This window comes from Rhopalosiphum maidis, chromosome 2 (genome assembly GCF_003676215.2).
Source record: "Rhopalosiphum maidis isolate BTI-1 chromosome 2, ASM367621v3, whole genome shotgun sequence".
Classification (NCBI taxonomy): Eukaryota; Metazoa; Arthropoda; class Insecta; order Hemiptera; family Aphididae; genus Rhopalosiphum; species Rhopalosiphum maidis.
Window position 1 is genome coordinate 73,273,528 of NC_040878.1, and position 288,358 is coordinate 73,561,885.

General features: G+C 26.7%; 28 protein-coding genes and 1 pseudogene across 36 annotated transcripts in view; 12 read left to right on the top strand and 17 right to left on the bottom strand.

Annotated features, from left to right (window-relative positions):
* The first annotated feature begins 18,315 nt into the window (after positions 1-18,315).
* Positions 18,316-24,944, top strand: LOC113552978 (stabilin-2). Its single transcript, XM_026956059.1, has 6 exons — positions 18,316-18,422; positions 19,288-19,339; positions 20,246-20,419; positions 21,164-21,337; positions 22,508-22,767; positions 23,851-24,944. Exons 1-6 carry the CDS (start codon positions 18,414-18,416, stop codon positions 24,454-24,456), a joined length of 1,275 nt encoding a protein of 424 aa, XP_026811860.1. The 5' UTR covers positions 18,316-18,413; the 3' UTR covers positions 24,457-24,944.
* A 154-nt stretch (positions 24,945-25,098) lies between these two features.
* Positions 25,099-27,625, bottom strand: LOC113552979. The gene is made up of 6 exons (XM_026956061.1): positions 27,505-27,625; positions 27,016-27,109; positions 26,723-26,808; positions 25,981-26,098; positions 25,819-25,883; positions 25,099-25,724 (listed from the first exon to the last, which is right to left on the bottom strand). The coding sequence occupies exons 1-6, from the start codon at positions 27,562-27,564 to the stop codon at positions 25,629-25,631; spliced, it is 519 nt and encodes a 172-aa protein (XP_026811862.1). The 5' UTR covers positions 27,565-27,625; the 3' UTR covers positions 25,099-25,628.
* Positions 27,626-29,186: 1,561 nt separating this feature from the next.
* On the top strand, positions 29,187-32,840 carry LOC113551469 (tropomyosin-like). The gene is made up of 10 exons (XM_026953725.1): positions 29,187-29,263; positions 29,326-29,404; positions 29,484-29,603; positions 29,685-29,813; positions 29,866-30,082; positions 31,089-31,172; positions 31,490-31,654; positions 31,716-31,858; positions 32,022-32,245; positions 32,666-32,840. Exons 1-10 carry the CDS (start codon positions 29,187-29,189, stop codon positions 32,838-32,840), a joined length of 1,413 nt encoding a protein of 470 aa, XP_026809526.1.
* A 912-nt stretch (positions 32,841-33,752) lies between these two features.
* Positions 33,753-36,765, bottom strand: LOC113554534 (aminomethyltransferase, mitochondrial). 2 transcript variants are annotated; one of them, XM_026958419.1, is made up of 6 exons: positions 36,541-36,765; positions 36,156-36,401; positions 35,336-35,496; positions 34,674-35,002; positions 34,452-34,534; positions 33,753-34,255 (listed from the first exon to the last, which is right to left on the bottom strand). In XM_026958419.1, the coding sequence occupies exons 2-6, from the start codon at positions 36,331-36,333 to the stop codon at positions 33,906-33,908; spliced, it is 1,101 nt and encodes a 366-aa protein (XP_026814220.1). In that variant the 5' UTR covers positions 36,334-36,401; positions 36,541-36,765; the 3' UTR covers positions 33,753-33,905. The 2 variants fall into 2 exon arrangements, with proteins under 2 accessions (XP_026814220.1, XP_026814219.1); XM_026958418.1 differs by having other exon boundaries at positions 36,564-36,764.
* A 1,529-nt stretch (positions 36,766-38,294) lies between these two features.
* On the bottom strand, positions 38,295-40,519 carry LOC113552586 (annotated as a pseudogene).
* Positions 40,520-44,348: 3,829 nt separating this feature from the next.
* On the bottom strand, positions 44,349-46,956 carry LOC113552858 (phosphatidylethanolamine-binding protein homolog F40A3.3-like). 2 transcript variants are annotated; one of them, XM_026955846.1, is made up of 6 exons: positions 46,796-46,956; positions 46,542-46,730; positions 45,211-45,334; positions 44,862-44,999; positions 44,710-44,785; positions 44,349-44,632 (listed from the first exon to the last, which is right to left on the bottom strand). In XM_026955846.1, exons 2-6 carry the CDS (start codon positions 46,728-46,730, stop codon positions 44,494-44,496), a joined length of 666 nt encoding a protein of 221 aa, XP_026811647.1. In that variant the 5' UTR covers positions 46,796-46,956; the 3' UTR covers positions 44,349-44,493. The 2 variants fall into 2 exon arrangements, with proteins under 2 accessions (XP_026811647.1, XP_026811648.1); XM_026955847.1 differs by having other exon boundaries at positions 46,542-46,655; positions 46,796-46,954.
* A 4,214-nt stretch (positions 46,957-51,170) lies between these two features.
* On the bottom strand, positions 51,171-53,277 carry LOC113552859 (protein D3-like). The gene is made up of 6 exons (XM_026955848.1): positions 53,137-53,277; positions 52,940-53,050; positions 52,735-52,858; positions 52,524-52,661; positions 52,251-52,326; positions 51,171-51,416 (listed from the first exon to the last, which is right to left on the bottom strand). The coding sequence occupies exons 1-6, from the start codon at positions 53,158-53,160 to the stop codon at positions 51,275-51,277; spliced, it is 615 nt and encodes a 204-aa protein (XP_026811649.1). The 5' UTR covers positions 53,161-53,277; the 3' UTR covers positions 51,171-51,274.
* Positions 53,278-59,356: 6,079 nt separating this feature from the next.
* Positions 59,357-61,105, top strand: LOC113552861 (12 kDa FK506-binding protein). Its single transcript, XM_026955850.1, has 4 exons — positions 59,357-59,528; positions 59,780-59,827; positions 60,408-60,520; positions 60,663-61,105. Exons 1-4 carry the CDS (start codon positions 59,492-59,494, stop codon positions 60,789-60,791), a joined length of 327 nt encoding a protein of 108 aa, XP_026811651.1. The 5' UTR covers positions 59,357-59,491; the 3' UTR covers positions 60,792-61,105.
* A 3,589-nt stretch (positions 61,106-64,694) lies between these two features.
* Positions 64,695-75,246, bottom strand: LOC113551526 (centrosomal protein of 104 kDa). Its single transcript, XM_026953809.1, is given in 18 exon segments — positions 64,695-65,138; positions 65,781-65,882; positions 65,971-66,113; positions 67,162-67,358; positions 67,860-68,073; positions 68,150-68,281; positions 69,160-69,297; positions 69,472-69,704; positions 69,878-70,007; positions 70,120-70,248; positions 70,330-70,571; positions 71,095-71,306; positions 71,369-71,537; positions 71,602-71,828; positions 72,114-72,227; positions 72,230-72,277; positions 73,564-73,634; positions 74,784-75,246. Coding segments are annotated over 17 exon segments (2,610 nt in total). The 5' UTR covers positions 73,607-73,634; positions 74,784-75,246; the 3' UTR covers positions 64,695-65,001.
* Positions 75,247-75,605: 359 nt separating this feature from the next.
* Positions 75,606-82,032, top strand: LOC113551556 (intraflagellar transport protein 88 homolog). Of its 2 annotated transcripts, none has more exons than XM_026953855.1 (13): positions 75,606-75,696; positions 78,119-78,169; positions 78,275-78,456; positions 78,586-78,781; positions 78,929-79,146; positions 79,208-79,439; positions 79,522-79,866; positions 79,930-80,264; positions 80,381-80,492; positions 80,550-80,784; positions 80,858-81,115; positions 81,345-81,503; positions 81,897-82,032. In XM_026953855.1, the coding sequence occupies exons 1-13, from the start codon at positions 75,643-75,645 to the stop codon at positions 82,013-82,015; spliced, it is 2,496 nt and encodes an 831-aa protein (XP_026809656.1). In that variant the 5' UTR covers positions 75,606-75,642; the 3' UTR covers positions 82,016-82,032. The 2 variants fall into 2 exon arrangements, with proteins under 2 accessions (XP_026809656.1, XP_026809655.1); XM_026953854.1 differs by lacking the exon at positions 75,606-75,696 and adding an exon at positions 77,835-78,045.
* LOC113551557 (stAR-related lipid transfer protein 7, mitochondrial) lies at positions 81,683-85,873 on the bottom strand. The gene is made up of 8 exons (XM_026953856.1): positions 85,461-85,873; positions 84,540-84,913; positions 84,264-84,472; positions 84,063-84,158; positions 83,841-84,001; positions 82,955-83,137; positions 82,362-82,446; positions 81,683-82,299 (listed from the first exon to the last, which is right to left on the bottom strand). Exons 2-8 carry the CDS (start codon positions 84,890-84,892, stop codon positions 82,127-82,129), a joined length of 1,260 nt encoding a protein of 419 aa, XP_026809657.1. The 5' UTR covers positions 84,893-84,913; positions 85,461-85,873; the 3' UTR covers positions 81,683-82,126.
* A 448-nt stretch (positions 85,874-86,321) lies between these two features.
* Positions 86,322-89,210, top strand: LOC113554403 (lanC-like protein 3 homolog). Its single transcript, XM_026958231.1, has 4 exons — positions 86,322-87,140; positions 87,223-87,441; positions 88,711-88,827; positions 88,891-89,210. The coding sequence occupies exons 1-4, from the start codon at positions 86,507-86,509 to the stop codon at positions 89,136-89,138; spliced, it is 1,218 nt and encodes a 405-aa protein (XP_026814032.1). The 5' UTR covers positions 86,322-86,506; the 3' UTR covers positions 89,139-89,210.
* Positions 89,211-89,711: 501 nt separating this feature from the next.
* LOC113554404 lies at positions 89,712-91,084 on the bottom strand. Its single transcript, XM_026958232.1, has one exon. It carries the CDS (start codon positions 90,997-90,999, stop codon positions 89,842-89,844), a length of 1,158 nt encoding a protein of 385 aa, XP_026814033.1. The 5' UTR covers positions 91,000-91,084; the 3' UTR covers positions 89,712-89,841.
* A 1,232-nt stretch (positions 91,085-92,316) lies between these two features.
* Positions 92,317-94,242, bottom strand: LOC113552871 (lanC-like protein 3 homolog). The gene is made up of 4 exons (XM_026955864.1): positions 93,245-94,242; positions 92,960-93,178; positions 92,700-92,816; positions 92,317-92,636 (listed from the first exon to the last, which is right to left on the bottom strand). Exons 1-4 carry the CDS (start codon positions 93,876-93,878, stop codon positions 92,389-92,391), a joined length of 1,218 nt encoding a protein of 405 aa, XP_026811665.1. The 5' UTR covers positions 93,879-94,242; the 3' UTR covers positions 92,317-92,388.
* A 10,729-nt stretch (positions 94,243-104,971) lies between these two features.
* Positions 104,972-117,589, top strand: LOC113552964 (peroxidase-like). Its single transcript, XM_026956031.1, has 12 exons — positions 104,972-105,608; positions 109,181-109,481; positions 112,521-112,729; positions 114,551-114,918; positions 115,038-115,224; positions 115,298-115,495; positions 115,570-115,717; positions 115,785-115,941; positions 116,027-116,197; positions 116,655-116,853; positions 116,968-117,073; positions 117,155-117,589. Exons 1-12 carry the CDS (start codon positions 105,035-105,037, stop codon positions 117,237-117,239), a joined length of 2,703 nt encoding a protein of 900 aa, XP_026811832.1. The 5' UTR covers positions 104,972-105,034; the 3' UTR covers positions 117,240-117,589.
* Positions 117,590-117,864: 275 nt separating this feature from the next.
* On the bottom strand, positions 117,865-121,166 carry LOC113552965 (28S ribosomal protein S5, mitochondrial). The gene is made up of 7 exons (XM_026956032.1): positions 120,949-121,166; positions 120,558-120,680; positions 120,285-120,410; positions 119,524-119,751; positions 119,016-119,446; positions 118,134-118,391; positions 117,865-118,061 (listed from the first exon to the last, which is right to left on the bottom strand). The coding sequence occupies exons 1-7, from the start codon at positions 121,019-121,021 to the stop codon at positions 117,936-117,938; spliced, it is 1,365 nt and encodes a 454-aa protein (XP_026811833.1). The 5' UTR covers positions 121,022-121,166; the 3' UTR covers positions 117,865-117,935.
* A 4,389-nt stretch (positions 121,167-125,555) lies between these two features.
* On the top strand, positions 125,556-131,751 carry LOC113551752 (polycomb protein suz12-B). Its single transcript, XM_026954203.1, has 11 exons — positions 125,556-125,837; positions 126,842-126,888; positions 127,759-127,939; positions 128,016-128,104; positions 128,168-128,345; positions 128,967-129,169; positions 129,248-129,383; positions 129,446-129,675; positions 129,733-130,016; positions 130,488-130,673; positions 130,768-131,751. Exons 1-11 carry the CDS (start codon positions 125,747-125,749, stop codon positions 131,486-131,488), a joined length of 2,346 nt encoding a protein of 781 aa, XP_026810004.1. The 5' UTR covers positions 125,556-125,746; the 3' UTR covers positions 131,489-131,751.
* A 3,446-nt stretch (positions 131,752-135,197) lies between these two features.
* LOC113554542 (nuclear pore complex protein Nup93-like) lies at positions 135,198-138,014 on the bottom strand. Its single transcript, XM_026958427.1, has one exon. It carries the CDS (start codon positions 137,759-137,761, stop codon positions 135,344-135,346), a length of 2,418 nt encoding a protein of 805 aa, XP_026814228.1. The 5' UTR covers positions 137,762-138,014; the 3' UTR covers positions 135,198-135,343.
* A 4,167-nt stretch (positions 138,015-142,181) lies between these two features.
* On the bottom strand, positions 142,182-152,677 carry LOC113551819 (methyltransferase-like protein 22). 4 transcript variants are annotated; one of them, XM_026954325.1, is made up of 7 exons: positions 152,550-152,677; positions 149,683-149,857; positions 145,099-145,221; positions 144,825-145,013; positions 144,497-144,664; positions 142,621-142,720; positions 142,182-142,488 (listed from the first exon to the last, which is right to left on the bottom strand). In XM_026954325.1, exons 2-7 carry the CDS (start codon positions 149,783-149,785, stop codon positions 142,302-142,304), a joined length of 870 nt encoding a protein of 289 aa, XP_026810126.1. In that variant the 5' UTR covers positions 149,786-149,857; positions 152,550-152,677; the 3' UTR covers positions 142,182-142,301. The 4 variants fall into 4 exon arrangements, with proteins under 4 accessions (XP_026810126.1, XP_026810127.1, XP_026810125.1 ...); XM_026954326.1 differs by lacking the exon at positions 152,550-152,677 and adding an exon at positions 151,934-152,043; XM_026954324.1 differs by lacking the exon at positions 152,550-152,677 and adding an exon at positions 151,813-152,014.
* Positions 152,213-158,206, top strand: LOC113551818 (protein disulfide-isomerase). Its single transcript, XM_026954323.1, has 10 exons — positions 152,213-152,404; positions 152,602-152,782; positions 155,685-155,882; positions 155,969-156,237; positions 156,309-156,542; positions 156,608-156,808; positions 156,883-157,053; positions 157,124-157,255; positions 157,382-157,471; positions 157,802-158,206. Exons 2-10 carry the CDS (start codon positions 152,614-152,616, stop codon positions 157,856-157,858), a joined length of 1,521 nt encoding a protein of 506 aa, XP_026810124.1. The 5' UTR covers positions 152,213-152,404; positions 152,602-152,613; the 3' UTR covers positions 157,859-158,206.
* Positions 158,207-164,114: 5,908 nt separating this feature from the next.
* Positions 164,115-178,400, top strand: LOC113553865 (fringe glycosyltransferase). Its single transcript, XM_026957418.1, has 11 exons — positions 164,115-164,728; positions 164,811-164,996; positions 167,341-167,389; positions 169,897-169,939; positions 170,076-170,135; positions 170,610-170,751; positions 171,825-171,907; positions 176,197-176,267; positions 176,360-176,454; positions 176,531-176,610; positions 176,720-178,400. Exons 1-11 carry the CDS (start codon positions 164,597-164,599, stop codon positions 176,775-176,777), a joined length of 999 nt encoding a protein of 332 aa, XP_026813219.1. The 5' UTR covers positions 164,115-164,596; the 3' UTR covers positions 176,778-178,400.
* A 4,099-nt stretch (positions 178,401-182,499) lies between these two features.
* On the bottom strand, positions 182,500-183,987 carry LOC113554427. The gene is made up of 3 exons (XM_026958266.1): positions 183,120-183,987; positions 182,786-183,051; positions 182,500-182,725 (listed from the first exon to the last, which is right to left on the bottom strand). Exons 1-2 carry the CDS (start codon positions 183,426-183,428, stop codon positions 182,806-182,808), a joined length of 555 nt encoding a protein of 184 aa, XP_026814067.1. The 5' UTR covers positions 183,429-183,987; the 3' UTR covers positions 182,500-182,725; positions 182,786-182,805.
* Positions 183,988-198,574: 14,587 nt separating this feature from the next.
* Positions 198,575-249,997, top strand: LOC113551437. The gene is made up of 12 exons (XM_026953682.1): positions 198,575-198,908; positions 215,086-215,222; positions 220,774-221,071; positions 232,843-233,120; positions 234,613-234,828; positions 240,565-240,881; positions 241,229-241,432; positions 241,663-241,848; positions 242,697-243,126; positions 243,306-243,521; positions 244,183-244,304; positions 246,888-249,997. Exons 1-12 carry the CDS (start codon positions 198,575-198,577, stop codon positions 247,213-247,215), a joined length of 3,066 nt encoding a protein of 1,021 aa, XP_026809483.1. The 3' UTR covers positions 247,216-249,997.
* Positions 249,998-256,049: 6,052 nt separating this feature from the next.
* Positions 256,050-260,415, bottom strand: LOC113554328 (mpv17-like protein). Its single transcript, XM_026958124.1, has 4 exons — positions 259,769-260,415; positions 259,403-259,678; positions 257,289-257,420; positions 256,050-256,961 (listed from the first exon to the last, which is right to left on the bottom strand). The coding sequence occupies exons 2-4, from the start codon at positions 259,652-259,654 to the stop codon at positions 256,791-256,793; spliced, it is 555 nt and encodes a 184-aa protein (XP_026813925.1). The 5' UTR covers positions 259,655-259,678; positions 259,769-260,415; the 3' UTR covers positions 256,050-256,790.
* LOC113554327 (snRNA-activating protein complex subunit 3) lies at positions 259,637-265,792 on the top strand. Of its 3 annotated transcripts, none has more exons than XM_026958123.1 (3): positions 259,637-259,715; positions 263,349-263,991; positions 264,577-265,792. In XM_026958123.1, the coding sequence occupies exons 2-3, from the start codon at positions 263,382-263,384 to the stop codon at positions 265,083-265,085; spliced, it is 1,119 nt and encodes a 372-aa protein (XP_026813924.1). In that variant the 5' UTR covers positions 259,637-259,715; positions 263,349-263,381; the 3' UTR covers positions 265,086-265,792. The 3 variants fall into 3 exon arrangements, with proteins under 3 accessions (XP_026813924.1, XP_026813921.1, XP_026813923.1); XM_026958120.1 differs by lacking the exon at positions 259,637-259,715 and adding an exon at positions 262,848-262,995; XM_026958122.1 differs by lacking the exon at positions 259,637-259,715 and adding an exon at positions 262,875-262,984.
* Positions 265,793-266,088: 296 nt separating this feature from the next.
* Positions 266,089-267,350, top strand: LOC113554345 (small integral membrane protein 20). Its single transcript, XM_026958151.1, has 3 exons — positions 266,089-266,332; positions 267,058-267,123; positions 267,188-267,350. The coding sequence occupies exons 1-3, from the start codon at positions 266,218-266,220 to the stop codon at positions 267,232-267,234; spliced, it is 228 nt and encodes a 75-aa protein (XP_026813952.1). The 5' UTR covers positions 266,089-266,217; the 3' UTR covers positions 267,235-267,350.
* An 804-nt stretch (positions 267,351-268,154) lies between these two features.
* LOC113552587 lies at positions 268,155-271,273 on the bottom strand. Its single transcript, XM_026955441.1, has 4 exons — positions 271,027-271,273; positions 270,786-270,913; positions 269,354-269,471; positions 268,155-268,291 (listed from the first exon to the last, which is right to left on the bottom strand). Exons 1-4 carry the CDS (start codon positions 271,271-271,273, stop codon positions 268,218-268,220), a joined length of 567 nt encoding a protein of 188 aa, XP_026811242.1. The 3' UTR covers positions 268,155-268,217.
* Positions 271,274-272,036: 763 nt separating this feature from the next.
* Positions 272,037-277,013, bottom strand: LOC113552588 (nose resistant to fluoxetine protein 6-like). Its single transcript, XM_026955443.1, has 7 exons — positions 276,812-277,013; positions 274,891-275,120; positions 274,263-274,480; positions 274,027-274,112; positions 273,760-273,944; positions 273,530-273,690; positions 272,037-272,277 (listed from the first exon to the last, which is right to left on the bottom strand). Exons 1-7 carry the CDS (start codon positions 277,011-277,013, stop codon positions 272,097-272,099), a joined length of 1,263 nt encoding a protein of 420 aa, XP_026811244.1. The 3' UTR covers positions 272,037-272,096.
* Positions 277,014-280,980: 3,967 nt separating this feature from the next.
* The window catches only part of LOC113553835 (nose resistant to fluoxetine protein 6-like), an 8,279-nt gene continuing 901 nt past the window's right edge, over positions 280,981-288,358 (bottom strand). Inside the window, 12 exon segments of the mRNA XM_026957378.1 lie at positions 280,981-281,102; positions 282,619-282,736; positions 282,888-283,015; positions 283,209-283,283; positions 283,286-283,539; positions 284,837-285,030; positions 285,085-285,253; positions 285,784-285,944; positions 286,068-286,252; positions 286,369-286,454; positions 286,844-287,064; positions 287,733-287,959. Coding sequence (XP_026813179.1) covers positions 281,023-281,102; positions 282,619-282,736; positions 282,888-283,015; positions 283,209-283,283; positions 283,286-283,539; positions 284,837-285,030; positions 285,085-285,253; positions 285,784-285,944; positions 286,068-286,252; positions 286,369-286,454; positions 286,844-287,064; positions 287,733-287,959 — 1,898 coding nt within the window. The 3' untranslated portion in view covers positions 280,981-281,022.

Below are 288,358 nucleotides of genomic sequence, written 5' to 3' on the forward strand. Positions count from 1 at the left end.
TATACGTTAGCGGACAAAACACCTTTTTTTACTAAATTCAAAGTAAACAAAATACATTTGTTTTATCTATTTATTATAATTATTATAATATAACCGTATTTAATACTAAGTATAACAAAAATGTACATATTGATATTTTTTACAATAGTTATTAACTTTATTTAAAAATTTAACAATGTTGAAGAAATAAAATATGATATTTATTGCGAGCCACACTGAAACCCGTTCACCAGCCGTACGAGCACGCGGGCTACATGTTTGATACAATGATACCATTATGGCATTATCGTATTAAATAATTCGCAGTTTTTCGAAACTAGGAAAAATATTAAAAATCAGAAATTGATGAAATTAAAATGTTAAAACGTCAATATTTTCAGAAAAAAGACTCTACAAAATGGCTATTTTCAATTTTTTTTTTAAATAATTAAATAAAAATATACATTTTTAATTTTTTTACCAAAACATAAAAATAAATTAAAACGTGAAATATTTGTAGTTCTTGTCCTTGTGAATCTTATTAAAAAACCAGAATTAAAATATCTCCATTTTTTCAGGAGATATTCCAATGGGTAAATCCTCGCGGGACATCCTGTATATATTAAATAGTATATTATGTAGGATTGTTACCCTTATGCACAGTCATTTAAGTGTTACTTAAAATCAATTTAAGTGTCACCTAAGCACAGTCCCTTAAAATTGTGTTGCGCAGTTATATTTATGGGATAGCTATCATTTAAGGTTTCTCTTAAAGTTATGTAGTGGATAGACCACCCTTAACGAGCCCGTAAACTATGATTTTTTTAACTCAGCTGATAACATAAAAATAATAATGGAATAAATTTGTTAAAATTGTTCACAAAATTATCGTTTTATCTTCCACAGTGTATCGATTTATGTTATTTTTTTATTAAATTATCATACCTATAGTATACTTAATATGGATGATATATATATTCGAACTAATTTAATTTGTGCAGTTTACCAATGAAGATATTGTACCTAAAAGGTATACATCAGAGATTAAGAAAACCCTGTAAAATTATTTTCTGATCTCCAATTTTCCAAAAGTTACAGGATCTGTTATAGGAACTATATATTTTACATTCTAATAATTATACGGTTGTAATAAGTCATTTTTATAAATTCAATTGTGCAAATGTAGGTACATCAAACACAGATAGAATGTATTTTTAATTATATTTTTTAATTTAGGTTCTCTAAAGAAGTAGTTATGGATAATATTATACTATTATTTACAATTCATCACAATAATAATCGTGGTTTTCCCATCTCATCTATTCTTCAACTCAGGCACGTACATTAAAAAAAATTTCAGAGGGGGTTTACAAAATTTAGCAATACAAATTGTGCCGCACCATAATAAAACAATTTTTTTCTTGTTAATCAAAAATATTTTCGGGGGGGTTGAACCCCAAACCCCCCCAACTGTAGACGTGCCAGCTTCAACTCCTAACAACACTGCGTTTTTACGCATCTTTAAACTTTCAAGTAGGCACCAATTTTAAGTCTCATTCAATTGTTTGTAAAATAAGTTTTCTTAATTACAATTTTAGATCGTAAACATTATTGATAAGCATGGAATAATAAATTAATATTTATGAAAAATAATTATTAAGTAATATTTTAATATTTAAGTATTACCTAGCTACGGGTTACTTAAATGTCAACTGTGCAATCAAAAATTACGTGTCAGCTACGTACCACTTAGGTGTCAGGTAGTTAAATATTACCTAAGCGATTTACGGTACCCTTAAAGTTTCGGACTATGCATACAGGTGTGTATTTTTTAAAATACATTTACAAATTACAAGGGAGGGGTAAAAGTAGCCGGCGGAATCGATATGCGCTCAAAATTATATTTTTATTTTTTATTTAGGCCGACTTTACACGTCAATAAATTTACCTGGAAAAAACCCGGGCCAAATTTAAAACTATATTATTTTTACCAAAAAAAAAATTTGTGTGGAGTTTACAAGTGCAATACTCATTTTCACCAAAAGTGGACCTTTTCCTTTTCCACCAACATCCGTTTCCACCAAATAAGATAATATACCAAGTTTTCACCAAAACAATTGTATTAAAAACTATAATACTTTTTATTTTAATACACACACAGTTGTAATGTACAACTTTTTCACTTGTTTATAAAATATTGTCCCATTATATATTATCTTGGTTAATCAACATAAAAGATAATAAGCACGGCAATGGTTTAGCATAAATACAATCAAATACAAAAAACGTACAAAATATATAATATAGGTACATTGATTATATGTCTTTATATATATTTTACATCAATCCGAGAAACACACGAAAAGTATATTCTACAGTTAAAAAATATATATCATCCAATTATATATGTACATATGACTATATGGGTAATATATAGGTAATACCTTAAGTATCTATATTCTATACCATAATATATAATTTTTGTAACCCAGTATTAGTATATTAAATAAACTTATTGCTGTATTAAAGGTTTTAATATAAGCATAGTATATAAAATGTTTTGGTAAAAACGTTGTTAAGTTAGGTAGATCTCATTTGGTGGAAACGGATATTAGTGGATAAGGGAAAGATACACTTTTAGTGGAAACGTGTTACGCCTGTTTACAATAGACCTTTGGAACATTTTATTTCTTCGAGCCAAGTTTACGGCGATACTCGTTTATGCACAGAACACAATTTTTACCTGGAAACTGACTTATAAAGCAGTTTATCCTATATTTTTTTAAGTAAGCATAATTTAATTTTCAATTAAAATCCATATATTACCTTGATTAACGGGTTTTTTTTCTAAAACTGTTGAAAAAATGTAATACATGTATTTTATCGAAATTTTTATTTTATTGTTTAACTTAAATATTTAAACTAACAAATTAAAAATAAAAATAATGTACTAATTTATTATTATCTATAACTACCTAACTTTACTACAATACACAGGATTTGATTAATAATTATTATTGTACAAAATGCTGTAATATATGAAAATAATGATTTTTAAGTACTAAGTAATTGTTTAATAATAAATACCTTTATCCAACATTAATATGTCATTCTTATCTAGTTCTGAAAAGAAAAATTAAAATATAACAATGATTTTTAATTGTTAGTAATAACTCATTAAACGAAAAAATACATATTCTAACATAAAGTAATAAAATAACAAGCTAATGTCTATTAAAATAATAAATAAAGTTATGGCAAAATAAATTCTATAAATCAAAAATTGATTTTGTCAATAACAATGACATTTTCTTTCTTGTCAATTATTTTATAATTTATTCCAATGTATTTTCACGTTTTTTTAATGCCTACACGAATATTCCGATGTTTTTATACTAGGTATATCTCTCCTATTATTCAGTCATAGATACATTTTATGTATATTATGCATACAATCGAAAAGAATATTCGTAAATATAAAAATTCCTTATAATATATAAATATTTAATTTAACCGAAAAAACCGTCACATTAAATATAATACATTTATACCTGTTAGGAATATTAGATTTATAATTTACGAGTAAAAATAATTAATCGTATAACATTATGTTAACATATTAATACATTATTATTTGCATAAACAACATATCGTATTAAATAAAAATAAATATTGGGAATTTATACTCCATGAACATAAGACAAATGCTGTCACTCAAACAATTTTTAATGCATACATATGAGTTAAGAACTTAAGAATAAATTTAGTATTAAGTATCTTTAAATGTAAAAGTACTTTTAAAATACTATAGTTAACATATAATTTATTTATTTTTAACTCTACTTAGAATATTGTAGTCTATAATATAAAGTTATAAATTAGTATTGCTAATTAGTAAAGAAATATTAAATTTAATTACTTGGTTTTTGGATAATTTGCTTTGCTGAAAATGTAAATTAATTTAGTATTTTCTATAGTAGTGCATTTGACACATTTATTAATAATCACAATTTTTTTTACCACTTTCATCTATTTGACGTACCACCTCATTTCCTAAGATATATAAATATATATATTAGTAAATACAATTTTGTATAATTAAAAAACCTAAATTAGGTATAAATGGTATAATATACATTTTATCATAATATAATATTTAAATTTTGATATTTTTGATGATGTTTTAACTTAGATCTCGTATTATTCCAATATAGTTTAAATTTGTAGATCCACATACTGTTGCATGGTAGTAGCTGTAAGACATATTGTCTATATCTGGTATAACGTATCAGTGACAGATTTATAACAAACAAATGAAGGCGATAGGATTTTGATGTTAATAATTACACAAGACAATATTAGTTATACTGAACAAAATATTTAACGTCTATTGAAATAGAATTATCAATGATCTAGTATACACGAAGCAAGACATGAAACGAGACTTCGTCGAAACTCACAATTATTTGTAGCAGATCGAAAGATTATTATTAAAAATGTTGTGAAGATATCAAAACTAATTGGAACTCCGTGATGATATAGAATGAATGTAAGGTGTCACACGCGCCTGAGATATTATATACTTGATATACTGAGATACTTGATCTTAAAAAGGTTTGTCATTCCTGCTCTATAGGTCAATACTATAGGTCTGTATTTAAGAGGAATTTTTAATATAATAAACATTGATAATTATCAATAATTATTATTAAGTAATAATTTTATGTTTTATATATAAAACTACAATAATGAAAAAAAATATAAATTATTCATTAAAAACCATAAAAAACATAGATTCAATTATGATAAATTGATACATACCACAGAATTGAACGTTATAATTTTTATATATATCTGCAAGGTCAATAACATAACGTTTAATTTATTTTAGACATTTAATAGTATTGTATTTTAAATTACACACTATACACTATATACAGATTATATATCAATATTTTAAACATTTATATAATATACTTTATATGCATAACATAATGGTATAATCTAAAAGCATTTAAAAGCGTTAGATACTATTATCGTATCCGTTTGAAGTTCTTTGAATTTTGAGAAAATATTTTAAAAAATACTATTTTTCTAAAATAAATGCGATAAAAGTGCATATATCATAATTAATGTTATATAATACGAATAATTTTAAATTATTTTGCTTTCAGGTGTTGCTGATGAAAATTTAAAACATAAGTTATTTAAATTATAACAAAGAATAATGTTGTAAACTATTGCTCTAAAATTACATAATTTAACTAACTATTAAATAGCTTACACGATAATTTGTATGTAGTATATAACTTTGCTATTTTTTTATTCAGTTCTGAAAATCACAATTTTTGTAATATATTGAACTATATTGACATAAATATAATATGTATTAAATATATATATATATTAATTACAATGTTATTTTATATATTGATGTAATAAACTATGGTATATTTACCAAAGAATTCTGGTCTTTTATGCCAATATTTAGGAAAAACGCCAGTATAGTTTTGATCTGAAAATGTTGACTTAGATAATTTATATTTATTTTATTTTAAATTATACATTTTACTAAATATAATCAATAAAACTGTCAACTATTGTACAAATACACTTACCTTCATCCTCAGCAATTAATGAGAATGCTTTATTCTTAATAGAATCATAACTTTTACCTGGATAAAAATAAATAAATTAAAATTACTAAATAATAATACCAGTTACCACAACAAAAATTTTTAGGTGCTTTAAACATTAAATTAGTATTATTATATACAAATACTAAAATAAATTATAAAATGGCTTATTAACTTTAATTTATAAGCTTACGAGTACACTAGGTTTAAAACTTATCTCCCTTATCATATATATGTAATAGAAAATGACTAAAATTAGTATGTTTAATACCGCTTTATATAAACCAATATTAGCTATAAAATAATTATTAAAATCAATTCAATTTCTCCAAATAGGAATACGATAACATGATGAGTATGAAGAATCTTAAATTACATCATGTGCAATGTGCATTAAAACTGGTATCAGCACTGTTAGGTAGGTACTTAATAATTGCCATTAATTCTCCAAAACTCTTTGTATTTGAAAACATTTTAGCATGTTACTCAATATTTTCCTATACAAGGAAAATAAGGAATTGTAGATATATTTTTCTGTATTATTATATCCGGGAAACAATTTGGTTGTAGTCATTATAAAAATTGATAAATAATTTCACGAAATCGATTACGCAAAATAATATAATATAAAAAATCGATTTTGTGTTAAAATTCCTATTATTTCAAATTTCCTTTTTTTCATTATTATTTTAAAAAGTACAATGATTTTAACTTCCCAAAAGTACCAACTATAAACTAAATGCACTTTCTAGCCAAAAAAAAATTTTAATTTAAAATCAAAACATTTTTTCTGCTATAGATAATTTATTATAAAATCAATACGTTTTGCTCAGAATCTAAAAATATTTTATGTTATATTAATAAAATAGTTTAGAAATCTTACATATATCTAGATTTTGATTGGTGATGTATAAATCAAATTTCGAATATTCGACGGATGGTAAAACTAAAAAAAGATTTAAGTGTTAAGAAAATTGTATATACTAAGTCAAAATATAATTTAATATTAGATTAATTAAATAGCTCTCAGTTGCATACGATTATTTTTATATTTAGTTATTTATTAGCAAATATACTATTTAATCTACTACATATTAAATACGTTTATACTATTTACTAATAATTGTATAGTAGATCTTCAATGTAATTGTAATTCAATAATTGAAGAAGTATTAGCATGAACGTAAAAGTTTATTGGAGTAAATAAACCAAAAACTACATTGAAAGCTTTTATAACCTGTAACCCCCTAATTTTTTCATCTACTTATAAACTTATCTAAATACTAGTTACACTTCTTGTAACTACAGCAATAAGCGAAAGGTCATTTTCTAAATGAAAAAGACTCAAGACATACCTTAGAAACACTAATGGAGAAAATAAATAAATAAATTTTATATTACTAAATATTCATCACGAAATAATTTTAACAACAGATAAAGTTTTTAATGACTTTGTTAAAGACTCTAGGAAAATAAGATTTCTATAACTTATTATAATTTAGATTGTAAATGCAAATATATAAATATTATTAAATAATAGTTAATACTAATATTACAATTTAATAATAAAAAAAAAAATGTATTTTATATTTTTGTCTGTGTATAATAAATTAATAAATGTATACTATGCACAATAATAACTAATAATTAACGTTCACAAATATCATTATTCGGCTAATCAAAAATATATTATTCAATAAACGTACAACTCAGTGGCCCATTTACAATTTTACTACTCCGGAGTGCGGGACAATATACTCAGTGACGTGCAAAAAAAAGGGTCATTAAACCTCTCTTTTGGGTAATTCCCGACACCACTACACATAATAATTTAAAATTCCTTTAAATAGGTATTTATGTCTCATAGATATGACTTCGTAGTATATTTTCACACTAGCCTCATGTACTCAATCCATACCAATTTTTGAGAAAGTAGAGAACAAACACTCTTATAATCACGTAAACAGCTATTTTGTTTAAAATAATATGGCTGATCGTCCTACTACTCCTTCTTATAACTTATTGATACACAAACTTTAATATAGATAATTAATATTAAAGACCAACACTTACAATGAAAATAAGGATCTGTTAAAATAAAACATTACAAAGGTTAAAATAATATACTTGATTTTATTATTGATAATATAGATATAGATATTTATTAAAAATTGTTACGATATAATGATTGATTTGTTTACATTTCATTACAGTTTTATTGAGATATGTTAGTGAATTACTAATTAGTATTATTTATTGAGCAAGTTATTACATGAAAAAGGGAATTTTTTAACAATTTTATTTCTTTGCCATATCATTTTAATATTTTATTAATTGTATTTTCGGGTACTGTGTAACATTTTTTGTTTTTTTTCCTTTCACAAACAAACAAAAAACCTTTATATTTAACTTCTAATTTAAGATATTTTTACAAAGCAAAAAAAAATAGTCGAGGTTCATTCGTTTGTTCAATCTACTGTTCCAACCTTCAACTATATTATTTGTTCTGTATCTTATCAATCCTGTCCCATATATCAAAAAACGTAACTTACGGAGTTACGGGTAATCAAAATGTATAATGAAATTATTATTATCTCAATGACAACAATAATGTCGTTTCAAATTATGTATAAAAAAAAACATGATAGAAAGTTTTGTTTTACTGTAGTTAAATCAAACAATTGTTGTAAAAACAAGTTAAATACAATACAAATAATAATTATTATTAATGTGGATGACAAGTATTAAAAAACCATTCACGGGTATAAAAATGACGAGTAAACGCGAGTGCTACCAGAAAGGTTTTTGCATTGATTTTTTACTTCACTATTTCTAAATCTAAATTAAAGTGTTCTTTCTCTAGTTACAGCTGTCCCTCTTAGACTCCTAAATCCATTAACACACAATAAGAAGATATTAAATGTTTTATTTTAGTTTATATGTTGTAATTGGACACAATGTTCGTAAATAATTTAAATAAAATTAGTATTTAGAAATATAAAAGTTAAAATAACTTACTAAATAATGATAAATAGAAGTCTTCTGGGTTCAATATCTGTTGATTGACTAAAATTGTCATATGTTATTATAAAATGCACAACGATCAGTTAGTTTAAAAAAAACTTATAAAAAGATTTTATTATTATTAAATCATTTGAAAATACAATTATTGTCGAAGAAAACGAGAAATAATTGCTCAAAAATATAAAAAAAGGCAACTTATAACTTTAATTAAGTAAAATAATATGTTTAAGCATCAATTTAATTTATTAAAAAATAAATATCATTTAGTTTATTAATAATAATAAATAATTTAACAATTTACTGTAGAACGATAATATAGTTAGATAAACGTTTTATAAAAAGATCAAAAAATTGTTATTTGTTTTTATTTTTTTAAAGTTTGCATTGTAGTTTTATGAAATATTGCCTAATACTATTAAATATAATATATTATTGTCAATTTTAATATTTGTTTATAATTCAATTATTATTTTTAATGATGCTTTATATCATTTAAACACAATTAAAAAAAAAAAAAAAAAAAACAATGATTTCTATAAAATCTCTAATAAACAACTTTATGTAAACACGATAGGTAACTATAAGGTTTTGCTTAAGCTCATTAATTCAAATTCAAAATCATACATAAATGGTATAATATGAATATTTGAAATTAAAATGAATTTGTATTTTTTTATATATCAGAACATGTCCCCTCAAAAAAAAAAAGGTCAGTTTAAAGAAACTATGTTATCATATTATTTTAAGATAACCATATTTAAAATTGTATTAATATATTCTTTAAACATAAGCTATAAAATATTGTATAAAATATAGTTACGTAGAAATACTAACAATGATAATGTCTATAATCAGATACCCTATACAAGTAATATCCAAAGGTTGGTTGAAGTTGATGATCTGTGAGTTCATTTGTAACTAAAATTAAAAAATTAAAATATCATTAACATATTATAATTAGCAGTTAAAATAATAATAATAATAATATTTGTATTTTATCGTAACTTAAAAGTTAAAGTTACTTAAAGTTACAACAATTTCTTTACCACGTAATAATTTTAATAATATCAAAGATTACAAAAAAAAAAAACTGTAAAAAGAGTGCAAAAACCTTTGAAAACTATACTATGTTTATTGTACGCTTATTAACTAAAACCAAATAAAAAAAAAAAAAAAAATAATAACAATAATAAAAAAAATATGAAACATAAATATACAACAATCTAATTTACAAACTTTAAAATATTAAGGATAAAATCAGGATTAAAAGAAAATTGAAAATTATATTAATCTATATTAATCTGACAATTATACTTTAATAAAAGGTTATCATGAGTTTTTTTTTTATTGGATATTAAAAAAACATAAAATAAGAAGTGAACTAATGAAAATAAAGTCAAATTATTTGAAAATAAATTGAGAACATAATAATTTTATTTCTATAGAAACAAAAGTAAAAAAAGTGAACAAGTGGGTATCGCTCTGCTGTATAGTAGAGATGGAGAGTAGGTCACTGCAGGTCTCTATAATGGATGTGTTAAATTTGAATGCAATGACGGGTATCATTGTATACAAAAAACTATTCTGAACGGAGATGATTTTCAGTCAATAATAATTAGTTAGATATATCATATTATTACCTATATTTAAATTGTAATATATTGTTATTTTAATCGATTTCGTAAAAAATTAAATTTCATACTCTCGTACAATGTTTTCCATAAAGACGCTGGAATTTTTTTTACAATTACTTAAAGAAAAACTTAAGGATAACCTTATATTGGATTTTTGAACCTTAAATATAAATCACAAACATTTTTAGAATTTTCAACTTCAAAATTCGTTGCAAATTTTCGTGATTTTGATATATTTCGTAAACATTTAAACTTTAAATGCTTATAAACAAAAATTGTGACTGACGATTTTTGATTTTTTTTACTATGATAAGTAAAAACTTATAGTAAACCTTGTATTAAATCTTAAAGATTTTTTGGAAAGCCAAATTTTTTTTATCGGTATTTTAAGAAAAAAAACTTAGAAAAGTTGAAAATTTCAATTGTCTATAAGTAGCTTTAAAAGGTCAAAATATTTTGAAAATTTAATCGTAAATAGATAACCATAACATAAACATTTGGTGAAAATTTAAAGTATTTACAATGATTCGTTTTTGAGTTACAGTAAAATCAAAAAATCGATTTTGTCGAAAAGTGGTTATGCGTAAAAATTCCCGTTTTTCCGTTATTTTTTCAGGGTTTTTCCCGACGCTTTGAAAACTACTGGAAATTTTTACTTTTGATCCCTTAAAATACCAACTAGATGAATTATCCTATTCAAAGAGCGGCTAAAGTCAAAAATCGAAGCATTATTACTACTCCAAAACGTGATGACAGACGTAAAAATAAAAAAAATAAATTTAAAAAAAACACACATCATTGTAAAATCAATACATTCATCACTCCGTTCAGAATCTAAAAATTATTAAAAACATAGGTATTAAAAAATTTTAAACTAGCAAATACAAGAGATAAATAAGATATAAATATATAATTGGAAATACAATGCAACTTAAAAAGGGAGAAAGTAAGAGTACACTCAGTGCATCATAATTCATAATTGAGTAAGTCACTATCATTTTGTTTGTATTAAATTTGAATTTAATGATAAATCATAGTACACAAAAAATGATTCTAAGTGTAAATGGTCTAACAGCATACTTGTATAATATTACTAGTATATATTTTCATGTCGTATTTTTTAATATTGCCTTTGAAATAATTTTACTATTAATATTTAATATTATATTGGTTGATGCATTTTTTACTAAAATCATTGAATTTATTTGATTTATTAATATTTAATTATCAATAATAATAATAAATAATTAAACCATCATATTATATATTTAATAACTTTCTAGTCAATACCACATTACCACGAATCAGTGTGAATAGTTTCATGATATAAATACATAGGTAATATCTTAAAATTAAACTACATATTTTGAAAATATAATTGAGTCTAGTAAAAATCATAAATAATATACGTAAAATTTGAACTTCAATCTTATAAACACGTTTAGTGAAAATTTCAAGTATTTAACGGCTGTTCGTTTTTGAGTTCCACAAAAAAAAAAATGGTGAAAATTGGTTTTACATGAAAATTGCAATTTTTTCTTAGTTGTTTATTTGTTTTTTCTCAATTTTGAAAAAGTTAAATAGTTTTAATTTTGATCTATATAGATTACAAACTAAATTTACTTTTCTATTAGAAACCAGCTTCAAAGTTGAATATAAAAATATTGTTTCAAGTATTTTTCGTATGTACACAACACATAGACGAAAAAACATATAACATAGTAAAATAAATACTAAAAAAGGTAGGTAGTGGGCATCTCTCAGATGTATATTAGATGTCGAGTGGGTCATTGTTATGGTTGCGTTAAATGAGACAAAAAAAGCTTGTTTTTGACCGAAAAAAATGTTTCAAATTTTAAATACTTATTAATAGCATAAAAAAATAACGATGTTAACAACTTTAACCGCAAGATTATAAAATTAAATAACACAAATCATCGAAAATTAATACAATTATCACTCTGTCAGAATCTAAAACATCTAAGTGCATTGTGATTAAATGTTTAATAAGTTAAAAGAATATAATATTTAAAAAAAAAAAATTAGTTACCTATAATCCCACGATAATCTTCAAATGAATTTGAATAAACATCATAAACGGTTATCATGAGCATGATGGAAAAACAAATCATACTGGTGTAACAATAAAATAAAACCATTGTTATACTACGAATATTGGTGATAATTAGTGTAAGAGCAATAGTAAAATAATCAATTATTTAAATTTTTTATAAGCCACAGGAAAACAGGATACGATATATTTTCATATATTTGAAATATGTGTTAATATACAAGCACAGTTGAGTAAATTAAACAAGTCTACTGCATTTGTTTTGGCCATATTAAATGGGAGGAGGTGAGGTAGGAAACGAATGAACAATATTTTTAGTTATGCTACATTAAAACATACATATATGCTTTTAAACTTCAAACACCCCAATAAATGTGTTAATTTTACAATAAAATGTGTTTTTTTTAAATCGAATCTTAGAAACTTTTAGAGTACTAACAATATTTCGATTTTTTACTTTAATATTTTTCGTGATAAAAAAGTGAATCTAGTTGGTACTTTGGAGACTTAAAAGTAAAAAAGGTGAAAGCAGGTTACTGCTCTACTATACTACAGTAGTTAGTAAGTATCGAGTGTAGCTCGTTGTCAAGTAAACCATTGTAATGTATAGTGTTAATTTAAAATTTTATGATAAATCACTGAGTACAAAAAATAATTTTTAGCGTTGGTAGTCTATTAATCTATATTATTAAGAATCTTTTATTATATATATATATAAGTATATATATCTAAATATATATTGCTCAGAATATAAAATTTATAAAATATAATCGTAGATAATTTTACAAAAAAATGATTTTTGTTTAGTTTTTATCATAGATCGATAGATCATTAATTACTTTTATACCGAGTTTTCTATTACACATTTATTCTACAATCGAAGATAGCTATTTAAATTATTCTTATCCAATTTGTGAATGTATTATCATCACGAACGTCTTATCAGAAATGACCAAAATCTCATATTGATTTTACGATCATTTATTGTGAAATTTTGGCATTGTCTATTTGTAAATTGTAACTTATTTTAACCATGTACATTAAAGTAAGAATTATATGAATACCTGTTATAGATTACAATTATGTTTATACATGTGTTAGAAACAACGGATAAATATTATTTTATTATCACAAATTCACAACATTTAAAATAATAATAATACAAGAAAACAGGTAAATTGAATAATCTTCCATCTAAAAATTATTATTCAATAACATATAAAAATATGTTAATGCTTAAAATTATGATAAAAATGTAATTATGTTTAGTATACATAACAAAATTGTAAAACTGTATTACATATTATTTTCGAATTAGTATATAAATAAAATCAAAAAATTTGTAAATAAATAGTTTACTCATATTTTTTTCATCTTTATGTAAAATTTATAACTTTTGTAATTTAATAAATATTATGTTGCGAACATTAATACATATTAAAAATCGATGGATCATTATTTTTAAAATTCATTATTAGAGCATTTTTATTTTTACTCTATGGTTTTTAACTTTTATAAAAAAAAGTTTAAAAGCTTTCTTTTAATTATTAATGTAAATTAGTTGATATTTTAAAAACGTAGTTTTTTAATAACTGTCTTATTTTTATTTTTTGTTAATAAAAGTTACAGATGTGTGAAAAGAAAAATTAAAAAAAAAACAAATTAAATTTAAAAAAAGTTTTCCAAAATATATTCATGTTTGATTCGATTTCATATTAAACTATTAATAACTTAAATCGTTATCTATTTTATATGTAAATACCCAATTTTATTAAAAATAGTAACTATACAATTTTAGTATCTTGTTTAAACTGCTATAATAATAACCGTGAAGAATTTTCTATTATATGAATATAATATTCTATAAGAAATAAAAGTTTACTGTAAAACCTATAAGATCTCGGATCTGCATTTCTTAAAATATAAAAATACCTATCAATAGTCATCAAAGAAGTCAGTTTTAAAAATTATCATAAGGTTGTATTTTAAACTAACAAAAATTAATAACAATATTAATTAAAAAACTACCTACTTACCTACTTTATATCTCACGCATTGTGTAGGCAGCATAATTACCTACTTGAACTTAAATTAATATAAATTTTAAAAACTAAGAAACTTACTCATTTAATGATAACTATACTCTGGAATTTCCAATTTTACGGTTATAAATTATTACTAACTGCTTACTAATTTTCTAGTTAGGTTTGAAGTCTAAATTTTGAATTCGGCATATTATAGGTCAACGCCAGCCCAGAATCCGTAAAAAAAACACTAATGAGGGTTGGTTAAGAGTTTAAGACTTTGACTAAAAATTATTAAGAATTGTTTAAACATTTTTAGTATGACTTGACTTTGACATTTTTATTTCGAAATGCCGGACTGATGTTATATAATAGCTGAGGGACACCTCGCGCTTATCGTCACGGTGGAGTTTTATTACAATAGAAAACTGTCATAATATAATTTTATAGTCTCAGTACATTTTCGCTAAAATGTAATGTTTACTATACTATCTATGTTTTATTGTTTTATAAAATAATTTTAAATTACCATCTTTAGTATAGATTCGAATTAAAATAAATTTTCTATAATATTATATACTATATAACATATAATAGCTTATAATATATTTTATTTTATAAACAAAATATTATGTAATATAGCATTTGGAAATTTTTCGTAAAAGCAAATACGTTTTCCTAATATTTTCCCAAATATTTATTGTAATCTAAATATTGTTAATCACTTATATTATTTTAATATAATTTATGTACGTTTTAGGATTTTGTATTTGCCCTTGACTCAAAATAATAATGTACACAAATTCATTGTTAAAAACTAAACCTTACATATTCGATGCGCATAGATGTAATACTATAATGTATGTATTATGAATGTTGCATATGATTGTGTACGTCTTGTTCTCATAATAATATATTATCAAATGACCTTTCCCATTATAAATTATATTGGTGTTACGCCTACGTTCAGACATCGTACAATTGAATTAAAATATTTACCAAAGATTTATTTTTTTAGAAAGACTCAGAATCGATCAGAAAAAATCTTTAAATACATAAAAAAAAATTTATCATTCGTTATATATTTTATGTGGGTCATTGATGATACAAGTTTATAAATCAATTTAATTAACAATTTGTACATAAACATGGTAAATAATAACTAAAATATGATATATAGCCGTACATAAATACACACATTTATAGTAGAAAATATTAAAAAAGTTTATACGTTCAATAGTTATTTTTTTCTAATTACTAGTACTTGTATAGTTCAGAAATATGCATAGCTATAACCTATAAATACACCTATACTCGTATGTTTTATAATTATTACACACATGCGACATGTGGTATCGGTATCGCCGTCCTATTACACATTCACGCTAAAGTACCTACCAGCTTATCAAAAATAAATAATAATTACAATTTTTTTAAACAAAGCGGGATTTCTTTCGCATGCTACTTATAAGCTTTCCACGTACCATAGATTGAGAAACGTTTTGTAAGTGAATATTTAAATAAGTTAATAATACTCAAATACATTCATCTTCCGCATTTTAGTCGTTTAACGTTTTTTGTTACTCTGAATAACCAGATTTGGTGATGTCCCAATTAAAAATGTACTATCCAGAACACTTTCAATTTCACAATATGATAATGGAAAATGTGTATATTATTAAATAAAAACAACCGGCCATCAAGTTCCAATCCCTGATACATAGGTTGACAATAAAACCTATTGTTTTAACACAAAAATACGTATTTAATATCCAAATGATGTTTAACAGAGTAGTTAGACCTACATTGCATAATAATGTATTTAAACACCAATTGCAATTCGATATAATTTGCATTTACATCATACATATTGTTATTTGTAATTACTAGTTTAATTACATGTGTGGGCAGTAAAAAGATTAGTGATTGATCAACAGTATTGATTATACATTTATTAATCTCGTTTGTTTGGTTTTAACTTTCAAGCAATATCAATGATTAATAATCAGTGCCTGTATTATAATTATATAAATATTGAATATATTAAAAGTATAGATACTCGGGTTTTCTATTGCGTAGACTGAAATATTAAAAGATATAATTAGTAATCTATAATATTATTAATTTATATAATTATTATTATTACTTGGCCACTAAACCACATTTATTCCATGTAAAACATTAGCTGGGTGTGTTCGTTAAAATTGCTTTTAAAATTAGTAAATCCAAAATATATTTTTGTTGATTGTGCATTTTACACGTCCACAAATACATTTTAAATTTTCATGAAAAATGCACAAAGAATTTTTTTTAAATCTGTTGTAATATTACAATTGTATGATGGATAATAATATCATATAACTAAGATATATTGTATAATATATCTTACTGTATATTATGTTTACTACTAGTCGTTATAGAACCTTTAGTTTCAACTAGTACTTAGTAGATAAGATTTAGAATTATAACTGATTATTGAAATTACTTAAACTATATATCTATACAATTTTGCTTATTGTTTTGTGTATACAAATTATTACTAAAATTATAACAAAAGATAAGAAATTTAAACATAGATTGATAAAAAAAATATTATTATACTCATACGAAATACTTTAAATGACTTAACTAGTCATATTTCCCATTGATTTGTTACTTTAAATATATTATATGTGCACAAAATAGTAGTAATAACTAATAAGTATTAATAGACACTTTATTTATAGTCAATAGATATAGTCTAGATGCAAGTAATAACTAAGGATTTTTTACAATGAAATAGAAATATAATATGCAAAGTAAAAATTATTTTTAAAATTAGGAGTAATTATGCAATTTATTTTCTAATCTTAAATGATTAATTAATTAAACTATCTTCATAAGAAAACAGGTACCTATTTAAAACCATATCACAGATGAATAAAATATACGTTCTTAACTAAGTATGTTTGTATGTATTTAGCCAATTTCTGAAATCGATTATATAAAAGTAAAATTAGTAGAACTTTAGAAATAGTTGAAAATACTTAAATAATAATTAAATAGTAACTAAAAACTTGATGAATTAATTTTATAAAGATAACTTAACCTAAGATAAAGTAAGCTGAAAAATTATTTTTTATAAAAAACTACTCCTTCCTACCACTCCTTCCAGCACTGTTTATTTAAACATGAGATAAAAATACGTTAAATTTAAATTAAGTAATAAATAACATCATGAAAATAAAAAATAATTAACAATATATTTGTGATTGGTTAGTATACCACATTAATCAAACTAAAATCAATATCATCATCGATAATATATAATATGTATAATTATAATTTATTGAAATAAACCTATGATTATTATTTTTTTTATAAACACATTCAATTCTCTACCTACTCTAATATTATACTAAAAGAACTTTATGCTTTATTTTGTCAAGTAATAGGTATTATCAAAATTGTATCTCGTACTCGTATATACTATACTATACTTCCTATAGTAAAAAAACTAATAATCATATAAAATCCATTCTAAAACGATTCCGTGGATCAAAAACGATTAATAAGTAGTCGTTGTTGTGATTTTATTGATTGACGAAAAATATTTTCGCAATACACTTATTCATTAGGTGTTGCATGACGTCAAAAATCGAGTCGAATGCGTAATATTTTGCATACTATTAATTTTTGTTCGCAATTCCTATATATAGCCTACGCCATTTTGTACACATTATATAGGTGTAGAGCTGAATAATGAGAACAAAAAAAATATATATTTTTATTGTAGGCGTTTGTTTTGGTGGCCACGTTGAATTGGTCAATTAGGCGATTGTCTTGTCGCGGTATATCTCCCTATATCATATATGAAGTTGTTGTTTTTTGTTCCGTGTGGGCGGTCGATAACCCAAAGGTGGGCATATTGTGTAGCACGCGAGACTGGTCAAGCCCATATTTCGTATTTTGACCATGAATCGCAAGGATCGTTTTACGTTATAAATACTTCGGTCAACAGTAAAATATAGTTAGTTGTGCATCGTGGATATATTCCGGATACAATATGACTGCGGTAAGCCGATACATATAAATATTATTATTATTAAACATGTAATGTTATAATAACTATTATTTAGATAATAATTATAACTATATAAGATACCTATTAATATATATGATATATATATCATATTAATTTTAGATTTATAATAAACATGATATTAAGCCAAATTGTTTATTAACTTTTGTTAAATATAATCTCAAAACTAATGTCTTAAAATACTGGTGGATTCTTTCACATCATAAATTTCATTTTATTTTAAAAAAGTAATTATATTATTATTATAATTATAATTAAATGATATAATTTATATAGTCGCAACTCGTAATAGTCGTAACTATAATAAATTATGGATATAAAAACTACTTTTCCATTCAATCTTAATCAAATGTATTTTAATTATTTAATGATGACTGAATATTGGATTATATTACTTTATAAATGCAATACCATAATAGTGTAATTAAATAAATAAAACTACACATGCATCAAAAATATTTATATACTGATTTTAGTCAAGTTAAATTAAACTATATTTTTGAGATGAATTTAATATGGTTAACTATGAATATAAACATTATGTCATGTTTGCAAACTAAATTTAAAACATAATCAGCAAGACAGCAATGTCGATACTGTACTCAGTTCAAAGAATACCTATATACATATTTTAATGCCCATAACTAGTCCATATCCTTGTTATCATTAAAGATGTTTAGTTTTAGGTCAATGTCGGGATGATTATATTTAGTTGTATTAGATATAGATATGTTACGACAAAAATACACACACATATATTATGTACACATCAATAACAAAATAAATGTTGATTTTTCAAGAAATATAATTGTTTACATTTTTTGTTTTTTCCATTTAGTGTTTACGAATGCTGGGCCTTATGGCCGTTGCAATCGGTCATATATCACAAGGTAATTATGTCAACGATAATTAAATTCTGCTAAAACACAATCATTTAAACTTTATATTGTTGAAAAGAGTATTACGATTTCAAATTGACTAATAGCACGTTTGAAAAAAAATAGGTATATAGATAATATATTAAACAACATATAACGTTTCGTGTGTCTAAAAAGCTGCCATCTTATAGTATAGTCGCAATAGCTTACACAATTTTATGCAGCATGAATTAACTTAATATTCACAAAATCTCATTTATGATTTATCGTACAATAGTCAACATTATATTTTGTTAATCATCATAAGAACCATAACCTTGGAGGAAAAAATATTACAAATGCTTTCAAGACATTACTATTTACGTACCTATTTATAATATATTGTATAGGTATATTAAATTACCTTTAAAGAAATCATTTGAATAAGTATATAACTTGAAACCAAATTTTCTTAAAAATTATATTATTAATTAATTTAAAAAAAGAAAACGATTTTAATAACATTTTACTTTTCAATTTGTTTAATACTATCTATAATCATCATACGTGTATTATATGTATTATATTTTTCATAAATTTTAAAATTATGTTAAATTATATGTATATTACCTATATCAGTAAAATATCAAAAAATGATCGGTTCGAACGTAAATAAATAAAAATACAAATTCGAATAATTTTTTTTTATTTTCCGTCTTTCCAATGACATACAGATATTAACTATGAATAAATTATAATAAAATAACATCGTTCAGCGATCGTCAGCACATAATATAATTTCTTTTATGCCCAATAATAATAATAATAACATGACGATGACATTAAGGAAAATAGGAATTTCGTGAGTGGTTCTAATCTACCACCCTCGCCACTACAAACTCTTCTATTCGAAGTTTTAAAATTTATGCATACTTACAGGTATGATCATTTACAATCCAACGTCGTATACGAACCGGTACACAGACCCGTGTTCGCCAAACCCGTGCGGTTCCAACACTCAGTGCCGTGTGGCAGAGGGAAGACCCGTTTGTAGCTGCCTGGCCGGACACTGGGGAAATCCGTTGACCTATTGTCAACGCGGCGAGTGCGAAGGTAAACACGTCGTTTGCGCATAAATTTTGTCGTGAAAATATAATATTAATACACGATTGCAACATCAATTTGTATATAATATATTATTTAACTTGCATGTATATTATGTACGAGTATGTTTAAATTTTATCATTTTGGCAACTCTTCAAGTGGCGTTGTCGTTTAGTCATTCGTATAATTGCAATATTATGGTGTAATAGCTGGAACAGCAAAATTATTTCGTTCATAAATTGTAATTTAACATTAAAAACAAATCTTAAAAATATTATATTTAATTCATTTTAAATAACTCTCGGAATTTTTTTGTTTTTTAATGATTATTTTAATATTTTAAGTTACCCATATATATCATTAGTTGTGCTAACATTCTCATTTAATAAATGCCAAAGATATAAAAATAAAAACAATAATGGTCAATTGGTATACACTGTAATACTGTACCAAATACAAATCGGCATTTACAGTATACCAACATAACGATTTTATCAATTTATAATATATAATTATACATTTAAACATAATGTATAATTCTACCAACTATATTAATATTTTTTATAATATTTAAATATTGTCAAGAAAAATATTTGTTTTACCAAATTAAATCAACTTAACTTTTATTTTAATAAAGGAACTGTATGAAGTGAATAATTTTGACTTTTTTAAGATTCAGTAGAAAGAAAAAATATTCAAAAATGGTATAAAATTAGATTAATATTAATTTTTTTTAACATTCTTTTATTTTAGTCAATCAAGACTGCCCAAACTCGAAAGCTTGTCGTAATTACAAATGTGAAGATGTGTGCTCAGGACAATGCGGACTTAACGCTGACTGCACGCCCAGGAATCATATTGCTGTGTGTTCCTGTCCAGCCCGTCATGCCGGTGATCCGTCCGTGTCTTGTCGCCGAATGGATCCACGTAAATAATTTGACGTTGATAGTAGGATGACTAGGATCTTTTAATATTATCGAAATTGTAATTAATACTTTTGGCTATTAATACTAGCTTTCAAGTATTTATAATTTTACCGATTAGACAATTTATTTTTTGTTAAGTTAGTTTTTCGATAGAAGTATCTTTATCAAGTCATTACCATATAGTTATACTTATAAGGGGCACCGCATGTTTTTTTTTTTTGACGACTCCAAATTTGCACCTGGAGAGGACGATGCATACTGTTTGAGTAAATAAAATATTTTAGATGTTAATTTGAAGTATTTTTTTTTTACTTAGATATTATACACTCTGTGCTTCAGGGCATAATAAGCATATAATAACAGAGAAAAGTAAATAAACATGTACAGTCTTTAAAAATATGTCATTCGCTGATCTCATTTTAAACTATATAATAATGTATTATATTTAACAAGTTGTGGACATTAATTTTTAAAATTTATATAATATATGTCAAGATTGTCAAATGTTTAGTAGATTACAACATCAGTTCCGTTAGTGGTCTTGAAAGGTTTCCTGGAATTATTACTTTTTAGAGGTTTTTGATTAAATGATTAAAGCATGAAACTAGTCAGTTGTGAAATCTTTAATAAAATATTATTTTTTTTTCGAGCAGGGATTTCAGTTTAAGTTCAGTTTATACTGTACAGAATATCATTAGACACGTGTGGAAGGCATTAAGTTCTGCGTAAAGCTATGTTTTCGAAAGTTTACTTTTTATTTAATTGTTTGGTATTACTCCAAATTTGATCCAAATAAACTTTTAGTAATCATTTGTAAACGAATAATTTTTGTTCTAAGGTTTGAAAATTTTATTTTTCATTCGTAATTGAATAAATAAATAAATAAATAGTGTTTTTAACAAACGTAATCTATTTTTCCAAGTGATCTCAGAATAGCACTATAAATAAAAACAAATAGCATAATGGATTTTAAGAAGACATCTTGAATTCTTGAAACCTCGATGGTTATCACTTATTAAAACCAATCGACTTTTTCGATAAATAATTTTGAATAGCTTGTTATTATAATTTAATTTAGAATGAAGTATTTTGAAGGCAATGCAAATTATAACGGTGATTGATGAATATTGTAAATTGAATTGAATTTAAACCAAAATTAATAACTTTGCAGAAGAACAATGCTACCCTAGTCCATGTGGCCAGAACACCAAATGCGAAGTGATCAACGATGTACCAGTGTGCACTTGTCTGCCGGGTTACTTCGGTTCACCATCCACCGGTTGCCGTCACGAATGCGACTCCGACTATGATTGCAGTCCGTCTCAGATGTGCCAACAGTACAAGTGCACCCCAGCATGCGCTTCGGGCACTTGTGCACCGACTGCTATATGTGACGTCAATAACCACCGGCCCACCTGCTCGTGTCCGAAGGTAAGACCATAACGTGCCACATTAATGTAAGTATTATTAATATGACATTGCATGTGGATCGTTTACGAATGGATATTGCGACATATCTGTGAAAATAGGGAGCCTCGCTATATTCAGAGCCGCGGATGGATATGACCGAGTTTTCATAAAAAAATTGTAACCACTCATTTGATGTCAAAATTCTATAGGTAAAAATGTATATGAAACACGATATTCAAGTACCTCTAATGATGCCTCAATGTTGAAAATACACGAGTGTTTATAACCCTAAAGTTGCATTTTTCAAGCAATTTCTTAGGAACAATGCATAGGTTTTGTCATTTTGTGATAAAGTCAATAATATGTACCTACTAATAAAATAATGCTTCAAATACTTGTACTCAGATTTAAAGTAAATGACGGATATCATATATTTTTCATATTCTTATTGTTTTGACAATGATTTGATTATCTAACTTGAAAAATGTCTTATAGAAAATAAGAATAATTTATTCATAAATGAAAATAAAATCAATATTAAATACATTGTGAGTAAAATAAATAATATTAACCTGCAAAAAACAAGAATTTTAGATTATAGTTAACCAGCTGTAATAAAGGATATATATTTATCCCCCCTTCAGGATAAAGCTCGTTATCATTTATTTATTATTTTTATTGATATGAATAGGTTTATTTCGAGTTCAGTTCGGTCACCCGATACTTTTATATTAAAATCCAAAACAAATCGATAATATTATTTAATAATATTACTCAAATAGCAAAAGAACATTACCATAAGATTGGATACATTTTATGAAACAATCGAGGGATTATATTTATATCGAATGTAGAATTTCTAATATCCATACAATACCGCATCAATTTGTTATGTGGCCGGCAAAAATATATTGATTTAATATCGTGTTTAAAATCTTAAAGCAATATTTACAACCAATACTAAACAATATTGCATTTAAGTTCCCTAATATTATAATCGGATGTACTACAATTGATATTTTATCCAATACTATACCTACGTGACAATAACGACGTCTATCGCAAAAATGTAAACCTTAATGTGTGTGTATGTACCCTGTGCAGGGCTACTTCGGTGACCCGTACACGTCATGTCGGGCCGAGTGTCTGTCGCACGCCGACTGCCCGTCGGACCGTCCGGCGTGCATGGGCGATCGTTGCGTGGACCCGTGCAACGGCGGTAGCGTGTGCGGCATCAACGCCAACTGCGAAGCGCGGGGCGCGACGCCCATATGCAGCTGCCCGCGGACCATGACCGGCGACCCGTTCGTCCGGTGCCGCCCGTTCGAGCCGGCCGACCTATGTGAACCGAACCCGTGCGGCGAGAACGCCCGGTGCCAGCCCGGCCACGACGTCACCGGCAAGGAACGGCCGGTGTGCACGTGCTTGCCCGGTTACACCGGCGACGCGCTCACCCGGTGCAGGCGCGGCGAGTGCACCGCCGACGTCGAATGCCGTCACGACCAGGCGTGCGTCGACTACCAGTGCAAGAACGTGTGCTCTGGCCAGTGCGGCGTGGACGCCGAATGCAACGCCCGGAACCGCGTGGCCACGTGCTCCTGCCCTCCCGGTTACACGGGCGACGCGCTGTCCAGGTGCTATCCGAAGTCGACGTCGACCGGCGCACGTTATTCAAGCGGCGGACGCATCTACTACAACCGCAAGAAATGATCATAGTATTATAGTATAATATAATAGTAAAATAATCATCGTTGTTATAATATTATTATCGAGTGTACAGCCATCGTGTTAATATTAATATTACCGGCATATTATTGTTCCACGTGTTTGCGGTCGCGGGATTTACACATCCGCGAAAACGAACAACTGTAGTGAGAATGTTCGATTCCCAGGCCGCTTGTTCAATAATAATTAGTTATGCGTGCAAAATGTAATCTTATAGTTATAAGTATTATTAATCTTATTATTTATATTTTATGGCCATATTGTAAAAATTAAACATTTTAAGCCCGTCTATATAGGCTTAGAGTTCGCCGAAATCAATACGTATAGTGTAAAATTATATTCGATAGATAAAAACGCTGTACACCGACATGAATTTTATATCATTACGTCATTTCTAGACAATTTTTAATTTCTTAAACATTATATCGTTACCACTTTTTTTTTAAATATATAATTTATTTTTATTTTCTAAATCGTATTGTCTTTTCTTTGTACATTCGATTTTCACTGTACTAAATAAAAATCTGTGTTACATAATAGGACAAATAATTAGAATGCATTGGCAAACAAATAATGTGGTAAATTGTTTTACAAAATCACGAACATTTCAACGGACTTACAACTTAAACAATTATATAAGACAACCAGGTTAAACATAATCTAATTTGTTTTTTAGTTTGTAAAAATTATGTATTTCTTTTATCAATAGTTAAAAATAATAATGAAAGAGGTACTTTAGTTGTATAGAGTATCCTTAAAAATGACTACCTACCTATAATAATAATTGTACATGACCGATGACCCTCTTCTAATGTGCCATGATAATTTTTCAAAATCATGTTTCATAAATATTATTTGATATGACAGGGAGGGTCAAACTTGATGGATAATGAGACACTTGATAAACATTAAAATATTATATACCTATAGTAAATACTAAATATACAATACTTAGTTAACTATTAAAGTACAAGTCATACCCCACATTGCACTGCTAATGAAATATGTATTATTATTTTTTAATATTCTATATAATATAATATTATTTTTTATACTAGAACCATACACCGTGATTTAAATCATATAATCAAAATACATTTTTAGATAAAATAATTACTAATTAGTATGAATAATATCATACTTAGTGACTCATGTGGTTAAGTGGTTGAGAGGCGTACAGACGGTTTTCTCTGAGCTAAAGGTCGTCGACGATCAGCTGAAGTAGAACCACTTTCTTTATTTTTAACTACAAACTGAAATAACAATTTTAAAAAAAAAAAGGTTATCATATTTGCATTAATCTTCCACAAAAAAATACAATGTTTTATAATTATTTTTTCATCATACTTCGTTCTTGTGAGCATAAATACATTTTGTGAATTTAACCGCTTTTTCGCAGAGGTCTTTATCAACTAATAACATACAAATACACTTCGTTATAAGTTATAACATTAATTAATATTTATGTTATTTAAAATCTGAATGTGTAACATAATATTATGTACTTGCCTTGTTTTTCGCATATTGCTATGGCTGCTTTCATATTAATTGGAATTTCATTATTTGAATTAGGTTTCACCATCAATTGTTCCAAAGCCTTATCATTGTAACTTCCATTTCTTGTGGTCTGAATAAAAAATGAAATTTTTCAACAGAATTAATAATATCAATTAAATTTCAAATAGTATTGGTGATATTTAAAATTAAGGTAAAAATATTTATTTATTATGAATTATAAATTTATTTACTTTCTAATTATTTTAATACGTTTTTAATGACAATTTCAACAAAATTATCCTACTGAATTTTATAATTATGATTAAAAATTAGTATAGGCATTCAATTATCAAATTCGAAATTGGTAAGCAAAGTAGAAACTTTGTTTAAACTCCAAATTTACTATCGTAAATTGTAAAAAATAAGAACAGTTTATATGATTAAAAGCTAATAATATTTGTACCTATTTGTAGCCATGTATGAATCTAGGTATACAACATTTTATAACAATATGTTTTTAACATATCATACTCATACATATTATATATTATTATATTTAAATAACGAAATAAAATAACATACATTTTACTTATAATTTAACGATAAACTTAGAATAGATAAACATTAAACATCTAATCCAAAAATTTGTGAATTCCTCTTAATCCTAAAATAAATTATTGTTATAGTTTTATATGTATCAGTAATCAGATCTAATCTATCTTTTAGAAACTTGAAGAATAATGATTTAACATACCACATTAAACCGCAACAACATACAAGCAACATAACATTTTGCTTCTCGGTCATTAATATTTAAAGTATAAACAGCCAATACTCTTTCTAAACACAATACAAATTGATCATAATAGTTTAGTTATAAGTTTATATTCTTAATGGTGTGTTTATTTCTATACACACGTGTAAGTAGTCGTATATTAAATACTTGCAATTTATAGAAAGGGTAAAAATCAAAATGTACAATACATATCACACCATTTAGAAACAAGCATGTATTACTCCAAACTAAATATACCTAATTATATTTACCTGGAGTGACACGATATTCATGCAAACATTCTCGTGAAATATTTCCAAATAATCTATTAAATTTTGGTTGCACTTTTCTTGTCGTTTGTTGACCCTGAAAAATAATTAACAGTTGATATACAAATAATAAAAATATAATAATTTACGAGTATATTGTACAAGTATGATCTTTATTATTTTAAAATAAAACTCAAAATACTTTTATATTCACATATTACATTTTAATTTTATATAATTGTAAGTTATAAGAAGATTTTAGCCTTATTTTACTTTTTAATTTTAGTGCTTTAACTGCCAATAATACAATTAAACATATAATTATAGAATCTAAACACGCTACAGTGTTTAATTATTAGTTTTAAATGTACATAAATAATGAATAATAAAGTAAAAATAATATATATTTATATACTATGTATTGGTATTTGAAATTACTTTCATAACAATTTTAAAACTAATTATAAAAATGTAATAGAGTTTTATGTTAACCTTTAAATTACATATTAATGTAGTGAAAACAGTTAATACGACTAAGCAACAAATCTTCATTTTTTATTTTTGTTATAAAATACTAAAAAGCACGTATAAATGATCAAAATATACAAAGTATAATGACTCGATTTTTCAATTTGTTTTATCAATATTCATATTTATATGAACTGTCAGATACTTATCTATTTAATAATTTCCGTTCTATAAATTAAATACGTATATGTAAAAAATGCGATAAAAACATTTTTAACTTTTTTACCAATTTAAAATGAATAGTCCCGGATGTCAGGAAGTTGCATAATTGCTTTTGTGACATTTATGAAAAAATAACCCAAATCCACACTACCTTGATGAACTCATTACCTACTATAATTTATTTCAAATAATAATAATATTTTTTGATATTTACAGTATATTTTGAATTATAAAATAAAATAATAAATATATATAAGTTATTTCTATTTATAACTACAAATTTAATACCTACTTATAAAAAAATTAAACATTAATACTTTTAAATGAGCTGTTATTTCATCATTCTTATTCCGTATCATAATAGTTATTAAAGTTATATTTATATTCGTTTTATAATTATAGGTATTATAGGTATTGTTTTTAGTATATTATACTTTATAATTGTCATTGAAATAAAAACAAATATAATACGATTTAATAAAGACAACGAAAATATGATGACGGGTATATTATATTATTATATAATATAAATAACTTTATTTGTAAATTATAATTTATAACTGTATCATTATAATTTAATGTGTACAATAATATGAACTTACAAATTAAAAAAAAGTCAATCTATAAATTATAGTATATAATAAAAAAATAAAAACATAAATCAATTTACCTATGAGCTATATTTATAGCCTATTTATACCACAGTCAAAATACTAATAAAATTTTAAAAAAACAATTCGTTGAATGGAATATATATTTCGATTTAATCTTATAATATTATGAATTTATGAACGTACAAGTTTAAAAAACTTAGTGTCTATTTTTTGATCTGTATACTTTAAAATGGTTTGCATTATGAATTTTACTTTATTTTAGATATGAGGGTTTTCACTTATTTTATTGGAGTTTGTATAATTCCTTAAAACCCTTAAACAACGATCGGTAATTTTAGTTTTGGTATTTTCTTCACTTTATTATATACTAAGTGTTTTTAAATCGTATAATATAATATATTAGTATAAATTCTTATAACTTGAAATCTATACAGTTTAAGATACAAGTAGAATTCAGTATTCACAATAACATAGATGACATTTTTCGGTCTAACGGTTTTCAAAAAACAGCTGTAATACGGTGGACATATCTTTCTACTTTAAAGGGTTCAAAAATCGTGTGACATGTTGCCATGGATACAGCGCGTCTACTATATACAAACAAATACTGTAACCAGACATAAATTTAATGACACTATAGTGTGTTATGATCCTACTATCCTAGCTATACTATCACTACTTTGAATTTTTATCATAATCATATTATTCCTATACCGACTTATATGACTATGGCTATACTATAAATATTTATAGTTTATAACATAAAATAAAATATAATCTATTTGAATTCGTTCATTTAATGGTTTTTCTTTTTCATCAATTTATTAATTATTGTTGTTTTGTTTAATAAGCTGCTGCGCTACGTACATAATGTCTACACTAGAAGACAACAAAAACTCGTTGGAGGAAGCTTTAAATTCAGGAGAAAAATCTGACACGATCGAAAAGTTTGACAGAATCTAAGAATTTATATCTAGTTATTTTTAATTTTTATTTAATTTCTATACAGTGACTTGCCATTGGAAAAACTTTTAAAATTATCAAAATCATTCAAGACTGGCATCGATGCAAATTTGAATAAATTTAAAGTAATTTTATTGCAATTACTAATTATTAAATTATACGTATCATTCATTCAATCTTGTAAATTTTCTTTTGATTTATTAGGATGAAAAAATGTCCATGATAAACGAAATGTCTAGTATGAGTTCTACAGTAATACCAAATGAAAAACTTATCGAAACAAATGATTTTTCTAAAAAGCAATCACTGAATAAACACAATAAGGTTTGTGAATACTTATTATATTATTATAATGGTACAAAATAAAAATACAAATGTCTTAATTTTATTAAACTTTACATTTAGGAGGATTCCGAAAATTTGTTATTAGGAGAAAACTGTAAAACACTTAGAGTTTTAGAACAAGAATTGAAAAATGTATTAGATTCCTTTGATGTGCAACGCAATAAAAACGAAATCAAACAAGATCTGCAGGTTAGTAGAAATCATAATAAATTATCATAAATTTTTTTTAAAAACATTTTAGGAAAAAGAAAACGATCATATTATATGCACACCGTCTCAACAAAACATACATCAAATGATAAACTTTGATCAAACTAGCAATGAAAAAACGAATTATATTAAGAAAATCCTCGAAGTAGAAAATAAATGCCAATATTGGATGGACAAATATGATGAATTACACGACAAATATTTGCTACTGGAATCCAAACGTGTTCGCATTGAAAAAGAAAATTGTAGTAAGAAACTCTGTGGTCGTTTATTACAAATCATACCGTACATTTTTATGCACATTAATTTTTTTAATAAATAGTTATTAACATAAATTAATCAATAATTATAGATGTGGTTCAGTAATACACTAATACAGTATACTAGATCAAAATCAAACATTTAGTACATATATGAATTTAAATAATATTTATTTGATATCTAAATAAAATTAAATATATTAATTATGGATTACTATTAAATTCCTATGAATTAATTTGTAATTTAATATTCGTAAATTAAATTGTAAATAAAAATGTATAGTATTGTTAAAAAAATTTATAAATGTAGAATTGTATTTTTTGAAAATATATGTTTTTACATAAGTTATATAATTTTATAATGTGTAATTATAAAATAAAATAATAACTCATAAATTGTAAATAATTTATTACTTTAATAATAAATGTATAATGTATTATATGGTGCTTAGAACGATAAAATATGTACAACTTAAAAAAAAAATCAAATTTAATACATTTTTTTTTAAAATTATTATCTAGCTCTTATTTTACCAATTTTGGGTTTAGAATACAAGTTGATTGATCAAAATTGCTTAAAAAAAATTGATTATTTCGAAAATTTTATTTAAAAAAAATTCTTATTTTTATTTGAAGAAGAATGTTATAAAAATGAAGAAGTTGAGATAATTATACTATTCAGGGAGGTACATCAAATAATTTCAAAATCAGTCATTTTCAAAAGTATTCTAAATCTCGTTGATACATAAATAGGCCATTTTACTTGGACTTTGTTTTTATTTATTATCATGGTAATCATTAATTTGCTTATTTTAATATTTTATAAATGCTTATAATTTAAATTTTTATAATTACTCTCCTCATCACCAAAAAAAAAGAAAAGAAATCATAAATATGCAGCCTGGTATTTATATAGGTATTTTTTTATTTTTTGTAATTTCTTTAAGCCTAAGGATGGATATATATTATTTAATACTTATATATAACATTTTAGGTTATCAGATGGAAATTTCAAGAATTAAAATGATTGAAAACGAAAATTTGCGTCTAAACCAAGCAATAGACAAATCGAATCGGGGTAAAGTTTATCATAACTTTATAGTTTTTAAATAAAACCATTTTAATATATTTTTTTTTAATATTAATTTTTACTTTTATATCATCATATAATATATTATATGTCATTTATATTATAAAAAAATAATATTAATTTAATTTTACTAATAAATAAATATGATTTAATTAAGATGTATATAAACGTTATTTTAATAATAGCTAGTAAAATATAGAAAAACACACCTATCATTATTTTAATAAAAACATGTTTACGAGTGCCTGGTGCCTATTATAATTTTTATTAATATGTCATGATAAAATAATACTTACTATTATTAGTTCGTAAGGAATTAGAAGTCGCACTAGAATCATGCCATGAAGTTGTTTATAAATATCAAACAGACATGGATGTTGCTAGGTATAGAGTTAAAGAAGCAATTGAAATGGTAGAAAAAATACATTCAGAAAAAGATAAACTTTTAACGGATTTAAAAAAGTCAAATGGTTATTATTATAAATAACATTTAAAACACATGTATCTTATTAAATTAATTACAAATTTCAGAAAAAATTGTCAAATTGGAAAATGAGCTAACAAATTTAATACAAGAAGCCGGTACAAAAGTCAACTTAGAAGTGGAAAAGGTGAAAACCTGTTACAAAGACAAATTACGTGAGGCTAATGTTGAAACTGAGTTTCTACGTACGGTGTGTATTTTAAATACCTATTAAATACTTAACTAATAAAAATTGTTTAATTATTAAGAAAATTAAGAAAATCTATACATTAAATAATCTCAATGTTGGAATACATTTTGGATGTACATACTTTAAATTTATAGTCTGACTTAAAGAACTCTATAAATTCCAGGAAAAACAAATTATGTTTAATAAAATCCAACAAATATCTAAAGAGTATGAAATTATAGATAAGAAATATAAATCTATCAGTCAGAAGTGCGAGAATGAACCAGATTTATACTCTAAGAAATTAGCAATGTTTTCCCAACAAATTAAAGAGTATGAAAACACATTCAGTAATTTAATAGCAGATGTGGAAATTCTTAAAGAAACAAATAGGAAACTACAAGAGAGGTATGTTTAAAAACAAATGCCTAATTAAATAATAACCATACAATTTCAAAATTAATCGATAACAACCGTAATTTTTATTTGAATTTTGCGTGCGATATATTGTTATAGTAAAAAATTATTAAACTAATATTGATTAAACATTAATTATTTTAATGAAAAATTTGAATTCGATCGTAAAAACTTAAATATAAACATTTGAATAATAGCAAAAAAAACTTACCAGTAAATTATAAATATGATAAATTGTAGCCAAATGTTTAATTGCATCAATTTACATTTTTCCAAAAATACAATTTATATATAATTATTGACAAAGATAAATGATGACTAATTAGTAATTACAAATTAAGAATCACTATTGGTTTAATAAGTATTAGTAAACCGCTTTTTATAAAATGACAAACTTAATAATGTTTACAGTTACGCGAGAAAAAAAAATAAATATGTAATGGAAATAGCGTTTTTAAAGGATACAACAAAATCACTAGAAAATCATTTAAACAAAGCAATAAATGAAATATCTGAAAATAATGGAATCATTTTGGGAGCATCAGACAAAATAAAAACACTGGAATTGGAAATTAGTAAATTGTAAGGATAATACGTTGAACTGTTAACAAGTACTACAATTAAAAAGTGATAAAAACAGATTTTGTTAAGTCTGTATGACAAAAAATAACATCAATAAAACAAATTTTAAAAATATACATATATTTAATAATTTTATATGAGCTATATTTAAAAAGTGTTATACTACAATTTTATGATATAAAAAAAAGTTTGAAATCAAAATTAAAATGTATTATCAATTATTCTGATTCATGCCAAATAGAATGATGTAGTTGTGTAAATTCGTAGAAAATTTTAATGATTTCCAAGTTTTACGTTCAAAAATATTAAATAATATATACCTTTGATAAAATATTCATATTCTAAAATTAAATTAAATATCATATTTTATTAGGAAACGACCAGAAGATAATTTTGAACAAAAAGAAACTCAAATTAACGAACTTATTAAACACGTAGAAGCACAAAAGCAAGTGATGGAGATGTAAGATAAATTATATATTTATATTATTTTTTTAATAAACTATTATTGAGTAGTTTAAATACTACTTTTAATAATGATTATTAATTTTTAGAAATAGTGATAACCATACATAGTAGTTATTCATTATTAATAAAATAATAAACATAGTTAAAATAATTTAGTAGTTATCTAGTACATAATTATCATTTATCAATAAATATCAATAATAATAATAATATAAATACTTCAAACTAAATTTATTTAAATTATAAACAAAATTATAGGTGGAGAAAAGAAATGCACAATATGATTGAAGGATTTAAACACAAAATCAATGAACTAAAACATCATTGCTGTAAACTTTATAAAAAAAATAGAAAACTAAGACGAATAATAAATAATTCAAAACCTAAATATTCGATTATCAAAAAAAAACAAATTCGCAATAGAAGGAGGAATAAAAAGTATGAGAAATATTTAGTAATTAGGTACGTTTATTGTCCACTAAAATTGTATATTCTATTCTTTTTTTTTAGATCAAATATGTCATCAATGTCAACGTCAACGTAGTTCTCTGTGATGGATAATAATCGAATATTATGTTATCATAAATTAAATATTAAATTGTTATTTTTTGGGTTTTGAATAATAATTTGCTTTCACAAATGGCATTTTTGTGACAACCATAGGTATCTTCTGTCCTCGGACCTCTGCTTGTATCTCCGTTCCATTTTTGGCAAATTTACTGTCTACATAACCCATGGCTATATTCTGGGATAATGTCGGAGACGGGCATCCGCTAGTCACCGAACCGATTTTTTCACCGTCTACTGCATTAAATAAAATAGCTCCGCCCCTGACTGGAGCACCGTGAGCTTTTTGAACGAGACCGACCCTCTTACGTTGTGCGCCGTCACTCAGTTGTTTCAGAATCACAGAAGCGCCGGGAAACCGTTGCTCATCTCTTCTCTTACGGCCTGAAAGGAAATAAATGACGGAAATCTTACGTTGTGAAAACAAAACACACACATATATATATGTTATATATTACACCGTGCAGTGCAACATCCCGGACGATGGACGGGGGACAGTAAAATTGGGAGGAAAATCAATAAACGAGGCGTACAGATGTATTATATGAATTATATAGGTATATATATATATATTATATACTTATGGTCCACATCAACGCAGCTTCGACCGGCGTCGTTTCAATGCTTATATCTGATCCGTGCAAACACATACCGGCTTCCAACCTGCAAACGAAAATTGAATAATTACGTACATGACATTATTACATAATTATACGATCGTGGCACGCCTGACGCAGCGTTGACGAGAACAAAAATAATTATATAATATAACAAAATAAAACAGATCGGTCGATTACAGTGCCTCAGAGTGTCCCTAGCGCCCAGTCCGGCCAATTTCACGTCGTCGTGAGTGACGAACGCCTCGGCAATCGCCTCGACCCGATCAGAGGGCACGGACACTTCGAAACCATCTTCGCCGGTGTAACCGCATCGGGTAACCCGACAGTCCGGCACGCCGCAAACCGTGGCTGTAGTCGAGTCCATGAAGTAAAGCTTCGACAGATCGATGGATTCACCTACTGTCGACTGCAAAACGACAGCAGCACGGGGTCCTTGTAAGGCCAGTAGTGACTGTACATCGCTGTCCAAAAACTCCAAGCTCACGTCTTGACCGCTCGATTTGACAATGGCCTGAAAACCCAATGAGAAGACATGAGATGGCGATTTCCGGCAGTGTTCATAATAGAAAAGCTGGGAATGTGTTGGTAGAGACAAAATTACGAAATAAGTGAAAACTAGTGAAAAATAATATTTAAGATTCTGAACTGAACGATGAATGTATTGATTTCCCTACGATGTATTCTTATTCGTCAATTGCCTTTTATAGGAGTCGTAAAAATGCATCAATACTCAACATTGAATATGATTTTTGGTAGAAAATTGAATCTAATTGGTCAATTTTATTAAAAGTCAAAACATTCAAGTGCTTAATAAAATTATCAGGAATAACAAAAAAATACTCACCAATTGTTCGGTTAACATTCGCATGTCCTGTTCCTTGCAACCAGCGTTAGTCACCATGTACAAATAATCCCCATTCGTTTTCGTTATGATCAAATCGTCCAGTATACCACCCGTCTGGTCGTCTATGAACAAGCTCAGCGCACTTTTTCCCGCGCCCAGATCTAAACAACAAATAGCATCGATATAAATATAATATTATTATTATTCGGGGCAAATAATGGAGGGTACAGGTGCGTGGTGCGTGGTATAAAACAGGTGTGTTTTGGTATTATTATGAACCTTGACAAAAATTAGTAGTAGCCTATTGAATATTTTGAAGCTGTAAAAGGGGAGGAGAAATTCCACTCAAAAGTTGTTATTGTTTTATACAATATTTTTTTTTTTTTTTTTGTAATTGTTGATTAATAATTAAATAATCTATGCTATACGGTATACCTATAAAGAAACTATCTTAAAATTAGTCTCAACATTTTGAACATTAAATTTTTTATAAAACATTATAATTTAAGTGGTAGTCAAATATTTCAAGTTTCTACGATTAATATTTGTTGAATAACAAATTTTTTTTCAGAACACTTAATTATTTTAATTTGAATCACCTTTAATGTTGTCAAAATTTAACTTATATATTACTCGAAAAAATTTAAGCAGCTTTGTTCTAAACTCTTTTTAATTTCCAATGAAAAAAACTAAGTAAGAAGTCTTGAGTTAAATTTTCAAGCTTTAGTTATTAAGCAAAACTTCAGCTCCCGCTGCCATCAAATTATAGCCATAGCGTAGCAAGTTGGTAGAAAGGGGAATTTTGTTTTTCCGTACTTACTTTGTATGTCTGTAACGCAAATCTGTTCCATGAACTGCTCTCTATGTTTGCCATAAATTTTCGTCTGCAACATATGTGACACGTCGAATAAAGAACACTGCTGGCGTGTATGCAAGTGCGAGGACGCTATGCTATCGGAATATTTGACCGGCATCATATAACCAGCAAACGGCACCATTTTACCTCCATGACGTACATGAAACTCGTGCAATCTCGTTTTTTTTACATCGTTTGCGTATGATCGTGCTAAAAAAAAATTGGTTACAGAATGTCATGTATCTACAATCTCGGCTTGTCGCCGAAGTACATATAAGTAATGTATCATTATATTTTATGGTATAATAAGACATATTATATATTTAATATATTTATATGAAATACCTACCAAGGTGTTTGTATAACACTCACCCGGTGATCGTAGTTTTAAAAATGTTAGTCTGGAATTCAGTTTAAGCAGTGACATAGCTATATGTTTGGTCTTTATAATATTGGACAATACAAACATAAAACATCGACCGATTAAGTTTTCAATCGAACAACGTCGATTGCTTTATACACATAATTATATGAATATTGTTCAGTTATAATCTATAATAATATAATATGCATACATTTTATCTTTCACACCAGAACTATTTTAATGTTCAGAACTTTAAATGTATATCAATTTTTATCAATAAATATAATAGTAAAATTGATAGACCCTATTATTAAATAAATGTTTATGATATGTCAAAGTTCAACAATATTGATAACTACATAAAAAAGGATAGTATACACACCTATTTAAATATTTTAATACGGGAATAATAGGTCTTGAGAGTAAACGTGAATATTAATAAGAAATACAATTATGTATCATTATACAATATGATAGGTTATTACTAATTAATATATAATTAATTTGAATCTATATTATTAAACTACTAAAAATCGAAGAATTTAACTATTTAATTTTGTGTTCTAAGGATAATAGATTCACGTTGTGGGTTTAGAAGATAGAAGTGGTATGGTAACATAAAAATGGGTATAATACGTTTGGGTAAATTTTTAAAAACTGTAATGTGTTTGAGCGACCTTTTTATTTTTTTAATATAATTAGATACTGTATTTTATCAATAAATTTTCCCTCTCGTTTTGACAGACTTGAGACTGTATGCGTGTGCGTATGTGTGTAATTAAAAATTGAAATTATTTAAATGATTATAAATTAAGTTAAAATATTTGTTTTTAAAATTTTTTTCTGGAAATTTTACGCTCATACATTGTAAATACTCTAAAATCTTAATTTCACCTAACATTTACTTATCCCAGCTTGTTTTTAAAATTCTTGTTTTTTTAATATAAGCGTCGAATATTTTAAATATTTTTATTTATAATATTTCATTTTGTGTTAGTTTTTATTTGAATTTTTTGTAACAAATGCCTATATCCCTATAGATTTTATGTAATAATTTTTATCTTAAATATTGTCTTGCTCAAACACATTATAAGAAACTCGCCCAAACACATTACTTTTATTATGCGGGTAAAAATGTAATTCGTCCAAACGCAGACCGCCCCATAAAAATGTTAATAAATAGTAGGTAATTTATATTAATCTATCAACATTTATAATTTATAAAAATGATCTAAATATAAAAACCCTAAAACCAATGTAACATATATTTTATCAACTATTTGTAAGGATTTTTATTCTTAATATAAAAATTGTAATAACTGTAAAACTACTTGCACGAATTTTTAATTAGATGTATCAAAATGTTTAAATAAATTATTCTCTAAATCATTTTTAGTAAAAAGGGAGATTTTCATTTGGAAAATAGAAGTTTATATCACTACAGGACACTCCATAAGTAATAAAAAAATCTTAATAATTAATATAGGCATTTAATATATTTAAAAGTTTAAAAAAAATCATTATTATAGTATAAACTCGTCATTAAATAAATACAATATTACTTATAATTAATACGAAATATTCATCAATATAATAGTAAAGTAAAAAAAATATGTATTTTTTTATTTAACTAATTTACTAACAAATTATATAAAATACTGCTAACTCAAAAAGCTAAAAAGCCGCTTAATTATTATTTTCAATAATTTTTAAATATATGAATACAATTTAAGATAAAATTAGTAGTTGATTCCTATAAGTTGGTATAGAGTTGGAACATAATCATCGTACTGGGTCAAATAAAAATTACCAGCCACAGGTGCTCCTAAATTGTACTTTAATGCAAATTTATTGATTGAAAATTTCTCACGGTGTTCGACAGATCTATATAATAAGTATAAGGAATAAATTATACGAAATTATTATTCTTAATGATTAGCCATACTACTACCCATTAAATTTGTGAATTAGCCGGATAGAAAATAATATATAGACATATTGTAGATATCTAATCATTTATAATCTGTATTAATGTTTAACATTATATTACCTATTGCTTAAACGTGGCTCATCGAATAACAGTTTTGACGGTTGTTAGTATACTAAAAACACGTAACGATTTAGTCCTTCAAAATCGTTAATTGTTATTTTTATCTTTAAATTAAAACAGTTATTACTGTTATTAGTTAGTGATCACTGATCAGTCTATAAATACTTTAATTATTATTATACCTGTATTTGGCTAAAGTCCTGAACCTATGTATCCGGAAAGCGTTTCTCTCTGGCTCACATTTCCACCAGGAATATTTCCCACCAACCAATGATACCATTCCTTCATTGTAGGTTCAGCACCAGTCGGAGCATCAGGTTCTTAGTAAAAAATTGAAAAAATTATGCTAATATACTTTTTAATTATTAAAATTAACCATGTACTTACCAATCAAACAAAGCGTATAAAATGAATTAGGATCAGCATTCCAAATAACTAATGGCATATCTTTCACATCAGTGGGCGTAAGTTCATTTCCAAGTTATGCTTTCTTGCCACTTGCATAATTTACCTACAATAATTATTTTTATTTTTATTTCAATTTAAGATAACTAGATAAGTATGATTTATTTTCATTTACTTGTAAAATGTCTTTTGGAGCAACAGGAATGACATCAGGTACCACTTGTTGGTTTTCCATAGTATGACGAACATTGGATTTGTGCGTAGATACGTCGACCGTGATACATATCTTTACAGTGTAAAATTGTTTTATTATTATTATTATTATTATTGTTTTTTTTTTTTTTTTTTTGATAAACCGATAGAATTTTACAAATAAATAATATTTATATCAATATAAATTCTTACTAAATATAAACTGAAACACTACAATATATTTATCACTAAAAAGTTAAGAAACCAACAGGTAAAGCTATAAATGAAAATCAATTTTGAAATAGGTAGATTTTTAAAATATTTTTTATTTCGATTTTCAATTAACAATTAAAGACTTCAAATATTTTCAAAAGAAAATGTATGCCGGTTTGCTGTAAACATGTTTTTAAACCGAAAAAAACTTTTTTCTAGTTCCATCGAAAATACTTAGATATTAGAACATACTAAGTAATAAGAAGTGAATAGCTTGAAAGATTGGTCTATAATAACTTTTGATATATTTCATAATCGCAGAAATCCATTTTTTTCAATGACTTGTGTAAATTTATTATACATTTAACACCTTTTTACATTAGATACCTCATTGAATTTACTTTTGATATTCTCAATAATTTTAATTGATTCAGCTAACAGAAGTTCTTAAATTTAAATTAATTCTCGTATTATATCTGTAAACAATTATTAATTAACTCAATCCAATTGAGTATTGGCAATTAGTTGATAGGTTAATGAGTCGATGTATGGTTAAAAATAAACTATTTTTATTTGAATATATCTTGGTTTAGGTAATAATATTTACTTATAATACTACTTTTCTTAAATATTTATCATATCTATTTGGGTATAAAGCTTGAAAATATAATTCAAGGGTCTTCGTGGGTTTTCATAATTGGAATTAAAAAATAAAATTGGGCACAATTCAACTCATATTATTCATTATCGCGTGAAATTTGAATTTTGACTAAATTTGATAATAGATAGGTGTAAATGTTTTTTTTATTTACTTGTACAAGTTCTTTTGAAGCAGCGATAATAACATCAGTAACCACTTGTTGGTTTTCCATTGTTTAATTGGTATTACATGTGTGTGCAGATACGCCGATCATGATACATATCTGTAGTAGAATGCAGAATAAGTTTATTTAATAAAACATAGAATCGTAAAAATAAGAATGTTTGTATCAAAATAATGTCTTACTATACATAAACTAAATCACCACATATTCGTCTCCAAAATGCAATAAACCGATAGATATAAAGCTGAAGAATCTGTACTAGTTGATGGTCCAACAACTATTAATGTACTCAAAACACTCACTTAGATTTTTACATGGATAATAATAAAATGATATTATATACTAAAACTACTAAGTTCTGGATACTCAGAACCTAATTTTTTGGTTTTTGAAGGTCATATTAATTTTATAATAATATACAGCAAAAGATTATTTACATGAAACATGGAACATATTTTACATATAGTTATCAATTTCACAATACAAACTAAATTTCAACATAATTATCAGGGGTAAAAAAAATAAGTAATAGCGAAATATATTTGAAAAAATATTGGTGCACATCATAATACATATTATATACAAAAACAACCAAATATTACATTTACAATATTGTATTATTTGTATTATAATAATTACAAATTGCGTGACTGATAAAATAAAATATCACATTACCCATGTAACTATGTAAGTTTTACGTTTTATATAATAACTATTAAATTAACGCTTCATACATTCAGACATAATATTATATTTTAATAAAATAAATTGAACTCTTCATTTTTTTATATTCTTCACCACATTTGAATAAAAAACCACATAACAATATATACAGCTTTACTACATATTTTTATTCTACTACAGGTGTAACAAAATATTTACACTTTTAATCTTAATAGTTAATTTTATAATTCACTGACAATAAAAATAAATTATTATGACCATAAACGGTTTACTATAATAAAATAGGTACCTATGCGCGATATGCTATCTATTATAAGTGCTTTTTATTAAATTATTATATGGAAACTTTTTCGGAAATTCTAAGATTTTTTTTCATTTAGGTAGTCCAAATAAAAGAATGGATGTTCAACTTATAGTTGACGATTTTAGTATAAGTATTGTATATCCACTGCTGTAAATAAATATAATAATAAAGACATTATAAAAATACTTGTCCCCGCCATTTTATTCAAATTTAATTTTTTTTAAACACAGTGCCGTATATCCAAATAACCATCACTATTCAATATAGTTTTATAAAATGAGTAGTAATTGTAATTTAGTTTCCATACCAAGTTTAGAATGTTTACCTAGTAGATACACAATAAAGCGATTTCCTTATAGAATTAAGAAGTTATTATTAAATAGTATGGGTGATAAATAATTAATAAACCATACGCTAAAATATCCGCTTTTTGGAATTGTATGCATAATATACATAATGCACATACCTAAAAATGACAATAGGTACCTATAATTTTTATAATTACCATAGGCTCCATTTTCATTTATATTAATAATTAATAGGTTCATGATATATGTACTATATATTTGTTGGTACAAGGTAACTATAGTCTACAATAATATTTTTTAGTCAACCATGAAGTTTTTATAATTAATACATGATATTCGCACTATAATCCACTAATATTATTATTACAATTTTAAATAATTTGTAAAAAAAAAATGTGTTGTTATGAACTCAGATTTTTAATTTTTTGGCAATTTAGCATAGGTAGTTAGTTCAGTATTAATTTTTTTAATAGTGCGATTTATTTATTATTACTAACCAAGGCCGTAACTGCAAATTAATTTCGGGAGGGGTTTTAAGCTAAAAAATTGTGTTCTAATTTTTATTATAATATTGTATAGGTTATTTTATTACCACATAATATAACACAAAAAAATTTCGGGGGAGGTTGAACCCCCAAACCCCTCTAGAAACGGTCTTGTTACTAACCATGTAAAAAAACCTTTCCTCTCTCTCTCTCGAAGACTAAATTTATGAAACTAGGTAGGTATGTACTAGATAGGTAACGCCGAAGCGATAATGGGCCCGGTTATTCATACATATAAGTGAGGACCAACACGGGTATTATGATCGTCAGGAATGGATTCAACTTTTAGCACCCTAATCAATTACTGGCAGTTGGTGATAGACGGGGGTCTCAGGAAAAATATCCACCTACAAGTACCTACCTCATTGAAAAGAATAGTATACTCAGATCAGTTACCTGTGGGCTGTGAAGTATGGTAGTACATCACACTCCGTCCTCACCTGAAACGTAGCCCATGATCGATTTTCCAACAAGTGTTTACCTTGTGAGTTTCGTTAATGACCTCGCGATTGTTGAACAAACTTGCATGATGCAGATACAAGAATCAATTCAACTCAATTTTCTCGGTTATAGGCAGCTAGTTAGATGATTACTATATTTGAGGCCTTAAATTTACGCACCAGAAAAGCGACAAAGGGGTGCCTACACCACTATTCGCTAATAAATACATAGCAGATCATCCAATCACCCCTAGCAAATCACTAAAATATCTGGGTGTTATCTTAGACTCCGAGTATCTAATATCTATATAGATATAATATGCTAATAATAGACTAGGTATGTACAACAATACAAAATATTAAAAAATTTAGCAATACAAATTGTGCCGCAATATATTATAGAAAAATTTTCCTCGTTACTCGAAATTATTTCGGGGGAGGGGAGTTGAACCCCAAACCCCCTGTATACGTGCCTGGTACTTAGCACTACCTTATTATTGGTAACCAGTCAATTTGGAGAACTCATTTCGGCAAACACATAGGCTATCGGCAAAATTAAAATGTAAGTTTCATTAATATCTAGTGGTAGGTAGTCAATAAGTAAAAAGATATATTTAAAAATTAAAAAAAAATAAAATGCAAGTTACCAATTTGGCTCCAATTTTACATACAATTTCTGAAAAGAGAAAAGATTAAAAACAAAATAAAACTATAATTATAAAACCAATTATAGGTATTCATCGCAATACACAAATATTAAATTCTAATTATTAGGATTAATTTTTCTTACAAATTTATATCACAGAAACATAAATTTAGAACACTTAGTAAGCAAGACAGAATTCTCTAATTTAAGACAATGAGCTGAATCAGTTAATTAATATTTTGAATCAAATATACATGCAAGTTAAGCTTTTCATATCATGTTAATTTAGGTAAACCAAAAGTAAACACATATCACATTTTAACTGATATACCTACCTATTGTCTATTGATATGCATACAAAAGATAGTTTGAAACTACCTATCAGTTATACCTCGGATTTTATAAAATTAAAAAATCAAATGTGAGTAAAAATATCTCATTAAATAATTAAATTAGCTAAAATTGCGAATAGTATATTAACATTTAAGTTAAAATATTCAATCTAAAAAAATAATAATAATTTTATTAATTAAAATGTTTGAATTGTCCCATATTAAAAGTAATTATGTGTAATTGAATATAATAAAATATTTGTTGAGTAAAACTGTAAAATGATGTGTTATTGTTATAATAAAATTAGTGAAACATCTTATATCGACATATCAAAACCTTTGTTTTTTTTTTTTATTAGGTCAAATGGTGATTGTTGTACCTATTGGAAGCATCAGTGCATTTTTTAAACAAGTAAATTAGATGACACAAATGTAGTCCAGTAAAAATATTTTGCCCCCAACTTTATTTTTAAAGACTAGGCAGCATGAAATAGTTCTACAATACTACAATTGACTATTAATTTTGAGAAATTTTTTTTGTTGTCCAGTAAAAATTTCTTTAAAAATGCACTGTGGTGCATGAATACATGATAACCCGTTTTAATATTTAAACACCTTTAATTGTGCATGTAAACATACTACTAAGGCAAATATAATAATATTCAGACAATACTACAAATGGATGTTTTACTAAAATAAGTTGGATGAGGTAAACTGTCTTTATCAACATTTATTTTAGGAAATAAAATTTACTAAACACAATTATATAATTACAAAAAAAAAATCATCTATTTTAAATAAAAATGTTTAACTACACCCAAGATTAATTCCAATCAAAAAAATAAATGTTATCACTTGTAATTATTAAAAAAACAAATTTTGTTTGAGTATTAAAAATATAATTAATATTATTATTGTTTTAAATTTTAATATTTAATAATATTTGATTATGCACATGAGCAGTGATCACTAAAAATATATTTGTAAATATTAACTTAGGCGCCAAGCTGCTTGTATAATAATGGCACATAATCATCATATTGAGCTTGATAGAAATTTCCGGCAACTGGATTTCCCAAATTGTATTTAAGCGCAAATTTAGCAATAGAAAATTTTTCACGCTTTTCCGCTGATCTAAATTATTTAATATTTAAGAGTTAACAAAATAAATTATTTGTATTACTTTATTGATATTGATTATTATACACTACCTGTTAGTTAAACGGGGTTCATCAAAATTCAACTTTGATGGTTGTTTATAAGCTAAAAATACATAACGGTGAAGTCCTATAACCAAAAGAATATACATAAAGATATATCATATAACAATTGAAATATATATTTTTTAACTGTTTTATTTTACCAGTCTCGGGTGGTGGTCCAGAGCCTACATATTCAGAAAGTGTTTCACCCTTAGTAATATCATTACCAGGAATATTTCCAACTAGCCAATGATGCCATTCTCTAAACGTGTGTTCCTTACGACTTGGGGCATCAGGATCTAAGAAAAAAATTATCAACTAAAATAGTTTTAATTTTTAATACTATATATCATACATATATAATATAATCCATTTATTTTTAAACCTTAAAAGAGGTGTACATTTATGTACAAAAAAATTTGTATTACTGCCTAAAATATTATGATCATGATGTTTACATAGTATTATTAGTAAACAATGAGATGATTGAAGATATAATTTATACATTACCTGTCATACAAAGAGTATACAAAGCATTTGGATCAGCAGGCCAGCTTACAGACGGCTCATCTTTTACTTGAGTAGGTGTAAGTTCATTACCCATATTAACAATCACTCCACTTGGATATGACACCTATAATAAAAAATATTTAGACATTAATATAATGTTAAATAAGATCTGTATTTAAAAACAATTATTTGATAAGTGATACAGACATTATTTTTTAAGACACAATTCACAACTCACTTATTTAACTTACTTTATTATAAATACCTATACTCTATAGGTACCATATTATTGTCATAACAAGCCCCAAATACTGACAACTGTGGATGGAAAAAAGAAGCATAAAGTTGAAAAAATTGAAAAAAAAAATATTTCTTAAATGTTTTATTCATATTTAATACATTTAATTTGATTCAATAACAGGGTAACGTGAAGGTACACGATGTAGTTCTAAGAAATAACGTATAAATATGGGATGATTCAGAGTCCACTATATTATAACATCTGCGATTTCCTACTTTTAAAAATCCCCTGATGTTTTTTTGAAATTAAATGAGATGAGTCATGTTTTTACAATATCTGTGATTAATGTCATTCCTATAATAATTATTTATATTTGCATATTATACTATTACTAAACTATAACCAAATCTATCATAAATGCATAACTTATAACTACACATTGGTAGACAGTTGCTTAAGATATTTTATTTTTATTTTTATAAATTAAAATAAATTAACCAAAAAAATGATGAAAAAGTTGTTGGTGTAAAATAGATTCTATATACTATTAACTAATCTGTTAATATTATAAATCAATTGTTAAATTATTAAGTTTAGAGAATATTCAAAAAACCATAGAAGGAAGTCAGTGCATTATGAGTTTTACTCTCTAACCCGTGCACCATACAACATGTAATTTGAATTCAACAAAACCAATCATGTGTTGTTAGATTTTATATTAGTGATTTGAACTATCAAACTTAATGCAAGAACATAATTTATACTTGTACATTGACTCTTATACATAATTCAATATTTTTCTGCGATATTTAAATATTTTTAAATCGTAATATTTTATATTATACTAATTAAGCCTTGCAAAAAAATTGAAAGAATCGTAAAAAACCAATGTACAAACACACATTATAACACATTTGATACCTACTAGAATATATGACATTAATTTGAAATCTAACAACGCAAACTTGGTTCTGCTGAACTGAAATTGATCATGTAGTGCGAGCCAGAAAGAAAAGACTAATATCTAGTGTGGTGACATCGTCTTAAGCCTCTTAAAGTTTCGACGATAAAAATGAACATAATATTTTACTTCAATTTTGTCGCTGGGCGCAACGGCAATCACGTCAGGAACGACTTCGTGTTCGAGCATGGCGGCGGATTTGGTGGAGTAAGACGAACGAGCACTGAACGCGGCGGCGTTTAACTGTGAAACGATCAAATGTTTAGGTCGAGCGGTCAGGCGACAGCAATTAATGGCGGATTTTATCAACAATGCCATCTATAGGTTACAATACGTGTACCGGTAAATTAAAATAGATTAAAAATTTGAAAACGGATACTTACAAGTGTAAAAAATTGTGTTCTGTGGACTGTGACAATACTAATAGTATCACGACTATCGCGCTTAACAATATATTAATAATATACCTAAATGATGATTTCAGTATTATGAATATTGTACGGAGAAACAGAGACACGGCAAATGATAGTTGATTATTTGATAATATCAAATTATCAAAATAGTATTTGATAATAATGTATGAACGTTTAAGTTCCGATAACCGAGAGTACCACTTGGAGCACTGCAATGCAAGTTTACTATTTTTTTTTTTTCTATAGCTAGTATAGTTTATGTTAAAAATAAAATAGTAAATACCTATTCCCTAGTGTAAACTAGTAAACTGTAGGTGACAGGTCGCAAGTCGCAGGGGGGTTAATTAAGAAAAAATTGTTATCTGTATGTCATGGCGTCATGTAGGATGTAGCTCACAAACATACACTTTGATATTTAACATTTTACCGATGCAGATCTATTCCTTACATTGTTTACCAATTCGTTTCATTTTTCAGAAATAATATCTATTAGTAATAATTAGTCCGATAACTTCCTTCCATCAACAAGTTCAAAATACACAGCTTCTATCCAAGGGGCAAGGACACTTTATCACTTTAGTTATTCATATGAATTAATTATTGGTAATACAATCCCATTCTGTTTATATTTTATTTGTATTCTGTTCGAATTTCATTAATAATTAAGATATGCATAATTATTATTTATTATAATAATATAATTGTAACCATTAATAATGTAATCGTCAAGACGTTATTAATTAGATATCGAAATGAATAGTAGATATAATAAATTAACGATGTTCTGATATTCAACACGTAATCTACCGGCAACCGTAGTTGTTTACTACTATAAGAAAAAAAAAATTATCATCTCATACCTATATTCTTATACTTTATATTTTATTTTTTCATAGGTACCTAAGTTTTTATTTTATAGTTAATAGGCATATGCGTATCGTATATACGTTATTATTTATTCAATTAATAAGCATCATTTATATAATACATATTTGATTATAATTTATAACTCAAATGTATTGTGTTATGTCTAGTATATAGGAACCTACATAATTTATACCTATTGTTTATGTTATGTATATGCTTAGTATACCTACCTAGCTATTATAATATACCTAATCATAATAATAACTTAATTTACTAATTTATTGCGATGACAAATGATTTACATTTAAATAGATGCTATTTTAAAATTACTTACCTTCATATAAATTTGATATTTATATATTATAGCTACGATGTACTTATATTGTTTTAATACAAATTATATCTTTGTAATGCCTCAATTATTTAATTATATTATTATATATTTATACTTATTAAAATATATTATGTCTTAATGTGCATGATGGATATTTGACAATAATGACCTTGAATTCTTTTGAAAACTACGGAGTCATTTTGTTTGAAAAAACTTTGATGACTTAATTTTTATGTTATATTATTTATGCTTATGTAATATTTGATATTTTAAAACATTATATAATTAAAAATATAATATACATATTATATACCTACTTGCATGTACTACCTATTGCCTATTGGCTAGGTATATGCCTATATGCCTATATATACCTATTCTGTAAATAATTATATTACACATTTTTAAATTTAAATTAGGTACACTTTCAACTATGCCAACTTCCAGCCGTTACACTTCCGATCAAAAATTCTCACATAGATATATCATAACATAAAATGTATCATAATCCAGAAGAAATTAACTTAAAGTGGTAAGACATCTGACACATGTTTAATAGTTTAAATTGTACTTATATTTTGACTTACTGTATGTACTATTGTACTATTGTAATTTTATTAACTCCGTGCTAAACGGCTTTCACTAATTTTATTATCTGACTAGGTAGTAGACAGGACCGGATTAATACGATTGTAGGCCCTAGGCAAAGCCGTAGCTGGAGGAGGGTCCAGGGGTCCAGACCCCTCAATATTTTTTTTAAAATAGAAATATTTTATAGTGATGAATAAAGTTAGTTGACTATAAACTTTTAGTATTTAGTATTTATAATTAAAGCTTTTATATGATAATAATTTAAATAAATCTTTAAAAACAATTAATTTTACTCAGTCTACAAATAAATAGAAAATTAAATTGTTAAAACCATAAAAAAAAATTTATTTACGCCAATTTGAATATTTCTTTATCCCTCGTATTTATAAGTATTAAACATGATAATTGTAACAAAAAAATAGTAGCTACACATTTTATTTTTGTAGGCCCCAAAAATGTTCGTAGGCCCTAGGCACAGTGCCTATAGTGCCTATGCGCTAATACGGCCCTGACAGTAGGTATTAACTATAGTAACTACTAGGAATAGGATTTCTGTGTAGTAAACAATTGTAAAAAATGCATTTTATTTACCAAAATATGCAAAAACAATTTTTTTTTTAAATATTAGATAATATTATTACATGCTATTATTAAATTATGTTTTTTTTAATTTTCAAATGTGAACGACCGGCAATTAAATCGAAGATTTATATTGACTGAAACTCCTTCTCACATCACACGATGTTGTTGGAGCATATTTAAATGACGAGATTTGTCCCGGATTTAAAGTAATATTACATATTTTTCTTCCGTTTTATACTCACCGTTTATATAATGTCATACATTTTTAGAAATGTTTTGAATCCCTTATTCTTCTTTAGTATTAAGTGTTAAGTCCATTTTAGTTTAAATAGATAGTATATTTACGATAATTCGACAAACAAACCAATAGTTATAGACGTTCATTAAATAAATACCATTTAGAATTAACAAGATTCTCAAATATATATATATGCGAATATGCGATTATATGCATTATATTCAAAATATGCAAAAATATACAAAAAAAAAAAACTGTACTATTTAATCAGGAATAAGCCAAAGCATGAACAAACAATTAATTTGGACCTAAGGAAAAAAAACATGCAAATGCATAGAAATCCTAGCCCTAGTAACACTAAATCATACTAAAAATGTATATCTGGTATTATCCAACTTATCCAAGTTTTGGATATTGTTATTTGTTAGTGATTTATTATAACAGATTCACTCAATTATTATAGTTCGTCTTATAAAGTAAAATTCTTATCCACTTAAAAACAATTTCTCAGATTCTACAGATAATATTAGTCATTATCATGAGATGACTACAGACTAGTCAATACTTATTAAAATTTGCGATTTGTTTTACACTAATAAGTAATAAAATTAAATAGAAGAAATAACAATAAAAACTATAATAATTTAATAAATTATATTTATACACGAATAATATAAATTTAATATTAGGTACCTAGGTAGATTTAATGTGAAGTATAAAATTTAAGTTTACCTATATCTACGATTTTTATAAAATGATCAATAATGGAACTAGATTAATAATATGAGAATAACAAGTCAATATAGAAATAAAAACATTAGAAATTCATATAATTACAGTATTTCTACATTTAAACCTAAAATTAGTTTTAATTGATAAGTACCTTGTTTATTGTTATTAATAGATAACTTATTAATTATAATAATTATCTAATGGATAATAAAGATAACCTAACTTTAAGCACCTATTATATAATATTATAAATATACATATATGTGTATAGCCCATAATAGGTTTCTATTAACCTATAATACCTACCTATATTGCATAAATATATTATTTATATTTATAAAAAGTAATATTTGTGATGTATATGCGTATCAGCGATACACAACCAACTTGGTCAACTCATGGTTCTGAAATTTTGTACATATAGGTACCAAAAATGTGCATCTCGAAATCAATTTTTGATTTGTGCATTATAAAGATGGACTCACGCAGAAATTTGGTCCAGTAAATGGTAATCGAATATTTTTTGTCTGTATACGGTTGCCATTTATTACATGAAATAAAATAGGTATTATAATTGAATATCATTTTAAAGTTTTAGACCTGTCAAAATTACCCAAATGTGTTAATGTGTTAAAAATATGTAAAGTTTTCATTAAAAGTAGTTCAAGAAAGAATAAGTGCACACTTTCATAGGCATTTAATTTGTCACGGGTAACGTCGTGCAGGATCAGTTAGTATTATATAAGCCATAAGATATAGCCAAAGCATGTTCAATTGAAATTAATTTAAAAAAAAACTAAGTAGAGGTATGGGAGTATGAGACAGCAAACCATGATTTAAGATACTATTTCAAATCATGCACATGCTGCAAACTCAAATTATTAATATGACCACCAGATAGGTTAGGTTAAGTTTTAACGAGGAATACAATTTCCAAAATAAATAGATAACAAAAAATATTATTTTTTATTTTTTTACTAATTTATACATATTATATAAAATACTGCAAGATTAAAAAGTTAATTAGTCAATTTTCTACATAAACAATATTTTTTTTTTTTTTTAAATATAGGCTTACTAATTTTTATTATATTTGGAGATAAAATTAATTGATTCCGAATTGTTTGTATAGAATTGGAACATAATCATCGTACTCGGCCTGATAAAAATTACCTGCAACAGGTGTTCCTAAATTGTACTTCAATGCAAATTTTTTGATCGAAAATTGATCCCGATGTTCAGCAGATCTAAATAAATAAAATAAGTTGTACAATATAAATTAAATTTTTATTTTTAATAGTTAAGTATAAAAACACACGTAAGGTTAATTACTTGATTCGAGCATAATATATGTACAGTATATCCCAAAAGTCCCATATCACCCTTAGTACTCCGTGGAAAATAAATATATTTAAATGTGTTTTTTTTACAGTAATAAGTATGAAAATTACAGTGTTAAAGTTTTGATTTGAATAGAAATAACAATAGCTGTGTTATATCGTTTACTGAATAATAAAACTGATTACCTATTTTTAAATATTTTAATTATAGTGAAGTGGGCCTAAAATTACGAATGAAAATCTTAGTTGAAAGCTTCATTAATAATTTAATACTTACAGATAGTCATAAAAAAAATCAGAGTTTCAATCTAAATTGAGTAAATCATACTATCATATTTGACTAGGTAACAACAATTATTCTAAGAAATTTAAAAACATTATTAGCTCTAACTTAATTGATTTGTATTCAGTTTTAAATTTTTTTTACTTTTCTGTACTGTTTAAAAAAATATGATCAAAATTAAATGGCAACCTTAAAATTTAAAAAACTTAATTGTATAAAAAAATAATTAATAATTTTTAAAAAATTTTGAAAATGTAAAAAAAAATTGAATCTTATGCCATTCAATCAAAATGTCCATACTTATTATTATGAAAAAAACTGCATTTTAATATATTGTTTTTCCACGGGGATACTAAAGGTAAAACAAAATTTTTGGGAAATGCTGTATAATATTTAATATATTAACTAATATCTAATATTCTAATCGATTATAATATTAATGTTAAATATTATATTACCTATTACTTATACGTGGCTCATCGAATGTAAGTTTTGACGGTTGTTTGTATACTAAAAACACATATCGATGTAGTCCTAGAAAATCATTAATTGTTATTTTAATCTTTTAGTTGTATCCATGAACATATTATATGAGATCATTTAATAAATGTTAAAACATCTTTTTAATATTCATTAATGTACCTATTACAACTATTTGGTAGTTACTAGTTAGTGATAAACCTATATATATATATCTATATATAGATACATTAATTATTTTATTACAGTACCAGTTTTTGGTGGAGGTCCTGAACCTACGTATCCAGAAAGCGTTTCTCCCAGGCTCACATTTTCACCGGGTATATTTCCGACCAACCAATGATGCCATTCCCTTTTAGTAGGTTCAGCCCGGCTCGGTGCATCAGGATCTGAGAATAAAAATAAAAATAATATTAATTTTAAATGCCTACCTACATTTTTTTTTAATTGTTCTGTAATTACCAATCAAACATAGCGTATAAAATGAATTAGGATCAGCATTCCAACTAACTGATGGCTGGTCTTTCACCTTAGTAGGTGTAAGTTCATTGCCAAGTAACGCTTTCGCGCCATTTGGATAATTTACCTATAATACATTTTTATTTTGGTTTCCGCTTTATGATAACGTAGTGTCTTAGTAGAAAGGTATTTTTTTTTTTTCATTTACTTGTAAAATTTCTTTTGGAGCAACTGGAATTACATCAGGTACCACTTTTTGGTTCTCCATAGCTTGGTCGACTTTGAATTTGTTTGCAGATACGCCGATCGTGATACATATCTATAAAATATAGATGTAAAACTTTCCTTTAATAAACCAATACAAGTATAAAAATAAAAAATATTTATATCAAAGTAATTTCTTACTAAACACAAGCTAAAGCGCCACATACTTGTCTCTTCAAAATTAAGAAACCAATAAGCAAAGTGACTTTACTTTAGTCTATCGAAGACGTCTGAACTAGTTGGTTAGCAAACAGTTAATGAACTCAAAACGTTCACTCAGTGGTAAATATAGAGAATAATCATAATAATATTTTATATACTACTACTACTATTATAGGTACTTTTACTTTGGTCTCTGAAGGTCATATATAATAATAATAATGTTTAATATAGGTACTCCAAAGTATCATGGAGCTAATTTTTACATAATTACTGAGAACAAAAAGATTGAGAACCTAGTTTGTTGTTATCCAATTATAATAATTTACTATAAATGTAAAAAAAAAACAAATATTATATACACGCTATATATTTATAATTTTATAATAATTATTTTAAAGATTGTACAGCAGATATAATAAAATGTAATACATTATGCAGGTATTATTTGATTTTTTTAAATATAGTTTATAACTTGTTACTATAAATAATTAACAGAAAACATTTAACATTTTCTTAATTATTTATTTAAATCTAAAGAATGTATGATTTAAGCGATTTAACTATCTATCAATCTATAGGTATTAAAAATAATATATATTACAAAAATCAAAAATTAAAATACTTATTATCACTATTTTATATTTGTATGATTTTGAAATTACTTCTTTAGAAAAAAGTGAGATACCTACAACATAGTTGCAGAGTATTCGGTATAGTGTTTTGAGTAATTTTTGACCAAGCTCATACTATATATAGTATACTACAATTTTTTTTTGTAAAGTGAGATTTTTTTTCAATTTAATACCACATGTCACATGATACAAATGTACTTTTAACACACCAATACTTACCACTTACAGAATAATATTTTAAAACGTCTTATCAAATGATTAAAGTTTAAATCATAATAAGTACCAAATTTGTTATTAAAAAAAAAGTATGGTTATTTATATGAAATTAACCACACACTAACACACTAGAATATTTGCTTCTTTAATATGCATAAATTATAGTATCAAATAACTATAATTATAATTTACAAACTACTACTTTTTATTATTATTTATTACCATCACTAGATTTAACTAAAATCAATTTTTAAAATATATTCATTGTAAATACTAGGACTTTGTTATATAATATACATATACAAAATCTATAACCTATTCATATGTAGATTGTTTCCTGTAGATATGTAAGTATGTACATATTTCGACATAATTAAATATAATAAATTATGAAAACTAACAATAATACAATATTTAACATAGGTATTACTATATTTGTATATTTATCATTTTTTAGAAAACTCAAGTAGGTAGCATGTTATGTTCATATGCGAACTACCTAATTACCTAAACGCAATGAAGATTATTTTTAGTCAAAACTTATACATATTTAATTTTTAACTTTTTGTTATACTATGAAAGTAAGCTTTTATGCTCTATAGTTCTATATTAGGTATAATACTAATTATAATAGGTAGTGACAAACTATTATAAAAAGATTTCTAACATAAATAACCAGACAATTAAGTAGGTATATAATATATTTAAAATAAACTTGGCTTACTTCACAAATCATACTAAATCTGTGACAATTTTTGTTAAATATTAATTTCCAAGGCATGACTAATGCATTATGCATGTTACCTATCATACAATAATCAACATCAAGTTTTCATTACTTTTGACTAATTAGTATTAACATAATTTTTGTTCAAATAATATGTATTATTTATGACACCATAAATTATGTTGACATCGCCTAATATTATAATACAATAAATCATATTAGTAACCCTGACTTCTATGTCCTGAAATCACAAATACTAATTATTTCATATTTTTATATAACAAAGAATAGGTAAGTACTATACTATTATACCTACAGGCTACAATCTACATGGCTACATAATAGCTTAAAATTATTGTTTAAAAATTTAATAATAAATAATTAAGTACTAATACCTAATGTAAACAATATAGTATTTTCGGAAATTTTTTTTATAATCTACTGTAGTACTATAATGGTAAAATAAAGGATTTTAAAAGCTATAGCGCTATAGGTATCAAAAAACATCATTTAGTGATATAAACTGATCGACCGTTTCCGCTCAGAATTGTTTTTCGTACTTATAGATACAATAAGGACATAAGGTACAATGATATATTGATAATTAATTTAATTCAAATTTAACACACCTTTAATAGTGACCTACTCGACACTCGATATACAGCAGTAAGTACCTACTTTACCTATCTTTTTTTTAATTGTATTTATATTTAAGTAACTAGTAAGTCATTATCAACTAGTAATTACATAATAAATATACCATTTTATGATAAAATAATTAATAAATGTATGTATATAACATCTCTTATCATTTTAATTTATTGAAATATAACTTTTATTACTACTTTTTATTTTTTAATAATATCTATGGATAACATATTTTTAAATATAATTTTACAAAGTGCTTTATAAATATTTATAATAATATGTAAAAAAAAGGTTAAAATGTGGTGTACCTTGGATTGTTTAGAACCGTTTAAATTTCATAGAGAGTATAGGCGGAGCTTGATCAATTATTTGGGGGGATTCGAGTCTCAGATTACTTAGACCTTGAGGGGTATATATTTAGAGGAGGGGCTAATCAGAAACTTAGGAAGGCTTAGCCCACAAATCCTTTGCAAGCTTGCTTATGATACTTATGAGTTATGGCCCATTTTTGTATTTGAATTTTTGGACCACCATGTCCAAGTGTCTATAGTAGTGTCACTATAAACATGCCCATCAACAATCAAAAAATAAAAAATGTCGACTCCTCCAAAAAATAATCCAACTCAATAGTAATACATTTCTTATAATTTTGGTGAGCCCTTATCAAAACGAAGTAACAAAATAAGCAATTTATTAAGTATATATACCTATCTGAGACATAAAAAATGGTTACATAATCTTTAGGTATGTATATATTTTATAAATTATTATAACTACTGCTGCAGCTAATAAAAATAATCAATATTAAAAACTAATTGACTTAATTAAAAGTAAAACACTAATCAACAACACAATATATTCAACTAATTATATGTCTAATAAAATAAAAATATGATTCAACTATAGTTATCTAGGTATAAATTGATAGGTATGCATATATATATATATATATATATTGGTTATCTAACTGTTGGCTGTTTCATATTTGAACTATATAGATACATATAATCACTAAACCACACTAAGCAGACATAATTTATAATAATAATAATATTGTAAAATAGGTGGATATACCACTATATTTTGACAAAAAAATTATACATTTTTCACCATCGTTTTTTTTTTTCATTTAAATCATTTGTAACGATTTGTTAAAAATATTCTTAGATACACTTTTAATGTTATTTTTTCAATATATCTTTAAAATTTTGGCTACTTGCAATGATGACTAAATCAGAATACGTCTGTACTCTGTATTCATTTTTTATTATTCGCTCTCATTCATGCACCTCCGTTCTATTCAACACTAAAAATGTCAGACACACAAATAAAATCTCAACAAATCTCAGTTGAACCAACTATAAATATATTACTATTGTAATAAAATATTAGCTATTATAGATTATTAGCCAATAGCCACTAGCCAACAATAGGTGCTTAAAGTGTTTAATTAAAGATGGGCTTATTATAATTTATTTATATATTTTCAAATCATGATTTAGCTGTGACTGGAGAATGATTGAAGATTTGAAATTTATTCCACGGGCCAATAGATTACCGATGGTTACCTACCGATGCTAGTTATTCAAAAAGAGTACTTTTAGGTTCTTAGCGAAGCGATAAATGCATTGATTTTACAATGATAAGTTATATATTTTTTTTGTCTATCGTCAGTAATTCATCACTTTTACTAGCAGTATAATCCTTTGATTTTCTATTACAATATCTTTTCTGATATAAAAATGAATCTAGTTGGTACATTGGGAAGTCATGAGTAAAATTTGTAAATTTTTTTTTAGTTTTTTCTACTACCTAATGTAGATAAGAAAAATTCACTCGATTAAAAAACTTAAAAGTTTATTAAAAGGCTCCTCTCTCTTAAGTTATTTTTATTCAAACTCAAAAATCTTAAAAAAGCAGCACAATTTTTTTTTAAAGACATTTAAAGTTCAAATTTTGACGAAATTATAAATTATAACTATTTAAATGAAGAATAATAATTTTAGTTACTTTGTTTTAATTCAAAAACATTATCCGTGTGTACTTGAAAAGTTAACATAATACATTATTATTTTTTACTATACATATAAGCATTCATTTTAAAAATATGTTCATTATATTTGTATAATGCGTTTCGTTAATGCATTTGTATTCTGAATTACAGAGTAAGTTATTCGAATAATGGAACCATATAAATATTGAAATACAAAAAAAAAAGATCTAACTAAAATTGTATAGACCTTATAAGAAGAAAATTATCAATACGATCAAAAGCTTTCTAAGCTCTCAAAATCTATATAAAATATATCGATATTGAAATTATATTTAAACTTTAAAGCATTGCAGATATAGTTTTGAAACGATGAGTTACATACTTACATCTTGTATGTTAATGTAGGTAGGTACCGAGCTTATAACTGTGTTTCCAGTGGTAGACAGAAATCATTACTCATGGAAAGCATATAGTAGGTACTTATAGTATTTAAAATTATTTTTTTTTCATACTATGTGAAAAATAATCAAAACATATAATTTTATAATAGTAAATAAGTGCATATTCCGACTATGATAGTCACAATGTAACAATACAGCTTTATGTCTAAGTTACGTTTAATTTTTCGCTATTCCGAATTTGGGACTTGTATAATTAACTGCAATATTTTTTTTTTCAATAACAATTCTACCACATCATCTTGGTATTAAAATATTTAAGTAAGTAAAAAAAGACTATAAAATATTAAATTAAAGAGTATATCCTTTTTTCCTTTGTAAAAAATATACAAAAGCTTAAAATGTCTAATTCCCTATCCCAGATACACAAGTCCGGATTAAAGATGGCTAAGGGGGGCACGACGGGAACGTCCTCGAGGCCCACATGTGTAAAGGGCTTATAGTCTTCTTGGCTTAAAATTACATTAGTACTTTTGTACTTTTTATAGGACCTACAAAAATATTTTTATTGACGACGTTGTGGCCGGTCACCTGTCTATACCATCATTGGCTTGGTAAGTAGGGGCAGGGGCACATGGCCAGGTTTGTGTGTATAGGGAATAGGGATATATTTTTTATCGCTGTATTTAAAATAGAATTATTGGGAAAATTTATTTAAATTACAATCATGGTCGTAGATATTCAAAATTCAGATATCTACCAACTACAACTATCTATACTGTCTACATTGTATTACATTATTTTTATCGTATTCTACGGCTTGTTGTGTACTAACTAAATTACATTAATATTGTTTTAAGAATATATCTTATTATCTAACAATTCCTTAACTGTGCTATTTGTATTGCAGGTCTACAGAGAGAGCATTTTCAAAGTTGGCCAGAATTAAAAATAAAAATAGATCTATAGAAAATACAAGATAATTTGTCATTATAAATGATTTTATTTATAAAAATTGTTGTTCTACAAAATGTAACCTTAATAAGACTTGAGAAGCATTTGTTACACAAAAAGCAAGTAAAAAAGCTAATATTAACTTCATGTTATTTGTAGATACCTATTTGTATTATAATAAAAATAATATGTTTTTATCCTTGTTATCATACTTCAACCATGTATTAGTCCGTGGGTCCCTGATGGTCTGGGCTTGCAGATACATAGAATCTTATATCTAGTGTAATTAGGTATGATTGCATGAACGTCATACGGACTAAGGTATAAGATATAAAGATATATCATAACATTTAAAAACACCTACCCTAGAAACTATTATTTATTTTTAATTTATTACTACGTATAGTTGTATAATAAAATTATTATACATTATTATTTATAGAATATGCCGTATGCTTGATGGCGGGTTGTTGATAAATTTCAGATAGCAGTGTGTACAATTCCGTTCAGACATGATGGCGACACTGTAATTTACATTGAATCTGCAATCTTTTTACTACTGTCGGAAACTCGGTAACTGGTTAATGGTTATGGGTATTATACTTGGGCACTACGTCTACATGGCTAATTTAATGGCTTTTGTACCTCTCTACTCCTCTCACCAATAACCCAATCACTTCTTTGTTGTCGCGGTTAACGCGTGTACACTAAAAATTTACTGCATTATTCGAAAACCGAAAATCGCAAACACTAATCTAAACAAACAATGGGCGTCGACGTTACATTCCTTGCCGAAGGAGACGGTAAGTTAAATACTATACTACTGCGCTGTGATCGCGTCGATTGTTCGGCTGACGGCTGATGCCGAGAGTAACCGGCCGGCGTCCGCGTCTCACGCGTACTTCAAAATTTTTTATTTTTTAGTGTAAGACAGCAAGAAATTCTATTGATTAACTCATATTACATTAGGCAGATGAGTGCGACTTCGTGTCAACCTTATCCAACAATCGAACAGCTTTTTTACTGATATGCTTATTTTGTGTTTGTTTCACAGGTGCCACATTCCCAAAACGAGGCCAGACCGTCACCGTGCACTACACAGGTAACGTAAAATCGAATTCGTTTAAAGGATATGCCGCTCAAATTAACCTGAAAAAATCTATGCAATTTCCCCCTTTTTGCTGTCAGTCTCGCTTAAACATTGGTTGTTAACCTAAATTTATTAAACTGTTTTAGTGTCACTAACAGGGGCGTATTTAATGGAGAGGCACATGGGGCCCGTGCCTCCCCCATTCACCGTATTTTATACTTATTTTTATTATATGAGAAATTGTACAACTCTACGTCCCATGTACGCAAATTTGAATTTTTTTTTATACCCCCCCCCCTTAAGACATTTCTAAGTACGCCTCTGGTCACTAATTTCCTTTATGTTTTTTTATCCCCTGAAGTTAATAAAATGTATTATGCATACTGAAAGAAAAATTAGATATTGCTTTATGATAAACTAGATAACCTATTCTAGACATTTGTAAAATTGTTCTCCGAATGACTAGAAGGGGGGAAGGAATACTACACTTGAAAGTAGGATTTATTTAATCTTTCATAGGTTTAAAATTATTTATTAAAACATAATTACCTTTTATTTTCTTCTTAATCTGATGTCAAAATTATTTACCTAGGTACATTGACTGATGGCAAGAAATTTGATTCGTCACGAGACCGTAATAAGCCTTTCAAGTTCAAGATTGGAAAGGGAGAAGTGATCAAAGGTTGGGATGAAGGTGTTGCCCAAGTAAGATATTATTAAATTAATAATTTTGTATTATAATAAATATTTATAAAAATAAAGTCAAATAATCTAGTTATTGAACTATAAAATAATATAATTTAATTACATTTTTTTACTCACTCCGTTAATTGTTTAATTTTTCTAGATGAGTATTGGTTCCCGTGCTAAACTGACATGTTCACCAGATTATGCCTATGGAGCTCTTGGACATCCTGGTGTCATTCCACCAAATGCTACTTTGATTTTTGATGTGGAACTCATCAAATGCGAATAAAAATGTACACAACACATGCTATTATTACTTCTTATATACTTAAATAAACAATGCACCTTCAAGACTGACCAATATGTTTTTCCCGTCAAACAACTTAATTGCTAAATACTATCATGAATTAGTTTTAGAAAAATATTATCTTTACAGATTTACTATAGTTACTGAATTGCCAAAATTATCTATAAGTGATTTCTAATTATTAATATAAATAATCTACTACTTAATAGAATTATATTACAATGCGATAAATATGTATCTTTTTTTTCTTTTAAATAAATTGAATAAAATTATAATAGGAAACAACGAACAATAAACAAAATGTCTAATTATTATGTAATGTTTTGTAATGTGTATTATCCATAACTCATGAAATCAAACCACTATTTAATGAGAGAGACTACTTGGATATTATCAAACAACTATTTTAGTTGTAGGTTATTCTTTCTATTAATCCCAGTGTACATAATTGGTGAGGATTTTTCAAAAAATTGTTAGATGAAATATAGCGTCTTGGTTTATTTTCATAATAATATTATAAAAAATGTTTATTTGTGATTTTGTGTATTAAAGTTGATAGTAAACATTATTCAACTTGATGCCAGTTATAATAATGTATACTAAATAGAAAATTTACAAACTGAAACACTCATGAAATGTGTATACCTAATATTTACTATATTTATTTTATATATTTTGAACTAGATATATAACTTAGAAACAAAGAATAATAATGATAGTAATTGAAGTACATGTATAATTGTTGCATAGGTATTTACATTTACAGAGATTTGATTTTATTAAGCATTATTTATAATATAATACCTTGATAGCTCGGTTGTATTATTTTATAAATATTTAATACTTTTCTGATTAGGAAATGTTAAATTCTATTTTCACCATTTCGGCACTGATTCAGTATTAAATAAAGATTTTGTAATTTATATTAAGTAAATTATACATAGTAACCGAAACATTTACCGTAACCTTAGTTTAACAAATTACATTTAAACATCATAATACAACAAATTGAAGAATGTATTTATTTTATGCTATTGGTCTGTACATTTCAGAAAAATTGGCAATATTTTTTATACAGAAAGAAATATTACTGTGATATGTGATAGTAACATTTAAACTATTAACGGAGCTAGGATTTTGGATGTAATAAAATGACTAATGAGTAAATTCATAAGCGTGGACGAAATTTTTTTCTCGGGAGGTAGAAATAATCTGATCATTATGATCATTTTTTAATTGATAACATTTATTACTAAGAATTTAATTCTTATTATATCAAGTTGATAAAATTAAAATTGAATATTCGTCGACTATAATAAACAAGATGAGATGTGGTGTTACAGAAGGATGCCTAAAATAAGTTGGATGGATATGGTGACTAACGAGGAAGTATTGGAAAGAATGGCTGAGAAAAGAACTTTATGAAATGTTATCAAGAAAAGAAGAAATGAATGGATTGGACATGTAATGAGGCATGGTGGGTTGCTGGGATTAATTGTAGAAGGGTGCTGTTTTGAGTGAACCTTTATTTTGGCATAAAGAGAAATTGATACTTTAATGAGCGTATTAAATTTAATTTCGATTTGACTTAATTCATAGCACATACTCAATAATAATGATAATGTTATCAGAAAGAAAATAATACAGAAAAATACATATTTTATTGATTGGGCACCTTCATTATTTTTCCATATGACCGTGCGTGCGGTCGATGTGCCTGGAAAGCTTCCTAATTACAACAAAAATATATCATTAATATTGATTGCAATTTAAATTCATCGCTATACACCATACATGTAGTATGTTAACTATAATAGAAACTAGAAAGTATTATAATATACATTACACTTATAAACTATAATATTCAATATTCATGTTTATATTTAAGTCAAACTGTTATGAATTTAATATTGAAATTTATTACGCTTATAGTGGACTTTGCACCGTGTATTCATTTGTTATTTCTTTTGTTTTTTGTTGTTTGCAAGAAAAATAAATTGTTGTTATTATTAAAAAAAACCTTAAAATATAGAAATATTTGAAATCTCGAAAAATGCACTGAAACCCATTTTAAATACATTAAAATTGTACTTAATTTAACTTACCTAATTTATTTTCAATTTTTTTAGTTTTCTTACTAAATTTAAATATGACGTGCTCACAGAACATGTAAAATACTTAAAAGACGAAAATTAAATAAAAATTAATAAAATGCGAGTTGTTTACAGAACATGTATTTCTTGAACTTGCAGAATTTGGCATTTAATTATACGGTAATGAATTATAACATTTTGAAATTCTCTTCGACTTATATTTTAAATCCATTTTTGATTGGCACTTTGTCGACGCGTTTGCCGCGGTCGAAATATCAACAGACGACTTTTTAGAAATGCATCTTTTACAAATGCAACATTGTTTATATAGATCGTTCAGGCCGTTGGGTACCCAGTAAGTTTTAATTCGTGCTAATAAGTAGCAAATCTATATCGTTAGGTATTGTTAATTGTTATGGTTCTTCGGTAAGTTGAGTGTCCGTGTGTGTTACGGCTGTGATTAATATTGTGTATTTTTATTTTATGTTTACACAATGACTCCAAAACCAAAATCGGAGGTAATGCGAGAATCGCGGAAACGTAAGCGTGATAATAACGAATTCATTAACTTTCTTCGTGATACACCTTTCAGTTCAAATACAACAGACTCTGAACAGTTTGAAGCGTTTATACGATCCCGTGCTACAAATGCATCGTCGCTAGCAAGTAATGCCGAAAGGTGTAAAAAATATCGCGAAGTCGACAAAGTACGAAAGTGCGAATCAAACAAACCACGAATGCGCGATGCTTGCAGTTTTACAAACAAACTCGAAATCATTCCTATAGCCGAACTGCCGCTACAAGCATAGGCGGACATTTAGTTGAATATTTAGGGGGGCTATAATAATCCAATGTAAAGTGACTCTGCCACCCCTTTCTGTACACAAGTATAACATATTACATTCGATTTTTGGGAGGTCTATCGAAATACTTGGAGGCTAAGCCCCCTAAGTCCCCCCCCCGATGTCCGCCTATGGCAACAAGTAATTATTGACGAACCTCTTGCCGCCAACAACGGATTCGATTGTCGTTCAAACCAAAACAAATTCAGTGTTTCCTGTACTATTTGTGTTCGTCTTTGGTTAGAGCGTGACATGATGAAGCACGTTCCCCGGAACACCGTGGATTTGGTGCGCTAGACATTTTAGGATACGAACCCCGATGTGCGTATGAAATACGTGTTATAATAAGTCACTACTTGTTAACAAAGTTTCCCGTTTGGCTACGATTAACGGGTTTCGCTATCCTCAATTTCCGTTCGATTTACCGTATCTTGTTAATTTTTACACGTGACAAAAAAAAAATACCTAGTTCCTAATAAAAATTAATATTCATGAATTAGTCAGTAGCCACGAGACATATACATGTCCGATGATCTGCATGCAATGGAGGTACTTGTTTTTTAAAGTTAACTGTGAGTATTATAATGGACCTTGTCGAGTTCCTAACTCATACCGATTTTTTTTGCCCACGCTACGACCGTTATGTCCCCAATTCAATACCAAAATTAATACTGAAAAATAATTAATATGTATGAAACTTTCATATAGTTATAAAATTAATTTTCAATTTTAAAAAATATTCTAATACCTATACGTTTAAAAAGAAATAAGATGTGATAGACGTTTAGGATTTTTATTTTTATTTTGCTTATGAAAAATGTGTGGAGTAAAAATACGAATAAATCATTGAATTTGATTTTTAATATAAGTAATATACAATATAAAGACAAAACATTGTATGACGCATAACACATTAAGCACATGTAACAAATATTACACTGTATATATGTATCAACATTAATAATTTAATAAATTTGTAAAATACAAAAATAAATCCGCTATAACATTTAGTTATGCAATTTACTCAATAATAAAAACTAAATGCTTGAATAATAATCAGTCATTTTCTAAAATTAACTTATTGATATTATTAATATTATTATTGGCAAAGATTGTGAAGACGGTTAAATTATAATTTTTGGCAATTAAATAATTGAACATTTATTTAATAAAATTGATGTGATATTATGTCTGCTCTATATAAAGCGACTCATAAATACGCATATAGGTATTCATTTAAATAAGTTCGTTTCTAATTTAGTGACGTTTAAGGTAATTTTTTCGTGGATGAATTTCACACGCTGATGGACCGACTAAATGTTTATTCCAATCTTGATTATCGCTTCCAATTTCTTCCAAACACAATGGGCAGATATTACTGACAGAATTTCTTTCTAAAAGCAAATATTTAACATTTATTAACAATTAATCATTATCTATTGTAAATTTTTACCATACGAATGAATGAATGAAATGTTGGTAATACAAAAAGTTCATTAGAAGTTAACATGCAAAACTTGTTATGCATAATAACTAAATTAATCTGGACAGTAATACTGTAGTGTATAGTCACCGAAATGTTTTAAATTATTAAAAGTTTTAAATAAAAATCGTTAAAAATATTTTACCTAGGTACTAAGGTTAGTAAGTATAAATGTATAAATTATAATGGATATATATAGTTAATTAAAATTACAGTTCCACATACAATAATTTAAATATGAATAACTATTTCAATATTTGGTTAAAATAGGTAGGTTAGGGACCTACCTATCATTTATTTTACTGAGAAAATAATAGGGATTATATGTTTAACATTAGAAAGTCGATGTAAAGTAAAATCAAAATAAGTATTTATAACATGAAGAACTATGAACTACTATCATGTATAACAATAGTGAACAATGATATAGGTACTTTTCGCAGTTTGTTTAAGTAAATAAATCGCTATACTTATAAGATAAACTTTCAACTTAAATTCATAAATGGCATAGGTTTGTACCTTATTCATAATTACTCTTATATTTTATACTAACTTTTACACGTTGATCCTGAAGTGTGGTGCTCTAGAAATTCGATTTCGACCACTTCTAAACACCGATCGCATGCTGTATACTTGTCTTTGAAATCACAGTCTTCTAAAAAAGGACGATTATTGAGACGCTTTAGGTTTACTTTTCTAATAAATAAATTTATTGTAAGAAAAGATAGTCAAGTAATAAGTACTCAAGAGGTGATGTCGAAGTGCTATAATCTCAATAACTTCAGAACAGTTTTCACAGCGCATCAACAATGGACAATATTTCCAATAATGTATGTTCAATTCTTCTTCGGAAAATGTAGATTCTTCTTTGCAAAATGTACAACGGCTGTAACGGTGAATAAAATATGATAATAAATTTTAATCGTTGTATAGTAATTTAGTAAGGGGTTTTTACCTGTACGTAGCGGTTCCCAGGGTTAGATTGTTATCAAAGAAGACGCGTCCGTAGAAGAAAATAAAAATAAAATAAAAGTTATATTGCTATACAAAGGCAAATCTTGAATTTTTTAAGGGGGAGGGGGACTCAACATTTATCATATTATATAATTTTGTAAACACAATATTTGATATTTGATGTTAGGCCTTACAATTAATATAATATAAAAGCCAAGAAGGTGAGCCTCGCCTACTTAAATCTGCCATTGTTGCTATAATTTATTTTTAATTTGTCTATACATCAAATGTATGTGATAATGACAAACCAATTCTTTTATAATGGTATAACTTAGTGTTTATTTCGCTATCAAAAAGAAAGTTAAATTAAATAATTTAAATTTGTTTGTTTTATTGTTATCATTATTTGTATGGGAATCGTTTAAATTGTTCACAAAATCAGATGAACCATGTACCCAAAAAAGTTTGAAATCGCTAGTAGGTACTATAAATAGTATATATTGTATTTTTTTTTTTTACAGTAAATAAATAAAAAGGAATTGTAGGTACTTATGGCTGTTATATTGTGTTTATACTTAATTCATTTATTATACATTATTATTATTATCATTTTTAAAAAAATATTCTAAGAATAGTGTCATTCATGCACGGCTATATAGTTATATTATATATTATATATGTATAATGTATAGAATAGTGTGTGTATTTCAAGTGACAAGTGAACCGTAAATCATAATGGTGCTAATAAGCTATTTTTTTTTTTATGTCATCAGAATAATCCTAAAAATTTTCCAAGTAAATCATTTGCAGCGATTACGAAAAATGAATAAATACAATTTTCGAACAGAAACAAAAAAAAGAAAATTTTCAATCATCATTAATATTTTGAGGTAAATTACCTATACACTATTCACTAATATTTTATTTTTATTTTTCATTTTTTTTAGATTTTTATATAAAATAACTAATTTAATACATACTTTAATTTCAACGCATTGGTATTGTTTTGGCCATTCTCGTAAACATCAGCCACGCTAGCTGATGTACTGGAACTTAATTTGTTCTGAATTTTGGTGTTATGGGTACTTTCATTATTATGATAAGTCGACGTATTTTCACTAGTTGACCGCACTAGCTTGCATTGTGTTTGACCAACTGTGTCTATTTCTCCTAGTCTCTAAAAATGTATATACATTTAATATTTATATACATAGGTACGAATTTAATTATGGTGTTTTAAAGTGTATTTTTTAATTATTTCCTATTTATGGAACATTAACCTAACCGGACCTCGGGACAGTAACAGTTAACAATAAAGCTCTATAAGTTTCAAGCGCCCTTCACTTTTAAAGGGTATAAATTGTATTATTTGTACTTTAAGCGTACAAAGCGATAGGTATTTAATATAACCGTAGGGCTAATTTTTTTTACTCTTACAAAAACCTTGTTAATGTTCGGCAAACCATCAACCGAGTTCCCTTTATCATCATTTATAAAATGACGATAATGACGCTAGCGTTCAAATGGAATATGGTTTATTTTAAAAAATAAATATAGGTACATGTTATATTATTAAAATATTTTAAATCTATCTACAATAAGTAGCAGTAACTGCCATAACAGTTTATCAAACCTTTGAAAATGGTGAATGGTTATAATGTACAGTACACATACTCACTTCTTGATCGATACGTTCAAATTCTTGCATTAGTTGTCTATACATGATGTTCCGCCTGGTGATCTCGTCGTCTGGTGGCAATTGTTTTCTAACAAACCTAGGGTTGACCTTGTAAACGTGCACTAAAATTCGTTCGGCAGCTTTACGTACGGCTTCAGTTGGATGGTGAATGGCCGACATACCAAATTCGCATAAAATACGACAGGTCATTCCGCTAAAAGAAATGTAGGCATACAAATTAGCGAGATCAAATGCAATTATTCATTTATTATCAAAAGCTTGATGCAAACCTATTTTTGTCGGACGATACGCCTTGGCTGACGATTAGTTGTTCGACCATTTCCAAACGGCTGAGTATCAGTCTAGGATGTATGTTTCCGGTTAGTAAACGTGTCAAATGAGTTGGTATGATATTTAGTTTTCTAGAATTAAAAAATAATTACATAAAGCGTATATAATATCGTATACATGCAGTGCTGTGAAATATTTAAGTAAAAGTATTAAAATACTTTTTTAAATATTGAATAACTTTTTAAATACTTTTAGCATGAAGTATTTTCAATACTATTTTTTTAGATTCTGAACGGAGTGATGAATGTATTGATTTTACAGTGATGTTTGATTTTTTTGATTTTTATTTTTTATCCATAAAAATTTGTAATTTATACCTAAAGTTAAAAAACCTAATACAAGGTCATCCATAAGTTTTTCTTCAAATAAGTGTAAAAAAAATTCCAGCGTCAATACAGAAAAAATTTTATAAGGATATGAAATTTAATTTTTTACAAAATCGCGTAGAATAGCAATTTATTACAATTTAAATATAGATAATAATTAATAATATAATAATATAATAATATATCCTACTAATTATCATTCACTGAAAAATCATCTCCGTTCAGAATCGTTTTTCGCATACAATGATACTTTTCATTGCATTCAAATTTAACACATACATTCTAGTGACCAGTCACCTACTCTCCATCTCTACTATACAGCAGTGCGATACCCACTTGCCCACTTTTTTGTATTAAATACTTTTGGTTATTTTTTCATCCATTTTATTTTTATTCGAAATATTTGGTTGGGAAAATATAATTGCCTGTTAGTTGCTACAATAATTGAATAATAGTTTTATTTAGTATTCTGTGTAATGTTTTAGCCAAAGATAACTATGACATTGCTTTAAACAAACAAATAGATCAATACTTGGGAACATCGCCGACCAAAGATATAAACACTTTATTTCATTATATATGTATAAATATATATATATATAATGAAAAACAATATATCTTACCTTATATCGGGAACTTCAGCTACACTTAATATTGTATGCGTCGCTATATTATGAATACGCGGTGTTGTGTCTCCGGCTTTTGCCAAAAGTTCCGGAAGTAGTGTTTCAAGACTTCGCGAAGCTTCGCCTGTCGAAACTCTGCACATACAAAGTAATCATACAATATGCTATAATATTACGGTTTATCTTCAATAAATTATAATATATTATCATTATGTATATGGCTAAAAACGATATTAGTGTTATAACAAATCTTAAAATAAAGTATATAAATAATGTTAACCAAATTTGGACGTGATAACGAAAACTTACCTCCCTGGGATGAATTCTGAGAACAGGAATCTTATGATTTCTGCAGACAAATTGTAGACGGCAAAAACTTTGTCCCTGAGCGTTCGGTGTAACAACTGTACGGCCGCTCGGGTCATTTTGTTCGGCGAATGTCGAACATCTACTTCGTCGAACATAAAACTCTTCATTGAACTTTCCATTAATTTCAACCCTTCCACTTTGTCTGAATATTGTTTCGAAAAAAAATGTTTCACCTGAAATTGTCCAATTGATCTTATATTACACGCATATCATCGCAGGTCAGAACATCAGATCATATCGTATAGTATATATTATATATAATAATATGATCAAATAATAGTTATATAAAATATTGTGTAGACTAGTAGTATATTATTATAATTTATTATTATTTGCATTCACATACCATCGTAAGTCCAAACACTGCGATTGGAATAGAAGCCTGTTTCTTATCCCTGTCGCTTAACTTTGACGTTCCAACACCGCTGGCTAACGTCGATGACGATGAAGAGTCCGGATTATTTTGCGTTTGGCAACTGGAAAATAAAAACCCCGTACATATAGGTACGAATAATAATTAATAAACTTAACATTTATAATTAAATGTGTGTTATACATGTAATTCGTGTATAAACAGAAAACACGTACAATCTTTGAGCTGGAATAGCTTGTTCATCGTACGCTTCATAGCTGCTTTTGCTGGATTTTGAACGGATTGGCTTAGGTCTTTTTAACGAAATTGCTTTCGTAACGACCGTATGCTGTAGCTTTGGCGATCTAAAAATAAAAAAATAAAACTATCAACTATTGTACAAATTTTTTCTATTGAGGTTTATTGAATGGACTGTTTTTTCGCACCTTTCCCTAGAGTTATTTTCAGGATAATGAAGTGGCGATACTGGACTATGGTAAACGTCTGGTTCGTCAGCCACTTCGGTTTCAATTTTTTCTGTTAAGATTTCTTGTTGACACGGCTTGACCGGAACTTGTTTTGGTGAAACGATTGGAGACAGTGAAGCCACGTACTTAATGGGTTCATCAACGGATCCTGGAGTCTTGTCGACGAGATCTTCAGGTTCCTCGTCATTAATTTCTAGTGGCTATCAAAAACATACATTTAGAGTGAGGATATAATAATAATATTATTTTTAATTTAAACGATAGTCGATAATTACAATTTGTTTTAACTCAATATTATTAAAATGTGTTAAGTAATACTCGTCGTATGTGTTATAAACTATATAGGTAGTATCTATATTATTTATTAGTATATTTATTTATATTGGTACGATAGTTCGCCCTCGAAAGACGATAAAAACCATGAAAAAAAGTATGATACTACACCGATTATCGCTTAAATTGAAAGTATATAGCTATCGATTATAGTATATAATACATATTATAGTAATATAGTATTATGATGAGATTAAAATATATATTTATGTTTGATTTTAAACTCGATTAATTTATTATAATTAAATATTTTGATTCCTATAGTATTACAATATTAAATTAAGGGTTAAATTTATATATTAAAGGTTATATTAGTCTGTTGTCTATTGATGTATACGTTTTACTTCATATTAGTTGCAATAATATTTTATTGCTCCCTACTTGACTCACCCCATTTTTTTCCAAAAGGTCATCTACCCGATTTTCAATCATCACCTGTGCACGATACTCTTCCATTTGTGTTTTTTTCTTCTTTGCTTTACCGTAGTCTTCATTTTGTATGGCCTGGGTTTTTGACAATTCTAATTTTCCTAGTTTTTCTCCGGCAGACCTTAATTCTGTCATTGCTCCTTTTAATTTTCTCGCATACTCAAATCTTTCATCTGTACAAATGGCCATATTTTATTTTATTTTTAATTCGTGTCATTTATTTTAAAAACATTACCTTGGACAGCTATAATCTTTCTATTTTCTAGCATTCGAATAATTTGTGCAATGTGTTTATCAACATACATCTCAAAAGCCAAGTCATCACATATTGAACTGTGATGGGTGAAACTTCCTTGATCTGTATGTTGCTTTTCACCGGTCACTTGTATACCTATCAAGCTCACCTAAATAAAAAAAAAACATATATAATAAAATATATTTAAAAATTAGTATTTGTAAAAGACAAACCTGATTGTAACGATTAAAAGAATTTTTATGGTTTTCGTACAAAATCAACTTGACATAACTGGTCGCACTAGCCAACGGTAGTGTAATAGTTTTAAGTTCTCTGCTTTTCACTGAACCGCCATCATTATCATTAAGTGTAATATAACCTAAATATTCGTAATTTTGAGTTGATAAATTATCTGTTTCCACGCATTCTTCTGGACCGATCCATATTTCAATTTTATTGGCTTTAAACAATATGAAAAATAGATAATAAATGTATAGACTTAGCATGCCTTTATAAAAAATAATAATATATGTACAATTTAAATATTTAAGTCTTATGTATTAGTCGTATTACATTCAAATATTTTTTACAATAATAGTTTAAATAAATTATTAGTAAATTGTATACTAACTAAATTGTATCTCAATATTAAACAGCTTATACAACATTTTCAAAACAATTTAATTTATTTTAATTTATTATCTTATTAATTTCGAATGAATTACCTCATACATATTATACTTACGAATTAAATATTGATGAGCAAGTATCTGAATTTGTTGGATCACAGTAGTTTCGTGGAGTTTAAGTATTAATTTCTGTGGATATTCACAGTTTTTGGAAGACCTCCACCCTTTACGGTCGGACCATGATTGTTAAGTTCAGAGCTTTGATAAATTACATCTTCGCCTAATTATATATTTTAAAAATATAATTTATAAATACGAATTAATAACTTATAAGCAAGCCAGATAGGCACTATTAAACATTAGTTTAGTATTAACTACTTTGTTTATAGTTGTTATATTGTTGTCAATTGTATGAAATCTTATGGTAACAATTAATAAAAATTGAATACAATATTTCAACTATTAACTATCTATTTATATTAACCATTAAACAATGTATACAGCATGTCTTAATATTATATACTATACATAACATCGATAGCCACATGGCAGTCGGCGATGGAGAGGCTGGTGACCTTAACCGAATTATTTTTCAGGGGTCGCTGGCTACTAAGTACGACATATCTTAAATAGACTTTATTTTAATACGGCTTGGGATAGAAAAATATAGTTTTTACAGTGGCATAAAAAACAAATTGTATCAAAATCGAACAATTAGAGCTATTTTTATAAGCGTAAATATTTACGACAAATCAATTATATAAAAATAGTGTGACCCATCACGCTCTGAAATGACTTGGGTCACCGGCAGCCACATGGCAGCTAATAACGTGTTAAAATATAATATATTTTAATGTTTTTAATGTTATTGCTTGTCAACACAATACCTTAAACGTGGTTCGCTTCTGATAAAGGCATCTTTTGTACCATTTTAAAACAATATAGATTTTTAAGTAGAAAATTCTAAACATGGATACATTTTAAGAGATTTTAGTTTGCAGAAATAAAATATAATGTAAGACATAATTGGTCATTAGTATGAGCAATTTATTTTATTAATAGGTAAAACATGTACTTAAATATTATTATTATATTAATAGGTATCACACTACCATCTACTATTTATACTATGTATTACATACTGCAGAAGTAAATATTGAATTGTTCATAAAATATAACACTTATGTATCTTGTAATTTATATACATCTCTATCTATTCCATATAGATTATACACCATATATTATTATATCAAATTAAATATAACTGGTACTTATACTAGTATTTTTTCATACTGTGTAGTAAACCACTATAGGTTAATCTAAAATATACAATAGTTTCTTAAGTGTATTGCGTGTTAACCCTACGGTTAAAAAACACGTGCCAAAGTTGTAATAGTAAGTGGAAACACAGCATTAGAACATTAAACTCTTTAAATCGCTTACAAGAATAACCAATAAATTATATATTAATATTATAAAAGTACAGTATAATCACCGACTATCGTGTCAAAATGTAAAAAATATTTAAATCACTTGTTATAATATTAGCTAGGCAACATAACTTACTCGTCTTGTAAACAACGATGAACTCCACTTTTCCAGCTGACATTGTTAACGTCGGATTGAAAGTAGTTAAACTGAAAAATATATTCCCCCGTTTAAAACATTAAATTAATATATTAAATTTCCCTTAACTTAAAATCAATTTAATTATAATTTGATTTATAACATTGTTTAAATTGTTGCTGTTATTTTGTAAAAATTACTCAACAAAGTATTTAATAATATTGTATTTAACAATTTATCTTTAAAGTTTTAAAATCAATATAATTTTCCCTACTGGTAATTAGTAGTCACTTATTAATAGCTACTAGTCCTAGGTTAGGTTAGGTACAAATCACAGTCTATTTGTACTCGTTTAAATTAAATAAATGAAATTATTTTGTTATGAATACTTATTTTGACTGAAATTGTTTGTATAGGTATAGGTATTACTTTAGAAAAAATATTACATCTACTATTCTAGTTTGCAAATTTAGTTTATTGTTATTATTATTATTTGCGTATCTGTGTATATTATTTATACAATCATATCTATTAAAAGTACGTTATATCTGCATAATATGTTGTCTCTATCTTACAAAAGTACATCATAACAAATTTGCGTTCAGCAGAACATATTTTGTGACGTTAGCTTTAATATTAAAGTAAATTTACCTTTTATCAAATTTAAACTTAAGAGTATTTATTGTTATCTAGAAAATGGCATAGGCATTTGCTTTTATTGATAATGTCGTTTTAAAGTGAGTTATAGCTATGTAAAATATTACAACTTTAAAATGATAATATCAATAAAAGCAGTCCTTCCAGTCCTTAGATAATATTCCTAGCTTTAAATTTGATAATAGGTAAGTTTACTCTAATATTAAAGCTAACATCACAAAATGGGTTCTGCTGAACGTAAACTTGCTATGATGTATGTTAGTAAAACAGAGAGAACACATGCGGGTATAACGTCCTGTAATGATTATGTTAAAAGTTGAACCACTTATTTTCTGAATCAATGTTTTTTTTTTTTTTTTTAATTATTGAAGCCTGAAAGTGAATATATAGTTTGTAGTCATTAAATTTATCCAATTAGACACACGAAAAGTAACATTTCCCTTGAGATTATAAAATTATTAAATAATATCTATAATATTAGAGTGTTCAAAAATAGTAAAACTGATAAAGTGATGAATATAAAGTGTACAAAACGTGTCCAATAATAGTATTTCATTACTAACCGGCGTTTCGTTTTACCTGCACGAACGAGCGATTTTCACTGTTGTTGCAGGCGGTGCCGAATTTTCTTCTGACGTATTTGAACCGTTCCGACCATTCGGAACTATTAAACATTACGTTGACGGAGTGTTTTTTTTCGTTTCCTTTTAACTTATCGTTTTTTTTTCTCTCTTTCACTCTGTCTCCGTATCACTCCCACTACCGCCTACTACGCGGCATACGCACACACATTTTTTTTTTATATATATATTACACCGATTCCCGACGATACGGGATAGAAATCAATCGATCGAGAGCCGCTGCAGCCGCGGTCGTCGTTGGCGGACGTCTGCACGCGACCTTATAACAATAAAGTTTTCGAACTTTAACGGCGGGTGGGCGGAGATCGGACGCCGCCGTATCGTAATTTGTATGGCGCGCGTCTCCGTCACCCCATTAAGCAGTACGATATATTATTACAATGAATATAATACGTTACCCCGACTTTTGTCTTTCCGCGTTTCGATCGCGCGCGCTCCGGACGGAACGCTGGTGCGCACGCGCACGCCGCAGCGGCCGACCGCGCGTATGGCGTCCGCACACAATTCGAAAGCCGCGCGCAATCAATATAATGTTCTGCGACCCGCGCGCTCCGCCAACGCTTGATCTGCGCGGCCGGGTACCACCGCCGAACGTGGCGTGTACAGCGTGTCTCAAAAGTCACTGTATCGCCAGTAATGGATTTAGGAGAAGTGCAGGGGGTGCAAATGCACCTGGGCCCCAAAGCTGAGGAGGTTTCAGAAGTCTGAGGATCAATAATACCTTATAGATTTTTCGAATGTGTGTGTGTATAAGGAAATCGGTTCTTAACAGCGGTGAATAATGGTCAAGAAAAAAATAATTTCGTACATTCTGAGCAACGAGCACGTCTTGTCGGTGAGACCGCGATGGCACTCGTCAATAAACGTTTAAATACACGACTTTTTCACCAGCAATATGATTTTGGATATCGATAAGAAAATTCCGATTTAATGGCATGCGAATATTTTTCATTGGTTTGATGACGGGAAGGTATACTGCGGCAGTTGAAAAAACTGCATTTAAATATTGTATTGATTTGTTTTCCACTCTTTGGGACGTTGAGGTGATGCGGGACTTTTGGTAGATACTGTATAATGTATATCGTATTATAATAATATTATTTGCGAGTGCGATTGTATGCAGGCGGCCAGGATCGACAGATAGCGGCGACGCGCCAGAGATTAAAGACGTAGTCGCGATCTTTCTGAAAATCTGGTTACCGCATATTATTATTATTATTATTATTATACATCCTTGGAATGGGTAAATTATAATAATAATAATTTATTCGTTCGAATGAAACGACCGCGGAAAACCCATCATTGTGTATATTATAGATTTTAATTAATAATTATAATTTATAATATTGTTCATCACATTACACGAAATTAATTTGATTTCACTAATATTAAATTATTACATTATATGTGAGTAATATAAATCGTTCTTGACACTCTACATTTAGACCACAAACCATCAAGATTAAAAATATAGAAAGGTAGAATGTCTGCAAACAACCTATAGTGTTGCGTCAAAAATAATGACTAGTATATTTATAAAATATTTGCTTTTCTATTGCTTTTTTTTTTATTAAAAATCGAATACGATCATAACAATAATATAGCGATAATATTACCTAACATATAAAAAGCTAAACGAATAAACGATGATGCTATAACAGTTTAAGTGAATAAAAGCTTTTATGGAGATTATACATAATATAAAATATTATATCAGGGGTTGGCAAGTAATTTCTATTGGAGTCCTGAAGATTAAAATAATAAATCAATGAGGTCCAGTGAAAAAAATCTTTTTCAAATTTTTATACATAATGAAGTAAGAACAATGTATTGACAGAGTCCAGAGTTTTGCCTTCCGCGGTTCGCTAGTTGCCGACCCCTGTATTATAGATAATATTTAATAACCATTTTATATAGGTAGTTAGGTAATTTAAACTATGTATAATATTAATATATTATATTGATAATATTGTCATATTGATATGTTTTATTTTTTAGCAAACGGTAATATTTATTTTGGTTTTACTTTTCAAAATTTCAAAAATACAGACAACATAGCGTTTGTTACATAGTAGGTACTCGCGTATTCTAATTAAGACAGATTCACAATAGTTTCAGTTATATACTTACTAATTAACTATATAAGATGTTTTAATTATTGTTTACGAATGTATCTATTGCATTAATTATATTTTTAAATAGTTTTATTGAAATTTGTCAAAATCACTATTATTTACTTTAGCTTTATTTGTTTTGTTATTTTGTGGTAGATATAGTAGGTACGGCTGACAAAATAATATGTACTGAAAATAATAGTACGTATATTTAGTAGGCTATCTACAACGCCGTATGATAATAACAACAAGTGGGTTAATATTGAACTATAATTTGTCTATACTTACGAATAAGGTTCACCAATAAATTGTCGTTGGTACATTAATGTAGAAAAACATTTTATAAGCAATTTAATTTGGGAATTACAAATATGTATAGAACAAACATTAGAATAAACATTTGAATATTTTTAAATGGCTTCTAACTTATAAAGTTATAACCAACATAATATTATAATTATAATTTATAATAAAAATATGTGATAGTCTAATAATTATTAATTCGTTATTGTGAATTTTGATTAAGAATAAAATCGAAACATTAAAACCCATTTAAATATGGACTAAATAGCCGCTCAAAAATATTTTTTCTGAAAAACTGAATAGTTATTTCAGTAATTAATAATTATCATAGCCTGAATATTTTGTACAAATTAGAATCTTTAAAATTATTTTTGTTTAAAAAAATTATGACTAAAATCTAAAACGTACGATTATTAGTTATGTCATTAGACATTCAAATAATCTATTTAAAAATAGGTATTTACAATAACAATTGAGTAAAGTAGGTAGTTACTGTTTAAAGTAAGGCGTTTCTATGGGGATACCATTGGTATACACAAATGGGAAATTATAACCAGATACATTTTTATTTAACTTATAATCTTTATAATATCTATTGATAAATTCCGAGTAACTTAAAAATGGATTCGGCACATCTTAAAAATAAGTTTAATGCTTATGACAGTGACATGTACTCCCAATATGATTACCATTTAGATGGAGCAAAAGAGGATCCTGAAGAAATTCTTAGACAAGCGCTACGGTCATCCTACAGTAGAAGGGCATCAGTTAATATAATAATTTACATTTAACTGTTTTAATAAACTTAAAAAAAAATTGAAATAAACATTTTTTTAATAGATGTCCACCAAAGCTCCAACGGGTCTTCCACTGCCATTCGCCACAACACCAGTAAGTAAAATTACCTATATTTAAGGTTCTATGAAATAAATTATAATAAATTATAGGTAATATGTTATTACATTATTTTTGTCAATAATATTTTTATTTTTAAAGCAAATTAAAGACCCACATGCATTAGTTTTAAGACCAGAAAGCTCTAGAAGTGGTTCAGAATCATCAAACAGGCCAGCAACAGCTGTCAGAGGAGCTGGTTACACATCACATTCATCTACTTATGATGTTTTGAGTCAGCCTTCGAGAAATATGATTATGTCAGAACCAAACAAAGAAGAAAGGTACCTACCTAATACATATAGAACTATAAAACTGTGTAGTACCTATGAATTTTGCTCCTTATCCTTTATGTTTATTTTACATTAATATTTAATAATGATAGCAAACATTGAATATTTTTTAAATTTTAGAGTAGAAGATAAAATCAAAAAACTTGAAAAACGCATTCATGATTTAGTCAATGATGCCTGTATGGCTGAAGCTAGAGGAGACTTTCAACTAGGATTGGAGAAGTCAAAAGATGCTTCAAATAAGGAAAGAAGTTTAATTAGAATGCAAGAACAAGCAGGACTGAATGATTCTCACAATATTGATCTGACCTTTTTGGTATATACCTACATTCAGTTACATTACATTTTTTTAATATTATTTAATTTGTTTTTTAATTTAATTTAAATTTCTAAACTAACAATATTGTATTAATAATTTTAAATAATTATAATCACAAAAAATATTTATTTATCTACTGTTTAGGTCTTATTTACATTAGGTAACCAGTATGCAGCAAATGAAATGTATACAGAAGCTTTAAATACATATCAAGTGATTTCTAAGAACCGATTGTTTCAAAATGGTGCAAGAATGAGAGTAAATGTTGCAAATATTTATGAAAAGATTGGACAGCCCGAAAAAGCAATCAAAATGTATCGAATGGCTCTTGATCAAGTTCCAAATACCAATAAAAGTTTCAAGTAAATTTAATATATTTTATGTTATTAAGCTCTGACTTACTAATTAAGTATTTTGATTTAGGCGAGCTATCACGCATAATATTGGTGTAATATTTTTGAAACTAGGCAAATATGAAGATGCTTGTTCAAACTTTGAATATATTATGAATGAGAAACCTACATTTAAAGCAGGAATGCACGCATTGTTATGCTATTATATGTCAGGCAATAAAGATAAATCAAAACAAATATTCAAGCAAATGTTAGAAATATCATTAGATATAGATTTTGAAGACAAGTATGCTGCAAATTCTGTATGAAATAAATGATTTTTTTAATTATTAATTAATTAATTCTTAAAATATTACTTGAAAGAAATGTTTAATAAATATTTAGGACGACGTTGAAGCAACACTACTGGCAGAAGCTATAAAATCTGATCCACTTACAAAATATGAAAAACAAATTAAATCAAATTTTGAAAAAACAATTCTAAATGCAGCACATCTAATATCATCAATTATTGAAGATACATTCACTGAAGGGTACAGTTGGTGCTTAGACACTATTAAAATGTCACGGTATTCGTACTTAGCTGGTCACTTAGAAATAAATAAAGCTGTTGGATTTCTTTATCAAAATAACATATCATCAGCAATTGATACACTCAAAGCGTTCGACAACAAAGATAGCAAAGTAGCGAGTGCAGCTGCAACAAACTTATCGTTCATACATTTTTTAGTATGTCCTTTTTTAATATGACATAAAACCATTAACTGACATTTATATGTATGAAATTTATAGAAAGGTGATTTAGAACAAGCAGAAAGAACTTCAATAGCTGCCTGTGAAACAGACTCTTATAATAGTCTGGCGTGTGTCAATCAAGGAAACTGCTTCTTTGTCAAGCAAGACTACTACAAAGCAAAAGAACTTTACACACTTGCATTAGAGAAAGATATAATGTGTTCAGAAGCAATGTATAATTTGGGCTTAACTAATAAACAACTTGGGCATTTGGATGATGCGATGGATTGTTTCCAAAAGCTTCATGTCATTATCAGTAATCATCCGGAAGTTATTTATCAAATTGCATTATTAAATGAAATGATTGGAGATCTTGAACAGGCCATAGAATGGTAAATATACATAAATATCAACTTACATTATTTACAGTAGGTTTATATACATTTTATAATTTTAGTTTGGATAATGACGATTATTAAAATTATTATAATTTATAATTTACATTAAGGTATTTACAACTGTTGAGTATAGTTCCTGACGATGTTGGTGTTCTACAAAAATTAGGCGATATTTATGAAAACATCAACGACAAGCAACAAGCATACCATTATTATTATGAGGTTTCAAATATTTATTTTTGAATTTTTTGTACATTTTATCATTAAATCTAATTTTAGTCATACCGTCATTATCCTTCAAACTTAGAAGTGTTGGATTGGTTAGGAGCATACTTTGTTGAAATGAAAGTACCAGAAAAAGCAGTAGATTACTTTGAACAAGCATCTCTCATGCAGCCAGCTGAACCAAAATGGTATATGTTAATTGGGTCATGTTATAGAAGAGCAGGACATTTTCAATTGGCTTTACAGACGTACAAAGATGTGTTAAATAGATTTCCAGACAATACAGAGTGTATGCCAACACTAATTTAAACAACTAAGAATATCATTAGATTAAATATTTAACAGTAAATTTTATAACTTAGGTCTCAAATTATTAATCAGAATTTGTACGGATTTGGGTCTGAAAGAGGCATCAGAATACAGCGAATTGTTGAGAAAAGCCGAAAAAGCTAAAGATATTAGAGAGCGTATAAGTACAGCACGAACTGGGTACCGTAAGACAATGGAAACAAGGGGTGGAACAGGTATGGTTATGACTTCTAATACAAACAACTATGTCCAAAAGCAGACAGCTTCAGGAGAAACAAATATTTACGTACACAACAGCCCTAAAGATTCAGGTATAAAATTAAGTTTATCACACACCTAAATACATAAATTACTAATTAGGTATAGAAGAAGTAAAATGTAAATAATATGTAAGAAAATTACATAAGAAGTAAAAAGAAAATATTTATGTTCAACCTTTTAGTTTCTGATCATTGAATTAAAATTAATTGAACATTTAAATGTTCATTGGCTACACTCAATAACACATTGATTAAAAAACTTTTAAATTATATTATTAAGGTTTAGTGAATGATTCTTCGCAAAGACCACGGACATCTAGAGGAGGAACAGCTTTGATTACAACATCAATGCCTTTAACAAGTGCATATTCACGACAAAATATTTCTGATGAAATGAACATTTATGTTCATCCAGAACCAGAAGCAAAATTACCAAATGGTAATTAATTCTTAAATTAAACTTAAAAATTGTTTAATGGATTGAGCATCACTACTGTAATCAGTACTGTAGCGAAAGGTTAATAACATAAGCAATCGCCAATCATATAACCCAATTATAATACTTATCATTTTGTAATCATTTACATAAAAAAAATTGTACTACAATATTTCAATCAATTTAAAAAATAATGTTATGTATTTGTGAACCATAAGTATTTTATATACAGATTATTTATATATTAATTACAATTAAAAACACTATGATAAGACATACAATATTCTCATAACATGCCTAGGGGTAATACAAAGGCGCAATGAAAGCTAGTTACAGCACTAACTACTGTAATAACAATAATGTATATAATTATAAATAATTAATATTTTCATATAGAAATGTATAGTGATCCATTGGGACCCTTACAAAGACCACGCACATCAACATCAAGACCAATCACATCATTAGAAAAAGAATTTGAAGATGAACAAGTTCAAGATCTATTACCGGAATAATTATGTATATATTATATAATAACGATAGAAATTATTTTATATACACTTTTGCATAAATGTATTTTTTTTTTATTGACTATTTAATAACTAATTTATATTTTTAAAAGTCATTTAAAATAAAAAGTATCCAAAAAGCCAAGAAATCCAAGACGTTTGAGTCTGTGGTTGATCTAGTTTGGTTTCTATGTTAGTTTTATCAGATTTTAAAATTTTATTTTCTTCAAAACGACGTTTTGTTAATTCTAATGCAGCTAATCGTTGATCATTTAAAAATGAAGGCATTCCTAATAAAATAAAATATATTTTATTTATTATTCATGAATTTAATTTAAAAAAAATAATATACCTTTACATTGATACCACGACATCAAGTAATTTGAAACAGAAACTCCAGGGTCATCAAAGTAAGTGATTGAAAACTCAACTCCTGGCTATAACATTACAAAATATTATTCAAAATGATGACATTTAATAGTGCAATAAATTATTTATGAAATGTATAAACCCTATAAACTAAAATATAACTTTTTTTTGTAAATCATAAGTATATCTCATAATTTTTTTTTATATCTATTAATCTAGTAGTTAATTAAATTTTTGATTATGACCAACTGATCAATACTGTGTTAATTAATTTATTATTTGCATTATTTAATGTTAAGTTTATTTTACAATGAAATATACTGTTTCAATTTGCCTAAGATGGATAATGACATAGAAAAATGTAACGTACCCTCAATATCTTAAATTGTTAAAAGGTTTGTAATGACTACAATGATAATTTATATTCAATTTAAATATTATGTACATACAATTTATGATATATAAAATCTTAGGTACAAAATATATTGTGAATAATTAATTCTAAATAAAAATAACATAATTATATTTATTTTTCAATAAAATTAAATCAAATGTTTTTTTACATTTGAACTTTACCTTATCAAAATCCTCATGTGGTTTAATGACAATATATGACCAGTAATTTTTTACTCTCCATTTATTACTCTGTTCAGGAAAATCGGGATGTTCAACACTTTCACAAACAATTAACATTAATTTTTCATCTTCATCAATTTTGTAACGCCGTTTAAACACATAATCACGATTTTGAAACCATTTCTATAAATCATTCAAACAACGTATAATAAATAAAAAAATTAAAAAAATAAAAGTAATGGAAAATAAAAAACTATATTAAAGCCGCATATTATTGGCATATTAAATTTATAAAAAAAGCAATATAAAGAACATTAGAACATGAAAATTAAAAATAAATGTAATTATCTACATATTTTAATGGCAAAAATATTGTTTGAATATGTTAAGTACATAAATATATAAAAAACTAGTATTTATTGCAAAAAAAGGTTTGTATATGGTATGTAACATTTAACAACACTATGTATACAACAAGAATATAATTGTAATTTACACAAAAATTTAAACATACAATTTTAATAAATTTATAAATATATTAAATAGGAAATATCAACATTATTACAAATTTAATAAAAAATAATAATAATATGAATAAAGATAATGTTTATATTTTATTGTTTACTATTAAAAACTATTCAAATCTAAACTTCCAAATAGTTGACAAATTGGCTTATTTTTTTTTTAATTTTAGGGAAAAAATATAAAAATAATAATAATAAAACAAACCTTAAAACCTATTTAAATTTGTATTTTTGTCATTATAATAACTTCAAAAACTTCAAGGAAATTTTGATTTTTCCTTTTGATATAAGAATTTGTCTAGTCTAATAAATGTACACATATAAAAATTGCAATAGTATAATTTTTAGATACTAATAATTACCGGCCAACGAAGCTCCCAATAAATGAGATCACTGTGTGTAAGAGGCTCAGAATCAAAAATATTCAAATCTACAGACATGCTATCCCATTCTTTTCGATAATTAAGGTCTAACTGCACTTGCATGAAGTCCAATGCTGTTATATCATTAAATGATCCATGTACTATAAAAACGTACAAACTATAATCTTTAATTATTACTTTTTTTTAAATGTTATTAGATACCTTTATAAATATATAAATCTTGATCTGGGTAATCAACATTAGGTTTTTTCCATGCATTGTAATAAGAACCACTCGTAAAAGGTTCCCACCCTTCTTCTGTAAAAATAAATGAAACCAAACTACAAAAAATGTTTTAGAATATTAACTAAAATGAAAATTAATATTTAGTGTTGGTATAATAAATAATAATTATTTAATTACCACTCATGTTTCTACATCTGGGACAATTACAACTAGTGTATGAACAATCAAATTTATTTTGATTATTTTTTGTCTTAGACATAGATAACTTTAGTTCATTATTATTAGAATCAGTTTTTTGAGAAATACTATTTTGTTCATCTTGAATAATATCATTTGAAGTAGATTTATTATTTAATTTTTTGACAATTCCAAATTCTTGACGTAACCTATGAATAAATAAAAATATATATTTATTAAATACAAATTAAATCTAAAATTACAAAACCAAAATACCTGATTAATTCATCAACACATATTCTTTCTTTATACCAATCAAATGTAAAAGCCATAGCTACACACATGATCAAGTTTTTTCTGTGTTTAGCCAACTGTTGCTTGAACTTATTAACAGCAGTAATCATTTTTTTACAAGCAATCATTACCTTTTTAGTTCTTGAAATATGAGCACCAAAGTCTTGTTTTTTAAAAAAATTTTTAGTGCGTTTTTTTAAAATAGATAATAGTAATGAATCATTTGATAACGATTTCTTGCACCGCTTTGAAAATGTACGACATACTGATTGTGCCCGACAACTTGATGATGCCATTAGTAAATTTGGTTTCCAGACAAAGCTTTTAATTGACATACTGACCAGCTTACTCAGTTCCTAAAAAAACAACAAATTATTAAACCTTAAAATGGAATCAAAGTTAAAAATAATATTATTTTTTTCCTATAAATGTGTCCTATTTGGAAAATGCTAAATATTTCGACTGTTTAAAGAAAACAAATGATTAATATAAACAATTCTTATACATAATAGGATAAATAATATAATAGAAATGCAAGAATAAATCTGTTATGAAAATAAATATTCTACACAAATAGATAGAAAGATAATTCTAAATTACTCAAGCAATTATGAAATATATTGATTAAAAATTATTAAAATCACTTTTAAAATTATAAACTAATATCAAAATATATTTTGAAGATATGAGAACTTGTTAATTTTAAATTGTAATTTTAACTCTTAGTATGCCATTATGGTACTATTATCGTACACAAGTACAAAAGTAACATTCTTTAGTAAAATAATAAACATTAAAAAATAACCAACTATTTGTTTATTTATTTAATTTATTCAAAGTAACTGTTAGAAATAACATTTTTAAATATTTTTTATTAGAATACATCATGATCAAATAACTTACAAAAGCAGATTAATTAAATACAATCTCAGTGCGTTAAGGTAAAACAACGTTGAGCAACATTTTATTCAATAGTTTGATAGAAATTGTCAAGTTGTTCTCAATTCTTCCCTGCGTCACATGTATTATTATTATTATTATTTATAATCCCGTCGATCCAAATATTATTATCGACTAAACGTTGCGAAATACTTAAATGAAAGCACGGAGTACGTCGATAATAACATAATTAATTCTCACAATTGACTGACATTCACAGATGAATAATTAACATATCATCTTGTAAGCAATATGAATATTATTAGTTATTATATACTATACACATAACTCGAAAGTCGTAAGTACATTACACATTCAGGCACATTTATTATTATTATATATCATTAAAAATATATATAAAAAAATTTTTGACTCCGGTCCAAAATACAAGGTTATCTTCGTCTAAATAGTTCAAACATGTGAAAATTCAGTGTTAATAAAAAAGGGAAAATAATATCAATTCATTCAATAACACTAAACACATTGTATAATATTATATAGTATTTAATCTATTCTGTGGTATTATCACAGGTATTATTAATTATTCTTATCGTTTATCTAATAGATATGAATCATGAATCATGAATACATGATAGAATAATATAATAAAAATTTGATGTGATTTTTAGAATTTAGAATGTAATAAATAATAATTTATTAGTTGGTCATTTTAAAAGTGATTAACCTATTAAACTAATTATTTGTTACATTTGTAGAAAATGTATTTATATTTTTTTTTTTGTTAGGAGATGCGGCTTAAAAAAAAACTAATCAGTAATAACTACAGTTAAAAATCAAAATAGTCTAATAGACAATAAACAAAAATTACAAAGAAAAAAAAAATACATAATACGCTCAGACAATTATTATGAAAATATTAAATTATAACAAGTTAATAATACTTATTTAAAGTACTTAGTGGTAAGTAACTAGTTATTTATAAAGGCTATAGCTACACACTTGTTTTACATATACAAAGTGACTTGCTGAACTAAGTAATATTAAAAATAATGGCAAAACGTTTCTTCAAGAATATATATTCCGAAAGTTATGAGAGTGATTTAAGTGTATATGACAAAGTTTGGAAAGATAAAGTAAATAATTTAATGCAACTTGTTGATCAAAATGCTTCATCATCGTCAAAAAACACTTTGTATACTGGAACGGCTGGTATTGCATACATGTTTTATCACTTGGCAATATCAAACGAATTTAAAAACAATTCCTCAACCTATTTAAATAAAGCAATCAAAGTTCTAAAACTTAAAGAAAGTAGTTTTAATCAGAAAAAATTAAATCACTTTATTTGTGGAGATGCAGGAGTAAACGCTGTAAATGCTGCAATATATAACCAGATAGGTGACACAAAAAAGGCTGAAATATATTTGAAAAATTTTGAGAATGGAGTAACTAATTGCAAGCCAATAGATTCTTTGAAACCTGGAGAAGATGAACTATTTGTTGGTCGTGCCGGGTATCTCTATGGAGTTCTATGGTTAGAAAAAGTTTTTGGAAGGAAAATAATACCTGACCAAGATGTTATTGACATATGCTTAACAATAATAGAATCTGGTCGCCAATATTCAAAAATAAAGAAAAGCATGTTTCCCCTTATGTACTCATATCACAGTAAAGAATATTTAGGCAAGTTTTCTTAAAACATGAATTGGAAAAAAAAAAGTTGCACTATTTCAATGTTATTCTTGCTCATCATTTTTTGTTATAGGAGCAGCTCATGGCCTATGTACAATTCTTCAAGTATTAATTTCATTTCCGTGTTTTATTAAAAACAACCAAAAAACCATGCAAGATATCAAAAAATGTATAGATTTATTGATATCTTTACAGACAACCAATGGTAATTTTCCTACTAAAATACTGGAATTAGGATCAAAACAAAGACCTGAAGAAGATGAATTGGTTCATTGGTGCCACGGAGCCCCAGGTGATTTATTCAATTTTTTTTGGCTATAGACCATGAACATATAATAGTATACCTTATAATTGTTTAAGGCCTATCGTTTATGTCTCTGTGGCCTGTAAATAGTGTCAGACTGGTTCATCCGGCTATCCTACAAATGCCGGTGAACCATTGGATAATTTTTCATGTTAGGGGCTATAACTAAATGGGAGAATATATATTTAAATAATTTGGATATTTCAAATTCTTTTTGAACCGATAAAAAAACCTGGTTTATTTAACACATTGTAAAGCGCATTTAAATATGTACTTATACTTCCGTACACACAAATTAATTTTTCACAAGTATTTTAAAAATGTAAAAGCCAATAATATCTAAATGCTTAACCTTGACGAATTGTTGAAGAAAACATCATTCAATTTTTTTTTTTCTTTATTATTAAAATACACAATCTGTACCTCGTTGATACAACAAGAGTATTAGCTAAAAAGTATAAAATAACATGAATAGCTTGATAAAAGCAGCCACCCAGTGATGACACTTATAAATTGAGGTTATACAATATAAGTTTTCTCATAGATACATTTATATTTATTTATTGATTTTTTTTTTTTTTTAGTATTATGATATTAAGTCAGCATATCTCTGCACCAGTTGCGTTTTAATCTCCTAGGAGGATTTCCCGGAATAACAATTGATGAGAGTGTTTTAACTAAAGGATTTGAATGAGTTGCAAGCTTGTTATGAAATCTTTTATAATAAGTAGCTGCTTCTTCATTAATAGTTTTAATTTTTAGGTCTGTGTGGAGAGTATGATTTGAAACATAAGGGGGGGAGTTTGTTAATTTTCTTAATGTTATATTTTGAAAAGTCTGAATACGATTTGTATTTGATTTTTTTGCATTTCCCCACAGATCATTCAATTTATAAACAATTATATTAATATATTATATTGGAATAGAATGTTAGGAATAGGATCTCCCAACTATGAATTAAAAAACTACTATTTTTATAATTAATTATAATTTATATTATAAATATAAATATTAAGATTATGTTTATTGCAATTTTTTTATTTTTATTATTAGGCTTATTATTTTCTGATTATGTGTACAATTGTAAAGAGAAAATAGAAATACTTATGTAAAACACTGTTTATACTCCATTTACATAGACCAACAATGTGAGATATTCTGTATTTTTAAATATTATTAATTACTTTTATTTTGTTGACATTTTGATTGTTATATTAAAAACAAATTATTATTTTCTTACACACATACATTTTTTAGGTGTTATATACTTATTAGCTAAAGCATATTTGGTTTTTAAAGAACCTTCTTATTTGGAATGTTGTTTAAAATGTGGAGATTTGGTATGGACAAAGGGACTTTTAAAAAAAGGACCTGGTAAGCTACCTATATAATATTTTATATTTTAATTTCTTTATTAATATTGATTTTTAATTTTAGGTTTATGTCATGGAATAGCTGGGAATGGATATGTGTTTTTATTATTATATAGGTTGACCGGGGATACAAAACATTTAAACCGTGCTTTACAATTTGGTAAATTTATTTTTACTGATGAATGTATTCAAGGATCTAGAAGACCAGACAATTTGTACAGTTTATACGAAGGATTAGCTGGCACTGTTTGCTATTTAAGTGATTTGACTCAACCAGACAAAGCTAGTTTCCCATTCCTAGATGTGTTTTAATTAAATATTTTGTTGTATCAATTATCAAATATACATACTTTGTAAATATATTATGTTTAAAATATTTTTAAATGGATGTACATTTATGCATGTTATTGTTGAGGTATGACATAACTTATAATTGTATTTAATATAATGTAGATAAACTATGCACAGACTTTATAATTATCAATATCTCGAGGTATATCCACGATTAAAGATATCTTTAATCGTGGGTATATCTGAACATTATGAACTTGTGATTTTAGTTTATGATGAATGAAATCACGATATATATATATATAATTCTATATAATTTTATCTATATTGTGAATGAAGTTATCTCTTAAGTTTCATGTGTGTTAATCTATTATATAAATCATTATTTTGACATGATTTTTAGTTTAAGATTGAGTTTAGCCTCATAGACATGTTTAACAGTTGTTTGTTCTTCTGATTCTTCAGTATAAATCTGTATTAAATTTGTTATGGTAATACTTTCATTTTAAAATATAATTTTTTAATTCAATCAAATATATATAATTTAAAAATTCTTAAATAACAAGTACTTATTAAATAATTATTAATTAACATTATTCAGAATCACAGTAACAATACTGAAGTATAGAGTAAATAAAAATAATTATAAAAATTAGAACATATTTATATTTAAATTACTGTGCAAGCGGCATAGCATAACAATATAATTAAAATTGACTTGACATTAGTCATTTTTGGAATGAGACTGACTGGAGGATATTAATGTATTATGAAAAATGTTTTGTATTATTGTTTGAATTTGACTTCCAGAAAATGTTTGATCAACAGGAAACTCACGTATTATACTCTTATACAATGTTTTCATTGACTTTTTTAACTCGCTTGAATTTTCTATTTTATTTGGCTTTTCTATAACTAATGCTTCTAATTTTTTTAATCTCTCATTGGTTTTTATACTATCTAATTTAAATTTTTCAAATTCTTCATATAGAGATTCAATACAAACTGTTTTTAATGATGCAGCAATTTGATCAGTTTGGTTATTCTCAACAATTTCTTTTACTTGTATCAAAGAGTCATTTTTAGGAGCTGTATTTAATGGTTCTTGACTTACAATTTCCAGAAAATCATTTATATCATTTTCTTTGATTTCATAAACATTCTTGACAGTTACAGTTAAACATAAACATTGTTTGCCATTAGTCAAAATTTTCCAAGCACCCATTTCAGCATATGGTATGTATATAATTCTTTGAGTGCTGTCATTAACCCCTAATAAAGACCTTTCCCAGCCTTCTTGATTAACATTAACTTTTAAGTATTGACTATCTTCGATGTTATTAGAAACTTCTGGTCCAATTGTATTACCCTGAACTGTACTCGCAACATAAATTATTTCCACAACACTACCAAACATTGCTACATTGTCATTTCGAGATGGATAATACAGATCAAACCAAAACAGTTCCTTAAACCCATTAAGTTTCCACAGAACAAATGCCAAGTGTGAATTGAAGTCCACAGCGTCATTTGTATTTGAAAATTGTAAATGCCAGTTCTCTTTGGATAGGAATTCAACTGTATTGTTTTCATTTACATTGTACTTGAAATCTTTAGTTAACACAAGATTGACGAGAATTGAACTTTTACTACCATAAAGTAAGAGTTGATAGTAATTTAACTTCACATCTCCAGCCAATGCAAATCCATATTTACCAACTGCAGTTAATTCATTATTTTCAAGCTTACTAACAGTGACTGCTTTCGCGACAATAGTAGCAACTATTGGAGGATGAGTTTCCAGAGATTTTGGTCGCCGAATTGATTGATTGGCATCATTATGATGATGTTTAAATGTTTCGCTTTTATTGGTTGAGTCCATAAATAAAAAAAAGTATTACTTGAACAATAATTATTATATGAAATGTATTTAACAATTCAAAACATCAACAACATAATTGTTTTAATGTTTTGCACATGATATAACTGATATATCATAGTTTAGCATTTAAAATTATTTATCATTCATCAATTTATCATAGAAAAAAAAATGATTACCAAAAGTATCAACACCAAATGATAACATGGAACAACCATGGTAGTAATTACTAACTATATGATCTATATGATTCTATATTCTATAGAATACAAGATAATATTATTTTAAGCTATTTTAGTTGTTTTACCAATGAGTTTTATGAATTGAATAGGTAAATAGGTAATACAATATACAAATGTGTTTATTTAATAAATAAACATCTGCACTCTGCATTTTGAAACTAGAAATCAAGCACTTATAATTATAGTAAATTGATGTAGTGCAAGCTGATCAATGTTCAAGAATGACATGAACATTTCTTTAGTGAACAGAAATTAAAAAAATTCATTTTTGATAGTTGTAATGTAGTACAGAAAATGTATAAAATAAATGACATATGTCATGAATATAAATAAACATTTAATCGTTTATTCATCAACTAAAATCACAAGTTCAGAATGTTCAGATATACCTTGAGATACTGATAATTATAAAGTCTCAGTCAAGTCAGTCTCATTCCAAAAATGACTAATGTCAAGTCAATTTTAATTATATTGTTATGCTATGCCGCTTGCACAGTAATTTAAATATAAATATGTTCTAATTTTTATAATTATTTTTATTTACTCTATACTTCAGTATTGTTACTGTGATTCTGAATAATGTTAATTAATAATTATTTAATAAGTACTTGTTATTTAAGAATTTTTAAATTATATATATTTGATTGAATTAAAAAATTATATTTTAAAATGAAAGTATTACCATAACAAATTTAATACAGATTTATACTGAAGAATTAGAAGAACAAACAACCGTTAAACATGTCTATGAGGCTAAACTCAATCTTAAACTAAAAATCATGTCAAAATAATGATTTATATAATAGATTAACACACATAAAACTTAAGAGATAACTTCATTCACAATATAGATAAAATTATATAGAATTATATATATATATCGTGATTTCATTCATCATAAACTAAAATCACAAGTTCATAATGTTCAGATATACCCACGATTAAAGATATCTTTAATCGTGGATATACCTCGAGATATTGATAATTATAAAGTCTGTGCATAGTTTATCTACATTATATTAAATACAATTATAAGTTATGTCATACCTCAACAATAACATGCATAAATGTACATCCATTTAAAAATATTTTAAACATAATATATTTACAAAGTATGTATATTTGATAATTGATACAACAAAATATTTAATTAAAACACATCTAGGAATGGGAAACTAGCTTTGTCTGGTTGAGTCAAATCACTTAAATAGCAAACAGTGCCAGCTAATCCTTCGTATAAACTGTACAAATTGTCTGGTCTTCTAGATCCTTGAATACATTCATCAGTAAAAATAAATTTACCAAATTGTAAAGCACGGTTTAAATGTTTTGTATCCCCGGTCAACCTATATAATAATAAAAACACATATCCATTCCCAGCTATTCCATGACATAAACCTAAAATTAAAAATCAATATTAATAAAGAAATTAAAATATAAAATATTATATAGGTAGCTTACCAGGTCCTTTTTTTAAAAGTCCCTTTGTCCATACCAAATCTCCACATTTTAAACAACATTCCAAATAAGAAGGTTCTTTAAAAACCAAATATGCTTTAGCTAATAAGTATACAACACCTAAAAAAAATGTTTATTTAATAATTTTAATATTTTATTATTATTATTTTGTATTTACAGAACAAATTTCAATTAATTGTGTTTTTTTTTTTTTAATAATTGACATTATATCAAAATAATTATAAAAAAATTAATTTGATTACCTGGAGCTCCGTGACACCAATGAACCAGTTCATCTTGTTCAGGTCTTTTTCTCAAACCTAATTCATCCATTGCGCAAGGGAAATTACCACTAATTGATTGTAATGATATCAGCACATCTATACATTTTTTTATATCTTGCATAGCTTTTTGTTCTTTTTTAATAAAACAAGGAAATGAAATTAGTACTTGTAGTATTGTACACAAACCATGAGCTGCTCCTATAAATAAAAATAATTTTGAAATATTCAGAAAAATAAATTTGTATAATAAACACAAATAATTACCTAAATATTCTGTATTGTAATATGAATACATGAGAGGAAATATACTTTTATGTTTTTTAGAATAATTGCGCCCAGACTCCACAATTGTTAAACAAAGTTGAATAATGTCTAAGTCAGCTATTATTTTTCTATTAAAAACTTTTTCTAACCATAAAAGACCAAAAAGATAACCAGCACGACCAACAAATAATTCATCTCCTCCTGGCTTAAAAAAATTGATTGGCTTACAAACAGCTAATCCATTTTTAAAATGTTCTAAATACATTTCTGCTGTTTTCTCATCACCAATTTTGTGAAATATTGCAGCATTTACGGCATTAACTCCAGCATCACCACAAATGAATTGACTTGAGTATTTTTCAGATGAATTGTGCCGCCTTAGTCTTGAAACCTCAACTGCCTTACTCAATAAGGCAGTGGAATCATTTTTAAACCCTTCTGATGTAGCTAAATGATAATACATATATGCTATACCTGTTGTTCCAATGTACAAGTCATTATCAGACGAAAATGAAGTATTTTGACTTATATCTTCCATTAGATTGTACACATTATGTTTCAAAAAATCATAAGACATATTTAAACTAACTTCCTGACTATCGGAAAATACATTGTTGAAATAGCGTTTTGACATTTTCCTAATAGATTTTAACCGCTTAAAAATATTAACAACCTAATTGTATTCTATTAATGTGTTATTGGTATTCAACATGACATATATATATACATATTGTACATTGAGCATTTATATTTAGTTTAAACATTACTAAAAGTAAGAAGGTAAGTAACGTATTCAAAATACAAGTACAAACTTTATGTTACTATCATTCCTCTGTGGAAACTCTGAAATATTTGTTAGGTTTAGGTATATAAAAATATAATTGATTGTTAATGGTTACTTCTTAGGTACATAATTATAAATTACAATTACCCACAAAATACTAGTGATAATAATAATAAATATTTTAGTAGTCGGTCACATATAAAGATAATTTATCTATCTGAATAATAAATATAAAATATCTGAGTTCAAAATATAAAGTCGGTCACGATCACGGTTTAAGCGACGATTTATGAATTTATGATAGCAATGATAGCATAGCAAATATCAATGATAGTATGATAATACCCTTAGGGCCACGCTACAGATATATACTATTTACTTTACTATACTTTACTATTATACTATTTTAAATAGTATATATCTGTGGGCCTACGCTTAGAGTATAGATATATCGTGGCTATATATAGCCCCTATATTGTGCTTAGGGCTTAGATCATAAACCATAGAGGGTCCATCCTCGGCTGATATTCATATACCTAGATAAGGTAATACAATTGATTTTGATTATAAATTATAATACTTACTAATAAGTAATAATATAATAATATATCACGCATGGTATTAGGTATCTACTTTATTATAATAAACTAAATAATCAGAACTAGACAAATATTTTATTTATTTTTTAAACGCATCATTCTAAAATAAATACATTTACCATTCATTATTCTTCTAAAACAAATGATTATTTACACGATTGGTTGTAAAAGTATAAAAATGTATAAAAAAATATATCTATAATTATTTATAGTATATACTATATACTTATAAAATAAGAAAAACAAATTATTTGTTGTGACAGAACCGGGCAAGAGTGTATTTACGGCCTTACGGCCTACGGGGGTATGACTGTATGAGGGATATCTCCCCCACATCAGCTATATTTATATATTGACTTTTACCTATGAATAGTTAAGGCCGTTTAAGGCAAATATAATATGTAAACTAGGTCCATGGTTACCTTTTTTTTTGAAAACTCAGGACCGGAAATTTTAGTTATTAAAGAAGGTAGGCTGTATTTTGACACTTACGACTCACAAAACATAAAAATAAGGAAATATCGATGAGTAAATACGTCGAACACATTGATTTTTATTTAAAAAAATAGATTTATATTATAACCTTACATTATAACACTACAATTTTAATTATATTTTTACACTTTTTTACGCTTACAATTTTATATTAAACACATTTTAATTATATTTTTTATACTGAATACTCAAATTAAATCTAACATTGAAACATTCTATCTACATTTTTACAAAAATTATATATTTGTATAACGAATTTTATACCATGAATAATAATATGAAAATGAAAATAATTTTCGGAGGATAATGATAATCGCTTCCTCGTGGTGTCCTCTGGGTAATTCTAAATGATTCTCAAATATATTATAAAAAAATTAAATATTTATTTTTATTCGGGCTGACTTTACACGTCAATCACTTTTACCTGATAAAACCCTGGTCCGATTTTACAATAAACTTTTTGAACATTTTTTTTCCTCGGACCGAATTTACAACCGCCCAAATAGTTTAAATACAAATTTATAAATTATATCATAACGAAATCAAATAAAATGTATAGTTTTATTAATATATAACTCGGAAGGTAAGTAATAAGCATGATTTTTAAAATAAATAGTTAATAGGTACTTATTTTATTTTCATCGTTATCATCTCGTTATTGATTTATATAACCCGAGATGCCTTACTACACACACACACACACACTGTACCTACATGCTACTAGTCAATATTTTTTGTTAATTTTGCTATTATACTCTTAACCATTTTTTTTTTAGCATTTCTAGACAAATATCTTTTAGGGGTTTTAACTAGTAGAGTAGTAAACATTAACTTTCTTTTGTCTATTTGTCATATGCTACTGCACACAAAAATAGGGACCGCATGCTCCATATACACAGATATATGAGATAGTAAATACTCCAATAATGTCATAATGGGTAAAATTGCAATTCTAAAAATATAATCTAATAACAAAAATGTAAATTCAAGATTTACTATAATTGGTATGAACGAATAGTGAATATTAAGAAGTACGAACGCGCGCTGTCACACAGTACCTGCATTGACTTTCGCGACGTCGTTTACACACTAAACGACTAAACAGTAAACACTACACACTGGTAACACTGTGTCAGTGTGACTCTTTAGCAACTTCAATCTTTTTTATGCACACATAGTACTTTATTGTTAGAGTTTTTACATTTGTCTAACCCAAAAATCAAAACGGAGCAAAAAATAGAAATCAACTACTAATAATTCCATATTGATTTTTCTTAAAGAAGCTTAGACCTGACATAGCTAAGTATTAAAATTTTAAATTATTCAAAATTCTATAAATTATTATTAGTCTCGAAACTAAATGTTTTTATATTAATAATAAGTTTATTGCATTGCACATAGCACATTCTTTACAGACTGCACTAATGCAGTTTATTTAGTAACTAGGTATTGTGTCATAATCATATTAATTATTACTGTAAAAATAGTATGCATATACTAATAGAAAAGGGAGATTGTAATCTACTTCGTATTGCCTAGTATTTAGTATAATGATTTTTAATTCAAAAAAATGTATAATAATTAATAAGTTTGAAAAATAAATTATTATCAATTCAAATATCTGACTTGGGGTTTGCAGTAAGAAGTATAAAAAAAATAATTGATTTAATTATCAAATAGAAAAGAAATTGAAAGACACGAACTGCTGGTGATATATATTATGTATAATTGCAAACAAATGCATTTTAAGATATAACACAATTTGATTATTTATATTAAAGTGAAATACCTATCACTCAATCAATGATTGATCATTGCTTCACAAAAAACGACAAAATTTCAAACTTAAAATTTGAAATAGTAATTTCATTACTTTCACTAATGTTTTTGGTGTGCAATAAAAAATAATTTTAAGATAATTATCATTTCCACTCAGGGGTGTTTATCTCAGTAAACGGGAATCAAATATTTGTTGTATGTACAGTGTGTATATATAGGATTGCTATATTAGTTAAATAAAATTAAATAGCTATTATAATTGGATACAATTTTAGACTTGTACCTATATTTGTATTTAAATTTAGTCAGAACCACCTAAATCGATGCGTTAAATATATGGATAATTAGTAGGAGGCTACAGTGGGTACACGAATTGCGTCCAGCTTTATCTAAACAACTACATGAATTGGGTTTGGTTTTTAAAATTTTTAAATAAATTTGATATAATATTTATGAATGGAGCTTTTAAAAGTTGCCCAAAATTGCTTTCACAATATTTTACAATCCATACCTTGAAAAATGTTTTTCATGCCAGCAATTAGTTACCACTGGTATTATTTTTTACTTTCTAGTAAAAATATAGATACTTAAACTAAAACATTTACACATCTCAAATTTGAATTTCTAAAAAATAATATAAATTTTTCACTTAAAATAATATTTGCGTTTAAAATATAACGCGTTTATAAATTTGGAAATCACAATAATAATTTTATATAATAAATAATAATATAATATATAATATATAATATGCCCGAATGCCCGATGCTCCCATACTTGTATAATAATACGCCTGATAAGAAATAAATTATATTTATTTTATGAACATTTTCCGTTCAATAGACATGGTTAGGTACATCTTACATAATATATTAATATATCCCTATTCCCTATAGGTATCTAAATCGAGTTGGTATAATGAATATTGAATAGGTTTTGTGATGATTTACATAAATGCATCTACATTCTTCTTTCGAAAAAACGTCAACAAAAAGTGGTCATAACTAAATTTAGTTTCTAAGATATAGAGCCGTTATTCTAACACGTTTAACACTATTTATCAACTATACATATTATGCAATCATGTATTCATGTCTTGTTTGTCTATCTAAATTTACATTTTATTTCAACTAATTCGATATCAAATATCACAATTCCACCAGCTGTAAATTAGAATGCATGTTAATGCGTATTACGAAGCTATAATATATTAATATGTTTATATATGCGTAATAGTATAATAATTAAAACATTTATAACAAATTAATCTTTATAAACTTATACGTTAATCGTTATTTTTTGAGCAATTTTTATAAATCAAATTAACACGTATGTATAAGATGTATTTACTCGTAAAATGGTACAAATAATAATCACTGCAGAATGTAAATGCTTCAGTGCTTTCAGGAAAAAAATATTAAAATTTAAAATTGGTTTTATGATACATTATGAAGTCTAAATTTTACAAAAATTAAATTGATTCAACACATGGAAGCTATGTATATAAAGTACTCTCATAGTCTCATTGTTGTCTTATATTGACTGTACTTATAAGTTTATAACTAATATTTTTTAATTAATATTTTTAAAATCTGATTTGATAAAAAAAATTCAAAAAGCATTTTATCTTGCACTAAACAAAATCTGCACAGTAAGAGCAGTCGTCTATTATTCATAAAGAATTAATATTAGATATTCCCGCATAATTAATATTTAAATACAAAGTTTGATCATCATGTATTTATGTATTAATTTTTTATAGCTATAAAAATTAATTCACATAATAAATTAATAACATCAAGATGAAATTGGCAATTGGTTTGATAATAATAGGTACCTACATTATTACCGTTTCTACACTTAAAAATTATTATTTATTTTATAGTTAGGGTTTGAGACTTCTTGCACTAAAATTGTTGGAAATGAACCTAAGATAAATTATAACATAAATTATTATTAAACTTTTAATCATAGTATTTGTATGTACAAGTAGTCACTAGGTTAGGTAATTTAGGTAGGTAGGTACACCAGTTTCTTCCCACATTTACACACCTTCGACATTTTTTAACTGTCGATTTATATACAAGTACGAATATAAAAAATATATTATTTTATTTAAATAAATTATATATAGTAAAAGGTATATATTGTATACTCAAAATAATGTTAAATGTAAAACTGTTTGAACATTTTTGATAACTAACTCGTATTATATATAATAAGTTTACTAATTATATAGAACAATTTCAATCATGAATTTGTGTTTTTCAAATTTAATTTTTATATGCATCATGACATAATTTGATTATATACATAGTATAAATTAAATAACACTATCTAATTATCTATATTTTATGTATAATATTGTATATATACAGGTATTATTGATTATTGATTATATTAGTGTATTACATAGTATTTACCTATAATACCTTTATTACAGCAACTATTGACTAGTAGAAATGCCATGATAATGCATAATGGCATTACAAATGTTATCGGTAAGCAAGTGAATATAAACAATTGTTTTATGATTTATGAATCTCATCTTTTTAATTTTTATATCCTATTTACATAGGTTGTACCACTGATTTCACGTAAAGGTACTTTAAAACTAAAATTAACTCAAATAATATACTATTGAGTTTCCGACCGCCAGTTTAACAAACATCATTCGATATTTCTTTTTCATTTTTCTTTTTATATTAGATTTTACTTGAACAACTATATACGGTCATTATTATTTCTCGCCTTTAAGCGTCTCATTTAATAGTTATGGCTATAATTTGTTTTCGTAGTTTGTATTCTATCTTTATGCATACAATATGTATTGTTACTTATTTATTTATGGCGCATTAACTGTTGCGATATCATTGTATTGTTTTTTTAAGCTTATAATATTATGTCAGATTTTTGTGTAAAAAAAAAATAAAAATCTCGAATTAAAAAACAATAAAATGTTGATACATTGCAGCCGATAATAATACTTTAAGTGTATACATGGATATATTTCTAACACGAATTTATGGGTATTTGCATTTAATTTAGCTATATATGTGATTCTGTTTCGGGTTCCGTCAAAATACCTATAACTATTAACTACTATAGTATAAATATTGATTTTAGAATATAATATAATATTCTAAAATCAATGTTACTAGGTACCTATATGGCTATATATACCAACCCATAACAAATTATTAGGTATACACAAATTGTATAATAATTAGGCATTAACTATACGTAGCTTAAAAGTAAAAGTTAGAGTATCTAATGTAACAACTATTGTCTATTAGTATTTATCAATTATAAGACGTTAAGTCAAAATAATGTTCATAATATACCTAGAGCTGTTAAGTTAAAAGACTGATAAATAAATAATTTTTTATTTAAATTTTCAATATATATAAATAAATATTTCTTTATGTTCAGTTGACACAAACGCGTTAGATATTTAACTAAAGTATACAATAAGAAGAAATAGTGTAAGATTATTATTTTTAACATAGGAGGTAATTAAAATAAAATATCTTACTACTTTTTAATTACGTGTTAAGTTAATAATTTTCTCCATATTAGCCTTAAACTTTCGGTTAATTATATTGTTTGTTAACTATTATAACTTATATAACTATTATAATCGTAACGTTGATCTAATTTAACTAATTTAAGTTATATTATTTTTATTATTAACTTGCATACATTTGATTATATATATATATACATGGCGTTAACACTTACAATCTAAGAACCCATGTTCTAAATAATCTTAATGCAATAATGCTACAGCCACATCATACATCGATACATAAATAATAGTTATTCTACTACAGTACTACACACACTATTGCAAGCTATTGTACATTTATAACAAGGTTTCGAGATCATCGTCATCTTCGCCGCCCAATATTACCTATTACGAATATCATTGTATGGCCGAGGCATGTATATAGTTGTACGCAATAATAATTAACGTTCACGGTTAGACGATATGTTATTTTGTTTATTTATTATCACTATAGGTCGACGTATAGCATTGAGACTAATGAACAACATCTAATAAAACAAAAAAACAAAGGCCGTGTATATGTTTCATAGAGACCAATACATACACATGTAGGTACTTAAAAAAATCGCAGATCGAAATCCCTGAACGCACATTGAACAATAATAGAAGTATGAAGGTATCTATATGTACAACCTCTCAACAGGATAGAAAACATTTCTAATACACACATATTGTATCAGATACAATGAGTTGATGCGTTATAATATTATTGTGTATGGGTATATCTATATACATTTATGTATTCTATATATGTGTATGTGTGTGTACACACATATACTCTCTTTTTCACACACATATATTATGTATATGAAATTGTTTATGTAAACTATTGAAATGATGTCAAAATAAAACTGATACCATATTATAATATAGGTACCTATGTACGTAGGTATATATTATTATAATGTATGTGTTGACAATGTTGATATGTGCGAATAAAGATAAAGTTAGGTATCTTGATATATGCTATATATTAATTGCCACGTGATACTATAATATTAACAATAATAATTAATAATTATTATACTATAACATGGTAAGCACGACCTTAGTCCAGTGAATCACCATATAGTACAATATACATTATGTCACAGCCGGGTGTAAATAGGTATTTACTGTGTACGGCGCATAGTTGTATTATATAACTATATTATAAAATTTGCATCGTCCATTGTCATTTTGACTTTTAATATAACTCAATCTATTATTATTATGCACTTGAATCATGCAAAGATATCTTGTGGTATTTTATTTAATAGGGTATATCTAGCTTTGATCAATGTTAATACGTGCCAACACGTAGGCGAGTCTATATACCTGTATTATATTATACGAGCATAACCATATAGAATTATAGAATATATAGATGTTATCGAGTATTCGAGTACAATAATAAGTATCAATAATAGGCTACGCCTATGAGGCTATGTGCATTTATACATAAATTATAATATGTTATCATACTATAATAATAATATAATGGTCATATATAGAGGTATCCGTGATATATTTTATTGTATCCACCACTATATTATTGCACAATCTGGAGGATTTGTCATTTAAAAATAATTACCTATACAAATTCAAGAAATCTAAATGAATCATTACATTATTAAATGAAACCTTGACGAATGATGTGTAAAAAATACGTACCTCTGCGATACTACATCATTGATATTAAATACGTAAATATTTAAATATAATATAATATAACCGTACAGATAACACATTTTTTTATTAATAAAAATATATATACAAAGTAATATTAATATTATATTATTCTAGTATACTGAAGCTCGATCTTCTATGTATTGAAGAATCAGCTAATATTATACAGGCTGTTAGATTACAATAACAATTACAATAAAGAAACAATTATAAGGATAGGTAACGAATAAAATAAAATATTTTTATTATTTATGGAATTCAAAAAATAATAACTTTACCTATAGTTCTTAATTTTTTACTGATCATCTATTTTTCTTCAACGCAGCTTTAAAGTGAAATAAATTTTACAAAAATTATAATATAATTATTATTCTTTATCAATTTATTCAGAATTAAAAAAAATAATAATTATAAAAATATGTTTTAACATTTATTAAATGTGAAATTATGAATTCATATTTTAATACAACAAAAATAAAAATTAAGTAGCTTCAGTATATAGAAGCATATCTACTTAAATATAACTATTAGACACACATAGTAGACACACTGTCAACACCCCAGTGCTGGTTTTATCGGGGGTGCAGGGGGTGCAATGCACCGGGGCCTCAAAACTAAGGTTGTATTAGGGGCCTCAGGTCGAAGTCCTATATTTTCTAACTTTAAAAAAAAATGAACCATTAATATTTTTTAACAAGGCCTCCACATACAATATCGGGCCCCTGTACTAAATGTTTGTCTGGGCCCTTTATACAACTTTTTACAAATTACAAATAAATTTCAACGAGCCCACGGGCCCTTAAAATAGCCAGGCCCCTGTACTCAAGGTCCATAAGCCACTCCCCCCCTTGTGGGGGCCCTGTTTATTAGTATAACCGTTCGCTAGTTACAGTGATTTTAGTGATTTTATTTTTAATATTGCGTGTGACGTCACGGATTCGTTCGCCACAGTGACGGCTAATGGCTATGTATAGTATAATACACGGAAATATTTTTCTGTTTTTGGTTTAACGTAAAATAACTGCTAAGGGCTAGGTAATGAACTTATTTTTTTCAGACCTAATTAAATGTATTTAAGAGTATCTACCCATAATCTTTCTATTCGTTTAACTATATCAAATTTTGATTTAAATCAAATAATAACAATTACATGTTAAAATTAATATTAGTTTAAAAAAATATAATTATGATATCCTTATTATTTAAAGAGATATTGCAATGGGTAAATTCTCATGTGACACCCTATATTAGGGATGGTGAACCTATGGTACGATGGCCAAATTTCAATGGCACGCAAAAAATTGAAATTATCAAAAATTAAGCTATTAGTTAAATTGTGGTTATAAGGAACAAATTAAATACATTTAAAAAAAAAAATTAGAAAAAAATGTATACCCAATTAATAAGATTATATAATAAATCTGTAACTTTATTTTTATCCTTAGAAAATATAATTTCCTTTGGGCACGTGAACAATTTTCAAAATCTTGATTAGAAAAATTTGGGACTTGACCCAAAAAAAATTCACCATCCTTGCCCTATATATAATAATTATGTCAGAGAAAAAAATTCCTCTAAATTTTCAGTTATATCGAATAATGCGCAGCCTAATGTGATGTACTCATGTATAATATTATATTATATTGGTTATAATACAGGGTGATTCTCTAAGCAAGCTAACTCTCATTTTTCCTTTAATATTGAATTTGAATAATTTTGATTTTTTGAACATTAAGATTAAGGATCATATTTCAAATAGACACTTATTATACATTTTTTATACTGCTTAATAGGAGAGTCCTGGGCTACTGGGCTAATATCCGCTAACTATTTGGTAAAATTAGTATCACCTCTTTTTTCAGTAAGTAGTTTATTTTTATTTTTTAATCAGGTTTTTTGAAAACGTTGATATACCTATCTAATATTTATATTAAAATTTGAACGGATAATTTTTTAATTATTTACTTAATATGATCATAGGTCCATACTCCATGATAATGGATTTAAAGTACAAGGGGTAATGAGATTTTGAAAATGTTGGTGCTTAATTAATATTTTATAATTTATTTGCAAACATTTTTTACATAACATAACAAGTACTAGGTATGATCCAATATTTCAATTATTTTATGCTATTGTAAAACCATTTTTTAGACTATTATCCTCAGTATTACGGTATATTATAATCCATTTGAATAATTCAGAAACCACTCGTTCAAATTGTTATATGACTATTACTATTATATTTGCTTAAAAATTCCCTGAAAAAGGTTTCTAAATTGAAAATATGGTCCTTAAATATTTACTTAAAATTTCCAAAAATCAGAGTTCAAATAAATTCAATAAGCAGCTATAAAAGGAAAAAAATAGGGGTGAGCGTGCTCAATAGGTAAATCACCGTAATATATGGTTTATACTGTATTATACGGTAATATATTACGGATACACTATCGTGGGGAAAAATTATTATCTCAAGGTCAGCTGGACCACGTCACAAACGGTGTAGTTCGTAGGTTTTTCCATGTGATGTAGGTATAATACAGTATTGACGTAAAAAAGGATCGGCAAGTACTTATATAAATCATATTATATTATGCCAGCTATTTACATATTGTGCCGGTTACCGGTTTGATTTTTGGCAACATTAAATAAATTCGCAACTAATATACAGTACGTGTGCGAAAAGGGCATATATACCTCTATATAGGTATGCATATTTAATATCGTTCGACTCGACTCGCACTGCATGAGCGCCATGACCTTGGACGACCGTCGATCGACCCACGTGAACCGCGGTGGGCTCATCACCGCATCATCATCGCTGTCGCCGTCATCCGTCCGTACGCGACTGTGCGCGGTTCATTCTTCAGTAGACGTCCGCACATTCGAACCGCAACATGACGCGAATGATTGCGTTACCGTTGCTCTTGCTGCTGGCCGCTGTGGCGGTCCGCACCCAACAGCAACAGCAGCCTTTCCTCACGGAAATATTCCCCGAACAGCTTGAACAACAGCAGCTACAGTTCCAACAGAACCAGGTACAGGTGCAGTTGCAGCAGGTGCAGCAGGCACTTGAGGCCAGGCCGCAGGACCCCGGACTCCGGGATTCGCTGTTCCAGCAACAGCAACAGTTCGTGCAGATGTTTCAGGACATCCAGCGGCAACAACTGGTCCTCCAGCAGAGGATACAGGACAGGCTCAGAGGTGCGCAAACCGTACCGCAACCTGTGCAGCCCGTACAGCCCGTACTGCAGCAGCAAGTGCAACCGGCACCGCCAGTCGAGCAACCATTCAGGAAATCACCTAGTACCCAGGGATTGTGCAAGACAGCGAACGGTGAATTGGGATCGTGCCGGCCACTGGTCAGTTGTTTGTTGTTTTACGCCGAACTTCCCGAAATCAAAAGACAACCGTGCAAGTTGGCGGTCAACGAATTTGGCGTGTGTTGTCCTTTTAAAAGCCTTAATCCAGGTAATATATATACTATATAGCAATAGGAATATTATTATATTTTATAAGGATACATAATATATTAAACATGATATAAACATTATGACTGTCATTTGATGTATTCACGTTTTGGACTGGTGTGGTTAAAATTACAAATTTCGTACATCACAACATTTACATTTTAAGTTTATATCATCTCAAGTTTTAAGTAAAACATTCTCGTTTTGTTTTTGTATAGATACAAATACTATAAATACCTACTATATTTTCATTAAAATAATATATAGTAGAAATTCTTCGATTTTTTTTCTTTTCATATATAATTTAATGAAACTATTGAGTATAATTGTATTTATAATGATAGTCTGGGAAACAAGAATGTATTTTTTTGTATTAAAAATATCATTAGGTACCAATAGTTATTAGTTAAGAACTGTTCTTACAAGGTTATTTTTCCGTGAAATCTAGCAAAAATTATTATTAAGTATACATAATAATTAATAATAATTATTAAAAATGAATTTTTTGCTTTTTTTCTTAAAAAAAAACAATCAATTACGTATACATTTATTCATAGTATTATGTATAAATGTATAATATTATATTCGTATAATATATAATAATTTAATAATCTTTATGCATTAGTTGACAATGCATATTATGGCAATATAATATATTTGATATTATTTCTTTTTGCTATTTAATAACAATTTGTTGAATGGTTTATATAAATTTTATCTTAAGTATGAAAACAAAGATTTTCTGTTTTTTTCCAATACTCACAACTTATAGGAATTTATTTTTTTCTATTTCCAACGTACCCGACTTATCTAGATACAAATTTTAAAAACTAATTTGTATTTTCATTAAGTCTTCTTAAAATGCGTTTAATGTAATAATTTTGTTCTTTTTCTTCAAAAATTTAAATAAGAAATTTCTTTAATTTCAACTTTTTATTAAAAATATTTTAATATTAAGACAGATTAAATCATAAAAATGCGAGAAATGTAAGACTGAACTTAACGAATGTACTTGACGACAAATTCAAATTTGTTTTTTTTCATTCATCATTTGACTACATCAATTGGCATTTTGAAAACATAATGTAAATATGTAACTGTTATATTGCAAAAAAAAACTGATTGTCATATTCTTAACAAATATAGTACATTGGTTCCTTAAAAAAATTTGAAAATTCTTATTTTAACAGTAAATTTGAAAGACGTAATTCATTGATATTGAAAACAATAACTTAAATTATTTGACTTATCATTAAATATTATATAAACTGTATTACTATAAAGTAAAATTACTTTGAAGCCAATAAATTATTTATTAATATCTATTAATAATTCAAATAAACCCACCTACCTATACAACCTACGCCATAATCGATTTTTTTTAATACAAAACAAAAAAAAAATTATAATTTTACAAGTATTAATTAATAAATATTAATACATTATAGTGTACTATATGATATATAATATAATGTATTTTAAGTATATATTCACCAAACTTAATTTATAGAGATTTGCTAAAATTCCTTTAAATAAGACATTTCTATCTAGCAAAATATAGTAATAAGAATTTTATTTATCACAATATTATTAAACAAGTATGTACGTAAATAATAGACAAATAAATTGTTTGCGTCATAATTAAAGAGATTATGAGTAGAATTTATTTTAGGTACATTTTGTTGTACATTATACATTGTTGTAAATTTTTTTGAATTTAAATAACAATATTTGTATTTTATATTTAAGGGTAACGTTTAAAGTTTTACCATATTTAATATTTTTACATATTGTTAATTTATTTTAGGTAAAATAGATAGAACGCAGTTAATAATATTAATTTGTTTGTCCGATAACAAAAATTTCATTTGAATACTATTATTTACAACATTTATTTTCGTTTCATCTAAATTTAAATTAAAACCGATGAAATAATTCTAACAAAATATAGTAAAAACCTGTAAAAATGCATAATCATCATAATATTGCTCGTGATTATTACGTTCTCTAAAATTTCATTAACAATGGCAAGGTCTGCGTCGGTAGTGACGAATATGCAAATATTCACCAAGTATCAAGGACCCACGTTATAATGCTTTGTTGCAGTAGACCAACGAGTACGCAAGATAATCGTCTGGAACGCGTTTTTCTATAAAGTTTAAAATGACGCAGTCATTGAAGTTTAGACATAAATAGCAATATAGTAGTACCTATACCTAAAGGGGTACCTGCTATAGTTGTAATACATGTAGGTCTCCATATTATACCGCCTGCGATACTCATGCACACGCATCCGGATCATCTATTAATAGATATATATTGCAGACATCTATTTTTTTAACTTCTTTTATTTTTATTCATTCATAAAGAACATAATGGGTTCCACTGATCTGCATGTTTACCTATATAATATGTAAAACGGGCATATTTTTATAAGTATTGCAATAAAAGCCGAAGGTATAAATGACATGTGAAACCCGAACAGAGGAAATAAATAACTCGTATGGTGGGTATATATATATATATACCCACACATTCGTTCAGGAGTCATTGATCTACGGAATCACCGATTGCTGCTCAGTAATAATTCATAATAATATAACTGGTCCCAAACGGGTTTCGCATGCTAATGAGCTCTAGGGCGCGTATATATCGCATACACGCAAACATAAAAGATATAATATAAAATATAATGCATTTATTATTTCATAGCTCCTTTATAATGATATATAATAATGTGTGATTGCGGTCAATCCTATTTAAATGTGGATAGCGAGTTGGATATGATTCCGGGACCCGTAGATTTAAGCAGTCGTATAATCCCTTTCCTCAAATATTTTTGTTATACATACATTCAAATTAAATTTTAAAAAATTAAATAAAAATTATTAACTATTAATTTGTAATAAATTGATATATAAATGTTAAAAATATCATAGTAAAATATACAAGTTAATGAAAATGGAAGTTGGGAACGGTTTTTTTTAATAAGTTAATTTTTTTTTATAACGAGTTGTTTATTGTTATTAATTTTTTGTTTTTAAATATATGTAAAAATGTATAATAGTTATATAATTATTAGAAACTAATCCTAGCCAATTTAGTATACCCGTAAAAGCTATTTAATTGTCTATTTACACAACATTTATAAAATTCGGGTAGTCAAAATTGTTGTGATGGATATCTGAAAAAGTAGAACTTTATTTTTATGGTTTAATCAATTATATTTTATTTTTAAATGAGAGGAAAAGGAATAAAATCATATGTAACCGTAAAACTGTATCAATTAAGATTTTTCTTAGAAGTAAGGAGATCGATTAAAGTTTAAAAGTTAAAAAAGGCTGTTAAAGTGCTAAGTGTTTATTGTATTTCAGGGCAAACCTTAAGCTTTTGGACACTTAATCGCAGTTTTATTGTGTCGTACCTACTATATATATATGTATATATATTATTTATTATATAAATGATATATCTTATATTATATTAGTCTAAAAATGGTATTGTAGATCATGGTATATAATGATAAATATTATTTTGAAATTTTTTCTCGGAACCATGATGTCGTACATATAGCCAACAACCAACAGACGTCGGCTGCGACCACAGTTACCGGCGTGATCAGAGCACCGCCGCCGCCGCCCGTCGAAATACCACCATTCACGCCGGAACAGTTAAACATCGCCGCGACAAACGCGCTGCAACGCTTAAACGAGCGACGGGTACTTGTTACGTCTCTATTTACGAAACGAATACTGGTGCCCACAGGCAGTGCCGCAGCATGGCACCAAGAGCTCTTCCCGACCACCAACGAGACCCTCACAGAAGGTGAACAGGCCCAGAAATCCGTGGATGCCAGCGTGGGGCTTGTAAACGAGTGAGTTTTTAATGGTACATAGATTCTAATTTACACATAACACGTTACAATAGAATAAATAATAGACGTATTATATCCAGTGGCGTAGACATTATTTCTGAAAGGGGGGATCGAAAAAAAAAGCTAAATGGGGGGGGGGGCAAATTGAAAAATTCCCGCCCTCCCAAAACTTTTTACTTTGGTAGTAAAATATAAGAACAAATGATGAACAATGAAATTTGAATGAATATAATTTGAATTGATTCAAAATTCACATTAAACACAATATGGTAGATTATTCACTCCAACACTCCATAAAGTCAACATTTCTGTATTATAAAATGCTACATCATTAAATGTATAAATAAAATAAATAATAATTGAATTAACAAATAGTTTTCTATTTTTTTTTTGCTAATTAGTCTAAAACTTCTGCTGTAATTAAATATTTCTATTAACTGGCATAAGTGTAGGCCATTTAGCCGTTCCTATAACAAATACATTTTCACACATTTTCAACAATCCTGTGAGTGTCTTTTTTTAGTTTTCAGATAAATAAATGGTAGGTACGTAGTACGTACTATGTACTAGTGTACAACGTATACGCGGTGAACTAAACCCATAGCGATAATGATCTCATTAGTTATTTCTCATAATGTAATAACAACAATAATATCTGATAACATTTTAAACACAGGCTCACAGTGGAAGCATAGCCCTTTTATTCGAGCATACATACATATTATTATATATAAAGTATTGTCTTTATAAATAATAAGATATGCTATAATAAAGTATAAACATAGTCGTTATTGAATATTTCGACTAAATAAACATTACTTTGCTACAGATAAAATAAAATAAAATTATAATGGTATTTAGTATTGAGAAAATTTTCATAATTCAATAGCTCGATAGATTATAATATCACAAAATAATGCATTTTAGTGCATACTGCATATAATGTAATCAAAAACAAAAAAATAATAAAAATCCAATGGGGGGGATCTGACCCCCACGCCCCCTTTGTATACGCCCCTGATTATATCTATAGTGGCGCAAAAAGGTGCGCTCTCCATCGAGATATGCGATATGTAAAATGTAAGCTGTATGTATATATATATATTAACTCTTAAAGTCTTGAATGGATCGGATTCTGAAAATCATGAGTAGTAATAATATTTTACCAAAACGCCCACGAAGAAGGGTAGAAAAAACAATTGTTATCCTATAGCTTTTTAAATGCGTATTAAAAAAAAATAGAGAACTCGCTCTGGTCTGACTTTGAAGTCTGAATGTACCTCGTTATTGATTAGGTTATTGATACTGTGGATGTGTTAAGTTTGAATTCAATGGAAAATTATTCAATCATTGTATCTATATGAATATTATATTTTTATGCTTTAGAATAGATTAGAAACGAACATTATATCAATAAAAATTGAAAAAAAAATCGAAATTTATAAATATGTTTAGAATTCTTTAGAAGTACCTGGAATTTTTTATTTGAATTTCTCTAAAGTATCAATTATACCATTAGAAGATTAATGCATTTTTTTGCTCCAACGCTTGTTTAAGAAGTGCGGTTCATATATTTTTGAAACGAGAAAAATATTTGAAGCCATAATAATTATTATTATAGTCGAAGAATAATCTAAGACATTGATCTGGAAACTAGATGGACTCATATGATTATAAATTTATATTTTATCTCTGGCCATAAAGGTCTAGAGTTTTAGACGACTAGACACGGCTATAGTGGCGTAACCAGGGTTTTAGATTATATATAAATTTAGCAATACAAATTGTGTCGCAACAAAATAAAACAATTTTTTTCTCGTTACTAGAAATTATTTCGGAAATATTTTGTTGAACCCCCCCCCCCCATGTATACGTGCTTGTATAGGGATCAGGGATTTAACCTTTTTTCTGTCAAAATCCTTGTATATCTAATAGGTATAAATTAGAAAGTTGTTCTTATAGCAATTATTAAAATTATCTATAATAATGTATGCATAAGCACAATTTTTTTAAATTTAAATGTATTATACAGATAATGTAGGTATTCCTCTCCCCACTAGGGCCTATATTGTACAATATTAACAATAATAAATTATGTGCTATAAAATATAATATATTAATGCTATAATAAGGAACGTAATGCATATTGTGATAACAATGTACTCAGTCCTGTGCATTTTTTTTATTTATTTAACTCTTATTGTTCATATTAGCCCTTAGGTTATCCGAGTACATGAGTACTACGTAGGTAATTAATTATTAATCATCGGATGGAGGTAAAAGTTTTAACATATGATTGTGATGCATCCTATATTTCTGTATGACTGATCGGGTGTATATTATGTGTGTGTATAAGAATAATTGTAGGGACGAATTTAAAAACTAATGAATTATGTACATATACATTTTACACAATGATCGTTAAACGAAGACGTATTGTGACGCCTTCTTAACCCTGACTGCTTGACTATTATATTAACAATGTAATAATTACATTATATGTTCCGTTCGCAATAATAGACTATATAATTATACTAACACCTGAAGGATTTTCGACATTTAATATTAGTCTAAAAAACTAAAAGTTATTTACTGAATTAGTTAGTCGACAGTCAAGTACCTATCTAATATACCTATCTAAATTTTATTATATTGGTGATATTGCATTATTTAATAAATTATTAAGAAAATATTTCGAATTAAAAACAACAACATATAGGAAACATACGTATTATATTTTATAATATCCGTTTATGGTATAGACAGAGTTAAATATGTATACTGAGTACAGAGTAAAGACTATTAGAATTAGACTAGGTATAATAAATACGTATATTTACCTATAGATAATATAGGCTAATGTTAGCTATAATTATAATCAATAATCCATCTCATAATTTATGCATGTTAAATATGTGTGAAATACAGTGATATTTCATATACGGCTATACGAGTATGTATTTCAGTATTTTATTTATTATTAAGTACCAATAATTTATTCAATTTTTAAGTTTATACGTGTTTTTTATCATTGTATAGTTTCAACTTGACACGTGAGCAAGGTACATTTGCCTTACCGAGTTTCAGTATTCTCGACACAGTACTTGGCGATACTTGTCCTAGGACATCATTTTGCCAACCTCATAAATACAGATCAACTGATGGGTCTTGTAATAATATCCAACACGAGCTTTGGGGGCGAGCTAGCACGGCTTTACAGAGAATTCTTCCTCCAAAATATGGAGACGGTGAGTACCTATTACGGTGACTATTCCACTTGAAATAAAACATTATAATAACATGTCTATTGTCTTGTAATCAGTAGAAAAATAACTGCTTTTCAAGCATTTATGATTGTCTAAGTATGGCGTTATTCAAATAAAAAATTGTTCAAATGATTTTTTTGCAATTATTCGATTAAAAGTGTATTCGAAAGATAATTAGTTATTTTTTTTTTGATTAAAGATTAAACATACTATGATTTGTAATTTTAAACACGAAAATATTAAAAACTAAAGTTAAATTTTTATTTTAAATCACACGGTTATAAATTTTATTTTATTCCGAATAAATGCATAAATATTAATTATTATAAACAAAACAATATATAAAAATATAGAAGAAAGTATTGTTTAGTAATTTCGTAATAGGTAATTACGACAATAATAAATAATAGTAAATATTTTTACAAAAATTAAAATAGAAATTAACTTTAACAAATAATAAATATCGATACTCTATATCTACATATTACAAAATTTTTAAATCAAATTTCAAAATAACCTTTTTCTGAAACACGTCATCTCATAGTTTGTTGCTTTTATTGGTAAATTGGTCATAGTTGCTTTTATTTTAAATAAAATATAAATATTTGAATATACAAATCAAAAAAATATTCAATTAATAAATTATTAAAAAAATTAATTAAATTTAATATAAAAGAACTAAAATTTAATATAAATTTGAAAAAAGAATAACTAAGTTATTATAAATAAGACAATAATAGGTAGGTATACTAAGAATAGTAAGAACAGGCACGTATATATAAAAAAAACCGAGGGGGGAGGTACAAAATATAGCAATACAAATTGTGCCACAACATAATAAAACAATTTTTCCTCGTTACTCGAAATTATTTTGGAGGGGGGTGGGTTGAACCCCTTGTATACGTGCCTGAATAAGAATAAAATATTTACTACATTATAACAATATAATAACATAGGTTTTAAATACTCACCTAGTGAAGTACATTGGTACATTATACAATTTATACATATATACCTACTACAGTACTACAACAAATAATTTAATAATATTTTTTACTTATATTATAATTAATATAAATTATACAATGATACATTAGTATTAGAATTATGTTTGAAAATTAATTTTTTTTTTTGAAAAATTATAATTTAAAATTATTTATATGTTTTCTATTCAAATAATTCTAAAAAAATCATTCAAGCAATTTTTTATTGTTTTTTATTACTTAATACTTTTGATAATAAAAATAAATTATTTAATCATATTATTATTACAAAATATTTGATACCTAATAATAAGCATAAAAATGTAATGCCAGGATGTATAAAAATTAATTAATTAAAATAATATACAAATAAATATAGAAATTATATTAAATAATTTATTAAAATTGAATGAACTATTATTTCACTATTGATACATTAAGTAATTGTTTAGTGATTTATTATGAAACCTTCAAACCCTACATAAGTATAATATCCAACTAATAAGTAGTTAATAAGTGTGACAATATTATACGTCTAAGCTGATTAGTTATAATACAACATGTAGTATCTACCTATTCGACCTATTATACATTGTTGTTCACCTATTATAGTTATTATAAAATAAATTATACAACCCTCATTGTCTATACGAATAAAGAAGTACGAAAATATATAGACGAATAAAAATAGTATAGTTAATACTACATAGATTAAGTATAAGAGATTTAAAAATAATAAATATAAATAATATAATGTTATCATTTTTTATTAAAATATAATATGCTTTATAAATATTTGACCGTTGTGTACGAAACTCAGGTGTAAATTCTCCGAGGTCGAGAGCAGCCAACGGGTCGCCGTTGCCAAGTGCGAGACAAGTGAGTGTCACATTTACGCAAGATGTGGATTCGCCGTCTGAAAATTACACAATGCTGTTAATGCAATGGGGACAATTCTTAGACCACGATACAACGCATACACCCATAAGCAGAGGTCAAATGGGTAGTGGGATATCGTGTTGTAGAAATGGACGAGAAATCGAAAGTTCTCTACGCCACCCGGACTGTTTCCAGATAGAAATCCCCCGTAACGATCATATGTTCGCGCCTTTTGGCGAGAGGTGCATGGAGTTCGTCAGATCACTACCAGCGCCACGTCCCGAATGTAATTTTGGACCCAGGGAACAGGTGAAAAAAAAACTATTTACATCGATAAATAAATACCTATTATTAATAAGCTTTGTACAAACTCGCCACTAAAAACGTATTCAAACCTCGAACGCATTGTGTTATGATTTTATCATTAGATGAATCAAATCACCGCTTACCTCGATGGATCTAATATATACGGGTCTTCGCTGGCCACTCAGCAAAGCCTCCGAACGTTCCGAGGTGGTATGCTCCAATCACAAAATATCAGAGGAAAGCAGCTTTTACCGGGAAATCCTTCCGAGTGTTCCGACGATACCGGCAGATCTGCTTGTTTTAAGGCGGGTAAGTAAACTACATCTCGAGTTTCAAATATGTAGTTTTATTTTATAAAACTTTATGTGTACTTTTTGCACAGGCGACGGACGCGTAAACGAACAAATAGATTTAGCTCTTTTGCACACCATTTGGCTGCGTGAGCATAATCGTATCGCTTTCGAGTTGTCCCGACTAAACCCTCGTTGGAGCGACGAAGCAATATTCCAAGAAACGCGAAGAATAATCATTGCTCAGATACAACACATAACCTATAATGAATTTTTGCCGATCGTTTTAGGTAAGACTACCTTCCTGCCTATATACAGAATCCCATTGAAATGTAATACCGTTCTAACGATTTCTCTGGTACAGGTAGAAGTTATATGGCCAAATTTGGGCTATCTCCAGCAGAAAATGGGTGGACAAGAAATTATGATCCAGAGTTAAATGCTGGAATAACCAATGCTTTTGCGGCAGCTGCTTACCGATTCGGTCACACACTTATTCAGGGAAACATCCAGTTAGTCAATTTCTAGGAGTGCAATTTTATTTTGATCGTAGTTTAAACATTTTTTTAATTATTTCAGTGGTTATGGAAAATTTGGTAACATCAGAGAAAATCTTGTACTCAGCAAACAGCATTTTGCACCATTTAGTTTATACAAAGAAGGAGCTTTAGATGACTTTATCAGAGGAATATCTTTCCAAAGCTCTCAAAATTTTGATAGATTCTTTACTAGAGAAGTAATTTGGCAACATTTCTAAGCATATTATTTACTCCTGTTTGTTATATTTTAATACTTAATTACTTTTAATACTTCATCCATAGATCACTGATCATTTATTCCAAGGTAATCTAAATTTTGGACTTGATCTAGTAGCATTAAATGTACAAAGAGGGCGTGATCATGGTTTACCACCGTACAATGAATGGCGACAAGTATGTGGGTATGAAAAAGCAAGAAACTGGAACGATTTAGAAGAATATATGGAACCACAAGTACATACTACTATACTAATTATTATAATATATTCAGGGATATGAATTTAATAAACTAAATATTCCATAATAATACATGAAATTTAATCAAACAAGATAAATCTACAAAATTATAGTTATGGTATGAAAGGTACCTACCTCCATTCCAGTAGATAGTATTTATTAAAATTTTAAGTGAACTTATAGTAAGAATCTAAAAATAAATAGTCATAAAAAACACCAAAATACCAAATCCATAATATTTTGCTGAATTATGAAATAAAAATAATTCTGTTTATATGCAGCAGTATCTAAAATATAGGAAATACAATTTTATGTTAAGTAATGTTATAATTTTAATTATGTATTGTTCTCTAATAATTTAGAATAAAATTTAAAAATCATTAAATTCATTACCCTGTTAATATAATAAAATAGAATATTACCATCTATGTTAACAATATTATTTTTGTTCTAGACTATTATTAGACTCGCACGATTGTACAGTTCAGTAGACGAAATAGACTTATATATTGGAGGAGTTTCAGAAAAACCGTTGAAAGATGCTCTAGTAGGCCCTACTTTTGTATGCATCATTGGAGATCAATTCTCTAGACTTAGACGTGGTGATAGATTTTTCTATGAAGAAGGCGGTCATCCATCTTCCTTTGATCAAGGTAACTAAATTTAACAACTGTAAATTACAGTTTTAATTACAATTACAGTTCAGTGAACTGTTTAGAAGTTTAGAATGTATTTATATTTTGAAGCTAATAAAATTATTTTTTTAGTTCAACTACAAGAACTCAGAAAGAGTAGTTTAGCAAGATTATTGTGTGATAATTCTGATGATATGGCTCTCATTCAACCATTAGCTTTTTTAAAACCATCATTTTTGTAAGACTTTTCATATTTTTAAATAATACTTATTAATTGTCAACTCATATCTGTATAACTAATAACTGTTATGATTTTCAGGAATCAAAGGGTAGCTTGTGCAAGTTCTTCTATACCAAAAGTGGATTTAAGAGCATGGGCTGGAGAAAGAACAGCAGTACCATAAACTTGAGATCATATTAATATCCACCATACCAATCAAATTATAAAAATGCTATGAAAAAAGGAAATTAAAGAACAGGCATTCATGCAACATGTGATCTATCACACAACTTAGAATTTAATAATATCTAATCTATCATATACTATAAAATATATTAAATTAGTTGTTATGGTCAATTTAAAAATCAAAATTTAGTAGAAAATGTGTATGACGAATCGTCTAAATGTACATATATATATGATTGATACTAGGTACCAATCAATATATAAATTTGATGATATTTTTATCAATTTAATACAGAATATTCATAAAGTGTAGGGTTAAATTTAAAAAAATAAAATTGCAGTGTTATATTTAAAAATTTTTAAATTGATAATATTATACTATACCTATTTTATTTTACAAAATTACATTAAATTTTATACTACTTTATTTTGTTATAACATTTTAAGGATAAAAAATTAAAAAATAATTTGTATTTATATTTTATATTATTTGTGAAATATAATATTATATGGTAGATCACATTTTGCATAAATGCCAAATAACAAATGAAAAAAATGTATGATATTCATTTGTTATAAATTAAATATTAATCAGTGTAGATTAAAAAAATTGTAAATAAACGTATGCAAAACATTTGAATAATTTTAATTTACAAATTATTATAAGTATTTTATTAATCAAACTATAAATTCCTCATTGATTTTCATCTTCGTTAACTTCTTTTACAAATGATTTCTTCTGAACTGGTCTACACTCTGGATATTTATCAGTCAAAAAACTTCTTATTTCTCCATACTCGGCTAGTAAGTTATACTTTGCCTAATAATAAAATTGATAAAATAAAAACAGAATTATTATAAATAAAAAAAAAAATTATATTTTCAACTATACCTTATCCATATTTCTAACAGTTTCAATCTTTTTCTCTTTAATATACCAATGAGTCTTTTTGGTATAAAATGGTAAAGATTTCTTCTTTCGCAGCCTTACTTTATTATCCATAACATACTGCAAAAAATCAGGAGCTTCTTTAGGATCTGTTTTAACAGGTCCTTTTGGAGATGCTACAATTACTGGTAAATAATCATTTTCCTTTCTAAATTCTACAAGATGATAATTTGTTTCATCAGCCAATTGTTGATGAGTTTTCTGTAAATAATGAATAATATTTTAGGATTAAATTTAATTAATTTTGCTAAACAAATTTTAAGTCAAGAGTTCGATTTATATGTATTCAAGAATCCAAAACATTAAAATATGTTAAGCAATTTTAACACTATATAAATTTCAATGTAAATAATGTATACTAAATAGTAAATACTAATTATAAAAATACGAAATTTTTCAAAGTGATTTGAGAGTAATTTTTGAACTGACTATTGATTGAGCCATTTTTATTTTTAAAAATATAGAAATAATTATAAAATTGATGGAATTATAAAAATTGTGTGCTATTTAGATGTAGGTTAAAATTGTCACAAATAGTATGATATAAAATTAAACAATATTATACTGATGTGTTACATAAAAATCAATTATTTTATTTTATGCTCTTATTGCATGTATAAAAATATGGAAAAATAGCGAATAACACAAAACATACTTAAAATAAAATATATAGAAATATATTTATAAAATTATAATAATTGTTATTATTATATTTAATTTGTTATATCGGGAATTTTTTTTCAAATGTTTAACATTAAGTTGGTAAATTTTATTTAATATAAAATATGTATTTGCATACAAATCTGAAACATAAATATAACTAACCTGTTTTAATAAGCCCAAAAAAAATGCTTTAACTATATTTTGTAAATTGGTAGAACCTTCCACTTTAGCATACAGGTCTTTAATACCAATAATTTCACAAATTGTTTTTATAGCACGATGGCAAATTAGTCCATGACCTTCAGGTCTTTTTTCCACAAATATTCTAGTGTTACAGAATTGTGTAAAAAAATCATGATAAACGGTATGATTATTATACCGTTCAATATACATTAACTTTTGTCCTGCCCTATTTTTAGCACGTCTTAGTGCAGCTTTTGAATCGGCTGCTTTGCCTAAAGCAAAACCAGCTAAACCATTTTTATTACCGGTTACAGTAACAACACTTATTCTTCTATAACGACCAGCATTAGCTTTCATACAAAATACAGTTTTGAATTCTAACACTTTAGTATCAAAACCATCAAAGTTATCTGTTAACAAATAATAATAAAATTATTAGATGCTAGAGAAAAATTATTTTAAGCTTAACAATTATAATACTACAAACATTCATTTATAGAATCTGGTGGTCCTATACTGCGTCCAGGCATTTTGGAACCAGACCAACCTCGTTCAGTTGGTGACAACCTTAACATTTTAAATGTACCCATTGAATCTCTAAGCTTAATAAGACGAGCTTGTCTTTCAGGATCTGGAGGTAATTTAGTTCTTTTTATTAAATCTCGCCCTTTAATTATAGGAGCATTGAGTCCGGGCCATATAATATTGTCAACACCTATTATTAAAAAACAATAAAATATTTTTATTTAACACAAGTGACATTCTAGATTTTAAATTTTATAATCATTAAATAAGATATTCTATCTCATATAAGAATTAAATTCAGGTGGCTGACTACTGCACACAATGGCTATGGATAGAATCTATCTAATCTGTCAATCCATTAATGGGTATGGTTAATGGGTGACAAGTGCTCCACTCTCAGGAGACTTACTTGATTATGCCAATAACCAGTTTGCATACTTTGCTAAAATTGATAATAAAATGATTATTTTGATACAAACAATTGTCAGAAACAAAAGCCGAAAATTGGTTACTATATTAGGTTACTTTAATGAGACAGAGTAGATTGAGTAATATAGTTACTGACCATTGGTGAACTCTAAACATAGTTTATTAGATAAACCCAAAAAAATTAAAACTTTATTAATCAGTTATTTTCAGTTATTATTATTTTGCCAAGTTTAAGAACATATTAATATTATTAACATAATTTAATAATTCAGATGAAAAACAATAGAGACATACCAACACCAATGACTTGTCCTCTATTAAGATTTTTTGCTCTTCTTTTACCAGCACCTTTACCACGACCTCGTTTTTTACCAGCATTACTAACACTTGTGACACTTTTCCAAATGTGTTCAGCCGTATCTAAAAATAAAATGTATTGACAAATTATAAACTGATCAGAGAACTCGATTTTTTTAAATTTAGTGTTAAGACATACACATATTAGAGTATTAAATATAATATAATAAATAATTACCTGTTAAGAAAAAAATAATTAATGACACTTACGTTTTTTAAAAAAACTTTCATAACGCACTTGCTGAACACATACAGACTGAAATTGTAATACTCTAGTCTGAGGCACAATTAAAGTTCTATAGCATCTAGTATAATCTTTCAAAATGTCAGGGCCTAAAATGTAATATAATATGTATAGTTTAACTTTTATAATATATATAATATATTGCATACAAGTAGGTATATTAATAAGTAAATCTTTCATATTTTTTATTTTTTTTTTTTGTGGTATTGAGGACCGAGGGAAGGGGACTGCTGTTGGAATAACTTTCCCTACGGCCCAAATATTTCATATTTAACAGACATAAATACAAGATAAAATTATAATAAATATTGCACACGATATCTAATAGTTAATAAATTATATTTAAAATGTACTTACATTTGGTAGAAACCACATTTTGGGCAATATTAATACTCTTCGGTGAGAGCAGTCGCTTCAGCATAGACATCATTATTTTTGTGTATTGTATGATATTATCATATCATAGTTTTTTAATTTAAAAATTATTAAAACTTAATCTTTAAAAATAAAAAATGGAAAATGTATGTTATAAATGATATTGTATTACCAAACCAGCCACCCAAGTTCAAATTAGTTGGAATAATATGAATGTTACGGAATAGATAAAATGATAACAAAAAAGACCGCTTATCAATAGTGTTATGATCTATCGTTGTGATAGATTTTATAACCATGGTTGTAATTTGTAAATTGATTAAATATTATTAAAGATAATTTTTTGAGGGATAAACATATATATTTTAGATGGCGGAGGGGTGTCAGGGTTTTAATAATAATAAATATATTATATTGCCCCCCCTAGATTTTTCCCAGTTACGCCACTAGGCTAGGGTATATATATCTATAATCCATAAATTCATCTTGAACGGCTATGGGCCTATATGAATATATCTATTCATGATGGTTAGTTTCATCACAAAATCAATTTATAACATACATAGGTACGTACAATTTTTATGTCCCCACAAATAATATTAAATTTGAATTCAATTATAAATTATTCTATACCTACGAAAAAACGATTCAGAGCTGCAGTGCCACGCAAGGATTATAGATTATACTCTAATTAATCTACACCTTGGGCGCCACGGTATGCATAGGCGCAAATAACGTTAGAGATTTGGGGGGCTGAAGCCCTAGCTATTGAATGAAGCATTGAAGCAGTTATACAGGTAATTAACACCTAAAAAATTGTTTAGTACATCATATAGATATATATATACTGCTTACTTAATTACAATATTGATAGAAAATAAAACTTACTAAACATTTTTTTTAAATGTGCTATTTCATCTAGTTATAATAGTTGTCAAAATTATATTTATAATATATAATATACATTATACATGTATACACCACATAACTTTTAGGAAAACGTATAATAGCCAAATGGTATATCAATATGAGCTGCAACAATAGACTCCGTAATAAGAATGCTTAATGCTTATTATTCTTAGTTCTTGGTAGGTATTATGGTTTATGGTTACAAGTCTACAATGTACAATAATAATAAAAATAATAGGTACCACGATAAATACAATTTGTTCATTTACGAATTACATAATCTTAAAAATACGAACACGAATTTTGCATCATAAACTATAATAATACTGATAAAGCTTAAAAAAAAATTTGGAAATGTTTAGGAGGGGCTTAGCCTCTATAGCCCCTCTCCCCTACTTGCGATTCGATTTGTCTGTCATATCGATCAGATAAGTATAATATAGTAATAATAATTACTAATTACACATATTATAAGGAGAATTGTTGATTGAAAAAATTGACTATTTGTTTTTTATTTATAAATTATTGACATTGTTTAACACATTTATAATTAGAAACACAATCATTTTTATTATAGAATTATTTTTCACGGTGTTATTTATTAGGCAAATCAGGCTGATTGACTGCAGTTTCTGCTCAGGCTCAGGATTGTTTTTCGTATTTATATATACTGCAGTAGTGAATACATAATAGTGACTCACTCGATACTTAATGTATAGCAGAGCACTAATCACTTATCTACATTTTTAATTAAATTATGAATCTATTCAAATTTTAATTTTTAGAATTTTTAAATATACTGACTCTTAAAGAAAAAACCATATTTTAAATTTTTTGAGATTTTTTTTTTACTACAATAGGAGTGCGTCCAGTATCAATACAAACTTCTGCTTTTTCAAATCAAACCCCCCCCCCTTTTTACTATAAATTATTTAGTTAATCATTATTTTAAAAACCTTGATGTAAGTACCTACCTAATTTAAAATTCCAACGAGTCGGCTGCTAGTTTCTCAGTTATTAAAATGTTTATACTATTTAACAGTCTAGTCTCTAAGAATAATGATCTCATTAAAAATTATTTTACAAAAATATAAAATATAATTATTGTAATATAATATTTAGTATTTATTAATTAATTATATTTGGACCAATTTTATAAATTATTAATGTTAATAAATTAATATTAGTTATTAAAATGTTCAAATTGTTGTAGCGTGTAGCCATCATATATCATCCAAACCTTTTATTATGGGTCTATATTAGCCTTATTAGGTACCAACGCAAAATTAAATTACACAACAACTATACTCATAAGAAATGTGATTTTGATGCGTCAACATTTTCGAAAAAAAAAAATAATCGTTAAATAATTTATAGTAGAAAAATGGGTTCTCTTCCATAAAAAATTCATCCTTAGGTAATACAAAACTTTTTAAAATTTAAATATATTTAAAAAAATTCCAAAAATCAGATTTTGGATATTTTCATTATTGAAAAAAAAAGGGGGTGATCGTGTACTCGGTAAATTGCCTTGTTTATAAGTGTTTTTTTGTTCAAGTACTTAAATATTTCTATTAATAATAAATTTTAATGAGTAGCATAAAAATACTTAAATACCTTCGTGGCATAATCGACATTCCTACAGCTACCTATTAGATAAAAAGAAATCCACGAACACCACTTCAATATAAACACCATTAAATGTAATACGATATTAATATATCATATCTATTAATAATATATGAGTACACAATGAACAGTGAACTATAAATTGAACTTTAATGTTGTATAGCATATTGAACGTTTAAATTATAAATTATAATTATGAAATGAAAAACGTAATATTTTAAAATTCTATCATAAATAACTACAGTTTGCAGTAAGTAGGTATTTATAAAGGTATAAAATATGTCTTTCAGATTTCTTGTAATCTTGTATATATTTAAACTAATCAAAACACTAAAAAAATATTACATTTTATTAATTTAAACATGAATCTATGAATTAAATGTTTTTATTTATTGGTTGGATACATTTTCGAAAATTCAAATGGTTATAATAATATATATATGAGTAGGTCTATGACATATTAAATTATTATATATTTATATATGTATTCTTGTATAGATACCACTCTACATTTTTCGATTTTTTTTTCAATACAATATACATTTTTAAAAGATAGTAAATTTGATAACTTCTAAACAATATTATATAGTTGAAAAATTTAGTTTTAGGTATATAGTACTAGTACTATATGATGTCTATTTCCAAAGGTGAACAAGTTAAAATGAAAATAATTCATTTGTAAGTTAAGTAAACAAAGTGACAAGGATATGTCAATGCAATATAATTTTCTCTCAGACTAATGCGCACATAGACAACACATTCTCGTATTAGAGAATTATATTATTTAATATATATATTTTGAGCAGACGTGGATCCAGAGGGGCAAGGGGCCATGCCCCTCCCCCGTAATTTTAATTCGAATCCGCGCTTAATTTTGAGAATCTGCCGTTATAATATAACATATTTTACATATTGTATATGACATATGTACCATGTAGTAATAATAAAAAAAATGATAATAAATTAAAAATTAGTTATACCTATAATTGTGTACTTGTATGCATAAGGAAAGTAGAAAAATGTTTAAGCCCCCCTCAAAAAAAAATCATAGAACACAAAGAATACTGTATACATGTGTTATTGTGTTTGATATCAATGGTTGGAAAGTCCAACCCATCTGTTTTCATCGGCACGTGTGTCATGCCGGCACGTCAACCATTGCCCATTGGTACTATCATTGTTCTATGGTACCATAGACCTATTAACTTGTTAATTGATCAATAATCATGTTAGATATTGATATAGATCTTAGTCCATGATTGGTTTTGATACCACGAACTAAGATAAACTAACATAACTAATATCTTAGTTCGTGGTCTGTAGTAAATAATATGAAAAAATATGACAGACGATAAATGAAAAATCACGAGATAATCTAATGTATAGATAGTTGATATCGTGCAACTCTTATGAATCCTATAGTTGTAGTACTATCTTAGTCCGTGGTTGTAGTATAGTAAATACATTTTGGGACTAATATTAGAGAATTGAACTTTGACTTTAGAACACATTATTTTTATCCACTGTTTAGATAATAGATAGTAATTAGTATTTGGTATTTTCAATTTTGGTATTTTTAGATGTCTATGATCATAACTCAAAAGTAGATTCATATTTCATACTATTTTTAATTTTTATAAACAATATATTATATGTTGTTATCGAAGTTTGAACACCAACGGAATTAACAATCATTATTTAATATTTTGACAAAAAGTGTGACCAACCTTTTTTGTTTGCAAATCATAATTTAATGAATCAACCATTATGAGTTAAAATTAATTGTTTACACAAGTCAGAATTTGTAAATACAAAAACTATGGTATTCTAGTGTTGTAGTATGCTCTATTATAGTATTATGTTCTGCTCCTCTACTCATTTGTCAACAAAACTCATGCATTGTTTTGTTTTTGTTTTTACATTTATGATCTATTTAAATGAATGTACAGGGTACATTGTTGTACGTAATGTGGTCACACTGCGATGCTCGTTATCGGTCGTTGTCCCCCGGAACGGCTGTAGACTCCCGTTGCCTTCGCCTCGCCCTTTGCCAATGGATCGCTTCCATTGTTTACCCTCCTCACTTTTTAGATTTACGTATATTTTTTTTTAGTTTTAGTTTCAGTTTTTTTTTATTTTACTATTACACAATTTATAATTTTGTTTATCGATTTAAAATTAACACTATTTAATTTTTGTATTCCATACCTTTTATTTTAGTAAGTTTACCGGTTTTTTTAGAATGGCTCCGAAAAAGAGAGAAAAAGAAATAGACAAAAACCGAATGGATCACGCACAAGCTGATCATGAACTTTTCCTACAAGCATTCGAAAGTAAGTTTGAGTTCGTTGTATTAGGTGCCTACCAATTTATGTTTTTAAATTATAATTGTTGTTGAACTTATTAAATGCTAATATGTATATGTTGTTTGAATTTTGATTAACTAAAATTAAAGTATTTATAAATTCAAACAAATTAAATTAGTACGTATTTTAATTTTAATATTTGTTCTAAATTGATATCTTCTCATAGATTTAGTATCAATAACTAATATTAAATTATAAAAACATTAAATATTTTATCTTTAGGTAGAACATATTATTAAATTTATTATTATTTATAATATAAATATACTTAAATTATTTAAATTTACGATTTTTTAATTTAATTTTTTTTAAATAAAGGTGGATTGATGGGTTAAAATAATTTTTTAATTTTTAGTCAACTAGCTTACTATTCTATCAGTATCCTTTTAAAAATCAATTGTATGCAAATATTAAATGTAAATTAAGACAGTTTTTTTATCAATCAAGTTTAGTAATTGTTTAAGCGTTGATATACTTATTGTTAAATGTACCTAAGTAAAAAATATTTTTAAGCTGGTACTTAATATTTTTTTACTTTATAATTTTACTATATTTTGTGTTGGGATATTTTATAAGAAAACTTATGTTATTCTTGCTTTATCTATTATGCCTATATTCAGAAGCGCAACCAGGATTTTTTTAATAGGGGTGTCCGCCAGTAATATATACAGTAGTTTCCCAATACATTTCCAAATTTATTAGTATACTATGGACTTAAGTTACGGTTAGGGGGTGTTCAGACACCCAAAACATCCTTCTTGGTTGTGCCACTGCCTTTATTTAATTAGGTTGAACATTTTTTTCTTAAACTTTAAGCTATACATTATATAAGTTATATATTTTTATATCAGATTACAATTTTTACTTAAATTTTATCATAAGTATTTTTCTCTTCCTGATTATGTATACATTTATGTATTAAAGTCTTAGGTATATGTTTATATTATAATTTATGAAAATTATTTTTTCAGAACCTACCCAGATTTACAAATATTTAAGGAATCGTAGTTTGTTTTCGGTAAGTTAATAAATATTATTAAATTTATATTGTGATATTAACATTGAATGTATTAGGTAATACATAATTATTTTATTTTCATTTAGTTTCAGTACCTAGTTAGTATATTATATTATTTAACCTATGACATTAAAAATTTACATTTTGTAATGTAAAGGAAATAATATTAATTATTAGAATGTACCTATTATATATTAATATTATAAATTTATAAACAATTAGTAACAATTTTTATTTAATATTTTTTTTAGTTATCTATGTGTTATAATAAACAAATATTTATTTTTATTATTTACATAAAAATATTGTCCACTGATTGTAGATGTTGCTATATTTTTTTATCAAATTAATATGTTAAGAAAAAAGTAATGGTTTATATTTGTTTGTACTTCAACTCATACTGTATTTATTAGATATATTATCTATTTCATTATTTGGAGTATATTTTCTTTATTTCTGGAGTGGGCAGATTTTAGTTGAACTTTTTTAGAAATAATACTACCTTTGTAATTTGTTAACTTAAAATACTTAAGAATAAATTATTCTAACTCCCTCTTATAAGTGATTAAATATTACTAAGTAATATTAATTAAATGTTGTGTATACTATATTAAAATTAATTTGTTACCTACACCACAGTTGTGTCAATATTCAATAGGTAAGAACAATATATTTATGAGTTGTTTCTTAATATAAAATAGGATAAAAATATCCTTGAACTGTTTAATGACTTATACTATTTGTATTACCAATAGGCAATAATAATATATTAATACATATAAACATAAATTAATTTATTACCTGTATATTCTGATTATAGATTGATGTTGTGTAATATGTTATATTTGATTTTTTCATGACTTGTTTTAGCCATTATTTTTAGTCAGAACTTTAAGCTACATGAGAGCTAATCGTCCAAAACCTAAGCGTCCAAAAAAGAAATTAGACATTGATTCATTATTAAGTAATGTAGAAAATCAAGTTTATGAAAAGAAAACATTTAACAAACGATATTTGACAATAAGTTATATTGGATATTTTGATGATAAAAGTAATTTTATTATACTCCTTTTATATTCTATTGTTATTATAATAGTACTAATTAAAATATTTTATAAATTTTACAGTGAATAATGCGAATGGACCTGTTAAAGTTGAAACTACACTCGTGAAAATATGTCACAAAAAACGGAAAGATGTTTGCCCATATACAATGGTAGGATATACATTTTTTAAATTAACATTAATTATTTTGACAAATTAAATTTAATTATTTTAGGTATCTTTTGGTTTATCATCTGTTCCTGTCAACCCAACTTGTTCTCAATTAACATCACAATCACCAATAGTGTCTATTCCTGTCGAATCAGTTAATACACAAGGACATGTATCCAAATCACATCATTTATTAGTAAGGGTTATAAATGTGATTTCAAATTCAGATTCTGAAAACACTGGTAGGTTAAATAGCAATTTGACTTATTTTAGTAGATTTTAATAAATAGTAGTAATTTATTTTTAACCTAAATAAATAAAAATAATTTAAACAATTACAAATTTTAAAATATTGATTACAATTGTTTTAAATATTGAAACATTTTCATTTGTAATAATTTATCTAATTAAAAACTCATTTGATAGACACTAATCAAATATTTTAAAATTTACTATTGAGTTGTAAATTATATTGAATTTTAATATAATTTTTATTTTATAAAATTAAAACACATTTATGGAACTATATGAAAGAAATCACAAAAATAATTAGCTTGTTTAAACCTTGATTTCTTTTAGGACAATAACTTTTATATTATGGATCAAATATTAATTTTTTATAATAAAATATACATTTGAGTTGTATAATATAAATATTACCAGTATCCTATTCCAATAATTTAAACGTCTTGATGCACTAAGAAAAAAAAACGCTAGTTTTAGTTAAATTTATCATAATTTATTCTTCATATTATTATTATTAAACCATAAAATCAAAATTGTATTGATTATTTTATTTATTATTTTATAATATGTATTTCAATTGTAATTATTTTATATTAAAAATTACATCCTATTTTCAGAGCCGAGTCAAAAAAAAAGAAGAATGAGTATTAAAGAGGGTAATGGTATAGTTAAAAAAGAAATTGGTGCAAATTTAATTATACACGACAAACAAAATCGATGCTTGCTTAAAGATGGAGATTATGATTGTCTTATAGAAGAAATCAGTGGTGAAAGTCCTAATTTAACTACAGGAAAATCGTGTTCATGGGAACGTCTCAAAGTATATATACATTAATCTTATTATCATTTTAACTTTTTTTAACTTTTATTTTATTCATAATGTTTCTTATAATTATAGGAAGTGAGAGCTGGACCACAATTTAGTGCATTTGAAAGCCGTAAAAAGATCAAGCTTCGTTTAAAGTGGTCAACAGAGCCTAATAGTACTACTGTTGTATATCCTCTTGTTGATAATAAAGAAAATAATTGGCCAAGTATTAAATAATTATATGCATGTTGTTAAAACTTATTTCTAATGTAGTTTATATTCTTTTAGCATCAAATTCTAGAAGAAGTAGCAGTGTTCAAAATGCAAATGGTTCTCTGGATTCATCGTCTAATAAGTTGAAAATAGTATACCAATTCTTGTACAATAATAATAGCCGTCAACAGACTGAAGCCAGTGAAGATTTACATTGTCCATGGTGTACATTGGATTGTTTTACATTATATGCATTACTTAAGCATTTGAAGTTATGTCATGCCCGGTTTACATTTTCTTATGTTGTAAGTTGCATTATACAGCTTTTTTAACTGGATTTACATTAAATTTAAAATTTACAGCCAACAGGATCTGGTGCACGAATTGATGTTGCTATAAATGAACACTATGATGGTTGTTATATTGGTAGTCCACAAGATTTAATTGCACAACCACAACGGGACGAATCAAAGAATGTTGGTTATCGTATAACTAGAGTTGGTCCTGTTAGACGTACAGTTGTATCAAAAATAGTAGTTTGTCACCCAAAAAGACTAAGGCGTGCTTCTTTATCTGAGTTTTTACATGAACTAGAAGATACTGATGGATATGATGGCCAAAGACCATATGTTACTGGACATAATAGGTAAAAATAGATGTTCCTAAGTTAAGTTAAGATACAACAATTTTTTTGTTGAGCGATAGTTAAACTATATCTATTCTCAATCAAGTCAACCATCTATTCGCCTTCTGTGTAATAAACCTATTCATAAAAATGACTGTTACCGAGTATAGTTCTTAACTTTAAATAGCTTTTAAATGGTTACATTTAACAGTTTTAAGTGCCATGTAATAACCATACTAAACATTCTATACTTCTATAAGTACCGACACCAATATTAAACCTGTTATTATGTTAGTCAATCCTTATAGCGTATGTACCAATGCAATCTATTTTTAATGTGTATTTTTAAAATAAATTTAAAAAACAAAATGTTAAGTTTAAAATAACTAAAGACAACACCAAATATTTTTAAATAGTTTGCATCATTTTAAAACTATTTTAATTTATTATTCATAATGGCTAATTGTATAAAATAACAAATATAACTTTCAGATTATATCATCATACATCAACATGTCTTCCTATTTATCCACGAGAAATGGATGTAGATAGTGAAGATGAAAGTGATCCTATATGGTTGAGGAAAAAGACTGCAATGATGATTGACGAATTTACCGATGTTAATGATGGCGAAAAAGAACTAATGAAGATGTGGAACCTTCATGTTATGAGAGAAGGGTATGGGTGAATACAAACAATATATTTAGTTGTATTTGTATTTACATTTCCATTTAATAATAAAAAATTAATCTAATTAAAAATTTACTTTCAGTTTTGTTGGTGATTGTCAAATATCGTTAGCTTTAAGCATGTTTGTTGAATCTAAGGGCAGATATATACTTAGAAAAAACCTATATAGAAATTTTATGTTACATCTGTGCAACTTGTGTGACTTACGTCTTATAAGTCCAGTGACCTTCTATACAACCATACAAAAATTACAAGATATTTTAGCAGTTGATTCAGAAGCTAGCAATGTATTATATGAATCTTTTGAAGCACAGCGAAAATATTGGCGTGAAGAAGGTGCTAAAAAGGCAGAAGATCGTACTGAAATTAGGTGTTTGGTACAAAGTCCATTGCAGTCAGACATTGGTACTAGACGTAAACCTGCTGGATCATTTTACCCATTAAAACTTCAAGATAAATTAAAAGGAAAAGTAATTAAACAACAAAATGGCCGTAAAGGAGGAACTTCTACAAGACAAAATCCACCTGCTACCAAAAATGCAAATATAGTTGAAGAAAAGAAACTTGATAAAAAAAGTGACAAAAAAGGAGGGTCTACAACTAGATCTCAATCTGCTGTGCGAACTGATAAGCCAGAAAAATCAGCAGAAAAACGTAATAGCACATCTTTAAATGGTGAAGATCATAAAATATCTGCAACTCTCACAGTGCGACGTAGGACTTTTCCTATATTGACTGACAAGAAAAAACCAGTTCCTGAAAAATTGCCAACAAATGTGTCTGAATCTATAAGGCGAAAGTAAATAGGTAATTATTGTTGTGATAATTTTGAAAAAAATTGTTATAAAATTAATCAAATTTCCCAAAATGTCTAAAATGAGTTATTCACTATTGTAATACAAATGTAAGTTTAGATACAACTATAAAAAGTTCTTATTTTTGTGATTATATAGTTTGGTTTTATTATTTTTAATCTTTGTACAGTGGATAGAAAAATCTAAGGACTTGGTCTTATAATTAAGATTGTTAAATCATTTTCATACTAGTTACACCAAAAATGCTTTAAAATAATTGTTCCATAGAACAAAAAAAAACTTAAAATATGTTATTATTATTTAAAAATTATAACATCATATTATATAATTAAATAGAATTTTAAATGTTATTTACTATATTAGGAATAATATTTATTTATCATATAATTGTAATACTTCAGTTGGTATTCATATGTTTATATTATTGTTTTCCAATCAGTATAATCAAACAATGAATGCTAAATGAAATACTTTTTAATGATTTATAAATAATATGTATTATGATAATATTAAATATAAAGTATTGTCTCAATTTTTTTCCTCATTCAAGTACAATTTATATATCATTTTGAAGTTACCATGTAATACTGAATTATTTATTGTTCACAGTTTTGCATTTTTAATTTATTTTAAAAATATAATATATTGCATACTTGATTATGATCAATATTACCATAAAACAATGGGACTTTATGTACAATTAATAATAATCAAATACAAAATAACTAATTTTAATACATTTTTCATGGGGGAAGGGTAAATACAACATTTTCTTTAAACTGCTGTTTTATAAAAAATTTAATTTAATTGTAGCTACCAAAACAGGGTTATCGTTCCACTGTGCATTGATTAAATAATAAATATTCTTCATAATTGGAGTAATTTTTATTCATAAATAATAAATTATAACAATTGTAATACTAAATTATATACTATTAAAATTAAAATAGGCTCTTTAAAATTTGTATTTAATCTATTTATGAGTACAGTATTCTTTGGTTATGTGTTATAATGTGCAATATAGCATAACAGTATTTGCATACAATCACTCATTTAAAAACAATCTATAAAATATGATAGAGTTTCAATATCATAGAACTAGCACTAGCAATCTGGATAATGTGTACAATTACAGATTGTAGTTACTAGCTTTACAGTCTTACATAATTATGTATACTTACTTTTATTATTTTAAAGATTTTTTTTATCTATTAAGAGTGCAACTGTTAGATATGTTAATCCTAATAATAATTTACTAAACATTAGATATTAATTTAGATATTTTAAATTTTATATAATGGTTTAGTTATTTATATGATTTAAAATTATAAATATATCACTGAAGTAATTGGTTTTATATATAAACATATTTGAAAATAACTTGGTAGTTTTTTCTTCGTTAAGACATGTTGTCCTATATGAAGTTATTTATTACTTACACTAAATATAAATCACTTGTTGCATAAACTTTTTATTGTAATGATCGATGAGATAAATAACTAAGCCTACAAATATGTACACAAGTAGTTATAATATATATTATATACTTCACATTGGGTTTGAATTAAAAAAACATTACATTTTAGTTTTGGGTATGTTCACATAATATTTATACAGGGTTTTTTTTCATAAATTTATGCTTGTCTAATTATTTATTATTCTTTTATATTTCATCAATGTCTATAATTTAATTTGAAATAATTAATAATTATTTTTTTTTGTGAATTAAATATTTCTATTTATAGTAAATCATAACTTCAACCATTTTAATGTTAAATAAATACTTTATTTAAAAAAAAATAATTTTAATTTAAATAATATTGCACTTTAAACATGATTGATAAATGTAATGACATTAATTATCATTAGATCTTTAAGTTAGACTGAAGGTATTTTTTCAATTTAGAATAAAATAAAAAATTTAAAGCCAAGATAGTAGTGATATTGTTTAAAAAAAAATAGTTAAATATCTTTTTCTGTTGCCGATGAAATATAATTTTTGATTCTCATATTAAAAAATAATAAAACTTAACAATATTCTAATAAAAAAAACTATACATTTAAACAAAAAGATTATTCAAGCAATTAATTTATTATAAATTATAATTTATAATATATAAAATCTTTATTTTTATTTTAAAGTTTGGATTTATTTATTAAAACTAAATATTAAGAGTTCTCAATAAATTAATCGATTTATAATTAATAGTGAGTCAAAAATACTAGTAATTTGTTTTTTTTTTCACTGCCTTTAGTTCACTGCCTTAGTATCTAGATAATGGTAGGTATTTAATTATAATTTATATTATTTATTTATGGACCAAAAAAAAAATCAGTTAAAACCAACTTAAAAATATATATATTATTATGTTATAATATTTAATGTATATATTATTATATTATAAATTAAAGTAAATTAACTGTAATAGTATGTACAAATATAATATCAATATGTGATTTATATTATATTAAAAATATTGTGTCCATATTATGTGGCTTTTACATTATATTATGAAAATTAAATTGTTTAAAATATTGGTATGCACAATAGGACTGATTCAAAAAGTACTATGATTTGGTGGTAGTATGCAAATTATCTTTTATAATATATTTTATGCAAGTGCAGTTAAATCGATCAATTTTTCTTTGTATGATGCGATAAATTTATGTTCCATTTTTAAAACTATTATTAGTTTTTCATCCTAAAATAAGTTGTAACTTAATCTTATTGTTTACCTTCATGCCACCCTAAAGGAAATTGGTGACTAGAGACCTCTTTAAGTAATTGTAGAGAGAAAAAAATTATTACTTTATGATGAGTTCTGATTTTGAAGTAGTATCACTGGTCACTCTTTATACAAGCATAACATTATATCTATTTATTCTGTAACACGACTTTTACTTATTGTATTGTATGTATTGTTGTTTTAATGCAAAAAGTGATCAAGTTAAAATGATTGCACATTAGCAATTATATTGTGATGTAGTTATGAAAAAATTTACCAAGTGAAAAATAAAAAATTTAAATTATTTTGTCAGTCGGATCACTTTTTGCATCATGACGATGATATACAGATTGTTAAAATTACATTCATTTGAAATAAATAATAAAAAAAAAAAATTAAAAACTTTGTTTTGTGTTTTCTTTTTATAAAAATGTTTTTCTTTTACAAGATATTTAAGCATATTTTTTGTTTAATGATTATTTATGCAAAAAAAAAATATAGGGAAAATATTTTTTTTAGAGCATAAAATGTCATATTTTGACTTATAATACTAATATCTGAACCCTCAACTATTTGTAGGTTAAGTAGATGGACAAAAATACTTATTTAGGATATATTATCCTACTAACACACTTTTCATCACTTGTAAAGTAATGAAGTGCACATTTTTATATTACTTTATTTAGTTATTGTATTATACCTTTGTATGATTGATTGTAAATATATGTATAAATATACTATATTATATAATTAAACAATCAGTATATTAAATGTATATTGGACAATAGCCCGTTCATTTTAAAATAAAATATTTATGTACCCATACAAAGTTTTTCATCAGTTATTGGATTCCCGAATATTTTATACAGCAATTTATTATAATCATATCATTACATGTATACCTAGTCAACGACTAGAAATTGTATTGAATACAACGGTTCTATATGAATTACATTATACGAATAAGGTCATTAAAAGGTATACTGTATATTAGGTTATAATAAAAAAATCACAATTTATGTAGCAAAAAAATGTAATGTTATTATTTACTTATTAATATAATAATCAGGAACAATAGTGCCAACCATAGGTACATTGTTACAATAAAATCTTTAACTTAATATAATAGAATTTCGGTTTGCACTAAATGATTGATTACTTCAGAGTTGATTTGGAATGGTACACGACCTGTGAATGATGTTATGGCTTTTGCCTTTTCCCTGATGTATTCCAACTGTGCATGCATTTGTTCTGGATCCCTGGCAGATTTTTTGGATTCTTTTTTAATGTCGCTGTATTGTGAATATAACATGTTCATTGTGGCCGTCATTACCCCGGGTATAATTCTTAATATTAATTCATTGTACTTCTTAAATGAACCAAGCCGTTCTTCCACTTCATTTATAGCCAATGGTATCAAACCAATTTTCTGAAGCACATCAAATGCCAATATGTATTTGTGATTGTTGTACTGTTCGAAAAATATAAAAACATTCTTCAGCATATTAAATGTAAAAATTGCTTCCTCAGTTACATTAATTTCGACTCCTATTAGTCTTTCATTTAAAACATTAATATAGTCAAACACTTTGTTTTTTGTGTTAGGAGTTTTGTCCAATGAAGAGAAGATATCCGGTTGAATGACTCGACTCAGCATAATGTTGGCAAGTTCGAGTACTTTATCGTACTGACCAACTAATTCATACAATTTAGCTGACACCTCGAGATCACACTTTTGTTCTGCAAGTGAAGCTGTTGTTCTGATAATATCCATTTTCTGTGTTTCTGATACAATAAACGAGTCCAAAATACCATTTTGCTTTTTACCATCTGGTTTCAGATATCCAAATACTCTGTCATATTCATCAGTTTCATTAACAAGCCCAGCTACATATGAAATAAAAAGTGTTGTTCCTTTAAATTCAGTGTGTCTCAGACAATAGTAATAGTTAATGGCCATCTTAAGATCTTGATTTTCAAATTTGGCACAGTAAATTTTCATCATTCTGGCTATATTTAATCTATCTATTTGGTTATCATCTTTGGATAAAATTGGCTGATTAAAGTCACTGGGCAAATACAGTAAACCCATTTCATTCAAAACTATAGCCACGTGTATGGCATGACAACAAAGTTTTGGGTGACGGAAAATAAATTGAATAGCCGATTCGAATTGACCAGTTAAAAAAAGCAATTGGAAATAAGACATAGGCTGAACTTCACTGAATTGATCTTTGTATTCATCATAGATCATCGACTGGAGCACAGGATATGTGAGTTTGTCTTGATCATTTCTGACTTGACAAAGTTTTAACCAAAGATAATCGTCTGCAGTCTTGATCACATCTGAATGTTTACTCGACACATCAGTAGCAGAGACTAACGAATAAATAACTTTTTTAAATGGATCATTGGAGTCCCACACCATTGATGTAGTAAATCCCTGGTCATTTAAGTTGACATAGTTATGGTTGTTTCTTAGGTTTGTAAAAACATTTAGTAACACTGGATCATGGTTATTTTTTTCCAAAATATGTACAACAGATTCTAAATCACCACAGCGAATTAGATAGTATACCAATGGCCAAAATGGAACACCGTCATAAAATAACTTATCAGGGTTATTATACTGGTTGATGTAGACACTTACAAAACTTCGCACAAGTGGATAAGTACCAGGGATACCACCAAGTTTTGCTTTGGACATGTGGCTCTTTACATAGCTTTTCATGAACACAATATACCTCTGTTCGAGATAGGTCCTGGCATTTCCAATCATTGTATTTTGATTGACCGCAGAACTCCTGGCATATTTGGAACCGTGTTCTGGTATGATTTGACTCATACATTTGACTATTTTCCACATTTCGTTTACGCGGTCATCATGAGCGATTTCTGCTGCTGTTGTAAAAGACTGCAAAATGTCAGTTTGAACCCCGTGGTGTTCAACGTGTTGATTATATTCGCATAAATGTTTGGCATACGCAAGTTCGATCTGGTCCAGCTGGGCACTCAGGCCAAAGTTGGTGGTATTGAGTTTGGCAACAGATGGCATCACACTGGAACCAGGACTAGATGATGGGTTAGGAACGTAGCCAGGGAACGAGTTGATAATGTTGATTTTCTTGTTCCTCCAGCCCCTGATAGTTGCGTCGCTCTGTCGCCTGTCTATAAAGTCCTCGTTGCTTTTCTTCACCGATTCTATTAGGCTAAGTATTGCGTTTTGCACCTCGTTCTTCACAAAACTGTCTACGTCCATGTCAGGCTTTGGGTCCAGTGTGTCCATCGATCCCGCAGAGCTGAGCTTTTCCAACTGCTTAGGCACCTGAGGGGCGTCCACACCGCGACTGCACAAGAACACATTGCCTTTAGCCTCCACGCCCGGCACGCCGACTTTGGTCCACAGATTTTCGGCGGCGTCCAACAGTTGTCGTATGTTCCGGGTAACGCTCGGCATACCCGTGTCGGTGATGGCGTTGGCCTGTAGCTTCTCGGCCGTCATCACAATCGAATTCCAATCGGTGTTGCCGGCCATTATTAATGTTGTTATTTTATATATTGAGTACCTCTATACGCAAATACTGTAAATGATCATTTACAGTATTTGCTATACGTCAATGCGTAATTGTATTAAAATTATTGCGGTAGGTGTACGACCATAGATAAGTATAGACAGTATAGTTCAATAGATACTAATAAAAATATATTATTTAACGTATTTGATATCACAAAACAATACCATGCTGTTCGTTTGCCCGGCAATGTTGTCTTCTGGGAAGCTCTCGTCTTTGAAGATAAGGTCGGACAACTACACCTTATCAGCATTACGCTTATTTATTTCTAAGTTTTACCACTGTAAAACTGAGCGCTGCCTTACAGAGTTTTTTGAGGTTATGGCACTATTCTCATTTAATATTTATCATCATAGTACTATAGTAGCACCCATAGACCTTATACTATTACCTTATCAGGTCTATGGTAGCACCACGATGTAGATAAGAAAAGGTGATAACACACGGCTTGGTCAGGAGAAAAAAGTGGCTTATTTTTCGACGGCAACTTTGTAGTTCAAATAATATCCACAGGGAGCGCCACAAAATTCAAAGGCCGGTTATTTGAATTATTATTCAATAATAGCATTATAGCCACTATGCAATTATGCATTAAATCTTAATGAATAAATAAATAAATTTTGTATTTGAAATGAAAAATACCCGTGTGACTATGCATATTTATATAGTAAGTATATTTATATATATTCTTACTTTATTATATTTACTTTTGATTCAATACTTATACCTTATATTGATAGATACCTTATCTAATAAATATTTAAATATTTCTAAAATAATGTTACAATGTTACAATAATGTATAATATAAAAAATAATATACATAAAAGTAAATAGTTATCATATAATATTAAATAAGTAGTTACAACTTTGACTGTTCTGATAATTTTTTTTTGTTTTTTTGTCTAGTTGAATTTCTTTTGTTGCACGCAAAGTGCATTTAGCATTAAGTATAAAATATTATTATACTTTAAGTATTTTTTAGTTTTACTTATATACTTATAATACATTTGTTTTTAATTTAAATTTTAAATGTTTCATTTGTCTCAATTGTGTACAATGTTCATGTGTATATAACATTTTAAAGTAAATGTTTATTATTCATGTAACTATGAGTGTTGTGACTAAGTGACTTATAAATTATATCCTGAATTGGGTAGTACTTTTTACAAATTATGCAAATATAAATAATAAACTAGATTTATTACCTACATAAACAAGTGTGTTATTTAATTAAGTTGATAAAAATTAAAAACATAAAACTTAAATATGTTATAGGAATATTATAATAAAGAAAAATTAGTATATTATACATTTTTACAAAAGTTTAAAATTTAATTAACATATAGGTAAATAATAGTTATTTATTATTTATAGTAACTATAATTAATAAATTCAAAAAAAATTTAATCAATTAAGTGTTTATCTTAAATTATGCTGAAAGTTATAAAAATATTATATAATTAATACTATAATATAATATTATTAATAATTTTTATTATAAATTATAATATTTAAAGTAATAATACTAGTATCTTAAAAATTACTTAAAATGATTGTATGTACAAATAATTTATCATGGTATAAATTATTAGTACCATATTATAATATATTATTGTAGAACTGTTTAGTAATTATCTACTTTAAATTAAAAAATAATCATATAATTATTTTTGTGCCTATTGTGGTCTTTGTACCTTTGGAACTTGAAACAATATTATAATTTTTCCTTCACTTCCACTAGGATATCCTGATTTATAGCCTGATACAAAACATTTATTTGGCATTTTTAATTAATGAATTTACTTGTTAAACTTTTGAAAAAAATATAAACTATTGTTCAATAACTCAATAGTCAATAAAAAACGTTTAAATGGACAGTCATAGTTCTTACAATAAGTCTAATAAATTTGGAACAATATTGGGAGATGATTTTTATTTTAAATACTGTTTGTTATGATTGGAATTTGGAAGTCTACATATTTATTTTATTAAATTGGTGCCTATATATAACATTTTTTTTTATTTCAACTTGCTAGTATGATATAGTCATATTTCATATAATTATGAAATTTAAACAATAATATTAAATATTATTAATTATTATTAAATTTCATATTTTATTATAAAGTCTATATTCAATGCATTAAAATAGTAAATGTGACTGGCCTTCGAGTAATGTGGCGGTGCCTGACGGTATTTATGTTAACTAAATTTGTGCTGTCAAAAATCGTGCCTTTTTTCATGAAGTTTTATCACCTTCTTTTCTCTACATCGTGATTAGTAGTATTACTTATTCTTAGACTTTTATAGTTTAAAATTTAAAATTACATAAATTTTAATAATTCGTATATTCGAATTTCGCATTACAACATTATAGTACTGTACTTAAAATCCGCAAGCGGGGCTAAATTTATGGGAGAGCTGAGTGGGCTGCAACCCAGGGGCCACCATATATCTATCCGCCCCTGTCCGCAAGTAAATTGTGGTTGTTAAAAAATAACAAGAATTGTAATTTATAATTTTAATTATTACCAAGGCTGTGAATTTAATGCATTTGCATGTTTTTTTTGCTAAACCGTATAATAAAATGGATTTGGCCAAAATTTGTTTTGACTGATTTATAGTTCAAATACCAAATTTTATTTTGCATATTTCGTGGGGTAGAGGTAGAGCATATAAATGCATGTTAAATTTGATTTTTCGTTAGATTTTGTTTATAGCTCACAATCTTACTCAAAAAAGCTGTGTTGTATATCCTATAATAATATGGCTGTAACGCGAAACTCGACCACTCCGCGCGTGATTTTTCCTGCTCAATGAAATAAAATAAAATGAATCGCATAAAAAAATCATTCAACTAGAAAGAAGAATCGCTAATATAAAAGTCGATCAATTCATTTATTTCCTTAATTACAATAAAAGCCCGGATTAAAATGTCTTGAAACTTTCAAAAATATTCTAAAAGTTAATCAAAATTGCCAATTAAATTCAATAAACCCTTAAACAATGACTCACGTTTAAATTTATTTAAATTAGGACAAAATGATATGAGTTCATCAAACGCATTTTGGATAACTTGAAAAAGTAAAAATGATAATTCAAAAAATGTTTTAACCGTTTTCCCAAATCAGAGTTTTTAATATAGGCCAAACAAAGTTCTTTTTCAGAATTAATCTACCAATTTTAAATTGTGCGTTCTATTAGTTCAAATCAATAGATAAAAATCTTACGCGATCGTGTTTCATCGAGTAAAGTATATTTAAACAATATATTAGATATTATATTCTGTGGTTCTATTCTTCTATTTCATTTTTAATTCCCAAAGAGCCAACATTTTAACATTTTAGATTATCTTAAGATTTTATATGAACTATATTATGAAATATCTGGTAACTAATTATCATAGTTTTATTGTCTCATTATAGAATACAATTTAAGTTTGGTGCCAACAATTTTGTTTTGATAAAGTATAATAGTGTAACTGTATAAGTAGTATAACATACTCGTCGATATAATACACTGGCCCTTATATCGTATACTTACGTTAAATCTATTAGACGCGAACTAAAGGACCAAAACAAGTTAAGTTATAACTTATAAGTTATTTAATAAATTGTTATACAACATAAACCTAACGCAGTGGAAATAGTTTTTGTATCGGCGCATTATAGACACTAAAAGGTTTTTGTTGTTGTGTGAAATTCAGTGTTCAGAGTGTTCTCTACGGGGTGTCACGCATTTATGTTAAATTGAAACATTTTTCAAGAGTAAAAACATTTTCACTGTTTTACTTAGACCTAATAAGTAAATGATTTTTATTAAAAGTATAGTATTTAGAAAGGGGCTTAGAAATTGGGCCACATACAGCCGTTTACTGATAGATAATTTTATCGGATAGATTATTATGAATAGAAAAAAGATACTATAAACGTCAAATTGTTTATAGAGATGTTTTGATATAATATATTTGCATAATTTTTTTTTAAATTAATATATTTTTAAGTATTAGATAACTTATAAAGTTATCATGCATTGTAGTATTTAAAGCCAAATAAATTGTATTTTAGATTTTAAGTAAAATATTTCGAGAATTAGCTAGTAAAAAATTTATATTAATTTGTGTGTATCGTGTATGTATCGAATGTATAATATTAAATTTATTATTAATATGTTATAATATATAATATAATGATCATCGGCATGATGGTAATATTATAAGTATATTCTTTTTATTATACATATACATATATTATATTTATAATCTAATGTACCAGACATGCTCAAATCTCAGTACCATTATTTCTTTAACGATTAGGTTAGGTTGGATAATGCTAAAAAGAAAATTTCAAAATTAATCAGTTAATCATTGTAAAACATTTGATTAATGCTAATATTATATTTAAATAATGTTTCAAAATAATACAATAATAACTTTACTCAAATATCCAATGGCTAATTTTAATGTGCCTACATTTTATTTTTGTCTGATTAACTACATTTTTTACATGGAATTATTGGCGGTTAATTTGAATATAACTAGTTCTTTGGTTTTTTTGTATTGGAAATATTGTGGAAAATTGCAATCTAATTGCTGTACTTCACACCAATTGTTATTTTGTGATAATAGATCATTGAAGTATTCGTAACACGGAGCGCAAACTTCCAAATCGACTGAACTAAATACATACCTGTTGTCAGAAATAGGTGTTATAGCATTGATTTTTAGTAATATGTAAGTATAGTTTATAATATAGTAGTTGTACAATAAGAAATTAATATCTATAATAGGTACGTTATAATTTTATTTACATGTTCAATACCTTTTTTCCATTGCTATATAAGCGGTTTTTCTAGGAGATGTTGTCATTATTTTTTTTAGGGTATTGACAAATTGTTTGGTTATGTCATTATCGTAAATCACTAAAAAAAAAATTGTATTGTACAATGTACAATTAATAAATAATATTAATTAATATATTATTATACTATGTGTTCATGATTTACGGTTGGTAAAATTAAATATTTCGGTTGATAGAAAAATAATTTGATTTAGGTTTTTTTACTGTATAAAGCATTATAGGACATATAGTATTAAACTTATTTTGGAAAAATCAAATTTGTAATTTTTTTCTCGAGCATACACTACACACAGTATTACATTCAATAAATTATTTTTGAATTGCACCCTTCTCCCTTTTCGAGATCAAATTTGAATTTGAAATTATTTTTTTAAAGGTAATTTACATAATTTGCTTTTATCTTAAAAATTGAATGTCTGAGAATGATCTATAAATCATATAAAATTAAACAAAGGTTTGAATGTTTGATTAAAATAGTATATAATTATTAGGTATACTAAATATAACGAAATTTTTTTTTACTATGCTTAGATGGAACAAAAGGTTAAACATTTGGGTTTCAAAAATAAATTTAGTATACTTAATCCTGTGTGTCATAATAATAAAAAATTAAGTTAAATTAAAGCATATACGTACTTCGACATATTTATAGTGTTATCTTAAAACGTGATCACAATATGTATATACTATATACTTATATAATTATCATTAGGTATAGGTTAATTACTATATCATATATAGGATGTCCCGCGAGGATTTACCTATCATTGCAATATCTCTTGAAATAATGGAGATATCATAATTCTGGTTTTTTAATAAGATTCACAGGGACAAAAACTACAAATATTTCATATTTTAATTTATTTTTATGTTTTGGTAAAAATGTTAAAAGATGTATTTTTTTATTTAATTATTTAAAAAAAATTGAAGATAGCCATTTTGTAGAGTTTTTTTCTGAAGATATTGACGTTTTAAACATTTTAATTTCATCAATTTCCTGATTTTTAATATTTTTTCTAATTTCGAAAAAACTGCGAATTATTTAATACGACAGCGCCATAGTGGTATATCATTGTATCAAACATGTGGCCCGTGTGCTCGTATGGCTGGCGAACGGGTTTCATCAGTGTGGTTCGCAATAAACGTCATATTTTATTTTTTTTAAATTGTTAAATTTTTAAATAAAGTTAATAACTATTTAACAAAATATCAATATGTACATTTTTGTTATACCTAGTATTAAGTACGGTTATATTATAATAATTATAATAAATAGATAAAACAAATGTATTTTGTTTACTTTGAATTTAGTAAAAAAAGGTGTTTTGTCCGCCAACGTATAAATACGTAATAGTTAATATTTTATAGCTTGTTGGTAATTTGAGTATGGCATAGTCCACAATTTAAATACCTAATTTAATGTTTTGAAATTATTATCTTGTCCCATTTTTTGGCAAGACATAAACATAATAATAATTTCGCAGTTTTTTTGAATCCAGAAAAAATATTAAAAATCAGGAAATTGATGAAATTAAAATGTTAAAACGTCAATATTTTCAGAAAAAAAAAACCCTACAAAATGGCTATCTTCAATTTTTTTTTAAATAATTAAATAAAAAAATACGTTTTTTAACTTTTTTACCAAAACATAAAAATAAATTAAAACATGAAATATTTGTAGTTCTTGTCCTAGTGAATCTTGTTAAAAAACCAGAATCATGATGTCCTCATTATTTCAGGAGATATCGCAATGGTTAAATCCTCTCGGGATACCCTGTATATGTATTTAATTTTTTTTATAATTTACAATTTAAATAATATGTAAAATATAACATACCATCTGCAGCTATTAAAATTTGTAAATTTTTTAACTTGTCATAGAGTGCATCAGGCAATTCGGGTTCGTTAAAATTCAACGGTAAAACTGTTGTGTGACTAACGACTAAATCTTGATTTAAGTTTATGTTTTTTTCAATCATTGACAATATATCTTTGTTATTGATATCTAAAAAAATTCAATTAAATATCATAGAGCATTAGTTATAGATATAGTTTTACTTTTTTTTATAATATTAGACTATATTATTACAATCAATCATGAGCATACAACCTATGTATTTTTATAAATCGTAACCATCTATCAATATAGTAATAACCAGGTTTACCTGTAAAAATGACTTCTTTGCAATACATGGCGGCTACAATTCCAGACAATCCTACTCCAGAACCAAGTTCCAATATAATTTGATCATTAGTGAAAATATCCCTGTTTTCCAGGATAAAGTCGCCCATTAATAATGCGCTTCGCCACACTTGCATACCGACCATATTTAATAAAGTTCGATTTATATGCTCTATAATACATGCAATAATATATATCAAACGCTAATTATTTATTATGTTGAATATTATGTATAACGGAATCTACGACATTATTACCTATTATAATGCCTTTGGCGAGCGGACTTCTTCGAACCACTAAATCTCCATCTTCATCAACGGACAATTTTTCTGGACAAGGCTTATTTGGTTGGCATTTAAATTTAAATGTGCTCCTAACAACTATAAATACTTGATTATTTATGTAGAAAAAAATGATTTGTCAACCGGTTTTTCATTCAAAAAAGTCACGTTGTATACATTTACTATTATATTCTGTGATAAATAAGAGTTGAACACGCCACTATTAGAGAAATACTAGCTGGCTCCGATATTGATACACCTATATGCATGTTAGATTCCTTTACTCCCGAAACTAATATAATTATCGTTTTTATTTATAATTACTTTTGTTTTACAAATGTGTACTGATGATTTGACAACATTCCTATTATATATACTTATTCCGCTGAAAAATAATGTTAAATACACGTAGTTTACAATGTATTGTTTTCTGATACCTATATAATATATACTTCTATACACAAACAACGCACTAGGTTTGTGTAATAAACGGTTACAAACGATTTATAGCATTACAATGATAGAATGGTGATAGGTACTAATATTTCTATAGTGTATTTTAAAATTTTAAATGACGAATGCAATAATTATAGTATTATACAATATTGTACATTCTAAAATATCTGAAATATTTTTAATCTTTATGCACTGTCACAGTCACACTGATATATATATATATATATATATGTATACATTATAAATATCTCAAATTCCATTTCCATTTTGTATAAATCTGTTTTCTATATTGAGTATATATTATACAATATATTAAATATTATAGTGTTATTTAAATAATTTTAAAATTAATTGTATTTTTATATTATAATCACGTGTAACATGTATAAATATGTATCTCCAGACATATCTCGGTAGGTCATGCAAGGCCGTAGTCAGGAGTGGGTTAGGGTTCAGACCCCCCCCCCCCGAAATTTTTTCTTGAAATAAGATTGAATAAAATAATATTTTTATAATTTCATATTTTTTTTACAAAATATAACATTTTTATACTCTAACCTCCACCCCTAAATAAATTTTTCCGGCTAAGGCCTAGGGTCTATGAACCAAACTTTCGTAATATAGGAACGGCAATAAAAATCGTTGATCATTATCACTTTCCTCTTTCACGAGTCATTCAATTAATATATTTCTAATTTTTAACTTTAATTTTGTTATAAATAAAATTATGTCATATATGTATTTACAACTTAATGGCATGGCAATATATTAATAATAATATGTAATCGACATATATAATATAATACAAAAAATTAAGTATAATCGAATTTATCTAATCATGCAGATTATTGAATATTCGGTAGGTGTTAAAAACGGTTTAAAAAACTAAATTGGGTTAGTTAAGTTAAGCCAATGTTATGAATTTTAATAGATATAACTTAAAAGTTAATATAGCGTGATTACTGATTAATTAGTTACCTAGGTATATATAAGTTATTTTATATAATTTTCCATTAGCTAAATAATTATTTATAAAGTAAATAATAATAATAATAATGCATTAAGTTATTTCCGTGAATCATTATAATATGTAATACTTAAAATATTATAGTATGTACTATATGTTGATATGTTGTACAAACACTACAAGCAACTATGATTAATATAATAATTAATATGACATAAATATTAAATATACATAATATAATATAAAATTACTGCTATTGATATAATTCCTCCATGTATTAATGATTATGCAGCAATACACGTTTTACTGTTTTACATTTAATTATAAACCTACCTATAAATGTAAAACAATACTTAGATTAAATGCGAATTTAGTACCGTAGGTAGTATAAAAAAAAAATAGTAATTTTTTTAATTTTCTAATTACCGGTATGTTTCATTATTTACGTATTTCAGTATACCTATTCAATGTACATTTTTTCTATACATTTTCAATATCCAATACAAAATTAATTTAAAAATATAAAAGTGATGTGCGTTTTACCGTATAGACACATATGCCATATGTCTATGTGTATATTGTATATACCTAACTGTTTAAGCATTTCTGGTTTGTAAAAGGAGGTCATACTGAAAATATTTAATTCCGTTAAGCTGTATATGACACTATGCGTACATCATCAGTAATAAAAATGCAAAGAATAACTAGAGCCTAAAGACCCATTTAAAAATGATTTTGTTATTTCGATAATTTAATTTAATTTATAATATATTAAATTATCGAATATAATTTATTCATATTCTATTCTTATTGAGGATCTTTGGTCTAACTAAAGATGAAATTTAGGAGTGATAAAATATTATTTTATTATGTACTTAACTTTATAAAGAGCCATTTTTTTAGATTGTAAAATTTTGATTTTTTAACGGCCACGGTTTTTTAAATTATAAGTAAACAATAGCCATGTAAACCAAATCAAAATTATTGAAAATTATCCAGGGGAGCACAAGTATTAATAAAGTCTATAAGATATTCCTTCAAATAATGATTTATTTTTCTTTATTTCATTAAATAATATAGAATATTTTAAATATATAGGTAGATTTAGAGGTTTCTATAATATCTGTTTTTATTTAAAAATATTATTTTTATTATACAATTATTCGTTATTTTTGTATGTTTTAGTCATATTTTTCTGAAATTGTCGATTTTATTGTAGCCTGAAAATGAATAGGATTATGTTTCACAAAAAAAAAAAACGATTCTGAACAAAGATCTGTTATTTTTTATTTTATTAGTAAAAATTCACATCTATAAATGACACAAAATAAAGCAAAACATTTTGAAAGTTATACCATGGCCCAATAAATGCTAATAAAAATATTCGTTATACATTTCTGCTGCATGTTATTCATTTTTAAATAAACAAAAAAAAAACAATTCAATTTTTAGATTCTAAGCGGATAACGGAATAAATGAATAATTATAATTATATTTTTTTGTGTGCCTGTCATTACCTTTTGGAGCAGAAAAAATGTTAAGATTTTTAACTTTGATTTGGTGGTATTTGGCAGTAAATTTGAGGAAGAGGGGGAGGGGTAAAGAAAAAATTATTCGGTAAAAGTTATTACTTGGAATAGTTGGAACTTAATACAATATAACGTATAATATATATTTTACTATACGTAATTAGATTTAAAAAATATATAGATTTATTTTTAGATACTACTTATTCATACCATAAGTCCATAACCCTATTCATACTGTTTTACTGTAAGCTACCCTATTGACTCAAAGGATAATAATAATATAAATATACTCGTAAATATGTATTATTAAAATAATTAAATATTAATAATATGAAATGTATTTGGTGATTTAAGCTGACAGATCGTCTCTGCTTAGAATCATTTTTCGTATACAATGATATATCCCTAGATATATTAAATTTAAATTTAACACATCCAATATCCATTACAATGATCCACTGGAACCTTTTATATAGCATGTCGATACCACTATGCCCTTTTTTTAATAGGTGAACATAACTATTCATTAATTTTATTACATATTATCTAATTGTTCATATTGTGGCTATAATACATAGTAAAGTAGGTACTATAAGTCTATAACTATATGTATAGTATAAGATATAATATAGATTACACTATAATCTACAAAGACTTCTGATAAAAATGTGTATTATTATATTATATTTACTTATTTTACTTAAAAAATAAGATAAGGTATGTACTATGCATATTTGGAAAAAATATTTATTTACATAGCATCGTACATTTTTAAAGAGGAGAAGTTTGAAGTCAGTAGTTTTAAATTTTTTATCATCTCATCCTTCTATGCCTACGCGGCTATGTTCCTAAATTTGTATTAGTAATATGTTACATATACATAAATAATCATGAATTATATTTTATACATTTATACATTTTCAAGTATTGAAAAAATTATTTTGTGAAATTAATACAGATTTAAAGATATTTAAAATTTAAAAATACAAAATACCTACTAAAACTCGATTTCGTAAAAAGTAGCAAATTCTCGCATGTAAAAACTTATATTTAGGTTCATCTATTTTATGATAAATTAATAATAGCTACCTAAAGCGATTAGATAAAATCAATATAATAGGTATGGCTACTGTAACTATTATAACCATTGATTATAAATACTAGTATTTATAATTAATGCTATAACATCTTTATTAATTATTAGGCTATAATTTATATTTTAGACTAAATATAGGTATACTGTAATTTATACATGTAAAAGGTATGATTTTAAGTATTATATTAAGTTGAATTAATTTTATTTAAACAGTTGGATAGAGCCAATAGAGGTTGAATACATATATTATAAATATTTGTTGAGTTATAAATTTTACACATATTATGGTATTGTGTACCTATACCTAATACAACTTATATAGATAGTTATATGTTTTATGTTTTATCCACGATTCAAAATGAAATGATGTATTTTCTGTATACTGGCTACTAATACGCTTATAAAATAATATATACGATTAACTGGGTTTTTGGGTTTACATTTAATCATTTTCATTATTAGATCTATAGTATTTATTATTGGTTATTACTAATGGTTAAAAAAAAACTTACTTCTTATGTTATGAGTTTCACTAGATTCTTGTCCCTCGTTCATTTCTAGAAATAGTTCCGACTGTAAAGTACGAGTATTTGTAGTGGTACCTGTAGTCTCCATATTTTGTATTTTGTCAAATTAAATGAATTGATTTTATCATATTTGTACAAACAGCTTATAATACCATTATATCTAAAAGAACATAATAATACATTTAATTAATGCTCATTGATATCATATATTTAAATAAGCAAATAAGAATAGCCAGGACTTTATTAAATGTACCTATGCCAAAAAAAAAAAAAAAATAATAAAAAAAATACGCTCAGGGTTTGTGATATGATTATTATAGCCAACTAACGCGGCCAACTTTATTATACTGCACATTTGTTTTATTGTCCTCAATTCCTCAATAAGTATATAATGTTTAAGTAACCAGTATTATCATAATATGTTATATTTATAAACGTATATACGTGTGTTTGTTAAATCGTTTTCATAATTTAAATTTATATAAATTAAGCATATAAAAACTGATTTTATAATTATTTTGAAACTTTTCGTCTCATTTAAAGGAAAAAGAATAAGATCAAGATGTCAAATAAAGAATAGAAATCGAAACTTATATACAATTTTATTATTAATATAATTAAAATCCATGATTGTATTAAAGTTAAAATTTTAAATGTTTCGAAATGTTTTTGTAAAATAAAAAAAAATAGAACTAAAAGGATTATAGCGAGACCAGGCAAGTCAAGTGTAATAACTAATAGCTGGTAAAGAGTCAAAATCGTATATTGAGCAATGAACAAGTATATTTAATTTCTGATCCAGCAAGAAAACACACCGATTCTGATTTTGGGGATACGCAGAGCTTATCATTTGCCCCTGGGCCTGGTGTGTTCCTTCACTAAACAGACAAAACATTTAATATAAAAAAAATATAATGTATACTGTATACAGTAAAGTTATCATTCACTAACTCATGGTGAATACAATCTAAAATGTATAAAAAGATGTAAATGAGAAATTTTTAATTAACAATTTATGAGACACTATATTACATTTTCGAGTATTTCTACCCAGCAATTATTAAATGTTTATTTATTTTTATATAGATTTCATTATAATTAATCAATGCACAGACACTAAAGACTATTTATAGATTTTATATTATAATTAATAATAAAAAAATATCACTGATGACTAGTAATGTATAAATTATAAATTTTTCTTATAAATATTAAAATAGCACCGATATTTTTTGAACCATCGGTAAGATAGAATATCTTAATATAATAATATATTCTCTAGGTTATACTTGTATATTATGAGTTAGAGACAGCCAGTAATTCGTATAGGAATGGTAGGTAAGCAGTAATATTCAAATTATGCCGGTCACCGATATCCCCGCCCCGCCTATGACAAGCTAAACGTTAAACCGTCTGCATGTAACTTAAATTTGAAGTTTTAAAATTGTATTGCTGAACATGGGCATCCGCGTCCCCATACATTTTTCTAGGAAGGGGAGATAAAATTAATTTAAAAAATAAATGAAGATTTTTTTATACATTTTATTTATAAAGTACATTATTATGTTCCGTCATTATTACAATTAGGTACCTACAAATAATGCTTTGGAAAACAAATTTAAAATCCTAGGGAGGAAATACCCTGTCTTGCCCCCCTGAGGACGCACATGTTACTGAAACAGATCCGTCACAAATGAATAATCTATGTACCTGTGTAGTATGTAGGCATAAAGATTTTCAATAAGGAAATACAAATATTAACTACAAATAATAGTCGGCAGTAGATGTGATTTCATATAATGTAATAGATGTTAAAGAAATATCTATACAGGGACGGATTTACGTATGCGTTAGGCCTTGTGCGGAAAGTATTGCGGGGGGCTAAATAATCTATAAACAAATTATCACATTTTATTATTATTAAACAACATTTACTAATTTCAACTCATTACTCGCAAAATTAATTACCAGTAGTTTAAGTTCTATATTATAAATTGTTTTTTATATTTAACATAATATATTAAATAATTACTAAACTGTGGGGGCCCTAAGCTATAGCCTAATTAGCCCTTTCTAAATCCGGCCCTGTATCTATGGTTGCTACCAGATACATACCGGCCTATATTGAAATCTGGATGAGTAATCACTATTTATGCACTTAACGTTGGATCATTGAATATTTCGTATTAAGAAAAATTAAGAAAATACATATCGTGTATAATGTGGATAAAGGCACCTTATATTATTATTCTTTCGACTACGTGTTATGGTCACAGTACTTTACGAAATTAATAATAAAATTATCATTATGTTTTTTTTGACGTGTCTGAATTGAGATAAGTAAGATAAGAGCACCGACTGTTGAGCATTAAGTGCGTGAGTGAGAGAGAGGAAACGCAGACGACGTACGCTACAATTATTGGCTCGAAAATGTGTTCGCGTGTACACTGCGCCCGCGGACCAATGATAGGGCACCACGAGCCAGCACGAACATTTTGTTTACATCATCAACATTTTATCAGCGGCGGACAACTCCGCACGACGCACATTTTTCCGTCGCTATTCGCACAACCAACGCAGAAGTGGTCGTCGTAGTCCCCTTAGTGTAATACTTGTTAGATCCGTTAAGTTTTTTTTTTTTAGTTTTATACGTTGTTTTCAAATTTTACGTGCACGTTAAATCGTCATTATAATCCAGCACTTTCCGGTAAGTACTTAAAATCCTCGGTGTCGTCAACGGCTGTCATATTATATTTTATAGGTGGATCTCAACATCTCGTCTATTGTACAGTCGTAACTGTACAGTATTGTAATAATTACCTGTGGTTAACGGTGATCCACCACCTACTCACCATTTATGTTGTTCTCTCTATGATGCATGTTTTCGTATTTTATTTTCTGCAGAATCGAATCGACATGATCCTTCACGTAGCGTTCGCAGCGTTCCTGTTTGTAAACTCGGTGATCGCTGACGCCGGTGTCCAGGAACAGGTGGCCGTCGAATCTGACGAAGGCGTGCTTGTGTTAACAAAAGACAACTTCCAAAAGATTGTCTCGTCGTCGGAATATCTACTCGTCAAATTCTGTGAGTAAAAGTTATGTTCATGTTGTTAACAAACATTAAAACTGTTTCATTTTAAAGGTTAGAAAACATCATCACAACCCATCTAATTTAGTGGTTTTATTGTATGACACATAGGTTTTTCCATTGATTGAGAACCATATTTTTCAGAGTGGGGGAAGGGTCTTTGTGGCTTTGGTTTTTTATTTAATTTTAATATCTAAATAATACACAATATTATATTGAATATAGTTTTTAAATAAAAAGGTGGTCAATTTTGTAAGTTCTTTTAGTTAGTTGAAATTCTTAATTTTTATGTATAATTTCAAATGAAATATAAAGAATACAAATTTGTATAATTAATGAATAGTAAAAATATAAATGTGATCAGTGTTTTTCTCTCTTCTGTACCTATTTGGATATTATCCTCGACACCTATTTTTATTCAATGAAAAGAATACTATTGATTGACTATTTTATCTTCTCTTAACGCTTTCATATTTTAACAAATACTTTATAATTTCTCTTGACGAATAGGTATGTTTTTTATATAGACTAAAGGTATTAACATTTGATGTGACAATCTGTGATAAAATAGATTAATATACTTTTAAACTTCTATAGCTTTCAAAGAAAAATTGTTCAATTCTTATAAATCTAATCGATAAATATGAAATAATACAAATTAACCAATGATGGTGTTAGCAATCCATTCTTATATATTAAAACATTTAGTATTATTTTATAGAGAAAATAGATATTTTAATAACTATTTATTTTTTATAATAAGATATTTTATTAATTGTTCATAAAGTTAAAAGATAAAAATAAACTGCTAAACTTATTATTTAAGTGGCTTTATTAAATTATTAGTTATATTTTTAATTTTTATATCTAATCAAACCATTTATTGAATATAGTCGTCATAAATAGATTCAAGCAACTGATATTATATTAAACTGTATTTATAGGATAGTGTTATCAAAACATTAATAACATAATTTCTTATTAGTCATGTTTATCTGTTAATTTATTATAATGAGTAATTATATTTAAATTGATTATAATTTATATTATATAACTATTATTTAAAAAAATTTCATCCTACAATTTAACTATTTATATTCTATAATTAATGCTATGGAGTAAATATTTTACTAGCTATAACCTGTATCATAAATTTGAGTACCATATATTTGACTATAAACATTTTTTTTACAAAAAAAATGATTTTTTTATTATTAATAAACTAATAAAAGCACTTGCCTACTATTTACTATTATCATTTATTTATTATACATTAAAATATGCATTTTTTTTTTGGCTTAATTTTTCATACTTATATAAAAACTGATAAAAGGAAAAACATTTTTTTAACTTGAATATTACATATAAATTATAACTAAAATTTTTTTTAATTTGGCCTGACCCAATATGTTACCAATTATAATTTCATTACAAATTGTATTTTATTATTGTTTTTATTTTTTGAAAATTTCAAGTTTCTTAATAGTTTTTTATTGTTGAAAAAAAAAAAATTTTTAAATATTTATTTGTTTGCATAATTTTTAATAAAATATCTTGTTATTAATATTTCTTTATAACATTAAAATGTATATCTATGGAATTGGTACTATTAAAATTGATAACCAATAACTAAAATTTATTTTTATAAATAATAACCATATAATTAACTACTTTGTGTGTGTACTATAATATTGATTAACTTTTTTTATATCTATAAATTATAATGTAATAGCAATCATATTTCTCTACTAATTTCTATGTTCAGAATAAATTATTTTTAATTATCATGAATATTAAATTTGTTCTTTTTTGAAAAATTGTCTACTTTCTTTTTAGTAATTGTATATATAATTTTTTTTTTTATTATTAATATTTGTACAGTATAACATTTTCAAGTATAAAATCGTATACTTAACCTAGATGTCCCATATTTATATATCTATGGAAAAAAATTGATTGTATGTGTTTAAATATCTGTGCATTATACTTGACAAACATTTAGGCTAAAGCAGTGGCTTATATAGTGGGGGGAGTGTTTTTGGGGTTCAAACTTCCCTGAAGTGTATGGTTGGTACGGGCATTGATTTTGATTGTATTATTAATTGGAATTTAAGAATGGAAATTTTATTTATTCCCCCTTCCCCCCTGAAATTATTTTCTTTGTATACCACTAGGCTAAAGCCTCTACTGTAATGCTAAATGTAAAACCTTAAAATTTATTTACATTAGATACATCAAATACAATAATTTTAATTTATACCAAATCATTATTTTATTAATTAATACATTTTGTTAAGGTACAATTAATTTTCATTTGGCTCTATGAGACTAGAACAAAAAAAGCTATTAACTAATTAAAAACTATTTAAAGAAAAAAAAATTAATCAAAACAACTTAAAATTTGTTTTAATATAAATTTTCTTTTATACTAATTCAATGGTTAAGTTAAAAAAATTATAAGTGTAAGAAAATATTTAAATTATAATAATAAATAAAAATGAGTTAACGATTAGACTTTTTAAGTTTTAGGGTATTAAAATATAATTTATATGTCATTATAAAATATAAATGTTATTTTAAATTTATATATTATATGCCTTTTTCAGTATATTCATCAATGATATTTATTAATGTTGATTATATATTAAAGTGTCCCATATCAAGTTTGTAACCAATTAGGATGTAAATCAGTATTATATGAAATTAATGAAAATTGTATTGTAACTCATCATTTTTTAAAACTTTATATTTAATCTTTATTTGTTTGCTGTGGATGTTGGTTATAAGAACATAAAAATTATAAAAACTAAAGTTTTTACTCAATGAATTTGAATTTTGTTATTATTTTTAAAGTTTATTTATTATTTTATAATTTTGGTGTTTTATGTACATTTTGTAGATGCACCATGGTGTGGTCATTGCAAACAATTAGCACCAGAATATGCAAATGCAGCTCAACATTTAATCCAGAATGAAATACCAGTTAAATTGGGCAAAGTAGATGCTACTATTGAGAGTGACTTAGCTGAACAGTTTGGTATCCGAGGATATCCAACTTTGAAGTTCTTTAAAAGTGGAAAATCAATTGACTACTCAGGTATACAAAAAATAATTTTTTTTTTGATTGATAGTGTTATTGAAATTGTCATTTTATAATAATTATTTTGTATTTTAACAATGCAGGTGGCCGAACTAAGGATGAAATCATCCAGTGGGTAATAAAGAAGTCTGGCCCAGCTTCAAAGGCTTTGAACTCGGAAGAAGAATTCAAATCGTTCATCGAGGGAAAACATGTTGCTATTGTTGGTTATTTCGAAAATTTAGAATCAGATGCAGCAAAAATATTTTCAGAACTGGCTGACTCTGTTGATGATCATCCATTTGGTATTGTATCGGATTATTCTAAATTTCCTGATTTAGAACACAAGGATACATTTGTTTTATATAAAGATGTAAGCTTTAAAATGTTAATATATAATTTTTTTATTATAGTATTATTTATAAATTTTGATTTTAATTTTAGTTTGATGAAAAGAAAGTTGTATTTGAACAAGAGATTTCCAATGTTGAAGACATCAAGAAATTTATTTTTGTTCATTCATTGCCTCCTATTATAGAATTCAACCAAGAAACTGCCCAAAAAATATTTGGTGGTCAGATTAAGAGTCATTTATTACTCTTCTTATCTAAAAAAGAAGGACACTTCGAAAAATTCATTGATGACATTAAGCCTGTTGCACTTGACTTCAGAGGAAAAGTAAGTTAAATTGTATTTATTGATTTATAAAAATTAATTAATTTGATTAAATTGTATTTCTTTAGATTGTGTTTGTTACTATTGATGCTGATGAAGAAGAACATCAAAGGATTTTGGAGTTCTTTGGAATGAAAAAGAATGAAGTACCAAGCATGAGAGCAATCAAACTTGAAGATGATATGACCAAATTTAAACCAGAATCTTCTGAATTAACTGGAGAAAATGTAAAGAAATTCGTCTCAGATTTTGTTGAAGGAAAAGTTAAGGTATGATGAATGATAATTACTAATTATTATATTTTCTATTGATTATTGTTTTTGACAAAACATTTTTTTTTTAGCAACATTTACTTTCTGAAGAATTACCTGAAGATTGGAACAAGAACCCAGTCTGGACTTTGACTGCTACTAACTTTGATAGTGTAGCTTTGGATTCAACTAAGAATGTTCTTGTGGAATTTTACGCCCCATGGTGTGGACATTGTAAACAGCTCGCTCCAATTTTGGATAAAGTAAACAAATATAAATCTAATGTTGTTATTACTTAAATCAAGTTTTTATTCATATTAATTTAAATTTTAGGTTGGAGAATATTTTTCTGATAAAGACGATATTATCATTGCCAAAATGGATGCTACAATTAATGAACTTGAGCATACCAAAATTTCCAGCTTCCCCACACTAACCTTCTATCCAAAGGGAGATAGTCCAAAAGTATGTTAAGACATTTTTTTATTTGTAAAACTTTTTTTCTAACTATGAATTTTCAACTATTAAATACATTTTAAAACGTAGAATATTCTTTTACAAAATATTTCATTAATGAATTATATTTATTAGGCCATTGAATATAATGGAGACAGAACATTAGAAGCAATCATTAAGTTTATCGAAGCTGATGGAAAACAAGAAAGTTCTTCTAGCACATCGGTAATTATCATTTTTGAATCAATATGTTATTACTACAAAAGATTAATAGCCATCCTCGCTAATGAGTCAAACATTTTTATATTCAAATTTGTACCTTTAACAACATAAAAATTTTGATTTGAAACTATATAATCATGGCTATACTTCCATGTTCATTGTCTAAACAAATTAAAAAAATTGTATAGATGCAGTATGGTAAACTAGAAAGTTAAAAGAATTGTTTTATTTCAATTATAAATAGGTCACCTTTATTTGATACATGCTTGTATAAAAAATAAAAATCATAAATTGATTAAAAAAAAAATTAATAAATAAAATATTATTTTACAGAGTGAGGAAGGAGAAGAAGAAGAAGAAGAACGTGAGAAGCCTAAAGATGAGTTGTAGATACTTATTGTAAAGAAATGTTTATAATTATTATTAATTTTTTTGTTCCATCTTACTCGTGAAAAATTTCAGCACATTAGTGTTCAACAATTGAACTAATATCTAATTGTGTATATATAGCTAATTTTGGTTGTATTTGCATTATTTAATTTCTACAAAATTGGTATTATTACAATTGTATGAAAAACAATTTTAATTTAATTTTCATAATGTACCCTTTCTCAAGACTGTCATAGATGGTTCTGAAATTGACTTCTTAAGAACCATATTATTTTAAATCAATATCTATGATGTTTCTTTGATAAGTAAAATAAAAATAATAAAATTAATATTTATATTTTTAATTAATTCATGAATCACTATTTTAAGTTATAGTTAAAAACATTTATTTATTAAATCACAATTACTCAAATTCTAGAGTAATTTAATTTATAGATCTTTTACTAATTTTATATACTAATAATAACATTGATTTCTGAAATTAATTATAATGGTAAAGTTTAGCCATAGATATTTATTAATAATATGATACAAATCATCATATATATATATATTTATATTTTTTTTTACATTTGTTATGTATTAAAAACAAACATGGGTGTATTTTTATTTTAACATCACAAAAATTCATATTTTTACTTCATTTGGTTTGTTAAAATGTTATCTTTTTGTAGTTACTTTAAAATAAATGCTTTATGATTTAATATAACATACTTTTAATTTATTATGGTGGTTTAAAGGACACATTTTTAAAAACAGTACAACGATATTAAAAAATGTGATAGATTAATGGCATGTGAGTTTAATTTAGTTATTTTTAGTCAGTGTATATTTGCTACACGTTAGACGAAATTTTACCAAATAATTGTTTTCTGATAATAATGTTTAATACTAAGTGCTAAATTGTACTTATATTATGATATAATTTTTAATTCCCAGAAATGTTAATACAAAAATATATGATATATTATCAAAACACTTAAAATATAAGATTTATTTTATAAATTATAGTTATAACCTTATAGCTAGATACTTAAAAGTAATTATTATTAATTATGTTTTTTTAAGAAATGTTCCAAATATTTCATGTAATCCTACATGGCTACATTGTAATGTTTATGTTCTATAAATTATGAATTGAACAGATAATACTAAAGAATATATATTTTCTAAATTAGTTTTTATCATCATACTGAACTTACCCTTTCCTTTCAGGTGTTTTCCATTTGAAACATTTATGGACTATTTTTATTGAAATCTTGAATAAATCTAAAACACAAATTAACTAGCACCTTGAACAGTATGGGCATTCCCATACTGTTTTTCAAAAGGGGAGGAGGCAACCAATTTATTTGTATTATATACAATTTTGATCATATGTAATTATTTTGTAGAGAATTTAATTGTCTGAAGTAAAGAAGTCTATGTGCAAAATGTATCAATAATATTGAACTTTTTAAAATTACTTTAAAAAGTAATAATTATTAACTAATATGCATTTAAGCAACAAAGGCAAGATAGATCTATGTGAGAAGTTTGAAGTATATTATAATAAAATCAATGGGTATTTTTAATTTTAACCAAAATGCATTTCATTATGATTGCTTGTATGTGGAGTGGAGATAAACTTCAGAAATGTTCTTAGGTTAGGGTTGCCATTATATTTTTAGACTAATTTCAGACACCAAAGTTCTACTTCAGGGGGAGATGATACCAGGGACCAGTGCTAGGTATTACATGTGAACAAATTAATATATAAATAAAAATAATATTAATAGAACTACATTTAGTAATACCTTATTACCAATCGTTTGTTATACACAGACAACGATAATAATAAGTTACCGTCTGTCGTGAAAAATGTATTATATTGATCTTTTAAATAATTTAAAAAATATGGTAATGATTAGGTAATAATATTATTATGCATTTATGCTGTTTTTGGGTGATGTACCTATGTGGCCATATGTATAGCAAGGGACTAGTTAAGTTGTGTCCATGGATGAGAGGAGGGGTGGATACAAACTCCTGACTACCACTGAAAAATATGTATGATATAATAAAGTCATACAACATAATAAATTGAATTTATTATAAATTATAATAATTGAATTAATGAAGTTTGAACAAAAACATCTTTGGTCCTACTAATATTGTCTAATAAAGAAAAAATTTACTACAATTAAAATGAAATATGTTTTGAAATTTGTAAAATAAGAAAAAAATCTTTTATGAAAATAAACAAATGTATCCCAAATTGTTGCATTAAAGTTGAGTCAAACAAATTCATCTGTTCATTACTAAACACAATTACTTTAATTTATATTTATGAGATGTAAGTAAAAAAACATAATCATTCATTCACAAAGGTATTCAATATTAAAGAAATAAAGGAATTGTCATTTTTGTACATCATTGTTAATATAGTTGTTGAAGGTCTATACTCAATGTGATTAAAAATGTTCTTACATAAAGAACATAAATAATATTTAAAATTATTCTTGAAACATTTTTAACTATTCAAAAGTTTGTACTATATAGCTAATAGCTATATTATGTTATGTTATATGATACGATAATATTTATATTTTATTTAAATAACCTCATTGATTACTGAAAAAACCTTAGCCCATGTAAAAAAATATTTGCCTCACTCTGTGAACCCTTCCTGGAAAAAAAATTCTAGTGCCGTGCTTGTTTTTATGTTAAGTATTATATCATTACGACTTACAATCTTTATCAAATTAAAGATTTTTAAAATAAATTATTATCAATGTATTATATAGAAAAAAATACAAACGATGGGAGGCGAATGCCCTTTTCGCCCTCTCAAATACGCTTTGGCCTATAGGTCAAAACAATCGTAACTACAATCAATCCTTCCACAATCAATATATACAATTGATTTTAATGGATGTCTGCAAGTTTCTGACAAATCTTGTAACTTCATCTCATAAAGTTATAATGTTATAACTATTTTCAAGTCTTATGCTGCAAGATTGCATTATTTATTTTTTCATAATCAATTGGATTTTTCCAATAACTATCAGATCTAGCACTAGCAGCCATCTAAGTATTCTAAGCTATTGGCTATACTAGGGGAGCATTCAGTATACCTCCCGTAGAGATCAATGATATAGTCTTAAAGGCATAATATTACAATGATATAATGTTATGTCCATGATAATGAGGCGAACTAAAAGACGCCAACAAATCACAATACTCTACGCATAGTAATATACTCTCTATCCTACAGTCGACTATATTATATCGTTATTATATAGTGAATAGAATGCGTGTGATTGTCGGCGGCAACGCGCCTGCGAGTATTATTGTATAGGTCTTGTACTCTTGTATAGTATTAAAGTAACCAATAGGGAAGGACGTACGATACAATTATAAATTACATATTTGATCGAAGAATAATGGAAATAATGTTTTTTTAATAATGAATTGATAGCACCCCCAAATTTTTAATAGAATAATCGAATTTTTGACAGATTTGTCAGTTATTAATATTGAGAGAGATCTAAGCAATAAAATTTATAAAGATAATAAATAAAATAATAAATCATTTTGCTATGTATCAAAGACATATTATAGATAATAAGTTAATATGATAAATGTATGAATGGTGTTGTAAGGTGGGTGTGGGGGCAAAGCCCCCCACGGGTCTTTTTTTAAATAGAGGGTAAATTTAGCACTCCCGTATTACATTTAGCCCAAATTGCGCCTATGACTAAATAGTAAGTAAGTATACCTACCTACTTAAAATATTACATTTTATTATTTACACAAAAATATTTAGGTACCTACATAAATGCATAGGGGGGCTCTGAAGAGCAAAACCATAAAAATCGTTACCTATCGTAACATTCATAACCACTAATCATAATAGTGTTTTATATTAAGCAATATCATAAAATTCAAACCACGATTTAAAATTGTAAAATAATTTTACGATTCTAAAATGTTAAATAATAATAATTTATATCTCAAATAGTCAAATCAGTCAGTATGTATTGACACGGCATTACAGAGTAGAGATTAATCTAATAATTTTTATCCAGCATAGCGAAATTAAATTTTTATACGTTTTTGGTACCTATTCATAACTCATAAGCACAGGACTGTAGCCTATTTGCGCCCGGAGGGTTATGGGCATTTACGCTTAATACACCCCGATTTATAGCCTAAATTCGCCCATTTTGCATGCAACGCTGCCGTCAGTTATCGTTTAAAAAAGTAAAATCGTAAGTACATAAAATCAAAATTAATAATCATTAAAAGCAATTATTTTAAAAATAGTGATAAATACTACACAGTATACATGTAACATGTTATATATCTAAATATTATTTATATTATTATATTAAATTATAAACTATGTTAGTTTAAAATTTCTTCAGTTTTCGGATCATGGGTATGACTGTCTTTATTTTCGGTCAACTTTGTATTTTAATTATTGGTTTAGACGTATGCACTACAGGTGTTTTTTACACAACGCCAACATACCTCCAGAAACAAAGTTTCTACTCACGTGATATTTAAAATAACGAAATACTAAACAAAGTTTTTGTTTACTTGAAATAGTTATACAAAATTCCATTATTATAGTAGTACTCACTATTATTCATGTACTGATGCAACTGACACATAAAATACAATTGATAAATGCATTTATGTATAATATAATCTTTATCGATTAGGATTTTAGAATTTCGATTAGCACGACTAACGACAAAATATTATTATCTTTATCGATTTGGATATTGGTTTCGATTAGCATGGGAAACGATCAAATATTATTTTAGATTTTATAGTGACAGGCCCAATATACTCAATAAATGGCAACGTTGCATGATTTTTGGGCTGAATCGGGCGCAAATGGGCTATGATTTGGGGGCGCAAATAGCAAATAGGCTACGATAAATGGGTTCGGCGCAAAGGGGCCGAAGCATAGGTACACGGGCGTACGGCATATGGCATAACTTGGCACCCTGCAATAGGTACCTATGTAATACCTATTTCGATTGACGTTCATGATTATAGTCAGTGCTCAGAGGCGCCGAACTCGGACTTTTTTTGTGAAGCGAAATCTAAAATGTTTGTCTATTTGAATTTCTAACTTCTATGTTTCACGCTATCAGGCATCAATTATTATTATATATATATATAACAATAACAGTAATAACACCTTATTTAACTTTATTAACCCCATTAATCCCTAGAACTCGTCTTTAGTCTATACCCACCCACCCATTTAAGAAGTAAAGCGATTGCTTTACATGGCATTAACATATGAGTTCAGCGCTACTGCCTATAGCCTATAGGTGGCATGATACTTCGATACTATGATAATGCTTCGGTGACTCAAAAAGTTAAGACGCGAATGTGCTTGCTACTCGTGTGTCACAGATAAATTTAATTATAAAAATGCATTACGACCCAAAATCTACAAGATATGTACTTATAGTAGTGTTTTAATTCTTTAATTATATCTTTATTTATATTCAGTAAAAATATTATTCTCTGTTAATCTTTTTTTAAGGTTCCAAGACTTCCAAGTTTATGTGTGTGTAATGTGACAAAAATTCAAATGCATTGCAATTATTTTAAATCCGAGCCTTTACCTTAAGTATTAGTTATTACTTGTCAACGTATCAATGAAAAAAGTCTATTTCTACCGGTTATGAATGTTATAATAATACGTATTATATTATTATACATTTATACACCTTTGCCAATTAATATTGCACCCACTACACAGTGGCGTAATACAGGCAATGCGGCTGTCTTAGGTCTTTAACGTCTAGGGGGCTTTTCTATCGATTTAAAACAGCATATAGTAGTGAGTAGTGAGTAGTGACTCGAGGATTTTTTGATTTTTAAAAGGCGACTACCGATCCAACAGCGCACCACGGGAGATGTTCCTGTTGTAAATAAAAAAAATATACCTATGTAATATTAAATATAATAGGTACCTATCTAACCTAATATACTCCCCTATAGTCGCCGCAGTGTTCTTGCGTGCGTAACAAACGCGCCGGTCGGAAGAGGACGTTCGTAATTATTATTTTAATAATATTACGGATGTCGTCGGGACAAGGTGGAAGGCGGCGGAGAGAGACAAAAATATGTGTAACAATAAATAATAATATTATTAACGCGATACGGAACACCTCGAGGCCACCGCGACCGGGAGGTTGATGCCTCCGCGTAGTCAGTGTCGCGCCCAACACGATCGCCCAAGAGTCTCGCGAGCAATAGGCCGACGCGGTCGCTTTCCACGGTCTCGGCGTTCACGTCTTCACCGCCGCAGTACAATCACTACAATCTGGTATCCAGGTGTGATACAACAGACGTGGATAACTACTACTGCCACTCACCATCAGTCGACAGTCGCCGGCAACCGTTTACCGCCAACCGGCATTCGCGTCCCGTCCGTCGACCGGTGTGAACGTGTGCGCTTTGTCCACCACGGTGTCGGCCGTCGCGTTTCTCGTGACCAGTGATAACGGTTTACGCCACTGATAACAAACGCGCAGCACGATAATAACAAAAAATACTGTTTATCGATATTACTGCAGTGATCTGTATAGTATTATCAGTATTATCATAATAACAGTAATCAGACAATCAGTATTCATTTTTTAAAATAAATTCTGTAGTATTGGCGGCTGTTCGACGGCCGTCTATATATTGACGAAAATGTGACCGGCCGGTCGCGGTGGAACTATGTCCAGAAAAACTAAACGATGGCTGTTACAGTTGCAGATACTACTCGCCCTGTTGGCACTCGCATCGTTCGTTTTCTACCAACAAGTGGGAATCGCCGGAGGCAATGTGCTTACTCCTGCCCAGCAACAGGTCTGTCTTACTCGACCGACTTGTGTGTTTCGACTGTGTAATTAACGTTTTGGCTTTTTTGTTTTATATTCGTACGTGACAGCTGCCAAAAACAGTTAGCAACTCAACAAACTATTCAATGTTCGAAAGAAAAACATTCCAACACATCTTGCCTGTCGATGATGATCTGTTAGAAAAAGTGTTCATTACCGTAAAAACTACTGGCAGAAATCACTTGACCAGATTGCCTGTAATCATAAAGACTTGGTTTCAATTAGCAAAAAGACAGGTAACTATTATTATAAATTTGTGTCTATACTGTATACCTAATTATTATAGTTTATTTTATTTGATGAGTACTCCCTAGATTAGAGTCACTAGATAATAACTAATTTTTTCTTAATATGTTTATTCTCATTGTATATACCTACTCTATCAAATTTATTAGTTAGTACAAGTAACTAAGAAATTTATCTTGAAAACATATTTCATAAAATAGCTAGCCGCTAGGTATGTAATCTTAAATTACTTAAATGAAATGTTGTGTCATTTTTTAAAGCATTTAATTATAAATATTATATTTCTAATTTACTGGATGAGTTATTAAATTACATAGTTAGAATTTAAAATCTTATTAGTTATTTTGAAGAAATAAAAAAGAAAAAGTCGATAGGTAGCTACAGAATTAAACATTTTACCTACCCTAAGTTTTTTGTTATATTAGTTAGGTTGATAAGTTCAATTTATTGTAATTGAGTTATTTACAAGTTGCTATACAATATAATGCTGTTAATAAGGAAATTTCTAAGAGTAATATTCTTTTTACATATGATTTTTGAAATTGTTTACTTAAATTTGTTTTATTAATATTAATGCCTCTTTTTATTCTTGTTGGTATAAATTATAACACTTAATTTTGTTAAATTTGAGGTCAATTTTTGTTCTATTAGTTTGATTGATATTTGTATTATATTCAGTTTTACTGGTCTTTTTTAAGGTTAGATATTGTGATATAATTAATCATTTAATAGAATAAAAATTTGTATTAAAAGATTTTGATTTAAAAAATTTGAACCTCACACTATAAGTAAAGTTAAAATTTGGAACTTATAACCACCTATAAAAATTTCATTAATACCTCTAATATGTTGATAATTGTTCTATGATTTTCCAAAAACCTCACTAATTAGAAAATTAGTCTGTATAGTCCACGATTGGATAGTTGTTTGTGCAGTTATGCTGAATTCTTGTTTACAAATTGGTTCTGAACTATAATACATATTAATTTAAATACCCAGCAATATGTAAAATAAACAAAATTTTCAAATCATCACTATTTTCTCACGCTTTGGTTTTGTTAATTTTATTATGTCTTTGTAAAAATTCAATAGGGTTATTATGGTACTTTCATCACGGGTCATTATAAATTTTAAAATAATTTGTAACTACGAAATTCGAAAATTATCTTAACAGTTATGATTTACCGACGACTACTACGTACTGGTAGGTATATGATGAAAATATAGCAATACATATTGTGCCGCAACATAATAAAATAATTTTTTCTTATTACTCGAAATTATTTCGGGAGAGGGGAGGGTTTTTGACCCTCCCCTGTATACATGCCTGATATGATGTATATGTATATATACATTAGATATTAGAAAGTAGAAATTTTAATTTAGGTGTATAATTTATTATTCAATCATATTTCTATTTTATTATATTAAGTTATAATCTAAAATATATTAATTAGTTATTCGATTGTACAGAAAAAGTACATATATTTCTTAGGTAATTTATTTTTATTTTAGCCAAAACTGAATATTTGAAAATAATCATTTATATACTTACCTAAAATATATGTGGCAAATTACTTCATTTTACGATGGGTTCCTCTAATAGATATTATCATAAAATATTTTCAAAGAATATTTGATTAATATTTCTAATTTTCTTCGATTTTTGTAAATAATTTTAAATTAAAAATTGTGAATTAAAATATTTATATCTTAATTAAAATTATAAAACACAAACATTTTATATTATAATATGATCATTGATTAGTTTTATTTATTATAAAAACCTACATTGTTTTTTAAATTTATTTTATGCAATAAATAAATTGTATCCTAATTATTTTTTTTAATTATCAAAACTTATTATATAAGAACGAACGATGCATGTGAAAGATTGATAATTAGGTTTATAGGATGTGTTATAGTATTACACGTTTCCTTGGAATTATAAAATAATTTTTGTGGTACCTATATCGGTGAAAATACCTAGGTTCCCCTTGAATAGATATTAGTTAATAGTTATTATAATAGGTACGTGTTGATGTCGCTGATATTCCAATATTTAGTATTATAGGGTTTGTTACATTAACCATGCATTTAATATTAAACTCATTAAACACATGTTAGATTTTTAAAGTTTGTAAAATATATTGGGTAGCTTATTAGAGTTTATAATATCAAGGTTAACTAGATCAACTGTTTTATAAAATTCAAATTGATACATGCGTCGTACGTGCAGGCACTTTCTCAATTGTATATAATTAAAGTCTTTGACGTAATAGTAATGTGCTATTTTTAATTATAATAAGTTCACAAAAATTAAATTTGTTACAGACTTGGTTTTTTACAGACACTAATGATCAACATTTAAGTCAAGTGACGGGTAAGTGATATGATTACTTGTTTTTAGTATAATTTAGTTATGGGTAAATATAATGAATATTTTTATTGATACATTATTTTTATATAATACTAAGTATCAAAGTGTTATTCATGATTAATATTTATCAAGCTATAAAAATTCGATACTATCACGTAACATAAATACATTTTAGCATTTTACTTATCATATACATTGTTATAGATTATTTTAATAAGTTATTTCACCTATAACAAAACAGTCAAAACCACATTAATGTAATAATATATATGTATTATAATAAAAGTTCAAAGTTAATATTTTATCCAACGTACAAAATCACACGGAAACTATTATTTTCTACTAGGCATTTGGTAATCTTATTAAATGTTCACGTTACTAACAGGTACTGTAAATGTATTATTTAAAAAATATTTTTATATTGTATACTCGATTTGTGTACAAGTAGGGGGTATGCATGTATACTAAAATATATATTTATACGTACACAGACTTCATCATACCGCTTATTATTTTCGGTTTATATAACTTGAACTAATCATAGTAATCATGTATTAGTATTCATCGTTTTTTTTATAATCTTGCATTATACTTACCTATTTTATTACATATATTTTAATAAGATTTTTAATGTTTATACTTTTTATATATAGATCGTTTAGTTTTGATACTAGATTTTTTATAGATTATAAAAATCGTATTTCTGAGTAATTACTAGTTTTAAAATATATACTCTGACTAATAATTTACGAAGTTATATATTTTGTATCTTTATGAATATTTCATAAACGTATTTTATATTACCTACAAAAATACAATAATTTTACCAAAAATAATATCAGTCTTATTTTAGATTAAAATGTAATTAAAACTATCAGATTTGAATGAATCATTTCACTTACTTAATTTAATCATTTTGAAAATTGAATTTTATTAATTGATTAGCATTGTATTTATCTCTAATATATAAAAATCTCATGTCACAATGGAAAATGTATATCGCCAAACTCTTTGGAAACGGCTTGACCGATTTTCATGAAATTTTGTGTGTATATTCAGTAGGCCCGAGAGAGTGATGTAAACTATTTTTCATACCCCTAGGTGTAAAAGGTGGCTCTTCACAAATATTTTTTAATATTTAACGTGTAAATTGTTTAAAGTATATCTATAACTGAAATATTGATAATTCATAAATTAAAGTGATATATTTATAACCCCAATGGCATCGTTTATCTGTTATCACATTAAATCTAAGTAATATTCAATAAAAATAGATAATTAATAAAACAAAAAATACCTAACTAATATATTAAAAATTTTGGTGTTCGACGACTATGATGTTCCCGATGCATTCCGAAATTATTCAACCGATTTTGATGAAATTATGATCAATGTGTGTAATTTTACCTCCGTCGTAAGATAGGATAGTTTTTATCTCGCTTAATGACCTCTTTATTGTGTTTAGGGCTGTGCGATTATTTAATCGATTATTCGAATAATTGATTATTTTTAACGAATGATACATAATCGGTTAATCGATTAAAAAAATGCAACTCTAGACGGGACAGTTATGTAAAATTGATGTGTTAGAGATATCAATTATACACGAAATCAGAAAACCAAAAATAGTTTTTTTCCTTATTCCTTACGCTAAATGTTAGCATTGTTAGCATTATAGGCAACTAAACTTAATACGGGTGCATTTTGTATGGACGACGAAGTGTACGGGGACATCTAGTATATATATATTTTATATCTAATGTAATTAATTTTATAAAATAGATTAAGTTATTTTTTCATAAGTTGTATACAACTAGTTTTGTACTTAAAATATTATATTATTATTATAAAAACCGTTAAAATTAATAAATATTAAAGTAATGATGAGGTTTTTGTATACCTATATATTCATTTTAATCTCAGGTCATTAATTTAATAATACGAAAATTTTTAGATGGAACAATACTTCTTTTTGTTTTCAAACAATATGAGCTCAACAATGACGTTTTTGTCTGAGTAGGCTAATGTACACACTAGAAATAATTATGTACAGAAGATTATTGTTCAAAAAAATTATTTGCTCAATATCTTATACAAACTTCAAGTAATTAATTTTTTAAGATTAGATGGTTAACACCCGAGTTCCTAAAAACATTTTTTTCTAAGATTATTAAATTGTATAAATACTACGAATAATAAATTTTTAACAAAATAAATATATTATTTAATATATTTTGTTTATATAATTAGTAATTTAAGACTCAAGTTTATTAAAAAAGGACCTTATTGAAGTTTAATAATGAAATTTGTGGATTATGTTTTTTTCACAAGGCAGTTGATTATGATGAATAATTAAATTAAATATAATAATTAATTTACTATAAGTCTTTTTTTATAATTATTCATATAATGTATTCATTTGTTTCATATTAAAAATGTGTAATATTTTAATGACAAAGCGGCTTTTAAATACAATTTATGTTTATATGCTTTACTATTTTATATTCTAGGTGGTCACGTCATAAACACTAACTGTTCAGCTACTCATAGCAGGCAAGTAATACATTTGCATCTAAATAATATTATAATAAATCGCAGTGGGATATCAATAAATAATTGTTTTTAAATTAATATCTTTATCTTTACGACTTTATATAGTATTTGACGCTAGTTTTAATTTGATTTTTAGACGTGCTCTGTGCTGTAAAATGTCTGTCGAATTGGACGTGTTCCTCGAATCGAAAAAGAAGTTAGTATACAACTATTTAAATCGATCTTGTTTAATATGTCGTTGGTATGCAGTGTAAAATTCATGAAGTCATATTTTTGTTTTATAGCATATCAAAAAAACTACTTACAAACGATTTAATTTTAAATTTGTTATGTAGTATACTAAATTACGTACTAGGTATTATATATAATATTATAATATATATTTAGCGTGTTTACTATTTAAATATTTAACGTGTTTATATTCTTATTATATCAAAGATATTTGTGCTTTTTTAAGTTAATAATTGTACATGCATTATCTTAAAAAATAGTTGCAATAGAAATATAAAATACGAAATGTAGGATACAATGCTTGTTGTAGAGCCTTTTTTGCTGTTTAATTAAAAATTTCACTTTACGACACTATCTAAATATTACTATGTTTAACAGTTTCCTTGTGCTTTAGGTACTGTTGTACATAATATTATGAAATTTTTATTATTGATTAAAGGTGGTTTTGTCACGTAGACGACGACAACTATGTTAATGTTCCTGCTTTGAACGAATTATTGAAAATGTATAATCCAATTGGAGATTGGTATTTGGGACGTACTAGCACTCCAAAGCCATTACAAATTCGCACCAAATTCCAAGTAAGTTAACAATAATACAATTAGCTAGTTATATCTATTCATTTGATTAAAATAATTATTTAAAGGTACACAGTATCTTGAAGTTGGATAAAATATTGTTAAAACTTTGGAACTTCAACCATTAAAAAACTTTAACAATATCATTGAATATTCTGTGTGTATTCATTATGATGTTGGTAATAGGGCGAAGGAGAAGATTATATAAGATTTCTGATTGAAAAAATGTATTTAATATTTATATAAATAACAATACTTTTTAGCCGTGTATCTTGATAAATACGTTGTTAACACTTATACCATGTATATTGTATAAACATAAACGTTAAATAAATAAGTCATCATAAAATTTGTTTTTGAATATTTTTCACTTCGTAATAATGTAAAGACAATTTTTCTAAAATGGTTCTTAGTTTTTATATTTTTAATTTTTCGAAAAAAGTTATTAAAAAAAATTATATTAGCATTTACTGGAATTTTATTTGACGAAAAATTGAATTTTCCTCAATAGATTCTAGTTATTTTATCTCAATTTAAGAAATATTTGGATAAACGCTTGACACTTTTAGTTATCCATGTATTACTATTTTCTTTCAATATTATATATAATAATAATTATACACAATGCTATTTTATAAATATTTATATTCATATAAACCGATCAACATTATTTTAAAACCATTAATAGTATATTAAATTAATAGCTATACGTGATATTTTTGATAAAAATAAATTTCATCTTCTTAATTAAGAAAATGTTTTAAATATAATATAAACTATCTTTAGAAATATATGCTGATTCACCTATTTTCTTAATTCAGAATTGTTTTTTGTATACCATGATTTATCATTATATTCAAATTTAACTTAATTAATTACAAGATGTACTCAAATCCTACTATATGTAGGCTATGCTGAGTAGAGTGAGTTCCCTGGGTTTTAAATACATAAATAATAATGTATTTATTGTATTTAATTTTTATTTAAGGATATTATGTTTTTATTATTTGTGTGTAAACATTAACAGTTATTTTCGTAAAGTTTTTTTTAAAGTCAATCTGTTATTTTTGTTTTAGAAAACTACATTTTGGTTTGCTACTGGAGGTGCTGGATTTTGTTTGAGTCGTGCATTAGTATTAAAGATGGCACCGATATCTGGGTAAGTTTTAAAAATAATCTTTTGAAGTTTTGATATATAAGTATCTTTTACTTTGTATTATAGTTTAGTTTTAAGCATTTTATGTGTTTATTTTTGAGTTAAATAAAAATAATATTTATTAAATGAAGTATAAAATGATATCATAAAAAAATTGATAACATTTTCCGTAATTTAAACTTGAATGTAGGTGTACTGAAATAGAGTTTATAATTTTAAAAGATGTAGATATCTGTCAGTTGTTTTAATTATAGTTAAAATAAAATATGGGCGATTAATATGTTCTTGTATAATTATTATATTTTATTATATTTGTGTATTTAAACGAGTGAATCCAGTTACAATTATTATAGACATACGTCTAGATCGTCTAAGATTTCCATAATATTTTGTTATTGCATTACTGATTAGTGATTAATCTTAAATATAATATGACAGTGCAGATAGTAATATAATTGATAAGTTGACAGGTTTAAGTATAATAAAATATGTGATGTTGTGACAATTATGATTTAAATAATTCACTGAAAGAATTGAAAACTTAATTTAATGTAATATTGACATAGAATGTAACATTTATACAACCAAAAGATTATTAAACAATCAATTTTAAAATTAGAATCCTAAATTTTAGAATGTACTTAAATAATATAATTGTAATAGTTTTAAAAACAATTTTAATGATATAAATATATGATCGATATATATACTACGCGATATTATACGATGCAAATACAATTTACATAATTTATATTAATTTCTATAAGCAATTTTTATATAAATTATATTTTAACGTCTTTTATAATATGTATATTTATCTCTGAAATATAATAATGATTTTGTATTTATGGCCGTACGGTGTCAAAGAAAACGTTTTCATGTATATTAAAAAATTTGAATTTTTATGTTCATTTAATCTAAATTAGATGAATATTTTATAGTGATTGTGAGGTTAAGAGGGAACGGGTTCAATTTATTACTCTTTGAAATTAAACTATGTAAATCAAAATCGTACAATACTGTTAGTGTATCAGTTAGTTAGACTGTGTAGACATTCTCAGTTAAATTGATATCGATCTAATTATTTAACATTTTTATTTATATTTATGTTATTATATACCTACTCGTATATATTTTATTTTTAAATTGTTGATACACGGGAAACCAATATATGATTTTATCTCGTAATAATCTAATACTTATTAAAATAAATTATACCGACTAATACTCGTTTCATTGATATCAAACGTGTGAACAGTTGTGGAGATATTTTTACTGTTCAAAATCATTTTGATATATATTAAATACAATATCAGGTTTTTAACTGGTTCTCTGAGGTGAATAACATTTTAATACAACTATTACGATTTTTAGATATATATTTTTGTCATTTTTAGGTAGGTATTGTCGCTTTTTATATAAAAGTTGACCCATAAAAAAATTCAGTTTTAATTGCTGGGATAAAACGAATTCAGTTCCTTCCAATTTAATGACATGCAGTCTCCATGAGTCAAAGTATGCTTGTAACCCGTTTTTTAAATTGAATAATAAATTGGGAGTTCCAATGCAACTGCCAGTTGACGCCCCTTGTCCCCTCTATTTTCCTTCATTCCTTGTCATTAATCAAGTTGCTGAATTGACGAGTTAACCGGTTTATCACGTCCAGGCTCTCTAAAAAGGAGTTGTCCTGTGATGTATTTTTCGCACTAATAAGCTCAAATTCCTATAATAACAACGTATTTTTTTTTATCATTCGTAAATTAAAAAAAAAAAAATGAAAGGAAAATTTCCTGCCATTGTTAAAAGAACCAAAATGGGTTTCGATTGGTGTTTGTCGGCTAATGTAAAGCGATTGTCTAATTGGCAGATTTTAATTGGCTAAAATTCTTTATGGAAGAAAAATACCTATTTATAGTTGGAATCAATCCAAATGCGAAGGTAATACAGGATGAAAAAATGTAGTTCCAATAAATTAGATATTATGTTGCCAACAAAATGTTGTTGATAGTGATTTGTTGTAAGTATTCTTATTGGACGTTAAGCTTAAAACTCTAGAGCTAAATTGTAATAACTCATTAGTCATGATAATTATATACCAACAGCTAGTCGCTAGTTTATATTAGTAGATAAATGATTTCGAAGACAAGTAATAAAAAGCAAAAAAATATAAACTTTAGAGTACTTTCTTAGTTTTTACGTATCTATCGTCTTAATTTAAAAATCCAAAATTAAATATTATCTTTAGTTAATGTTTTATTTGAAAATCAGTGAATTTAAATTTATAGTGATACAACAATTTACTAGAACTTATTACAAGCCGAAATATTACGAGTGATAAATATTATATAATAGATTTACCTACAAAATAATATTTAATACTATAGTCAGTATTAAATAGAAAACTTATTTTATTATAGTAAACGATACATTTAGAACACAAACGCTATTTCTATGAGCTTAGTTTTAGAAATATCGATATTATTTCTATAAAAAGTTTGATTTTGGTTCTTGATAATCAGTATAGTAATGGACGTGCGAACTTAACTACAGACTATAATATAGTTATACAGACATACGAATTACGATGTACATATTACATAGTATAAAAATCGGAAAATAGTATTATTAATTTAGCTATAAGAAATAATAGTTTAAATGTTTATATTTCGTTCAATTTTATTGTACCCCTAATCACGGTTCATTAATTAAAATTAAATATTGTTTTGAAAATGCTATTCAATACTTTTTGTTGTGTGTTATTTGTTGGACCCCGATTTATTTTGGTCGGCAAGGAATTTTCAATTGAGAAAAATAAATTTTTCAAAACTTACACCTCCCTAATTAATAATTATGGTGGGTATATCAGAAGTTTGGTATTTAATTCACCACAAATGTTAGTCAAAACTTTTAAAACTTGTTCATAGCCGTAACTTGTGTATGGCGTTCAAGGCGTTACACTTAAAGATAAATTGATTGGCTACAACAACTTTATAATTAAGTGAGGCTTAATAATAAATACATTTTAATTGATATTAGTGCATATAATGTTAAGACTAAAATATAATAACTTGCTTTATAAACGATGGCTATCATTCATTTTTCGGTGTTATATTTCATTTTAATTATATTTGTTCAAAATATTTTACATTTTCGTTCGCATGCTGTGTAATTTTCGATATCAAAAAATTAGTTTTAAAATTAATATACATTAAAAAATGATATTCTAAATTTGGGTTTTTAGTTTTTTAATTAAATCAAAATACATATTTTTTTAAAATAAACAATGACATTTTAATAAGATTGTTTACAATATTATTGAATTAATATTTTACTAAAATTAAAAAATATATTTACTAACTTTCCTTTATTCAAATATGTCATTAGTATAACTTTTAAAAAAATTATAAAAAAAAGTTAAACATATAATAATTTTTAGGTTAGATAATGATTCAAATAATGTATGTATTTACTATGCACTATTTATATTCTATATTAAAAAAAAAAAAAAAAAAATAAGTTCTCGACTTTTAAAATGAGGTACCTAGTTTTATAGTAGCTCGTATATTATACTACAATTTAAATATTTTTTTACCGAACGGGATTTACTGTTCATCGAAAACAAACTTTAACTGAACATCTTAAATTGTAAATCGATGTTCGTCTCATTGATTAACTACATGAACGTAAACCTCGGACCACCCATCAATAATGATTACCTATATTTTAAAATACATAATAGCACTCGGTGATATAGTAAGTATAACGTACTGTAAAAATAGTCGTGTATATTTTATTACGAATTAGGTATCATTTATAGTGTCTTTATGTTAAAAAAAAAATATGTTAGTTTTATTATGTCAATGATTAACATATGATTTTAATAACAATTATCCAGATAAGGTTTGAGTTTTCATTATTTCGAGTATAGGTATTGTATGGGAAAGCATTTTTCAGTATTATCATATGTTCAGTAAAATATTTATTTGTTAGTTTTTTTAACATTTGGAACAGATGACGCGTGAATGATCGTTTATTAGATGATTTTATTTTTTCTCAAGCCATGTGTCATACATAAAGTAGTTAACTTGTCAACCATCCAGAAAATATACATTTATGAACACGTTAAGAATAACAATTCATAATAGTTTCCTGGATGAATAAATTTAAATCCTATCTTTGGCTCCTCGTCATTCATAATTATGCAGACAGAATCGTAAAATTTAATGGCGTCTTTTTTGTCTTTAAATGAATTGGTATTAATATACGTTTATATATTTAATTTTTTGTCACAGGAATGGAAAACTTATGGCGATTGGGGATCGTATAGGTCTTCCAGATGATGTTAGCGTCGGATATGTTATAGGTGTGTATACATGATAATCGTATTATGGTTATTTAGATTTTGTCAAATTATTTTCACTTCTATAATAATCAATGATGTTTTATTTTTTGTAGAACATTTGTTGAAAATTCAACTGACTAGAGTGGAACAATTCCACTCGCACTTGGAGCCAATGAGACTTATAAAAAAAGATCTATTCAACGAACAAGTAATAAAAATAATTTTATATAGGTAACTAAGATAACAATATTAATGTTAATTATTTTGTATATTTGATAATATAGCTGACATTTAGTTATTCCTTGGACAATGATCCAAACACTGTGGACGTGGACGGGTTCAACGAAATCACCGATCCTACTAGGTAAGTTTTTTTACTGTTGAATCGTTATTCGTTCTATTCAACTATAATTCAGGAGAACATTTTGGCGTATTACGGTATAATATAAATATTATATTATTTTTATTTTCAGATTTCTTTCACTGCATTGTTTTTTGTTTCCTGAAGCTTCGAACTGTGTCGAAAAATAAGTATTACACTGTTAATCGTTATATTGTTCTAGAAACATAGTGAGAGTTAATAAAATCAAATTTAGCGTCGTTTTGTAACATTTTCCTCAGTATTTTTTAAGTTGTTGTCTTGTTTGGCCTAACGTTTTATTAACTTGAAATACAAAAACCATTAATCATAAGGTCTTCAGAATGTGCATGTCATGGTTGATCAGAAGGTGGGAAACCGTCATAATGGTAGCAACTAATATTCATTTGCTTACAGTTGGATACTCATTTCCCATAATGTACACTGGATGATATAGGACTAATAAAATTCCCTCATTATTATATCGTTTGTTACGATAACGACATTAACAATGAATATTTTCGATTAATCTTAAGTTTAGTCTAAATTAACTTTATAATAAATATGGTGTATAAAAGAATTTCTTTAATTTTAGTTTTTCAAGTAAAAGAAATTCGGAACACAAATTTACTGATTTACTGAAATGTTATGTCTTAAATATTTTTGATTATTTTTGTATAAAAATTCAAGATAGTCTTTATAGGACTATTGGAGACATTATTGGAACAATAAATCAGTAGAAAGTGTGTGTAAACAGTATAAACAATAAAATAATAGTTTTTTAATCATTAATTTATGTTAAAATTGATCATTGCTCCATATGTGTTATGAGTAATCAATAATTATTATTATTTATTTTTTTTTTTTAAGGACGCGTAATATTGTTTCATGTAATTACTTATATTATAGTTAAATTCTTTGTTTGTTGTTATCTGTCTATAATAAAGGCATTAATTTCAATTTTTTTTAATGTAAGGAAACAGACAAGGTCGTTACATATATACACTTAATTATTAGTAATATGTTTCTAGTATTTACCTTAGATACCTATCGTCTGTAAAACTTGTACATATATGTCATCTATTCAGTAGACGAACTAATATAATGTAATGTGTATTTATATACGAGATTCTTTTTATCGATGAGACAAATTTAACAATGAAATATTCGAATTAAAATCAACCAAAAAGACAATTTGAATGTGTAATTTGAAATCTACTTGGTTCTGTTGACAAATATTGTCATCAAAAGTGAGTAGAATGAGTAGATTATCAACAGTAATGCGGCGATAAAGGTATATATACCTATTTTTATTTTAATAACAAAAGTTAATGCTTAAAAACCGTTTTCTAAAGTTTTTCGTTGTTCATCGATCTCATTCGCATTTTAACGAAATATTTCTCAGTAGTAGTCGCTAATATATTGGTATATTATGCAAAATATAATATGTATCTACTCACGTATCTACCTACGTGCCACCGGATGGCGCCTTATTGACATGCACGTTATTTATATTTAGTTTTTTCGTCTGTGATATTTAATTTTAAGTAATTATTTTTTGTACAAATATAATTTATTATTATCATTATCTACATTATGATCTGTTTGTTATTTAATCAAAACACTCATATAATACGGAATTGCAGCTATTACCTATCTGTGCCTTTTTATTGTATATTTTAAGTAGTTAAAATGTTTTTATTTTTCGTTAATTTAAATAAATTGTTCATTTTTTATACTATTATAGTGTCTACCACTGATGTATTTTTAATGACAGAAAGGTTTTTATCAACACTTATTAATATATATATATATATATATTTAGTGGTATTATTATGTATAACAATGAACCTCATTATAGTCGAGTTCCATTATCTGATATATTTTCTTACAGATTATATACTATATAAAAATAAACGTTGTTATTATATTGTATATGCGTGTACCTAAGTTATTTATTATTATTTTAGATTAAAATACTTCGACATTGAACGGTGAAAAAAAAGAAAACTTTTTATTAATAATCCATCAAGATATTTTATTGGATTCAAAGGCTAAAAACATTTTTTTTTCATGTTTTCTGTAAAGCCAGATGCACAAAAGAAGGGAGAAAAATGTATCAAATCTGTATTCACTATTCATCACCGCGTGAACCGCATCACAACCGTCGTGTACAATAATATAATATATATGTCGACGGAAGTAAAACTAACGTTTTATGCGTTTAAGTGGTTTACTCCGAGATGAGGGATAGAGGAGAGTGAAGGACCGAGAGAAAAAGGAAATGAAACACATTTTTTTCTCTCAAACTCCGATGACGGGAGGACGTCTCACGCGATAAACGCTGTCATATGCGCGTGTCACGTACAAACTTTGCTTGGGTTTTTATATATACCCTCGGGGCATCAATTGCCTTAGAAAACTAGCCCTTATATTATGCCCACGATAGTACATATATATGTATTGATATTATGGCTTTTTCTTGGCGGTTGTAATAAAGTATTATATTTTTATGTATCGCATCACGTTCGGTTAGAAATAAAATTTTTCGATCTCGTTGGTAGGTTTATATGGACCAATATATACTAGGTGATTCACATTGCATGTTCACTTCGTTGTTATATTTTAATAATGCATGTTTTTAAATATTGAGTTAAAATTTTTTTAAATAGTGAAAACCCATAATATTATAAAGTACATTTATATACATATTATTTTTTTTTACATTTAAATGATAGTTTGTGGTAGTTCAGAATTATTTTTTTAAAACGCATAATATAATATATCTTAATCTAAATTTGAACGAGAAGTTTTAATTCTAAAAATTAATGATTTAAATAAACTTATTATCAAAGGGGGAAAAAGGGTGATGAGCATGCTTGGTAAATTACCCTTTATATACTTATTACTATATATTTTATTTTTATTTTATTTTAGTTTTATATACCTTGTCCTCTTTGCGTATAGACTATAATATATATCGTATACATATGTTGATCTTTATTCGTGAATGCACTACCGATATACAGTAGCGGTCAAATGATTTTGTCATGGAGGGAATATGGCTGATTTTTTAATATGCACTACTATTAATCATTAAAATAGGTATAATTTATGGTTATGCCTATTATCAATTTTTTTAAATTAAGGTAAATTGATACTTTATTTATAACAATGTAATATTAACAATATTTTTTCCAGTACTTAATTAGAGGTTATATTTATAATTCCACGATGAACAGTCATAGTGGACAAACCATTGAGACGACATAAATAAAACATTTTACACTAATTAATTAAACAAATATTATGGGCAAGTCCACAACTTCATTTTCTGTAATAATCTTAGGGATCATACTATTTTTTTTATCCGAGTCCGAGGTTAGTGGTAGAGCAAGTAAAGTAGGTGGTAATTTTTCTTTTATTAGACATTATAAATTTATAAAATAGACTACATTACAATTTACAGCAGATAGTTTAAATATGTTTAATGCGCGACACAATATATGACTGTACGAGACATGAGTGACGAGTACGAAAGCTAAAACACTGTGGTCTGTGTAACAAAATATTGTGACAAATGTAATAATAATCAATGAATTGGCCAACTATAATGACATAGCTACGTATTATTGTATTAAGAGGACGTTCTACCCGCATGTGTTGTCTCTGTCTTATTGATGTAGATCATAGCAATTAGCAAATGTACCGGTCAAGGGAGGAGTGTGTTGTAATTGAATATTCACAATCACCGAGCTGGGTAGGTAATTCCCGTATATTTTGTATAAGTAACTAATTACTAAATATTAATAATAATAACAGCCTTGTTCCTAGAATGAGTTTAGAATCTAAATAATAATAATATACGCTCATAAGCGTTATTTTGAGAAAAAATTTAAACAAAATGTAATACATTAACTTTATAGTACAATATACAAAAATGTAACTGTTATAAATATTATAGAAAAAAAGGCATGGGGAATCTATCCCCCTCATCCCCCCCCGCTTGACCACCACTCCATTGTATATATATACAATATACTATACATATATAATATATTATATAGTACCTATATATAAATATTTATTATTATAGTGGTGCCTTTTCCATGGATAACTAATATCATAAAAAAATTGACCTGCAACCACGTTACCATGTTTAGTAAAGGCGCTGAAGATTTGGTCGATTAATTGGACATTAATATAATTCTAATAAAATAGATAAAATAATGATTAAAAATGATAACGAGTTTAATAATAATAATTTTGTAGAGACTAGAAAAAAATTTAACAGCAACATACATATGAACAATTTAATTAGCAAAATAAATAACAGCAGTACCTACTTGCTTCTCAATATTAATGCATATTATACGTCATATGCGTAAATAACTCGGTAAATTTATGAGAAGTACTACTTTAATAAAATATACCTAATTCGGAAGTTAACGAAGTGTAATTTAAAACGGTAACTAACAGAAAATTAAAAAATTTACTATTTATTCAATTTTACCTGTTGTCATACCTATTCTTAGTTCAGCAATAGCGGTTTGAATGTCTACAAAGTCAAGGTGAAATGTAACAAGTTTTTCAAATGGTTGATACCAACAAAACAAAAAAGATTATTGAAAAACAACCAATAACTGCACACACAAACTCCGTGAGCAATAATAAGTTATATAAGTATAAATATTATAAGAAATACCAATATAACCTACACATAGATACGTCGTAACTCTGTTGCTAGAAGCGATCGGATTAGAAGTGGACATTGTTATTATTTTTTGTACCTACCTGTAGTATCGGAAACGTTCAAACGTATAATATGTACCTACGATGTGAGGAATAGTTATTATAACTAAAACGTTGGTTGATTAGCTACGTCTCTATGACTGTCATCTATGGTTAATCCGCTTTTGGCGAACGTATTCTAACGATATCATTAAACGAGCATAAAGACATCCTACAGAGACTTTCATCTGATTGTCATTTTGCGTAGGATAATTATCGTTTTAACCACAATATTGTTTACTCCTTTACAATTGTCGAATAGATACCTTCATATAATATGAATGTCTCTACTCGGAGATCTAAGGTTCATTATTATAACATATACAATAATATTATATTATTTTGTGCACTTGATATTTTAATGATATATTGATCCATATACCTAATTTGATGTACCTATTTCATATTGTTGGTTTGTAAGTACCTATTCCGACAATTATTAAACGATCATTCCACACTCAATTATAGTACAATATTTTATATAATTAAAGCTATCTATACATAATAATTTATAAAAAAAAACCGTTGAAAATTGTATTACTTAAATTTTCATAGATTTATATATTCGTACATTAAGAACACAAACGAAAATTAATTATCGAAAAAAAAAATGTTTTAGAAATAAGAGAAAATCAAGATCATTCCGAATTCATCGCAAGTCTTGATTACTTTAGTATACTTAAAAATAATGATAATAGTAAATGCGTTCTAATATAATAATAACTTTGCTAGTAATATAAATATTAACGCTTGGATATATTATACGAACGTGTGTGTATGGGGAAATATATTCATTCAATTTGAATTTATAATTTGAAAACACGTAGATTAGGTTAAAAAAATATATTTCTCATATTGTGTATATTTTGGGTGAGGGTTATCAGTTCGAATACGGTTTGTTCGAACGTCATGTGTTCGGTTAAAAACTGATCGAATGGTTATATGTTAGAAATGTTTTGTGTACAAAAGATCGAGTGTTGGAAATAGAAAAAAAAACATTTTTATTTTAGTCAATCTTAAAAATGAAATATTAAGTATTTCTAAATTTAAATTTAATTATAAAAAAATTAAAAATTAAATATTTTGTCATTCATAAAAATTAAATGTTAGATACCTATTTATAGATTCGAATTATGAGTGATTGCACGTAAATACTCTTGTTTATCGTAATTTTCGTTTGAAATAAGACGTGCATGAATTTATTTCAATCTTAAATTCAATTCGATATTAACTTTTTTTATCTTTTTCGTTGGTCGTCCACAAACTAACAACTCTACTGTCACTTCAGTTTCATTTTGAACTTTTTGTAATTGTATGAATTTATGTAAACCTAAAAACAAAAACAATTAGGAAACTGCATGCATTTAAATAAGTTACTAAATATTTGTACCAGGATAAGGCGATATTATTCTATTTATTTTTCTGTGCCATGACTGCCGTATTTGTGGTTCTAGGTAAATCTTGGATTAATCGTTCTGACACTGACCACATTTCTGGAGGGAAGAAAGGTGGGTTGTAATTGTCTCTTTTGGGTTTTCCTCTCAAACGAATTTCGCTTTTTCCTATGACATATGTTTCTTCAAAATATTTTAACAAATTTTTTTTTTCATCAGTATCTCCAAAAAGTGATTTTAAAAGTATCCAACTTTCTTGTATCTAACCAAAAGATTAAAATAAAATAATCTATAACATATAAACAATATTTATTTACTACTCATACATACCATATTAATGGGAAGAAATGCCATAGCTGGTAAACGTTTGGTAAGTAAATTAAATTCAACATCGTTTGTATATTTTGACGAAAGGCCAAATTCTTGAATTTTTCGATAAATATTTTGAGAAAAGTGAAAAAAGCAAGTTGAATGGATTGCGAATGGAAATGTTTCATTTATACAATTAATAGCTGTCTTTTCAAAATCCGTCACAATTTCTGAATTTGTATTCGTTGTTACATTTATATTATTTTCTATACAGTACTCATTAATTAAAGAGAACATTTGAGTATATAATTCTTGACTTTTACCGGTCATTAAAGCAAACACTAGAGGGACAAATATTTCATGTGTACCTTTTTTAATCAAAGTATGTAATACATATACTTGATAAAAGAGTTTTGGGCAAGCTTTAAACGTACCATCACCCAACCAGCAGTTTGATTCTTGTAGAATCTTACAATTTTCAATTGTTGTAAATAGTAAAATATCTGAGGTTTTTTTTACCAAAAATGAACCACCACATAGTGTATTACATAGTGATATAGGTGAATTAATTTCTTCGAGAAATTGTGGTTCTTTATATTCTAAAATAGGTTTTCTTTGTCGTTTAATGATTTGTTTAACTGATTCTTTGCTCACCGAGCTAGATATTATTTTTGAAGTGCTAGCAATTGCTGTTTGGTAAATTTGAATAGCTTTTTCTTGATTGGAATTACGTGCGATAATTTTAATTTTTTCTTTTATTTTTTGACTTCAATAGATACGGGATCAGGACCATGACAATATTGAGGTATTGAGCAGTGCTCTTCAATTGTATGTTTGCCATCACGAAGCTCGATAGTTTTAATTTTCGCACCACACTTAAGTTTGCACGTCCAATAAATAGGTTTTTCTAATTATATTTTTATTTTTTATAAATATAAAATTATTTAAACTTAAAATTATACCCCCATGAATACTAGGTATAATTTGAATACTTTCGACACTCATATTAAATATATTAAATTAATTTGTTACAATAAATTATAAAAATCAAATGAATTAGCAACTCTAAAAGTGAACACATTAAATAAACTGAAATAACTACGCAATCAACTACTCTGCTGTGGTCTCACTGTGTCGAATGATTTTACGATAACCAGCGATTATTATATTGATTATGGGGATACCGGTCAATATTATTGATATCTTTAATAATAAAACCGATAAAACCGTATAATTATATACCGTATATTTAAAATGTTTGGACACTTAATTAATTTATTGATCTTTCGCACACAAAACATTTCCAACACATAACCATTCGATCAGTTTATAATCGAACACATGACGTTCGAACAGACCATATTCGAACTGATAACCCGCTCCCGTATATTTTGTATTCATATAATAATATAGTAAATATTTTAACATTTTCAAAACAAATATCGACAGTAGTTTTGTATTTTACAAAGATTTCCAAAGTTAACGTATATATGTAGACTAAGACGAATTCGTTCAGATTTATTTAAAAAAATTTATAGATATTGTTTAATGATTAACGCGGTCCAATAAGTTACTTAACTTAATTGTTGTAACTAGAATTTTTAGCTATCATTTGGTAAATAAATTATAACTCAACTGTTACAAAATCATGTAGGTAAAGCTGATACAGGTGAATATATTATAAGTACCTAATTACCCATGACATATAAAATATTATTAATGTATAAAATAGGCACATAAATCAAATAAAATAAATAGATTAATATATTTTAGGTTTTGAGTGAAGTGATGAATGCATCGGTTTTACACTTTTACAATAATATGTGTTTTATTTTTTATTTTATTGTATCTGCAGAAATAAAGCGAAAGTTTAAAAACTTTTAACAAGGTTTCTCATAAATTTTTCTAACTTAGATAAAACAGAAAAAATGTATAATATTTGATAAATTTTATTTTGATTTATCGATAATTGATACGTCCACGATTGCGTAAGACAGAACTTAACAGAAGCGGTTATTTAACTAAAATTAATTCATGTGTCATGTACACACGTGGTACGTATACTGACTAACAATTTGTATAGTAATCTATTCTCGACCGCATTAATACTATATTATCATCATAGACTATAAATTGATCTTGATTATCTTGATTAACTTACAAGAACAAATATTATGTTCGATAAAAACTTATTAAATTCAAGTAATAAACTTACTTTTCAAAATACTATGATTACCTAACGCATAAAGGGCTATCGTCCATCAACATAAACCAGGTTTTGTAGTTTCTGCAGTAACTAATCCCATTGGCGAGAGTTAATTACTAACTATAGGTAGGTACCTACGTATATTATAGTAGAATACGAATTACAATAACTTTAACTGTTCATATTCTTAATTTAATTAATTATATCAAGTAAAATTTTATTAGAAAGGGTTTAAGCTCAAAAACATTTGAAAAGTTTTAGAATGTTAAAAAAAAAAGTAAAATAATTAGTCTTCTTCTTCGTGTCAGTCAGCTGTATTAAATTCCTTTTTTGAGCCAATATTGGATCAGTTTTATTACTAATAAATAATTAGAATTAAATAATTAGTGCGTGTCATTAATAATAATATAGTATAATATTATGATATACCTATTTAGAATGTAGATATTAGTATATTACAAATAACTTCAATATTTGAAAATAAATGATTGTGTGATATTATTATAAACTGTTTTAATTTATATCTAGGCATTTTAAGTAAGTATATTATTATTTATAGATTTTTCACATTTAAATTTTATATTATGAAAGTAAAATTTACAAGTGAGTTATAGTTATATGTTAAAAACTAAATTAGATATATTTGAATCATCAATGATATTAAACATCGTATATAATATATAATAGTAGATAATTAGGTGATTACAATGTATATTATACTTGGTAAGAATTATTTCTTTAAAAATTTACGTTATTATTTGAAACCAAAATTAGATGCAAAAAGTAAAATTTTTGAATAACGGTCGATTTAGACAAAATTATATTTCTTGCATTTTTCAAAGAAAATTATTTGTTCAAAAATATTTCGTAGTTTTTTTAAAAATAAAATAAAATAATAACAAAATAAAATTTAGGGTAAATTTTAAGTTTATCTATTGACTATTATGCCTATCTAAATTTTTAATTTTTAAAAATATAACTTAATTTCCAAGCATATATAATATTTTAAGTATACCTTTATGATATAGATTAATGTGTATTTTTTGTAATATCAACGTAATAATCGGGTCATTATAGACTATGTAAATTTTAGGTGACAATTATTATTTGACAACTCGCATTTTTACTTTATTTCATTAAAAGTAAATTTAAAATACATTACTATAGGTAAATTAATAAAATATATGGAATTATTGGAATTATTGGAATCTGAACGAACAGTTATAAATTATAATATACCTATCTAAGTTTAATTTTTTTTTTTTTTTAATTGCTTTTGCCAATATTGACAAACGAATCCAAGATTGATGGACGAATTCAGATCGACGGATTGACACTATAATGGATGTATCTTGGTTGATGGATTAATATAAATATATATGAACATATATATGAACTTAGATATTCAAAACTGATGATAATAGGTATAAAATGTTGTATTTTGTATAGATTATGTTTAAACACATGACATCGAACTTTGTGCCACTTCATTTAATATGCAAAAATAAACAGATATTTTTCATTAATTAAAGTTAGTTAAGTTGAAAGTTTAAATGAAAAAATATTATCCTAACTCGTTCAAAAAAAAATGAAATTTTTTTTAATAATAACAAAATATTTTGTTAACATTGCAACTTATTTATTATTCTTTTTAATTGCACAGTAGTTGTAGTGACTTTTTAATTTGATTAAAATCGAATGGATTCAGAAGTGATAATTATGTCTCTCAAGTGCAATATTAAGCACAGCAATATTACAACAGTTTTAGAACATTATGAAAAAATTGAATAATATTTAAACATATTGAGTGAACTGTTTTAGTGTAATTATACGAATAAAAATATAAAAATATGATAAAAATTGTTGTACAAATTAAGGGTAATAATTTCAAAGACAAAGTTAACTATTGGTTTGCTTTGGGATCTAAATTATTAATACATAAAAGGAATCTTATTTTATTCACATTTGGTAATTAATTTAGAGTATAATTATTTATAATACTCTCTTGTTTATACATACAAAAAGTACACCACAGTATTTATATATTTACCGTATCTATAAATGTAATTATTTCTCATTAATGAAGTTTAGATACAAAATTTCTACAAATAACTCACTGATATAGATGACAAGATGACAAGTTGTTTTTTTCCAAAAGCGAAGAAAAATAAATTTTAATCAACCAGGAATGTAAGTTTTTTGTATATACAGTATTTTTGCTTACACACTATATTATTGTATTATTTGACAACACAAGAAATGTGAATGTAAATTATATGTTTTGAATGGCCTTATAAGTGAACACGAAGTTGGTGTTTTTTTTTTAAATTTTACATTTATATTCTCAGATATCAATACGACCATACATACTTGGTGAATAGCACGGTTTATTTTTATTTTAAAGTTAATATCACAAAGAAGTTTGTGTTTTACTCATTTTGTTTATTTATACACATTTTTGAGTTTAAACCATTACATTTTTATACATTTTTTTATTCTAGAATAAATTTATGTTTGATGTTCTAAAATCGTTCCGCAATAATTATACCCCAAAAACAAGAATGGCCCATAGGAATATATCGCAGTATCTACCTATTGATTATTGAGCATTTTCAAAAGAATTTTTAACACTCTATGTTGCTACCTACTTATTTTTTGTCTGTGTTAAACTTCAAACTAAAGTTTCAGATTCTTGTAGAATCGTGACATCGTCTAACTTGAATTCTTGCCGGGTGTATTAATATATCATTTGAAAAGTTTTTGTTGAAAATGTTACATCTCTGAAAAATTGTTCTGTTGACAATTTTATTGGCATATAACAGCAGTTAGCCATATTACTTAAAATTAACTTTGGATGATAGTTAAAAATTTTAAACTTTAAATAATATATATACTATGGGTTGTAGTTTTGCTGTTACTCAACTAAGTACTGTATGAAACGTGCACTTAGTCTGGTTTGCTTAAATATTAATATATTATAACACTTAAATTAAAATAAATATTTTGTAAATATATGTGTACTGTATAAACAATTATATCTATATAATATCAATACTTTAAGTAGGAATTTAATGTATCGTGCACTAATAGTTAAAAATTAATATTAATACTCAAATGTGAATACTTTTAATTTTTGAAGTAATAATAATAATTTGATTTTTTTACAAATGTTATAAATATAGCCCTTGCTGCACTCTGGGATAAGGGTTTTATGGTTACAATTATTTTCATTTTCTTCATAATAAATATTTTAATAGAATTCAAAATTTCACATGTATTATGTATCTATACAAACGTATAAATATTGATCACATGTAGGCGGATAAGTCTAACCAGGTGTGTCTGTAAGCTATAGTTAGCGATTGCCGATTTGTTTGTTCCCCTCACTATACCTTATTGTGTTATAGTATTTTGACTTGTATGGTGTATATATTAAACTTGAATATTATCAGAGTCTAAGCAATAGCTGACTTTACAAACTGCCTTCGCTTTTTGAAATTGGATCAATTTGGTTTTCTTTAATTTCCTCAGTTTTAATTATTTCAAATGTTTTAATTTTTTTATAATTTTAATAAATCAATAAACTATTTTTTTTTAAGAATTTGTTCTTGCTGGATTTTTTTTTATGCGTGTTTTAATAATAAAATTAAATCTTTATTCAACTAATTAATATATTAATCAGTAAAAAATTATCTATTATTACGAAAAAAAAGTGAAATTTCAAGCTAATATGAAATATTCAGAAATAGGATGTATTTATAAAATTATCATTGATCACCTACAATTTATTTAATAATAAAATAAAAAATAGATACTTATTAAAGTAAACTAAAATATAATATTTTTGATGACATTTAAATTATAAATGTAAGACAAAACTAATATTTATAAACCAAAGGGTTTTTTTAAAAATAATTTAATACAGTTATTTCATAGTTGAATCTCTTTGGACTTAATTTTTATGGATTTAATCCATATTGAACTTTTACTGAAATTAAATTACTAATAACTCTATTATAGTATTAGTTTAATGTTAACACCCGATGTTCGTTGCACCGAGTGTTTCTGAATTTGAGTGCTGATAGCATACACGAGTACAAAGAAACTAACGACCCTTTTCATATTTTCATTTTATTACCCCTTATATAGTATTCACATGTACTAAGTCTATTATTATTGTATTCTATAGCATAGAACAGAATTTTCTCCACTCGTGCGGCCAAGTATTATTACCGAGCACATCGACTTATACAGTGAAACACTAGGCTAATATTTATTATAGCCATTGGTTCAAACTTCGTAAAATACAAAACTGACTGTATATTCATGCGCTCGTTGCACTTAAATTTTTCGTGTTTTTATTTTTTATTAACGAAGTATATTCTGATTGTCACTGTAAGTTAAATATGATTATTTATAATTAACAATAATAGTAAAAGGAACAGCTGATGAATTAAGGAAATTAAATTCGGTAATCAAATGTATATGTTATAGTTGATTAATTTCCCCTAATAATGGTTAGGTTAAAACATTAAAAAAAAATTACCTGTAATTATCACAATTATTGTGTATTTATAAGATATAAAATATAATATGTATTTGGTAGGTAACTGTAAGGTACCTACTTGTAATATTAAGTGTAATATAGAACAAAATAAAATGCAATTGCGTAAAACACGTTTTATAATACGTAGAGCACTAAATAACGGCTATAAAAATCAGTAAATATTATAATAAATATTGAATACCAAAGTCCTACCCAGTACCCACTCTTATACACGGCTAAACTAGACCTAAATTAAGCGTTTAAGCTGCCACTAACCACTGACTATGGTCGGTATGCTTATACATTTTTAATATACTTAAAATGTATAAATATTACTACAATTCATCTTTACTTATACTACATGTAATGTAGACAGTATTTACGTACTTGAAATAAAATCATGTTATTTATCTTTGGTTCCAAATGATTTCGGTTATACTTTGTGTATCATAATTTCTTTTTACTAAATTTATCTACAAATTGTGTCATTCTTCAACTTCTGTACATAAACTAATTTCTTATCCCATTTACCCACATTACTACAGTGATTAATACGCTTTAAAATTTATATGTGTCTATTATACGCTTTTCTTTCACTTATTTATACCTAGTGGCATATCACTCGACTTTAACATTTTTAACTAAGATAGTTGTCAACGTATATAGGTTCACTGTTATTTTGTTTGTATTTTGTAAGCATACTAACTTTTAACTGTAGAAGTTGAATTTTTACCTTAATAATAATAAGTTACCTGTACGTGCAGTTCACGTTGTTTTTATATGATAAATATGAAATTGAATTATTGGTGTTTTAAATTTTTGCGTTTAAGATTCTAAAAATCGTAAGCCGCTTGATAGAAACATTCTATAATTTTTTTAATTAAGTTTTAAAAACTTGATTATTTATTATTACATTTTAGTGGTATGATAAGAAGTATTAAATAATTAAATAACTATGTACCTAATATATATATATATAAGTAAAAAATATATTATATTGTGCACGAATATACGAATGGGAAGATTAAATAAGTTTGCTCAAATATTTCTCTTTGCACTTTAAAGTTAAAATAAATAAGCTTCTTTCAAATATTTGCGTACAGAATTTTACGCGTATTTAAAAATATATTCATACTTTACTTTCTATATACATATGAAAAATAGATATAGATTTTATATATTTTTTAATTTCCTTATAGTTGTTGATACAATCGGATAAATTAAAAAAATTTAGTAAAGAAATGTGTAATGAAATTCGATAAAAAAATAATCCTGACAGTTATAATTTTTTTGACAAACGACCGTTCGTGAATTATTTTCTGAGTATTTTAATCTATGTAAGACATAGACAGTTTGTTACAGACATGTGTATAAACATTAAATGCATTTTGTTCACTGCGATTTGTAATGATCAAGAGGACATAAGGGGTAATTCGACTTTTGTATTATTTTATTTCATTATACAAGAATAATACTAGATCCTAGTGAGTCTCTCGTGTGGGAGTTAAGAAGTCTAATGTATAGTTTATACAATTTAATTTAATATAACACGAGTCTGTACATTTAATTAACACTATAATTCTTTAATAGTAATTGTATCATACGTATCGTCTATACGCCATACTTTTACTAGCACTTTTGATAAATCAGTATTCATTCAATGCATTACACATTTATCAACGTTATTAAGATTTAAATTCAATAATTCAGATATCGCATGTTTGCTATTTTAATTATTGAATTTCTTAGTGTCTATCTTAGTACAATATAATATATTATATTCCGTGAAAATAAAATGTATCCTTTGATATTTGGTAGTTTTAAATAGATTATACAGTAGGTATTTATAAGTTATAATAAAAACACATTTTGTCGGTTTCGTGTCCAGTCTGTTTACTCAACAGTTATTATTCAAATGCATATCAATATCAAATATACATTGATAAAATGGTTATTATTTGTTAATTTATTAATAATATATACAAAGTAATTCACCAAACATTCGTACCCTAATCGACCTAATCCTAATGTGTTCATTTAACATTGAATTTATTCAAAATCTGATTTTCAGAATATTTAAATATACTTGGACTTTATTTTCAAGTCTTTAAGAATTTTTTTTTACTATTTAAGATAGTTCTGTGGTGATTAAAGATCAACTTCTTTTTAGTAATAAATAGTTTAGTGGGTCCTTTTTTTGAATTTTTTTTATGTATATAATTCAAAATCTTGAAATTTTTCAAGTATTTAAAAACATGGTTTTAAAGTACATTTAAAAAGTCTAAAAATTAGATATTAAATAAATGCACTATCGAAAAAAATGGGGCGAATAATCTTAATGAAACACTCTGTATAGTTTAGGATAATATTAAACGTGTCCACATTCCTATGGATCACAACAACTGTAATTGGTCATGTTCACAGTATGGGATTCGAACGTGTGGTAGATATTTATATCGGTTAGGCCACTGGTAACTGACATGTATTTGGTAAGGAGTTGACTTTGCTTTAATTGCATTCTTCAGTTTTTCGACGTTTACTGATTGGCGAACTAGAATACGGTTGGTATTTACCCCTTCCGAGTTCAATCGTGATGAAAAATGTCACTCATAGAACGATTTTAACCCAATCGAAATTACCATAAAAAAACATTGATTAATCATCGCGATGAATGCATCGTTTTCTTTTTTTATTTAAACTTTTTACATAGCTAAATTCTAGAAACGTTGTACTCGGAGTATTCGGTCATCTATATGTTTTTTAATTACGTTAGTTTACAAGTTATTTATTGGAAGTAAATCACTATTATGAAATAGCTTCTATAATAATGTACCTTTCATAATTTATTTTGTTTTACATTTAAATATATTTCAGTACACACAGAGACTATATAGATTATACTTTAGAGATGAAATTTATAATTTTTAACGCAGTATTGCTTATTTTATTTTACTTAACCATATATTTATGTCAATTTTAGACGTTATAAATTCATTTCATTTTTTATACGTTTTATAGTTAGATAGGAAATATAAACACGTTTTATTAGCAAATAATAAAGTCGTTACCCTCAAGATATGATGCTTTTCGTCGTTATATATAATCGACGCGTGTTTACGAGGTTAATAAAACAATAATGTTATTCTACAGATTTATATAATATTTATTTGGAAAAAAATTAACTTACAATCTAAAATAGTAAATATTTATAATCTAATTTATTAGAATTCGTTGAACTGAATTGTAAATCTGATTATCACTATACCTAATGAATGATTTCAGAATTATTTAATTTAAATTGTTGTTTTAAATATATTTTCATTATTTTATTTGAAATGAGTCTTGTAGACTATTTTTTTTAAATTTATTTATATATAATACATACATGGCATAAATAAAATAATATCTACATTTCTAAGTCGTATTATAATGTATAAATTTATCTTATTCCGATAAGAGGAATTTGTATTATTATTATTATATATACTATTAACGATAGGTATACAATTTATTAATAAGCAATTAAATTACTCTCTATAGTCTATTATATTTATACTACATCTTGCACCTATCACTCTTCTAACTAAAAATGTTAATCTTCTCATAATTTATGCTTTAATATATTTTTAAATGGATGAATTAATATATTGTTTTTATAGGTTATGTATATATTTACACACACACACTCGCACTCATATTTATATATATATGTTTCTTTATTATAATTTTCTAAAGTATATATTCGAGGCAAGTGAACAATTTTATATGATATAATACGCCTATGTAAATGTTATTACTAACCCATTGGATATACATTCACCCACTTTTACACGATAAATTGGATTTGTTTATATTTTGTGAGTATACATCACATCAACCATCCACTCATAGCATATATAGGTATATATTGATTATAAAGGGATACACTTTTTTATAACTGTAACACCGTATAGATATTAAATTACATTTATTATTCATTATATCTAAATAACAATTTACGATAGTAATAAAAAAATTTCCTCTTAAAGCGGTTTTTCACTTTTATTATTAATTTAACTTAGCAATATCTGATTTTTAATGTTACCTGTGAACGATTTTTCAATTAAAATGTAATAGACGGGTTTTTAATTTAAATGTATTTGTATGTTTGTATCTATCATTAAACCTAATTAGTGTTAATACGCATAAATATAAAGTAAGTCACGCCCATATTCCTCTTGGAACTTTTTGAGAAAATGGGAAAAAACGATAGCCTACGCACTATATAATAATTAATCATAAATAGTAATAAAAATCAGTAATTTGTTTAAAATAATGTTCCCTCTCCCTTGAGATTAATTTACGGTCTAATAGCATCCATATTTATTTTTTATCACTGTTCACTGTTTAATACAAACATTATGAATAATTATTCAACTTTTTTCAATTAGAATACGACGATAATAATAAAGATGGTGATCAGGTTTTTATATGAATGGATTAATATAACTATTCTACCTTTAAATTTATTGTTATCGGTTGAATACGATTATTTTACGGGTATTCCTCCAATTAAAATTTTTATCGAATAAAATACAGACCTATTATGATTTTGTTATTATTTTTTATTTAATACATAGATATCCGAAACTGCACTTCTAACCTTAATACATTTTTTTTTATACAAAACAAAAATTTAACTATATATCTATATATTATCGTGTTTTAAATGTTTTTTTTTATAAATGTACTATTTATAGAACAACTGTAAAGTTTCTATGAATTAAATGGTATTTTATTTCGTTATGGAGATTTTTATTATTTCAATTATTAAATTTCGTATTTTATATATTATGTATTATGTATTTGCAAATTATTGATAATTTATTTTCTATTTGAAACATTCCATTTATATATATAAACAGAAAATTAAATATTCTTTACGCCTAATATACAACTACCTAGTGAGTAGTAAGTTGGTTAAATTTAAGTTTGTATAACAATATTTCGTTCTGTTTCATTTACACACACACACACACAAATAAAACTTACAATATACCTACTACATAAATATATAATCATAGTTATGTAAAAAAGTATTGTTAAAATAATTACATAGGTTGAAGAATCTGTACATATATTATATATAAATTGTATAAATAAATAAAATTGGAACATAATATATATGAATGGCATAATGTTTTAGCTGTAAATAGGTACTACACGTATCCTATTATCGGTATTATACCAAATCTGAACGCGTAAGTATTTATTTTATTTAAAAGGATTGAACACACGTTTGCATAATATACTTACTAAACATACCTTTTTATAACACGATTACATACGGATAATAATGTATTTGAATTGTGCAACGTTGTCTTATTTATTTTTACATTAGGTAATACAAGTTAATACGAAAGTTAATACGATATTTTATCCAAATACATTTTTGTTGAATATTATATGATTTTAATTGACATTTATATTAACGTAATAAGTAGGTAAACTTATAATAGCACTAATACTGTTTTGAATTGTGTAGCTTAAAATTATTCCAATGGACAATATAATATAATAAACATTAGCTACAAAATAAGTAACATAAAGTTATATAAAGGTATATTCTTGAAAAAAGTATATAAGAACTCAGAAAATGTAAGTTCTTTCATTGTATACTACAGTAAAAAATACCAAACAATATTATTTAAAATTATTAATTATTACAAATTGTATACAATCCAGTCATAAAAGAACATTCTATCAAAGTATTTACTTTTTATATATTTTCTATTATTTATACTTATTATTTATTAATATACTAATATAATTATAGATGATTTCTACAAGGTTTGTATTTTCTATTACGAAAGTGGAAACATGTATTCTTTATGAATAAAATAAATATGAAATCATGTTTTATATTTTCAAAGAAAATATAATTATACAATGTCTAACATAGCAAAATACAAAATAAAATAAAATTCCTGTAAAATATTATTCTAGTTGTTGGTAAATAAAAACCAAAATGCGATGTTTTTAATTTGTTTGATAAAAATATTGTAACAATTATTATGAACTTAGAGACAACGATAAACAACTAAATAACAACTGTAGGAAATCGAGTGAGTATACGCATACCATACATACAATAAGTAGGTGCATACTGTTATGTACATTTTGTACATTATACATACACACACGCGCGCGTGAGTTTTAGCGGTACTCGCTAGAATTATAAATTTAACGTGTTTGAACAAACAAAACAAAATACTTTAAGTTTACGCACACTCATATCATACATTCATACACGCACAAAACTTTGACGATGAACAATATTAAATACTGGTATGTGTTTGATCTTGAGGAATGCATAACAAGGAAACGTATACTAAAATTCAAATGCCAACTCGTAACAATAAACTCAATAATGTATCAACAACCTGAAACATTAGTCTCGTCATCATCATACTATTTCTCAATAAATTAAAAATTTTGAATAAGATCCAAAGCTATCTGATCAGCTGACGTTCATATATATATAATAATAATTAGTAATATAGCTTCAAAATTTTGGCCCGGAAGCGACTTTACAAAAGGCTCTCTTGGGGTCGTGTTAAATGGCTGAAACAGAGGAAAGTAAATAATTTCTTTCAGAATTTTTCTTATGCACTTAGTTAAATAATGATAATAAAAGGGTGCAACTTTTTCTGCCAATGTTTACTAAAATAACAAAATATCAAATATCAAACTTAAAATAATTAGAGGTAGGTGGTGATGGTTAATTATAATCAAAAACATGGTATGTCCTAAAAGATTATTGAAATTTATCTTCTGTATAAAAACAAAAATTTTAATGTTGGGGCTACTATATAATGGTTTTTCAGATAATATTGCAGTCTCTAATCTCGGTTATAACTACGAAACTGGTAATAATACATTGCGTAAAAAAAATGGAAAAATAGAAAGATCTCGAAATGTCTTTTCAGGAAGATTAAATGAAAACGAAAATTTTGAGACAGAGACTGTATGTCCGTACTCAGGTGGTTGCTGCTGTCTGTCATAAGTCGTTGGCGTGGATAGAAAAAAAGAATATAATACCTAAGGTAGAATACAGTAGTTGACATATTATATGAAACATTAAATTTCTTCTGCCATAGTGCATATTATAATCGCGTTCTGCAATTAAACTTGGAATATTATTCATTGATTAATATTCACCAAGATTTAAAAAACTAGATTTATGACTCATAAATTATAAATAATAAAATATTAGTGAAATACGTAATCAATATACGAGTACATAATAATAAATCTTCGAATTAAAATCGTATAAACTTAAGTTCGTTTAAAAATAATAACTTAGATGATCAGTACTAAGATTTTTTAGGATCTTGATTTTTTTTGGTATCTTGGATATATCGCATTAAAAGTACCAAATCCAATTCAGACCGAGGTTTTTAAAATTGTAAATTGTATTTTAAATTTCTTTGAAATTTAAAGGGCATTTTTAGTATTTTTAAAGTATTATGATGTATACATATAAAATGAATAAACAACTTTTATAATATTACCATGACCGAAATAAATAATATAATAATAATTATTATTAATTTATAGGTTATTTTGAATAGGAACATGGTTCTTAATTCTTAAATATTTTTTCTCTGTGAATTTCCCTATTCTAGGATGAACTTACCACTCGATTAAGATGTGTTTTTAATTTAATACTTATATTGTTTTACTTTTTTTCCGCGTATTATGGATCATAAAATCAAGAGCTTTTTTTCAATTTTTTCCCCCGAATTGTTTCCTCAAAACAAGTCACCTCTAGATTTTATCAGTGTTTATAAATATGTCGTTCTACTGCGAGATTGTCGCTGCATATTACACATGTCTATACAAATAGGTAAATGCGTGTACTGTAGTGACGACTGCAGCTGACGAGTAGGACGCGATCGTCGTCGCGCGTGCAGTGTTCATGGGATATAATGATGTGTACAGCGCGGGATGAGAGCGAACGCGAAAACGAGCATTGGAAAAACCGCGGACCCGTCGGGCGACGTTATCGCGCGGCGACCAACGCTCGTGATATGCGACGTACGCACCGTATGGTTTATATTGTATCGCGTAGTTATTGTCGTGGTCGTGGCCATCGTGGTCGGAGCTTTTGAACACCGCAGAGGAGATACGGCCGGCGCGCGTGTACACACACATCTGGTAGGCGTTTTCACTTTAGGCAGTATTGATTGTGCCGCAGTGTACGAGCGCGTTCGTGCCAACGTCGGGAAAACGGGTCAGGGCGCGGGCTTGTCCGTGGAGCGCTCGGGTCCTGCAGCCCGCCGACGCGCGATCCCGCGGCGGCCGATCGCGGACGACGACGACAACGCCGACTGACGACGACGACGACGACGACGACGAGTGACGATGACTCTGGCGAGAGTAGGTACGCGGCACCCTCGCGCGGCGTGACGATACCAAGTCCGAGGTTTTTACGGTCGCCGTCGTCATCGCCAGCGCACGTGCGTCGTCCTCTCGTCGTCATTCGCGGCGACCAGAGATATCGAAACGCGTCCGACCGTCGTTCATCACCGCCCCCGATGCGCGTCCAAGGGTAGATCTGCGCTTTTTTATTTGCCCCGAAAGTTCGTATTCCGTTAGCCACCGCACCGGCACGTGCTATATTCTCGCGGTACCCCCCCGGCCACCGATACCAGTGTCAGAGTAATACCACGTCATCACGCGATGACTACCGCGGCGACGACGACTTCGAATCCGCGGCCGCGACGAACGGTCGTCGTCGGAGTGCAGCGTCCCGCGACGGCCGCGGTGGTGGTGTTGGCCGCGGTGGTGGTGGCCGCGGCCGGTGGCGGTGGCGCGTACGCGAAGCTCATGTCCACCAGACCGGCGACCTGCACGCTTTCCGAGTTCGCGTGCACCTCCTCGTCGTCGTCCACCGCCGACGAAGACGATGACGACGCAACCGGAGCCGCCGCTGTGCGCTGCGTGCCGTCCATCAGGTACTGCGACGGCCGGCGCGACTGTCCGGACGGGTCCGACGAACCGCACTACTGCACGCGTGAGTTCAACCGACAATAAATAATTTACAACAATCTATTTATTGACGTCGTTCGCGTTATCTTATACTGCAGACTAGGGGTTGCGAGATTTAATACGAATTCGAGCAGTGGAAAGTGGAGTAAAACAATGAATATAGTGATAAATGTAGAAATAAAGAACGACGCGAACATAATGATAAAATTATAATAAACGATACTTTTATTGTACACGTGCATAATGTATATAACTATACAAGTCGTCGTGTATTTTAATCTGTTTTAAGAGTTTTGAGGGCAACGATGATGGGAATCGATTATAATACTTTGGTCGAGTTCGAAGCATTAGATAACGATTTGGTCCGGAACTTCACGGTTTGTTTGCAAGTTTACAAAAGTGCGACAATCCATTGTAATGCGGTTTACCATCGGACGAACTATACACGAAAGTCGCATTGTAGGTGTTCTACACCGTTCATTAGTATACGACAGTATATTATATTATTACATTTCATATCAATAGGATACGTGCGTCTCAACCTTCTATCGATATAATATAATATTATCATCTATGCTAAAAAATATTATTAAATTTACTCATACGTAAACGGAATGTTTCCGAAAATGGGAGTCGGTAAAATTATTACGTCTTGTTATATTTTGCCGTGGAGTTTTTTCTTTCACCAGTTCAGACGTCGAAAACGATTTTTTTTTTCCCGCCACTTAAGATGGTCAGTTCGATAATGTATAGTACGGGGCTGCTCACCTACCTCCCCTCGAAATACCGTTTAATGGAATTGACCCACTGCTGCGGAAAAGCTTACTTGACAACATTTCCCTACAGTCGTCCCGTACCCACAGTTTATACATTCCGTACAGACATGATGATCGCTTATTCGGAACCGGTTGATGTTTAACATTTTGTTGATGAATTTTTTTTCCATATTTGTCTGTTTCTCTACTCTAAATTATTGCAAAAAGTGTCGATCTACATACATCAGATACGATGCTATTGCGATTCTCCATTTGATACTATATTATATATTTTCATGTGTCTTAATTTTTGAGGTACAAGAATTGATGGGCATTTTTCACGCAGGGTTATGTTATTTTTCAATTTTGTTCTTGATACACGTGTATTATAAAATGGATTTTATAGGTAGTAATTTTGCAAGGAAAGCGACCAATCAACATCTGACCATCTGATAAGCATGTACTTTATATTTAATATTTTCATCCCACAAAACAATGCGTGAAATGAAGCTTTTGATTATGATGTACGTGGCCATGACTCGGAAATCGTGTATTATATAGCCGCCTCGTTTACCGGGAAAATGGCGATTGCAATATTTATAGCCAAATGAATAATATACAACAAACGCCGCAGACCGCGGATGGTTGAAAACTTTCCGTCGACAATCGTCGATTTAATAAATACTGCACATCGCGTATAATAACGTATAGGTAGTACCTATGTATTATTATTTATTAAAATATTTAATATTTATGTATGAAATGTTCACGAAATATCATGCTGTGATTTCGTCGGAAGTCTTTTAGTATTTAATGCGATGTAATATTATAATATAACTTCCACGTAGTATATAGTAAAAGTTCGATGGTTCAAAACTGTTTATTAAGTCGATCGTTTGTTCATTGATTTGGATATTATACTTTTTATTCCCTATACACTACCACTAACGGAATCGCCGTCATTTAATTACTTCTCTACTTGTTTTGATAAGTTATAAGTATTATTATAACTTATAATTACGTATAGCCAATATCTATTATTCGCGTTATGGACGGCTCGCTAGTTTTAAGCGCCTTAGTATGTATATGGAACTCGACAGGCGTCAATTTCAATCACTACGATAACACAATCGCCACAATATCACACTCCAGAATATTCAGTAGTACGACTCTGTAGTCGACGCTTAATTTGAAGCGATTATGCCGCCTTTATTAATTTCATAAATCATAATTTTAACAGGAATCTTCATCGCATCAATCTGTTTTGTCCTGTTTCAAAATAAAATACAGCTAATGTTATTAAAGTTACATTTGTATAGGAAACCTTGTAAAATGTGTCAGCTGCTGGGAATAGGACAATATCTATTGACTATTCTAAAATTTTATCGTCTACCAAACACGTATTGTATTTTTAAAAAGATCATAAGGATAACGCAAAATTTAACTATTATACAATTATTATGGTTATTTTTGACACTATAGTGAGTGCTCAGAAATTTTACTCGTAGATATTGCAGGTTAAAATGAATACAATACTTTTTTGTTGTATGAATGAATGTTGTAATTTAAACATTTAAATTATTAAAAAATCTCTTTTTGATTTCAAAATAAAAAATACGTTTTAAAATATTTTGTTTATTTTTCTGTGATGTCTGAAAGTAAATAGATACGTGTACATTTCAAAAGGGTATGTAATATCAAAAGTACTCTAACGTTCATCATTCACATATATGTATGTATATATATATGTATAATAACGGTTATAAATTAATCATTCACAATACAGGTTCAACAAAACGCTTTGTTACTATTACATTACCTACGTACCTACATCGATTTTGAAATTGATTTATATTATTAATAGCCAAATATTATCTGGTTGTTGGTTGTCTGTATTATGAGTACAGTTTTACATATTATTATTGTACTACTGATTTCACGCGTGTAATGAGGTCATGTATAGTTTACACGAAAAGCAACGGTTCAGGGAGTTTGCGGTGGAAATGTATAGATTTTTAGTGACCACTCGAAATGCTTTAGCGTTTATTGAACATTACACTGTGGTGTTATACAAATTTACGTACACGGGCACGTGTAAAAATAATTATACAACGTCGAAACGGGACTGTTTTACCTGCAGCTATACGATGCGGTGATAGAATATATGTGTTATGAAAATATCATCTGTAGTCTGTACGACTGTACCCTTTATTAAAATTAAAATAAAACTTGTTTTATTTAATATCTAAAATGATGCGTAGGTGAAATAAAAGTACGAAGATTAGACGGAACTACGTACAAATTGTTTGAAACTATCGAAATATCGACAAAGTAAATAGCCAAAGCGTCAAATACAGTATATGCCTCGGAGAGCAATAATTTTCTGAAGTTTTATTTTCCAGGGAAATCTAAAAGCAAGAACACGTACATTATATAGACGTATGAAATAGATAGAATACATGCAAACTTTACCGTTGGTTGGCCTTAGCACATCCAATAATATTTTCTTCTTTCGAGTGTAAATCGTTTTGAATCATTCCATGTAATAAAATATACAAATATAATATATGCGCCACGTCTATGTATAACTGTGTAACTGTGTAGATAGATACGAGTTTTTTCTGTATACAGTGATTTTATGTGCTTATATATATTCGCAAATAAATTTAGATAATCTAGAATATTTTTATTTTATCGACTTTTTTGTTATGTTTTGAACATTTTTTACGATGTACAATAATAATATAACTACACTGACGGCGGATGACTAATAAAAATGCACTAAACGTAAACGAAATTGATAAAAACTAGTTTGTATTAAAGACATTAACCTAATATTGTGCAAATAATTCTAAAATCAAATAACTCTATTATGTTACAATTATAGAGAGCGGATTTCAGATTTGTGTGCATTTGCATATTTATTATTGTTGTTTGTTGCTAAATTAGCACAAAAGTAGTTTTGTGACATAAAAATTGAATATGTAATACTCTTTCAATGCATAATTTTGAATATTTTGACCTTTCCACGTTTGAACGAATTATTTTACATTTTATAATTCAAGTTTTAGAACAAAGTTAGATCAGGTTAGTTTAGTGTTTTCTAGAAACGTTCGAAGAACTTTGAAGAAAAATAATTGTTTAAATTTTGGTCAAGTATATATTGAAATACGTTAATATAGGTATATAGGTATATATATAGAATTATATACATATAGTATATATACAGAAGTTTTTTTGTGTATGGCTAACTGTTACGTAAAACAATATTTAAACGTATTGAATTTATACTTTCTAGCTATATCGGCTCATAACCACATATATAGGTAGGTACTATAATATAAGAAAATATCAATTAAAATCTTGGATAATATCTATTGATATTATTTATTTATTAATATAAATAATATTATGTTATTGAAGAAAAAAAAGTTTTTTTTTTATAACTTTTATTTATTTTGTTAAATTTGTTTATATTGGAGTAAATCCACGTTTTAGTTATAAAGTACATCATTATGATCTTAATTTTTATCCATTTCTATCAAAACATGATTGCAGATATAAAAATCCAATTTATGTTCCTCTCTTCATTCAGTATATTTTCTAATGAATGAGGAAGTTAATGGAATTATCTCGTATTTTATAGAGTTACCAACACCTACACTTTATTAGTGTAATTATTACATTATATATATTTGTAGGAAAAATGATTAACTATAGTAAAACATTAATCTTGATTTGATGAATTCCACCATCACTTTACTAACGTCCCAATGAATTATTAGGTATAGTTTATATAAATGTAAAATCCTTACCTATAAATAAAATTAGTAGTGCGTATATGTTAACTGCTTATCAGTTTTGAGAACGATCAATGATTTCAATCGCGTTTTTTACAATGCACTTGAAATCGATTATAATTTTTATGGTTTTTCGTGGTTGATTATGTGTATCAAAACGCTTAAAACGCTTAAGCTGTGTTTTTAATAGGCTTATACCTGAACTTTTTCCTTAGAACAGAACTTATAATATACTTTACGTCTGTAAAGTTTCGTTTATTTATTTTTGTCAATATTCAATACATATAGTATTTACTATGTAGGTACAAATATAATATTTAATACACTTAATTTGTATAACTATTTGTTAAATTTAGTCATAACGTTTTTACTAATTTCATTATCTTTAAATTATAGTTATGACATTTATATATCATACACACAATAGCTAATATTATATAAGTATTATTTATGATATTTCTGTTAATATTAACACCTAATAAAATATTTAGGTTCTTAACAGTTTATAATTTTAAATAATCTTTAAATGTACACTACGCTCATCATAACTTTGCGCATTAGTGATAATTGATAAACTATTAGGTGGTCTGCAAAAACAATAATAAATTATAATTAGATAATATAATATTTAAAATGTAATTATTTACCTTCATACTTGAAAAATTTCCACTATATAAAATATTTTATTTAATAGTAGATAAATATTTATAATAAATGTTGATTTGTTCATTCGCAAAGAAAATATTATCATAAGTCAATCGTAAACTGAATTATAGTACCATATTTTTATATGAAATAAAAATTACGTTTTCATCTACATAAATAAATAAAATTATCCTGAAATTTTCTAGTACCTATTACGTATAGTATGATTAATATTTCAAATAAATTTAAAAAGAAAAAATATTTTTATGACTTAATAACTTGGTAATAACTCTAGGTATAGTTTTATCGTAATATATAATAACTAATAAATTAATAAGTAATAATTAAATATAATGCGATTTAAGTCATTTAAAATGTAAGTGTTGTACGAAATATTCATATTTGTTATTATTCAGTAAACTAAATATATTTGAAGAATAAATACATCAAATCAAACTTTATGATCAGAATTTAAAATAAATACTATAAGTACTGGAAAGTAAATATCAAGAGTTGTATGATTTGTGAAAAATGTATTTTCAATGTAAACATAGCAGAAATTTCATACAAAATAATATACATAATGCTTTTATACAAACCTATGAGCAGATGTATATTCATTTGAAAAATATTATATGAGCTTATTTCCAGTATATTGTATTATATTACATATTGTGTTAATTGAAGGATTTAATTTAATGATTTAGGTATCGGTTTACATTATCAGCATTATCTTATGAATATGACGACTATAGCTAGACAAGTGCTTATTTTATAATACTAGGTTAAATTTATAATTTATCGTAGTAAAGAATGTTTTATCTTTAAAACGTTTTTTAATATTCATTCTTGTTATTTATTGATTCTAAAATATACATGCATAATAGAGTTCAATAAGATTTTCTTAGCATACAATATTACATTAAATTACATTAATCCCAAAATTCGAAGTCCATGTGTTCAAATCGAAATCGTGACTTATTTCTTAGAAAAAATAAGTACAAAATTATATTCTCTCCTCTACGACGAAATAATATACTTCGCGAGGTATTACCGATGGGTAACTTCCTCTATCGAGTAATTTCTAACGCGAACGTATAAATAACTTAAACATAACACAAATTTGTTGTACAAATTCTGCGTGTATAGATTATTTTTTTCCTCTAATAAAAAAAAAGTATGTATTAAAAGCAAAAATATATGTTAGAAACATTTAAAATTAAAATAAGTTATTGCATTTTTAACATAATAAAACAGTTAAGAAATGTCTGTGAATTTCATAATAGGTACCTACCCAACGTATTACTATTACGTATTATAAATTGATATCTAGTTAATTCGATAGAATGCATTAATTGCATTATATCATTGACCTATATATTTATTCGATATTTATCATACTGTATATATATATAAATTAGATTTAATGATAAATATTTATTATTTGACATATCGTTTTTTTAATATAACAAATTATATATGTACTTTAATATAACATTATAATATATAAATCTAATTTATCTTCTAAGTTATTATTTTCTGTCCAATAACCAATAAGTGACTAAATTATTAAGTAAGTACTCATAAAATATGGCCATTGTTAGTCTTCACGTCATCATAATACGATTATCTTCAGGACTTACGCTGGTTAATGTATTATCAATATTTATTATCTATTTTATTGTAATAATTTGATTTATAAATAACTTAAAAAAAATATTAATAGTTTTCTTAAATTCACTAAGTAAACGCTTACGATATTGTCTATAGTCGTATAGATTATAGAAGTATGTATTGAAGTTTTACTGCAGATTTGGATAACAGATTTATTTTTATTTAAAACATTAATGAATAACGTTCATAGTCCATAAAATAATGTAACCAATACTCGATAGTATACAACTTAACATTAATTACATACTTACCTGGCTACCTGCAAAAAAATATAATATTTATGTCGAGATTGTAATATTTATGTGCAATTTTCAGCTTAAGAGTTCATTCTAGTTATTTATTTAGAAATTTTAAAAACGCGAAAACGTTAAGCCGGTCAGCAATTGTAGTTCATTCCAACTATAAATCAATAAAATACTATTATTTGTCAATTTAATAGCACTGAGCAAAATTCTACTAGAGTGTATACTTAACGGTAATAGCTCTACCTAACTATAATCTGTAACACTATCGAATGCATTTTGGAATAGCACCAAAATTGTTCAGTGTTGTTAGTTACTATCCTGTTGAATGTGATTTCTTTATCCTTCTATCGTGTCAGGTTAAAAACGAGAGGCAAATTGCCAATACTATTTTTTTCTTTTTCAATACATTATACATAATGTATGCCAAATTCATTCCTTTTAACTTACATTTATTTAAATGTACCTACAATGTTCATATTCTTATTTTTTGAGACATTATCTTATTTCTTTAACGGTTATTATAAATGCCGAATCAACAGAAATCAATATTTCGTTTCAAAAATTAAAAATGTATTTTTATTTTATTTTCTATTACTTTAGCTAAGCATGATTTATTTTATATTCATTACGTTTTGTGTTCATATTTACACAAGGTATTAAGTATTCACAATAATTTCGCACCTAAATAACTCCTCCAGACAATAATATCCGGTACTGACAACTTATAGGTATAATTTCGTAACAAAATATTATAATATTATGCAATATATACGTACGTGCTTCACAACAACATAGTACAATAGTACACGTCATACAACCATGACGATTACTATTCTCTCTTCATTAAAATAAACCGACTACAGACAGTATCTAATGTTTATTGATTGAAAACTCGGAAGTTAAAATCAACAACAAATATTCCATAGTGGCATAGCTCACTGTTTCTAAATAAATGTATAGATGTATATATATAGATAATAATAAGCTGTTCATCATATGCTATATGAATGCAAATTTATCATAGGTATATAATGAAAATAAAAAAATTAATAAGATTAAGTATTTAAACGTTTTTCACATGTTATGTTCTACTTTATGCTCTAAGGTATAATATGTCTTATGCATATTAAATTCATAAAAAATAAAAATAACGCACTATGGATATGTATTTATTGACAGTAGATACTTATATAGTAGTTATATAATGGAAAATATATTAAAGCATTAAATATTCAAAAATTTTTCTAGTTAAAAATATATAAATAACCATTCATCAAACAACTTTTTATGTAAACATTTTATTTTTTTTAAATAAATCTATTTTTGGTAGTAAATATTTTGGGTTTTTCTAAAATTATTGTACAGAGTGATTTATCAAGTATGTTTACTAAATATTTTTCTTTAGCTAATAATGAATTTATGATGTAGGAATTTTTTTAGTTCGTATGCTTAAAGACCATACTTTTAAATAAATAGATTTTTATATAATTTAAGGATTATTCTATTGGGGATCCAAACTTCATTTTTACAAACGAGTATTAACTAATTTGAATATAAATTATTATGTATATGTTATTTTTTTTTCAATATAGATAAACCTAAGTCAAAAACCCAATTGTATACTTTTTGAATTACTTAATTTATTTACTAAAATGTATAATTCTTAAAAATAGTTTTACAAAAATATAAAATAAATGCGATATTTAATCTAGTGGGTACAGTCGAGTCTCGATAACTCGAATTTTAAGGAGGATAAAAATTTATTCAACTTGTATGTTTTTCGAATTAATCACCTCAAACAGAGCTAATAAACACTTCAGAGACTAAAGAAAAAACTTTGAATTTTGAAGGTTTATGAGTTATTGCAAATTGACTGTTCTTATAATAATATTAATATAATTACACGATTATTACAAATTTCATGATAGGATTATCATTGATTAAATATACATATATTATATATACGCATATTAAATCAATGATATTAGACTATAATATTACTATTGTTTTCAAATAATCATAGCTTCCACATCTTTCAAATCCATAACCATGGACTTATTAAACTTTTTATATTATACAATGTTTAATAACTTAAAAAGTAATCTTTTAAATTTTTATTTAAACATCAAATTGTTAAAAAAAAAAGTATAATTTGTAAATGTACAGATAAAAAGCGTTTCCTATATATTAAAATAAGCTAAACTATCCCTTAAATGGTATAAACAAATCTAAGTAGATATTTTAAAATTATTAAAACCTTGAATATGCTTGGAAATTGTTAGTCAGAATTTTAAAAATTATTATAAAACGAAATAATGGGAATGAGTATGCTTGGTAAATCAGACTGTATATTTTCATTACACGTACATGCGTTGACTTCTAGACTCAAAGATATACCGATTTGCGAATGTTTAACAGTTGAAAGAACAAACAGTCAATTCGAGCGTGAAATTGAAAAACACGAAAAAAATATAATAATGGATACCTATTTTTACTACAGCTATGGGCTATTATATATATATAGCTTTTGTATTACAATATTAATTGTTAAGTCAATCTTAGATCATACTAAGTCGCTAAATAATGAAAATAACGGTATATAATAATTTATAATTCAATGAATATATAATATATCCCCATAGATACTTCTGTCTAGAACCTAGATTCTCCATCTCAATAAAAGGCTGACTTGGGCGACCCATATAAAAATAAAATGAAAATCTTTAAACCTCAAACTTCACAAACTTAGATAACTACTCCGATCGAAAATATCACTAAAAAAACAAAATGCAAATTTATAAACAGTTGATACGCCCTGCAATATAGGCGTATGTCATACAACTCTGGGGTACTACAAAAAAAAAAAACGTTAACCTTAAAATCTTTCTATCATTCTAATAAATAAACCTTTAGTTCCTTACTGAAGTTTCATGCTATGTTAATAACAGTTCATTGTATTATGATATCGATGTTCCAACTATATCATGTAATAACGGCATCCTATGATTAAAATAAAATCAATAAAAACGTCATAAATTACTCTAATACCACACTAGTACACTACCTGACAACCTTCCTGTTGCCTTAAACGAAAATGGCCACGTGATTGTAATAATGTCATTAATACAAACTAAATTGAGTTTATAGTATTAGGAAAGTAGTGTGAATGGGCGTTCCCTCTGTCATACGTCCAGCTTAGTTACAATGACTTATTGTGTTATATTTATGCATATATACATGCAGGTTGTATTTTTTCTTCATTTTTAATAAAAAAAAAATTCTATAAAACAACAATACAGTGCACAAATACAATATACACTTGCTACTAATAGTACTAATGCACATGTAAATTAAAATCTATTGATTTTCTGTGCACTGATTATTTTACAATGACATGAATAAAATAAAAGGTACAACCTCAAACATGTATACGAGTATACCTATATCTACGATCTACCATTGACAGGAGTTTATGTTATTTACGGATAGATAAATAATTATACATTTGAATGTTTAATCTCTATCTGTATTTAAGTTAAAGCTATTAAAAGCTATGTTATCATATTATCCAATTATTATTGTACGGAAACGATTTCCACTTACTTACACTGAGAGCATCTAGGCGATATGATAAAACTATGGTTAAACATAAAATTAAAATAATAATCTATATACTCGTAGTGTTCAAAACTATTTGTATAGGGTACTATAGCAACAAATCGTTTGTCAATGAATCGGTGTTTTTGTTTATTAAATATTATGCAGTGCCGTTTTTCGTCTCGTATCATATTATTCACGATTTAGACGTCATGTACGTTATCGTATGTGGTGGCTATCACTTGCTAGTCAGTTTCACGCTCTAAAACATCAAATTCTTGACGTATATATGCGAACTTTATATTATTATGTACCTATAATTGTTAGCAGTTATTGTTTTATTACTATAATAATGACGTTTGTAATTATATATAACCAAAAAATGTGAATATAGACGCGAAGACCACACCTATAATAATATGTACTGCACACGTAATGGTTGACTGGACAGGGGGAGAGGCTTTGAGAATCCTGAAAAAATCCATAGTTATGACCAGAATAGATAAACACATAAAACATTATTTGCATATATTTATTATAAAAATAATATTGCCACGGAATGGACTAAAAGTTCTCTCATGTTTTTTTTTATACAAAAAAACCATAACAAACTGTTCTGAGTTTTTTGTCATATTTTATTGTTTATTTATTTAGGTTTACACTTTGTTTTTTCAGGATGAAAAATAATATAATTTATATGTGTTTTGTATAATATTTAATCTATATTTAAATACATCCGGTGTCGTTCTTCGGATGACTTTTTATCATGTGCTTGAAGTTGGTTTCCCCACTCAAGTCAGATATTCTGAACTTTTATAAATATATGTTTGCTATGATTTTCGATCTGATTTATTAAAATATGTTTAGAAATTATTAGACGTGGTAGAGTGTAAAAAAAAAAACCTTAATATTGTGTCATATACTTCAACAAATATTTTGTGCCCGCTAAGTAGTTATTTCTCGAATACTGTAAGTTAGAATATTTCGATGCCTATACAACAAATTGCAAAACAAATTATGTCTAAGAATGGCATAAACAGCGGAGAAGTTTTTATCAAAAAATTATGGATAATTTAAGTCAAGTGTGTTCTTTAATTTGTAAACTAGTAAATGATGTGAACGAATATCATCGAAAAGCAACGCGTGCTCTGGATTCTGAAGTAGGTACCTAGCAACCCTTCGTACTCTTATAATAGCGATACAAACAATAATTGCATATCACAATATAATATACTCTTGTCGTTGTTGAAATCTCTTCGTCATATATACTCTATGTGTTATATATATATATATATATATCATAAATTATATTATGTAATACGCATCATTGCAATCGTGTAATTATTTAGCGCGCACGTCCCCGTACGGGTACATGTATAGGTACACGAGTTTAATTTACGAGCCTGACAATACCTATATATAGCACATAATAATACATACCTCGACGGCGTGAAACGTTTCGCGTAATGTTCATTAGTATATATACTTACAACACACACACTGTAACCGACCACCCGCACACTGGCGGCGGCAATAATAATTCAATTAACGCCACGCGTTCAGTCGGTCGATTATAGGAGGTAACTCTATTCTGGGGCACTCGACGCTTCAATAATAATAATAATAATAATAATAATATAAAATTGCCGTCCTGGTGTACGCGCTCATAATATTATCTCGTGTACCTTATACGTTGGGTCGATCACGTCATCATCAATCACGCGTCATGTTATCGTGTGGTCAGTATACATGTATACGTGGACGGATCTCGCCATATACCTACTGTTAGATACGCCTTGTTTATAAGCCATTTTATATTATATATTATAATATATTATTGCTATACGAACGCGACCGTCCGCGTGTATATATATATACGATTTTGAATCACTATACGTTAAGTCCGTACGAGACGCGCGTGTGCGGCGATGTTTGCCGCGTAATGTTTTATGTACAATATTGGCGTGTATGATATCTACACCTGTATAAAATATATACGTATATTTTGTTTTCTATATTATTATTATCCGGAAACATAAAAGGCGCTTTCCCCTTGTTATAATCGGTTTACATCGCCGCTGGTTAAATCGTGTATACACACCCACATAACCCATCCAAATCGTATATATTATTATACCTGTATACCACTAACGTCCCGTGTACAGTTCCACCTTAGGTATATAATACATGCAGATATATACCGTGTCGGTTATAAGGGCAACTTGTACGCGATCCACAATACATCCCCTTCGCTTCGCAATAACACGTTTACGTGTAGTCTTGTATAACCCGACGCCGGTGCAGTTTACTTTACTTTTACTGATACTGGTGTAACTGTACAGTGCACCTGTTGTCATATTTGCGTAAGATCATAGTAAATATATACCTACTTTATCTTACGTGCATTTCGGCGGTGCACATAATCCTCTAGTGAGGAGTACGAGTGATAAAAAAATATAATGATAACAATAATAAACACCTCGATTTTATAATCGCGATAAATTCATCGACGATGATCTTCTTTTTCACGATGTTCAGACAAAAATCCGACACCAAACGATATGTAAAAATTGTGTCTTTCCGGCTAAGGTCGTCACAACGTCTCTAGTCTCTACACTATAAACTATACTACACGCCAGACGTCCATATAAGTGCACACTCAATCTAAACATTGAGACTCATGACTCATGGGAGTGCTACAATTTTTTCTCCTAAATGGCCAATAGAAGCGTGCCCTCCCTCCTAAACAACTTTCTAAGCAAAATTTATAACTGATTATATAGTTTAGTTAGAAAAAATAGTTTTCGTTCTTTAAATGTTTTATTAAAATATATTGAACATATTTATTCAAGTACAATAATAAGTAAATATTATGTTACTGCAGGCTGTAGTGCTGTCTACTGATGCGACCAAAGTAACAAAACATATTAACAAGGACACATGACGAAACGTATATAATTGCTTATGTGTGTGTATTATTTCGTTCAGTTCCGTTACAGCAGTTAGTTATTTATTGCCTATTACGATATAACACAGAAATATTAAAAATAATTTGTCGTACAACAATATATAATATATTTTAATATACATCTTATATATATATATATATTTAGAATAGTTTAGTGGAAAATAAATGCGGGAAGAGTGTGTTGTATACATGAGGGGGGTGCTTTAAGTGCCTCAGGCACCCACACGTGATGCGTGCCATTGCAAACGTCAGCCTGCGTCGCGCGCGTATGCTAATCAACCACGTCCAACACACGTTTTGAATATTGCGATGTATATAAATATATTATTATTCATTAGTAAATGGCGCATCGTATTATTGGGCTTTGATCTAAATATCACTTACCGACAGTACTTGGTATAAACCGTGTCCTGCGGGGTGTAGAAAACGATGGTTTGGCTTTGGCACTGTGCGAGCCGCAATGCGGACGCGTTCGACGTGGCTTGCGCGTAAATAACATTTTAATAACGTATGAATATAGTACGTATACGATGCCGCTGTATTTCACTCGACCGAAGATCGCGTTTCGCGGGGCGGTAATAATAAAATTATTCCGCTTCGAACACAATCCTAAACGCAATAACACCGTACCTGGTCTCGTTGTACTTTTTAACAATTTAAACGATGATGTTTGTTGTGTATACAATAATATTATGTGGGTTAAGTTTCGGTGGTGGCGACGACCCGTGACTCGCGAGCCAACAAAACGCACGCTCTCGTATTATATAATTTGGTAATTTTTCGGGCGGGCAGTCGTGACATAAAGCAATTATAAATTATAATTCGTCCACGGTTGAGATGAATAAATAACATCGGGTCAAACGGCCGTAATCCTTTTGACGGGATGGCTTGTAAATTGTCAAAACCACGGTCCGGTGAAAAGTACCGCCGCCGTATATTACTGTAGGTACTGCTGCGCCTGTATGATAATAATATGTTAATACGATTTCGGTTCGTAACGAAGCTCTACAAATAGTCTGTATAGGTACGTTCATTAGATTTTGTGCATATAAATCGAAGAAAGTATAACGCTGTATTTGCGCAAGTTGTTTTAATAATATGTATCTATAGTCTAAAAGCGAAAAAGATAACGTGTCAATAAATTTACCACGAGAAAATTAAAGTGCTCCTTCGCGAGTAAACATCACCACCGCATAATATACTCCATACTATTTGAAAACACAAAGCGTCCGCGACCTATCCGGAAATGGTTTTATTTCTCGATGCAATGTATAATAATATCATGTGCCACTATACGTTTTACACAGACACGTTATGTTTATATAATATGCATTATGTATATCGAAGTACAAACAACGATCATTGCACGACCAATTACTTTATTCTACAATGCATAGCGATTTGGCGAAATGCAAAGGAACTACTGTAATATGAACTTGTCAGCCGTCGCTATTAAATAATACATCACCGTAACTTTACTGTTATACAAATACATAAATTTAAATACACAAATGTATGACACGCTGCGTGCACTATACTGCCGCTGCTCTCGGTTGTAAAACCACTTGCAAACTTTTCGCTTTTTAAATCGTGCGTACCTGCCTACATACCTACCTACGAGTTTTTATTAATAATAATTGTGCATTCGAAGGGAAAACAGTTTCGAGCTGGCAACCGCCTATACCTGTATCGAAACGATTATTATCGTTGAAGTTGCTTTTGTTCTCCTCTAATACATTTCAATAGATAATCGAACGTGATTGCGTGTTTGTGGTGTCGGTATACGCCGCCATGCGTACCTAATATGTACGATGAAATTTCTGCTGTTTGTTGGCAATTTTGGGTAATAAACATATTTTTTTTTTTTAAAACCATTGAAGGATACTATAAAGTTTTCAATTCAAATGATGATTTGTTTGAGCAAATTTGTTGAAACATATTTCATTGGACTGTCAGCCGTATATAATAAGCGATGACGGTTTTATTTTACCCGGCTCTCTTCTTTTTGTTAAATGAGATTAAGCTGCTGTTGCATGACATGCACGAAACCGAAACACTGTTCCGAAAATAACATCGAGTCTTTCGTGTATTGTCCGAGATATAAATTGCGTTCTCTGCAATTCCTTTGCAAAAATTATAACTGTTTTAGCTTGTAAACTTTATTACTCTGTTACGCGTCAGCTGCAGTATGAGCTACGACGATACATATTACAGTGCATGTAGTTTTCTGTAATACGCTAGATAGTTTCCTTAAAAAGCGGTACTGACAAAGTTTTGATTTATTATTGTATACAGCGACGAAGGTTTTCATTTTCAGTAATCATAACGACGTGTATGTCTATGATTATAATATTGTACGGGTAAAGGCTCCACAATATGCTTCTTTGCATATTATATTTTTCGCTATCTAGTATCCACACTATTCACCCGGAGGACGATTCATTTCAATTGTTATATACAGACTATTAGCTAACTATAGTTAATTTTTGTTGGTATACTAAAATAATTTTTTTTACAGCGTGCAATCGAACTTATTACGGAGACGTCGGAAAAACGTACGAATTTGAATTGCATCGTCCAAAACCCGACAAGTTGCCATTCATCTGTTTTATAAAGCTCGTTGCACCAGGTCATCATTTGGGAGATCTAATACAAGTGAGAACATTTGATAAGTATTTTTAATTTAATATTGCACAGTCAGATAAACCTACTTAAATTTTGTATATAATTAAAATAAGAAGATCCGAATTCTCCGTTAAAAATGTATGATATACAAGATAATTTTTTTAGTAAACACTCATTTTCTCGAAAAGTACCAACATTTTAAAGTTTTTTTTTGATTATTTGAAGGCATTACAAAACAACATTTTTGAAAAAAAATATTTTTTACTGTTTTTCATTGTCATCATTTTTTATGTTTTACTATTTTATACAATAGCATACATTAAGTTTTTTTTTAGCAGAACATAGTTCTGCGAATTCCAATGTAGGTATGATAATTACATTTTTAACAAGTACGAGTAGATGTGATTAAATAATATTCAAATTTTAGATGAGTGAATTAAAGGACATCATATGTCCGGCATATAATAGGTTTGGTTAGTCTAAGTCCACTACTCATTTTATCTAATTTTTAAACGCTGTCATTATGATGATGTAATTGAGAAAATTAAAACTAAAACAATTAAAAATTTTATTTTATTTCATAGTGATTTAAAATTATCTACAAAAAAAAATGTTGAAAAATGTTTCGAGGTTCCGAATGTTGACTTTCAAAAGAATCATCCAGCGTAAAAATATTGAAATGCAAATGATACACTGGTTATTAAAAATCTCAAAGAAGTAGTATGTAAATAGAGTTGGTTACATTTTTTAAATTATTTTTATATTAAATTATCTGAAGTACACTTTGGGCATGATCTACAATTTAAAATTTAAATAACTACTTAAATTCTATTTATACTAAAGTTATAACGCTTTTATCTTTTTAAATTATAATAATATTATCATACACTGTTTTATATTATAATATATAAATTGAATGAGGATATAATATTATTTATAAATTTAATTCTAGAGGTAGGTATGTATCGCAATAATTTGAAGAAAAACTATTATCATCCAAATGTAAATAAGTATTAACAAATATTAAATCATGTAGATTATGTAAATTTGAAATTATTCAAGTATTACCCTTGGAATAAATAATATTTTAGCATAATGTCAATGGCAGTACTATAAGTTATTCAATTCAACTATAAATCCACTTGAAGAGATAAAGTGGATAAATTTTACTTTTATAACGGAAAATTCAATAAATGTGAATTGTATAATCGTATTAATGTATTATATGAATTGTATTCACTATGCCAGAAAGTAAAAACCAAAGTGATATCAATATTAAATACAAAACTCGGTTATCCAATTACCGAAACACATAATATGTTTAATTATTCTGACGCAGTGACATAAATTAGATTATTTAAATGCAGCATATACTATATTATGCAGCACATAATTTGATAATTAATAGACTGTAAACATTTATCGTTTTAACAAGTTTACTTACTTATCAAATGAATAGGAAAGATTAAACGTTAAATAGTAAAAAGATGTTTGAGCATCATCAAAAAAAGAAGACTAACCTATCTACTTATATGACACTGAAATATTATACTGTCATTAAAGGACGTATTGTATTATAAGATAATAATCTATTAAACTATTACAATTTTTTTTAACATTAAAGTTTATATTGTTTATTAATTGTGATACATATCAAACAATAATCATACAAAACTATTAAATACAATTGTTGTATTTTTGTATTAATATTAGTTTTATAATATTTTGAAATTTTATATTATCATGGTCTTACAGGTATATTATATCGGCTTTAGTTTATTTTATATTGAAGACAAGTATGCGTGTTTTATAACAATTCTACTAAATCTGTACCTATTCGAAAAATAAATCAATTTAGAAAAAATATATATTTGTATGTATAACTTTTTTTTGTGCAAGGCTACAATATTATACAGTATAATATTTTTGATGAAGTTCTGTTGTATTTGAATAAAAACAATTTATTATTTTAATGAATAGTTATATCTAGAAAAATCACCGTTTCAATTGTGCATAATAAAATACATCTGTTTTTGTTCACAGATCACATCTGGACTCCAAATAATATTTTTAATGAATCAGTTTTATTTCATTAGCCTTTAATTCAACAATAAATTTGTATAAATTACGTACTTTCAAAATATATAAAAATACTGAATACGAAACCTATATAATACATTGTTAATACGTAATAAAATACAGTGCCAATAATTTATTTTACTGAGATTGATTTTATAATAATATTAATTTAAATTTAATAAAAATAATTACAAAACCAGTACATATGCTTTGATTTTCTCAATAGTTACTCAAATATAAAAATAAATTGTCGACATCTGTTGAAAAATATTGAATAAATATCGGCAAGCGGTTTAACTGAATTCAGTCCAAAATCATTTTTCTCATAAAATGATTTATTATTAAATTGCTTTCAAATTTAATACACCAATATTTTTTTCACAAAAAACCAAGTAAATAAATAAAAATAGATTAGAAAGTTGTCAGTTGATTTTTAATCAGCTTATTGAAGATATTACATTTATTTTTAATTTAAACTTTTGATTACTATTTGTAAAAATTAAACACAAACGTCAATATAAAAATTGTTCAGTATTAAATTATTTTAAGTCTTTTAATTAGTTATTAACGAAAGGCATAAACAGTTAGTCAATATATAATAATAATGATATAGTATTTTAAAATTACATTTATAAACACTTTGCGAAAAGAACAAAATGGAATAAGTAATATAAATTATATGCGATAGTGATATTGATCAATGTTAATGCCCTAGAAAATAAAACGGTTCGTGCCAATTTCACTTTTGTGAAAGAGGACGTGAAATACATATGTATGTTGTATTACTTGTATTATAATTTATTCGGAAGAGCGAACTTGCATTTTGCGAACACTGAATGTTGATAACAGTACGGATGGGTATTTGTTTGTTTTCAGTTGGCCAACATTATTACACAAATGAAACTAAAGTAAAAATCATTTTAGAATTTTTTTTTTTTATTAAAACGATTAAGTTTCGATAAAAACACATTTTAAATTTAAGAGAGTACCAAATCGTGAGTATGAATGGCGTGTATTTTATACAAAGTTATACTTTCGTATAAATAGTAAAATTGGTTTTGTATATTCTACGTTACTAAACGTCACTTCACTTTATTAATGAAATATAAATTATAAGTACCAAGTAATGTAAATAATTATCGTTAAGACGTTACAGTTAAAACCGAATTGCTCGTAAACTCTATACATTTAACTTTGAATTATTACGCAACGTTATTCACTTACAATGGGTATACGCTATACAACATCGGAGATTTATGAATTTAAAAATGTAAGAGTTAAAAGTAATATAATTAATTCAATATTTTGAATTTAGGTTTTACATTTTTTTTTTTTGCTGTTATATGTTACAATAATTTTTAATGTTTTTATTGGCTGATAAATATTACTATTAATCTATTAAACGGTTTATTTTATCTTTATCAATATACATTGTTTTATGTAGATATACCTACAAATTTTAACTACCATTAACCGTTTAAATATTATTTACCCATCGTAAATCTCTCAAAGTTTTTCAAAAGTCTGGTAATGAAGGAAAAGTTTTTCAACTCTGCCTATACATATAATCTAACTTCTAAATTCCACTAGGTATTATACCTAGTGACAAAGTGTATTAAAGTTTTTTTTATTGAGAAAAAACGCATCACAGTGCTCTAACGGTTCAACTAAAGAGAACGAAAAAAATGGCTGTGTCATCCTTTATCTAACGCCTAAGATCCACTCTAGACTATACGTTACTTATATATATATAGTTACATATAATATAATATAGTGAGGGAATCTGGGCTACAGTTCGTTTTCATATGTTTGGATCAATTACAATTTTTGAAATATTTATTTTTTTCTGTTGGCACAATGGTGGCCGAATTTCATCCACGAATAAACACGCAAATATAAATAAATAATAATAATAAAAATATTATTTTTTCTTTATAATCAAATAAAATCTTTGATTGTAACAATAATCAAATAATTGAAATAATTGAATAAATTTGGAGTTAAATGGTAAATGTTTTAGTTGATATTTTATAAAACTGGTGAGTGATATGGCATTGCTAATCTCAGAGTAAATCTAAAAAAATATCCCGTCACTATACCTTATAAGTTATAATTTTATTTTCAATCTATAAGATTTGTTTTTATTGTTTTTAAGATAAGTAACGCTGCCGAAAAAGACGTGAAATTACTTGTTTAGAAACTGTTTATGTTTTAATGCTGCATAGCAGTGTTTTAATAAAACTATTTAAATACTAACTATTGTATAAATTTGCTTTTAAAAAAATTATTGCTAGTTATTTAATTTTAAATTACTTAAAATGTTATTCAGCTGTTGTAAATATACCAACTAATACTAATTACACCTTACATATTATACTTTTTCGTCTATACTATACTTTGATGTATTTTGACAAGCCGTTCTTATTATTTATAATAATACTTATCCACAACAGTATTACAGATACTACCTGAAAATCCTATTTATACAAAATATTGACAATATATAATATAGTAATATTGTTATTTGACAATGTGTAAGCGGATAATGTCAGTGATGTACTTAAAATGCCTATCCATAACGCCGTCTGATGATAATCCAGCGCAACAGTAGTAAAAATTTATATATAGCGTAGTAGCCACTAACGTATAGTAACAGGAAACGGAGTTGTACCATTAAAACACCGTGATAATTTGTGTTTATCCATCGGCCAGCTCTCTAAGGCGTATTATTAAATATATAAAATCGTATGAGGTATCAATCGATCAGAAATGTAGCGCTGCAGATGGGAACAGAGGAACTCGCATGCAGATCGGTTAGATGACTTAAACATTATAACCAAAATTGTTTAAGTACTTTTAAGACTGATTTTTCGTACGTGACAAAAATATTGTAAAATATAATATGTCCTCCCCCCCATCCAACTATTATCAATCCCGCTACTTTCATTGTTGCGGCTGTGGCTACGAAGACGTACGATGAGTGACTACGACGTCGAGACCACGGCGTTTGCAGTTTCGCCTTGTCATAATTATTATAACTATATTTACTGATTTATAAAAATGATCAAAATTCATCTTTAGGTTTAACAAAGTCAAATAAAATCACGTCATTTTTTATAGAAAAAATAGCTGATATCACATCAAAAACACTTCGTTATAATTCCGTGTAAAAAAAAAATGTAATGATTAAACCTTTAAAAGACATGATATAATATGAAAATTAAGTAAAATTCTATTTTGTAATAATACAAATACCTATGACGACAAATAAGATCAATTGTAAAGTTAAACACTTAGTCAACATATTGTTTACCTATTTGGCAAGATGTGTAAGTATACTTAAATAAATACAAATAAGTGACCACCATAGTACAATTCATAAATAAATTAATAATTTATAAACAATTTGTTGACTAAGATTTTAATTTTACAATTTATCTTGCACACTTCTAGAGCACTTATACGCAGTACTACATTATTATGTTTTTTTTTTATCGCGCAGGTGACTTTGGACAGTTTCACAATCGGTCGGTTTGCTTCGTACACGAATGCCGGATGTCCAGACGGTGACCTACACATCACCGAATCGGACAGGCCGGCTGTGTCGGGTGGCTGGTGCGGCACATCTTGGGCGCCGGCCCACTACTACAGCGAAACGAATTCCATCACACTGCTGGTTCGGTTGTACACGCTGTCCAGTTTGGACAACACGGGTTACAACTTCGACTTCCGTCTGGGCTACAAAATGCTCAACCGGAACCGTGCGGTCGTCCGGTACGGCGAGCAAAAAATGTTTGCAAGTAAGTCGCCACGTGAACTCAACGAATATCATTAATGATCAGAATAGGTACTATTAAATATTGTGTATCGCGTTTACATTATAATGCGAAGAAAACGCGATTCGGTCAAACGAGAATTGATTCCGAGTCATATGGTCTGGACCGACCGTAACTGAGAATTTGAGATTAGAAAAAAGCCGCGAAAAATCTCAAAGTTTCGTAACGTATACATATGACATACATAATAAATGTTATCTGTATGACTTTAAATCGCTGTAGTCCGAAAGCTATTACGATACGTGCCACGGATTTTTTCAATATCACCTCGCGTTTGAAACATCATCAAACGCCCATTTAATTTAAACTTTTAGATCAAAAATATACTTGAAAAATGCCCCCAAAACTCTAAATTAAAATAACCTTGGATAATAAAAAAAAAGTCGAATTAACTTAGCAAATTATTGTAATAATACAAGGTTCTTTTGATATTTCGTATTTCATAATCGAAAACACAATGACGAACTTTTATACTTTTCCACTATCAAACGGAATAGGTAGTAATTGTCAATTACTAATTAATTTGTATATATCCAGTTAAATAAGAATAAATTTAAAGATAAATTAATATATGAATATACTTACAAGGCAAGAATCTATGAATATATTTTTTTTAACATTAAAGTACAAAATATCCGTACCTACCTATTTGATAAATCTATATTAAATTGAAAGAAGACCTTAAACATATGCAAGCAATAATTCATATTAAAATACGAAATAAAAATTACATATTAATCTGAATCAGTATTATATAGCGTAGTATATATTTTTTTTTTTTTGTCTGCAGATTAGCATTTTGTAGCATATATAGAAAAATAAATGCGAAAATCTGTGTCTGTATATAGCTATTATTATGTTCGAGTGAACGTGCTTTAAATCGCTCACTCTGAGAATTCCACAATATTGACGGTATAATATTCCACCCCCGAACACGCGTACGTATGTGGGGGTGTGGATCATGTATGTGGCGTTAGTTTGCATATTATTAATCGGAAGAGATAGTACTATCGTAACTTGTGTGAATCCAGTGCATTACGTCCCACGCCGTCGATTATTGAAACGGCTAATATTAATATTGTATACGCAAATGCGTGGTGGTCTTAACACGACGTGGTTCAACTAAGGCTACATAAACGCGACACGCGTAGTGATATTATATATTCGACAAAAAATCGAAATAAATTTTAAACTTCGAAAAAATAGACTTTTATTACCTTCGAAATTGAAACGGCAGTCAATATTCATTGTTAATTGCTGCTATAAAAAAAACATATTTCATTTATTAGTATTCAAATTATGCATGTATAGGTACCGTAAAAACGTTGATTATCTAGCTATATAATAATATAAATTTGTATTGCCGTCCATAAAAACTTTCCCTATAGGTTAACTTATTAATCAACTTAAATTTATCATCTATACTCTATATGTATCAGCGTATTAATTGTTATAAACTGTTATGGTAATTCTGAACTTATCTTGCAAAATTCAATATTAGCAGATAAACTGTTAAATAATGACCAACGGGAAATCGTTACATTGCTACATAATTTAACTTATTGCAACTATTATTACTTATTAGGTATAGGTCGAAGCAAAATTTGTATACTTACGAGTTACGGCATTATTTCGTACGTAAACATTGTATAGAAGCACACGTAAATATTTATATAATATATAATAAACAGGCATGCTTTTATGTGAATTCACGCGTAGGTGTAGTGTGTATACAAGAGTTTATAAATATTAATGTACATTGTACGGTGCAAACGCTGACAAATGATATTCAAAAGTTGTGATGAAAACCTATCAGTAGTGTTTTGTATCAAGAGACATTCAACGGAATCACCAACAAAAGTTTCATTATTTTTATGGCTGGTTGTAATGAAATATGTGTCAGTGTTAGGACGGTTGACATTTTTCATCGTTAAATTTGGCGTAAATATAATATAAACCACAATTATTGTACTATATATTAGGTAAGCGAGTAGAACTTATGTGTAATATTATAATATTATATTAGGTTGGTAAATCAGTATATTATTATACAAATAATATTCCGAAAGACAAAAAGATTCTGAGCGGAGCAATGAATGTATTGATTTTATCAAGATCTGTTTTTTTCTATATGAGTATACGATAAGTTTTCTCTATAAAATGCTTCAATTTTCAAAAATGGAGGTGGTTTTAGATATAAAATTGGATCTAATTTGTATTTTAAAAAGGTAAAACTCAATAATTCCTAATACTTATTATTTTTATAATCTACAAAAAATTAAGGAAAACAGGAACTTTTACGCAAATCCAATTTTAAACAAAATTGATTTTGTTTTTTTATTATGTAACTCGAAAACGAATAACCATAGAAACTCGAAAGTTTTACCAAATGTTTTAAACTCTTATTATTACTTTCTATTTAAAAAGCTCCTCTTAAGTTGTTAATTTTTCAATTAAAAAATATAGAAAATCTATAGTCACAATATTTAAAGTTAGAACTTTAAAAAATTCATACAAGTTGCTAAAATTAGTTAATTTATTTTTTAGTTAGGATCATACAAATTTTTTTATACCTAAGATTTAAAAGTTGAATACAAAATGCTTTATAAGTTTTCATCCTATACACGAAAAAAAAATGTCTACTGGAAAGCCAAATTATTTTTTATGAGCATTTCAATTTCAAATGTTTTTGACATTTGCCTGTAAAATAATTATTTATCCTCGAACAATTTTTGATATTTTATTGTATTTAAATAAATAGATAAAATTGATAGGTACTTGACATTTTTATATTATCATTTTAATTTACAATAAACTTTTCAGAAATGTTTAACTCCTTTTATTTTTAGGCATGATATTTTTTCAATTATATTAGTTTTTTTCTATAAATTATTAACAATTATTTCTTGAGTCAAAATTCTTGAAAATTTAAAACAAGATCCCAAAAAAGTTATTATTGTATTTGTATAAAAATATTAAAAATATACAAGCAAATTTTTTTATATGAGTTAGAATCTTGACGAAATTCCTCAAAATCGTAAAAATTGGCGCAAACTATTTTATAATTTTAAATTCATAACAACTTTTTTTTTTGTATCCAAGTTTTAAAAATTAATTATAAGATTCTTTATAATAATATCTTTATTATAATAATTCTAGATAATAATTTTTTATAGACATTTTAAGTTCCAATTTAGACGAAATTACTTATTTAAACGATAAATATAACGATATGATAATTATTTTGTTTTAATTTAAAAACATTATTCATGGAAACTTAAACTGTTACAAATTTTACTATACAGAATAACATTTTTGATTTGTTTTAATATCTTATCTATTTATAGGTAATATATCAATCTGTTTTTATTGTGTTACGGTATTTACAGATATAGAAAGATGTTATTACACTTTATGGTTTAAAAGTGTTTAGTGTCAGTGGTTGTGGTTTAAATATATATATAATTATAATAAGTAAATATAAAATATTAATATTAATATTTAACATTTAATAGGATATTTATAGTCTATTCCAAATAAGAACAGGTTTCGGTTGCCAACTTGTGGGCATGGGCATGCTTTACAACACGTCATGCATACCCAGCAGTAGCACTCGACAGTAAATATTAATATAAAATAATAAATTCAATATTTTCGAGAAAAATTATATCAACATACTATAATATTAAAAAGTAAAATAAATGAATTTAATAACTTTATTAAAAAAAAAAAAAACATTATCACTTGGTGATATAATTTGCTGATATACCGTTTCCGTTCAGAATTGTTTTTCGTGTGCAATAATATATTATCGAATTATAATTTAACACATCCATTTGATACTTGATGTACATCAGAGCGGTACCCACTTTAATGCTATTTTCTATATAGTTTTTCATATAAACTTGAAATTACGGAACCGAGGTAGGAATTTCTTATTTTTTGTTTCAACGAAATATAATTATAACTCGCCTACAGCAGTTCAATATATTTTTACGGTATTTTTTTTTTTTTTTATCGGAATTCAATATATTTATTATAAAATGTTTACACATGAGTACATGACCCGGTACGAAAAATTTATTTATAAATTACTATAACATAAAATAATATAGATTGTGTACTTCAAGTAAAATTAAATGGATTAAACGTAAATAGATTTATTATTGCATTGTGACACAAGGCACACACTGTCACTGCTAAAATATTGGAAAGATAAGTTTTATCAACCCTTTATTCGTATATCATTCTATCCACCAAAACTAACATTTGTATGTTATATTTCTTCAATAATTAGTGGACATTACAGTGCAGTCCATGAACTTAAATTTGTGTGATACATTTCAGAATTTGTGTAAAATCTGTGTTTTTAAAAATAAATTCATCGTTCAGAAAGAAAAAAAACTAGTCAATTTATTTTATTTTATTTCGTTCACCTCCCCAAACAGAACAAATTAAAAATATTGTTATTTTTTATTTCAATAAATGATTCGAATATTTACCGAGTTTAGGTCTGGTAAAATAGCAAGCTTTTTCAAATTCTAATCGAATCTCTTTAAGCTGATCGGAAAAACTAACAAGAATTGCGCACTTATTGTTTGCGAAAAAAATTTGTTGAAGGGGCAGACCGGAAAATCGTACATGGCTAAACGTATAACAAAATATTGGGCGGTTGGGCGTCGTCATGCTAATCGCCACTTCCACTTCAACCTATCAGCCATCATCATTCAGTTTATCATAATTTAAATTCAATTAACTATGACAATAATAAACTTTAAGGTTACATTAAAACCATCCCGCAAAATATTTCACAAATACATTTCGGTACATGTCCCTCAACCTACAAAACATGTTATGTACTATTATACTATACATCATATTATGCCCGCGCATAACAACGTTATTGATTGCTGCGTAAGTAAAAGTACGGCTACACGTATGGGGAAAGGGTGTATAGACGGTTTTAAAAAAAATTTACGTCGTTCGAGCGCACGCCCAATTATTTATATTCATATTCAAGCGGTGCGTCTGAAAGCAACTTAACGTGCATCATATTATTATTATGTTGGTCTGCATTCTGGTATAGTGAATTTTTCAATCTTACCTATAGGTAGATTGTTTTTCTCTTTAGCGTGACTAATTTAATGCTACTTAAATCACCAACAATAACTGCACCTATATTGATATATTTATTTTTTATATTTAAAATAACAATAATATATTGATATGATAATTATTCATGACATCAACTACGTATGTTGGCGATTAAATTATGTACATAACATTATAGTTAAATATTTACGTAGTTTTATTTAGGTTGAGGTCTATACACATTTTATAACATTTTACATAAAATATATTTAAGTATAACCGAGGAGTCTCGATAACATAAATCTAAAGAAGAATAAATATGTATTCAACTTATGTGTTTTTCTAGTTAAATACCTACTAAAATACTTCAAATATAATTTATAAACATCGTCAGCGAGAATAAAAAGAAAACTTGGAAATCGGAGTTATCATAGTTTTTTAAAGGTCGTCGCTACATTGTAGTATAATATACAATTTTCTAAATATTAACATCGGTTGAACGATATAATAATGTACATGGTGTAACAGAAAAACTATGATAGGGTAATCGAACTTTTCAAGGAATAAATATCCATTTCGTGAACATTGATCATAACATGGAAGTCATTTCTAGGTTTACCTATGTAATGTACATACATTTAATCAATCTTATTAAACAGAAATTACTATTTTATACTTAGCGTAATTTTTTAACATGTCAACCAGTAAGTTGTTATTGATTTAGAAAATTTTACTTTTTGGGAACAAAATATTTAGTGTTTTGTCTACTTTGTTCATATTAAATTTATATATTTTTTCTACTGGCATTCATTATAAAACAACGTATACAGTTTTTATTTAATTAATATTTGTATTTATTTGGTTTCCTCGGCTCTAAATTCTAAATAGAATTGTACCTTATAATTTTTTTTCTAGACAGAACAATATATTTATGTATATTATAATAGTTTGTAATAAAGTATAAACACGATGAAAATATGTAAACAGTGAACTGCATAATATTGCAATTAAATAGTTGCAATTGGTCAAATTAGTTTGTAGTTTTTTTGCGTAAAAGTATACAGCAAACATCGGTTTAAAAATTATTTAAGTACGTTTCACCGCGTGTACTAACATAAATTATTTAAAACATTTTTTTTTTACTAAATAAAATGTACGCATTGTACATGTTTTACAGTGTCAAATAAGTTAACGTCACGTTTTACTGTATTTGTATTCCAGTCGTCAGGGCAATATAGGTAGGTATGTACAAAAAATAAAATGGAGGAATTAATATATTTGATCAATTATTACTGACATTCACGTTTCATCTGTCAAATATAATTATTTACAACAACTATGATATATATATCGACTATTGTAAAATTAAAACAGTATATAGCAATATACATACATTATTATATATGTATGTAATGTATCTTATCTATGTACATAATATACAGTATATACCGACAAAAGTAAATAAGTGTAATTTAGTAAAACGGGTGATGTATAGTGGCATAGTGCTATGTAGTTTAGTCAAATCTGTTAAATCGTTTTAAATGTTCAGTTAAATAAATAGAAGCCGATGAATTTTTAATAAAGTCGTCGACGAAATGTAATTATAAGTATTTACATAATTTTTAAAATTATAATGAATTATTTGATTGTTCAGTTTTATACTGTATAAGCTTTCAATTATAACTTTATAAGCATAATTAACTCGTATCTGTCAAGTTAAAAAATAAATAAATAAATAACCAACCATTTTTTGGGACATTTTATAATGAATATATAGATATTTATTACTGGTGTACAGCGCAATATTTAGACACGTCAAACCATAATATACTATATAGGTATAAATAAGTATAATATAGGTAACCAATATTTGACGTCAACTTAATGGGTCTTAGGAACTGTCAGAAGTGATTATGAATGATTAACGTGCACGTACGTAACTTAAATAAAAATAAAGGTGCAATCGTTACCCTTTAAACATAAATTTAAGCTTGATAAGTTATTAATAAAGACATTTGAGAAATAATATATGGAGTATGGATATTATTGTGAAGACGAATTAATTAACATACAGTACTTATTAAAGAGATTTATATGTAATGAAAAGTGAGATCAAACGTGACACACGATCTATGAGCGTTTTTAAAATAATTAAATATACAATTTTACTTTATATGTGTTTTAAACGGTTAACAGTGGATTCACAATCCATTTTGGCCGTGAAAATTAAAAGAGTGTACAATGTGAATGCACATAAGAGACTTATAAAGGGTATTATACTTCAATTTTTTTAAAGGTTAACTTTGTTTTCTACTTAATAAACTTGATTGTTTGTAATTATTATACAAGTACGTATTCATATAAAACGTGCCAGAAAAGATTACATTTTGACAAATAATGTACACAAGTTTAAAAAAATAAAAAAAGTATTTACAGTTTAATTATTTTAATTAATAGAAGTGTCACATTTAAAAGTACTGTGTGTAAACTATGAAACAAATAAAAATACTTAAACCACGATAAGTATATTATGTTGATTAAATTAATAAAGAATTATGAAAATATATTAAAATTATTATTATTATATTATATTATTAACAAATATTTATTTTTATTAATAATTGAATAATTTTCATCATACGTATATATAAAAATAAAGTTAGACATTTTTTTTTTTAAAGTTAAGTCATTTTAAAATGTGGTTAACGTTGAAGGTAATAAGCGATAATATTCATAATAAAGTACACAATAGTTATTTATATTTATACGGATTTCGGAGCTTAACTGTAACGTATATATTGATAGAATATTTTATTATTATTTTTATCATAAAATGTTTATATAGTTAATTAATTTTTTTATCACGAAAAATATTTTTCTATTGTTTCTTCTGGACATATAGGTACGCTTATTCAGAATATTCTAATTTGATTCTATTAACGTTAACGCTAACGGTAACGATGAATTATCTCGTCTTTCAACATTATTGTTCATAAATTTATTATGGTTATAGTAACCATAGTACAATGCTAAACGTTACTTCTCATCAATCATAGTGATCGGACTTCTATAGCATTAACCCGCCATTAGATTTGCTTTGAATGTTGAAGAGGCCAAAGCCCAAAAGCAAATCACCCTTTAAATTTTCGCGTATTCTTTAAACGTAATATGTCCTATTTCCTATACTATAGGGCCTATAATCTAAACATTTTTCTTTTTTTTTTTTTTTATAATTTTTAAATACCTACTTCAATTTCAATTTTGCATTTTTTTAGATTTTAAGTATAACAATAAATGCTTTAATTTTCCAATTATATGTATATTTGTGTGATTTTTTTTCAATCTTCATTTGTTGGATCACAGAAACTAAACTGCTACAATGTTCAACTATTACAAGGGAATCTTTTAATCTTTTTTAAAAGTATGTTAAAAATTAAGGAGGGAAATGTATCATATTAATTGTTATGTTCTATTTATAATTAAAAATATATTAATCATAGGGACTCAAAACTTTTCCTCCATTATGTGTACGTATTGTTAGTATCTAAATACAATAATGTTTTCAAAATATTAAAACTAATTTTAAACTATTTATACCGTTCTTCTGTACGTTGCTATTGGTTTATATAAGTTAATAAAAATAATTATTTTAATAATATATCATATTATGAAATGTAGGATGTTTTTTGGCATACCTACCGTATTAGTATACTAATAGTAATATAACTAATACCTATATTTAAATGATAGTGTATCCTTAAAAATGTATGTTCACCAATTCTACTAGGAATTATTTTTCTTGTGTAATGATTTATAATTTAATTCAAATTTAATACATCCATTATGGTGACCCCAACTTGACATTTATATTATATAGCAAAGCGATTTTGAAAGGTTTTTGAATAAATTTCACAGTAAGAAGTCTGATTAATTAAAAATAATGTTGGCAGTATTACTATAATATAATACAATACTGCTCGTTCAATTGTCATAGTAAATTTCGAACTATTTGAATAACTTTCCATTAGTGCATATACATTAACTATATCAAACAATTTATAAGAAATACATGTTAGTGAATTCAAAATGTTTCCTTTAACCGTTTAATGGAAATATGATGATAAATGCCATTAAATTTATTTGGAAAATTACCCAATGACAACAAATGTGTAATGTTTAACAAACGTTCAATAATCTAACATGCAATAATATGTTCGTTTACATTTTGTTATATTTTCATATTTATTTTACAACAAAAAAATATAATATGTAGTGAACCATTTATACGTTCTTACATTTTACGCTATTTATATTTGTTTTATTAATTTAACAATATAATATGTTTTAATTTTTTAACAAAAATATTCAAACGTTATGCATATATGCATAATATGTATTCATTTCAAAATCCGAATATTCTCGCAGAATTTTAAAAAGTGATTAATATTTATATATTCAAATATAATTTGATCATCAAGTAAACTTGAACATAATTTTTTTTTACTTCAAATGATTACAAATTTCATTATTTAAATTGAAATTAAAATCATGCTCGAATTGCAGTTTGTTTATTTTTCGTGTTTAAATTCGTTTCAAGCTATATTTTAATGTACGTCATAATACGGTTATTGGTTACATTATGTTACGGATAAGTCATTTAAAATTAATCTCTTTTTTTTGTGTACGAAGGTTTTATTTAAATCAAAGGCAGTGTAGATTTTTGTACACATGCTTATCTGCATTAGACCAAACAGAAATATGAATATATGTCTACCTGAAGTGTATAATATAAAGCTATGGGGTTTTATTCGTGGCATATACTATATATACTACTAAATCCCACAACGACCCTCGCCGTGAAGGTACCGCAAATTGTGTTCGTTGTTTACTTTTTCATCGGTAGTCTGCGATAATAGTTTAACGCTTGATATGGCGCTGGTCCCAAAGGTGTTTTTCGCATAAGCATTTGTTAAAATATATTGATTTCTATTTAATATTAGTCTGAGCCTAATTAATATTTGATATTGTTTGAAATTTGAATAGGCGATTCGTATTTTTTTTTATATTGTAGGTATTTTGTGTATTAATAAACAATACATAGTTATAAGTATTAGTTTGTAACTTTTAATTAAATGTCGGTAGATCAATTAGATGATTTACTTTAGTAAAAATGCACTCATTGTAATTTTTCATTTATTCATATGAAATCAAAAGAATTAAAATTAAAATCAATGGTAGTTGTTTTGTTAGACTCGATTACTAGGTTATTGTTCTCTACATGTTTACATTAAGTATTTACTTAATAAACTTTTTTTTAAATAGACCACAAACAGGCACTTTTTCAAAATGTATGTTCCTTATATATATATAAATATTTACCTATACAAAAAAATAAGTTTTAAGTTCCGTTTTCTAGTATGAAAATTGATTTTTTTCTCAGTTACCCCGGGTATCTCTCGAATATCACCATGACACCTTTTCCCCGTAAAGTAGCCGAATTCCGGAAATCCCTTTTGTATTGATACTGTTTGGTATAAGTTTTTACTTTTTTAAATTTAGTTTTATCTGATGTACCTAATTATACACAGAAACGTGTTATAAACAAAATAAGTACAAATTTGAGTTTGAGTGGGAAAACTTGAACATTTATACGTCTATGTGTCGGAAAAATAAAACTTTCGATGAGACCTATACTTAAATTTTATAAAAATATCATATTATTTATCATTGTTATTTCAATACCAATAAATTAAAATGATTTTTATTTTTATTTTTAGCAATTTATTAATTAAAATATATTTTATAACCTACCGTCTCAATAATGCGAATATATGATTTATTATTTTTTAAATTTATGTAGTGTACATCGCTTATAATTATATATTTCATAAAATAGTGATCATTCCCATTACCCATTGTAAGCATATTTATATTTAATTAAGACGACTAAAATTGTCTGTTATATTGTGTTTGGCACGTAAATCTGCTAAACTATCTAATCGCTTTGCGATTTTCACGACGGAATGACAAACGACTTGAAACGGCCATAAAACAACACGACAAAGATTTTACGTACGACAGGAGTTCGCTCAAATGACCGTCGTCATCTTCTCGGTCGAATTTGGAGACACTCAAATATACATTACATATACTTTAGTAAGCTCTAACTAAATAATAATATAAAAACAACTCGTGGTACACCGAAAATTGTATTTAGCGGTAAATAAAAACTATACATTATAGTATTATAATATACCTAACCTATCTTATACCACTTATTTTATTTTTCTTAAAATCAATAAATTGATTCAGACTAACGAAGTATTAGATGACACTTAAACTGCGTACGGTGTAGAATTTAGGTGCATAAGTAATGGTCGACTATGGTTTTTATACATTGTATAATTATAGCTAATCAGAAACCATGGTTAACATAATATTACAGGTTTTAATTGAATTATGTGGAAAAAAATTCACCTTTGTTGACTGACGAATGGCCTTTGTTTGGAATTTATGCAACCTTTGTTGCCTCAGCACCAGCTTAAATTTATATTGCATTACCGTTTGATATGCAGATTAATTACATTATTTCTCGCACTTTACGATTAAACTTTTCCCTGATATCACCCGTTTGTGTGCCGCAGGAGTAAACGAATCGTTTCACATGGGTGACCTGATGGAAGGCACGTACTGCTCGCGGATATTTAGCAACTGCGACAAGAAGAGGTGCGTGCTGCAGTCGCCTAATTACCCTGGGCTCTATCCCCGAAACTTGACTTGCTACTACGCGATCCGACAACACGCGATACCGTATGGCCACCAGGCGCTAATATCTATCACACAGCCGTACAGTCGACTGGTGTCGATCAAGACGGACCGGACGAATCCCGAAGGAGCCGACCCAAAGCCCGTTGAACGAAAGGTATGGATAACCGATAATCGCAAAGCCGTGTGTCGAGCTATTTTCAAACTCCCTCCCCCCATCAATGAAACATTATAAACTCATTGGTATGTCGTCGGTTGTATATATTTCAAATACTGATATAAACAATAAACTGGATTTTCAATTTATCATAATAATTGAAGTCAAAATCCGTCAGTTTTGTAAGAATTATAGTTTTTATCATAGAAAAATTTCATTTTTCTGTGGTATTGCCTATAATCGGAAAAAATAAAATAAAGATATATTAATAAATATTTATATACTTATCTGTAATTTACAATACTTAAATTCGTTTAAATTTGGCGGAAAACAATGACTTCATTAATTTCAAGAGTAAGCATATCAGATCTAGTGTATTGTCTATATCTATGGTCTCTAGTATTATATTGTCATATTAGCGTATAGATGACTAAAAAAAAAAAACAACACTAAGAGTAAGAGATAAGAATTTGAGTATGACACTTTTCAACGTAATTTGTTAATAATAATATTACGTATTGAAACGAATTCAATAGTTAAATGATGGGTCAATGTATTATCTATTAATATCGTCCTATATTAATCAATCGGTTTTGTATTCTATTTTGTTACACTCAAATAGATTATTATAAAATTTGGAAAATTATATCGTTTTAATGTAATTTTTCGTTGTATAAAAATCAGTAACAACAAATATTAAATCTCATATCCCTATAGGCTATACTACGATATTCTATCGGAAATTGAAAGAATTTACGTCATAACTCAAAATATTATTCTAAATCGCTACGTAGATAGCGTATTTGTTATAATAACTTATATCAGCAGCTATGCATTTAAAATAATTTTCAATCTACGTAATTCAATAAAGGACAATATATTTTCAACTTTTTGTGGGATATAATATCACGTACCTACTGCTTATATATGTGTTTTTCATCTATAAAAAAACATTTTAAAATAAAATTAGATTTTAAGTTTACGATTTATATTTAAATTCTAACAAAAGTGTTCAATTTAATTTACTATATCCTATATATTTTCTGACCTTATTATTTTTCCGCTAAGTCCATTTACATTTAATTAACTCGAGGTACAAAACAGTTTCCAGCAAAATATTGTTATAACAATTATTATTATTAGGTTATTTCCCCAATAGAACCCTTTTAATAATAAATGATTCTATATATATAATTTTATACTGAATTGTTGAAAAATTAAACTTTGAGCATTTCACATAATATAGTGTATTCATAAAAAAGGAATATTAAAACAAAATTACTGAACGGGAAATTAATAGTGAACCTTATTGCAGTACATTTCAGAACTTTTGATCTGATGAATGATGAACTAATGAGCTATAATTATTGATGATGTAATACTTTAAATTTAAAATTCATCTAAAATATCTAAATCATAAAATGTATTATTACGTAAAATAATAAGTATTTCGATTTTACTAATGTTTTTTTAATTAAAAAAATCTATACAGGATTGGAGCAAGTGCGACAATGTACCTGATTTTGTGACCGTTTATGATGGATACACAACTAGAGATCCGATTTTGTTGAGGTTTTGCGGATCCGGTGAAACTGTGCCTGTGACTACGTCTAGTGGGCCTGAGCTGTTAGTTCAGTTTTCTACGTCACCGTACGGCACTCTGATGTATCCGTTCGGCCCATTACACGGATTTCAACTTCAAGTACAAGTAAGTGCACATTTTAAACGACAGATATATTTTAAGACTTTATACTAACGCTGACTTCTGGCGAACTTAGTAGTCTGCTTTGAATGTAATAGTAATATGTATTATATAATATTATAAAGTATATGGTTTTGTCTATATTTTACATTGTTACTGAGACGTTTGAGGTACACGTTATTCAATAATAAATCCCCACCTATATCCATATATATATATATATATATAGTTATATATTTAAATATTATTTAAATGCCTTCAATATTAATTACAAATGTAATTGATTACCTAATTTCAAAAATAAACCAAAAAGTGTCTATGAATTCTGATTGTCATTTGGAAGTTTGAAATGTATTAATTTTATTTATTAGAGCTGATTTTACCCTATTCGTGCCAACATTTCATTTAAATGTACAACAATGAATTTTGTCATAATGGGTATAATGTAGTACGCAATAAATGACGTTATGAATGCGGTAAAGTTGATAAGTTGATAAGTCTTGTTCATATCTGATTGAATTCTTATGAATTTTATCTAAACTTTTTAAAAAATAGAACACAAATATAAATACTATATTTGTATAAACCGTATATTTTTTACTACTTATCAAGTGAATTTATAATTTTCGTTCCATCTAAATACACTGAATGTCTAACAAAAAATATTTTAATTGTTAGTAATAGTTTAAATTAAATATATTTTAAAAATAATAATTGAGTAAACATTTTAAATACTTTTGAATAATGTTGTAATTAAAATACATAATTTTTAAAAACAAAAAGTATTGATAATAATAAAGTTGATAAAATGTAAACAGTATGTGGATTAACTATTGGTTGTATAAGTATATAAACAACAATACACTATTTTCTACTCAAGAAGTTATACGTATGCTGTGTATTAAGATTTGTAAACAATAATGTAATTATAAAATCACTTTAAGTCTTAAAGTTTATAAAGAAAACTAAACTTATAATTAGTTTTTATCAAGGTATCGGTAAATAAATGAGATGCCCGACCAACGGTATATCACAAACTTGCAAACAATTTAATAATTATTAAATGGGCTTGAATGCACGAATATTATATTATTCTCTCGCATGAATAAAACGTTTAAATGACTTTTATTCTGATAGATATTACGTATACTTACATTATCATATAGGAAGTTAATATTAAGAGTTATTATCGTTTGTTTTTCATTTTGAAATTGTATTTCCGTCTACTGTACATTGAAAATTATTTTTTAAACACATTTTTTCTAAAGTATCAAGGTTATTAATATTAAGTTTTATATATAATTTTAGTGCACGCTTTTGACCAGGATTTTACTTTTTTTGTATCATCATAGGGACTATTTTTTAGGTACTTATTTCTTAAACTATTATATTAATTAAATATTATCAAGTACAATAGTAATATTATGTATGCATAATTCAATGGTTATATTGTGATCTTTTTTGAACTTAATATAAATAATAGTATATAATTCATTTTTCTAAAAATATATTATTTTGTTTGATTTATTAACTCGGCGTTTTACATGGGTTACTTTAAAGAGAAGTAATAAGCTTATATAATTATAATTAATTATTACTTATTCTTCGAGATATTTCAATAATACACTAATACATATATGTTATGTATTTATTATGTATTTGCATTATTGTCACACAGCGCTTTAAATAGACTATTCAGGTACACTATACACAGTTATTGTCGCATTTGTTTTCCTGGGATTTTATAAATGTGATTATGTTAAAATACGTCGAAATACGATATGAATGAGTTAATATACCACGGAGGGGGAGGGGCAAATAATATAAAGCAGTATTCTCAAATATTTCGGAAACATTGATAAATGATTGGAAGGGTAAATGGTAGTGTTTTATTTTAAATCAACTAACATATTTTATCGCAAACAAAATATAAAGGTAATTAGGTATAAATAGGTGATAATTCCACATATTACCCCAGGTAAAATAGTATAAAATCAGCACCATCGCATTCTGTCAATTTAAAACAATTAAATTTCACTTAGAACAAATAAGAATTAATGATGAAATAATTTTAATAAGAAAACAATAGGAATTTTACAAATTTATTTATTAATTTATACATTTAGAAAAAGTCATTAATAAATATTAACAATAATAGGCACTACATCACACTTTTCAATTCATTATCAATATTATCATCAGTACTTAGTATCTATTATCTACTATCTACTATAGTGAACTAAATAGCTTGCTGTATTTATAGTTTTAGTATGTGAGGCTATGCCACTCTATGGGTTGGATGATTACTACCACAGTAGCACGATATATTTTAAACTATGATTAGTGGTTACTATAACTTATGTTACTAAGTAACTTACTGTATTATATAACAAAGTAGTATCACAGCCACGATAATACAATAATATGCTGATATCGCATCAAAACAGATAATAGATGGTTATGTATTAAAACTCAACAATACAATCATAAAATTGTATTTTATACCTAAAAAAAATAAAATTTGTATAAAAAATAATTTTCAAGTCAGCGAGCATAATAACAACCATTATTTATTTCAGACCTTCTATTCCGGTGGAGGGGGTATCGTACATTTTCAGGGAGATATGCAATAGTAGTAAATAATAAAGTGAAGTAAAAATATCGAATAATTTTTTTCTCCGGGGAGTATTAGACAAACTTACAACACTCGACCTCCCTACCAACTTGATTGTATCACTGCTGTTTGGTATACGTAATGTCCATGATGGCTAAATACAATTTTTGTTATCTAATGAAAATTGAAGTAATGAGCAATATTTTTCATTTAATGAATAAATATTGTAATTAAATTAAGAACTGTATTGAACTTAATCATCAACAAATCACGTTTGTTAAGACCACTATATTACAGTATACTTTTTATTAAAAGTATAAACACAAAGAATTGTATGAAAACACATGATAACTTTTCCATTAGGATATTTTTACAAACAGAAAAGCTAACTTATTATAAAAATCAATATCCACTCATCGGTAGACATCCTGTACGCTGTTAGTGTATGCAGTATACCTATTTACATATTGTAGTGTGTATTCAAATTAAGGATATTTCAATAGATGTTTGACCAAGCGATAACATTTACAACACGGAATGTTTTATCTTGCTCTTCGAGATAGGGTTCAATCCCGTAGGCATATTATGAAAATACTTAAAAAAAAAAAAATAAGAATACAAACAAACCTTTCAAGCGTAGTTCACGCTTGAATAGTAAATGATGTGGATCCAAGTAAACCAAGACAGGACTCTACATTATGTAAATACGGTTGTCGTCTTCCAAAATGCACGTATCAAAAAGGTGAATGTAAAGTTTTAAAATTAAATTGTGAATTTTATCTCGACGAATAAAAAACCATTACAAAATTGAAACAATATACTTTTTTTAAAAATCGCTTGTGCAACGTGATTTATCTTAAAATTTTAAAAATAATCGTAGTTGTATCTATTTAAAGTAAATGTTCGAGTTTTTAGTAACAAAGAGTCGTGGATATTTTAGGAAAGATAATTAATTCAATATTACGTAATTTAAATATGCCATGTTGATTGTGAAAAGATATAAGTATATTTAAAATATATAACAATTAAATAATGATTTTTTAAATTAACTATTTAACTAGTCATTAAAAAATATAAAATATTTTTATCTATAAGTAAATTTATTACACGCAGTATTATACTATCTATACATCAAAACATGATAAAGTTTACAAGCACTGCGATTGTTGAAGTTCTCCAAAAGTTTAAGGGCGTTCCAATAAAAGTTATCAATTAAAATCAAATAAAATAACACCAAAGTATATTTTATAAATCAATCAAATGTAATTTTAATCATAAATACCATGATTTTTATTTCGTGAAATGTTAGTTATTGTTCACTTGATTTTCTTAAATTTGTATATGTATTAGTATATTAATTTTTCAATCTATACATTTCGCATCTACTCTTAAAAAAATAGTCTATAACAAAATTAGCAAAAAAAGCATATGCCTCTATAATACACATGATTACGAATCAATAACAATACGGATATATTTAATTCATTATGATATTATTATTGTGTTAGAATGCTAATTAAAAAAAGAAGTTGTTATTTTTTTTTTACTTTCTTGATTTTTAATCAAGTAAGTATGGTAATTGAATTTTTAAAATTCCGAGCATTTTAATTAAATAGGGAAATGATAAAAATGTAACTCAGTTGTAATGAGTAGGTGAATAATTAAGCTAGCTTTAACATAAAGTATTAATGAGAGAGATCCGATATCACACCCAAGCGGTATAACAATTTAAATCCACAAAAACGTCAGCGGGAACAGTCCCATAATGTCTATTTTTTAACTTTTCTCCAAAATTATTATAGCTATAATATTAGTTGATAGCTCATTAAAAAGGGATTATTAGGTAAATACAAAATATGTGATTAAACATTAACAAAAAAAATTATTTAATTTTTCACATTTAAAAAAAATAGCTATTTTTTGCTATATTTTCATTTAGCATGGTAGATTACTCAAACTGGAGAACGGATTTTGTTATTTGGGGTCTTGATAGATTCACATTGGCTAGGAGAAGTGCTGTGTAGATTTTCAGAATTTTATCTTCAATCGTTAACTCACTACAAAGTTATAAAACTGAAAAACATAAAAAACACTCAATAAAATTTTTTTTTTTTTTAGAAGCTCTGTTGTGAATTAATTATAAAAGATAAAGTTCTGAAAATCTTCATAGAACTTTTCCTAGTCAATGTGAATCTAATAAGACTCCAAACAACAAAATTCGCTTTCCGGTTTCAGAGATCTATCTCACTAAATGGAAATGAAAATAAAATACATTATATATATATATATATATATATTACATAAAATTAATTAATTTCTAAAAATTTTAAATCAAGAAAGTTTACATAGTGATCTCTGACTCTGCAAGCGTTTTTGTATGGTGAATGAATAGTAAACTAACCAAGAATTTATTGTATTTGTCAAAACTAAATATTTAAAAAACATGACATAAATCTGTGTGTATAGTTAAAAATTTAAAATCATTTAAAAATAAATATTTGATGAGTAATTCTCATTTATAAAAATCATATATAACAATCTATTTCAAACAATAAAGCTTAATTAATTTTATAATAAGTACATTTTAGAACATTTCAATATAACAAAAAATATGATCATTGTTAATCATTATAATATATAATATATTATACATCTAGTAAACAATGCAATGTTAATCAACGGAACAATACAATACAGTCGTATTGCAATTGCATTACACATGTAAATATATTTTTAATATAAAATATAGTACAAAATCCAGAATAAGTATAAAAACATTAATTTATTTAAACCAAACAGCATTCAATCCAAAATAATTACATATTTTAAAAACATAAATAAAAAAATATAAATATATAGAATAACAGTCATTAAACACGAGTCCATAAAACAAAAAAATTATAAACACTATGGAAAATAATAATTAAAGGATGCTGTAAATTATGAAAAAAAAGCATTTAAAATATTGTATATTTATTAATACATTAGATAAATGATTAGCATATTATAATTTTTACTTTATATACTAATATTAGTTAAAAATACACTTAAATCGGGAAAAAAAAATATAATTTTATTTATTGTATGATCCATCGGTGTTTAATTTATGCAATACTTTGATTATTAAGGTGCACTTTGTGGAGATCGAATCGATCAAGTACACCAAAAATAAGCGGTGTGAATTCTGGATACGGAACACAGGCCGCGGTTGGTTGCACGCGCCTTATCACTCTTTACCGGAGAACACGACTTGCTGGTATCATTTGCAAGCCACTCCAGCCGGTATCGCGGCTGCCGGATATCCGGTGGATCGTGATTCCGGCTCCGGTCCCAGGTACAAGGTATGGGTATCCGTACTCAAGTTCTACGTGACAGGCCCTCAGACTCGAGACTGCTCGACCAACTTGATGGTGTGGGACGGAAACTCTTCTTGTCATCCATTCTGGTGAGTTGAACAGTTTGATATAAATGTTGATATTATTATTTATTTTTTCATATTTATAAGTATTTGTTTACGACTTGCATGCAGTCATGTATACATAATAATATAACCATACATGACGCTTCATCTCTTCATCCTTATAATATTATATCATCAACAAGTGTTTTTGTGTGATTTTACCTGTCTATTCTGTACAACAATACATAGTATAATATTTATTTTTAGATTGAAGTTATGACTTTTGTCATAAGTCTATACACGTTTTGTTTTTATAATAAATCTAATAAAAGGGTATAGATGCCCGTTAATACCTACAAATAAACAAATAAATATTATGTATTAACGTTTAGCGATTCGAGAAACGCCTCGTCGTCCGCGTACCAACACAACAACAGCACGCTGTTGGCCAACTACTGTCCCGGTCAAACGCCAAGGTCTTGCGATCATTTCCTATTGACTCGGCAACAGCGTCCGTGCACGCTATCCGAAAGTTTTCTGTCCACGTCCCGATCGCTTACAGTTCAATTGAACATACAGCACGCCACAGCTCTCAGGTAGGACGTTTGTCGTAACAATAAACACATAATCAAAATGTATATAGTGTACACACTAAGTTTTTATCGTTAGATTGATAAGTGGTTTAGACCTTTTGCTTTTGTGGTAAAAGCTTACGTGATCGGTACGCAGCGGTGGTGATTGTAGTGGTGGTGGTGTTAGTGTCTGTACACTATAGGCGATAGCGGGAGCTAACGACCGTTTTTGACACGAGCATTATTTTCCGCAGACCGGTATCGTTTAAAGCTCTCTACGAATTCGTCGACTTGCACCAGGACGGAAGCTCGTGGCCTGAAACTGGAAGTATGTGCTCCAGAATATTCCGAAGACCCACGCACTCGCCTTCTAGTACGATAGCTATCCGTTCGCCAAAAAATATATTTTTTTACGGAAGAGGAGGCAATAAAAATTTAAGGTAAATTTAATGCTTAATATTACATTAAGGTACTATAAATTATGAATAAATGTTACCTATACTATAAGCGTAAACGTATAATATACTTAGGTACGTAAAATATATCCAATAACACCACCCATCCACTGTACATATGAACAATGCCTAAAATATATCATTGTTAGTCTTATATCTTTCAAGTCCAAACAATACGAATAGTATCTATCCCTGGTTTCCATTATCTAAAACTCGAAAATTTATTGGTTCATCTGACAAGAAGTTTTATTGTTCGAGTTAACAACTTTACATATTTTCATCACCGTTACATTTCCACACACCCAGACATTTGGAATATTTATCAGATGTATTATATATTATATTTAGAGTGTTTTCACGACCGTACAATAATTGTCCAAACGGTAACAATAATCATTTATATACTATATTTTATTTTAAATACTACTAAATGCATTTCTTAAATAATTGTACGTTTTCTCTGTTCTTGTTTGAACAACTGTAATTGTATATTTATATTGTTTGCATTCGTGCTAATGCTGATGTGCTAATGTATTTTAACTTAAAGTCGCAAATATTTATTTTGCATTCCATTATCGTTCAAAAATGTCTGCTAAGTAGTCTTTAAACGAGCTTAATCAACAATAGTAAATAACCTTTGATATTCTTCACTTTTATTTTTGTCTAAATGTTATATAACATTAAACACATAAAATAGATTATATTTTACGTAGGTATAAAATTAATTTTTCAAATGAAAAATAAATATTCTGGTTGATACAAAAACTGAAAGACATCAATATTGTAACGATGTAGGACATATTTTCTAAACTTTTTTTAATGTTGTTATAAAGTTGCGTATTCAGACTGGAAGGACAGCCAGGTGATGTGGCTAAGGTGACAATACTGAAGATCGGTTCGGGTGACAGGAGTTGTTATAGCCGTTTGAACAAAGACCGAGGTACTTTACAGTGCGTGGGTGACATCGGATCGTCTCTGAGCGTTTTGGACGAGGTAAACGGCCCAAAGACCATGCTGGTGCCCAGACACTGTTTGTGTTCGACCAACACGTCCCTGTTGCCATACACGTTCGTCACACTGGGCTCAAAGGCTTCGATGGTGTGGGATGTATTCAACATGAACTCCACCGAAGACTTCCGGCTTCACTACTTCGAAGCCACCGTGCAGTTCGTCAGAAGAGAGGTGGTGCCGAAACGTTGCGAGGTGAAGAGCAACCTGCTAACTGGGCCTGGCGGCCATTTCACGTTTCACTCGCATCACAACGTAAGCACCGATGACGACGCGTTACTGTAATGCACTCTATAACCTTTATGATATGCCTTTTAGACTGTGATTATATACTACGAATATATTATTGTCGAATATTGTAATTAATTTCATTCGGCGTTGCTCGCCAGTTTTCGTGGCAAAACAACAACAATTATAATATTGTTTCGTTTCAGACCACGTGTGAATCTCACTTTGTCATACTCACGCAACAGAAGTACACCAACAGTTATCTGTACGCTAAATTGCCCGGACTGGCGATGCCGGATTCGTCGCACGCGGTGCCCAACAACACACAGCACGTACACTGCCCGACCAACAATCGGTTCATAGTGCATGCCGGCGACACGGTTCACACAGTCGTTTGTCCGGACCCGTACTACACAGTCGAGGTTTGGCACAAATAAATCATACATTTATAACTTATAACAGTGGTGGCCAAACTTTTTTTACCTCGGGCCATAAAAAAACTTTTTTTACCGCGGGCTTTTTTTTTACGTAAATTAAAATTCGCGGGTCAGATATTAAATGATGGCGGGCCGTAGTTTGACCACCACTGACTTATAATAGTCTACGATACTCGTTATATTATATTACAATAGAAAATAACAAAAAGTGTGGCAGTGAGTTATGACGAATTCTTAAATAAATTCAGACAAAATATATTTTATTAAAAAAAATAATAATGTTTAATTATTACAAACGAAATAACATTCCTTAAATAACCAATTGTATCATTTTTATTACTTCCGACAGCAGTATTGAAACTTGTATCAAAAAATGCATTGTACATCTATTATTATATAGATTTGATCGGAGTAACGACAAATATTCATAGTATATAGGCAACATTTTCACGACCAATAAAAATATATAAAACTATATGGCTATAAAGGTATAATTAAGATCTTTAATCGAGCAATTAGATCTATTCCAGTGTGTGACCACAGAGCTCTTTAATTCGTCAAAACCCGCTGTGACGCCTTGTATAATATCGTAATGTTATCATCAAAGTCCCAGAGAACCAAAAGTTTATGATCACCGTGTATTCAGGTGTTTTCAGATGGATGGCACACCAGAGACATAATGTCGAATTCCTCACGAGACATCGTCATCGAGTTCATTCCAATGGATCCTGGTTCGTACACAGTTTCTTGGATACAACTCTCGTCCAGGTATTTTTAAATCTTATATTCTCTTAACCAATTGCGTACGTTAGTTAAATATACTTTATCCTAATCATCGTTGTCGTTAAACAGTGGTTAAGACCTTAATACGAATTAGTGTTTGCCACAAAGTACGGATATCTGACTTAAGACCCACTCATTAAACTATAGATTAATTAATATTAATAAATTACAACGACTTAATGATACTACATTATGTATTATGCTTTAAACCCGGGCTATGGCACAAGATAATACCTAGCGAAACATAAGTTATTTTTACAAGTATATATTTTATACATTTTTGCTAAAACAAAATTAATTTGGTGAAAAAATAATTTCAATACGTGTATACAAACTATAAATACGAGTTAACTGTCCATAAATAACGTTTCGGAAAAATAGCAGCTATCCTTAAATTGTTTATTGTTTAATTTTTCAATACATTTTAAATATTTATGTATATATAATATTTCAAACTTAAAAAATCGTTTATACAAAACAATACCTAAACTACGTAATAGATGTGGTAAAATATGCAACACTGGTTGCGTAGTGTTTCAAAATATCTCATGAATTACTAACTAACTCTAATTGGGACCTAGGGACTCGTTTGACTAGGTCGTTAAAAAATTATTCCTACAAGCACTATATACCTTTCAGATGTACATTATATATAATAAAGTGTTTCCGCATCATAGCATAAAAGAGGTCTATAAAAAATAATAACAAATAAATCTCGGCTAAACGATCGATAGTCTTTCGTTTTTTATTCTATAATCATGTCACTAAATAACAATGTTAATATTATATTTTATAAAAATGTAACATTAAATATTACGAATTTACCTTAAGTTTATATTATAATAGTTAATTACACGGTCAAGTTAATTTAGCTGAATATGGTTGCCATTTTAACGTGAGTACCTATACAATATGTCTCGTATTTTTTCTTTATCTGCAATTTTACGCTCCACACACTGTATCGATTTCGACAAGAGTGCAAAAAATATATTATATTATATATCTACAATAATATAGCTTACGAGGTTTGAGAGACTTAGTCGACCTCAAAAACGTAAAAAAAAAGAAATCTACTACTTGTGTAGTGCGATTGACTCGTACATTATGGATAGAACAAAGTCTGCAGTATACCCTTATATGATACCAAACGTATCGTTTTTACTATTTCCTGTATACAAAAAGACACAAAGTGACAATTTTTTTTTTCTTAAAAAATGTAGTTTTATTTTTATCGTATACCTATACAATACAACAACGAGATCCGAAACAGTATGTTTAAATAATGGCACGATCCCTGTTGCAAACACGACTTCGATGAAACAACAATAGAAACGCGCATGAAATTTATAAATATTAACTAGGTCGGCTTTATTAAATGTTTTAATTTAAATTATGAGCATTTTAATATTGTAAATGTTATGTACATTTTTAAATGCTAGGTAATAACTTAATATTAGTATAACTAATGAGGCAAAAACACTAACACAAATTCATGTTAACAATAATACATAACACAACAAATAATATATAACAAGTAACAACATAATAACAAAACACATACGTATTATAAAACATTATAACACACGTTGATTTTATATTTTTTCCACGCGATAACCAAATTACTATTTAAACAAAAAATAATTTAAATAATTCAATGATTATAATTTTGCGAATGTTGAATAATCATGATTAGTTTTAAATATACCTGAAAAAAATACTTAATAAAATGTATTTGTTGAAAACAAGTTTGTATATATTACTTACACTTATTATGTATGATATGTCAAAAACCGCTGAGACCAGAGCAAAGAGGTCGCGTTTGTATTACGTTGAGAATGGCCCTGAATTGTTGTATATACATTTTATTAGTTTTTACAATTTTGTAAAGCGTGTAAAAAACACCCGGCCCCGAGCATGATTTTATTATGTGTCTCGGCATTGGTGAATAATTATTGGCAGTAACGATTTTACGGTAAATTGCCTTCCCCGCGGAAGCCCTTACTACCAACCCATGAAAATGAGTAAATACATAATAACTTTAATAGTTATCGCTTATAAACATTTTTCTATTAAATATACAGTTAAGTTTTGTATATTTTATCTTTCATATAATATAATTGCAATGACAACTAAAAAAATAAATAAATAATTATTATTATTAATTATATACTTACTAAAAATAAACTCGGTTATTTAAAAAAAGTTTTTTATATTTTTCTTCCGCGTATTTTGTTTATAAATATTTTAAAACATGGATATTAAATTTCAAGTTGCAAAAGAGGGCGACCGCCGGGTTGGAAGATTACAGGGAGCAGAGCTTATAACAAATACAAATTTTTCATTTAATAATATATGTATGTATAAAGTATATTGCACAATATTAAGTTACTTTTTGTGTACCAACAAATGATGAACGGGAAAAATATTCCAAATAGCTTCGCTTCTATATCATCTCCCCCCCCCACCTTGGATTTGTTATCAAGAACCACTTCCTCGAGTTAAACTTTGTTACAATAACAGTTTTGTTTTTGTTTTTTTTCCACGTCTTGTTTCCGGAATCGAAAATAGGATCCGAGCCGACGGCCCATACTGCCACAGCCAGTGCCCGGAGCTGGACGCGTGCATCAACGAGTCGCTGTGGTGTGATGGCGTGGAACACTGTCCGTCCGGTTACGACGAGTCTTTCGGGTACTGCATGCACCTGCTGTATACGCACCTGGTGTACAGCATCGCACTGACCGTGGCCATCGTCATAGTGGCCGTGTCGTCGGGGCTCACCGTCCTGTGGTTCCGGCGGTTCCGTTCGTCGTCGACGGCCGCGGCCGGCTGCCGGAGCGCGTCCGCCAAGTCCGCCGAGACGGAAGCGGTCATGTCCGGGCGCGACGTGGTTTACTGACATAAGGTCAACGACGTAGTGCACTACGTCGAATACGATCGCGTCACCACCGTCTGATCGGCAGCGGGCAAGCGACTCGAACGAGAAATCTTTGCCGTCGTCGTAACAGTCATCGTCATCGTCGTCATCATCATCATCATCGTAACGCGCGTGCCTCTTATCATACATAATAATAATATACCTCCACTAATTTATACCGTAATTGCCGTAGCGATGTGCCTGGTCAACACGTGGCTAGTACTCCATACTATTATAGGGTATAGCAATATACTGCCGTCTATCATTAAATTATTACCAGTAAATGTATAATAGCTAAGTACAGCGACTTATTATTATTGAAGGATCTGTTAAGATACAGGCATAGAGCGTCTCGAACCACAGGATAGTTTAATGCAATGGAATTTCATTTTTCGAGCGTTATACTGTCGCCCCCCCTCCTCACCCACCAATCTCTCGCCGAACTGGCTTGGCGTTTTTCGCGTAAGACCCGCTCTAGCTTGTGCCAATCCGGGATAATAGTAAGCCGGGATAATCACCAAAAGTGTACTATCACGCATTCATGCGGTATCCTTGGTCGAAATACTAGCTTCGTGTAAACAGGGAATTTGAGGAGAGACATTTATTATTATTTTTTGTACGTTTTCGGGGGGAAAAAAATCTGATCTGAAAACGTCCTCTGCGGGTATGGCCCATTTAGTAGGTACCCATGTAAATTATGGAGGTGTGGTGTGCAATTATAGTGGTACAGCGTTTTCGCTGCGAAAGTTGGTGATTTACACGAGTACCGTAATCCAAGACCGACACTCGTAGTCGGAGTATTGAATATTTTCGGAAAAAAAAAACATTATGTCGCGCACCGTGTGGAAATTACTTGGTCTAAATGCGTGCGACTGATGTTGTACGCGTATATATACTTTGTTATTATTATATTCTCTCTCGCTCTCTCTCTTTCTAGTCCAAATCACATGGTTCGCAGAATTCGGGCAACGGAGTGCCAACGCCTCCTCGTGTACCCGTCCCACCCCGCCCATAGCCAATATCAACCCTGACCAGCGGGGCGTGAAATCGACGTTATTGCTCGGTCCAAACATATATTATCTGACCCGACCTAGTTAATTCTTTTTACGCCATAGACACCGTCACCGCCACCGCCGCCGTTCAACGGTCGCCAAATTTCGGTCGTAATTTTCTGACTCGTAAAAACAAAATATTCGAACCGTACAATATCGTTATTATATTATTTACGTACACAGCACACTCCCTTTGGACGGTGGCCGGTGGGTAAGGGGTATAGAAGTGAGGGTGTACATCTCTATCTGGCGGTAGGTTTTTTTTTGCACTTTCACACGAAAGTCCAGTATTATCTCACAAACACGAACCCTCGGACGTACGAGATTAAACTAATATAACGCGATGCGCACATTACATACCGGTTACGTAATAATAATAATACATCCTATATGTCGGTAAGACTTCCCCTAGTTGTTCAACCTCCGCAGTCTAGATACCAACGAAACTTTCCACTTTTGTACATTATAACACGCAGTGATTTTTTTCATCACCAAACTGTCATTTTCTAGGAAAAAATATTTTTTTTATTTTTACTTTTTGTTAAAAGTTTGTTTAGTTTTTTTAAATCTTTTAATACTTGAAACGACCATATATATTTTGAATATGGTATTATTCCCAATTGGAAAATAATATTGTCCGATTATTTCAATGTATGAAAATCGCACGTTTTCGAACCAAAGTCGATTAGCTATAATAGCATTGTATTAATACATGAACGCAATAAAATGATACAAGATTAGATACCCAGCAAGCTGCCGGTGCATTCAGCACTGCGCCGCTTATCTAAACTTTAATAGGTACTTCTAAATACTATAAGTTTTGTTCAAGGTTCAAGGTTAGATTTGTATATGTGAAATTAAAATAAAAATGATTTAAGAAGTTTAAAAAAAAACTTTGAGTTGCAATGAATTGAAATTATTAATTTAAAATAACATTTTCAAAATTGACAGTTTTTTGATTAAAAAAATAATCACCAGCATATAAATATTGTGTATATTAATGATATTATGTATACATAAGTATACATCAAATGTACAGGCTTTTGCGCGTTTTTAATTAAATATACGTATAAAACTTATACAACGTACATATATTTCGTGATCCATTTGGACCGGGCCGCAAAGAGATCATAATTGGAAACCTTTAAAGAGCGTGTGTATACCAGCATCTACCTATATATTATTACCAGCTACAGAGCGTATCGCAAAGATTTACTAATTTATAAAATGGCGGTGTAATTGAATTTACGCATTAGATCTCCCCCCTCACATTTTTAATTAATTAGTAAATTGTGTATGGCTATTATTTTTTGTTGTAAGTAGTTTATATAGTATATGTGTAGCCTACACATGGGACGCGTATATTAGGTAGCCATTAGGTGCAATCACGATGTACAAAGTGGTTCAAAAGATACGTCTTTTTTATTCTTCAATAATACGTACATTTACTTGATTTTGGTCATTCTTATAAATAGATACACTTACACTTATAAAGATCATATTTTCAAATACTTAGATTTCGATTATGATTAATGATCAGAAGGTATATCCCATATAAATAATTTTTTTCATATATAAAGGCCACCATTTTTTACTGTATTGTAAATTGTCAATCTGATGATTTCTTTTTAAATTATACCTAATTCGTTTAAATCGAAACTCAAATCATTAGTTTCTGAGTTATTTAACTTTAATGTAGTAGGGATAGAGAATAAGAGGATAGTTCTTTCTAATCGTTTTATATAAAATAAAAATAATATTTTGTTTAGTACTTATTATATTCAGATGATTGGATAATTTTTTCAAATTACATAATTTCAATAAATTAATAACTAATTACTTACTATTATTCTTAAATCATCAAATGATTTATAACTTTTATAAACTTATTATCATGGACTAGTATCATTAATTACTCAGAAACTACTTATGTTATTAGAATTCGAATTACAATATAAGTATAACAACATTTTCATATTCATAATAAGTATGATAAATTTTAAATAAAAAAGGTCATCCTCAAATAAAAAAATTAATTTATTATACCTCAACAGAACAATCCTTAAATTGCATAAAATATATCTTTTTTTAATATGATCATTACTCATTAGATATACTTAAAAATTATAAGCTAAATTAAATCTATTAATTAGGTGGGGCATGCTTGGCAACTCAATCTATGGGTATAGGTTTTTCAGTTTTTTATGCGCTAACAACTTTTAGAATCATATTTAACTGTATTTATGACTTCGAAACAGCGTATAATATAATATAACATTATTATAATATTATAATATTATATAGTATAATATTTACAGAAGATTACTACGAATTCTTCGTCATTTAAATTCATATGCCATTTCTATGTTCTTTCGGATATAATTGTATGATTATAATTTAATGTTTTGTTAAACCCTGCAAAGTCAGCATGCAAATACGTTCGTATCGTTGAGGATGTTGTATACTTTTACGAGGTATAAAAGTATTTAAATAACTTTGTTGTTAAATAGTTTTAAGGATATCAAAGAAAAAGTCGTATTATTGTTACAAGCAAAAGCAGAATTTATTAATAATATTTATTATTCGTTTAATGGTACACTTTATTATTACAAAGTTTTTTTTTTATATAAAAAAATGCCTTTAAAATGTGTTCACGGTATAGTCATTACACAATAGTAGTATATATGTAATGATGTATATATTTTTTAAAGTTTTTTTCATAAGTATAATTATAAATCCAACTCAATTCATCTTAGTCTCAGTTTATCTATTTAAAGGTATCTACTTAATATTTGTCTAACGCTCTAACGAACACAAGTCGAGTGTGTTGCCGGGTTTATTAAGATTTGTTTTGTTTTTGTAATTTACACTAATGGATTTCTAAAATCTATCGTTTGCGCATTATACTTTAAAGGCGATTACGATAAATAGAAAGATATTCTAGGTATACACTTCAGTGATCAGTATGTTGTGCATACTGCGTATGTATAACGCACATTTGTTCGTGCCAACTTCGACAAGCGGATTAGGAAAGACGAATAAAATGTTTAGTATAAATGTATAATAAAGAGGACAATGAATGTATAAAGGAAAATCGGTCTGAAATAAATTATCTGACTACAGTAGTCAGTAAGTATATTACCTATAAAATAGTTATGTTTTTTCTGTTTTTCATCATTCCGAAGTATTGGTGATTGACCAAACGAACAATATTGAAATTATATTAGTGTTCGATAGGTATGACTTACAATAGTTAAAAGGTTTGATGGTTTACGAAATATCAAAAAGATTCAAATGATTCAAAACTGTTAATAAATAATAAATCCGGCTTACTGTTTATATACCTAATACGAATACTATCATATAGGTAGGTAAATATGAAATAGTTATGTTTTAATCTGCATAATGTTATACATAAAAGCAATGTATTTTGATAAATGATAAACAATTAGGAAATATATAACTATAGTTGTTAAGATGAGTTCGTTCTTGTTTATTTTTTTTTTTCGTTACAAATTTTAATATCATGTTAATAGAATGAACTCATATAGGTACATTTTAAATTATAGACTAGAACACATACTACATAATTACAATGTTTAGCAATGACAACCGATTATTATACACGCACATTATACCTGTTTAAGAAAATGTCAGCACGCACTATTTGTTTTTTCTCTCCGACGCTCATGCGAAACACTGAAAATTAGCGTTCAACATAACCGACAATTGAAGTGAATTGACTTTTTGTGATGATTATTTGTGTTTTGTGTTTTGATTTTTATGATGTTCCAATTTTTCGCTGCGGCATTTTGTAAATAGGCATTTTAAAATTTTATATTTTACATAGTACCTACTCACAATACTTGCATTGAAATCGAAATATCATAAAAATCCATTAAGCACACACAGATAATGTTCTTAACTATAAGCCAAATCGTTCACTCTAATCTTAAAGCTTACGATGATAGAACACAAGATTGGTTCGAATGAACTAAAAATATTTCTGTATGGTTGCGTATAGGTCCGTATGGGTCAGACATAGAAAGAAAACAAATAGTGCGTTCACATCTTCTTGATAATTGAATACATAATACATATTATTATGCGCATATGTCAGACTAACAACATAATATTAATTTTTAAATAAAGTATAGGTAATTAAAAATCAGGGTAAAAGATAATGATTTGATGTTATATTTAAAATAATTATACATACCAACCTATATATTATTACGGGCTAAATCGTCAAAACTATTTATAAGTTTAACATCATAATATTTGATGACGAGTAATAATATATTAATATTATATATTATGCTTAATTAGCGATGTTTTATTCGATGGGAGCCGAATCGAATATTACTTTAATCTTTATATATCGTACCTAGTACCTACTGTCCTCAGTTTATTTATATGATCATAACACACTTCAAAAAATCGGAGGGAAATGTGTGACTATATAATAATTAGAAAACGGATTTAAATATAAATTGCATTTTTTTTTTTAATGTCCGAAAATTTTACTTTCCAATCACGAAGTTCATTTCATGGATCAGGTTTAAAAAATGTAACTTTTATTTTGCATTTTTTGACATTTTTTATTTTTTTAAATAATTTTATACAGAAATTGATAAAATTCGTCAAAAATTAAGCAGCACCTGATTATACAGTGCTATTATGATGTATGAAACACAAGGTAAAAATATAACGAATGTATCTATCTAAATTGAATATTAATTTTTCAGAGAAAAAAAAGATAGGAGAACTAGAAGATGATGAAAATGATACAAATAATTAATAGGTACCAAATAATAAAAATGTATATAATTAAATACATTTTTACAATATTAAAAATAATTTTAAGAACATTTTTCTTGTTTTTTAGAGCATTTAAATCCGGTCCCTAATATTAATTAATATTATAAAATATAAAATTTAAAGTTATATATGTACTGACATTCACTATACTTATATGCAATAACACGTAAAACGTAATGATATGTATTATGTATTTAAATATAATTATAATGTTTTTAATAGGTATTGCGTTACATACACATTATATACACCGGAGTGCATTTTTTGATAAACATATAGTTGTTTTGATTTTTACATTGTTTATTTCGATTAAAATGTTTAATCCAGAGTGCTTCCAGGTGTTAGTGATACTGTGTACCTTACTCGTGGACAAAAACTGTGTTAAATAAATAGCCAAATAGGTATATATTTTTTTAATTGATATATTATATATTATATAAATAATAAATATAGAATTTCAATACTTACACAGAATATTGTAACAATATTGATAGGATATAATATTTTCGACTTATTGACCGATTAAAGATTATGTAGTGTGTATATAAAATGTTTATCGATATTGAACATATCGTTAATTTTTCGTTGTAATTTGTTCAATAAATATTACGTATAGGTACCTACTGTATAGGTAGGTACCTAGTTAGATAAATCAAATTGTTATATAATATCGTTGTACTTACGCATCGCTTATTACACATCAGCGAGTTCTATTTTCGTAGTAAATTTTTATGTTGAATTGTTGAAAACAACCAATAACCGTATAATATAGTTATTATTATTATTATATTATAGTGTCAATCATTTTACAATAATGTTATATTCTGTAGATTGTATAGGACCTGATGACCTGTATATGATATGTATATTGATGAATGATTTTGGTTTGGTCGTGTATCCTTTTTTTTAATTTAACAAAGTTATCGTATAATTGGTTAATATTTAAATTATTCTTTTTTCATATTAAATATATTTCCCCATCTCAACATCATTAGACAAAGTCATATAGATACATTGCATTGAATGGATTTACATTCAAAATATAATAATTCATGAAAATAATAACTCTTTAGAAATTGAGTTAATAAATAAAATATTTAAAAGTACCTATATATAGTAAATATAACGTACACTATAACATTATATTATTTATATTATATAATATATACCTGTACCATATTATTAATAATAACGTGATGCTTTGTCATTTTATAATAATGGTCGCTGAAATTAAGAACATGCGTTATATATTTATAATATACATGTATATATTATTTTGTACATTCACTTGTTAAATATTCACTTAAATAATCGTTATTTTGCGTATAATAAAAATATTAAAATTATATTATTAATTATTATATAGACGAAATCGAAATTGAAATTTATTGTTAATTTTGTATTTATATATCTTCAATTTGTTACAACTTAACCAATTTTATTATGGTACATAATTTAACTGTAAATATACATTGGTATTATCCATAGACCATAGTATATGTAAAGATCAAAAAAAAATTGTTACACTGGAACATTAAATAAAATACATATAGAAATCATGTCATGAATGAATAATGTCTATTGCCTACCTATAGTAGGTATACCAAATAATCCATTAAATTACTATAACATAAAACCACATCCACACCAAGAAAAACTTGTTAGCAACATTTATTTCCGACATTGTTGTCGACAAATATTTATGATACCTACCGCTTATGAGCGGAAATCGAAGACATTGCCGACAACAATGTCGAAAACATGTGTTTCCGACAAATATTTCTTTGGTCTGGACACGACTTAAGAGTGTACAGACTCAAAGCCGATTCAAGACATGAAAAAACCAGATGGTCTCACCTGACGAGTCACCAAAATACGGGTTCCGGACTTTCCATGAAGCCATGAGTGTCATTTCCTTTCATTTAAAATATGTTGTATAGCCGACATTTTTGTCATCTTTATAAAAGTTGAAAAATAGTGTAACTTCAATACTTTCGTAAAGTTAAATAGACAATAATGTTTAAAACTTAGGAAATTGTGTAATATTGGATTTTTTTATCATTTATTATCGATAAAAAAAATATATAAATATATAAATATTAAATATAAAGTAATTTAAATTTACTCGAATAGGTATGACATAAAAAAAAATGGCATAAAGAATCCTGTAAGACAATGCGCTTTGGAAAGCAAAAAAAAAGTTGAAAACTATAATATTATATGAAAATAAAATGAAAGAGGTCTGAGATCATTTGCAAATGTCAGATGCAACTGTCATTGGGCAACCATTGTAAATTTTAAAAATAATGATGGTCTGAAAACTTTATTATATTGAAAATAACATCATAATCTCGCGTTTTACCTTAATCTAACAAATGCATTTAAATAACAAAAATAAATTATTTTCTTATATCTTGTAACCATATTATTATATTTTAAACAGGTATTAAATAATTAAATTGAAACCATATTAACGAATAATATAGCATATTTATTACATATACTCAATGTTTAAAAAAGTAGTCTAGGTTAATCAGCTCTATACAATGCATCACAGTTATTGTTATATTTATATCAGTTATTATTTAATATTTCTCACTTGTATTAACTGAATTATTAAAATAATATTAATAAAATTAACAATATATTCACATTACAATGTATAAATATTATACCTGTAACTTCAGACTTCAGTAGGTATACAATACTAAAAATTAAAAAAAAAAATTTAACCATAAATTATATATTTTTATTTAAACTTTTTTATTTTTACACAAACTGATCAGCCAATTATCTATTAAAAATGGCTATTATATTATCATCAAAATAAAATATATAATATTAACATTGGTATACATTTTTATTTATTAATCTATTATTGAGACGAACAATTTAAATATAATGGAATGGTAAAATAATTTTGGTAAATCAGATATACTGACCATATAATTGAAAAACATAAAAAGCTATAAATAATACATAATACATATAAATAAATACAATATGTAAAATTAAAATTAACAAAAATTCCCCCTTTTATCTAGATTTCAATCATTACAATAATGGTAATACAAAAATAATTAAAATTCAATCAGTTAAGAACATTTTTAATATAAGATGGATTATGAACATTAAAAAAATGTAAAATGTCACACCATTTATACTAAACTGAAAACCCTCAATTGGACATTTGGGCTTAATAATATAACATTAAATAAATAATTGCAATTGTATAAATTATTTAACTAAATAACAATTTTTTTGACTAGTGTCATCAAGTAACAAAAGTAGGAATTTTCCAATATTTTAAATGTATTGCAAGTTTTCAAAATACAAATTGCAAAAGTTGTTTAAAATATTATATTATTTATATGGTGTATTTACAATGTTTCTGGAAGGCAGAGTTAAGGTGGAGAAATTAATTATAATGAAATGGATCATGTTGACTGGAATAGTTATCAAATAAAAAATACTTATGTATAAGGTATTATTGAGTCTGTCGATTGGATATTTCTCTATTCTGTAAATACACCAATGATAAAAGTTCAGACATAAATTATATTTACGTAGGTATAATATTTGGCAACAATAGTTTATAGAGCTAATAACAATAATAATCAATAATAACAAAGAATGTCAAAAACCTAGTTGCATAACAGTCAAATAAATATATAACACTAATTATCAATCCGTTGTTTTATCAGCTATTGGTATAGATTTATTTTTTTGATATTTTATATAAGCTAAAAATGTTGTCCATACCAATCCAGCAAAACTGACAAATATCAAACGATTTTTTGGAGGAATTACACAATAATTTATTGTTTGTAATACCGGCCAAACCATTACAGCAATCTAAACAGAAGAAAAATATGAGTTAATATATAAAATATATAATATTTAAATAATATTATTCACTTATAGCAATTTAACTGTCTTTAGCATTAAAAATTATTAAGTATTTAAAATTTTAACTATTATACTACTAATTAATGACATTAATAACATTAATAATAATTAATATGCATATATAAATTTTTTACCATGATATGTTCAAAATATTTATTATTATACAATTTAAAACCATACTACATAAAGAGAGAAGTGTGAAAATAGCAATTATAATATATGGTGTCCTCTTAAAATTTATTTGATTACAATGTATAAAAAAAAAATGTATACCTTCCATGTAGAGACAAATTTTTCTTTAACTTCCATTTTAGCATCTTCTATTGTACCTCCATCCAAAAGTGTCATGAAGAAAAAAAAACTAGCCATTGCAAATGGACCATATGAAAATTGTTCAACAACTGCCTACAAAATTAAAAAAAAACATTTAAATAATAATACTAACATAGGTATTATATTATATTATTATAGCATTATTAAGTTATATTTATTGTAACTTATTTCAAATAATAATTATTTCCAAACTTAAATAATTTATAAATAATTTAGGCCCAAACATTTATATCATTGTTATAATTTTTAGAACTAAACAAAGTAGTAGCATAAACAAGGTTAAGATTTATCATCAGTAGTATTAATTAAGTGTTTTTTATTCAATTTAGTAACTCATAAAAAACAAATCAATGACTTATCGATAAACTAGTTTTCGGTACCTAATAAATAAAATGCCTATAGTCTGCAACCGAAATCACAATTTTTATGCTGATTAGTTGTATAATATATTATATGGCTATTTTTTTTTATTTTTCTGATAGAAATAACATTTTTATACTTCAAAAATACCAAAATTAAAATGTCTATGAACATTATTATTATATCAAGATAACATTTTTATGGAATTAAATATATAATTGTTTATTATCTAGTTTTATTTTTCTTAAAATTATGAAAAAAACTCATACTTGTTAATGCTTTTACCTGTTATATTTAAGTAATCCTATACTGCACAGCTCATAAAGAAAAAAAGTTGTTTAAGGCTTCTCTTATACATACTGGGTTTATTTGTAGTATTAATTACTACGATATCATATCATATGATGTAATTAATTAGTTTATAAAAAAATGACTGACACTTACATAAGTGTATGTTTTAAATATTGTAGTTAATATTGAAACACATTTTGACAATGGATTTTAGATAAATTTTTTCTAATTAATGGATTTCAATGTTTCACGTTTATAATAATTAAGTACTTATTACCTACCAATATGAATACAATCAAACAAATTCAATAACTTTTTTGTCCAATTATTGATAGCATTAAAAATTATAAAATTATTAAAATATAATAAAATTATAGGTACCTGTATAATAATATAATACAATATTGCTTAAAAGTTATTTCAAATCCAATAAAAAAAAAACCCAATAAACCTAATCACAATAGCTATTCCTTAATATTCACCATAACCATTTTTATATAAGTTGTATCATAATAAATTTCATATTACAATTAAAATATTTTCAATGGGTAAAGTATACTATAGATAAAAGATAAACATCTTAGATTGTAGAAGTAGGTAGCTGTGATAAAAAATGTTCTTAACATTTTTTTATTTTCATAATTAGAGTAAGTATAATATTGTATACTATTTGTAAAATATATTATCAGAAATTTTAAAATACATTGTGCTAAAATAGTAGAAACATTATATTATCACTGCCTGTACACATAAATATTTTAACAGGTAATGATAACATTTATTTATTTTTTGATTAATAAGCTTAAATTATAAATTATAGTTTAATATTTTTTAACTATAATTTAAAACATAAATTATTGTACTTAGTAGTATAATAGTTACATATATAAGTAACAGTTATATTTCACATGTTTTTATTTCATGATACAGTTTTACTAATTGTTATTGTTCAGTAATAATTTAATTAGTATCTGCGTAGGAACAAGGAATGTATAATCACACCTACAATATGCATCCAACTATATTTTTTTATCCTAGGCACTAAATACATTTTAGTAAACCACTCTTAAATAAAATTACTGGATGTCTATCTAGAAGTAAAATTGTTAACAGTATTAATTAAATTGTATTATTTTTTTTTTTAGTAAAATTTATTTTCTAATTTAAAATAAGACTCAGATAAACCTACAATTAAATTAATTTTATAATTACATTGTTTAAACTTGGTAACTGAGATGTTCATGTTATTATTTCTTATTGAAATATTAGGTGTGTTGAAATTTAACATAGGCAATATTTAAATTAAGTTACAGTTAAAACAATCATGTTACTGCAAGCTAAACCTTATCAATTATGCTTATTAATTATTATAATTAATGACTATTAAACACAGATATACTGACCTTAGTTATATGACTAGTAATTGTCATTGAAGGCCACACATAACTGGCAAATCTCATCCACGCGTACAAAGTGGGTGCTACAAAAAGTCCACCATACACACTGAACTTTGCCGCTCGTTGTAAATCAATGGTTTTGTTTCCAGACGGCTGAAGCGTCTGTTGTATTAAACTGCTCACCGGCCAGGTAACCGAATATATGGCCACACCACGGACGAGTCCGTGATTACTGGCTTTAAATATTTTCGACCACATAATAACGGAAGACTGCGGTCGTCACTAAACAAAAAATTAATCATAATTCGCTCAGAGATCGGTAAGCATCGAATACTATATTTGACTCGGTCAACATTTTGCGTGGGTACTTACGGAAAACCAACAATACAGGTGGACAGGTACAATTCGTGTGTAATGAAAGAACACTTGGCGATAAAATAACGGTGTTCAGGCACTCGTCCGCACGAAGGTTGACAGTTGTTTAGGTATAGTACTGGCGCGATCGCAAATAATTAACAATAAACAGCAAATAACGTGTAATAACGTAACCGCACAACAATAGGCACTTGTGCGAAATCACGCGCAACAGATAGGGAATAAGGATCACGATTCGCGAAAATATTTGACAAAAAAAAAAAACAAATGTGGATGAAGAGAGCAATACTGAGTTAATGAAGTTAAGAGAACGGATCAGGCGGTGGCGGAATGCGCGTGGGCGAACGGCAAATCGATAACCTATATATTATATTGTTCCGGAACCGAAAACGGCCCAAACGCGTAACCGCCGACGACGAGGAGCCGACACTACTGTTGTACGAGTATGGTATCGTAGTGTAGTCTACTGGCCGCGGTCGACGGTTATTGAGCCGACAGCGATGGGGGAGCGAGTAGAGCACGTAGACTGCTCCGGGTGAGGATTGGCCGTTGAGCGTTGAGCACCGGTCCGCGGCGCCGCGAACAAGGTCACCGCCGCCAGCGGACCAGCGGGTGATCGGCGGCATTCGGCGATAGACATTAGGCGCCCGGTGGCGTGCGATGAGCCGTTAACGAACAACCGTACAACCGTTGATTGTTGATTAGAACATTTAGAACCATTCATAAATCATAATTACAATTTACTACGTCCGCCAAACCGTGATAATAATATTATGATGTTAATATTATTCATACTACTATATAGATTGTAGTAAACTATACATTAATTGTGTATGTTATGAACAAAAAACGATCTGAACCCTCCCTTCACAAAAAAAAAAATTTCCGCCGGCGTGTAAAACAGTAAACCTTATGCATTATAGCCCCACAAGTACTATATGATTACTGTTATAGACTATAGTCTATAATAATATATTAATATGTCTATAATACGAGTTTTTAAAAATTAAAAAAAAGGTTTTTTAGTTTGGTTGACGGTTGTTAATCATTATAATACGTATATATTTGTCTATAAAATAATTAAAAATAATATCTGTCATTAGTCTGGAAAAGTCGAATGAGAAAAAAGTTTTTTTTTACGCCACATTTGGTTTTGGTTTGGTTTGAGTTTAAAATGTTGCCAAAATGCATACAAATCGAGAATTATTTTGTAGTTTTCTCAATGATTGACTTCATTTTTTTTATGCATATACTTACTTTAAATACTTAAAATTTTTACCAAATGTTAATGTTAGCGTTTCCTTTACATAGTATAGTTTTCATAATATTTGACTTTTTTTTGAGCTATTATAAATAGCTATTATGTCTATAGACATTTCAAATTTTTGAAATTCGTTTTAGTTATTTTACTATAAATGTCGATAAAAAAAAATAAACCTTGGAAAAATGTGCTTAAATATGTATTACGAAGTTTTTAACGAGTTATCTTTCTTACTTAATTTACTGTCTAACAAACATTTTTTAAAAAAATGGTTATCCAATGCTCGTACTTTTGTGCCCCTGTGGATTTGTTATACTACATTGTCTACATTACTACGACAAATTATTGTACCTATATTTAATTTTAATTTTAATCATTAAATAATATACATTCATTACCAAGAACAAGGTCAATGCCCATGATACAAAATCGCATACACAGACACACGACACGTTATTTAAACGTGATTCAGTTCAGACGTTCAGCGATTAGAATAATAATTGTCTGATTGCCGTCGGTTTGATTTTGATTATAAACTATAATAATTTAATATACTTACATCACGGTCTTAGAAGAAAATATCTTATTCAACAAAATTTAAAAATTTAAATGTACAAAAAATATTTAATAGTTTTTGAAATAATTTTAAATATGTCAATATTGAAATAAATTATATAAATTAAATTAAAATATATGATGTAATTATGATGGCCATTATATAATCAGAAATTAAAACTATAAACATTTTTTTTCAATTTCATTTTGAATACAAGTATTTATTTTTTCCGATTACAATTGTATATTAATATAAATTTCGGTTTTACCGTTATTAAAAACAGGTATTAAACTTACTTTAACTTAACCGGTATTTAAAACGTGAAGAAAAACAGGAATCACTACAGATAAATGTATTTTGAAAACCAATAAAGTAATACAAATTCAAGATTTTACTTAATTTTTAATTACAAAAAAGTTTGAAAATAGTTTGTATTGTTTGAAACTGATAAATTGTTCAACATTTGAACTTCAAACACATTTTAAATAAATCTTACTTATGCATTTTAAATATTTTTTAATTTCTAAAAGAACAACTCATTTGATGAGAATATGAGATCTTGTATTTAATTAAAAACATTTTTATCAACACTTAAAAATGCCTAAATAGCTTAAATTGAGTTTGAAAATTTCTTTGTTTCAAAAATGATAGTTTAAGTAACAGCAGAATGTTCAAGTTACAATGAGAAACTAAAACAAAAAAAAAACAAAAATCGTTTGAAATATTCGATTTCGTCAAAATTTAAACTTCAAACGGTCATAAAAAATATTTGTAGAATTAAACTCAATTTGTATTTTTAATTCCTGACAACTTGATGTAAAGAACCTTGTACTATATTTTCAAATTTTATAGATAAATAAATGTTATACATTTTTAACCAGGTACTTTAAAATAATTATCAAATTATCGAGATTTTGACCGTAAATGTTTTCTTATTTAATATTGTTTTGCAATTATTTAGTATATACATCTTTATTGCTCATAAGTTATAATACAAAGTTTATTTCTTCACTTATTTTCTATTTCCACAAAGGTACGTAGGTCGTAGGTAGGTAATACACGCTAAGATTTAACAAATAACAACTTACATAGTTAATGTAGGTATTATTACTAATATTACAAAGAATGCTTAGAACGATAAAATATTAATAATTGACAATATTTTTCATAGAATTGAATAGTAAAACTCTCTCTAGTGGTTAACTCTAAGACCAACAAGGGAATAATTTTAATTAAACCTTAAATGATAACATTATCAAAAACCGGCAATCTTTAAGATTCTGATAAACCAAGTAAATTGTGGTCTATGATCGTGGTCTTGTACTCTGTCTATATTATAATTAGTAATTAGTAATTTATAATTATTTACCTAATTACTCAATCTAACATCTAAGCAGTAAGTGCTGAGTAAGTAGTTACTACTTTCTAGTTAGACTAAGTTAAAATGATTTAAAAGAGTTAGTAAGTTTGCTGTATTGTCTGTATTATATTATTGTAAACAATAATGTAGTTTGTTTAAAAATTATGTATTTACATTTTTTTTTTCCATTTGAAAAAGAAATCATCTGCCTACATAGTACATATTAATATTTAGTAGTTTAGTACTCATATAATTATATTCTTGAATTATTTTTAATTATAATCCGTATTATTTAATATACTTTAGAATTAGTTATAACTCTTAAGTTTTTGTAAATATTTGAAGTATTGCTATTTTATTTATTCAAAATGTTGAAGACTTTTGTACTTTATTTTTACAGAGTAAAAGAATAGGACATCATCATTTAGTTTTAATGGATTTCAGTCATTCAGTTCTTGGCTGTTACATTTCTAAACCTATTAACTTAAAACAATTTAAGACTGAGAATGCTTATACAGTTGATCAAATTAAAATGTCAAAGATCACTGATCGTATAATATTTGAAAAATTAAGATCAATCAATCCAAATGCTGATTTATCTCATTTACCAGATGATATAAAAACATGGGAAACAGAATTACAGAACTATAATTATCAAGAAGTTTTTGATTCACCAGATACCTTAAGTGCTCGTTACGTTTTTCCTATCTACGGCACCACTAAAAGTAATCTTCAAACACTTAAAGTTATGAAAAGTGATTTCTATCAGATTAAAAAAACAAAATTATATACTCCACTTCCCAGTTTTACTCCAAGAGGTAATATTACGCCCGGTCAAACTTTATTAATTACAATTTCAATTTATTATCCATTTCATTGGACGAAAAATCAAATTCCTGATGAAGCTGTTTTTCCACGTTGTAAAAAAACCCTTCAATTTTATGATGCACAAACTCTTCAAGATTTGAAACAAGGATTTAAATGTGAAAATGAAGAAACTGAAATAAGTGGTGATATAAGCAAAACCCCTCATAAACCTTTAGGTAAATCAAAATTTTTATTTCTATGTAAAGATCCCTCCAGTTTATACAATGTGCCAATCCTATAGTTCAACTGTGACAAATAGTATAGGTAATTTAATTGGGTGTAGACACCTTGGGCTTGAAATTTATAAAAACTAAGAAATTTCAAGAGAAACTTGAAAATTTGCTCATAATAAGTTATAAAAATGGAGTTTATAAACTTTGGGTGAGTTGTGATGAGTGGTAGGTATACTTATACTATTACTATTATTTATATAGAAATTTGTCATAGGTATTTTAGATAATATTTACGCCACTGGATTTTTATATAGATATATATTAAATGGTTTAATAATGTTTAGATGGTATATAACCTCAACAAAGTACCTACTATTTAAAATAATATTCTGATGTTTAAAGGGGTAAGGCACATGGAACTTTTTGGGCACTAGTAAAAGATGTTGAAACAATTTTATATCAGTCATCAGTATAATTAACGAAAATTATATTTATCTATCAATTTGAAACATTTTCATATAGAATTAATAACATATACATTTAAAAATTGATAAATTGTTTTATTTATTTAAATGTTTTTGTTTTTAGAATATATTGTGAACTCAGATTTGAAGCACGGATTGTTTTACATAAATAATAATTTATACGTCGACACGTTACCTGATAAAAGTACACTGATTTATGCCGAAACAATGAAAAAATGGGCTTGTGATAATGGTAAACCTATTAAAAATATATTATCATTGGATACACAACTTTTGGATTTGGAGATATGTATTGGCCAACCTTATGTTTACCAACATTTAGGTCGCTGTGAACATCTATTTATCTTTAATGAAATCAACATTGCTAAATCTAATGATTGTCTTGGCCAAACCAATTATCCTAGAGTCATCAGTGTAGCAAAAGAGAAATTAAAGAACTGTATATTTTGTTCTAAAAATGTAGCTAGTGTTGTTATGCTGAATGATGATGAAAGAACCCCAGTAACTGTAAATCATATGTGTGAACCTTGTTTTAAATCATATAATTATGATCATTTAGATGATAAAGTATCAAATTTTAAAGCTTATAGATGTATAAAATGGAAAAAATAACTTAATAACTTATTAACTTATAAATAATAATCCAAATGACAATGTTATTATGAAAAATTATGTTTTTTAAATTGTTATTTGTTATTAAGCACTAAGTTAAAATACTTATCTTAGCATTATAAATCCATAACTTTTATTTGCATTATTATAACTGTTAGCAAATAAATAACTGTAAATACATTTTGTACTACCAAAAATAATAATTCTACCTTTCTGCATTGCAAATTATATCAGGATAACAAAGAATGTCGGACTTGATCCATAGTGTCTTAAATTTTGGTTGTAATAGAAAATATATATATATACTTTCTATAACTCCTTGCAATGAATCAAGTCTAAAATCTTTATATTAATACATTGCCTATTTACACAATATTATCATATATGGATGTAAAACAGAATAATAAAAATAAGCTGGTGACCTTCGAAAAGAAAATCCTTAGAAAAGTATATGTACCTGTACAAAAAACACATAACAATGGTATATACAAGTCGAAAAAGAAAGCACACTTAAACTGTACATTACACCCAACCAGCAAGATTTTCTTAGATAAAAATGGTATGAGCCAGGCATGAATGCAGAGAGTGGTTCTGTAAAATGGATACTTCTTACTAACAAGCTTTCTTAACATTATAAATTTAATAAAATGATAAACACAGAAAACATTAATAGTTCAATACTTCAATATTTATAAAATAGCAACTAATTGAAATTATGTTAATAGTTAATAATGTAAAATTTGATAATAAATGTATTAAGCAAGGTGGATATAATACAGCATAAACATAATGTATTATGTCTATTGTCTATATAACGTAATATAGTAAAAATTTAAATTAAAATATGTAATTTTTATTTTTATTAAGTTAGTGGATTGTGATATTTATCCACCTTGGTGTCAACAATATTTACTATTCTTTATCTAGAATTAAAACTAAAATGATAATATTGCAAGTATGTGATAGCACAAAAATTTTGTGGTGATACTATTACAAATTAGATTAAGTGATAGTATTAATTATTAAATATGCTGTTCAAATAATACTTATATTATTATTTTATTAATTCTTTTAGTTTCTTCTTTACTAAAAAGTTTCATAATTTAACTTAATTTACCTACTTTAAATTTTAATGTCTCGTCTAAAAGGATGGAAGTATGTTGCATTCCTATCAGCTTTTGTTGGTGGCATAGGATTAGCAACTTACCCAATCATTATTTATCCAATGACGCACATTGAAGATTATAGTAAGTTGAATTTGTAATAATATTATTAAATTAATAATTTAATATATTATATATTTTTTTGTATTATGTAATTTTATTTTACAAGTATTATTAGTAAATTAATATAATATACTAAGTTTAGTGAGTTATTTGTCAACCATAAATTTTTCAACTTAACGTATGAATGTATGATACACAATTATATACAAAATAAATTATAAAAACAAAATTAAAATTAAAAAATAATATTATTATACACATATCAAGTGAATGTTAATAAATTCTTTGATGTTAGTAAGTGTATAGTGTACTGAATATTTAAATAATAATATAATCTACAAGTAGAATAAATGTATAGTCTTAGATTTAAAATTATTATAAAGTCACAGTGTCAACATATTGATTATTGCTATTTCTTAATTAAACTTAATATAAAATGAGTCAAAAAATTACACAATATTTTGCAATTTCTAAATATTTTCTTAACGCTAATAAATATCAAGTGAATATAATTTTTGTGATTGCATCTCTAGATATTCATTTCTTTAAATGTTTATAGTAAATAGTTTTTCCCTATTATATTTTTTTTTTTTGAATTCTCTTATTTCTTATTGCATTTAAATTTAAACAAATTATTATACGGTAAAGTGTACAATATTAAGGAGAATGTCCTAAAGAAAAAGAATAACTAAGAATCTTATTTAGCTTTTTCCCATATAACTTGTCTTATTTTAAATTTTTTTTAGAAAAGTCACAAGAGCTGAATCGTGCACAATTAGATCAATCTAGAATACAGCCTGAAGTTCCTGGGAGTATGCTATTTTGTCTATTAATTTATAAAATGCTTACCTTATATCATAATATGTTTTATTTTAGATATGAATAAATGGACTGATCCATTTGAACGAAAGAATAATGACTGACATTATTGTAAACCAGAACAATAAATTTTTTTTTACAATCATGTGGATGTATTTTTATCTGAGACTGATAAAAAAAAATGGTTATATGTTGGTGAATAGATGTTTTATGTTTAACTGTAGATAATATAAATAATATATTAATATAATAAATTTTTACATTGTATTAATTCTATAGTATACCTAAATAGCATACTTGCTGATATTTCAATAAAAATAAAATGTTTAATTACATTTTATAATAAAGTTTTACTATACTGTTTATACTTTCTGTAGTGCAACCAAATTAAAATGATGACCATATTAACATAATAAATTGGTTTTGTCACATATTAACTGATCATCGTTATATTGTAAACAAAGAGTGCATTAATTACCTACATTATTAAATTTCAAAGTTTGGTGCTTCTTTATTACAACTTTCTCAATGTTTGATGTAGATATGTATTTTAGATTGTACAAATTCTGTCAAACAATAAACAATGCACATTACAAATTAATAAACAAACTATTTTTATTATATTATTTTATTTTTACATTCAGGTTCTTAAGTGATTTATCATAAAGATTTTATAGCTTATTTTTTCAAGTGACAGTACTTACCATTTATGTTATCCAAGCTCATTATATAAAAGATACATGGATAGCCTGAGATTAAAACTAACACAATTATCAATAATGAAATTTTAAGAAACATTAAGATGATTTACTTGATTTAAAATGTAACATCAGAGTTCCATAAATCATTATTTATAACAATTAATTACTTTTAAAGTTTAAACTGCTATACATTTTTAATAACTTTATAATCTAAATTTGTAATAATTATAATATACTATAATATAGACTCTAGAAGTAGGAAATTCTAGAAATTAAAAAAAAATTACAATATGTATTACAATCTATAAAGGAACATTTTGTGTCTTAATTTTAAGTATTTTTTTCTTTATATTCTAGTGACCTAGTATATCTATTAAAAATTGATATTAACTATGTCTTTCCATTGTATGTGGTAACATTTCAACAGCCTTCGGTATTCTTTCTTCAGTCTTAGGTTTTCCTAGATTAAAAATTTAAATTAATTTCTTTAAAATTGTAATCATTTATCATTCATATTATTCAGTTCAAATATTTGTATACACAGTCAAACAGATATTTGAATAGTTTGATAATTAGAAATGATAATAACTAATAATAAATTTATCATGTATATAACAATTAACAATATAGCCATATTAAGAGGATGCTACATACATTGTTTTCGCCTCACAAACATACAAGATAGCAAATTTTCATTTAGTATAACCGATTTTAATTTTAGTATCATAGTGAATTGACCTTTAATCAAACTTAAAAGTGAGAACATAATCTGTTAATTATTGTTTATTTTTTACGATATATTAATTTTTATGCGAGTTATGGTCATTTTTATAATTTAGTATTTTACATACACATAATTTGCATGAAATTGAATTTATCATTAAAAACCAACTAGAAATAAATAATAATGTTTTTATTTTTAAGTTTTATAATAAGTTGATTCTCTCTAATAATACAAAGTCAGTTCTATTGATTATAAATTTATTATCTTGTATGTTTGTAAGACGAGACTGTGGGTTTAAAATCCTTTTAATGTAGAAAATGTGTTAATTATAGCCTATGTATATTTACAGGTTTTTAAGTGTACCTTAGTGGCTTAGTATCAATTTGTACAAATATATGTACATATTTTAGTATAGCAGGCACATAAGTATCATATACGGGGAAAAATAATACTATCTAATAAGTAACGTACTTACATACCTATATAAAAACATTTAATACTCTGTAACTTGTTAGCAAATAATAAATATTAATTAAAATTATAATTTTGATGTACTCTGCTAACAGGATACCGCAAACAATAAATATAATGTTCTTTTAAAACAATTAAAAAATATTTTTGACCTTGAATTTAAAATGGTATGTCAGGTACAAAGGTACAATATGTACCTACATTATATCGCAGAACAATATAATATAAAGGTAGTTGGCTAATCAATTTTCAAAAACTTTTAATAATTTCTATAATAATTCTAAACAACAAATAATAATAATTGATAGATAAACTTTTTATTTTTACCTCCTTTTATTTTGTTGACCAATAGTTTCAGTAGATTTTCAAATGGACTTTCAATCAACAGGTACAAGATGAACGCAATGACAAATCCATATATTGAATCACCAATTACAATCCATGACTATTAATAAAAATGTATATCTTCCATTAGTATTCAAGAAGTTTAAACAAATCAAGGATTCAAGGCTATATCTTGAAACTGGATTTTTGAGATTTAACTATATAAGTCCAGACTTTGCATTCAACAAGCATGCTCATCCGTGCATTTTGTAATTAAAAAATTATAAAATATTCCATTTTTATTATTAAGATTTGAAAATTTAATACAAAGTTGCTTATAAGTAGTTTATACAGAAATTAAGAAATCTAAAATAATACATAGGATATGCATAAGTTAAAATTTGGATGAAATTAAACATTTAAATGATGAATAACTATGTTAGTTATAATTAAATATAATTTGTGAGTATTTAAGACTTTTACATATGTACCTATATTATGAATTCTTCTATTAATTTTAAACTATTTCCTATTTATACCATGAACCTATTTTGAATTTTCACTGTTTAACTATAGATTCAAAAGTTAATAACAAGAAAATATATGTTATTACAATTATTAAATATGATTAATATAATGAATACAAAAATTAAATTTATATAAACATTAAACCTACCATAATGTCAGTAATACTAATAGTTAAATAAATTACTTGAATAGCAATATCGAAAATGTATGAAATATACTTGGTAATATAGATTGACAGACCGTCTTCACTCGGAATCGTTTTTCATATATAAACAATACAATGTCATCGAATTATTCAAATTTAACACGTCAATTACAGTGAACCATTTGACTTTTTAATATAAGGTATACAAATTTTAATTTGTAACACGGTCCTTAAGTATACTTAAAAATTTCTAATACCAGAATTTAAATAAATATATTACTTTATTAGCTACCTAATTTGGAGCATAGCATGTTAAAAGGAGTAATATTTAGGCATTTAAAATGACATGTAGGTGCATTTGGGCTGTGTTGCCGTATGAAAAGTAAATGAGATCAATTTTTCCAACAAATAAAATACAAATACCTTGAACTAGTGAACTATGATAATAACCAAACTAATATCGTAAGATGAAAAAATCATGGGAAATATTAATCGAAGTCGACACTTCCAATACAGTAAAATTCAAAACGGTTACTTCAGATTCATTTGATGTTCACTCTTTCTGATTAAAAATACTGTACCTAACTATTTCAATTTTGATGCAATGTTTTCTGGTACACATAGTAAATATATAGTAGTAGTAGTAGTAGTACTGACTGCTAACTTCTAGGTAAATATGTTTGGTGAATTACTCTAATTAAATTTTTTATTAATTATTATATATTATGTATTAATATATTATAGTAGAGTAATATTACTTACAAGTATTAATTGATTGAAATATATCTGAGTGCGCGCGGAAGCCACATGATACAATTGCATCGACAACCCTCCCAAATACACTCCGTATGTGAGTCTACCCAATGGCGTGAGTATCAATGACCAAGATCCTATAGGTATTTATGAAAATTCATTATCGAGTGATAATAGCGATACATATAAATTGTTTTTAGATTTTTAGATTTTAATTTTTAAACCATCGATATCAATATCTAGTGCTTACCTGTGAAACAAGTGTTTATAGCGGAAATAACAATAAATGCCGAAATCACGGCCGAGTAAATCAGACGAAACACGAGAGCGTATAAGACGCTTGCCCAAATGCTGTACTCGTGAACGAAAAAATAGAATATGGACATCATCCATAATAAACCGCCGCAGATGATCGTCCACAGACACAGAGCTGGATACGGGAACCGAAAGTCGGGCTTCCGGATTTTTATGATCCGGTAAATGTGACCGGCGAACATTCCTACGAAGTAAGGCGTTGCTCTCGTGTGCGTGGGTATGTACAACAGCGTGAAGACTTCATTGCTCGGTGGGTATTTCAAATTCCTGCGCGATCAACAATGAACTTGTTACAGGATTTTGGGAAGAAAAAAATAGAATACTCATAATCGTGGTTCAAAAGTTAACGCATTATAAATTATATTTTGTAAATTATTGTTCTTTGCGCAAGAAAAATCTGGGTACAAAAATTAAGATATAGTACTTAGAATTGTTGCATCCCCTCTGCCTTTAACTTTTATAAAAGTTAATTTTTAATAATAATATGTATTTAATGAATTTTATTTTATATCTCTCTAGTCTCTATTAGGTATATAAAAATGTTTTGTATCTCTCATATAAAATTTGATTTTCTAAAATATGCACTTCAAATCAGCCAATATAAACAATACGTTTATTTTATGATTCGTACTACACAGAATATCTCATAGTGTATTAGTGTGCGAGTTCGTATATAATTATTATGTACCCTACTCTTATACTGTATATACTATAAAGTAATATTATATGTACTTACGAAATGAAACCAAAAAATGTCGGATAAAATTTATGTTCATATACAACATATGCTGAAATGAAACACGATATGATTATAACACTCGTCAATACAATTCTTTCGCACTTTGGATATTTCCAAACAAAGTAGACAATTAGTATGCCTAGTGCGCACAGATGCAAGTCGCACGCCATATACCAAGATTGAATCATACACTGTTGACATTAAATCGTTTTAATCATAAAATAATTGCGTGGTGTCGAAAGTAATACTATGAAATAATATAATATTTATACGCTTACTGGTTGATCGGAATTGACGTAATTATTTACAAATAGTAAGTTGGTCCACCAATTTTTTTGACAGTTTTCCGACTCTTTAACAGCCATATGCTTCCATAAAGGACCATCCGAGAGGTGTACCAACACGAATGAATAAAATGCGATCATTACACCATATAGAGGGATCAGTCTGTTAAAGTAAAATTAGGTATTTTATTAAATTGTATTTTAAAATGTATGTTTTGATTTATTTAAGAAAATAATTGGATATACAATATAAATACAGTAGGCATTCAGTTATTAAACTCGTTTTAAATCGTTGAAAATTAAATATTACAAAATCAATAGAAATGTAAAAAAATATGAGCAAGTAGATAGATACCGCTCTGTTGTACAGTAGACGTTGAGTGGGTCACGTCAATAGATGTGTTAAATTTGAATTCAATACTATATCATTGTACACGAAAAATTATAATAAGTACAATACGATGAGTTTTTTCTATTACTCCCAATATAATGTTTATTATATCGTTTAGAAATGGCAACAATTTAAAAACTTATAAATAACTTTTAACTTTTCAAAATTTTAATTTTTTAAAAATACTTATTGCCCTTCAAAATATTGTCATCCTTTAATTTTATAATAGTTATATTTGTTCTAGAACCAAAATTGAGCGAGTTCTGCTTAAACTGCGTAAACGAATTGTGTATATCGTACATGTGTAAGACGATCTAGACGGAGACAACACATGCGGGTGTGACGTCCTCTTAAGTCAAATACAGTTTTTTCGTAAAAATATCTGTTTTTCTTTTCTCTTTTTTTTTTATTGTTTTTCGTAGTTATTTTGACAATTTATTTTAACTTCTTTAAAGTAATAACCTTTAAGTTCAATTTGCCACCAGAAACGACCCTCAAATTCGAAAAGCATTATTCGACTATAGTTATCCTATATACATGTACAAATATAGGTAAATATATATATATATATATATAATATAATAACAGTAATAACACACAGAGTTGTAAAACCATACATTCATCGATCTTCTCACCATCTAACAGGACAATTTATTATTGTTGTTATTCGGATTTCGGACTAGAATCCCATCACTTCTGAATAAAACAATTTATTTTTATTGCTGCCCAAAAATATTACTTATACTCGTATTGAGTTATATTATAAAAAAAACAATATGAGAATCGTCAAATCATGCTATCATCCAGTTATAATTAACTGACAGGAATCAATTAAAAGATCGATTAAGTCATATTTACTGTGTATTCATTAGCGACTTGATGTTGTAATAAATGTTTGGTTGTTAACCTTTTAGTCAAAATGAACAAATTATACTACATAATAAAATAAATATTTTATAGAAGTATTAGAATCTAACTATACAAGATAAAGTAAAACATATTTAGTATGTAAATATATTGTTACCTGCACCATCTCCAAAATAATATAAATGGCATGTTAAATCGTTTGGTTTTCACTAGTTCACTGTACATATTAATAAAAGTTAGAAATCCACAGATGGTAAAAAAAATATCTACTACCAATGGTCCGTTATGTACTATTCCATAAATCATAATTTCAAAAGTCTAAAAAAAATCAAAAACAAATTAAAAAAATGTAATTAATTTAAATGAAGGGGCACCTATTCAATTTACCTCTTCAATTTTATTAGTATTATAAACTGGCTGTGCACTAATGTACATCAACCGGTGTCCTAATAAAACGATTAAACAAGCTATTATTTTAAGAAAGTTACAGCTAGCAAATTCCACAGCTTTAGTATTATTGTAAAACAGCTTTTTTAGGTTTGATTGAATTGAAAACGCAGCAATGATAGGTTCTGAAAATCATATTTAAAATAATAATACCTAATAAACGAATTGTACAATTTGTATTAATAATTATATTGTCCAAATGCTTACTGTATTTAGATTCACTATCTTCCTTTGGATATAAATCGTGTAGTGATCCAACAATTGTTAATATGAAAATAATTAATATGAAACACCTGAACAAATTAATTATCAAAATTAGTTATTTTTAAACAAAATCTAAGAACAAATGATTTGTATTAAAATAACAAAATATAATATAGATAAGTACATACTAATTAATAAATTATTTTTTGTATACTATTACATGTATTTATTTTGATTACCAGAAAATTGCAAATCCTAATGTTTTAGTCGGCTTATCGTGTTGTGTGGTGCAGTATAGCGAGTCCACAGTAACAGTGGTGTTTATTTCCTGCCTGTTAAACGCAAACACAATTTTTGGAGACAATGTAGACTGTAAATCTGAATGAGTGCACGAGGATGGAATACAAATCGCAGTACTGATTTCATTACGCTGAACCTTTGCCGGATTAGGATTTAGCTGTGTATGTATGTATAAATACATTAACATTATAATTATCATTCAAACAATTATATATTTTTTAGATATCTTATATTAATAATAATTACATCAAAATAAAATTGATTATTTTTTAAAAATAAAATATAAATGTAATGTTATGACGAATTGTACCTATCGATTATGATCATCGCGATACAACCATAATATTTATAATACCCATATTAGATACCTACCTACTTTTAGATATTAGGTATATATTACAATTTGTTATTTATAAACAATAAGAAACACTGACAACAGAATACCTATTAATAACATTTACATGAAACAAACGAAGAGGAGACCATTTAGCAATAGAATATCAAAACTTATAGACTATAGGTATAATATTATTAATATCAGTATTCAGTAGGTACGTAATATATTACCTTTACTGCTTCCCACGCAGAAATTGACGAATTTTTAATATTAAATGATGTGGTTTTGTAGTAATTTGGATATAGCTTAACAGATGGTGAAAAACGTATGTTAACAATACAATACTGCGGTTTAAAGTCTAAATTAGTTGTGTTGGTTTCCAAACATTCATCATAATCACCGAAATCCACTGATTTCCCAGATAATATACCTGTTGGAAACTTTGCTGAAGCATCATACACTAAAATAAATTAAAAAAAACGAAAAAGTATTACTGTTTAAATGTCCCTTGAATGTAAATTACGTTATTTTATTTTCACTAATTTATTTTTACAACATAAAAATATCTTTTTATGGTAAATTTTATATTATAATTTATATTCATATATTTATTTAAACATCGATGTTCCGTTTTCTGGGTTATGTATTATTTTATTTGGCAGTGTGCCAGTGTTTTACTATAATTGGACTATGAGATGAGATATATAAAACAGAATCATACTAATAATATCAATAATTACTACAATAGCCATAATCAAATAGATAAATTATTGAAAATAATGTATAGGATTTTTATTGATCTATATTAATAATAAAACATAATTCACCTCGAGGAACTTAAAAATCATTCGTATAAAACATTAACATTTAACTTAATATTATGCATATTATGAAATTATTCATCAAAATATTGAATAAATATTAATGCACAGGTACCTAGATATTATTTTATACCGTGTATAGAAAACGAGTATAATACTAATCGTATTATTTTTGTAATATTTGTATAATTTTATATTATACAAAGAAAATATTAGTAATTAATTTCTACTAATAGTAGTCTGAAAATTAAATTTTCCAGAAATATTACTTATAGGATTTTGGTTAATAATACTATAATAGTTATTAAAATAATTTATTTTGTTTTAATATATATTATACCTGACACCTGTGTATAGTGTATTCATTTAAAGTCTTGTAAACAATTAGTTAGACCAGCAGAAAAAAGTTCAGCAGAGTCAAATTTAAATAAATTTTACTTCAGTTAATTTATTAAGTTAATACACAGTCTCAATAATTATAATAATACATTTCAAAAATTTGTAATTATTATTAATTTATATTATGTATTTAAATATTTTTAGCATTAAATTTTATTTTAACTGATATTATTATAAATAATATTCTATTTGATGACATAATATTATACAAAAATAATTAGTGAGTGTAAATTATAATTATGAGAATATACTAAAGTAAAATAGAACCTAGATTCTAGAAACTAGTTCTAAAAAAGAGGTAATTATTTATTTATATATAAATGTACAAATGGAATCCTTTTTGTCACTTATGTTCTCTGAAACTAACTGCAGGTTTAAGGCTTATTTCTGATTCTACAAGTTTATGAAAAATCGAGCGTATTCATTTTTTAAATAATCGCAAAATTTGCACATAAAGATATTTTTTTAATTATAAGTTATTATTAGAAATTAGTATTTTAATGAATATTGGATGTAGTCTAACAATCTAATACTTTTTTTGTTTTTGTTTTTTTGTTCACACTATAGAAACTTTATGAGTCACTAGTTTTTTGATCCAGAATGAAAAGAAAATCAAATTTGGGTCGTTAAACAAAAAAAAAATAGAAAAATAATTTAAAAAATGTTTGACTTTGTATTGGACTTGAGTAATACGTTTTTTTTTTGTATATTTAAATTAATTTTAATTGTTAGAGACAATAATAATTAGATAAATTTATATGACGTAGTACCCTTAAAAATATTATTATTCATCGTTTTTGTAATGGGTGATTTCAATCGAAGATTAAAAAGGTACGATGACTCCTTCTTAAACATTATTTTATATATCCATATAATATGTATGTATCGTAAATATATGATATATTATATTGGTACATTGGTGAGAACTCACTTTGGGTAGCCCATAGCCTGAGATCCTTCAATCCTTCGCGATATGCCTGTCCATCCCGCCTACACGCCGGTCCACCGTCCGGGACATAACTTTCGAGCGTATCGTACAATATTTTTGTAACCCATCGTTGTGACTGATATAACTCTGTTTCGCCGGACACGATTGCTATAATAACAGACACTAGAATTGTCATCGACTGCATGTTTAAACACTCGCGATTCGTACGAAACGCACTGTGATAAATATCAATTCCAAACAAAAGTCTGTGTACTTGACATTGATCGTGTTGGCTGTTGATGATAAACTAATATACGAATGAACACATAGTAAATGTCCGTTGTGCAGGCGCAAGTTAATTATCGGAAGTTTTCCGTTCGAATTACAACATAAGCGTATATCGAAACTATTGTCTATTATAGATAGGTATTGTATTGAAAGTTCGCAAGACAAGTGGAGCTGTTGAAATCGTAAATGTCCATATTTCTACCATTTGTGCGATTAATCTAATCCAACCTAATCTAATCATTTCCAGTTCTCTAAACATTGAATTAAATAATAATAATCTTTATTATAATATAATTTTTTTGGTTTTTTTTTTATCATTTTTTTACTAACAATAATAATGTATAGTAAGAATAAATAATTAATGTGATACCTATACATAATATAATGAAGAAACAGCAAGGTTTTGCACCCGAATTATTCCGAAACCGTAACACTCCTGAGAACCCTTAAAAACACCCAAAACCTATATAACTCGAATGTTTTTTTTTCAAAACACCTGAATTAACCAAAACCTGAATAAAACATTTTGGTTAATCTGAAACCCAAATAATTTTGTTTTTTACCATATTCATATGATACATAATTTCTTATGGTTAGTTTAATTTTGTAGATGATTTAACATTAAGAGGATGTCAACGCACTGTTTGTTTTCTCTCTCTAGTCTACGCGTAACATAGATAAAACGTATTTACACACTCTGAATAGAACTCGCTCAATTTTGGTTCTAGAGTTAATATACTTAAATTAAATGTTGATAATATTTTTGAGTACAAAACAATACATTTTTTTAAAAAAAAATTAATTTTGAAAAGTTAAAGGTTATTTAAAAATGTTGTAATTTATAGCTTTTTCTAAATGATATAATTAACGTTGTATTAGGAATAATGGAAAAAACTCATCGTCTTGTACTCAGGAATATTATCAAAATTTAATTTTATAATAGATATATTTACTCTAGAACCAAAATTGAGCGAGTTCTACTCAGACTGCGTAAATGCGTTTTGTCTATGTTACGCATGGACTAGAGAAAAAAAACAAACAGTGCGTTGACATCATCTTAATAACAATACTATTACCAAGAAAAATTTTACAATCAATTATAAGTATATTCAATGAATATTTTCTTGAAACTAAAATCCGAAAACAAACCAAGTTTGGTCTAAAATAAATATTTTGCATTCGTGTTATATTTTATTATAAATAACATAAATAATTTGTAAACATTTTATATTCGGCTCAATATATATATTTTTTTTTGTGAGGGAGGGGGGTCAGCCTTCAATAAGAATTTATGGTTTTTCTAGAGTCTAGACTACTAAACACCCGTATTAACCAATATTAATCCGAACAATAACGGTTAATAACACTCAAGACCCAAACGTTTGTTTAAATTTATTATTCGGATGTTTAAACTTTAAATAATAACTTTAAACTCAAAATCCGAATAAATGATTCGGGGGTGAATCCCTAGAAGAAAGATAGGCACATTTCATAAAATAAAGAATCCTCCCTCTGGCGGAATTTTGGCAAGAGTGTCTTATAGTAATATTACAATTTAAATTAATGTTATCACGAAAAATAAATATTTTACATTCTTGTCCTATCTTCATTGTATGCTTTATAGATAAATTTACAACGTAAATATGAATTCATATTAAGAATAAAATAAAATATGGTTTTTAAATGTTTGTAAATTAATATAGCATACACGTGTAACTGTATAAGTACAATAATTAGCTATTAACTTATATTATATAAGTTTACCTAATCAAGCACGATTCATAAATGTGTTGTAATTATTGATTTTAAATTAAACATCAGGTATATAACACCTGTTATATTTTTGTAATATAAATGTATATTTGCGATATATTGCGATTAAAATTTAGAAATAAAACATCGGTTATTCTAGCTTAATAAATTATATTGTCTTTATTGTTTTTCTTACCGTAAATTGTTCTACTATTATTACCTAGTTGACACTTGATTGTTGTGTCATAGAATATAGATTATAGTAATGGTACGTGATTGAGTTGATTTATAAACTATTATTAAACGCATGAGTGTAAAATTAGTTCATCAATTAATAATTAAGTTTTCGTAAATTTTGATCAACGTATAAAATAAAATTTAAAAATTTTAAATTTACTTTCATTGATAACATAATAGTAATATACGTATTATAAAACTTGTTTAAATCAAATCTCCATATAATTTCAAATTGTAACCTGTTTTCAATAGCCTCATTAATTATTACATTATATAACCAATATTATTCCTTACGAGTTAATGAATAAAACACGCCCAAATAACTGTGATACCTACTAATAGATTTACAGTTTTAATAAAATAAAATAATGAATACATGTGATGCACTGATTTATAGATATTTTGTAGAATAAGTTCTTTGTAGTGTATTTTTGTTTGTATTTTTAATTATCAAAGTACGCGGAATGTCCAAAAAATAAGAGTGCAGTTGCCCTATAGGTCTATGAGAATTATTTTTCAAAATTCACCACACTAAACAGTAGTGGAAGTTTTCCAAAACACAAGTATTGACAAAATTCGAAAAGTACGAAAATTGATTTTGCAGTGAAAGTTTCTGTGAAATATATCTATTAAAAATTCTGCCAAGTGTGGCGCGAATTCCTTGATTGATTTTTATTGGAAGATGAGGATAATTAGTATTATCAGTATTGGTATATTATTACATTTTATTTTTCATTTTTTTTCAGTTGTCAATATAATTTTTTTTGGCGGATCAAAAAGCTTAAAAATTTAATGGAAGGTTCCTCATAAATTAGTGTTATCATTTTATTGCTATTTAAAAATATTAAAGATACATAATTATTATTATTATTATTTTAAGTATTTGAAGCTTAAATTTTGAAAAATTAATCAAAATTATGGAAGTTTACATACACTTTTGTAGTTAAACATTTATAAATTGTTTGATTTTTATAACTAGATTGAAAATGTAGTATAAGGTTTCTTGTAAATATTTCATACTATTACCAAAAATATATAGGTATAACTACTTTTTTTTTATAAACATTTGAAGTTCTAAAAACCCTGTAAACATTGTTTTACCTATTATGTTTTATTTTTATAATGAATAATCATATTATATTGTAATTTAAAACTTGGTATATAAATTCAATATTTTACTGTCATGAATAAAAAGCCAATAACCATTATGACTTAGGACTTTAGAGATAAATATATCGAGAGTTGCATAACTTCATCTCGTTTCGTCCACCTCGATACAAAATAGTATTACATCCTATTTATTTTAAATTTTTAAATGATGAGAACTTATTCGAGAGCTTGAAGTTTGTTGATCTTTTAAAATCTATATTATTTTCTTTTTTTACAAAATAATTACTATTAATTATCATTAAAATAATGTGTGTTTAAACTTACCTGCATTTCAGCAACTTTATAATTTAAAAAATGTTGAACAAATTAAAAATTTGTTTAACCTATATTCATAATATATGTATACCTAATTTATATTTTAAGCTGTTGTATAAATTGAACAATCAATTATGTATTTTTTTTAAATTATTCATTCTAAATGAATTCGATTTTGATTTGAATAATCTCATGCATATAAGTTATAATTAGTTACAATATATTCTTGGAAACCTAAAATAGGTGGCAATGCTTAAACAAGATTATGTATTATAAAATTACAAATTGTATTATAATAATAATAAATATTTATATTTGACTACAATATATTATTATAAATGTTAAAAACTTAAAATGATAGTTATTTTAAAAGTATTTATTATGATTTTAAGTAGGTTACTTAATATACATTAATAAATATAATATTTGTTTTGATAAAATAATAATCAAAACATAAATATAGGAAGAGTCTTCAGTTTAAACTTCAATAATATAATTTAAAGTATATCATATTATCTAGAACGCAGTGTTCTAAGAGTTATCTTCCTGGGAACTGTTGAATCCGTTAATTTTTTACTATTAAAAATTATTTCTGAAAAAAACAAAGAACTTCATTATAATTGAATCATGAGTATTATGTAGCTATAGTAAATCTATTTACCATAAATGTTATTTGCGTATTAATCTAATAATTAAAAGTAAATTTAGGTATACATTTAAATACTTATAATTAGTTATTAGTATATCAGTGTATGTGGTTAATTATTCTTTGTGTATAATATATTTAGATTAGTGTAACCAACCATTTTACCTAAATAGTAAAAACGACATAATAGTTACCTATCTATTAACTAGGCAATCTACACTATCAATTTGTTTCCAATGTAAAATTAAGAAATAATATTAAACATAACAACACTTATTTTAGTCTTTAATAACATTAATTTTATGCTGATATCCCGTTATTTCGACACGCGTCAAATCAATGTGGTCATTTAGACGAACGACAATTTGGCACGTTTGACAATTCAACTCCTGCATTTTTGACGCCACTACATTTAGGTGCGAGTTAATTTCAATGAAAAACAATAAATAAATAATTAAAATAAAATCTTTAATTAAATGTCCTAAATTATTTAGCCTTATACCCTCTTAAAAATCATTTTAACTAATACACGTGTGTCACAAACGTTTTACACCAACTAACCATCAAAATTACTGTCTATTCATATCGATCAATAGACCGTTAATTTTAGATAACTTAACCAACTTAAAATCACTGATTTAATATTATAAACTGCTTCTATTTAATATTAAGATGAGCATATTATGCGTTATAAGTTTATAACGTATTTTATTTGTATAATTGTATAAAAAAAACTGTTCTGATTTTCAACTAATGGGCGTATAATTATTAATATAAAAAATTTTTAAAAAAATAGGCACAAAGTGTAGAATGTTTAATATAAAACATCATTTGAAATATTTATGTACAGCTAGGACAGCTAGGTATATCATATATATTATTTATAAAACTTTAAATTGTGAACAGTATCTTGAAGCACTTCATCGATTGTGAAATTACTTATGACATATAACTGTAATATTTATATATTGGAGTATTTTTATTTTGTATTGAAAGCGATGACATTGACTTTTATTTTTTTGTTTCGCGTCGAATTAGACTCACGTCTAATGTCTAAATATAGTTGCATCAAAATTGTATGAGTCGAAATGAATGCCGTATGTAGCCAATAGTACTTGTCAATGTAATACATCAGTATATTAACGAAAAATTACTACAGAATAAAGACGATTCTAGTCTTAAAAAATTAAAAACGACGCATAATGGATAAATAATAATAAATAATGATGACAACGGATATATACATTTATACCAACTGACCCAACAACGTTTTTTTTAGAGTGATTCAGAGTATTGTCATTTTTATATTTTAAGATTTGGTTCATTTAAGTAGGTAAGTAGTATCTATACTTTGTATTATGTTAAACTTTAAGAAATGAAATAAAAAATAATGTGTGTATTTATAATATGTGTTAATTTAATTAAATAACTTAAATAATAGTTTTAAAATGTATTATTTTACTTGGACTAATGATGATGATCAATTTTTTTAATAATATATCGAATGGTGATTCAATTAAAGTATACAACAAAAACGCAAATATGAATCCAAACACGGTATCTCCAATTGCTAACCATAACTATAGAAAATACAATTATAAATTGGTGAGTTTAAGAATCATTTATTTTCTATGCAAACAATTATTACTAAAATTGTAATTAAGATATTAAGCATAAATAATATTAAATATTTAAAAACAGAACATTGTATTTAGTCATTACATTGCTTACCAAAAGGCTATCATTGAAATATGTCGGTGATTTCATTGATGCTACTTGAAGTAATTGCATTGATAGCCCTCCCAAATACGCTCCATATGTCAACTTACTTAATGGTATAAATATTCGTAACCACAAACCTATAATATTTTAAATTAAACATATATTTTTTTAACGTTTTCAATATGTATCATATTTATTCCTTTAACTATGAGCAATATATTATATATATATTTTTTTTGTTTAGTTAATAAAAATGTAAAAAGCATATTTAAATACTTTTAAGTAAAGGCATTGGGAAATGGGACCTTTAATTAATTTTAAAAGATTTACCTTTAAAAAATCCATTTATAGCACATATTATTATAAATATGGAAACAATAGCAGCAAACACCATTCGATACATGACGTGTAGATAACGCTTAGCCATAAATTGTATTCTTGGACATAAAACACTTGGATGGTCATTAGAAATAACGGATAAATTATAATGAGTATCGCTATCAAAGTTTTCGAATACGGAAAACGAAATTTCGGCTTATCGAGCTTCAAATACCGATAAACATACGCTGCAAATATACCCACGAAATACGGCGTCGATCTGGTGTGACTAGGCACATATAACATAGTATAACTTTTATGTGCAGGTAGATAGTTTAAGATCCTGTAAAATAACAAAAAATACAAGATTATGTAAAATACAAATTATTTAAATAAAAACTACGTGTTATAACTTGTAAATTATAAGTCAACGTTTCAGTATAATGTTAATATTTTCAAAAATAATTTTAAAAAAATATATACATTTTTGAACAGAATAATAGGTATTAAATAATGAGAGTCTTTTGTTTTTTTAATAATGCGCCCGTATATAACTATCTAATAGAAATTCAATGATTTTAAGCTAACAATTGGATAAATAAACAGTGTAACCATAAAAATTGTATCACGATAATGCATTAATTAGTAGGAAAATTATAGTAACACCATTCAACACATTACTTGCAATTTTTTCAATCAGCTAAACAAATTTTAATAGTGATGAAACAAACTAAGCACATTTTAGAAAAAATACAGGGTCCGGCAAAAATACGTATTTAGAGATAGTGCTGTGTGAGGTGTGGTGGTGGTACAACAGTAGAGAAGGTATCGATGGATAATTCCATAGTGGTATACGTGTCGTTTTTAGTATAATATGTAAATTTAATGGTAAGGAACAAAAAAAAAACAAAAAAAAACGAAATAAAAACCAACAAAAAATAAATAAAATTAAACGTGATTTAAAAAAAATTTTAATTTTAATTTTTTAACGTAATCACCCTATGATTACGTTCTTTGGGGATATTTAAATGCACAGTGTACGATTATCGCTCCGCATTCCTACAAGCACTTAACGAACCAATCACCAGGCATTGGCAGCCATTAGGTATAACAAAAATAACAAAAAGAGTTATGAACAACTGTCGGTAAAGGCTTTGTGAATGTATTAACAATAGAAGAAACCACTTAACCGACATAATGTTTTAACTAAATAATTAAAAATGGCATAATATTTATTAGTTAAAAATAAAAGAATTTTTTCTAATTCTTTGTTTGTTTATTTGCAACTGCTTCTTGAAATATTGGAGGTTTTTTGTCAGGACCCTGTACATTCATCTAGCAAGCATCCAATTACAGGAAATAATAATAAGTAAAGCATAGAAATAATAAAAATGAAAATTCATTATTATACAATTGTACTTATAAAAATATAAAAGATATAAACTAAGCTATTCTAAAAACATTTAAGAGACCTTAAATTAGGAAACGCGATAATAATTTTCATTTTGCTGTCTAAAAACGTAAGATTATTTGTTGTGTAACGGGTACATGTATTGCAAACAAATCAATTAAATAATTTTAAAAATATTTATTTTATTTTCTAATATAGATAATATAGTCAACGATACGAGATTACTTACGAAATATAATTTAAAAATGTCGGATAAAACTGATGAGTATATACGACACAAGCAGGGATTAAACACGAGAAAAATATCGTAGCCCACATTAAGTAGACTCCATACCTTTGATACTTCCACACAAAATAAACAAGTATGATACCGGCGACGAAGAATTGCATGTCACACGCCAAATACCACGATTGAATGATACACTGGAAATTTTTAGGTTTTCAAATAAACTCTTGTTTAATAACAAAAAAACTTACTGGACGATCGGCGTTTACATAGTTATTTATGAATAGAAGATTGCTCCACCAATTATTTTGACAGTAATTTGATTCTTGAATAGCTATTTTTTTCCATAATGGACCATCAGCCAAGTGTAATAAGACAAATGTATGAAACGTGATCATTAAACCATATACAGGCATTAATCTGAAATATGTGTGCAATCGAATTATAATTTACAAATATAATAGATTTGTGAAGAAATATCAACTGTGAGTCTGTGAATAATACGAGTTTAAAGGAATATTATTTTAAATAAAATGATTACACGGCGTGTTTACGAGTAGGTACCTACATAACAATGTACAGAAAAACTATAATTTAAGATTGAAATATAATTATTAGACTTAAAATTGAACTGATTTTTTTTTTTTTTACTGTAGAAAACACATTTATCATTCAAATTGTACGATGAACATTAAAATATTTGGTTTACGAAATCTACTCACGTACAAGCCAATTAAATAAAAATGTTTCTTATAATAATACTATAATTAAACAAATGTTAATCCAACTAATTCTTTGTCTCGTTGAAAAGCCAACAAATTTAATTCATAAAAGTTTTTAAAACTATTTGAAAGTAAATATCAGATACCCAATCAAAATTCAAATAATAAAAATATTTAATAAGTAATACAAATTATTGTAATAGTCATTATAATGCATCTTAGTCTTACCTTAACCATCTCCATAACAAGAGTAATGGAACATTTATGATTTTTGTGTTGATTAATTCGTCATAAAGAAAATGAAAAGTCAGGAAACCGCTGATTACAAAAAAGAAATCGACAACCAACGATCCATTGCGAATCATGGCATACATTAAATGTAAGGCTATCTAGAAAAATCTGAGTTTCAATAATTCAACAAACATTTAAACATAAGTTAATTGTATTTGTATTTAACAGTTATATGAATATATTGGTACTTATGTATATTATATAATATTATAAATATATACCTCGTCAAGTGTTTTAGGATTTTGTAGAGGCTGCCCAGTACTATACAGCATTCTTTGTCCAATTATGATCAAAACGCACGCATGAGTCTTTAAAATGTCAATACAAGATAGATTTTCGGTTTTATTGCTGGCCAAAAATAAACGCTTTATATTAGCCGGGAATGAGAATACCATGAAAAATGATTCTAAAAATATTATTTAAATCATCTATGCTAAAATATTGTATTTTATATATCATAAGTATAGATCTATACACATTAATCATCATTATTTTTTTTTAATTTGAAATTATGTTACTCACTGTAATCATATTGATTTTCTTCCTCTTTGTATATGTCACATAATGATCCGACGATCGTCAATAATATAATAATTAAAAGGATTCCCCTATCAAATAAATAAAAAATATTAAATAGATTTACTATTCAAATATTATTATCAACTACAAATTATTTTATAACTTTATCATATATGAATTATTTAATTTGTGTATTAATATTTCGAAGAGTTAAAAACTGAATTCAATATCAATATAATATTTTGATTAATATTATTATTTATAAATTTTTGTACGAGTAACCTATCGTAAAATAATTGATTTGAATTAACTTTATACTGTTTGAGGATATTAAGTAAATATTGAATACTGATATTTTTTAATTTTGTATATGTAATTAAAAAAATAGCATTCAACGAGAAAATTAAATTAAAATTCTTACAGTTTGGTATTTTGAAACATAAATTAAATTTTGAATTTAAAATATTTTATGTTTTACCAAAATATTCGATATCCCAAACGCTTTGGTGGTTGAAGTTCTTGTTGAGTTGTACAATGAATTGAATTCACAGTTACAGTGGTTATAAGTTGGTGCTTATGAAATGCAGAAATTATTTTAGGTGATAATGTTGTTTGTATATCTGAATGTGAACACGACGAAGGTATACACAGTGCTGTATTGATTTCGTTGCGTTGTATTTTCATCAAACCGGAATCATTCTAAATAAAATATTATAAACGTAATAACTAATAATTTAACTAGGTAATGAAAAAATAATGTTATTAATTGTTAAGAGTCATCTTACACTATTCAAAAATAGTCAATAACAAACTTAATGATTAAATTAAAGATATCATGCAATATGCATATTAATTCATAAAAAAGTCATTGTTATAGTTATAAGTACAATAATTTCGATTTTTAAAATCATTTTCATCATATTTTAATTGCAAAGTTATATGTGTAGTAATTGAAAATATATGTGTACAATGTTATATAGTTATTATAATTATCATCGTACTAATTACGTATATTCAAAAACAGTTTTTTCAATTTTTAATACAACTTTTAGAGTAGATACAGTGTTATTTTTATGAGAAATAATAACAGTAATATTGTTATAGCCATCTATAAATTTCCATAAAATATATAATTAGCACATATTAATTGAATATCAATCCATCAATAAACAAATTACGTAAGAAATTATAAATAATATAAAAATTGTTTGTTATTCAGTAGATATTATATACCTAATATAAAAATTATATTTTACTATAATTTATTGAGTTTGATTAGATATTATATAATATCATTCATTTTAAACTTCAAGAATATTGTTGATTGAATAAAATATTAAAATTAGATCGATACATAAATAACTAACCTTTGTAGATTCCCACACAGAGCCTGTTGGATTTAGATTAAATGGTGTTATGTTGAAATAATGTGGATATAATTTTGTAGTAGGTAAAAAACGAATGCTTATAATACAATATTGAGGACTTAAATCCAAACCAGTAGTATCAGTTTTTAAGCATTCATCAAAATTTCCAAAGTCATAAGATCTCCCAGCTAAGATCCCCGTAGGAAATTTAGATGATGCGTCATACACTGAAAAAAAATACTTATTTTTAAATAATATATGAAATAAAACAAACGATAAATAAGTTTGAATGAATAAAAAACGATTTAACAATGGTGAAATTAAAATATACCTAGTTCTTATTAATTATCGCAGAATCTTAAGGGGATTGCCCAAATAAATATTTTGTCAAACAGGCAACCGAATCATACTTTAGGCGCAAAGTCTTTATTATAACGTAGATACTATATAAAAAAACAATTAACATAGATACATAATATTTTCATCTTTTGTTGAATGTATGTCTTATACCAGTTATACCTCAACATAATTTTATACAAGTCAATACATTCATTTGAATACCAATAATTCATTACTTGATTACAAATATGTTGCAATAAAAATTAAAAATTATTTCGCTATTTTAA

What these genes read in the sequence shown, in the direction of transcription:
- LOC113552979 (XM_026956061.1), bottom strand. Translation starts at nt 27,564, where the DNA reads ATGAAGATTTGTTGCTTAGTCGTATTAACTGTTTTCACTACATTAATA. An exon ending in TGAATATCGTGTCACTCCAG is followed by an intron (nt 26,809 to 27,015) that starts GTAAATATAATT and finishes TATTGTGTTTAG; the next exon opens with AAAGAGTATTGGCTGTTTAT. An exon ending in AGCAATATGCGAAAAACAAG is followed by an intron (nt 25,884 to 25,980) that starts GCAAGTACATAA and finishes GTATGTTATTAG; the next exon opens with TTGATAAAGACCTCTGCGAA.
- LOC113551557 (XM_026953856.1), bottom strand. Translation starts at nt 84,892, where the DNA reads ATGTCAATTAAAAGCTTTGTCTGGAAACCAAATTTACTAATGGCATCA. An exon ending in CAGATGTAGAAACATGAGTG is followed by an intron (nt 84,159 to 84,263) that starts GTAATTAAATAA and finishes TTATTTTTACAG; the next exon opens with AAGAAGGGTGGGAACCTTTT. An exon ending in AGATTTATATATTTATAAAG is followed by an intron (nt 84,002 to 84,062) that starts GTATCTAATAAC and finishes ACGTTTTTATAG; the next exon opens with TACATGGATCATTTAATGAT.
- LOC113552861 (XM_026955850.1), top strand. Translation starts at nt 59,492, where the DNA reads ATGGGCGTCGACGTTACATTCCTTGCCGAAGGAGACG. An exon ending in CGTCACCGTGCACTACACAG is followed by an intron (nt 59,828 to 60,407) that starts GTAACGTAAAAT and finishes TTATTTACCTAG; the next exon opens with GTACATTGACTGATGGCAAG. An exon ending in GGGATGAAGGTGTTGCCCAA is followed by an intron (nt 60,521 to 60,662) that starts GTAAGATATTAT and finishes TAATTTTTCTAG; the next exon opens with ATGAGTATTGGTTCCCGTGC.
- LOC113554403 (XM_026958231.1), top strand. Translation starts at nt 86,507, where the DNA reads ATGGCAAAACGTTTCTTCAAGAATATATATTCCGAAAGTTATGAGAGT. An exon ending in TTGGTGCCACGGAGCCCCAG is followed by an intron (nt 87,442 to 88,710) that starts GTGATTTATTCA and finishes TACATTTTTTAG; the next exon opens with GTGTTATATACTTATTAGCT. An exon ending in ACTTTTAAAAAAAGGACCTG is followed by an intron (nt 88,828 to 88,890) that starts GTAAGCTACCTA and finishes TTTTAATTTTAG; the next exon opens with GTTTATGTCATGGAATAGCT.
- LOC113554427 (XM_026958266.1), bottom strand. Translation starts at nt 183,428, where the DNA reads ATGACCGGTAAAAGTCAAGAATTATATACTCAAATGTTCTCTTTAATT. An exon ending in CATTTCTTCCCATTAATATG is followed by an intron (nt 183,052 to 183,119) that starts GTATGTATGAGT and finishes TCTTTTGGTTAG; the next exon opens with ATACAAGAAAGTTGGATACT.
- LOC113551752 (XM_026954203.1), top strand. Translation starts at nt 125,747, where the DNA reads ATGGCTCCGAAAAAGAGAGAAAAAGAAATAGACAAAAACCGAATGGAT. An exon ending in TGGATATTTTGATGATAAAA is followed by an intron (nt 127,940 to 128,015) that starts GTAATTTTATTA and finishes TAAATTTTACAG; the next exon opens with TGAATAATGCGAATGGACCT. An exon ending in ATGTTTGCCCATATACAATG is followed by an intron (nt 128,105 to 128,167) that starts GTAGGATATACA and finishes TAATTATTTTAG; the next exon opens with GTATCTTTTGGTTTATCATC.
- LOC113552978 (XM_026956059.1), top strand. An exon ending in TCAACGCGGCGAGTGCGAAG is followed by an intron (nt 20,420 to 21,163) that starts GTAAACACGTCG and finishes CTTTTATTTTAG; the next exon opens with TCAATCAAGACTGCCCAAAC. An exon ending in TTGTCGCCGAATGGATCCAC is followed by an intron (nt 21,338 to 22,507) that starts GTAAATAATTTG and finishes ATAACTTTGCAG; the next exon opens with AAGAACAATGCTACCCTAGT.
- LOC113551556 (XM_026953854.1), top strand. Translation starts at nt 77,899, where the DNA reads ATGGATTCGGCACATCTTAAAAATAAGTTTAATGCTTATGACAGTGAC. An exon ending in CCTACAGTAGAAGGGCATCA is followed by an intron (nt 78,046 to 78,118) that starts GTTAATATAATA and finishes TTTTTTTAATAG; the next exon opens with ATGTCCACCAAAGCTCCAAC. An exon ending in GAACCAAACAAAGAAGAAAG is followed by an intron (nt 78,457 to 78,585) that starts GTACCTACCTAA and finishes TTTAAATTTTAG; the next exon opens with AGTAGAAGATAAAATCAAAA.
- LOC113551469 (XM_026953725.1), top strand. Translation starts at nt 29,187, where the DNA reads ATGTCTACACTAGAAGACAACAAAAACTCGTTGGAGGAAGCTTTAAAT. An exon ending in AAATCAAACAAGATCTGCAG is followed by an intron (nt 29,814 to 29,865) that starts GTTAGTAGAAAT and finishes AAAACATTTTAG; the next exon opens with GAAAAAGAAAACGATCATAT. An exon ending in CATTGAAAAAGAAAATTGTA is followed by an intron (nt 30,083 to 31,088) that starts GTAAGAAACTCT and finishes ATAACATTTTAG; the next exon opens with GTTATCAGATGGAAATTTCA.
- LOC113552871 (XM_026955864.1), bottom strand. Translation starts at nt 93,878, where the DNA reads ATGTCAAAACGCTATTTCAACAATGTATTTTCCGATAGTCAGGAAGTT. An exon ending in TTGGTGTCACGGAGCTCCAG is followed by an intron (nt 92,817 to 92,959) that starts GTAATCAAATTA and finishes CATTTTTTTTAG; the next exon opens with GTGTTGTATACTTATTAGCT. An exon ending in ACTTTTAAAAAAAGGACCTG is followed by an intron (nt 92,637 to 92,699) that starts GTAAGCTACCTA and finishes TTTTAATTTTAG; the next exon opens with GTTTATGTCATGGAATAGCT.
- LOC113554542 (XM_026958427.1), bottom strand. Translation starts at nt 137,761, where the DNA reads ATGGCCGGCAACACCGATTGGAATTCGATTGTGATGACGGCCGAGAAG.
- LOC113554404 (XM_026958232.1), bottom strand. Translation starts at nt 90,999, where the DNA reads ATGGACTCAACCAATAAAAGCGAAACATTTAAACATCATCATAATGAT.
- LOC113552587 (XM_026955441.1), bottom strand. Translation starts at nt 271,273, where the DNA reads ATGTTCGCCGGTCACATTTACCGGATCATAAAAATCCGGAAGCCCGAC. An exon ending in ATTTCAATCAATTAATACTT is followed by an intron (nt 269,472 to 270,785) that starts GTAAGTAATATT and finishes TTTTATTAATAG; the next exon opens with TCATGGATTGTAATTGGTGA. An exon ending in GGTCAACAAAATAAAAGGAG is followed by an intron (nt 268,292 to 269,353) that starts GTAAAAATAAAA and finishes TTTTTAATCTAG; the next exon opens with GAAAACCTAAGACTGAAGAA.
- LOC113554327 (XM_026958123.1), top strand. Translation starts at nt 263,382, where the DNA reads ATGGATTTCAGTCATTCAGTTCTTGGCTGTTACATTTCTAAACCTATT. An exon ending in AACCCCTCATAAACCTTTAG is followed by an intron (nt 263,992 to 264,576) that starts GTAAATCAAAAT and finishes TTTTGTTTTTAG; the next exon opens with AATATATTGTGAACTCAGAT.
- LOC113552964 (XM_026956031.1), top strand. Translation starts at nt 105,035, where the DNA reads ATGACGCGAATGATTGCGTTACCGTTGCTCTTGCTGCTGGCCGCTGTG. An exon ending in TTTTAAAAGCCTTAATCCAG is followed by an intron (nt 105,609 to 109,180) that starts GTAATATATATA and finishes TCGTACATATAG; the next exon opens with CCAACAACCAACAGACGTCG. An exon ending in AAGAATATATGGAACCACAA is followed by an intron (nt 116,198 to 116,654) that starts GTACATACTACT and finishes TTTTTGTTCTAG; the next exon opens with ACTATTATTAGACTCGCACG.
- LOC113552965 (XM_026956032.1), bottom strand. Translation starts at nt 121,021, where the DNA reads ATGATGTCTATGCTGAAGCGACTGCTCTCACCGAAGAGTATTAATATT. An exon ending in TGAAAGTTTTTTTAAAAAAC is followed by an intron (nt 120,411 to 120,557) that starts GTAAGTGTCATT and finishes TTTTATTTTTAG; the next exon opens with ATACGGCTGAACACATTTGG. An exon ending in CTGTTAGAAATATGGATAAG is followed by an intron (nt 118,062 to 118,133) that starts GTATAGTTGAAA and finishes TTTTATTATTAG; the next exon opens with GCAAAGTATAACTTACTAGC.
- LOC113551437 (XM_026953682.1), top strand. Translation starts at nt 198,575, where the DNA reads ATGACTACCGCGGCGACGACGACTTCGAATCCGCGGCCGCGACGAACG. An exon ending in CGTTTCACTCGCATCACAAC is followed by an intron (nt 243,127 to 243,305) that starts GTAAGCACCGAT and finishes GTTTCGTTTCAG; the next exon opens with ACCACGTGTGAATCTCACTT. An exon ending in TGGATACAACTCTCGTCCAG is followed by an intron (nt 244,305 to 246,887) that starts GTATTTTTAAAT and finishes AATCGAAAATAG; the next exon opens with GATCCGAGCCGACGGCCCAT.
- LOC113554345 (XM_026958151.1), top strand. Translation starts at nt 266,218, where the DNA reads ATGTCTCGTCTAAAAGGATGGAAGTATGTTGCATTCCTATCAGCTTTT. An exon ending in GACGCACATTGAAGATTATA is followed by an intron (nt 266,333 to 267,057) that starts GTAAGTTGAATT and finishes AATTTTTTTTAG; the next exon opens with AAAAGTCACAAGAGCTGAAT. An exon ending in ACAGCCTGAAGTTCCTGGGA is followed by an intron (nt 267,124 to 267,187) that starts GTATGCTATTTT and finishes GTTTTATTTTAG; the next exon opens with ATATGAATAAATGGACTGAT.
- LOC113552859 (XM_026955848.1), bottom strand. Translation starts at nt 53,160, where the DNA reads ATGTGGCGCTTTAGCTTGTGTTTA. An exon ending in TTATACGCTATGTTTGATTG is followed by an intron (nt 52,662 to 52,734) that starts GTAATTACAGAA and finishes TTTTATTCTCAG; the next exon opens with ATCCTGATGCACCGAGCCGG. An exon ending in AGGACCTCCACCAAAAACTG is followed by an intron (nt 52,327 to 52,523) that starts GTACTGTAATAA and finishes ATGATTTTCTAG; the next exon opens with GACTACATCGATATGTGTTT.
- LOC113554328 (XM_026958124.1), bottom strand. Translation starts at nt 259,654, where the DNA reads ATGTGGTCGAAAATATTTAAAGCCAGTAATCACGGACTCGTCCGTGGT. An exon ending in TTACTAGTCATATAACTAAG is followed by an intron (nt 257,421 to 259,402) that starts GTCAGTATATCT and finishes TTAATTTTGTAG; the next exon opens with GCAGTTGTTGAACAATTTTC. An exon ending in AATTTGTCTCTACATGGAAG is followed by an intron (nt 256,962 to 257,288) that starts GTATACATTTTT and finishes TCTTCTGTTTAG; the next exon opens with ATTGCTGTAATGGTTTGGCC.
- LOC113554534 (XM_026958418.1), bottom strand. Translation starts at nt 36,660, where the DNA reads ATGTTTGTATTGTCCAATATTATAAAGACCAAACATATAGCTATGTCA. An exon ending in TTTAAAACTACGATCACCGG is followed by an intron (nt 36,402 to 36,563) that starts GTGAGTGTTATA and finishes ATTTTTTTTTAG; the next exon opens with CACGATCATACGCAAACGAT. An exon ending in TTGCGTTACAGACATACAAA is followed by an intron (nt 35,497 to 36,155) that starts GTAAGTACGGAA and finishes TTTGTTGTTTAG; the next exon opens with ATCTGGGCGCGGGAAAAAGT.
- LOC113551819 (XM_026954325.1), bottom strand. Translation starts at nt 149,785, where the DNA reads ATGGAGACTACAGGTACCACTACAAATACTCGTACTTTACAGTCGGAA. An exon ending in CGCCAAAGGCATTATAATAG is followed by an intron (nt 145,014 to 145,098) that starts GTAATAATGTCG and finishes CATGTATTATAG; the next exon opens with AGCATATAAATCGAACTTTA. An exon ending in CAAAGAAGTCATTTTTACAG is followed by an intron (nt 144,665 to 144,824) that starts GTAAACCTGGTT and finishes GAATTTTTTTAG; the next exon opens with ATATCAATAACAAAGATATA.
- LOC113552588 (XM_026955443.1), bottom strand. Translation starts at nt 277,013, where the DNA reads ATGCAGTCGATGACAATTCTAGTGTCTGTTATTATAGCAATCGTGTCC. An exon ending in CAGGCTATGGGCTACCCAAA is followed by an intron (nt 275,121 to 276,811) that starts GTGAGTTCTCAC and finishes AATTTATTTTAG; the next exon opens with TGTATGATGCTTCAGCAAAG. An exon ending in CTGCGTGGGAAGCAGTAAAG is followed by an intron (nt 274,481 to 274,890) that starts GTAATATATTAC and finishes ATACATACACAG; the next exon opens with CTAAATCCTAATCCGGCAAA.
- LOC113553865 (XM_026957418.1), top strand. Translation starts at nt 164,597, where the DNA reads ATGTCCAGAAAAACTAAACGATGGCTGTTACAGTTGCAGATACTACTC. An exon ending in TTCAATTAGCAAAAAGACAG is followed by an intron (nt 164,997 to 167,340) that starts GTAACTATTATT and finishes AATTTGTTACAG; the next exon opens with ACTTGGTTTTTTACAGACAC. An exon ending in ACATTTAAGTCAAGTGACGG is followed by an intron (nt 167,390 to 169,896) that starts GTAAGTGATATG and finishes TTTATATTCTAG; the next exon opens with GTGGTCACGTCATAAACACT.
- LOC113551818 (XM_026954323.1), top strand. Translation starts at nt 152,614, where the DNA reads ATGATCCTTCACGTAGCGTTCGCAGCGTTCCTGTTTGTAAACTCGGTG. An exon ending in TCGCTCCAATTTTGGATAAA is followed by an intron (nt 157,054 to 157,123) that starts GTAAACAAATAT and finishes TTTAAATTTTAG; the next exon opens with GTTGGAGAATATTTTTCTGA. An exon ending in CAAAGGGAGATAGTCCAAAA is followed by an intron (nt 157,256 to 157,381) that starts GTATGTTAAGAC and finishes TATATTTATTAG; the next exon opens with GCCATTGAATATAATGGAGA.
- LOC113552858 (XM_026955846.1), bottom strand. Translation starts at nt 46,730, where the DNA reads ATGGCATTGTTGATAAAATCCGCCATTAATTGCTGTCGCCTGACCGCT. An exon ending in GTATACTCTTTGTATGACAG is followed by an intron (nt 45,000 to 45,210) that starts GTAATGTATAAA and finishes TTTTTTTCTTAG; the next exon opens with ATCCTGATGCCCCAAGTCGT. An exon ending in TGGACCACCACCCGAGACTG is followed by an intron (nt 44,786 to 44,861) that starts GTAAAATAAAAC and finishes TTTTGGTTATAG; the next exon opens with GACTTCACCGTTATGTATTT.